Source organism: Culex pipiens, chromosome 3 (genome assembly GCF_016801865.2).
Source record: "Culex pipiens pallens isolate TS chromosome 3, TS_CPP_V2, whole genome shotgun sequence".
NCBI lineage: Eukaryota > Metazoa > Arthropoda > Insecta > Diptera > Culicidae > Culex > Culex pipiens.
In genome coordinates, this window is record NC_068939.1 from 69486709 (window position 1) to 69701357 (window position 214649).

At 36.3% G+C, this 214649-nt stretch overlaps 2 protein-coding genes across 3 annotated transcripts; both read right to left on the bottom strand.

Moving 5' to 3' along the window:
• Positions 1-19260: 19260 nt before the first annotated feature.
• Positions 19261-176331, bottom strand: LOC120414138 (uncharacterized protein DDB_G0283357). 2 transcript variants are annotated; one of them, XM_052710037.1, is made up of 10 exons: positions 176202-176331; positions 100157-100351; positions 67801-67930; positions 61607-62891; positions 33688-33899; positions 32303-32573; positions 24173-24341; positions 23875-24111; positions 22339-23810; positions 19261-19864 (listed from the first exon to the last, which is right to left on the bottom strand). In XM_052710037.1, the coding sequence occupies exons 2-10, from the start codon at positions 100243-100245 to the stop codon at positions 19554-19556; spliced, it is 4176 nt and encodes a 1391-aa protein (XP_052565997.1). In that variant the 5' UTR covers positions 100246-100351; positions 176202-176331; the 3' UTR covers positions 19261-19553. The 2 variants fall into 2 exon arrangements, with proteins under 2 accessions (XP_052565997.1, XP_039431106.1); XM_039575172.2 differs by lacking the exon at positions 176202-176331 and having other exon boundaries at positions 100157-100704.
• On the bottom strand, positions 56440-58141 carry LOC120414137 (outer dynein arm-docking complex subunit 1-like). The gene has a single exon (XM_039575171.1). It carries the CDS (start codon positions 58106-58108, stop codon positions 56441-56443), a length of 1668 nt encoding a protein of 555 aa, XP_039431105.1. The 5' UTR covers positions 58109-58141; the 3' UTR covers position 56440.
• Positions 176332-214649: the final 38318 nt, after the last annotated feature.

The following is a 214649-nucleotide window of genomic DNA, read 5'->3' on the forward strand; positions in this document are numbered from 1 at the left end:
TTTGACAACCCTATCAAAAGTTTATGCACTTCAGAGTTATTTATGCACTTTTTGGAGGCCGGATCTCAGATATTTTGATGGAAACGTTGTCCAGATCTGTAAATTCAAAAGACCTTTCTAACGCGTCCAAAACATTGAAGATCTGACAACCATATCAAAAGTTATATGTACTTAAGGCTACCAACTGTACGGATTTTTTCCTTACAGTACGGATTTTCGACCTTCTCCGCGGATTTTTAACAGACCGGAGTTTTTGTACGGAATTTTTCGCATAATACGGATTTGTACGGAATTTTAACAACTTTTTAAAAGTTTCATTGCTTTTTTGATTGGCCAAAGCTTTCTCTAATTAGATATTTTTATTTAACTGTCAGTTTGATTTTAAAGGTATAACTTGCATAATTTTCCGGGTTTTCCTCAGTTCAAACTTGATTGTCAATGATTGTTCTTTTTACATTCCTTACAAAATATATTTATTAAATGATCAAATGTTGGCTTGTGAAAACCTTGTGTTGTGCTTGTATTTATAGGACCTTTCCAATAAAAACTCTAGAAATGTTTTCGTAAAACCACTAAAAACGATATTATTCGTAAAAGCAAACTTGACATTACTTAAACTTTTAAACGTTTAACAAAATATGTTTAATTCCCAAATTCCAAACTTATCTAAATAATTCCTTGACAGTTTTTGATATACCATGGTGTCATATCGGTAAAGTATACGGATTTTGGCTAGGCAAGAGTTTGTAGCCTTATATGTACTTAAGTGTTATTTACGCACTTTTTGCATTTTGGATAGCACCCTTGAAATGTGAGGAAGGCGCCAACCATCTAAGGGTGGTATAAATAACTTTTTTGAATAGGTCCTATAAAAACAAAAAAAAAAATACTCTGGAAGCGTTCTTTTTTGTGATCATTTGCTTTTATCCCGTACAATTTTTCAAGTCAATTAGCAGTTGTAATCTGGAGAATGCTGTGTCCTATCCCTCGCCTAGACCAGACCAAAATCCATGATAAAGCTGTCAGACCAAATCTGTCAGCCCAAGACTGTCAGAAGTAAACAATCTTGGTCTTTGAAGTAGGTGCACACACATCAAGAAAAGAAAATTTGGAAAAGATTTTTTTTTAATTCAATAACTGGTTTTGGGCTCCAAAATTAAATAGCCTTATTCGTCCCCGTTCATTTCTTTTATCGCGTTTTCGGTTTACATCTGAACAATCTGGAAATTATTTATGCGGATTTGTGATTCCTCTCGTTCAATCATTCCTTTGTATTTGACGAATTTTGATTTTCAGACCGCCATCTTTGAAATATTTTTTTAATTAAAGCTAAGATATATGGAAAATGCATAACACTCAATACATTTGTTTTATCTTATTTTTGCAGGGTTTCCCCAGAACGTTATCAGTTGTGCAGTTTTATCTATAGGTCATTTGCACGTATGCTATCACATGGCCTTAAGGTAGGGGTGCCAAAAGTTTCGATTGACGAATTTAGGTGAAATCAAATTATTTGATAAATTATTGATTGTTTATAAAATTGTCATTAGTTGGTTATAATAATAAATCGGAAAAAAGCAAAAATTAAATTGTTGTATTATTTGGCTTTGATGCTGATCAAAAGAATTATGCTGGCCAGCTAAAGGTTCAAATCACTTATAGAATCCTTATAAAATCGTTTAAATTTGGCTCACTGGTCCTGCCATGTTTTAGCAACCCCTCTCTTAGGTTATCTTTGGATACATTATCATCTAGCGCTTGACTAATCAGGAAATTTCCAGCAACGGTAGCCCAAGCAACAAAAGCTGGATTTTGTTTTATTTCGCAATGGAATTTGTCATGATAAAGATAGACAAAAATCCCTAATCCTTAATTCCAAACGTGACCATGACTTAGTGAACGTCGTAACTTAGCTTATACAAAGAGTGCCCATGTAGGGTAGTCATCAATGAGACACGGGGAACAATGATAAAATGGCTCGAACAAGTCGTAGTTTCAACCAATCAGGCTCATATTTGGGGGAAAGGTGTGTCTACTGGATACACGTCTGCCATAATAGTGGCTTTGGTTATGGACGCTCCCTTGAAAAGTAATTCATAAATGTTTGATTATGGGGTGTAAAAGTAAATTATGGACAAAAAATACTTTTTCGCTCGTAGGCTGCCATTTACACCAAAACTAATATTTCTTCAAATTTCTTTCGACGTTCCATAGGAATTGAGTTGGTCCTTTCATTAGATTTGGCCAAAATTTACAATATACCCAGAATCCAGGGCTGTCTCATTGTTCCCCACTCATTTCAGCCCATGGGTAACAATGAGACACTTTGATTTTTCTTCAATAAACTTTTCAAAATTGATGGAAATCTTTCAAAACATGCATATTTATATAGTTTAAACTTCATTTAACCAAAAATACTAAGTTATTTGGTATTAATATATGGATTTTACAAAATTTCAATACTTTTTAGTGTAACTTTTGTTATTAAAAGTTTCATGTTGGCAAAATTGCTCTAAAATGTTCAAGGCAAGTCACCTGCAATGGAACAATACAAAAAAATGATGTTTTGCTAGAAAAATGTTGATTTTCGTAAAGTGTCTCATTGTTCCCCAGCTGTCTCATTGTTCCTTCCAAGTGCGTCTACAATGAGACAGTTGAATAACTGTGGCTGTAGATGTCGGATTGATCTCATATTTTGGTCAATGTTAGAACACATTAAAAGAAAGATAATGCAACAAAAAGCTCATTCAAATATGCTGATAAAAAAAATAGAAAAATCGTTGAAAGTTGAAAACCAAAAGTGTCTCATTGATGACTACCCTACCCTACTGTATATTTTTTACTAGTTTATTTACACGTTTGAAATTTAAATTTAGAGAGAATAATTCGATTTTGTTTCAATATTTAATAATAAGGAAAAAAAGCAATGCTTTGTTTAGCATTTCCTCAAGTATTGCACTTTTGCAGCAATTTTGCGATGACCTCGTATTTATTCATACAAACCATTGAACTTGACTGTTGAGACAAACAATTGCATTGACAAATTGACTGACCGTTGACTCTTTAAACACAAGTTCCAACATGCACAAGTACACACATCAGGCATCATTTTGTTTTGCTATCGCAATGAAATATCAGGTTCATCATTCATCAGTCCTATAGCTGCTTCCAGCAAAGTATTTACACGCATTTCACACCTCTTTCTTGATTGATCCGAGTCGTAAACAGAGGTTGGTTGATTTTGTTGACTATTTTTAAAATTTTCATTTTATGTTTCATTTTGAAGGAAATTTTAAAATGGAAAAAATATACCAATTTTTCTATTAATCATTATTTTTAAGCAGTTTCGAAAAGTAAACCACCCATGTATGTGTAGCATTGTTGGATGTGTATTTATTTTATTTTCTGCAAGTTTCATGCACTTTGCTTGTCGAAGCGATTAAACTGAGTCAAGGTAGCTGGTGTGTGTGTCTGTGTGCCATAGCTGTTCCATGAGCTGGCACCCACCGCGGCCTTTACGCACCTTTTAACACCAAACAAGTCGGAGTCGTCACAAGAGACTCTTCTTTGCTTTTTGGTTGGCCTTTTATATTTTGCGAAGTTGTTTGTTTAATTTTTCAGTTTATTTATGATTTTGTTGATTGAATTTTCCGCACTAAATAAAAACTATTTCTTAGGATCACAATAAGAAGCGAAATTGAATAAAATCAAATCAATAACAGTTTTGCAAAGCTACGAAATATTTACTTACATATCTTCTTTGTCTCAACAATTAGATTGTGCGTGCGGTGACCTTCCCACGTCGAGAGCTGATATGTGAAAATCCAGTTCCTTTTAAGTTGAGTCATTTTGGAGGTTACAACGGAACCGTTGCGTGTGGTGTGATTTGGCACTTTTTGAACCGATCAATGACCGATCTGGTCAACCATGGTTGGGGATTATGTTCTATAAAAAAAAATGCTTTCCGTTATAGTTGAATGACTCGTTCAATAGATGCTGTATTTCAGATTAGATACCAGATTACTCTAAAATGGTTATTCAGTCGAAAAAACGGTAAGGGTAACTTAGTAAAAATAATTTTCATGTTTTCAGTCTTTTTGATAATCATATTTCAAACTAGAGATGGGCTTTTTTGAGCGAACCGTTCTTATGAACCGGCTCAAGCTAAAGAACGAATGAGCGACCGCTCAAAAAAAATGAGCGGCGGTTCATTTTGTGAACCGGTTCTTTTCAAAGAACCGTCCAATCAAAGAGCGAGCCAAAGAACGAACCGAACGAGAGCGAATGAGCGAGAGCGAATGAGCGAGAGCGAATGAACGGAAAGAACGAACGGAGCGCTTGATAAGCGTCGCTCGCGCCGTCGTCGACGTCGTCGAACGGCGTCGTTTTCGCTCACTCTTTCGTTATTTCGCTCTCGCTCATTCGCTCTCGCTCATTCGCTCTCGTTCGGTTCGTTCTTCCACGCGCTGGTGGTGACGGTGCTGTTGAGAAAAGAGGGGGAAACTAGGTTCTCACCGGTCGCCTCATGTTCCAACATTATGGCGCACTTTATGCTTGTTGCTAGCCTGTGTCGGGGCGCCTGTGATTTTGAATCAGCTGACTGCCGCCAGATGTTGCATGATCTCATTATGTTAATATCGATAGATTTCTCAAATGTTATGTACATGAAGTTGTTACACGCATTCGAACATAATTAGTATGCTAGTTTAAGGTTTTGATCCATGTATTGGACCGTTTATTATTTAAAATGTAATTTACCACAGCACATCACACAAACTTGGTACTCTTTTGTGGTAATTGTTCAATAGATTTATTAAGGCATTTTTTCAGATCTTTTTTGACGCTTGTTTTGATCATTCATTTGCTGTCATGAATAAAGGTTGTTCTTATTAAACAAAAAACTGCATTTCAAGACTAATTTATTAAGTGCAGCAAAACTCTTCCTCAAATATGCATGTTACTGAACACCAAATTAAATCTTTTGTTTCACAAAATAATGGGAAGATAATTATCAAAACGATAATTCAGCTAACTTTTCATAACATTTTACTTTTTACGATTGAAAGCAATAATTTGGTTGAAAATATTCACTTCTGAAAAAAAAATTCAGGTTTGTTTATTTCTCTATGAAAAAAGTTTTCGATATGTGTGGATTTCAGAGATCAATGTTTTTCGCCTTTTTCATATAAAACGTTTATATTTGAAATGCTTTCCAAAAAAGGATAAAGCAAATCGACGGTTTTCTATGTTTTATGGACGATCTCCAATCTGTTCAGAATAAGTGCGTTGAAAACATATATTTTTGAATTATCAATCAACAAAAATCATACGAAGTGTGACACTCATGGACACTCCATTGGTCGTTTGAAAAAAAAAAAATCTAAATATCATGGGCAGATGTTTCAGTTCATTCCAGTCTATTTTCTGACTTTGAGCGAAATGAGCGGATGAGCCGTTCAAAAGAGCCGCTCATTTAAATGAGCGAACGAAAATGAGCGGCTCACAGAAATGAGCGGTTTTGCCCACCACTATTTCAAACTAAAAATTGTGGTTCAGTGAAAATCTTTACCAAAGTTTTCGTCATTTTATACCCATATCGCAACAATTTATTGAAATTTGAGTATTTAAAAAATCGCTGTTTTGTAGAGGTGGGCAAAAATAAACAATCCGCTCAAACAGCCGGATCACTTAAAATGAGCGAACGAACCATGGTTCACAAAAAAAAATGCGGTTCTTTTATAACTCCGATCTTTCGAGAGAAACGTTCCTAGACGGAATTATTTTTAAACTATTGTCTTTTTTATGTCTTTTTTAATGTTGTTTTTTTTAAAGTATAATTCTTTAATATCCAACAAGTTAGGCCGATGCAAATATTTAAAAAAGTTTTTGTCCCTCGGCCCTGGCCGAGGTCAAGGGGGGGGGGGCAAAAAAATAAAAAAATATAAAAATTTAAATAGCAAGCCATAATCTTCACATTTAAATGAAAAAAGAGTTTTAAAATGCATTTTACACTAGTTCAGTTGTTTTGCAATCATTAGTTTTCAAAAAATCTAAGATCTGACAAAAACAAAAATTGTATCGAAAAAAAAGATTTTGCATCGAAAATTTTCAAAAAATCTTAAGATTTTTTAATAAACCCAAACATGCTAAAAATAATTTTAAACGCAGAAGAATGTATTTTAATTTGATTTCAGCTGGTTGCACTTGAATTTTCATTGAAATTTTGAAGTTTATTGTAACAATATTTTTTTTTGCCCCCTGATTTTTCGGACCAATTTTGAAGGGGGGGTGACAAAAACTTTTAAAAATATTTGTACCAGCCTTATAGTATTCAATTGGTTTTTGAGAGCTGAAAATGTAATTTCAAATATTTCAATGCTTATAAATTATTTTGTGAAAATTTCCTCAAAGACAGGTAAGAGTGGGACTATTTTCTAACATTTTGAAAATTGAATCGGCATATTTCGTTGCGGTTCTGCTGCAACTTTCGCATAATTATTTATTGAAATACTTTTAAAAACATTTATGCCAATGCACAGTGGCCCAGATCGCAAAATTAAATGGAAAATGGATTTTCCGTAAATGAAGTTTTGGAGCTTTGGTGTCTTCAGAAGAGTTGTTGCATATAGAAAGGGGCAATTTTTGGTTTGGTTGGAAACTAGGGTGGATTACTATTAGGGTGATTTTGGAAATCTAACTTTTCAGGAGTATTTTTGGGATTTTTTTTGTTTTCTAGAAAGTTGCTGGGCTTGCCAATCCAAGCAACTTTGTCAAAGACACCTAAATTTTATCTCGTAATCTATGCCTTCTACGACCAAATTTATAGAAAGCATCTGAGCAAACCTTCAAAAATCAGTTTTTTGAACGTGGCAATTCAGGGTTAAGTTTTTGAGAAAAGTGGTAACGAATTTCGAAAATTGTCCAAATTTATGTTTTTCCATGTAATTTTACCCGCTGAATCTGAATCTGCCCTCAGAATTGACCCAAAGTGTCGAAAAATCGATTTTTGGTCATATTTTATATGGAAACCCAAAATATGACCAAAAATCGATTTTCGACACTTTCTGATGGCAGATTCAGATTCCGCGGGCAAAATTACATGGAAAAACATATATTTGGACAATTTTCGAAATTCGTTAGGGTGTTCCCATAAGGTTTTCCCTTGAAAATTAGACTTTTTCAAATGAAGATATCTCGAGTTTAAAGAAAAACACCCCTGAGATTTTTTCAGCATTTGTAGTGCTGGATCTCTTCTTTCAAATGCAACCTGGCGCTTAAAATTCGGCTTTGGTATTTGGTTTTAAATTTGCATCTTTTTTAACCTTAAAATCGCTTTAACTTTATACCCTTAAGTCCAAATTGACTTGACAGATAATAAAAATGTTTGTTTTTCATAGCTCTAAAAGTGCCCCGAATACCACTTTACTCTAAAACTTAACCCTGAATTGCCACGTTCAAAAATCTGATTTTTGAAGGTTTGCTCAGATGCTTTCTATAAATTTTGTCGTAGAAGGCGTAGATTACGAGATAAAATTTTGGTGTCTTCGACAAAGTTGCTTGGATTGGCAAAGTCAACATTTTTCTAGAAGACAAAAAAATCCCAAAAATACTCCTGTAAAGGTAGATTTCCAAAATCACCCTAATAGTGAACCACCCTAATTTCCAACCAAACCAAAAATTGTCCCTTTCCATATGCAACAATTCTTCTGAAGACACCAAAGCTCCAAAACATCATCATTTTACAGAAAATCCATTTTCCACTTAATTTTGCGATCTGGACCACTGTGCAATGTTTGAATTCCACTGAAAAAGTTTTCAAACCCATGTTTCCAAGTCTTTATTGAAATTAATCTAAAAGTAAAGCAAAAACTAACTAAAATAAGCTTTTCATTGCACAACTGACCGTAAAGGAGGCATTAGACTTGGCAAACAAACAAACTCACACTTTTTTTGTGTTTGATCGTTTGCCAAACTTGCAAACTTGTTTGCGGCAAACTCGCAAACAAATGCAGGAAAAAAACAAAGCAGACAAACTGCCAAACTGTCGAAAAGTTTGATTGTTTGTTTGTCATATTCTAATACCTGCTTGAAGATACATTAAACTATTACCCGAATTACAAATTTGAGATTTTTAACTGAGCAACTTCACCAAAAAACTATTAAATGGTCCATGAGATTTTGCAAAAAAAAAACTCTTACTCGATTCAATAGACTTTATCGATTAAAGCAGAATGCAGAAAAGAGTTCGCAGAATACTTTCTTGAAATCTTGACTTAGAGACTTAAAAATTCAATGAAATCATAAAAACAACACTCATTTTTTTTTTAAATAGACATTTCATCAAAATTTTGAAAATGATCGAAAGAGTTTTGTTAAAAATTGTGTATTTTACAATAAAAATATAAATGCGACTGTCTTTCAAATTGATTCCTTAGACAAAAACCAACTTTGGAACTTACCCAAATCTGGAGTTTTTTTTGTATATAAAAGGTCCAATAACCTAAATTTTAATTATTTGCTTATTGAATGTTTTACCTACCGCCCTTCAGGGGTATTCAAAAACACCCAAAATGCAAAGAAATAAACATTTTGTTTGTTGAACTTTAAAAAAAATCTCTGGAAATGTTTGTTTGAATTGATGAAAATGCTTTTGAAGTTTTATTTGAAAAAAATTGGAAGAAATTCAAACGAAGCTTAAAATTGTACATTATTTTTTTAATTTCCAATTAGCACAAATTCTGTTAGCTGACTTCAGTCACGTTAAACCGATTGTTAGGTGTCCCTGACCATGCACTGCCCACGCGCCCCCTTTAGCCAAAACAACAGTCTTTCTTCCTCCGATAAACTGCAATCAGCTCAGCTGTTCGACCTGGACAATCCTTTATTTGCCTTTGGAATCAGCCAGCTTAGCGACTGGATCCACTCTCCAAGTTGACTTGGCACATTTTACCCCTTTTTCTCTCTGTTAGCAACGAACCAATCCCGAATGACACTTGGCAGCAAGCTTGAAGAAATTCTGATTTTTTTTTGCATAAAGACTTTGTGATAACATTCTGAAATGGTGTATCTTCTCAAAAATGGGAATATTTAAAAATTGCAAAAATATATACCAAATATCTCGAATATTTAAAATTACACATTAAAGTTCCGTTCTTCGAAAATGTGTTCTCAGAAAGTGTTTATCGATTTCAATCGGACGAAATTTACAACTGATTAACCTTAAAGCAATCAAAATAAAGTCAAACCTCACAGCCAGGTTGGCAACAGAATTTCCGTGTTGCCTCGAATACTTTTCCTTTTTTGTTTTGCAATCGTAAATAAAACCTTGCTAATTAAGTAATCAACCCGGGCTCGGGCTTTGTTTGGCCGGGCAGCTCAGACTGACCGGGGATTTGTGGGCGTTGATAAGACTTGTGGCTTGGGGCTCATCGAAGTCTCATGGACGAGGCGTGTGCTCCGATATCAGCGTTGAGGGGAGATTCCCGGTGAAGTGCATTTCCATTGTTTGTTTACCTGTGCCGGTGCTAATGCTTATCAATGCACTTTTTGAACAAGAGTTAATCAGTATTCGATTTGGATATCGATTTTCGGCTTAAGTGATGCAATTTGGACATGGTTTTCGTAAATTTGTTATTACATACAACGATTAAGCAACTCTCCCTCTGAAATCGTCTCTCGGTTCTGGTTGTGGTGAACATGGGAGGGGGCAGCCTACAAGTCATAAATATAAAACATTAAGTTATAGTGGATTGCAAATAGTTTACAAACAAAAGTACCTGTATTTTGACAGAAAATATTTTTTTTTTCGAATTATTTTCTTACCCCTGATTTTAAAAATTAAATAATGTAAAATTTGAATTGGCCTTTCTGAAACTTAAATTCCGATAATCGTACTTTAAAAATGTGAGTTTTAAAATATGTTCAGTCAATTTCCTGGGAATCGAGAGTTGAATTTTGCCATTTCCCGGAAGTTCCCGGAACGAGGGAATTTTAGTTTTTAGAAAGAACATTGATTTGATGAAAAAAAGTTTAAAGAATTCAAACAAACTTTTAACATTTCCATAAATTTATAATCAATATGTCACAGTTGCTTAACACAGTAAAAGATTTTTTTTCAAAATATCAATTACGTTGGAAAATACTTTCAACTTTTTTAAAATAGCTTTCCAAATCTGCTAGTACAAGTTTAATTCAAGGGTTTGTTGATTTGTACTGAATTTTAGTTTCAATTCTGAATTCTCACTGAATGATTGTTCCAAAGTTTATTGAATATGTCTTTGGCTTAGTTAGTCGAAGCAGACATCAACTTGTTTTCTTGTTTTCCAACATTCCAATGATATTGCTTTATGACAAATAAGGATCCTAAGCAAGCTGCAGTTTTTTAACTTACATTTTTCATTGAGATTTTCTTTAAATGTCCAATCACAATCCAAACATCAAATTTTTTGACTAATTTGATTCGAATTTGAATATTTCCTTTCTTTTGTATTTTGATTTGGATGAAACTTGGTCCATTCCTCACGAAAACAGCATGAAAAAAAAACAAATGTGCTCGGATCGGGCTAAATTTTTTTTGGGAGTTCCCTGACCGAAATAATTAGACCCGTATTTTTTTGTTTGGCTAATAGAGTGAACTACACCTTGTTAGGGTGGTCTAAAAAATGGTAATTTTCGTCGATATTTGCAAAAACCATTTTTTTTTAAACTCCTCGCCATTTTAACCGATTTCAATTGTCTTGTACGCAAAAGAAAGGTGATAAGTTGGCCATTCAATGAAAAATAGCAAGAAGTTTCAAAAATCTAGCCTAACATATGAAGCGATGGAATAATCATCATCAAAAGAAAATCATTGAATGCTCATCAAGAAAAAAAAATCCCAAGGGAACATGGCTCTCCTCACTCGCGCATGAAAGATCGGTAAAAGAATCTAAAAAAAATCATCATCTTGATTATTCGACGGAACCACTTTTTCACTACTACTTTTGACAGTATAACGTCACACGTCGATGGACAATGTGTGTAAACAAACTGAAATAAATATTTTTGAGTGGTGCTGACAAGGAAATTCACAAAAAATCATCAGCAGATTGATTTTTTTGGAGAATTTCGGGAGCGATTTTCTTTTGCGTGATTTGCCTCCTCTCTCTTTCGCGGGTGAAGAAGGTAATAATGAAGTAAGGATATGAAACTTTAAAATGTTGTTTTGACGGTGTCTGGACCAAAGAGCCTATGTCTGGAAATATTTTTAATCGGATTCCCCGGATGTTGTTACGTAACATACAAAAAATGGGAGGAGTTCATTAACAGGATTCCAAGATATGATTTTTTGAAAATAAAATCCGTGTTTTTCGTCGCGCCGCGCGCCAAAACCGGAAAATGATGAAATCGGCAAAAAATCAACTTTTTCCACAATGACATTTAAAAAAATCAATTATTTATTTTTCCGCAGGCTGCCTAAAATTTAAAATTTTCTACCGATAAACAAAATGCTCATGATCACATCACTGCTACTCGTGAATCCTGACCTCATACCCATCTACTAACCCCCTCAAAACTCATGTGATACTTTGTCGGAGATGCAGTCGATTTGGCGGTCTTTCAAGGGCGGTCACTCAAGTATCGGACTAACATTCCCATCCACTTCCCCGTGACTCTACCACTGGTCGTGGCCGGCGCCGGTATTGATCAGCATGATAGGGGCCTTTGAGAAGTTGTGAAGCGAGGAAAGATAGCATCCACTCATCTTCCACGGCTCGTGGATGTAACTTCTGGAGGTCCTGGTCAATAACGGAGTAGCAAGTACGGGTGGGCTCCTATGCTATGCTGAACTATTTATAATATTACTTTTTGTCACTAAAACTTGATTTGCACAAAAAACTCTAATTTTATTTATTTTTTTATCTTATGATATGTTGTAGGGGACATTAAATGCCAACTTTTGAGAAATTTCCAGCACTGGCAAAAAATCTTTGACCGAATAATGAATTTTTGAATTAATACTGATCTTTACAAAACATTGAAATATCGGCCGCACAAATTTTTCAACTAAATTTTTCGATGTAAAATCAAATCTGCAATCAAAAAGTACTTTAGTGAAATTTTGATAAAGTGCACCATTTTCATGTTATACTCATTTTCAGCTTACTTTTTTAAAAAAAAGTCGCAATCATACATTTTTTAAAATTAGTTCCCTTGTTTGTCCACCTTTGAAAAAATGTTTTTTAAGACCTGAGAAAATTCTCTATATATTGCTTTTTTGAACTTTGTTGAAACGAACCTTAGTTGCTGGGATATTGCCATGCAGAGATTTTAAAACAAGATAATTGATGTTTTCTAAGTCTCAAATCGGACCATTAGTTGCTGAGATATCGACATTAGAAATTTGTGGATTGTTTGGATGAGACTTAGAAAACATCAATTTTATCTATCTATATATATAAAAAATTTCGACGGTTTTGTTCGAACGCGAATCAGTTCAATACGGAGCGTCGGATCGAGGTGCTCTTTGTTGCGTTGGGTTCGTATAAGCCCAAGGAAGGTTCTTACGCCAAAAAGTGGCAAGTTTGGCCACTTTGGAACCGATTCCGGAAAATCTGCAGATTGTATGGAAAAAGTTGCGTAAAATCAAATTTTGATCATAGGAGGCTGAACAAGGAAAAAGCTAAAAACGTCAACAAACGAAAAAAGGAAAAGACGAAGTTTTTCGGGTAAGGCTTGTTATTTATATATATTTGCATGGCAATATCTCAGCCACTCAGGGTCGAAGACACCATATTTAAGGATTTTTTTTGCAAAAAAAAAATTATCTGTAGGACCAAAAGACCAAATTTCCAGTTTTTGCTTTTTGAGTGTTTTTGAAACCGCTTTGAGTCGAGGGTATTAAAAAACAACCAAAAAGCAAAAATTGAAAATTTGGTTTATTGGACCAATTTAAAAAAAAATCTTAGCTTTCGAAAATGACCAGTTTAGTGCTGCCGGGAAAGAACATCGAGGAAGGGATACTTCGAGCCACCGAGGATATCGAGAAAGGAAAAAAAACGTCGGAGTGTACCGATTGAAGGGACTGAAGAAACAATCGGCAGTTGGAGAAACATATAAATATTCTTGGGAATCAATCTTTTGTTAAAAAAAAGTGGATAAAATACAAATAAAATCTTATTTCTTAATAGTGAAGAATATTACTCTTTAGGTAATCGATGACCATTACACAGTTTTTGTTATCTTTCGTAATGTTGGACGTTTTGATCGTTCAATCCACATGAATGATTCAATTAAGTTTGTCCAATCAATAATGGCGGATGACTCCACTCGACTGATAAAATATCGTATTTGCAAACCATTTCGCACTCACTGTTTGCCGGTAGCTCAAGTGGAATCGTCTGCTCGTGCCGCCATCGGCAAAGATAAATAAGAGATCATATGTTCCCCAATGACTCAGAATTTCTTTCAGAATTGAAACAAAAACCTCATCGCTTTTTATAATAATAATGCCTCAGTACGGTTTTTTTATTAGCTGATCAATATCAATAGCGATATAGATTTAGTACAAATGTTGCTCCTCTCCTCTGCTCGTCGGCCTGTTTTCAGATTGAGTTTCTTTTTTGCTTAATTTCTGTTTTTGCAAGGTTTCCTGTCTCCGTTCACAACTTTTAATCTGCTTCCAGCAAGTCATCAAGTTATTTTCTACACTTTTAAACGTTCCTGAATGGGTGCCAAATTGCCCCCTCCTCCCGCTTCAATGACTTGATTTAATTCTGTTTTTTTGTAGTTGCTGTAGCTGTTGTTGACTTCTTTTCACCACGTTTTTTGAATAGACCTCAAATGGGTTGACTGGTTTTTTTTTGCTGCCCGGATGCTAATTAATTTGCAATTGTAACGCGCGTTCACACCCTGCCCTCGCTGGTATTCATAAGGATTCGTCAAGGATAGTGTGGTCAGTTTGCGTACGTCAATCCCCCATCCCGGTGTAACTTTTCTATTGACGCAAGTTGGAGGGCCAGCCAGGGTTGAGATTGTTTGCCCCCATTTTTTTCCTGTCTTTAAGTTTTTTTGTCTTCTGTTGTTGCTTATTTGTCTGTTTCTAGATTGCGTAGTTTGTGAGAAAATTGAGTTTTTTTTTTCTGTGTTTGCATATCACTTACCATTGTTTTGAGGAGATTCTTCACTTTACTAATGCTATCGTAGTGTAATTTGCGTATTTATTTAGTGTTGGTTTTTTTTTAACTTCATGTTGAGTGATTTTTTATTTCTGGTAGAGGAATTTGCTTTCTGATTAATAGTAAGGCGGTACGAGAAGACACTTCTTAGTGCATGCGGGTGTAACTGTTTTAAGCTCGCTGATTTTGGTCGCTGGTTTTGTGTGGTGGGAGAAAGCTTTGGTTTGGGGAATTGTTGGATTGAAACAGAACTATGCATTGTTATTTTCGTAACATATAAATTTAAAAAAAAAAAACTGTTCAACACTATTCAAATAGAAATATGATTAAATACAAGAATTAAAAACAAATGAGTATTGGTATGAAAATTTAAGTGATTTGAAGCATTGATTCTGATGTAATTTTTCAAAAGGACGTAACTCTGCTTGGAAACACCAAAGGTTACGTCCTATTGTGAATATACGTTATAATTATTCTTCTTATTTTTTAATGTCTAAAGATCTCGAAAATGAAATCGAGGAATATGCCAAAAAAATAATATCAATAAATCACCCTTTTGTCAATAAAAGCTGGAAATATGAAGACCTGTGCAAAAACTTTAAATAAACAACAACTCACAAGAAATTGGAAAACAAAACTGCTCCATTGATATTTGATTTTTCAATCCATTGTTGTTCCTAATTTGATGCTGTACTTAAAACATCATTGTTTTATAGTTCAACAAAAAAAAAAAAGATTATTATTTTTAATTGTTTACACTTTGTTATTGGTTCAATTACATTGTTTTGCTTTAATTACTTGGAAAATAACATACAATTTCCAATATGACTTCTGATTGCTGAGCCTGCAATACAATAAATTAAGTGAGAAAAATAGTTTTTTCGGAGTAAAGTTTAGGCAATTTTGTTTGTATACAGAATATTAAAAAAATAGGTTATTTGACATGATTGAGATATTTATCTTTTCAAATTTAGAAAAAAGCATGATATTTTTTTAAAGAAATAAAATATGATGTGACAAGGCAGCTTTATTCTACAGTCATGCCTCGGTTTTGCACGCCTCGGTTTTGCACTGCCCCGGTTTTGCACCGTTCAGCTGCCTCGGTTAAACACGGCCCAGTGCTTAACTGAAGCACAGAGCTTATGGGTTTTTGGCTATATGGGAGACATTGGCTTTAATCGTACGAAAAATCATGCAAACATCAAAAAATTGTAGCGTTTTGAAATCGGGATGGTGTCAGTTATCCATTAAAATTATTATTTCATGAAAATTTTCACAAAAATACGTATTTTTCCTGTATTTTGAAAATCCTGTATTTTGAAAATCACAAAACTACGTATTTTCGAGTAAAAAAATACTCAAAATTTCCGTTTTTACAATGTGGGTACAAACGATCGGGATTTTTTTTATACATTTCGAATGTAATAACAACATTTTTAGAAAATATTCAAAATTTTCACAAAACTACGTATTTTTGTAATTTTTTTCAAAATTTCAGTTTTTTTCAGTTATGGGTATCAAATAATCAAATCATTTTTTTTTTCAAAAATATGTAGTTTTGTGAAAATTTTGAGTATTTTCATTTTTTTAAATAACTTTTGAAATGTATGAAAAAATCCCGATCGTTTGATACCCACATTGTAAAAACGGAAATTTTGAGTATTTTTTTTATTCGAAAATACGTAGTTTTGTGAAAATTTGAGTTTTTTCAAAAAATATTGTTATTAAATTCGAAATATATGAAAAAATCCCAATCGTTCGACACCCACATCGTAAAAACGGAAACTTTGAGTATTTTTTTTAGGAAATACGTAGTTTTGTGAAAATTTGGAGTATTTTCAAAAAAATTGTAATAACATTCGAAATGTATGAAAAATCCCGATCGTTTGATACCAAGATTGTAAAAACGGAAATTTTGAATATTTTTTTCGGAAATGCGTTGTTTTGTAAAAAATTGGAGTATTTAAAAAAAATATTGTTATTACATTCGAAATGTATGAAAAAATCCCGATCGTTCGATACCCACATTGTAAAAACGGAAATTTTGAGTATTTTATTCGAAAATACGTAGTTTTGTGAAACTTTTCAGTATTTTCTAAAAATGTTGTTATTTCATTCGAAATGTATGAAAAAATCCCGATCGTTTGATACCCATATTGTAAAAATTAAAATTTGGAGTTTTTTTTTCAAAAAGACGTAGTTTTGTGAAAATTTTGAGTATTTTCTAAAAATGTTGTTATTACATCCAAAATGTATGAAAAAAAACCTGATCATTTGATACCCATATTGCAATAACAATATATTTTTGGTTTCTTTAGAAAAAAAAATGCATTTTCGAAATACAGGAAAAATACGTATTTTTGTGAAAATTTTCATGAAATAATAATTTTGATGGATAGCTGACATCATCCCGATTTCAAAACACTATATTGTTGATATTTGCATGATTTTTCGTACGATTAAAGCCAATGTCTCCCATATTGCCAAAATCCCATAAGCTCTGTGCCTCGGTTATGCACGCCTCGGTTTTGCATCCCCATATGCGGTGCTAAACCGAGGCATGACTGTATTGATAATCGTGATAAATACTATACAGATAATAAATAAATTAAAGAAATGTTTGTGGAATATATCTGTTTTTTTTCAGAAGCATTTGACATTAGTAAGATTTTGTTTTTTTGCTGTCTGTATGCAGTATTTATTTAAATTAATATATTCTAAAGCATTTTAATAAATGTTACATTTAACTGATATATTCCTAAGAGTTCCTTTCTCTTAACCCTGCCTCTAAGCCAATGATGCCAGATGCACATGTTTTGTAAAAAAATCCACCAGAACGGAAAAAGTAAAGAGTTGTAATGCATCCACAGTAGAAAGCCGAGAGAATAGAGGAGAAAAGCAACTCGCGACAAATTTTGAGGCTAGGAATTTTGACAGGCATGATTTTCATAAAGTATTCGCCTCCCTTTCTCTCCCACATAATACTGGGGACAAAATAGCTGTCAAACAAGGCCAAACTGTAAAAGTCACTAACAAAATGAACTTTGAGTGATTTGAATTTATTTCTGAGAAAATCGTGACGTCAGAAATCAACTCAAATCACTCAAAGTTCATTTTGTGAGTGACTTTAACAATTTGGCCTAGTTTGACATCTACATTGTCCGCAGAAGGTGAATACTTTATGAAAATCATACCTGTCAAAATTTCTAGCTTCAAAATGTTGTCGCGAGTTGCTTTTCTCCTCTTATAGCTCTACCAAAATTAAATGGAAGAATAAACCTCTCGCGGGTGAACCAACACTAAGTTGTGTTCATTTGTTCATTGAAACAGTTCATCCTATTGAGTGGTTTATATTGCCAAATGACCATCTCATAGTCATCTAATGGTGGCCGCTACGGCAAAGGCGCGGTTCGATATGTCAAAGGTCTTGGGTTCGAGTCTCGATATTAGCACATTTTTTTTTGGTTGATGAACTGTTTTGAAAATGAACCCATGAGAATAACGCTCTCGCCAATCTCGGGATTTATCCTCTGTGTCCGTTCACAGTACCTTTATACTACCAGATCGTGTTCTTTATTCTCTCGAACAGCGCTGTCCAATTGTGGGTGGGGCAAAGATATTTTACAACTACAAAAAGTTCATTACAGATTAATTTTTCTGTTTCGAATTTGTGCTCAAAGAGATTATCATCACCATTGAATTAATGTTAAGATTAATATACTTTTTTTCAATAGATATTTAGTTTGGAAAGAAAACCGTTAAACCAAAATGAATGTTGAAAAGATAAATTACTGTAAAATGTTAAGAATTTTGGGAAAAACACACATAATTGTATGACTTTTGCTGGAAAAAATATCAGTAAAACAGTGTTGATGAAAAGTATTACTTTTCGACACAAACGCTGAAATATTAAACTTTTCAGCCGCAAATCAGCACTTTTATTTTGACGTAGGACTACGTCTTACTAGAAGATACTGTTTGGTGATGATTAAAAGGGCAATTTGTCATTATCAAATGAAACAAATCCGTTCAATAGTTTTTGAGATATCTTCGAAAAAGTGAGCGCAGGTCGAAATCTCTTTTTTAATGAAAATGAAAAAAAACAGCGAAATGGTAGCTTTCAATTATTTTTTTTCGAAAACCCTTCAAAGGTTATGCTGTTATGCTGAAAATTTCATAAGATTGCAATTTAAGAGTTTAAAAAATCTAAAACATCGTTGTGTGATTCAAACATCAATGAGATGATTTCTAATTCGTAATAAAAACATTTTGTTAAGGATTATTCTATTATGTTTTCTATGAAATGTAAAAAAATCAAAAAGAAAATTGCATGCATCTACAAAAAATCAAAACCAAAAAAAAAACTTACTTAGTTAATATTTTCTACGCACTACTAAATCGTCTACATTACTATCAATCAAAAACCACCTTCACTCTCCAATTTCAAATTAAACTGCACAAATTTACCACTCCAAGGAATGTGTTACTGCGATTAAACGTAGTCATTACCAACTAATCTATTCACTACTAAATCGCGCGTATTCTCGTGTATACGTACTATTTTGAATCGAGGGAATACCAAATACACTTCGAGTAACATAAACTGTGACACTACAAACTATATCTGCTTGTCGCTAATCGAGTAGAATATGTTTGCAATTTGAGTTGAGAACTTTATACTTTATGGTTACGTGTTTGTTTTGGTTGGAAGAAGAGACATTTCTTTTTTTTTTAGGTTGATTTCACTACAGTCTAATGGATGGATGGACAACACTACATAAACTTAGTTTTCTTTTTTGGGTTTTCTACAATTTTGAATTGAAAACGCTCCAATTCACAAAACTAGTTCTTGTTCACATTTTCTACGAGTTGACTTTTGTTTTCTCACTAAAATAAGGTACGATCTAATACTTTTGTTACTACGTATGCTAGGAGTTTACGGGGTTTGACTAGTTGAAGGAAAGAGATTCGGTATCAAAAGTAAGGTCGAAGTCGCTTCCAATTTTACAGATTGATGATGACGGAGGGAACAATGTTTTACTTAACCAGTTAAGGTGCGTATGTTTTGTGAGTGTATATTTTAAGTTTAATGAGAGACCTTGGAGAGTTTGTCGCACTCTCTGCTTTGTTTGTTAAGTAAGTTTTGAATAAATTTTATTCTCGTTTGCTTTCGCGACAGTAAATTCATTGTATTTTTTGCTAGAAAAAGTTTAAATAATTGTTCTACAATTGTTCGTGCGTTCGATTTGATCAAACACCGCAAAAAATGAAACAAAAGAAAAAGATTTTAAAAATAGTTAAAGAGCTATTCGAAAACACAAAAAAACAATCCAACTTAACGATCACATTTCGGTTAATTACCACCCTCCCTTTGTCCGCGCAATCGGGATCACTTCCTCAATTATCGGAATCGTTGAGCTCGTTCAGCTCGACGCTCTGATCCTCGAGACTTCGCTTGATGTCTGCGAGCGTGCTCATGATCAGCTGCTGCTTAAAGTCCGACTCGCCTACTCCGTTGAGCAGCGAAAGCTCGCCGTTTTTGGCTCCGTTACGTTCCGCGTCGCCGTTAGACGGAGTTACGCTTTGCGCTGATGAAGCTGACGATGGTTCGAGTCCCGGGTGGTGGCACGCGTTTTCAGCTTTGGATTTTGCCAGGCGCTCGCGGCGCAGAAGCGTTATCTTGTGTAGCAGAGCTTTCTTGGAGAGTTCTGTTGGGAGGAAAAACGATAAGATTTGGAGAGAAGAGCAAGAGAGAGAGAGAGTTTTGATTAGAGAGTTCGGATAGAGTGACGATTGAATAAGACTGTTGAAACGTTGACATTATTACACTAATTAAAAATTAAAATTCTACTTCTGTAGTGAAGTGTTTCCTTTGTTTTGAAACCAAAACCAAAACCAAAACCAAAACCAAAACCAAAACCAAAACCAAAACCAAAACCAAAACCAAAACCAAAACCAAAACCAAAACCAAAACCAAAACCAAAACCAAAACCAAAACCAAAACCAAAACCAAAACCAAAACCAAAACCAAAACCAAAACCAAAACCAAAACCAAAACCAAAACCAAAACCAAAACCAAAACCAAAACCAAAACCAAAACCAAAACCAAAACCAAAACCAAAACCAAAAACAAAACCAAAACCAAAACCAAAACCAAAACCAAAACCAAAACCAAAACCAAAACCAAAACCAAAACCAAAACCAAAACCAAAACCAAAACCAAAACCAAAACCAAAACCAAAACCAAAACCAAAACCAAAACCAAAACCAAAACCAAAACCAAAACCAAAACCAAAACCAAAACCAAAACCAAAACCAAAACCAAAACCAAAACCAAAACCAAAACCAAAACCAAAACCAAAACCAAAACCAAAACCAAAACCAAAACCAAAACCAAAACCAAAACCAAAACCAAAACCAAAACCAAAACCAAAACCAAAACCAAAACCAAAACCAAAACCAAAACCAAAACCAAAACCAAAACCAAAACCAAAACCAAAACCAAAACCAAAACCAAAACCAAAACCAAAACCAAAACCAAAACCAAAACCAAAACCAAAACCAAAACCAAAACCAAAACCAAAACCAAAACCAAAACCAAAACCAAAACCAAAACCAAAACCAAAACCAAAACCAAAACCAAAACCAAAACCAAAACCAAAACCAAAACCAAAACCAAAACCAAAACCAAAACCAAAACCAAAACCAAAACCAAAACCAAAACCAAAACCAAAACCAAAACCAAAACCAAAACCAAAACCAAAACCAAAACCAAAACCAAAACCAAAACCAAAACCAAAACCAAAACCAAAACCAAAACCAAAACCAAAACCAAAACCAAAACCAAAACCAAAACCAAAACCAAAACCAAAACCAAAACCAAAACCAAAACCAAAACCAAAACCAAAACCAAAACCAAAACCAAAACCAAAACCAAAACCAAAACCAAAACCAAAACCAAAACCAAAACCAAAACCAAAACCAAAACCACAACCAAAACCAAAACCAAAACCAAAACCAAAACCAAAACCAAAACCAAAACCAAAACCAAAACCAAAACCAAAACCAAAACCAAAACCAAAACCAAAACCAAAACCAAAACCAAAACCAAAACCAAAACCAAAACCAAAACCAAAACCAAAACCAAAACCAAAACCAAAACCAAAACCAAAACCAAAACCAAAACCAAAACCAAAACCAAAACCAAAACCAAAACCAAAACCAAAACCAAAACCAAAACCAAAACCAAAACCAAAACCAAAACCAAAACCAAAACCAAAACCAAAACCAAAACCAAAACCAAAACCAAAACCAAAACCAAAACCAAAACCAAAACCAAAACCAAAACCAAAACCAAAACCAAAACCAAAACCAAAACCAAAACCAAAACCAAAACCAAAACCAAAACCAAAACCAAAACCAAAACCAAAACCAAAACCAAAACCAAAACCAAAACCAAAACCAAAACCAAAACCAAAACCAAAACCAAAACCAAAACCAAAACCAAAACCAAAACCAAAACCAAAACCAAAACCAAAACCAAAACCAAAACCAAAACCAAAACCAAAACCAAAACCAAAACCAAAACCAAAACCAAAACCAAAACCAAAACCAAAACCAAAACCAAAACCAACACTTTTTCGATTTTTTTTTCGAAAATAGTCCAACTTTTTAAATTTGCAATATGATCGTTTTCGAGCCTCGATAATTTTATCGTTAACAACCATGATGTTTATGAGCAGGATAAACTCTTTTTTTACGCTTCGGCACATACACAAAGACAAGATTGTTATGAAGTCGTCTTGGTTCTTCGACCTTTGATTTTAGGCAAATTTTGGGATAATTTTAAAAAGGCTAGAAATCTGGTAAATTTAGATCAGAAACTTTTAATTGGAGTTCAAATGTTGGTTAAGGAGGTAATTCATGGTCTTTCAAGGCTTATTCATAAGAAATTTGATCAATATGTGCATCAATCCGTGACTTTTCAGAGGCTTTTCTGAAGAACAATCCTTTGAAATAAAAATAAATCATCAAAAAAAGCAGCAAAATGTCGAGAAATAGCGCTTTTTTTCATGGTGCCAAATATCAGACTTGCCGATTTTTTTTTATATAAAGTTTGTTCTTAAAAAACACACCATGCTAGAACCAGATAGGAAAAACTAAACTTCAGTTCCAAACTCACCCGGATCCACGTCCAAGCTGCGCTGAATCTTCTCGAACGTCGCACTGCACGTGTAGATCTTCCGCTTCAGCGGCTCACTCTGCGGACAGTAGCTATCGTCCGTCAGCGTGTTGCCCATATCGACTGACCGGAACGACATCAGCGGAGACTTGTGCATCAACCGCTGCTGCTGCTTAATGTCTCCCTCGTTGAACGAGCTGGAGTAGACTACGGCGGGTGTTGACGGTTTGTCCTCAACGGGTGTGGAACTGCCGCCAACGTGGATCGTGTGCCGGAAGTTGTTGAGCGGTTTCCCTGTAATGCTTTTTCTCGAAGAAGTGGTCGAGGTTGAGAGGTTCTCCTTGTGGGATTTGTTCTTGGAGTGGGAGTTGCGGTCCAGGTTGCGACTGAGCTCGTCAGAGTCCGAGTCGGACTCGATGTTCAGCTTGGGGCTTTGGCTGCGGAACCGACGGCGGTTGAGGGTTGGGGATTTTGGTAGGGCGATGTTCCGCTCGTAGATCGGTTGGGGTTGGGGGGATAGCTTGGCACTTTTGAGGTCGTTTTCGGTGTTACGGTGGATTACTTCCGTGCAGTGGTTTTGGTTGATGAAGTTGGTTATGTGGGTCTTGCGCGGGATCATTCGGGTGTTCTTGGGGCTGTTTGGTGCGGATATTGAGGTTTCGTAGCGCAGAACTTCGAGCCTCTTGTTGATGATCACTCCTTCAACAGGGTTGAGTTCGCTTTCCGCACACTTCTGCGAGCAGGTTTTGGCCAGTTCTCGCTTAAGATCTGCCTCACAGTTGCGCAACATTTCAACCCGTTTGTTCGCCGGCGGGTTACAAATCCTCCTCGGACTGCAGATCGTCGTTGGTGGTTCCTTGATCTCCTTCAACTCTTTCATGCTATTGGTCTTCATCGAGAACAGAATCGATTCGGCCTCGTGGATCAACTGCTTGTACTTGACGTCCGCCTCCAAATCAGCCTTCAACAGCGCCTTCTCACTCTCGGAAATGGCCAGGATCCTGCTATGAAGCGAGTGCACCTCGGTGAACGTCAACGAGTTGCACCGATTCGTCAACGGAGCATTCCTCTCCCGGCTCCGTTCCTCCGACTGGTTCCTTCGGTGTGACACCGGCGTTCCTCCCAAACTCCTACAACCTCGACCCCCTGCCAACCCTCCAGGACTTCCCGATTCTCCACCCTCCGCCAACTTCTTCCGCGTCCTGACGAGCTTTTTTCGCCGCTTGGAGCCACCACTTTCGCTGTTCCGTTTGCACCGCCCGGATCGATGCCTCGAAGAAGACCGGCGCTCCGGGAAGTTGTGGTACGAGCAGCTACCGGTATGCCTGTACGGCTCCTTGTCCGTCACCTCCACCACCGAACCGGTGTCGATAAAGTCCAGATCTAGCAGGTCATCGGTGTCGCACTCGTCCCCGGCGTCCTGACCGGTGTCGATGTCCGACGGGCAGTCCGTCGGGTCGGAGTCGCTGCAGCTAAAAACCGAATATGAATTTTAAGAGACTCTGCCTCCAACAACCCAAAAAGATTAATCCTCACCTCAAAATATCAGTCTCTTTCTCATAGTGGTAACTCTCGTCAAACTTGCCCATCATCTCGTTCAGCGTCGCGTCCTCGTCGCTGTCCAGCGGGTTCGAGCAGTACGTGGTGGCCTTGCTGTCCAGCCGGGAAATGTCCCCGCAGGCCTTCTTGACGCTCCGCGGCGTCAGCATCTTCTTGCTGATGACCTTCTCCGTCGAGGAGCTCGAATCCGAATCGGACAGGGCGTTCGCGGACCTGGAAATAGGGAATCGCTAGTAGTTTGAAAATTTCAAATCTTAACTATTAAGAATCCTACTTGGAGTCCTTCTTATTGTCATCGGTGCCGCTGCTGGATTTGATGCCGGAGGAGGTCGTCGAGCCGGAGTCCAGTTCCGTTTTCTTGATATTCGTACCGGCCAGCGATCCGTCCAGCGTTGAAAGCCACGGGTTCGTTCGGATGCGACAGCGTTGGCGTGGGGAAGGGGCTAAAAACGGAAGAGTGAAAGTAGTTTCATGATACATTTTTTTTCTTTGGGTGTACCAAAAAGTAACATGTTTTTTTTTTGAAAATATCGTAAATCTGGACAAAAAAAACTTAAAATATATTCTTAAAGCAAAATCGAACACGGGTAATTCTCTACCAACTCACACGAAATCGGGAAAAGTTGCCCCGACCCCTCTTCGATTTGCGTGAAACTTTGTCCTAAGGGGTAACTTTTGTCCCTGATCACGAATCCGAGGTCCGTTTTTTGTTATCTCGTGACGGAGGGACGGTACGACCCCTTCCATTTTTGAACATGCGAAAACAGAGGTGTTTTTCAATAATTTGCAGCCTGAAACGGTGATGAGATAGAAATTTGTTGTCAAAGGGACTTTTATGTAAAATTAGACGCCCGATTTGATGGCGTACTCAGAATTCCGAAAAAACGTATTTTTCATCGAAAAAAACACTTAAAAAGTTTTAAAAATTCCCCCATTTTCCGTTACTCAACTGTAAAAAATTTTGAAACATGTCATGTGTCTGTCGCGGGTGACCATGAACGACCATGATCGATGACGACCAACTTTTTCAAAACTTTTTTTCGTAAAATCGCGATAACTCGTGATGTTTATAAGCAAACCCCTTATGTCTATATATCATTTTTTTTGTAATTGTCTGCTCTACAACTTTGTAGAACATTGATACACTCTAAAAAATAACCCTGCAAAGTTAGAAAAAACACGAAATTTTAAAATGAAAAATTTTGTTCTAAATGAAGAAATGACCCTTCTGGGTCAATGTAGATTCGAAAAGTACATTAAATTTCCCATAAAATGACATGTTTCAAAAATTTTTACAGTCGAGTAACGGAAAATGGGAGAATTATTAAAACTTTTTTAGTGTATTTTTCGATGAAAAATACGTTTTTTCGGAATTCTGAGTACGCCATCAAATCGGGCGTCTAATTTTACATAAAAGTCCCTTTGACACCAAATTTCTATCTCATCACCGTTTCAGGCTGCAAATTATTGAAAAACACCTCTTTTTTCGCATGTTCAAAAATGGAAGGGGTCGTACCGCCCCTCCGTCACGAGATATCAAAAAACGGACCTCGGATTCGTGATCAGGGACAAAAGTTGCCCCTTAGGACAAAGTTTCACGCAAATCGAAGAGGGGTCGGGGCAACTGCTGTGTGAATTGGCGGAGAATTACCCACACGGAGAAAAAAGAGTTTCCAAAATCGTCTGTAACTTTTTAATGAATTTTCTGATCTATTTGATGTCTTCAGCAAAGTTGCAGATATTGTTGAGGACTATCCAGAAAAAAAGTAGGTACACGGAAAAAATGCTGAATTTTTAATTAACTTTTATTTCACATAAACTCAACTTCCCAAAATACTTATTTTTTTTATTCGAGATTTTTTCTATGTTTTAGGGGACAAAAATCCGCAACTTTTGAGCTATAGAGAAGTGGTAAAAAAATCACCCGCCGAGTTATTTTTTTTTAAATAAAAGTAGTGATTTTTGGAAAAAAAAATAAATTTCAAACATAAAAAAATGATTGACCTTATTTTGCCTTCCTCACTGAGGTAAGGCTATAATCCTGCTCTAAAAATGAACTTTTTATCAAAAGCTCGAAGACCCACATTCATATATACATATCGACTCAGAATCGAAAACTGAACAAATGTCTGTGTGTGTGTATGTGTGTGTGTGTGTGTGTGTATGTGTGTGTGTGTGTGTGTATGTGTGTGTGTGTGTATGTATGTATGTGTTCAAAAATCTTGCCAAGTTTTCTCAGCACTGGCTGAACCGATTTTGATCGAACCAGTTGCATTCGACTTGGTTTAGGGTCCCATACATCGCTATTGAATTGTTTGAAGTTTCGATAAGTAGTTCAAAAGTTATGTATAAAAATGTGTTTTCACATATATCCGGATCTCAATCATATGCATGTAAACCAGGGGTGACCAAAGTATGGCCCGCGGGCCAAACGTGGCCCGCGAAGTGATTTTTCATGGCCCGCGGACCCATTTTGAGTGGTCATGTTAAATGGCCCTTTGACCATTTGTAAAGTGATTTTAAACTTTTTTAAATTGAAGGTTTATTTTGAATATGTTAATGCCAATATTTTTTAATTTTCTCTTAATATAAAACTAATGATTTATCAATTTTTGATCCTAATTGAAATAATTTTACACTTTTCAATGTTAGTGAAACTATCTTAAAATTTTAATGAAGCAATTTTTGAAATGTCTATTAAACGTTAACATTTTTACTAAGGAAGATACTGTAATAAGGCCGTTGCAAATATTTATTGAAGTTTATGTCCCTTGACTCTGACCAAAGTTGAGGGGTTTTGAGTTGATAAGACTTCTATTTCCATTAAAATTTTCCTGTTTTATGAAAAAAAATTGCCCCTGATTTGAAAAATATTTGCAACAACCTAATAGCAAAAATGTAAGTATTTCATATTAAAAAATCATGTTGAACCTTAAAAAAATTAAATAAAAATTACAACAAGATTTTCTGCTTATTTTTTTTTCGTCGAGCCTTACATTTTTTGAAAATTTTGATTTCAAATCAACTGTACGAGTGTATGAAACATATTTATTTTACTTTTTTTTGCCTCCCTTAGACCATGACCATATTCGAGGGACAAAAACTTTTAAAATATTTGTAGGGCTAGTGATTTTTCGCGATTTCACGGAAGCCGCGTAAAACTTGAAATTTGCCCTTGGCCGTGAAATGCGGTCAACATCGTGAAATGCCACGAAATTCGAAAAATCACTTGAAAAATTGTGTTTAATAGTTTGATTTTTGAATTGAAACAATCCACAAGTAGAGCATTTTGGAAGCAGTTGTTGAAATAAATTGAAAACCATGCAATCATGGTTGATTTAGTTCAAACAGTTTGAGCTATTTTATTTTAAAAAAGTTAAACTTTGTAAAAAAAACGATGAATAAATTGCTTTGTATAATGTGAGTAAGAATTTGATTATTTTTTTTATGTTTTAGGTAGAAATTAAGGTTTTTATTCAATTTCAATTTATAATACATGTTGATAAAAATTTCAACTAGAGCTTTTGTACCAAGATTTTTGTAAAAGATATTTTAGTATTTTCAAAACTACAGGAACTATCGATATAATTTTTCATTCATCTCCTAATGTACTTTCTACAAAGCAATTTACAATGAAATTTCCCTATTTTTACAATCAGATTGTTGCCGGATTTGGTCCGTATGTTTATCATTTTTGGAATAAGATGACATTAACTTCCTTGGTTGTTTTATTTATTTTTTGTTTATTATCTATACCAAATGCTCCAAAAACTGTTATAAATGGAGTCTTGCTTAAACTTAATCGAAATAATGAGCTAATAATGGTTTTCGTTTAGAAAGACTTTAGGAAATTATTTTGATATTAAAATTTTAAAGTCTGTCAGATGTAAAACTGGACTACATTGAACTTACACAACAAATTTAAATTTTTGAGCCGTTAAAAATCACTAGCTCTAAATATTTGCATCGACCTAATTCCTGGAAAATCATAACAACGATTTTTTTTAAAATAACAGAAATTAACTAAATAAACTTCAAGTGATAGATGTATTTTTAATTCTTTTAAATTAAAATGACGTTAATTCATTTTTTAAACTATCAATTTTATATATTTGGCCCGCAAGCTCATTTAAGCTTCAAATTTGGCCCGGCATCCAAAAACTTTGAGCACCCCTGATGTAAACGATGTCCGGATCCATCATCCAACCCATCGTTGGTTAGGTAATCAAAAGACCTTTCCAACAAGTCCACAACATCGAAGATATGGTAACCCTGTCTCGAGTTATGACCACTTAAGTGATATTTATGTACTTTTTTGAAGCCGGATCTCACTTAAATGTATGTAAACGATATCCAGATCCATCATCCGACCCATCGTTGGTTAGGTTATCAAGAGACCTTTCCGACGAGTCCACAACATCGAAGATCTGGCAACCCTGTCTCGAGTTATGACCACTTAAGTGATATTTATGTACTTTTTTGAAGCCGGATCTCACTTAAATGCATGTAAACGATGTCCGGTTCCATCATCCGACCCATCATTGGTTAGGTAATCAAAAGACCTTTCCAACGAGTCCATATAATTGAATATCTGGCAACCCTGTCTCGAGTTATGACCACTTAAGTGATATTTATGTACTTTTTTGAAGCCGGATCTCACTTAAATGCATGTAAACGATGTCCGGTTCCATCATCCGACCCATCATTGGTTAGGTAATCAAAAGACCTTTCCAACGAGTCCATATAATTGAATATCTGGCAACCCTATCTCGAGTTATGACCACTTAAGTGATATTTATGTACTTTTTTGAAGCCGGATCTCACTTAAATGCATGTAAACGATGTCCGGTTCCATCATCCGACCCATCATTGGTTAGGTAATCAAAAGACCTTTCCAACGAGTCCATATAATTGAATATCTGGCAACCCTGTCTCGAGTTATGACCACTTAAGTGATATTTATGTACTTTTTTGAAGCCGGATCTCACTTAAATGCATGTAAACGATGTCCGGTTCCATCATCCGACCCATCATTGGTTAGGTAATCAAAAGACCTTTCCAACGAGTCCATATAATTGAATATCTGGCAACCCTGTCTCGAGTTATGACCACTTAAGTGATATTTATGTACTTTTTTGAAGCCGGATCTCACTTAAATGCATGTAAACGATGTCCGGTTCCATCATCCGACCCATCATTGGTTAGGTAATCAAAAGACCTTTCCAACGAGTCCATATAATTGAATATCTGGCAACCCTGTCTCGAGTTATGACCACTTAAGTGATATTTATGTACTTTTTTGAAGCCGGATCTCACTTAAATGCATGTAAACGATGTCCGGTTCCATCATCCGACCCATCGTTGGTAAGGTAATCAAGAGACCTTTCCAACGAGTCCACATAATTGAAAATCTGGCAACCCTGTCTCGAGTTATGACAACTTAAGTTATATCTGTGTACTTATTTTTCTGGACCTAAAAAAATAGCTGAAATATGTGTCCAAACCACTCATATTACCCATTGTTGGTAAAAAGTGAGGAAGGCATCAACCACATAGGTGGATGAAGTTAGTTTTTTTATGTACAATTGAATTTGAAATCGAAATGCACTTAACAGATTTTTTGACAAAAGGCTTCATTTTTAAGATATAGTCACCGAAAGTTAGATTTTAGCGATATATTTGCAGTTTTTTTTCTATTTTTAAAAATAGTGACTCTAAAACTCTAAACTCTAAAAATATTTATTTCGAAAAGTTCTGAAAATTTTCTTTAAAATTGTAGAAAAAAAACATTGAAGATTAAACCTCTGGTTGCCGAGATACGGCGGCTTAAAGTAAAAGAAACAGGAAAATTTAAGTTTTCCGAACCTCCCAAACAAAAAATTGAGATGGTCACTTATGGTCACTATTTTAAAAAATCAAAAAACTGCGAATTTTTCGTTGAAAACTTTCGGTGGCTATATCTTGAAAACGGAGCCTTTTATCAAAAAATCTGGTCAAAAGATTTTTAATTGAAAATTCAATTTTACATTAAAAAATAAAAAAATAACTATTTTTCAAAAAAATCATAACTCTGCGGTAGATTTTTCGACCATGTTTCTTTATGGCTTAAAAGTTTCAGGCTTTGTCCTCTAAAACATATAAAAAAATCTCGAAAATAAAAAAAACGGGGAATTGAGTTTTTGTGAAAAAAAATGTTGATTTAAAAATCGGCAATTTTTTTTCCGTATGCCTATTTTTTTCTCAATAGCCCTCAACAATACCTACAGCTTTGCTGAAGATATTAAATTGATCAAAAAATTCATTCAAAAGTTACAGTAATTCGAATATTTACGTACCATTTTTGTATGGACAGCTGCCAAAATTGTATGGAGACTTGTATGGGTGAACCAATGACACAAAATAGCTTCTTTGGTCATAGAGAAGACCCCCGAGAAGTTTGAGCCAAATAAAAAATTACAAAAAATAAAAATTGCTCAATAATTTCAAATATTTAAAATCAGACTAAGCTAATATAACCTTCCTTTTTTCAAATTTAAAAAAAAAAAATTTTTGAAAAGATAACAAAATTTCGCTTGAGGGTACACAGCAACCAAGGAAGTTGTTGTCTTCTTGTCTTCTCCATTTCTCTCTTAACATGATAAATGCAAGTAAATATACTTAAAATGATACAAAAGAAAAATGAGGCAATGTTATTTTTTGTACAACAAAAGTTGCTCAAAACAACTATCCAAAATCGGGACAAAATTAAATGGTCGTAAAAAATTGTACATTAGAGGGTTAAGCACCATGCGTCTCCAGCTAAATGTACTGGAAACTTATTTCTATGGAGAAGCATACTGCCCATGTTCGCATAAATGTCCCATATGCAAAAACAGCAAGCTGAGAAAAACGCATTTGAAGTTTGTCCCATACATAAGGCTACGTGTTAATTTTTCGCGAAAAAACTGGATTTCCTCCTGATTTCTAGACGAAGTACCGTAAAACGGGGTGACTTTGATAGCCGGGGTGACTTTGATAGGTTTGCGATTTTTCCGCAAAATGAAGAGTACAATTAAAATACGTAAGGAATGGTTCAGAAACATACTGACCATGGTAGAGAAGTGTTCAAAGTACCTCATGAAGAACTTTTCATAAATTTTTGAAAAGTTTAGAAAGTTAGTTAACTATAGTTAAGAAAATGTGGATGAAAGTCATTATTTTAAACTTCTCAATGTGTCATGATTTTCTCAATGAACATGATTTTTAATCGGAAAACGGAATGCATTTTCGGATTCTTTGGACAATTTTCTACTAGGAGAAGGTTAAATAAGTTTGTAAATAATAAATAATATGTGTTTTTGAAACACAATTAAAAATAATCTCCAAATTTATAGGCAAATTCAGTTGAACAAATTTCATGTAAAATGTGAAAACTTGTGATTCGTGCTTCGAATTCAGTTTAAAATGCAATATAAATCGATAATTTTATAAACAAAACTATTTTTAACAAATTTCAGGAAAAATTCCGACTTTTTAACAATTTTACCTAAAATTTATATGTATTTTGTTAAAAAGCTAATAAACTTAGTTAACTTCATATAAACATTGATTTTTTTCTAACAAACTATATCAGCTACTTTAGTGATGGTACATTTAACGTACAAATAAAGTTTGAACATCTTAAATATGATTTTAACAAGAAAAACTATGACTATCAAAGTCACCCCGGAATTAAAACCAAGAATTTTTAACGTAACTATTTTTCTAAACACTATTGAAAAAACTTTTTTTCCAAAATAGTGCATGGACTTTGTGTGGTCTACCCCAGTACATGTTTTAAAAATAATAATCTTGAGAAAAACCTTACCTGTTGGAAAATATTCTAAAAATAAATTGAAATCCTATCAAAGTCACCCCGGTTTACGGTACTGGATGTTATAGGCTCTTTCGAAAGAGCATACAATTTTGAACCAAACTGCATCAAAAACTCGAAATCGATGAAAATGCATATGGGACATTTATGCGATCAGGGGCAGCATAGTACTCTAAGTTCGATTAATATACTGAAATCCGGTATTTTTCAGAATCCTGTTAGTGAATTTTCACCCTTTTTGGATATGTTGAGTAAAACATCCTGAAAAATAACACAAAAATAATATGATTTCATAAAAGATTTCTGATAAGACCATTCCCAATTTGATTCAATGTTTATTTTTATTTTTCCCCCATTGAGTTTGATAAAATTTTGAAGAACTACACATTTCCTTTAAAATATGATGCACAATTTATTGATATTATAAATAAAAAAAAAACTAAAAAGTTATAGTTGAATTTAATAAATCTTAGAAAGATTTGAAGCTGCTTCAAAATTAATATTCTCAGGACTGAAAAAGAATAAAACTCATTACTATCTTCCGTTGCTTACATTCAATGCTCCGATAGTGCTGCATTCCGAGGTTCTTCTGCATGACGGGACTCATCGCGACTGCATTTGGCAACGTCTGCTGCTGAATCTGCGTCTGCTGCTGCTGCTGCTGTTGTGATAAGCAACCATTATTATTGTGATTGTTGTTGCTGCTGGGTCCATTCTTTAGAATAGTTGTCGTTGTGCCACCGGAAGACTGGCCCTTCCCGGAGATGGCTTTTGTCGTCGTGGTCAGGTCGCTGCTCGAGCTTTTCCTCGGCGAGGGACATTGCTGGGATGGAAATAAGTAGGAAGAAGTTAAAGGAAAAGAAGTTGGTATTATTTTCATTTCATCGCTGAAAAGGATATCCTGGATCTGATAAGCAGGTGGTTTCTTCATTTCAGTCTAGGGACTAAGGGAAGATGATATCCGTCTCGTTAAGAAGAAACTATTTTATACATTAAAGAAGTGCTTTGTGCAATCTAACGAGGAGCTAATTTTAGCGTATTTTTGAAATTGTTGATTCAATTTTCAGCATTATGCTTTGAAATAAGAGTGCATATTTAAAGTTTTAAAAATAAAGCTGGTTTGCTAGTGTCGTCCATAATATTATTTATATTTTTCAATTTTTTTACTCTGTTGTTGTGACAACTTTAAACTGAATTGCTTTTTGGGCAAGTTTAACTAGAAATACTGTATTTTTCGAAAAATCATCTGCATGATCGAATTTCATAGAAAAATATTGATGCCCAAAGGTAAGTTAAATTGATTCAATTCCAACCAAACAAAACAAGCCGGAATGCACCATTCCACTTCCATCAATTTCAACATTATCAAGTAGAACAACATCTTGAGTGCACTCTATTCAAATCGATTCAAGCAGGTGAGGTGTGCTCTGCTCTTACTCTCACACCTTTTCAAAAGGAAATTGCAAAACTTTTCCCTCCTGTAGAATGCAGCAGTTGGATTGCAGGTTGCAGTTGTTCAAGTTGCAACAGAACTGACAGAACTGGCACAGCCAACCTACTCTTCATCTCCTCTTGTCAGAACTCTCAGGACAAGAAAAAAAAGTGTTCAGGAAGCTGCAGTGAAATGCTTCCTCAGTCGATGGCGCATTATCGATTGTATTTGCCGGAACGAATTTCCATATACTGGGGAAGGCTAATGGAAACGAGTTTCTTTTTGTGAGGAAATAAATCATGTTTCAATTTTGCGTGCATTTGAACAAGTCCCATTTAATAATTGAACACGAACATGGGTCATTCGTTTCATTGAATAAATTTCAATTTTTTTTAAATTTTGATCAAAACTTTAATGATCAAAAACGCAAGTTATTAAATTTAAGCCAAATTCTATAGAATTCATGGAAACATAAGGGATAACCGAGACTTAAATTGCAACTTACCTCCTCGACCGCAAACTCGACGTGCCGTTCCTCGATACGGTTCAGGCCACATTTGAATTTGTTGCCGTTCTCGAGTCCACCGATGCCACCGCCTGCCCCAGCAGCACCAGCACCACTTCCTGCCGGGCCGCTGCATCCCGTCAGTCCCTTGGGGAAGTAGTGGGTCCCCGTCCGGATGTTGATGTAGTACTCGGGCGTGTACGAGCAGCCACCTGGAAAGAGAGGACACAAAACGAAACGCGTTAATCCTTTTGTACTTTGTGTTTAACTGTTTTTTGTTCGTTTTTTTAACGGGAAATGGAAAAAAATGAAAAATTGGAAGGAACAGAACGCTTCAAAAATGTTGCACTTTTTTCTGAATTTTTCTCGGTTCCCGAACAGACGGTAATAACTAAATTCATGCCATTTCAATAACAAATACTGTTAAAATAACAGAAAGTGTTATGGAATAATCTTGAAAAATCCATTTTTGCATAAGAGTTCAATAACAGTTTATGTTATCATAACAAAAATTGTTATTGGTCTGATATTGATTGACAGCAAAAACAACTTGAGAATAACATTTTTTGTTATGGAAGAATAACTCCAAACGTTATTGGGATGATCGGATTAGTTGTTGAAATAACAAAAAATAATAACAAAGATTTGTTCGAAAAATAACGTAAAATGTTATTAGTCTGTTATTACAATAACAATCCAATAACAAAAAAATCATAACGGCGAATAACAAATCTTGTTATAAATAACATAAAATGTTATTGGCCTAGTATTTTCTAATAACAAAGAATGTTATTCCCAAGTTATTTCCGTCTGCTCGGGTTTGTTCTACACAAAAAAATAAGGATAATATTCATCAGGGAATAGGGACAGATTATGTGTAAAACAGTGTAATATAACATCAGCAGCAGTCTTTTTTTGGAACATCCCCTTTCATTTGCGGGGTGATTTAAAATCTTTGCGCGGAAATAATCAAAAATCAAAATTCTCTGATATTCCAAAGTCCAAGAACAACAAAAATATAGCAAAAATGACAAGTTTATTGACCGCATTACCATTGGAGGCGGGACTCCGGATATCCGTATAATTTGAAAAATTAATAATTCTATTAGAAAATGAATTAACTTATAAAAGCCAGTTTTGTCTCACGACTGTGGGGTGACATAAAGATGAAAAAAAAAAAATAATTTTACAGGTTTTCAAAAGACCTCCAATTTTGCATCACATGATTAGGATTAGTGATATTTCAGGAATTCGCGGACAGCGTGAAATCCGTGAAATTTTGCTTTTTCCGCGAAATCCCGTGAACTTGTATGTTTATGTCTCAAAATAATTTATCAAACTCAAATAGGGATGAAAATAATCTGAAGCAGTTTATTTACTAATAATAAATATTTGATTCATAAAGACTTTTTAAGTATATTTTATTATTTTTTAATTGAAAAGCTTGATATGAACCATTTGAAGAATTGCATTTTTTTAGTTTTAGAGAAACTAACAAAATTTAGTAATACATATTTTCATTCGTTGTAATACACATTTTGCTGCTATTTTATTTGAAAGATGTTGTTTCAATAGAAATTTAAATAATCCAGCTTTGTTTTATGTGTAATAAAATGCAGAGAATTTTTATTTTTTAAATTACCTTTGAAAAACATTTCAGCTTTTTTACAGTCCTAATTAATTTTAACAATATTTGATTATTTGGGTGGATGATTCCCGTGAAAGATAAAAAAATCTCTTTTTTTGTTTTGTGTTCTCATTTTGAATTAGAAATTTCGATTTCGTTACAAATCATTTTATTTTTGCCTACTGATTTTAAATTTGTTTTTTTTTTGTCACGTTCAAATTAAGTGAAGTTTTTTTAGTTTATTTAAGAATAATATATAATGAAGCTTAACAAGTAGTTTCTGTGATTTAAACATAAGATTTTCAGAGTTATTTTAACATTTTCCACGTTCTGCGAAGTTTGCGTGAAATTTGGTGTTTTGAAATTGAGGTCCCCGTGAAATTTGCAATTTTCAAGCGTGAAAAATCACTAAGCCTACTGATCAGCTAATGATAAAAACATTTTTAATATTTTAAGATGCATTAGCATGTATTTTAAATTTACTATTATCTTTGAAAAATGAAATTTTTGTGAGGTTTTGCATAATACTGAGGCGAGAACGATGATTTTGAAAATTAGCCAAAATGGATTGAAAAGGTTGAAAATAACTGATTTATTTCAAAAATCGATTTTTTTTTATAAATATAGGTTTTTTTTTTTTTTTTTTTTTAATTTATATTTATTCAAATTTCTTTTCCATGTACATTCATTCAGTTAAAATATTATTGAGTGTCCAATCATAAACGATGACTTTTCACCTCAATTTTAAATACTAGCAACATTCATTTATTCATGAAATATTGTAGCTTTCGCTATTCAGTGATTTCAAATGTAGGAGGTCCTACATGTACAAAAGGGAAAAGGGATACCTTAAAACTAACTTATAAACTATATAAAGAGCGGATCAATGCAGCTGAAGACTGCAATGATTTTTGTCGAAATGCATCAATTATCTTATTGGACATAACATCCAAAGTATCAACTTCAGCTAATTGATGAAGTTCACTGGTGCTGAACCAGGGAGGAAGTTTCAGAATCATTTTCAGAATTTTGTTCTGAATCCTCTGAAGTTTTTTCTTCCTGGTTAAGCAACAGCTTGTCCAGATCGGCACAGCATAAAGCATGGCAGGTCTGAAAATTTGTTTATAAATTAACAGTTTATTCTTGAGACAAAGTCTAGAATTCCTGTTTATAAGTGGATACAAACATTTAATATATTTGTTACATTTAACCTGGATACTTTCAATGTGATCCTTGTAAGTAAGGTTTTTGTCAAAAGCAAGTCCAAGATATTTCACTTGATCCTCCCACTTTAAATTTACCTCATTCATCTTTATAATGTGATGACTTTTTGGTTTAAGAAAATCAGCCCTTGGTTTGTGAGGGAAAATAATAAGTTGAGTTTTTGCAGCATTTGGAGTAATTTTCCATTCTTTCAAATAAGAATTGAAAATATCCAAGCTTTTTTGTAATCTTCTTGTGATGACACGAAGGCTTCTACCTTTGGCGGAGATGCTTGTGTCATCAGCAAAAAGTGATTTCTGACATCCTGGGGGCAAATCAGGCAAGTCAGAAGTAAAAATATTGTATAAAATTGGACCCAAAATGCTTCCTTGAGGGACGCCAGCACGTACAGGTAGTTGATCAGATTTGCTATTCTGATAACATACCTGCAGAGTACGATCCGTCAAATAATTTTGAATAATTTTCACGATATAAATCGGAAAATTAAACCTTTTCAATTTCGCAATCAATCCTTTATGCCAAACACTGTCAAATGCTTTTTCTATATCAAGAAGAGCAGCGCCAGTAGAAAAGCCCTCAGATTTGTTGCTTCGAATTAAATTTGAAACTCTCAACAACTGATGAGTAGTTGAATGCCCAAGGCGAAATCCAAACTGCTCATCAGCGAAAATTGAATTTTCATTAATGTGCGTCATCATTCTATTAAGAATTATTCTTTCGAATAATTTACTAATAGATGAAAGCAAACTAATGGGCCGATAGCTTGAGGCTTCAGCAGGATTTTTATCCGGTTTCAAAATAGGAATTACTTTGGCATTTTTCCAACTACTGGGAAAATATGCCAAATCAAAACATTTGTTGAAAATTTTGATCAAGCAACTTAAAGTTGCTTCTGGTAATTTTTTAATTAAAATGTAAAAAATGCCATCCTCACCAGGGGCTTTCATATTTTTAAATTTTTTGATAATAGATTTTATTTCATTCAGATCCGTATTAAAAACTTCATCTGATGAAAATTCTTGTTCAACAATATTCTGAAATTCTATTGAAATTTGATTTTCAATAGGACTCAAAACATTCAAGTTGAAATTATGAGCACTCTCAAACTGCTGAGCAAGTTTTTGAGCTTTTTCCCCATTAGTTAATAGAATATTATCACCATCTTTTAAAGAAGGGATGGGTTTTTGAGGTTTCTTAAGAACCTTTGAAAGTTTCCAAAAAGGTTTGGAATAAGGTTTAATTTGTTCGACATCTCTTGCGAACTTTTCATTTCGCAGGAGAGTGAATCTGTGGTCAATAACCTTTTGCAAATCTTTTTGAATTCGCTTCAGTGCAGGATCACGAGAACGTTGATACTGTCTTCGGCGAACATTTTTCAGACGAATCAGAAGCTGAAGATCGTCATCAATAATGGGAGAATCAAATTTGACTTGGACTTTAGGAATAGCAATATTCCTAGCATCCAAAATTGCATTAGTTAAAGATTCCAAGGCTGAATCAATATCAGCTTTGGTTTCTAAAACAAAATCATGATTTAAATTATTCTCAATATGATGCTGATACCTGTCCCAATTAGCTTTGTGGTAATTAAACACAGAACTGTTGGGTCTGGTAACTGCTTCATGAGAAAGTGAAAAAGTTACTGGAAGATGATCAGAATCAAAATCAGCATGAGTCACTAAAGGACCACAATACTGACTTTGATTTGTCAACACCAAATCAATTGTTGATGGATTTCTAACAGAAGAAAAGCAAGTTGGCCCATTCGGGTATAAAACCGAATAAAGACCAGAAGTGCAATCTCTGAACAGAATTTTACCATTGGAATTTACTTTTGAATTATTCCAAGATTGGTGTTTGGCATTAAAATCACCGATGATCAAAAATCGAGATCTATGCCGAGTAAGTTTATTCAAATCCCCTTTGAAATAATTTTTATTTTCCCTAGTGCATTGGAATGGCAAATATGCAGCTGCAATCATAATTTTCCCAAAAGAAGTTTCAAGTTCAATGCCCAAACTTTCAATAACTTTTAACTTAAAGTCACGTAACGTGCTATAAGTCATACTACGGTGGATAACTATTGCAACTCCACCGCCATTTCGATTCATTCGGTTATTAGTTATAACTTTATAATCTGGATCACTTTTCAAATAAGTGCCAGTTTTTAAAAATGTTTCGGTTATAACAGCAACATGCACGTTATGAACTCGTAAAAAGTTGAAAAATTCATTTTCTTTCGCTTTTAAAGAGCGAGCATTAAAATTCATAATATTGATGGAATTACTTAGATCCATGATTAAACTTCAGGGTAAGAACAACATCATTCGCAAATTTTAATCCAATCTGGATAGCTTCCATCATGGATGTAGCATTACTCATTGTTTGAATCAAACCAAACAGTGAGTTTTGCAAAAAAGTCATTTTTTCAAACGTAACATCGCCGAGATCAGAAGATCCCAAAGCGTTGCCAGCAGAAACATTTTCAAATGAAATTTGAGGTACCTGGCCAATTTCAGGAAGAATTGCAGAGGATTTGAAATTTTTGGATGTACCTGAAACAGCGGCAGCATAGGAAATACCGTTGCCTGTTTCAATGGTAGAAGTATTTTTTCTAGCTCTCTCATTAGAGGGAGATAGCAAAAACGTTTGATTTAAATTTTCAGGTACAACCTGACTTTGAGAAAATTTCGGTTTGGATTTCGGCTGATGCTTAGCGCGAGAATCCAAAACCTTTTTTCTGATGGGGCAATCCCAGAAATTTGATTTGTGATTTCCACCACAATTTGCACATTTAAATTGGGTGACTTCTTTCACGGGACAATTGTCCTTGTCGTGAGAAGAATCCCCGCAAACCATGCATTTTGGAACCATAGCGCAATGATCAGTACCGTGACCGAATGCCTGGCAACGCCGGCACTGGGTCAGATTCTGGCCATTACCGCCATGTTTCTTAAAATGCTCCCACTTTACCCGTACATGGAACAAAAACTGTACTTTGTCCAAAAGTTTCAAATTGTTGATTTCATTTCTGTTAAAATGAATCAGATAAAATTGTGAAGTCAAACCAAAGCGAGAAATATTCCCGTTTGATTTTTTCTTCATTGGTATTACTTGGGATGGGGCAAAGCCCAGCAACACCTTAAGTTCATTTTTGATCTCATCCACCGACAAGTCGTTGGAGAGACCTTTCAGGACCGCCTTGAATGGACGAGCATTCTTGGTCTCATACGTGTAGAAATTGTGTTTGTGGTTTTTCAAATAACCAACAAAAGTTTGGTGATCTTGTAAAGATTCTGTCAACAAGCGACATTCTCCTCTTCGACCAAGCTGGAACGAAACCTTCAAATTGCAAGTTTCCTTGCAATTCTTCAGTTGCGTTCGAAAGCTGGCCAAATCGGAGACGGAAGTCACTACAATTGGCGGAGCCTTTACTCGTTTCTCGACGGCAGAAGGCTCAGTACGAGGAGAAGGTTCCTTGCCATCAGTTTCGGATAAAACACCGAAACTGTTTGTCAATGGAATTGGAGGATTGACCTCACATTCAGAATCAGAATCAGACCTCAGAAGAGGCTGTTTTCTTTTTCTGTTTCCGTTAGCTGGTTTAGCGTTCAAACGCTTCACCGACGTAACGACCAAATCTTCAGAAGATTTGCGTTTACCTTTGTTTTGACGCATTTTGCAAGCAAAGTTCTCTTAAAAAGATGGCTTCGTTTGTAAAATACAACAAAATTTCAGGTGGTGTTAGTCTTGAAAAGACTGTTTAGAATTTTGGAAAATAACTCAGGTAGTCTTTAAAAAGACTGTGAATTTTGTTTTGAAATAACTCTGAGCTTAGGTAGTAAAAAATACCGCAGCTCTAGTGTCCGTTCACCACGAAGGTTCGCAAGACACTGTGTTTATAAATATAGGTTGTTTTGCTTCAACGACTTTCATGCTAAGCATTTCAACCCCGTGATATGAAAAATAAAACAGCTCAAATAACTCATGAACAGCGCGTTAAAGTTAACAGCAAATAAAAGTTGAATTTTGGAATGTGGAAAATTTGTTTTTTTTTGAGTAATATTACTAAAAAATGTGTAAAAATATGAACCTGATGAATATTCATCAGAAACTGATGAAAATTCATCATTTTCTAAGGTTTTATCATATTTTTTTTTGCCACAAAATCTGTCACCATTTCCTGATGAATATTACCATCATTTTTTTCTGTGTATTGGAAACATTGGAAAAAGAAACAAAACAAAATTATGCAATCCACCCCTTCTTTCCCAGTCGCAGTTTGAAAATGTGGCGTCGAGGTTGTGGTTTTCCAACACCGCCCTTTTCTCTGGCGGCGACAACGACTGTGACGAAAAACGTGTTTATTGAATATTTTTCGTTTCGTTTTTATTGTCCAATAAAATTCCATTACATCGCGATGTCTGGGTGCCGTTGCAGTTTAGGGTAAGTGGATCGATTTGGGACATACAATGATTTTGATTAATTGGTTTATTATTTTTTATGAGAATTTCAAAACTTTAAAAAAAATGCAGTCTGATTCGAATTAAATTGCAACAAAAAATTGTGTCAAAATATTTAACGATACCCTTAAAATGTTCACGACACCCTAAAAAATGTGATCGGATCGGGGGAAATTGGCGGGAAATGAGGTGTGGCAAAGAATTGTTGAACCCTGTCGGCCGGCGGCAGCGGTGACGATGTCGATGGGTTATTGGAGTACATGCAACCTGGATGTAACGACATGGTTCGCTCAAAAGTGCTGAGATACGCACATTTTTTTGGACGAAGCAGACACCTTTTTATTGGCATGGGGTAGTTTGGTGGTGTTGTTAAATTTAAAAGTGGACATTTTGGTAACAAGATGTTGCATCAATGTACATTTTAATATTTTTGTTTGAAAGTACTTTAACTAAAAATCTGGCGCTTTAAATTGCTTGAACACTTGTTCTAACGTTGCAAAGCACTCTCAACATTAGCGTGGATCACGTTTCTATGAAAAAGACAAAAGTTGTTATTTTGTCTTGCATCAACCGGAATTTCGTTCTTTTATGTCCCCAGAAGCACTCCTGAAAATTTGAGGCCATTTGGTAAGGTCTAGGAGCTCCAGTTTTAATTTAAAATTCATATGGGATTTTGATTTATTTTCCATGGGATAGCTGGCCCCTTCAAAAGCCACCATCTAAAAGTATCTGTATCTTTAAAGGGTCACTTCCTAGCATGTTGGTATGTTCTACAAAGTTGTTCCCCAGTTCAAAACCTATCTCCTACTATAAGAATCAAGTCATTTCATCGATTTATAAAAAAAAATCCTAATACAATGTAAAAAAAGATAGTTTCCCATGGAAAATAAATCAAAATCCCATATAAATTTCAAATTAAAACTGGAGCTCCTAGACCTTACCAAATGGGCTCAAATTTTCAGGAGTGCTTCTGGGGACATAAAAGAACGAAATTCCGGTTGATGCAAGACAAAATAACAACTTTTGTCTTTTTCATAGAAACGTGAACCACGCTACTCAACATTCTATAGTTGTATCGATTGTAATTGAATGTCGCAAAATCCCAACAAAAGAACTCCTCGTACAGCTGTTGCTCCACATTTCAGCATCCGCACAAAATGGCGCAAAGTTTTGCTGATTGGCACCTGAAGGGAATGCCGTGTCCTCACTCGAGAGAGAAAGACCCACCTCATATCATGAGCCTTTCAATTGGGTTAGGCAAACATTCTGTATTTGCATACAAATGCTCCTTTTACTGCTGGTTTTTGCTGCTTTAGTTGCGGTTTCCGGTCGTGATTGCTGAAAGGGAAGTGCTTCTGGATGGCCTAGTGAACCATTTACAAGCTCGAAACTTTCCCCCCGGGGGGAAAGAAAGTTGGAGGGAAACTGCTCATTCGTTATGCTTTTGAGGTGCGGGGGTAGGTTATATTACATATTATTAAAATCGTTCTATATGAATGGCAAAGACTGTGAGCGGGTGGTAGAATCGGCTAGAACTTATGTTAGAATGCCAGGTTGGTTGATGGGTTAAAGGGTGGAACGTTTTATGACTGAATGGGTTGTAAATAATGAAACCATTTCAGGAAAGAAAATGTCAATTACTGCACAGAGAGATTTGCCAAGGCAAATCATAAGGCTATTTTTGTCATGACTAAAACTTAGTTGATTTAGTTAAAAAGTTGTTTGGTTTACAAATCTTCGGCAGAGTTTTTAAGTATGATGAGGCCAAGATGAGGCATTGAAAAAATAAATTTGGTAAATTTTAAGAAAATCCGCCATTAAAAGTATACTAAAATGGGGTCGCAGAACTCAAATTGTGAGTTGAAAGTATGAAAATAAAAAAACAAAAAATATTTTTTTAATTTATGATTCGGTTATTTAAAGTCCCATGCAAACCTTCGGGTAATCGATTTTCGGATAATCAAAACTTCGGATAATCGAGTATGTACTTGTCACCAGGGTTGTTAACCCTCTCCCGCCCATGGTTACTCCAGAGCACCAAAACTTTGAACTCAATTATCTCGGAACTGACACAACTTTTCATGATGCTTCAAATTGCTGGTGTTCATGTAGAATGTATACTAACATCTCCCCAAATTTCATCAAATTTGGTTAAGCACAAGCAAAGTTACAGTGTGAAATGTAAACAAAAAAGGGCGAATTTTAGGGAAATAAATAAGACCTGTTTTCGAAAGCCCGTAAAAATAACCAAACACAAAATTTTATGAAACAAAAAATGTTTTGCTATCATTTGAACCTTGGACAAGAACCCCTGTGAATAACATTGTGAGTTTGGACCGGTTTAAAGTGTTTTTCAACCTTTTTCATTTGGTGCACCAGAGCACCACCTAGGCATATGAGCAACTAAATATTCAGGAGCACTTTTTTCTAAATTACAGAAAAAGCTTATTTTTATCAAAACCAAAGGTTTATAAACGTTTTGACTATTCATAAACAAGGCAAAACATTGTTATTAGATCGATAGTTTTATTATTTTTCTAATTTTTCATGAAAATGGTTGTTTGTGGGTTTTGAATGAGCCAACCAAAGAAACCTGAAAATGCAGAGATTTTAGAATTTGTAGTTAATACTTCAGAAATATGGTCTTACAGTAAAGAATAAGTAATTTTTAACACATTTCGAAGCGTTTTCAAACAAATGAACCAATAGATTTGAAGAAAACGAGATTTTGTGGTTTAAAAAAAAGTTGCTCATCTTCCTGATGGTGCTCTGGTGCACCACTTCAAATTCTACTTTTTTGCCCCAATTCGATGTTTGTGGGTCAAAGTAAAGTATTTCCTGCATTATTATACCAAAATTAAACCATTTACTATTTTTACGATAAGCAAACAGCTCTGGGCGTTAGAGGGTTAAAATATCAAAATATCAGCTCCCAGCAACTGCAATTATCCCGCCTGAATATTCATGCCTCAAATACAACTGCTCTTCTCTCCTTATTGAAACTCTCAGCGCCGAACATAGCCAAACACGTATTCGTGTTTACACACTCGCGATTGACATTTTCCACGATCATCCTACCACAAAAGCCGCCACAAAAACCATTTTGCAAACGCAGTTTAACGGGACGTCATGCGTGGTCGACTCCTAATCGCCGTCTCGCGTTCTCTCATTGCAGTTTTCGGAGAGAGTGGGAGACTCAGCGGTGAGAGCGCATAGTCGAGGAAAAGGGGACGAGTGATAGAGAGAGAATGACATTGCTGGGAATCACGAGACACAAGAAGAATTCTCACAAGCTATAGTGACGGCCGCATACTCTCGGATGTTTTTGGTGCAGCGATAATCAATTGATAGCTTTTCGATCACTCATTTGCAACACTGTTTGTCACGGTGCATTTTTCGAGACCTTAAAGATAAAAAAAATCGGTAGTTGGCACCGTGAAAGAAGGGCTCTTTCTCGACATTTTGCGGGGTATACCGAAATATTTTGTCAAGGAGTCTAGAGTAACTTTTTTTTGAAGATTATTTTTCGATTTCATAAGATATTTGTTCGAAAAAAAAACACACAGAAAATCGGTGCATTCATGTTGATATCACTCAAATTTCTTATGAATACGCCTTGGAGACTCTAACCAACTATATTTGACCTTCACCAAAAAAAAAAAAAAATCAAACCAAATTTATCAGATTTCTAGCTCTCTTTGAAGTTACCCCAAAATCCAAGCTGGAAACCCCGATACGACCGAAAGTAAATCTTTTCTTTGTTCAATTTGTCATGTAACTACAGCAACACATTGCCCGGATATAAATTTGATTATTAAACAATGCAAAACATAGATTATTTATTTAATAAGCTGTTTATTACACAATAGGTTCCGAAATAGTAGTTTAAGAAACAAGTTGCAAAAAGAGGATTTTTTCAGCACAAGTCGTACATTTATCCAACGAGGTTCACTGAGTTGGATAAATACGAAGAGTGCTGAAAAAATCAAGTTTTGCAACGAGTTCCATACAACATTTTTTGCAATTCCAAAAAACACAAATTGAGTGAAATTTTTAGTCAAATTTTCATGTATTTTGTCAATAAATCGTTTAAATCAAAAAAATGTTGAAAAGTGACTTTTCGAAACAAGTGCTGAAAAGTTCAACTTTTCAGCACCCATTTGAGTGCTGAAAAGTAGAACTTTTCAGCATTTATTTTGAAAAGTGTTGCTATTCGATTCTGTTATTTTTGGTACAGAAAAGTAGGCTATTTCGTCGTTCAAGAATGACAGGAAAAGTAAGTAGTTTCACGACGGAATTGCAAAAAATATTTTTTCAATCGTCTGCCCAATACACCATTACACTTTAACACATTTTATAATCAATCGCATTGTAGAAAACAGTTTTCTGAACAAGTTCCATCAAAAAGTATCAGTTTTGGTTCAATATAAGCAGAGATATGTCAAATTTCCTGAAATAAATAGTGCCTTTCTCCAAAATTTCTTAATTTTTAAATTACCTTTCACATGATGGGCACTGCCTACTGAGTTTTGTAATGAATCCTCAAGGCATATTCATAAGAAGTTTGAGTGATATCAACATGAATGCACCAATTTTCTGTGACTTTTTTGAACATAAAATAAAAAAAAATCTTCAAAACAAAAAAGTTGCTCTAGCCCCCCGACGAAATATTTCGGTATACCCCGCAAAATGTCGGGAAAGAGCCCTTCTTTCACGGTGTCAAATATCATACAAACCGAATTTTTGATCATTAGTTTATTCTAAAAAACACACCGTGTTGTGTGATTGTATTTTACGATCCTTTTCATTACAACAAAGATTCGCTACAATCTTGTAAACCGTATGACCTCAAAAGAAATATTTTCACCAACGCAGTGATTACAGCCGCACAAGACCGCAGATAATCCTACATAAATTTACCTTCCAAGCCCCAAACTCACCCCAAGTTCCGTAAAAGCAAACTTACGGGACATGCTGACGTCCCGGATAAACAAGAACTGCCAGAGCTGGATTCCCTCGTCCCTGGTCGCTGGTCCGTCACAGACCCAGACTTCTTTGTGGGGTATTTCTTTTCCAAGAGGTGAAAGGGAAGCAAAGTTTTCCGCAATCTGTGCCGACTGCCAACCCACGGACCGGTTGTAAATGATGGCCGACCCACATCACGTAGACGGATTCCGACCTTTCCTCACGTGTCCGGTCGATAGGAAGCATGGTTGGTGGTTGTTAGTTTTGGTTTTCCAGGATCACGGGACTATTCAGCTCTGTCTGTCGTTGGTTCGCTGGTTGATTGGAGGAAAATCGGAAAGTTATGCAAATTTTGCACAACCGCAGTATTGAGGGGAGGGAAAGGAATCTTGCTTGGAAGTTTTACGGACAACAGCTTACGGCCATGTTCATTAGAGGTAAGCCTCACTCCAAGTATCAGACAACTATAGTTGTATCGAATGGAAGTTTGCTTTAACAGCCTTGCAACGAACTGTCAACTAAAGGGGTCGCGACCAAAATTGGAAACAAATTGAATTACATCGTTAATGACGTTTTCGCCAAAAGCGGTATTGAAGGAAAATTATGGTGGTATTGCGGTTTCCACTGAAACCGCAAAGGGTTTAATGGGGTGAAATGGACATAACAACTTTCTTCTTCTCAAAAACTTATTGATTTAAAATTCCAATTTCAATTGGAATAAATCTAAAGTTTGCTAAATAAAAAATTCACTCTCAAATTAATCAAAGATCCATCGAACCCCATACCACCCCCAACAACTCATCAACGTTACATTAAATTGTCCCAATTTTCCCGATAGTGTGGGATGAGGGTCTACCGTTTTTCGCTGCGGGTGTGGTGTTGTGCGGGTAAACACAGAGCTAATTGAATTTTGTGGTTGACCTCGGCCCAAGTAGACAGATCCGTTACGGCGATGATGAAGGCCTGGCTGGCAGGTGATCAATACCCCCGCGGTGGCAGCCCAAATTGTTATTTTAATTGTGGGTTTAAACCCTCTTTGCAAATTATGAGCTCGGTAGGATTGTGAGCCTTTTGGAATGGAACTGTTTTTAAAAGAGATTGCGTTGCCTTTTAGTTCATCAAAGAAGATAATATCTCTGAAATAGTAGGAAATAGAGAAAAATGTTGGTTGTTTGTTGACTTAAGCCTTACAATTTCAGTCAAAATATTGAATAAGGCACTGGAAACACCAACCCTCCCCCCCCCCCCCCCTTCACATTTTTTTCCTAAAATGATTTATGAATGACCCCTATATCTTAGCTCAACTATTTGTCCGATTTCCAAATTCGTCAGGAGTTTGGAAGAGTACTTGAAGAGAGTCCAACCACGGTTCAAACCGCTGTGCTGTAGCTCAGCGGTTCTCAATCATGTCTTGGCTTAGTACTCTTTTTCTTTTTGATTTAGCTACTGGTATCTACACCAACTAAATGAAAATGAAATGTTTTTTTCAATAGTTTTTTTTTACTTTCCAAATCTAAACGTATTTTTTATATCAAACATGAGATTTGAATTAAACAGTCCTTTAATGGACTTACTGCAAACTTGATATCAATAGTATCTGACGGACGAACTATTTTTAACATCGCTATGAATAAAAAAGTGTTTTTTTAAACTTGAAATATAAACTTAAAAAGAATAAAAAAATGTTTTTTTTTATTTGAAGATTTAAAATAACTATTAAAAAGTTCTTGTGATTTTTTGGGAAAATGGATCGTTTTTAAGGTAGCCGTTTTTATTTTCCAGTTTTACTTTTTATTTTCATACTTTTTAAGATTTTTCAAATTTTAATCACGTAACCCTAGATACAGGCCACTACTATTTTTTTTAAAAGAGCATGAATGGACTTCAACAGTTTTTTTTAATCAAAAATCAAATTATTCGCTCTACAGCATTGCCTTGGCGTTCTCGATTACGAGATTCCTGTTCGAAGACTTGATTGTCGAGGCAATTGCAACCCTCTTTTTACACCTTAGCTTCCATCCATCACGGGATTCGAACTGACGACCTTTGGATTGTGAGTCCAACAGCCTACCAGCGACTTCACCGAGACAGGACCCAGGGAGACGACTCCTACACCTGGATTGAGCTAACGCCCTAACCTTTTTTTTAGGTTAGCCCGGGGTCAACATTTACTTCCCGTCCGACGGAAGGCGTGATCAGACAAATCTCGTCTCAAAATTTGCCACCGGGACCTTCTGGGATCGAACTCAGGCCGACTGGGTGAGAGGCAATATAATTTTATAGAAAAATGATATTAAAATTTTCAAACTATTTCATATAAAAACATGAGAAAATAGTAGTAAACATCGGTAACTGGGCTGAGAATGTAACCCAGCTACCGAATGCTGCTCACTAACTGGGCTGATCGAAAAATGACGAGGGGAACATCGATGCATTATGTTTTGAATCAACAGTGTCTTGCGAACCTTCGTGGTGAACGGACACTAGAGCTGCGGTATTTTTTATTACCTAAGCTCAGAGTTATTTCAAAACAAAATTCACAGTCTTTTTAAAGACTACCTGAGTTATTTTCCAAAATTCTGAACAGTCTTTTCAAGACTAACCCCACCTGAAATTTTGTTGTATTTTACAAACGAAGCCATCTTTTTAAGAGAACTTTGCTTGCAAAATGCGTCAAAACAAAGGTAAACGCAAATCTTCTGAAGATTTGGTCGCTACGTCGGTGAAGCGTTTGAACGCTAAACCGGCTAACGGAAACAGAAAAAGAAAACAGCCTCTTCTGAGGTCTGATTCTGATTCTGAATGTGAGGTCAATCCTCCAATTCCATTGACAAACAGTTTCGGTGTTTTATCCGAAACTGATGACAAGGAACCTTCTCCTCGTACTGAGCCTTCTGCCGTCGAGAAACGAGTAAAGGCTCCGCCAATTGTTGTGACTTCCGTCTCCGATTTGGCCAGCTTTCGAACGCAACTGAAGAATTGCAAGGAAACTTGCAATTTGAAGGTTTCGTTCCAGCTTGGTCGAAGAGGAGAATGTCGCTTGTTGACAGAATCTTTACAAGATCACCAAACTTTTGTTGGTTATTTGAAAAACCACAAACACAATTTCTACACGTATGAGACCAAGAATGCTCGTCCATTCAAGGCGGTCTTGAAAGGTCTCTCCAACGACTTGTCGGTGGATGAGATCAAAAACGAACTTAAGGTGTTGCTTGGCTTTGCCCCATCCCAAGTAATACCGATGAAGAAAAAATCAAACGGGAATATTTCTCGCTTTGGTTTGACTTCACAATTTTATCTGATTCATTTCAACAGAAATGAAATCAACAATTTGAAACTTTTGGACAAAGTACAGTTTTTGTTCCATGTACGGGTAAAGTGGGAGCATTTTAAGAAACATGGCGGTAATGGCCAGAATCTGACCCAGTGCCGGCGTTGCCAGGCATTCGGTCACGGTACTGATCATTGCGCCATGGTTCCAAAATGCAGGGTTTGCGGGGATTCTTCTCACGACAAGGACAATTGTCCCGTGAAAGAAGTCACCCAATTTAAATGTACAAATTGTGGTGGAAATCACAAATCAAATTTCTGGGATTGCCCCATCAGAAAAAAGGTTTTGGATTCTCGTGCTAAGCATCAGCCGAAATCCAAACCGAAATTTTCTCAAAGTCAGGTTGTACCTGCATCTTTAAATCAAACGTTCGTGCTGTCTCACTCGAACAACTCTAGAAATACCCCTACCGTGGAAAAGTTAGGTAACAACAATGGCATTTCTTATGCTAACGTCGTTTCGGGTTCATCCACGAATTTTAAATCCTCTACCAATCTTTCTGAAATTGGGCAGGTACCTCAAATCTCATTTGAAAATTTTTCTGCTGGCAACGCTTTGGGATCTTCTGATCTCGGCGATGTTACGTTTGAAAAAATGACTTTTTTGCAAAACTCACTGTTTGGTTTGATTCAAACAATGAGTAATGCTACATCCATGATGGAAGCAATCCAGATTGGATTAAAATTTGCGAATGATGTTGTTCTTACCCTGAATTTTAATCATGGATCTAAGTAATTCCATCAATATTATGAATTTTAATGCTCGCTCTTTAAAAGCGAAAGAAAATGAATTTTTCAACTTTTTACGAGTTCATAACGTGCACGTTGCTGTTATAACCGAAACATTTTTAAAAACTGGCACTTATTTGAAAAGTGATCCAGATTATAAAGTTATAACTAATAACCGAATGAATCGAAATGGCGGTGGAGTTGCAATAGTTATCCACCGTAGTTTGACTTATAGCACGTTACGTGACTTTAAGTTAAAAGTTATTGAAAGTTTGGGCATTGAACTTGAAACTTCTTTTGGGAAAATTATGATTGCAGCTGCATATTTGCCATTCCAATGCACTGGGGAAAATAAAAATTATTTCAAAGGGGATTTGAATAAACTTACTCGGCATAGATCTCGATTTTTGATCATCGGTGATTTTAATGCCAAACACCAATCTTGGAATAATTCAAAAGTAAATTCCAATGGTAAAATTCTGTTCAGAGATTGCACTTCTGGTCTTTATTCGGTTTTATACCCGAATGGGCCAACTTGCTTTTCTTCTGTTAGAAATCCATCAACAATTGATTTGGTTTTGACAAATCAAAGTCAGTATTGTGGTCCTTTAGTGACTCATGCTGATTTTGATTCTGATCATCTTCCAGTAACTTTTTCACTTTCTCATGAAGCAGTTACCAGACCCAACAGTTCTGTGTTTAATTACCACAAAGCTAATTGGGACAGGTATCAGCATCATATTGAGAATAATTTAAATCATGATTTTGTTTTAGAAACCAAAGCTGATATTGATTCAGCCTTGGAATCTTTAACTAATGCAATTTTGGATGCTAGGAATATTGCTATTCCTAAAGTCCAAGTCAAATTTGATTCTCCCATTATTGATGACGATCTTCAGCTTCTGATTCGTCTGAAAAATGTTCGCCGAAGACAGTATCAACGTTCTCGTGATCCTGCACTGAAGCGAATTCAAAAAGATTTGCAAAAGGTTATTGACCACAGATTCACTCTCCTGCGAAATGAAAAGTTCGCAAGAGATGTCGAACAAATTAAACCTTATTCCAAACCTTTTTGGAAACTTTCAAAGGTTCTTAAGAAACCTCAAAAACCCATCCCTTCTTTAAAAGATGGTGATAATATTCTATTAACTAATGGGGAAAAAGCTCAAAAACTTGCTCAGCAGTTTGAGAGTGCTCATAATTTCAACTTGAATGTTTTGAGTCCTATTGAAAATCAAATTTCAATAGAATTTCAGAATATTGTTGAACAAGAATTTTCATCAGATGAAGTTTTTAATACGGATCTGAATGAAATAAAATCTATTATCAAAAAATTTAAAAATATGAAAGCCCCTGGTGAGGATGGCATTTTTTACATTTTAATTAAAAAATTACCAGAAGCAACTTTAAGTTGCTTGGTCAAAATTTTCAACAAATGTTTTGATTTGGCATATTTTCCCAGTAGTTGGAAAAATGCCAAAGTAATTCCGATTTTGAAACCGGATAAAAATCCTGCTGAAGCCTCAAGCTATCGGCCCATTAGTTTGCTTTCATCTATTAGTAAATTATTCGAAAGAATAATTCTTAATAGAATGATGACGCACATTAATGAAAATTCAATTTTCGCTGATGAGCAGTTTGGATTTCGCCTTGGGCATTCAACTACTCATCAGTTGTTGAGAGTTTCAAATTTAATTCGAAGCAACAAATCTGAGGGCTATTCTACTGGCGCTGCTCTTCTAGACATAGAAAAAGCATTTGACAGTGTTTGGCATAAAGGTTTGATTGCGAAATTGAAAAGGTTTAATTTTCCGATTTATATCGTGAAAATTATTCAAAATTATTTGACGGATCGTACTCTGCAGGTATGTTATCAGAATAGCAAATCTGATCAACTACCTGTACGTGCTGGCGTCCCTCAAGGAAGCATTTTGGGTCCAATTTTATACAATATTTTTACTTCTGACTTGCCTGATTTGCCCCCAGGATGTCAGAAATCACTTTTTGCTGATGACACAAGCATCTCCGCCAAAGGCAGAAGCCTTCGTGTCATCACAAGAAGATTACAAAAAAGCTTGGATATTTTCAATTCTTATTTGAAAGAATGGAAAATTACTCCAAATGCTGCAAAAACTCATCTTATTATTTTCCCTCACAAACCAAGGGCTGATTTTCTTAAACCAAAAAGTCATCACATTATAAAGATGAATGAGGTAAATTTAAAGTGGGAGGATCAAGTGAAATATCTTGGACTTGGTTTTGACAAAAACCTTACTTACAAGGATCACATTGAAAGTATCCAGGTTAAATGTAACAAATATATTAAATGTTTGTATCCACTTATAAACAGGAATTCTAGACTTTGTCTCAAGAATAAACTGTTAATTTATAAACAAATTTTCAGACCTGTCATGCTTTATGCTGTGCCGATCTGGACAAGCTGTTGCTTAACCAGGAAGAAAAAACTTCAGAGGATTCAGAACAAAATTCTGAAAATGATTCTGAAACTTCCTCCCTGGTTCAGCACCAGTGAACTTCATCAATTAGCCGAAGTTGACACTTTGGATGTTATGTCCAATAAGATAATTGATACATTTCGACAAAAATCATTGCAGTCTTCAGCTGCATTGATCCGCTCTTTATATAGTTTATAAGTTAGTTTTAAGGTATCCCTTTTCTCTTTTGTACATGTAGGACCTCCTACATTTGAAATCACTGAATAGCGAAAGCTACAATATTTCATGAATAAATGAAAGTTGCTAGTATTTAAAATTGAGGTGAAAAGTCATCGTTTGTGATTGGACACTCAATAATATTTTAACTGAATGAATGTACATGGAAAAGAAATTTGAATAAATATAAATAAAAAAAAAAAAATGTTTTGAATCAAAAATAAAAATAAAAATTAACTCATAAAAATGTCATGAAAGTTTGAAACTCTTTTTATATTTGTTGATACTAGTTTTTGCATCCACTGACTCTTTGAACATTTTGCTTTGTTATTGTTTTTTGACGTTTGTTTGCTTTTTAACTGCGCCCGATTACAAAGCAGCCCAGTTAAATAGCACCCAGCTACCGAACAAGTACTATCAACAATCAAAACAATAAAAAATTGATCTTAATTTATTTATTTTTTTGCAAAATCTTTAATTAAGCAACAACAGGTCGGAATATAAAACAAAACAAGAACAAAAAAGGATTTTTTTGGAGTGAAACTATTTATTTTTTTAGAAAAATCTTAACAATTTTGATGAAGGTATGGGGAAAATCGCAAAACATATTGGGAAAACATCGCTTTAAGATTTTGGCAGCAGGTGGCGCTTCTTGTAGGAAATTGAATTTTCTACAACTTTGTCGAAGGGTGCATGATAGAGCGTCAAATTTCCCATTCCGGGGAAAAAAATCCTGGGAATTCCCGAAAATATATATTTCCCGTTTCCCCGGAAATATGTTAATTTCCCGGGAATTCCCGAAATCCATCTAAAAGTATACATTTTCCTAACATTTTGGCCCCAATGTTCTTGAAATCTACTAGAAAAATAATGAGAGAACCTAACTTGATTTTATTATTTATAATCTACTGTTAATATTAAACTCTCAGCTAGTCTATAAATTTCATGCAAAGGTTTATTTCAGATAATATTTATTTCTGAAGCATTTTAATAAGGAATAATTCTTGCTTATTTGTTGGGCAACAAAAAATACGCTATTATGGAATGAAATTAAATTTATCTTTTGGAAACCTTTTTAACGAAAATTGTTGTTATATCATATGAAAAAAAAAAGTTCACTCCATCCGGCAAAGATCAAAATTAAGATTTTTGAACGTTTTTGTTTACTGTTCAAAATTTGATGTTAATTGAATTGATATAATTAATTTTATTAAAAGAAATAACAGTTTGTAGTTAAAAATTTATAAGGCAAAGTAGATACCAAGGGCGTAAGAAGGTTAATATGAAAATCAAGTATCATTTAATTTAAATCATTTATTAGTCTGAGTACCAAGTAACAAAAACCATACTATATATAAAATTATGAAAAATCTTTAAAATCAACTTCAAACTATCAGAGGTGCCTAAAGAATGCACATATTTCAAAAACTCGCTTCATATATTTGAAAACTCTTAAATTGATTTCATGAAATAGTGATTGAAGGAAAAAAGCAAGAGAAGTAAGATTTTCAAGGTTAATTCAATGATTATCTAATTTTTAACTAGCTACATAATTTCTGCATGATTTTGTATGATTTTTGCAAGCAATCAAGCCATTAATTGATCCTCACACTCATTTTGACTATTAAAGAAGCTGTTTTATACAGTTTCGTTGCAAAGTATTATTCAGAAGCAGGATCACAATAATTTTTGTTTTTTTTTTTTAAATTTCCCGGAAATTCCCGGGATTTCCCGGGAAATTTGTTGAAAATTTCACGTTTCCCGGGAAATTTGTAACCCCGGGAAATTGGACGCTCTAGTACGCTCTATTTCAAAAGGTCTAAACATTCAATATTAGTCATTTTGAAATGTTAGTCTTGATTTAAAAAAAAATGAGATATTGGTTTCGAAGCGTGAGTAAACATGTGCACTTCTTTAAAAAAAAAAAAATGAATAACTGCGACTATCTTCAAAAATGTGACCTGAAAATGGCTATATCTTGAAAACGGTGCACTTAATCAAAATTTCCCAGAAGTAATTTTTGATTGCAAATTCGATTTTACATAGAAAATCGAAGTTTTGCGACCAAAATTTCGATTTTTTGAAAAACAAAAACAGTAATGATTGAAAAATTCATTACTCAGTCAAAGATTTTTTGCAGCTTGGAAGTTTACATTTGATGTCTCTTTAAACATATATGTTTTTTTGCAAATCAAGATTTAGTGACAAAAAGTGAAACTAAAAATAAGCAAATCAGCAAATCTACAACTTTGCTGAAGACACCAAATCGATCAAAAAATTCTTTTAAAAGATACAGATTTTTGACACACTTGGACAATTTTGGCCTTACTGGGTCTCGTGGCGCAGGGGTAGCGGCTTCGGCTGCCGATCCCGATGATGCTATGAGACGCGGGTTCGATTCCCGCCTTATCCACTGAGCTTCTATCGGATGGTGAAGTAAAATGTCGGTCCCGGTTTCTCCTGTCTCGTCAGAGGCGCTGGAGCAGAAATCCCACGTTAGAGGAAGGCCATGCCCCGGGGGGCGTAGTGCCAATAGTTTCGTTTCGGGGTGAGAGGTTACCTTGCTAACCACTACACCACTGGACCCGGCTACTAATGATATGCAAACTTGATTTTTTCAACACTCTTTGTATTTATCCAGCTGGTTAAACTGACATCGGGCTGTCCTTTTCGAATAGAAAAAAAAAATCCAGGATGTTCAAACAGATAAAAATTTTCTCAAAACCAAAAAAAAAAACACATTCAAACCCACCCACATGCATAACTAACAGAGTGCCATAAAATTTAAAAATTCAAACCCAATCTTAAACACATCTTCTTCGGATATGTTTCCGGCTTGTAAACATCAACAAAAATCCTGCTTCACACGTTCCACACACGATCATCAAAAAAGAATCCAACTGCTACTCCAGGGGGGCACTCCTCATTCGGCAACAAAATTATGCAAAATTCATTGGAGTTGCTCCCTTCCACCCATAAAGCCGACTGACATTTGAACGATGATATTTGCATATGGTAATTTGTTTGTAATTTGTAGGATTATTATATCCCCTTTTATCTCCTGCTCTCTCTGCTTTCCTCCCCAAAAAAGCTGAGCAAAAGCTCACAGCTTTAAGCCATACTGCATAGAATTATCCAAAACGGCGCCGTTCTTGAATGCTGGGGGAAAATTTTCTCGACCAGGAACTCTCCGTCATCAGTCATGTTGGTTTGTTATCGTGCTGAGACGGTCGAACGTCGGAAGCTGGAACCGGATTTGCAATCATGCTTCTCATGATACAATTTTCCTCTTCCTTTCGTGGCATAAGACAATGCTCCCCTCTCAGTTTTTTTTCTTATGCTAATGTGATTTACTTGAGTTCTCCTTCCCTCTTAAGCTTTGCGGATGCGTCTGTCGAGCAGTGGAAAAAAACTTTGGGGAAATTTTCGTGCAGCTCAATTTCCGAGGGTAACGATCAAACGAAACAATAATGGCTTCATCACTTATTCTTCCACATGTACCTAGTTTGGGGGAGGCTGTCTGCAAAATGTTTAACGAGCTAAACTTTTTCGCGGAACACTTGTTCAGTTACTCGTTATTACTAGGCATAAATCTTCTTTTTTTACGAAATTTGAAATTTATTGAAACTGATAAATATAAGTCTTCCACCGCCATCAGCACTGATTTTGAACTCTGAAAAGTAAATTTGTTATGAAGATGACGGCCATGCTTTCTTCTCGAATGAACAACACACACCACTAATCTACTGGTACCGCTTGTTGACCAACATCCGCGACCGCGGCAGTTTGCACTTGCTCAGGTTGTGCAAGCGGTACTGCATCTCCGGAGCGCGAACCTTCACCACGACGCCCTCCTTGATCAGGCCCGGATCGTTCGGCAGTACGATCGCTTCGTCGTACCGGTTGACGTCCTGCCCCTCGGCGCATTCGGCACACTGCTGCGTCGTGACGATCTCCTCGATGCGAATCTCCTCCTCCGGGGCCCGGGCGATCGGTTTCTTCAGGGTGGAGTTGTCCAGTGTGGCCGGGCTGGTGTAGACAATCGCGAGGACTTCGTTCAAGCGGACCTCAAGGGCAGCCAGGAAGCGCATCACGTTCTGTTTGGTGATTTTGCGGTGTTCACCCAGCAGTCGCATCAACTCGGTACGATCGTAACCCACGATGTTAAGTATCTCGTCGATTTGTTCCAGCTGAGAGACCACGAGGAGTTCACCGTCTTTGAGGGAATTTTCCAACTGCTTCGATTTAGTCGACTCCTCTAGCAAGGTTTCGTGCAACTCTTTAAATGACTTCTCGTCTTGAGCTTCTTTTCTAAGTTTGCGCTCCTTCAAGTCATCCACGTTCTTGTACAGCTCCACCAGCGTACAGTTCAGCTGTTCATACTGGAAGTTCAGCTCGTTCAAGTAGTTGAAATGGGCAAAGAACGTGTCCTCCTGCTTTTGGTACTTCTCAATCAGCTGCGACACCTCTTCAACCTTGCAAAACGACTTTGTCTTCTCGATGATCCTCTGGTACAGTTCGAGCTTCCTCGTGTATTCCGCCTTCATCAGGTTCCTCCGCCGAACCTCTCTCACATCCAGATCGTACATCTCCCGGTGGAACCCTTTCACACGCAAAAACTCGTGATTCTTCCGATCCGTATTGATCCTCCGCTGCAGCTCCAGCATCTCCTGCCGCTGAGCCTTCTCCTCCCTCGCACGATGACTCTTCAACGCGTCAATTTTGTGACACAGTTCCTCGCCCTGGTTGAACGCCAAGATCGTCCGCTCGATCATATCGATCAAGAACTTCTTATCGTACCCCAACTGATCGATCATCCGTCGCCAGTGCTGATGAAACTGCTTCCTATCCACCAGCATGTCCTTAATGACCTTCCTCAGCTTCCGATTCCGCGCAACATTCACCGCTTCCCGCTTCTTCGCGTGATACAGCCGATTCTCCAACGTCGCCAACCGCTTCTTCGCCTTCGCCACCCGATTGTAGTAAAAGTAATCCGACTGCGACACCTTCTGCAGCTCCTTCCGCTCCCTCTCCAACCTTTTCATCTGCGACTCCAAATGTCGAATCTCCGTCCGTATCCCCCCGATCCGCAGCTCCAACTCCTCCTGCATCCTAACATTCCGCTCCACCTCCCCAATCTGGCCCTCGTACCGCCTCACGTGACACGGAGCGTACGCGACCTGCACCCGCACCCCAAGCTCCCTCTTCTCGCGCTCCAGATACTTGAGCTTCTTTTCCAGACAGCGCATAATCTGCACATCCTTGGAGGCGGGAGCGGTGCTGGCGAGGTTCAGGTACTGCCGCTGGAGCCGCGTGATGTCCCGCTCGAACACGCGGTCCACCTTGAGGCGTTCCTCCGGCGAGAGGTTCTCGTCGACCTCGGGCGCGATCAGCAGGGCTTCCTCGGACATGGTGGTGAGAGTGGATGGTGGTCTTACGGGATGTCGTTGATTTGGTGAATGAATGACAGTTTAGGTTATTTAAGATCCAAGTAATCTTCCGAAAACTTTTGTTCATCAGTTCGTCCTTTTGTCGACATGATCGTGTCATCTCAGTCACGACGTTCTGGAAGGATTCTAGCAGAGTTCTTACAGAGCTGGATATTCTTAGAGCAATCTAGCAGAAATGTTTCATCGGTCTAGCAGGATTCTGACAGAACCAGCTATGCTAGAATATTTCGTTATTGGGAGCTTTTCGCACCACCATTTTGACATTTCGAGGAAAAACACTTTTTAATCGTTGTAATGTTCGACCTTGAATAAATTAAAACCAGAGCACGCAATTTAAGCAATACACAGCAAAAAATAAGTTGAATTTTGGAATGAAATGAAAATTTGGTAATTTGAATATTACATATTTCTTGAGTAATATTACTAAAAAAATGTGTAAAAAAGTGAACCTGATGAATATTCACCAAAATCTGATGAAAATTCATCATTTTCTGATGTAATATTACACATTTTTTTGACACAAAATCTGTCACCATTTCCTGATGAATATTATCATCATTTTTTTCTGTGTAACAAACACATTTTGTTTGGCTGACCATTCTGGCTTTGTCCCGAAGATTGGTTGAATTTGGTTGCCGAAGTCCCGAGTTACAGTTAAAAATGTTTACAGAAGTCGGGGTATGCACGTGTGTCAAACGCGTTCTGAATAAACTCTCTTTGGCCAGTTGTCGCACATGCAACAACTATAAAGATGTGTCAAGAAAGCACGATCAGATCGAAGCTTCATTCATATAAAAAGTGACAATAATGCACGGAGTTTTCTCGGTCCCGGTTTTTAACTCAAATTGGCCCAAAATGCACGTGTGAAAGATTAATATGAGTAAATTTTGTGTGCATTTCAAGTAAAAATTATCCAAAAACCCTTTTTCTTATTTTTAAAACAACGCGAGCGGATTTACAAGGTAGTTAATCGATAGAATTATCGTCGATAATATTTTCGTCTAGCGATAACGATAATGGTTATCGTTATCGTCGAGATAATCCATCGTTATCGTTATTTCGATAATTCTATCGCGATAATCTTATCGCCGATAACTCATTTTTTTAATCTTTCTTTAATTGACTTAATCCATCAATATCATGTTAAAATTTCAATGCATTCACGTAAACTATATTTTTTGATAATGTAGTAAGATTCAAAGCATAATTTCTAAAATTTTGACAAAATATCGTGTTTTTAAAAAGTACTAAAATGTTTAATAATATGCAATATGGGTATCAAACCATTTGAAATTTTGCATGCATTTTCACTGTTTTAGAGTTTTTTAAATGAAATACTCGAATTGTCACACCGTATTTTCTCAAAAATACTCAAATTTTATAATTCCATATAAGGGTACCAAACGATTTAAAATTTTGCATGTATTTTAACTGTTTCAGAGTTTTCTGAATAAAATACTCATATTTTCACAAAATACCGTGTTTTTTTAAGCACTCAAATTTTCATGATTTGCTATATGTATCAAACGAAGCGAAATTTTAGCTGCTTTTTTATTGAAAAAACTTTAAAACAGATAAAATACATGCAAAATTTCGAATCGTTTGATAATCATATTGCGAATTATAAAAAATGAGTATTTTTGAGAAAATACGGTAGTTTTTTTAAAAATATTGAAGTAAATATTTCATTAAAAAAACTCTTACACAGTTAAAATAAATGCAAAAATTCGACTCGTTCGATACCCATATTGCCAATTATAAAAAATTTAGTATTTTCGAAAAATACGGTATTTTGTTTAAAATTTGAGCATTTCATTCAAAAACTCCTATCGTTATCGTTATCGAACCTCGATAAATTTATCATTAACAACCTTGCGGATCTCGCAACTTGGACTCCATACCAAAATTGATACTGCCTATTTCATGCTACATTGCAACAATTCTCATCAATTCTCGGAGGATCGGAAATTTGCTTCTCGCGTGACAGCCAGATTAATCAGCAATAATTAATCTTTATCGAAATTCGATTACTAAGGGTTAAGCATTTCGCATTTTTCAAATCGTCCCCCCTGCCCATCAACCTGTCTTACAATCATTATTTTCACGAATTACATCGTTTCTAATTGGAAAACTGTAAAAACTCGAGTCATGTAACGAGATAAACCCCTCACCCCCAAACCCTAAACCCAATTTTGTCGGTCATCATCCCCCTCATCATCGAGTTGGTGGCGCGTTTTTCTGGCGTTTGCCCTACATTGGAATCCGGTAGCTTCATCATTTCCCCGTGTTGGAACTCTCCATATTATCTCCCCAAACCCTCAATTTCAGCATCTCACGATGAACTCGGCAAAACCGGGCTTCCGCAAGGCAGTTCTCCAGAATGATGGATCAACCCACTCCATTTCCTCCGCCGTAAGAAAACACGATTATGGTGTTATTTAGAAAGATTTTTTTATTGATTTTCCCCCTACCGATGAAAAAACAGCTTGAAGGAAAAACGAGCAGTTTATTTTGTGTCGTGAGCTTTCCCAGATTGAAAGCTGGCCCTCGCCAGGTTGTTTACCTTCGAGATTTATCTCATCACTCGCTGATGAAGAAGCTGGGGTTGATTTTATTCCCCAGAATTGTAGCTGGCTCAGTTTATTTAGCCAACACAGATGAGCTTGTTGACGCGGAGATTCCGGGAAACCATCAGATAAATTTTTGATTGGATAATTTCGATGGTTCTTTTCGCATGAGGATGAATGTTTAATGAAAAGGCTTTAACCAACTGTTGTCAAACGAACGGGGTCACTTTTTAATTTGACACCCCTTTTACACGGAGTTCACACACACTACTGAACGTTTGTTTTGATACTGTGCGTAAGCGCCGTGTAAAAAGTGACAGTTCGTCACTTTTTAGTTTGACTATGACCAACCAACGGGGTACAAACTAAAAAAGTGTCAAACAAAAAAGTTACCAACCACCGGGGATTAAGTGTACACTCAACCCCCGGTGATTGGTCACTTTTGCGTTTGACACTTTTTAGTTTATACCCCGTTGGTTTGACAAAGTAAACCTATAAAGTGACGGACTGTCACTTTTTAAACGGCGCTCACTGTCAAAACAAAGATGTCAGTTTCGCAGCATTTTGTCCCAGCGTCCTCTTTTCGCTAGATGGCAGTGCCTTATTTTGATGGGCACAAAATAGGATACTGTTAGTTTGCCAGCACCATTTTCCACCTTAGCTGATGCAATTTCAGATGGCAGCACCGTGTATCGCCATCATCCTATAAAATCGCTGCCGTAAATAATTTACTTTTACAACTTCCAGCACAACCCTTCCTCCCGCCCATTCCAAATCAGAAAGATCATTGCTGAATTGCCAACCATAAACGACGACAACAACCACACTTCCTCCCATAAGAAGCTCCGGCGCCGCCCGGTTCACTTCATCAAGAAATAATATCGGCACTTACCGGGTGACGTCCCATCGGTGGACGAGTATCCGGTCGAGTAAGCACTCTCCGGCGAGGACAGTGTCGTGTTGTGATGACCTCCTCCCGGTTGGCCCGGCTGTCCCACCACCACCGTTGTTTGAGCGTGGTGATGATGATGCTGGTGATGGTGACCGTTGGGTTGAGGTTGATGATGGTGCACGTTGTTGTTGTTGTTCACGTGGTTCTGTTTGCCGTCGAAAGAGTTGTTGTTGTTGTTGCTGTTGCGATTCGCAGTCAATTTGTGGAACTTGTTGGCGAAGGTTGACAGCGTGGAGCCGGTGCTGGTTGGGCCACTCTTGCCACCACCTCCACTGGTGACGGTGCAGATTTCGAAGCCATTGTTGTTATTGTTATTGTTGTTGTTGGGGCGATTACCGTTCTTTGACAGCTGTGTCACGGCGTGGCTCTTGGCCGGAATCGGCGGTGGGGGAACCGGGGGATGTTTGCCGTACACTAAATTGTTATTGATACTGTTGTGCTGCTCGTAATACGCTCCACAGCTTCCGCTTCCGTAATGCTGCTGCTGAACCACCACCTGCTGTTGATGTTTGACAATTGGCGCCATTTTGCAAACAACACGTGACGGCTGCTGCTGCTGCTCGAATCCGTTGTTGTTCATGTACAAGCTGCCATTGTTACTGTTCCCATTACCAACAATACTGTTGTTGTTCACCAAGTTGTTGTTGTTCGAGTTGATGGAACTCGACGAGCTGGAACTAATCTTCGTATGCTGGCCTCGTTTCAACCGATTCGCCTCAATGTGCTGCAAATCCTCCAACAACTCATTGCTCGAACTAGTCGCCGTCGAGTAGTTCAACGTGTTGACCATCACATTCCCCGAGGAAATCACCCCGGAACCACCACCGCCTGACGACTTCCGGTATCCTTCCTCCTTAATCCCGTACATGGCGGTCGAAAAATTTCCACTGTCAACACTCTTCGAGTAGTTTCCTCCCGCTTCAAGCGTCCTGAAGCCGTCCCTGGCGATGCTTCTCGGTGAGGAGGTCATACCCTGCTGGTGGTTCTGATTAGGAATGTACCCGTTGTTGCTTAGCTTGTAGCCGCCGCCACTTCCCGACGGAAGTGTTCCGTTGCCGTAAATTGGAGCAGGACTTTGGAGCTGTTGCTGCTGCAGTTGGTAGTGTTGGTGGTGCTGTTGGTTTTGCTGTTGCTGATATTGGTACTGGCGATAGTCGTCGGATCGTGGCGAAAGCGACGGCAACTGGTCCTGGTTCGGCGATTGCCAGCCACGGCGGCTTGTTGTCTGAAAAATGTTATAACGGGAGAGGAAGATGTTGTATTAGATGGAGTAGGAAAATGTTGAATGCCTTTTGAGTACATAGTAAAACTGATGTTGATTATTGTTTAATAATCATAAAAAAGGTCTTAAAGCCCTAGGGTACGTTATCCATTAGTGGACCCCTTTCCTATAGTGGACCCTCTGAAGGGTTTTTGATGAAAAATTCAATAAAATCACAATTTCAAGCGTGTTGTTGCCCACAGTGTTTTGAGTTTGACATCAGAAATCAGCCAACTAGCATTTTCACAACAAAACTGCATTTATATTTTATGATTGCATTAACTATTCACTCATTTTTTGACTGATTATTTAACTTCAGCAAGACGAAAATGAAAAAAAAAACTGTGAAAACTTTGTATTGAAGCAAAAGTTTCTCTTAAACATACAATAAATGCTTGTTGTTATCAACCCAAACGCATATTTTTTTTAATTATGAGTATAAATATAGCTGTTTCATATTTATTAAAAGTACCAAAAATGCTGAAGCCGTAAAAACATATAATTAATCAAAACTATAGTCAATTGTACTTAACTGAAGCATCATAATTGCAGTTTAAAATGATATTTTATAATAATAAATCAAGAACAAAACTTTTTTTTTAATAAACATGCGTGGTTTTATCAGCAACTATAAACAAATCTAATGTTTAGTTTCAGTCAACCATTTATGTTATTAATATGAAAAAATGTGCATCAAAATTACTTTCTTTATTATTTTTATGTTTACAGTGACTTTTGAAACGTTTTCTCTGATCTTTTTCGGAAATAAATGTTTTTAAATGTCTGTTAGGTTTTTTTGTTGTTCAAAGCCAAATTTGTTAACAAAACATATATGTTTATGATGAAAAGTGAGCAAAATACATCTTTTATTCATTATATCTATCATTAGACCTACACCATGCATTAAAACATAAAATATCGGTTAAATTTGGTATAAAAATAACAGTTTGCCTATAGTGGACCCGGGTCCACAATCGGATTATGGACCCGGGTCCACTATAGGAAAAGGGGGTCCATAACAGGCAAAAAAAAAACTTTTTTTTCAAATGGCTATTTTTCTGCTCAAAAGCAAATGAACTGATGAAACAAATAGTCAATTCAATTCAATTCGGTTTTATTTGTGAATAATCAATTTACAATGAGTTCATTTAGGTACACAACAGAGTTTTGGTGTTCCTTTCAGCTGTGATTTACATCGTAATTCAATCGAAAAATTATTACTTATAACTATGGAATATACAAGAGTAAGAAAAAGTTTTCAAAAAACTTACAGAAAGTGCAATGGGAAAAGGATAGATAGAGAGAAAGCTTAAAACTAGATCACAGACAAAATAATATCAATTATAGATGTGCTTGATCATCAGCTCTCCGAGGGCCAGAAATTGCTCCGCCTTGTTACGGCAGCTCCGAAACCGCGTCATCATCTCCCCCGCGAGAGCAAAGAACTCCGGCAGGGTAAAGAGATCTTCCGCAGTGACTCCTTGCTGGGCCGCATCGCCGCTACCGGCAGCGACCACGCTGGCAAACGAACGCCCCCATCCAGGAGGGATCGCTGGGTTGTCCGCTGGAACCGTACGCTGCCCAGCTGCAGGAACGGCTGCGCTCGTACTTCGCTGAGGAGAGTGGGACGCTGCTGCTTTCTTCTTCCTCTTTTCCTGCTCCTCGAGGTAAGCCTTGCGCGCGACGCATCCGCGGTAGTTACCGGTATGGTTGCCGTCACAGTTCGCGCACTTTACGCGGGGCTTAGTCTGTTCTGCATTTTTCCCCAAGTCCGCCTTTCGTGGCAGTGCGCACGCCTCCGAGAGGTGTGACTCACCGCACTTCACGCAGCGGGGCCGGAGGTTGCAGTTCCGCGAGCCGTGGCCGAATTTCTGGCAACGGTGGCATTGCGCTACGTCTGTCGGGTTCTTGGTGTAAAACCGCCAGTTTACCCAAAAACCGTCCAGTGTCTTAGTCCGCCGCAGATCTTGGATCTTGACGGTGCCGCGGTCGAAGTACAACAGGTACAGGGTGTGTGTACCTGTGACTGTTGTCTTTCGCGAGAGCACTTTTATCTCCCGTGGCTTTATTCCGGCGTTCGAGAGGTGTCGCTTCAGGTCGGCGATCGGACGGTCTTGGTAACCCTGCAAGACGACCTTAACAGGGGGCTTCTCTGGGTCGTATGTGTAGAAGTTGAAGTTGCTACGCTTCAGTTCTTCAAGCACCAGGTCGAAATCTTTTCTGTTCAGTGTGATCACTTGCACTGCCGACTTACCGATTTTCAGACAATATCCGAGGCCTTCCAGCAACTCGTCAACATCGTCCGCCAACGTGTCCAAAACAAAAATTGGAGGTGGTCTTCGTTCCGTTGGAGAATTGTTCTTTTTTGACGTCGGCACTTTTTTCCGTGCACGACCATCATCGTCGTCGTCGTCGTCGGTAGTGCTGCTACCGTCGGTGTTGTTGTTGTTGTTTTCTTCGTCGTCGCTCAGCATCTGGAATTCGTTCCTGATGGGGATGTTGGCGGATGTTGATGTGCCCCTGGTCGTGGCACCGGAGGTACCCGAACGGGTTCGCACTGGTGATCTCGGAACATACCCAGGATGTAGTAACTTTTTATCGATTCCATCTGCGCTCACGCTCCCCTGCGCGATGGCGGCCGACACGGCGTTGGTTTGTTTACCTTTTTGCACACGGCCGGTAGACGAACTTCGCGGGTTTTTCGAGGCCGCACTCGAACTGCCACGGCCACGGCCGGCCTTTGGCATGCTGCAGGAGCAAACTCGCGGCTAATCACGGTAAACTACGGCGAAAAAAATCGAAAAAACGATGGAGCACTGAGCACTTGACTGCTGCTTGCTCTCGTGCGTACACGGAGGAGAAACAAATAGTCAAAATTGTTCAAAAGACTACATTTTTCATTGTTTTGTACAAAGGGTTATAAAAAAGGGCTTAAAATAATGAAAATTTGTGAAAAATGCGCATCGGCTCTACTAGGGGTCCACTAATGGTTAAAATACCCTATGTTAATGTTTATGCAAAAAAAAAAAAACCATTTCTGTTCACATTTTTGCATTTTAATGCTAACAAAATTTACAAGACAACATTTTACGATGGATCAACTGTGGTCCCCTGTGGAACTGTAAAGTAGGACTTTTTCTGCCAAGAAGGTTCGCGAAGTAAATGTTTGAAAATTGATTTAAAAAATAATTTAAAAACAATGTTCGTACAAAGGGTCATTGTACTTAGAAACATGAACTTTATCGTTGTGAACAATAATATGAGGGACTTTTTTAAGGATTCAATTAATTGAAAAAATATATATTTAAATCCATTAGAATTTCAGTGTTTGCGTTAACCATTACATACCATTATTTAAAAAAAATATTCATTTTAAAAAATCGAAGATTTTCTAGATTTAATTAATTTTTTATTGTTCTGTAGCATTAAAATAAGCGTTTACTATCTTAATTAACAGGACTCTTACTATCAAAAACATCTGTATCGTTAAAAACCCACAACAATAACATAGTTTGTTATAATCAACCTCAATCTGTATTTTTTTATCTGAATAGAATAAAAATGTATAAGGAGTCAAATAATTATTTCGCAGAGATTTGCTGGAAGTATACATTATTAAAGGATGGCATATTTTTTCCAAATTGGTTTAATATAAACAATGTTAGTAATTTATTAAACTATTAAATTACTTAATCGTATCCATACACATCGTATATCCATCGTAAAATTTCGCAACAAGTTTTTTTTCAAACAAGAAAAGAATTTTATCAGAACCTAGATTTTTTAAAACTATTGATTTTAGTAACTGATCTGGAAAATCATTGAAATGTTGAAACCATGACTTGTCATTTAAGTTTGTATATTAAAATCAAAATTGCCTTCCCCCCTTGATTTTGGTCAACGTCAAGATACACAATCAATAATAAAATGTTTGCATTTGCCGGAACAAAACTAAATTTTTTTTTTATAAAATTGGTTCACTTGACCTCATTATTTTTCCATAAAAAATTACAAAACTTCGAGTAGTACTTTCAAACAAAGAGCATGCTTTTGCTTTTTGCAATTTGCCACACTTTTTTTTGCTATTTTTGCTGATCGTCAAATTAATTTTTTGACTTTTTTTTATATTTAATTTTTTTTCAGTCACTTGTTCAATGTACATAAGTAAAGGTCATTCCACTTATTCGTACACATACAAGTGTAAAACTGAAATCAGTTAGCTATAATTTTAAGTAGAAAGTTAATCGCTGCTCTTTTGAACTGCAACATTTGCTCAAATCAACAATGAAAACAGTTTGTTTCCATCAATACTATACAATTTCATCTCGACTAGCACTTCAAATTCCTGCTCACACTTTACAGTGATCGCCAGCACAAATTTGATAAAATATTAAAACAATATTTCAACAACTTTTCAACTGTGAAAACTCGCCAACTAGCGACGATCAAAGAGACCTGCCTAGAGATTCAGCAGAAGGATGCAGCCGGCTTGAAATTGCGCAGCCAGCGGGAAAAAAACAAACTTTTCCCTTCAAAACTAAAGGTGCGAGGGTATTTCTACTGGAAAGTGGAAGTTTCTCAAACTTTAGCGTTGCTTCCGAGTTTGGCTAGTGGGGAGGGAAGCTCATGGGTGAAAATATTATTCTTTCATCCGGTTAAAAGTTTCTCCCAGCAAAGCAAAAACTGCTTCTTCTGAGCAAGAAATTTTTTGCAAGAGCACTTTAAAATGAAACGGTATTTTTTGTTGATGCCAAGTTTAAAGTTTTGGAATATGAAGGTAGCATAAGTTGAAAAGAGAAAGTTTAACTAATTTTGTTGCAATTCTTTCAAGCATGATTTTAAATTATAAGTAATAGCAATTAATATTACTTACATGATTCTGAATCGGCGAAACTTCGCTACGCCTCGCGGGACTTCCGATGGTTGTTGTGGTGCCGCCCTCTGCCGTTGACGCTCCCTTGGCGTGGCCATTTTGTGCGGTCAAAATGCCAAAGTTGCTGTTGCTGAAAAAAGAAAATAAGAACAGAAAACGAGATAATCGTGAGAAATGGTTTTCGCCAATACTAATCCAGATGCTGAAATTTATTTCACTGGGTCAACTGTACTGTTTTAACTCTTTCTTTTTGCGTTTGAAACAGAAGCTTCGATATAAACCAGTGAAATCGATTTTTCTTCAGCATATAACCCCACCAAGTGGTTGTGCTTTCTGGTAGTTAATTCTAATGGCCGTGCCATAAATCTCAATAATAGGACCATTTTTCAGCAAATTGGCTGAAATTAATTATCTACCGATTGGCTTCTGGGTCGTTTACAACCTGGTTGGGAATCTGAAAATGACTTTCGTGAACTGGTTGTAACAAAATCCTGCAAACATGAACAGGAACTGGAACAGGTGAAAATCAATTTGGGGATCAACCCTTCGTGAACTTTCTTTGCTCGAGCTTTTACCGGTGTCTTTTAATTCAATTTATTGCAATTTTGTCGTAAATCAAGACACTGTCTCACGGAAAAGGTGAAAAGGATCAATTTAAAGTTCGGTTATGTCATTTTGGAAAGTTTCTTTCACTGTCTGAGAGCGAATATCTAAAATTCCTTATATTTTGTACCATGAACCATGAAACTACCTACCATGAAAATATCAAGTTTAGCAACAATTTTTATTTCAATTTCGAAAAAAAAACAAAGAATTTGAATTTTTTCAATTCAATTCAATTCGTTTTTATTGGTGAATAATCACCAGTTATTGCTTGTAAATAAAAGTGTCACCAAGAGTAAGAAAAAAAAAATAAAAAAAACGTACTAAAATTGAAAGGGAAAGGGGATAGAAATAGAGAAAGCTTAAAACTAGATCACAGTTTTTTATCCTTTATAGATGTGCTTGATCATCAGCTCCCCAAGGGCCAGGAATTGCTCCGCCTTGTAACGGCAGGTCCGAAACCGCGTCATCATCTCCCCTGCGAGAGCAAAGAACTCTGGCAGGGTAAAGAGATCTTCCCCGGTAACTTCTTGCTGGGCCGTATTGCCACTGCTGGCAGCGACCACGCTGGCGAACGATCGCCTCCATCCAGGAGGGAACGCTGAGTTGTCCGCTGGAACCGTACGATGACCAGCTGCAGGAACGGTTTCGCTCGTACTTCGCTGAGGAGGGTGGGACGCTGCTGCTTTCTTCTTCCTCTTTTCCTGCTCCTCGAGGTAGTTTTTCCGAGCGCTGCATCCACGGTAGTTGCTGGTATGGTTACCTCCACAGTTGGCGCACTTAATGCGCGCCTTGGTTTGCTCTGCCTTGTCCCCCAAGTCCGCCTTACACGGCAGTGTACACGCCTCAGAGAGGTGTGATTCACCGCACTTCACACAGCGGGGCGGGAGGTTGCAGTTCCGCGAGCCGTGGCCGAATGTCTGGCAACGGTGGCATTGTGCTGCGTCCGACGGGTTCTTTGAGTAGAACCGCCAGTTTACCCAAAACCCGTCCAACGCCTTAGTTCGCTGCAGGTCTTGAATCTTGACGGTGCCGCGATCGAAGTACAACAAGTACAGGGTGTGTGTACCTGTGACTGTTGTCTTCCACGAGAGGACTTTTATGTCACGCGGTGTAATGCCAGCACTCGAGAGGTCCTTCTTGAGGTCAGAGATCGGGCGGTCTTGGTACCCCTGCAAGACAGCCGAGCTCCTGTGGTCTAATGGTTACAGGTTTCGCTTTATGAGCGGAAGGTCGTGGTTTCAAACCCACATGGCTCGGCACATCCTTTCCCCTGTACTCTTCACATGTATAAGGACCAACTGTTCTCTGTATAATTGCCCTGCAGAGCTCCACGGCCCGATCGCAAAAAGTGCTTTGAAGGGACGAGTTTTTCAGAAACCAGAATTTAAGGGCTGTGTAAAATGTGCACTTCGGTTCTAGCGATACATTTGGACAGTACAGAGTGGAAAAGGCAGAGCCAAAGAGGATTGAAAAAACATTCAAACCTCTTCGGCGGCGAAGTTACGGCAGTGGATCGCTCGACACACTCGCTCAACAATAGCGTGTGTGCGTGTCCCATCTGCCTAATAACAGAAGAAGCCTTTGTGATTCTATAAATAGAATTGCAAGTCCGCAATAGATCTAATTCCTGGTCGCAGTGGATAGTGGCATCGAACAAAAAAAAAAAACCCCCTGCAAGACGACCTTAACGGCAGTCTTCTGCACGGGGTCGAATGTGTAAAACTTGAAGTTTTGACGCTTCAATTTCTCCACAACCAGGTCGAAGTTCTTTTCGTCAAATGTGTAAACTTGCACTGACGACTTACCTATTTTCAGATAATATCCGAGGCCTTCCAGCAACTCGTCAACATCGTCCGCCAACGTGTCCAAAACAAAAAATTGGAGGTGGTCTACGTTCCTTTGGAGAATTGTTCTTTTTCGACGTCGACACTTTCTTCCGTGCACGACCATCGTCGTCGTCGTCGTCGGTAGTGCTGCTACCGTCGGTGTTGTTGTTGTTGTTTTCTTCGTCGTCACTCAGCATCTGGAACTCGTTCCTGATGGGGATGTTGGCGGATGTTGATGTGCCACTGGTAGTGGCACCGGAAGTACCGGAACGGGTTCGCACTGGTGATCTCGGAACGTATCCGGGATGTAGATACTTTTTGTCGATTCCATCTGCGCTCACGCTTCTCTGCGCGATGGCGGCCGACACGGCGTTGGTTTGTTTACCTTTTTGCACACGGCCGGTAGACGAACTTCGCGGGTTTTTCGAGGCCGCACTCGAACTGCCACGGCCACGGCCGGCTTTTGGCATGCTGGAGAAGCAAACTCGCGGGTAATCACAATCAACTACGGCGAAAAATTTCGAAAAAACGGTAGAGCACAGAGCACTTTACTGCTTTACGTAACCAATCAAATTTCGAATAATTTCAACTCATACACTGCCGCTCGAAGCTAGATGAGCGGGACAACTTTGACACGCGTTTTTCTCGGCTTGCTGTTTTTACATATGGGACGGACACGATTAGAGCGGCAGTACAATTTCCATTCTACCCTAAATTGGCGTCCTTCTCAAAATCTTTCCTCTCCTTCTTCCACAAATAATGTCTTCACACATAAAAATATCTGGCGCCATTTATGTAGGTTATCAAATTTTTTCGCTCGACCAAATTTCTCCTCCTTTCAGTCTCTCCGCTGAGTCTGGCTTATCTTTATTTCGGGATCACGAAAAGATAGCAGGATAAAAAAATCTATTTTGACCAACCAGACGGCCTTTTCCGGATCCTAGTTTTTCATGTAACTCCGCAGAGAATTTGCCGGGGGTGGTGGCGGTGGAAGAAATGTTCCTCGCGTCAGTTGGGCTCCGTTAGCTTCGATAAATTTTTATAAGGATAATTCCCACAAGAGGAATAAACCGGAACGATGCTACTACAGGGTTCAAGAAAAGAAGGGAGCTTTCTTTTTTCTATTTTCAGGCTATCGGAAAGGATTCTACTTTTTTTGCTTGCGAATACCCAAGACCCGCTCGCACATATGACTGCAGTTTTGTTTCTTTTTATAGCCGCCAACCTCAAGTCTAGAGAGTACGTAGAGTACGAGTACGAGACTTCGTGTTGAGGTTGTTAAGCTTGAGTAATGTTTCCCTCCATCCACATGGACTCCGGGGGGAAAGTTCTGCTTCTGGGACGGTAATCCGGGCGGGCTTTTACGACAAAAGCGTGAGAATTTCTCCCCATCCGCCATCGTTTTGTGACACATTTGGATGACAAATCGGCTTGTGTCAGACGTGGGCAGACCAGAGTGGAGTGTTCATTCTGGGAAAAGCGTCAATGGTGTTGCACATCAATCAGAGGATGAAGGCATGGTGCATTTAAAGTGAGGACATTTTTACAGACATGTTTTGGACAATGTTAAAGATTCAGTTTTTAAAATAAATGCAATTCAATTCTGAGAATATTGAAAGATTTTCTAAAAAGCCTTTGGGTGAGTTGAAACAGTTTTTAAGTTTTATCAAATTTTGAGTTCATTGGTTAAGTTTATTTCAAGGTTAATTGCTCGATCGAGAAAAAAAATGGGCTCAGGAAAATAGAAGTCCTAGAACCAAAACTACGTAGCATTAAATATACAGTAGCAATGTAGTTCATCATGCTCAAATCTTTTCTAAAACACTTTAATACTGAGGTCGATTCAAAATACATGATTCTACATTGATTTTCATATTTAGTAGAATTGGCTAAGTTTTTTAATGCATGAGTCATTCCAGGTCAAATGAGGACACTTTTGGACTCGACCTTCGCCAATTTAACCAAACTTGGATGGAACGTTCATCTATCGATAGTTATCATAAATCCCAAGTTTGGAGCTGTTTGGACCATCCCTCCATTTTTGGCACCCCCTTTTTATTAACGATTTTCTAAAAAAACTTTGCAACTATTTGAGCAAAATACTTTCTACAGATTGCATTTTATAGAAAATTGTCCAAGGAATTCGATAAAAATAAAATTTTAATCCTTAAATGCCACCTAGTATTATATTTTAACGTTATTAGTTTAAAAATTCACTTTTGACCAAAAGCAAAGTAATCCACTTTAACGACTCCCGGGTCTTTTGTGGTCTCTGTTGCAAGTTTCTGCTCATTTCTAGGCCTCCGAAGGTTGTGTGTGGTGAGTCACCCAAAACCTATTTTACGCAAATGGACCAACGTTTTACTTCCCCATCCGATAGAGGAACTTTTGATCAATTCCATATATTTTTATTTATTTTGAAAAGTACACCATGTACTTCTGAGTGCTGCACAAATTCAACCTTTTTTCAGTAAAATCGCTGTTTCTCGCCAATAGTTCATTTTAGTTTGAGTTTGACATTAATTATGATGTAAAATTGTCTGGGGAACACGATGGTGATAAAATTAAAAAAAATAACGAATTGACAAAAAGTGAATTTTTAAACTTAAAACGTTAAAATATAATATTAGGGAGCATTTGAGGGTTAAAATTTTATTTTTATCGATTTTCTTGGACAATTTTCTATAAAATGCAACCTGTAGAAAGTCTTTTGCTCAAATGGTTGCAAAGTTATGGTTAAAAGAAAAAAATCGCCAAAAAAAAAGAGGGCGATGCCAAAAATAAAAAAAAATGGTCCAAACAGCTCCAAACTTGGGATTTATGATAACTATCGATATATGAACGTCCCCTCCAAGTGTGGTCCATATTGGTGAAGGGCGAGTCCAAAAGTGTACTCAGTTGACCTGGAATGACCCGTATTGAATTTTTATGAATTTACAGTACAGTACAGTACTGCTCCTTTTTTCTTTGGGCGAGCAAATTTTAAACTTAGATATTTTGAAAACAAATCATTGCAGCACAGGTATAATCATGTACTACGTAATTTTAACCTTTTTGCATTCCTCACTGAGGAGAGGCTATAAAATCACACAAAAAATGAAATTCCAAATTTGACTTCCTAGATCCACTTATACTTATCGACTCAAAATCAAATTATAAGCAAATGTCTGTGCGTGTTTTGGGATGCTGATAAAAAATATGCACTCGATTTTCTCGGTTTGGCTGAACGAAATTAGTCCGAATGTGGTCCGGTCCAGTTTCGGGTCTTACAACTACGTCTTGAAAATTATTAAGTTTCATTAAGTTGTTTAGATTTTTAGAAGTTATGACAAAAAAAAAACAAACTAGACTTTGTAGTCGTTTAGAAATCTTAGATACTTTTTAAATCTTGAGATGGTAGAATGACTGTTTTCGTCTTTAAAAGATTTTTAATACATTTTGTGTTGATTTTGGCAACAAGACAATAAGTTTTTTTTTGCTCATAATTCGATTATCCGCTGTCCAATATAAAACTTCGGATAACTGAACTTCAGATAATTGAAACTTCCGATGATTGAAACTTTGGAGTATTTCATATCGATGAATCGATGAAAATGAGTTAAACAAAGTTCCACCTAATAAGTCTGTAATTTTCAACTAAAGTCATCTCAAAAACTATTGGTTCGATTTTCAATACTAAAAAATTAAACTTTTTTGAAATTAAAAAAAAATATAATTTCAAAATTTGGTTCAAAATATGAAGTTGGAAACTTTTTCAAAGGCTAAGCTTGATTTTAAAATTTTGAAATAATTTTTATTGAAAATATCAGCAAATTTCACAGTTTTATAATTTCTGAGAAGTCTTCGGTTGAAACTAACAGGGTAATTACGGGAAACGATTCGTGTGATTTCTCAACCATTAGATCATTACTGTGGAAGAATTTTGTTCGATGTTCTAAAATAACTATTATTCTTCGCTATCCATGTTAAAAAAAGTCTATAAAAACCTCAAAATATCAAATTTCTTATAACATTGTTGGTTATATTATAATTATAAACATTATAAAAGTGACTATAACATAAAACGGTGAACTTTATCTAAATTACGGTAAAGTACTGCAAATTTATATTTCTGGAATCAGATTTTGCACCATCACACACTATAGCTCAAAAGATGTATTTTTAAGTCCAATGAAATACATCAAAATTAAAAAAATCAAATATGTATACATATTTTGGGAATCCAACTTTTCCTAAACAAAAGTTAAATAAAAGTGAAACGGGAAATCAGCGCCATTTTGACACCACGACCCGAGTTTTTGGTAGCACCTTTAGGGAAAACTTCGTAACGACTCATTTTTGTTAGCTATTGCATGGAAAGTACAAATTCGAAAATCTCAATTCCACCCCACCCAGAATTCCCATCACGTCTTCATCCTACTGAGAAAGCCTCATGGAGATGACATCCCAGCGCCAATCAAATTCAAATCTGTCCAAATTGAGCTCACTTCCATAAAACAAACACCCACCCACGGCGGTGGCAATCGATGTCACCTTTCGGGCTCCCCAATAAACCATGATCGGCATGTGGGTGACAGTTATTCTCGGGAATGCCTCGATGTCATTCGAGGTTGCTTTCTTTTATGCTTATTTATTTTATGGTCCTAGGGATGATTCCTTCTTTCGCACCCTCCCTTAACTAAGCCATCGTCGTTTTTTTATGAAACCAAGAAAAGAACGAAGAAAAAAACATCGATAACGTTTTATGTGGGATTGTTTTTTATTTGTGGTACGAAACCAAGTTTACAGCAGCGGAGGAAACACACAAAAAGAAGAAATCAGGAAAAGCATTTTCCAAAGTGCTGTACTATCATGTTTCTGTGATGGGTGTGTGTGTGTGTTCTGGCAGAGTGATTGCTCCCGAAGCTCGTCCGAAAGTGTCTTGTTGTCGGAAAACTTACACAAAAGTGCGCTGCGGTATGTGGCCTCCCACACCCGCGGGGTGGTCGAATTGAACGAACAAGTTTAGAGGATTTTTATTTGGCAGTGCTTTTCGCCTTTAAGAGCTTTGCGCTCTTGTTTTACGGATTTAAGTTCTGTTTTCAAACAGTTTTACCAGAGCGTAACATTAATGCTTTTATATAAAATTTTAAGGAATTTCTACTAAGGGAATTCTGTTTTATTGAGCTTAAGAGATCAAAAATTCACCAAATTATGCCCAACACCATTCATCTTGGTTTGATTGTGGCGTACCACATCGAACCGCACCCATGAATCCAAAATTGGGAAAGTTATTTGAGCCATTTCCGGCAATTTTCAGCCTTCCTCCCAACTGATGAACTCTCCTCTCCTGCAACAACTTCGACACGAATTTTGTTCACGTTCACCTCGCACATTTGGGAGGAAGTGCCAATTCGCGCCGAAATCATTAATTTGATTCTATTTATTATCACCTCCCCCATCCAAAATTGGTCCCTGGATCCAATAAAGTCTTCCCATCTTGCAAGCTTGCGTCGTCGATTCCATCCCCGGTGAAGCTTAGGGGGAAAATCTTTGCGACGATGAGGAAAGGCGACCAATGAATGGCTTTAAGGCTCATTCAAATTCTTTTACGCCCATTTGCAGGCCCATTTTAGGGCCTTGTTCACACACCGTTCGTGTGGGAGCATCACCGGATGTGGTAGCACCAAATATAGGATTATGGTTTAGCTGTTCAAGGTGGGTTTGAATCTAGGCAATTTATTTGTATATTGGTCATTCCATGTCACTTGAGAACACTATAGTTCTACTACATACTAGCAAAATTTTATGATTGAAAGATATTTTTTTTCTTTGGAAATTTAAAAAAAGAGGTTGGTGTCAAGAATAGGAGGATTACCCAATTTGGATTTAGGACTTTTGAAAGTATACGATTCCCATAAGTTGGATCCAAATCGGTGAGTTCAAAAGGGTACTCAGTTGACATGGAATGAGCTATACCTCTATTTGGTTCCAAATTGCAATAAAATTATTTAAAGAATCTGAGCCAACCTGGTAAAAGTGTACTACAAAGGTGAAGAGCTGACCGTTTGGTTGGGCGTTTTATTTTTATTTTTAATTCTTAATCAAGATTTGCATAGCCCTGATGACGCTTTCAGCGAAATCGGTGCATATTTTTGATTTTGTAGAACCAAACAATCGTTTTTTGAGAAAAATCCACAGAAAATCATTTTGTTTTTATGTTTTACTAAATTGCCAAACCAGCATTGATTAGTCTAAAATTTTCACTTAGTCTATAATAACCACGATTTTGATTAATATTATTATTTTTTAAGAAATTTATCCAATTTATGAGTATTTTTTTTAACAAAACGTAAAATTTGTATAAAACCGTATTTTTATTTTTTCAGAATAAAAGAAGGCAACTTTTGAGCAGTTCACAAAAAAATCAAACCATCCACATTAACGACCCCCGGGTCTTTTGTGGTCTCTATTGCAAGTTTCTGCTCGAACCTAAGAGTCCGAAGGCTTGAATGGGGAGAGCACCCAAACCTATTTTTACTCCAAGGAACCTTCCACCCCAGTGTTTGAACTGACAACCTTTGAATTGCGAGTCCAACCGCCGCCAGCGATTCCACCGGAGTAGGCTTGGTTTGGTGTGTTGTTTGTACTTATGGCATGGAGAGAACTCCTACACCTGGAATGACTTAACGGCCTAACAACCAAGGCCGGGACCGACATTTTACTTCCTCATCCGATGGAAGGTTGCAGCAGATGGGAATCGAACCCAGAATCATCCGCTTACAAAGCGGACAGCGTAACCATTCGGCCACGCACTGCCACGAGCAGTTCACAAGATTAAACTAAATTTAAAATCGGATTGATCTTTGACCAGCTATTGTTAGTTAACAAAAGAAGGTTAATTTCAATTGAAAGACACTTAAAAAAATACTTTTTCCGAAAGGTTTCTGAAGTTGTGTGTTAATTTTATCATGTAGCGAATAATATCTGATCAATGTCAATTACATAAAAAGCTACTTTTGTGAAAAATATTTTTTTGTGAAAGAAAAATTTGGCTTTTACAAATTTAATTTGAAAATTTATTAATTTAGTTCTTTGGTAGATATTGTGGATAACCAAATTTATTAAATTTTATTCTATTTTGGTGAAACACCAAAATCGCCTCCTTTGATTGAAAATCGAAAATATAATATTCAAGCGGCCACCTTTTACAGATTTGGCTCTAATTTCGGCTATCGGTCTATTGTGCCTTTTTAAATTTTTGTACTTTCCGTTCAAGGTTATCCCAATCAAAACATAGTTCCATTATAAATACAAAAAAATAAATAAACAAAAAATAATGAATTTTCAATGCAAAAAACTTTTAATGAAATTTGTTTTTTCCGCAATTTTTTTTCAGAGGTAGCATTAACAATAGGGTCCTCAATATTGTTAAAAGAGATTTATTAAAATTGTCTAGTAATTAACCCTCTACTGCCCAAATTTTTTTTTCGAAAATATTTATTTTTCCCGTGTTTAGGAGGTCATTTTGAGCAACTTTTGTTCTACGAAAAACTTTACTTCTCTTGTTTTATATTTTTCTTGTTTCATTTTTAGTATTTTAATTTGCATTTATCTTGTTTAGTTTATGTTTGTTTTTGGTGTTACAGTCGATCTTCTCGATATCAATAATGCTCCATGTACCGATGAATTCTTCAGTCCCTTCAAACTGCATACTTCGATTGTCTTTATTCCTCGATATTTTCTCTTTCTTGAAGGATCTCTTCCTCGACGGTCCCTTGGATTCTATTTGCTTTAAATATCTATTCCGGTTGTCAATAATTTTGCTTTCTCATGGCTTGCATAGACATTTTTCTTTGAGAAACGAAGCTTTGAAGGGTGTTTGACATTTATTTGTTTTTGTTTGCTGGACGTTGCCATGATTCTCTCCTATAGCTGGTCAGCAAGAAAAAACAAATTTCTATCGAGTCTTCATTTTGCATCGTTCTGTAAACTGATGCTTCTCTTCCTCGACGGTCCCTTGGATATTGACAACCAGAGAATCAACTGTATTTGGCCTACTCTACCACCTAATATAATTACATTTCGCCTATCTAATTTTTTCATGTTTTTACAGTCACTTATCCAATTTTTTGCATGTTTTTCACATTTTCTGCTATAGAATCGCACCATCATCATTTAAATTGCAAAAAAATGCGTAGAGGCATAGTCTGGGACACTACAAAAATTACTGCATACTTCTTTTTACTGAAAATATTGGAAATGTTAGTGAAAAACACAGCCTAAGTTGACCCCTAAAAAATGACATTTTTAAAAACATTGGCAAAGTCACATAAAACAAGTTAAACTTCCAACCCTGAAATTTTCTAAAATTTTAAGAGTTCTTCTTTCTAGTGCTTTTTAAAGATCAAAAATTGGTTGAAAAATGGATTTTTGGCGATTTTTTCAAATCGAAGCCCGTCTAGAGCCGGGGTTAGGCTGTAGAGGGTTAACCTTCATTTTTCAACTAACGATAGCGGGTCAAGGGTCGGTCCGATTTTCAATTTTGTCCAATCTTTCGAACAGCTCAAAAGTTGCCTTCACACCAATTTCTCATTAGGCCGTTGCAAATATTTTTCAAAATTGGTCTAAAAAATCAGGGGGCAAATTTTTTTCCAAAAAAAAATCAAAAATTCCACGAAAATAGAAGTCTAATCTACTAAAATCAACCTAAAATGCATTTTTCTGCATTGATAATCATATTTAGCATGTTTGGGCTTGTTTAAAAATGTTTTGAATTTTTATGAAATTCCAATATACAGCACCGCAAAAATTTTATTTTTCGCAAAAAAAAAAATCGTCAATACTTAGATATTTTGGAAACTAATGATGGCAAAACAACTGGATAGGTGTATAATGCATTTTAAAACACTTTTTTCATTAAAATGTTGAAACCATGGCTCGTAATTTCAATTTTTATACTTTTTTTTTTATTTTTTTTGCCCCTCCCCACGACTTTGGTCAGAGTCGAGGGACATAAACTTTAAAAAATATTTGCAATGGCCTTACTGAGTTAAATTTACTGAAATCTGCACTTGCTGAAATTTTCAGTAAATACAAACTTGCTGAAATTTCAGCAAACTTTGACAGCTCCATACAAATTTTAACTGAAATTCAGCGGATAACTAACTGAAAATTTAAGAAGTGCAGTTTTCAGTAAATATTTACTGAAAACGAACATCAGAATGTGCTGTGTTTTTTTTATTCTTAAAAAAATAAAATTAAAATGCGCTTTTATACGAATCATTTTTTTTTGTAAAAAATACTCGAAAATTGATTGATTTTGGAATTTCGAAATATTTTTCAGTATTATAATTTGGGAATGTTGAACTTAAATTTGATTTAATGTAATCGATTGGAGATTTTTTAATCAAATATAATTTCCACAATTGAAAATAATAATATTTTTATAGCTTTTCATCAACATAAAAGATGCCCATTTCGGTTACTGTGAAAATAGGGTTTATTAATTTTAAAAATATGTTTAAAACTTGGGCAGAATTCTTTTAAAATAATCATACTATCAAAATCAATCAAAACTAGGCATGACATTTTTAAAGGTTCAAAATGTGAGTTTAAAATACTTTAAAAAGTTATGGTAAATATTATTATTTTTCAATATTGCAAATTCAATTTTAAATTTAAATTTCATTTAGAGAAATTGATTGAGATAATCAAATAAAAATATTTTTAAAAATTGAATGCTTCAAAATTTCTATTTTTCTATTAGCTTAAAACTTGCCTTTTTTACTTAAAAATAGGGATTAGAAATTTTATTTATTGTAGAAAAATTTGATTCAAACATTCTGTAAAAATCTTCTATTTTGTAGAAATGTCCTATCATCACACACAATTTTGACTTTTAAAACACGAATTAGACCAGAAAATCTTTTCCAAAGATACAGATTTTCGAATATTTGCAGACCATAAACGGGGGTGACATTGATAGCCGGCTGACATTTAATGGCTAATGATTTTTTTTTGCGAAATATTTAATACGAATTAAATACAAACGGGATGGTAAGGATCCGTACTAAGCTTGGTAGGGAAGTGATCAAGTACTCTCAAGAAGTAATTTTCTAGCAATTTTGACATGTTTTAAATGTTAGTTAAAGCCATAGCAATTATTTTTAAAGTTTATGTCACCCCCCCTCAAATCGGTCCGAAATACCAGGGGGGTCATTCCATCTCAACTGTGCACAAAAAAGTGCAAATTTGAAAATTACCCTCTCCGATCCTGCTCAAATTTGGCAGAGCTGTTGATACTATCAAAACATGTAAGAATCCCGAATTTCATCCAAATCGGACCACCCCCTCCATTTTTGTACCTCCCCAAAAAATCGACTTTTTGGCGATTTTTGACCAAACCTCCTAGTTTCAAACGGCGATATCTCAGGAACCACAAATCTTAGAGGGTCGGTCTTAGACTCAATTTTGAAGGAAATTGGACGTAGAATCCATTTCCGTGATCAAAATTTTGATTAATTTATTTTTTCTACCTGTATTGCGCAATTGAAAACTTTAAACGGCCGTATCTCAAAACACCCCAACTTATTTTTTTTATTTGACCTCACCATCGTGTTCCCCGTCCAATTTTACATAAGAATCACTTATCGACAGAAATGAATATGTTTTGTTCCAGAGATATCGAATTTTAAAGTTTTGTGTTTTCGAGATTACCTACATTAGCTTCATTCGCCGCATCTGCTAGAAGCACACAGGCGGGCTGATCAATAACTGCTACCTGGTGTTCTGGGAGATAGTTAATTTAATTTATCTTTTTTATAATTTTACGCAAATATTGATTCAAATGGCTAATAAGGGAAATTCTCGTATGTTTGGCAGGTTAAGTCAAAAAGCCGTAATTGCCAATGGTAAACAAAGCCTATTTTGCATCGGTATCCGACCTACTTACGAAAAAACAAATTTCAAAAATGCTTAAGATTGTTCATCAACTCGTCTCTCAAGTGTCCCAAACCGAAAAAAAAATTAAATCTTGTTACAATTGGGAGAAAAACAAATATTAGTGTCGGAGGTCACGGTGGCTCTTACGGCTTTTTGAAAACTCACCCGAGATTTTCACTATTTAAACAACAAATTTTGCAAAACTTTTGACAGAAACTTGCTTGTTCACTTCTTTCTTATTGAGCTATTTATCACTCGATTTCAGTTGAAAACGCTTTTAATCAGCTGTAATTGAATGCCAAAGCGCTGATATGGCAACATTAGAAGAACGCTGGAATTAGATGCTGTTCCCCTACCTTGATCAATCTATTTTTGTGAAAAAAATATTTATTGGGTTATTTTGAATGCACCGTTTATTTACGTGTTGCTAATCGTTTTAGAGAACCTCCGAGGCCATGACTAGGGCCTTTATCATGGGCGGTAGCAAAATAGTACCATTCAGCAAAAACCCCAAAACCTGCTTTATTATTATTATAGTTTATTATTGACACTTTACCATAATTTGGCAAATCTCATTTATGGGTTAAAAGATTGATCATATTAAATCAATTTTTATATTGTGAGCCAGCTCCATTTGATTAAAAGATGATTTTGGTCAAGGTACATTTTATTTAAAAAAAATCCTTTATTCGTGAGGACAGCAGCCGTATTGTGTTCCAAGAATCCAAGAATGACAGAAGAAAAAAAACACTGTTGTTCGGACGATGTCGAAATCATCGCAACAAAATTTGGGGAATTAGCCGCTTTGCAGCAGATCAAACTTTGTGATTTTCTTACATTTTTCAGTTTTATACTTTACAGAAATCCTTTTCCTACTCCTTGTGATCGTCCTTCACTAGAGTACAACAAATCAACAAATTTTATTCATTTTAATTCATATTTTTAACTCAATAATGTATCGTGCACTTATTGTTCAGTGTTACTAACAAGATTAATTGAATTTTGCATCGGAATCCAATTCTGCCCTTTACTGTGTGTCGTTATTGCTCTGTCCTGTGGGTTAGCACAGAAATTCACTTCATTCATTGTTTTTAACAGATAAACATTCGCGATTAAACTCCAGTTTCCTACAGTGTAATACAGTTAATTTTTGCCCAATTTGATAAAGATTATTTATGATGAAATATTATTTCAATAAATGACCAGGTAGCAGTTATTGATCAGCCCGCCTGTGTGCTTCTAGCAGATGCGGCGAATGAAGCTAATGTAGGTAATCTCGAAAACACAAAACTTTAAAATTCGATATCTCTGGAACAAAACATATTCATTTCTGTCGATAAGTGATTCTTATGTAAAATTGGCCGGGGAACACGATGGTGAGGTCAAATAAAAAAAATTAGTTGGGGTGTTTTGAGATACGGCCGTTTAAAGTTTTCAATTGCGCAATACAGGTAGAAAAAATAAATTAATCAAAATTTTGATCACGGAAATGGATTCTACGTCCAATTTCCTTCAAAATTGAGTCTAAGACCGACCCTCTAAGATTTGTGGTTCCTGAGTTATCGTCGTTTCAAACTAGGAGGTTTGGTCAAAAATCGTCAAAAAGTCGATTTTTTGGGGAGGTACAAAAATGGAGGGGGTGGTCCGATTTGGATGAAATTCGGGATTCTTGCATGTTTTGATAGTATCAACAGCCCTGCCAAATTTGAGCAGGATCGGAGAGGGTAATTTTCAAATGCTGTTCCGCTTCAGATGGAATGACCCAGGGGACAAAAAAATTAAAAAACTTCAAAATGTTACCAAAAAAAAAATATTAAAAATATTTTTAAAAACCTGACTTATTCCCACCTAGGGTGAGATAGAGCCTTTCTTACAAAAGGAAGATTACTGCAGTTGATTTTTTTTTTTTCAAAGAATTAGCAAAATAAAGAATGGTTCATTCATTAATCAATTCAAAACTCAACCTGATTTTTTTTATATAACTGAAAAGCCCCATTTTTTTGCCCCATTTGCCACGGCCGGGTGTAAGTTGTGCTCACACACAAGCATTTTCGATTTTTTAAAATCAGAAAAAATAATTATTGATGAGGCAGAGAATTAGCTCACAATTTGCGTTGTTCGTGATGTTTTCAGCCTATCGCTTTCGTAATTTTTCGTATTCACTGAGTGTTATTTTCACTTTTCAAAATATCAAGAATTAACGAGAAAACAAAATAATTCCGTCTTGCTCCAGAGCGTTAAAGTTGTCACAAAATGACTGGCAGAAAGTGTTTCCACACCCGAGAATTTGCCGTGTTGTAAACGATGTAACGGTAAAGCCGCTTAAAAGTTCTTGAAAGCTTTGAAACGCCTACTGGAATTCACTAAACTGACATTTAGGCGTTAGGCAAAATTGTGAGCTTTTAAAGCAAGCCAGAAAATAATGTAATAATAATGCATTTAGGCGTTTTTGGGTTTGGGAAGCATACTGCGACTGAGCGCTCGGTGAGACTTCACTACGACAAACGCAAACGTACCGAGTGAACCACCTTGGCTCATACGTGTCTTGGTGCGCTGGTACGATGAACCAAAATACTAACACACAAAAAGACTCGTACCGAAGCTAGAAAACAAAACCCGCGATGTGCGTTGTCACTGGCGCATGGGAAGCTTGCACGCTCACCAGAAATTCGTTCGCTCAGAGTTCGATCAGAGAATGAGCAAGAAAAAAAGAAAGGCAACAGAATGAGCATGGGGCTTCAGAACGAATAGCTGCTTGCGTCGTGTTTGCGTTAACTGATGTGTGATGAACGAGCAATCGATAGGGCAACTTGTACAAAAAGGGGGTTATCTAGTATCAAAACTCTATACGCGCCAGCATCTCGCGCCAGCATTACTCGCGTCTGCATGTGAAGCTCAACTTGACAACTTGTCGACGAGGCGACGAAGCGACGAGGCGACGAGGCGACGAGGCGACGAGGCGACGAGGCGACGAGGCGACGAGGCGACGAGGCGACGAGGCGACGAAAATCGATCGTCCATGATTTTTTGCAGATTTATCGAATTTATATTTCTCGAGCAATGATTTGAGAACGAAGCTTGATTTGGAGTCGGAGCCAAAAGCAAACCCTATACCTTTCTTTAGTAAGAAAGGCAAAAATGGAAATTTTCTAAAATCTGAACGGTAAATCCGAACGAAGTCGAATTTGGTTCAGAACCTCGATTATGGTCTAAATTATAATATGGAGAGAAAAAAAATCGATAAAATGCCAAAGGAATAGTTTTGGCATTTGGTGAAACATTGGCTTTTACCTTTTTTAGGGGTTTTTTGTCCCACAGTAAATTAGTCCACAAGGTGTAAATCAAGAACCACATTACCGACATGGATGAAAATTTGGGAGGATGTAGGGCTCGAAAAATGCAATATTTTGGATAAATAAACGATTTCAATATTTCAATTTTCGACCGAATTTTCATTTGAAAACCGCCTGATCAGGTGAAAACATACTCCGAGACCCCATAAAAAATGGATAAATTTAAATTTGGTATGGAACTGGTTCAGGTTTAGCACATCCCCTTTCAAATGCGCCCAAGAGAGCTTAAATCCATAATGTGGGCTCTGAGAAACCCCCTACCACAAAATTGAGCACTTTTTTACCACACACGGACGTCACGCGTGCTCTACGGTAAATTGAGCGCCAAAATTCGGAAATTGGAGATGGACTAATTCTGTCATTGTCAAACGATCGGGCGTCGGAAATCGATCGTCCACCATTTTTTTCAGATTTTTCGAATTTATATTTCTCGAGAAATGATTTGAGAATGAACCTTGATTTGGAGTCGGAGCCAAAAGCAAACCCTATACCTTTCTTTAGTAAGAAAGGCAAAAATAAGAAATTCCGCTGTACGTTCAGTGAAAAAAAACCTCAATCCTCAATATTTTGAAAACTATTGATGGCAAAATAACAAAGCAGGTGTAAAATTCATTTAAAAAAAAATCAAAATCGATAAATATGTGCACTACTTTAATTATTTATTGCGTATTGTGATTTAAATTTTTATACTTTTTAATTTTTTGTCCCCTCTCGACTTGGCTAGAGTCGAGGGACATAAACTTGGTAATGAAAACAATAATAAATATGAATGTTCAAATACTCTCAAATTGCCATGTTTTTCTCTTCAAAAATGAGTTCGAAATCGAAAAATTGGCTGCGTAATCGGATTTTTGGCTAATTGTACAATAAGAGCAGTTGAATTGAGTTTCTAAGTTACAAGTTTTAAGTGTTACTGAAACATAATTCACAAATATTTTCAGATTTAGAGGCATTTTCAGTAAAACTTTCATAGCTAATTATTAAAAAAAGATTCCTACGACTTCGAGTCGTTAGGGATCGTGAATAAACTACGTGGCCTTTAAAATTTAAATTCTCTGTACAAAAAATCAACTTTTTGTATGGATTGTGGTTTTCCACCACAACCCTCCTCCCTCTTAAAAAGGCCACGTTGTTTATGCATGAGCCTTTACGGTGGCAAAAAAAATGTTTCAATTAAAAAAGATATTTGCATTAGTTTTTTATCAAATTTCATATTCATTTTATAAGAAGTTAATTTGTTTTGTTAAACAAACAACAATGTTTTAACAGAAACGAATAAAATTTTTCCAATTCCCAGATATAATATTACCAACCTTGAATGATTTTTTTTACACAAAAATGTTTTTAAAGCCCACCTTGTCCAACTCGATTCGACACCTCATCAACGCCCTGGCAAAAGGAAGTTCCAACCCACTTGCACAGCCGATACCGAAAGTTGGCCCAACCCAGCTCCGACATTACGGGATGAACAAAATCAGAACTCAAGCGAATCTTTATGGGCCAGGTGCTTTTTTTCCGTGAGGAGGCGGAAAAATGACGACGATTTTCGTCTCAGCTTCCAGCCAGGCTCCGGTGACGCTCGACAAATGCTCGATAGAGTGGAAAAAGAGGCATCTGGCTCGTTGATGGTTGAGCAGGTTGAGGACGGGCTTCCAAAAATAACGACGCACATCAGGCATGAAAAATTCATGGCTTCTGGTGGATGAAGTCGTGCAAGAATTGTCGGTAATCCGACACGTGAAAAGTGAAAACAGTCTGGAGTGCGTGGAGTGGGGAAATTGGACTTGCTGGGAACACTTTTTCACGAATCCGGTGGCAAAAGTTGCAGCAAGCAGCAGGTACAAATTCCCTATAATCAGCCAAACAAACAGAGGCCGGGAAAGTGAAATTTCGAACGTGATTCGCTCGATTTGCGGTCTTTGTACGCTGTAGAGCAATTCCAATAGATGTCGAGCGATGAGTTGGCAACAAATGGCAGACATCATTGGGATTCTCCCCCACACTCACTCCAAGAAACTCGTCCTTTGCAGCAAACTATAAAAAGCTCCACATAAAAAAGACAACCGCAAGGAATTGTTTGCCCAAAGTATAAAAAAGCAAGCAGGCAAACAATATAAAAATGGCGTAGACAACATTGTTCTGGCTGGTGCAGAGACTTGATGTTGCGTCTGTTTTTGCCGCCCCAATGATGTCTAGCAAATATCCCTTATTTTCCACAGTCAGCACAAAATGAAGTGCAGCATCATTGGACTTGCTATGTGTGGTGAGAACGAAGCTGTCACGGAAAAGTTTATCGATTTCAATGCAAAATTGAAGGTACATTTTTGTGCTTTTGGAATTTGAGGATTGTTATCTGAACTGGATGAAAACGATAACAACTTAAACATGTAAACAACTCACCACTGCATAATTTTAAACACTCTTTCCATTTCTTCAATGATGTTTACGGGTTGCAACTTTCTCGGGATAAAATTCACTGCTGCACTTGAAATTACTCGATCACAACATTATCAATCCCATTAATTAAACTAAAAGTCACTCACTATTCAAATTGAGTTATAGTAGACTGATTTGATTTCGCAGAAGTGCACTCCTGCATTTTAAATGCTCATCGAGATCGAAAGGATGGGTTCCCTACCGGAGTGGGATGTGGCAGTTTGGACTGCAATCGGATTTACTGCGATAGCATAATTGACAGTGGACATTGGCCGGAATACGGTCTCGGCAGCCGGTCGGCGGTTGACAGCGTTACGGATTGCTAAAGCTTACATTCGTACAATTTCAGTTACTATTGAAATTCACAGCCAAATTCCTGCTGTATGAAACTTCAAACTAGAACATGGTATCTTTTTAATCTGGAACGTAACAGATCGTCATGTAAAGCTTTGTTATCGCAGACACAAAAAAAAATATAAACTTGTTTATTAAACTTTAAACTGATGTTTAAACAAATCATGGTTATATTTCATCTGGAAATGGGGACCGATTTTGTTTAAAAAAGTAACACCGTATAGCTTTGATTATTATAAGTCGAGGGAAAAAATTCACTTTGGATAATCGAATCTCTAGACAAAGGGAACACTATTAATTCATTTTCTTAAGGGGTTACATACATGTAAATCGGCAAAAAATTCAGAGGTTGGTTTGAGCACACACTTAAATTTTTTTTAAATCTGTTTTAAGGACATTAAAATAAATATTTTCAACTATTATCAAAAAAAATTTGAAGACATTTGGTTATATAATTGCCGAGATATAGATATTTGAAGTTAGCAGTTTCAAAAAACGGGTGCCACGATATCTCAACACTGCTTTGACCAAATCGGCTCAAAATTTTGGTGAAGTCTCGTTAAACCAGTCCTGTGTGCATGACGAAGCCCGATTTTCAAAAAAAAAAATTTGAAAAAAAGATAAAAATATTTCTGTGTTTTTCATATAAAAAATCGTCAGTTTTTGATTTTTGTATTTTTTAAAAATGCAAAATTTCAAAATCGGGCTTCGTCATGCACACGAAATATGTCTTGCAAGTCTTCACCTCAAATTTCAGCCAGTTTGGTCCATCCCATCTCGAGATATCATGGCACCCGTAAATCAACTCGGCGTTTAGAGAAAAACGCTCACAAAGTTTGACTGTTCGCTTTGCGCATGGCAAAATTTTGAGCGTAAATCATCTCTTACTCAGTTTAATCATGGAATATCTTCATGAAACTTTCAGGAGTGATTGAAAATCATATTTTAAGTGGATTGAATAAATTTTCTGAAACATGAAATTTTGTGATTTTCTACATGCATGTAACCCCTTAATGTGAATTGTTGAGCTCAAATATGATTCTAAATGAGCTCTAAAGGAATTTAAAGTCAAAGAAAGTGGGCAATATGACGATGATGAAATATCGAGAAAACTTATATGGTAAAGTAACAGATAACCAATCACACAACATATGGGGTCGATGAACTAGAATTTAATTTTAAGAATAATTGATATTAACGATTCTACGAATCCTGGCAAAATTCTCAGTAATTTTTCGAATAACAAAATGTAAATCAGCAGTTGAAAATGGATCATTTTCAAATTATTTCTAAGAAATTGTTACTTCCAAAAACCAAATTAACAATTACTTTTTTAAACTTGATAAAAATATATTAAAAAAAAGAATCATTATTCATCCATTGCACGGTGGTCCAAAGGGGAAAATTAAATAAAAAAACTAACTTAATCCACCTATGTGGTTGGAGCCTTCCTCACAACAATGGCTGTACACAAGTTTCATCTATTTTTTAGATCCGGCTTCCAAAAAGTACATCGATATCACTTAAGTGGCCATATCTCGAGACAGGGTTGTCAGATCTTCAATGTTTTGGGCTCGTTGGAAAGGTTTTTTGATAACCTAACCAACGATGGGTCGGATGATGGATCCGGACAAAGTTTACATACATTTAAGTGAGATCCGGCTTCAAAAAAGTAACATCAATGTTTTGCACTCGTTAGAAAGGTATTTTGATAACCTAACCAACGATGGGTCGGATGATGGATCCAGGCAAAGTTTACATACATTTAAGTGAGATCCGGCTTCAGAAAAGTACATAATTGTCACTTAAGTGGCCAAATCTCGAGACAGGGTTGCCAGATCTTCAATGTTTTGGACTCGTTGGAAAGTTCTTTTGATAACCTAACCAACGTTGCGTCGGATGATGGACCCGGACATAGTTTACATACATTTAAGTGAGATCCGGCTGCAAAAAAGTACATCAATATCACTTAAGTGGCCATATCTCGAGACAGGGTTGCCAGATCTTCAATGTTTTAGACTCGTTGGAAAGGTATTTTGATGACTTAATCAACAATGGGTCGGATGGTGGAACCGGACGTAGTTTACATACATTTAAGTGAGATCCGGCTTCAAAAAAGTACATCAATATCACGTAAGTAGCCATATCTCGAGACAGGGTTGCCAGATCTTCAATGTTTTGGACTCATTGGAAAGGTTTTTTGATAACCTAACCAACAATGGGTCGGATGGTGGATCCGGACATAGTTTACATACATTTAAGTTTGATCCGGCTTCAAAAAAGTACATCAATATCACTTAAGTGGCCATATCTCGAGACAGGGTTGCCAGATCTTCAATGTTTTAGACTCGTTGGAAAGGTATTTTGATAACTTAACCAACAATGGGTCGGATGGTGGATCCGGACATAGTTTACATACATTTAAGTGAGATCCGGCTTCAAAAAAGTACATCAATATCACTTAAGGGGCCATATCTCGAGACAGGGTTGCCAGATAACAATGTTTTAGACTCGTTGGAAAGGTCTTTTGATAACCTAACCAACAATGGGTCGCATGGTGGATCCGGACATAATTTACATACATTTAAGTGAGATCCGGCTTCAAAAAAGTACATCAATATCACTTAAGTGGCCATATCTCGAGACAGGGTTGCCAGATCTTCAATGTTTTAGACTCGTTGGAAAGGTATTTTGATAACTTAACCAACAATGGGTCGGATGGTGGATCCGGACATAGTTTACATACATTTAAGTGAGATCCGGCTTCAAAAAAGTATATCAATATCACTTAAGTGGCCATATCTCGAGACAGGGTTGCCAGATCTTGAATGTTTTGGACTCGTTGGAAAGGTCTTTTGATAACCTAACCAACGATGGGTCGGATGATGGACCCGGACATAGTTTACATACAGTTAAGTGAGATCCAAATATATGTGAAAACACATTTTTATACATAACTTTTGAACTACTTATCGAAACTTCAATCTGTATAAAACTCGATCTATGGGACTCTAAACCAAGTCGAATGCAACAAGTTCGGGTCAAATCGGTTCAGCCAGTGCCGAGAAACATGAGCTAGTTTGTTGGTCACATACATACATACACACACACATACACACACACATACACACACACATACACACACACATACACACACACATACACACAGACATTTGTTCAGTTTTCGATTCTGAGTCGATATGTATACATGAAGGTGGGTCTACGACGTTTTTATACGAAGTTCATTTTTAGAGCAGGATTATAGCCTTACCTCAGTGAGGAAGGCAAAAACGTTACTTAATCCACCTTAAGGTGGTTGGTGCCTTCCTCGCATTTATGTTGTTTTTTAGGTTATTTTTACAAATTAATTTAAGAGTTTTTTTTTAATTTTTTTTAATTTTTTTTCATTTGTTTTTTTTTGTAATTATTGATTTTACTTGAACAGCAATTTTCAATTGTTTTTTTACCAACTCTTCAAAATAAAGGTGAAAAGTCTCATGAGTTATATATTTCAGTAAAAAGTTCGTGTAAATCTTTGTCGAGACAAAATGATGCAGCAACATAATTAATACAGATTTTTCCAGAAGAGACGCAGACACTGCTTAAGTGATGTGGATACCGGGCGATACGCATGCAGGGGGGTGTGGCTGCCAATCCCCCGCGTGGTCAAAAAGTAAAAAAAGCAAAAAGACCCGGCCTTTGAGGTTATGCAAAAATCACCCTTTTTGTAGCTACAAAAAAACTTTTTCTTTGCATAACTTTAAAAGTACTTCACTAAACAGAATAAAATTAAATAGGGTCTTAGGGGACCCCAAAACGAACAGAATAAGGCGGATCCGGCCAAAATCGGTACAGTCAGTTCTGAGATAATCGTGTGGAAAAAAATCATGTCTACACACATCCCCACAGACATTTGTTCAGAATTCTGAGTCGATAGGTATACGTGAAGGTATATGTAGGAGTCGTATTTAAGAAGTTCATTTTTCGAGTGATTTTATAGCCTCGCCTCAGTGAGGTGAGGAAGGCAATAACAGTTTTGAAAGTTCAATGAGTTGCTGCAAATTTAAAGGGACAACTTTTGGCCTGCTTGAAAATTCACGATTGAAGCATACCAGAAAATTTAACTTCAAAGGATTTTTTTTACATTAGAAAATGTTAATGGAAATGCCAAACAAAGCAGCCAAAATTTAATCTCACAATATACATTTTCTACCAATAATTGCAACAAAAGCATCGAAGCAAACCAACAAAATAGTCGTTTATGCAATAAATCATACATTTATCCAACGACGGCTCTGTCGAGTTGGAAAAACGTGACGAGTGCTGAAAAAGAAATACAATTTTGCACCGAAAACAACATTTTTTGCAATTTCGAAAACAACATTTGAATAGGTTTGCAAGTGTAAGAAACCTATTTGTTTTCCATGCGTTTAGTCTATTCAACAACTGTTCCAACCGAGTAGGCATTGATTATTGCAATAATGTTTTTGCAATTCCGTCGTGAAACTACTTACTTTTCCTGTCATTCGCGAGCGACGAAACAGCCTACTTTTGTCTATCAAAAATAACAGAATGAAAAATTAATACCTTTTAAAACCAGTTTTGAAAAGTTCATTTTTTCAGCACTTGTATTGAAAAGTAAAATTTTTCAATATTTTTTTGTTTTGAACGGTGATTTTACTAAGCACATGGATATTTGACATACAATTCCATTCAAAAATCGTTTCACGGAATTGCAAAAAATGTTGTATGGAACGCGTTGCAACACTTTTTCATCACTCGTCGTATTTATCCAACTCGGTGAGGTTGTTCGATAAATGTACGACTCGTGCTGAAAAAATCCTCTTTTTGCAACTTGTTGCATAAACTACTATTACATGTCACAAGATTTTGAGGCGTCTTTATTTCACGTTTGAAAAATAATTCGTCGATTTTACGCACTAAAAACAAAACCGAAAAACCGATTGGTGTCCTTTTCGGCATTTTTGCCTTTCTCACGGAGGTAAGGCTATAGTCCTGCTCGAAAAATGAACTTTTGAAAAACAGCTCGTAAACCTATATTCATGTATACCTATCAACCCAGAATCGAAAACTTGAAGTTCTGGCAACTCTGTCTCGAGATATGACCACTAAAGTGATATTTATGTACTTATTCGATGCCGGATCTCACTTAAATGCATGTTAATTATGTCCGGATCCATCATCCGACCCATCGTTGGTTAGATAATCGAGAGACCTTCCCAACGAGCTTACAACATTCAAGATCTAGCATCCCTGTCTCAAGTTATGACCACTTAAGTGATATATATGTGTTTTTTTTAAGCCGGATCTCATAAGCGACGATTTAGAAGTTAGAGCCTTAAAATTCTCTTACATTAAATTTATAATAATAATACACATTTCACAAAATTTATGAACCTTGGACGCCCCTAGGGGAGCGTCCATAAAAAAGTTACCTTTTTGGTATTGGGGTCCTTTTTGACCCCAAACTTTTTGAAGGTTTTTGACCAAATCTGGTTCTCTTGGTCTCAAATGAAAGCTTAGGATTTCCCCTTTCCAAAACCGTCCTGGAAAGCCAAATTTGGTCCCTGTGGTCACATGGAATCTGCTTCAACCTAAAAAAGACCTTTTTGAGCCCCAACTTTGAAGACCTGTATCTCCGGCAAATTTCAACCAATTAGGATGCTCCGGGTTGCATTCGACATTTATTTTTCTTTACATTGACCACAAATATCAATGTCAAGGCTAGATGCCCTAATAGTTCCGGAAATGTAGAACATCCGAAAGGTAATTTTTGACTTTTTTTTACGTTTATGCGATACAATTATACTTAGGGGAACAGCATCTAATTCCAGCATGCCTCTAATGTTGGCAGGTCAGAACTTTGACATTCAATTAAATTTAATTAAAAGCGTTTTCAACTGAACTCGAGTGATAAATAGCTCAATAAGAAGTGAGCAAGCAAGTTTCTATCAAAAGTTTGGCAAAATTAGTTGTTTAAATAGTGAAAATCAGCCAATTGGATGGAGTTAGGTGCTTAACCTGCCAAACATACGAGAATTTCCCCTACGATATTTGAAATTTATCTTTAAAAATTATATAAAAAACAATACACGATTACCAGAACCACTTTGGAGTGTTTCTGGCCAGTTCCAGGTTACTTGGAAACGGTTTTCAGATACCCGATGAACGGCCAACTTGACTTTTTTATGAAACCCCATCATGTTACACGTCAAACTTCCTGAAATTTTAGGTCTTGTCAATCCATGTTCATGCCGTTGTTCGCTGACCCATCCTGCGAGTTGTATATAGGCTCAAAACTTACAAATAGCTTTCATAAGATTACAAACATGTTGCATCGTTCCAGAGTAATCAACAAATACAAAACGTAACGCCTCCATGTAAAAAGGAGGTTTCTCTGTACAATACAAATAAATTTTTTATACTAAATGAATTGAATTAATGAATTGCCCCAAATGAAATCGCGTCAAGAGAGCATGAACCCGGCCATCCGAATTACCTCATTCATCACACATGACCGAATCCGCCTTTTTCATTTTGCGTCAGTCGTTATCAACCAGCAGCCACTCATTCGCTCTGACGGTGCGGTGAAACAGTGGAAAATGCAAATTTTCACTTCGGCCCCTTCACCAGTCGATGAATGCTTCTTCTTAGTTGAGGTGGACATTCCCAAGGGATTAGAAGCTCCTGCGCTCTATCTGTCACAAAACGGAACCATTTCTGTCAACGTAAATGTCCGTTTTTCGGAACGTGGGGGGGTTGGAAATTTTCAGCCTTGTTTCACAGAACGGTGATAATTTTATTGGGTTTTCTCTGGCGCATAAATTTCATTAGCAAATTTCCATGAATATGAAATTTGGCTGTCACGACCGGTTTGGATGTGGTGTGCGTCACAGCGGCAGCAGCATTCGTTGTGTTGGCGTCGAGGTTGTGGGGCTCCATAAATAATGCAAGGGACCTGCCCGGTCCTAGGATGTGTAGGCCTTGGAACACCGGGGACAAAGATCCGGAACACGTAGACAATGTGAAGTTTGTTTCTTTTTTTTTTTGTTGGTTGCATTTGGTGGAAACACGGTCCTTCTTGGTAGGACAGATATGCATGAGTTGAAAGAAATGTTTCCATCAAGAAATGCAAATATTTCTATTGGCTTGCAACGTATATTTTTGTATTCTTTAAATTTAAAACAAAATCTTCAACACCAAAATGTCACTAGAGTGAATATACCAATCGATCAAACTAAACAAAAACCATTCTTAATCGCGTTACATCAACCAGAACGAGAAAAGTTTTGAACTTCCACGAAGGCCTCCCCGCCGAAAATTTGGAAAGGTTAATGCAACATGATATCTCAAGACGCTCTGACGCAAAACGACTAGGGTCAATCGGCGGGGGAGGCCACACTTGATGGACACCATGCTCCAGTATCGTACTCCCAGACGGCTTCAACTTCAAGTGGGCTGGCACAATTTCCGTCGTGCCGGATGGGAAAAAAGGACGACTTGCTTTAAAAGCTTTTCAATGTGGGGGCTTTTTCTCTGGTCCAGCGTTGATCTGACCGGGGGAGAGTGACCAAAGAAGGACAAAGCAATACAATTTAGAAGTTTTTCGTAGATCTCTGCTTTGAGTGGACTCATCAGATTGATTTATTTGATTTTGGGGGTGATGGAGATGGGGAAAGGTTGGCAGATTTTCCTTGATGGGAACTTTTGAGATATATATTTCTATTTTTGACAGGAATGGGATATGGCCTTTAAACAAACTTTTATTGGATGGTGGGAGGCATCTGAAATCCATTAAAAGAAGATTTTTTTTAATAAGATTTGCTGACTCAATGGTTGACTGACTGATTTTAATGTTATTTCCAATAACGAGATGATGTTTCAAGATCGATGCCATTATTTTCAAGATCTTGAAAGTGTCTCATAGTAGAAAAGTTAAGATAGATTTTTTGTATTTATCTGGACAGACACATTTGAATGTATTTTGTGTCATTTAACATCAACAAATAGTTTTAGTTAATCTAAGTTTCACTACAAATGTTTAGCAGATTGTGTTTAACTTCCTACAAGTGTTTGTTTTTGACTTCACGTCAAAAAATAAAATACGGCTAGTTGAACATTTTAAGGCATAAATTTACCTCTTTACTAAAGTAATTTTACCTACACAAGGCAGGTGCAAAAATTTCTCAAAGTTTATGTTCGATATAGGTCTGAAAAATCGGGGGGCAAAAAAATATTTTTTCAAAAAACTTCAAAATTTTTATGGAAATAGATGTTAAATCAACTGAAAACAGTTTGAAATGCATTTTCCTGCTTTTAAAATCATATTTAACTTGCTTGAGATAAATTTTAAAAAATGTGAAATTTCGCTGTACTATACTGCAAAAAGTTTTATAAAGTGAAAACTAAAATTTCGTCAAAAACTAGATATATTGAAAACTGATGATTGCAAAACAATTGACTAAAATGCATTTTAAAAAACTTTTTTTATTCAAATGTTAATACCATGGCTTATAATTTTAATTTTTTTTATGTCACACCTAAAATTGTAATATCAAACATTTTCTGCGGTAAATATTACATCAGGGTACGGTGACAGATTCAAATGAAGTGAAATTTTTATCAGTTTCTGACGAATTTCACATTCTAACACAATCCAAAAATCAATTTTTCGAAACAAAATTTTCGACACAATATTTTAGTTAAAATATATTAACTCAAACAGGTCTTTTGAATATTAACTATTCAAAATTCAGCTTTTTTATTATGTACGACTGGATTTTTTTTCCTGAATATGTGTAGAAGAAAAAGTGTACTCATTCCCAGATGTGATTTAGAAAATGTGTTAAATTATACTTTAATGAGTTTTTTTTACCTCTGACAATGCAATGTATTATTTAACGTATTCGTCAACAATTTCGGTAACATTACCTCATAAAAGACATCCCCCAAATTTACTTTTTTCTTGTTTACCCGAGCATGGGTAAATAACAAGGGAAATGCGTAATAATACCTTTCTCTGGTATCAATACCAAATTTTGGTATTCCTGGACCCTTAAAAATTTGTCTTAAGGATTATGCAAGAGCAAAATGTGGTATCATACCAATTTAAGGTATTGTTTTGATATTGCAAAATTGCAGAATTTGTCAATGGTCGAACACCGCATTTTGGTATTATTTTGGTATTAAAGTGTTTTACCAAATTCCTCTGAAACTATGGGAAAATTTTGACCAATTTTGACAAAATAATTAATTTTGCGCTAAAACGAGGTCTCAAAGCGAATGCTTTCATTGAAAACCGGAAATTTCAAACTTGATTTTAAACATTTTTGATATACCCCCTACAGAAATGACTTGAAATTGTGGAAAATTTTCTAAGTCAGGATGGCACATTTTGGTATTAAGGTGTTTTATAAATTTCCTCTGAAACTATGGGAAAATTTTGACCAATTTTGACAAAATAATTAATTTTGCGCTAAAATGATGTCTCAAAGCGAATGCTTCCATTGAAAACCGAAAATTTCAAACTTGATTTTAAACATTTTTGGTATACCCCCTACAAAAATTGTGGAAAATTTTCTAAGTCAGGATGGCACATTTTGATATTATTTTGGTATTAAAGTGTTTTATCAAATTCCTCTGAAACTATGGATTTTTTTTTAAATTTTTGACGAGATAATTAATTTTGCGCTAAAATGACTTGAAACCCAAAAATGTTAAAGCTGATTTAAATTTTTTTTGTGATATACCCACTAATATTTTTTTCAAAAAAGTTGAAATTTTTCTAAGTTGGGATAACCAAATACTTTGAAAAACGAGTCAATCAACAGATTTTTGAATTTTGGTGAATTTCAATCCAGTTTCATTTTAATAATACTTATTTTTCAATCTTGTTATTTTTCAGAAGCTTCAAGAACTTCAAGTACAGCCGTTCATCAATGACAAATGCATTCGGTGTGGTGAAGAATATCACTAAATACAACATGGAATCATCAGGTGAGTAGATTTGGTTGTTGCATAAGGATCATTTACGTTTTTTCACTAACTGCAACTGCTGCACTAAAAATGGTATGAAAATAGCAAATTTTGGTATTACTTGTGCAAATACCAGCGACCAAAATGTGCTCTTGGTTGCCCAGTAATAGATGGTAAAATACCATGAAATCAAACCAATATCATGTTTGTGGAAGACCACAGGAATACCAAAATATGATTTTCCAAGGGCGCGGGAATACCTTAAAATAAAACCATGGCAATACCAAGTTTTGGTATTTAAGCAATGTTCAAAAATCCAGAAGACCTCAACTTGGTATTGAAATGGTTTTATTTTGTGGTATTATTTTACCTTTGGGTAATTCTCTACCAACTCACACGAAATCGGGAAAAGTGAACGGCCATGATCAACGACGAACAGCATTTTCAAAACTTTTTTTCGTAAAATCGCAATAACTCGTGATATTTATAAGCAAATCCCTTATGTCTATATATCAAAATTTTTGTAATTGTCTGCTCTACAACTTTGTAGAACATTGTTACACTCTAAAAAATAACCCTGCAAAGTTAGAAAAAACACGAAATTTTAAAATGAAAAATTTTGTTCTAAATGAAAAAATGACCCTTCTGGGTCAATGTAGATTCGAAAAGTACATTAAATTTCCCATAAAATGACATGTTCCAAAATTTTTTACAGTCGAGTAACGGAAAATGGGAGAATTTTTAAAACTTTTTTAGTGTTTTTTTCGATGAAAAATACGGTTTTTCGGAATTCTGAGTACGCCATCAAATCGGGCGTCTAATTTTACATAAAAGTCCCTTCGACACCAAATTTCTATCTCATCACCGTTTCAGGCTGCAAATTATTGAAAAACACCTCTTTTTTCGCATGTTCAAAAATGGAAGGGGTCGTACCGACCCTCCGTCACGAGATATCAAAAAACGGACCTCGGATTCGTGATCAGGGACAAAAGTTACCCCTTAGGACAAAGTTTCACGCAAATCGAAGAGGGGTCGGGGCAACTGCTGTGTGAGTTGGCGGAGAATTACCCCTTTGGAATAACATGTTTTGGTATTGTTGTGCCCTTTCACATACAAGACTTTGGTATGATTTCATGGTATTTTACCATCTATTACTGGGCAACCAAGGGCACATTTTGGTCGCTGTTATTTGCCCAAGTAATACCAAATTTTGGTATTCCCGTGTTATTTACCCCTGCTCGGGTTGCTGTGCACCCTAAAAAGAATATACATTTTTAACTGTAATTGCCCTAAGAAGTATGCAGGAATATTTGATCAATATTTTTTTTATTGAATTTGAATTACTTTGAACTTATAAAATTGTATGTTTGAATAATATAATTTCTCATTAGTTTTTTTGAAAATGTTAGCACTCGAATAATTAGCATTTAGAAACCTCCTTTTTGCAGACAATTAAAAAAAAACCGAAGATTTTTTTGTTTTGAATATTAGATTCGTATCAAATGTTTGATTCATATTTAACATTTATTTGAGCAAGATTACCGAAATACTCTTTTGTAACTTGGCAATGTTAAATTTATTTCACGATATTGCACAGAAAAAAAATCATGGTAATATCACATCTGGAATGGGGTACATCTTTTATGTCAGAAAAATGTGTAATTTTACCACTTTGCTGGTGTAATGTCACTTTTTCAGTCTAAATTTAGGTAAAATTACATCATAAAATATGTAATATTCAACCATCTAAAGTAACACCTTCCAAATTTACATGATTTTTGCTGTGTGTTCCTCCATACCTCGAAAATTAGCGGACTGTTTTTTCTTCGTGTCAAATTCAGCGAAAGAGACAAAAACACACGTCTTTCCGCTCCATTTTCTGGACAACAATTTGACGTTTAATGCAAAACAATACAATCATATAGGTACACACAAAACAGGAAACCAAGGCTTGTTACACAAAAGGTGCACAGAAAAGAAAATGTGAAACGGAAAAAAATGAATTACATGTAAACTCAGTTGATGTAAACTTGAGATTCGACGTAAACGGTTGAGTTACACGTAAAATCATATTTTTACGTGAAATTTGTTGCAAATTTACATCATATTGCATTTGATTTTACATGTTTTATGACGTGCAATAGTGTTACATCATAAATGATGTAACATTCGGAAATATTTTTTTTGTGTGTATTTTTAAGACTTCAATGAAAGAACAATTTAGTAAATTTGTGAACGGGGGGGAAAAAATGGTAAAGATTCAAAAATGCATTTCTCTTAGAATAATATATTATTTAAAAAACGCATTTTTTTGAATTGTTAAACATCATTCTGATATATAATTTTGCAATTAAATATTTATTTATTAAGGGTTCACATACATGTAAATCGTCAAAAATGTCAGAGGTTGGTATGAGCACACATTTTAACTTTTTTCTAAATCTGTTTTGAGGGCATTGAAATATAAATTTTCATCTGTTAAAAAAATAAACATGAAGTTATTTGGTTGAATCATTGCTGAGATATAGCTATTTGAAGTTAGTAGTTTCAAAAAACGGATGCCACGATATCTCAACACTGCGTTGACCAAATCGGCTCAAAATGTTGGTGCTGACTCGGTGTTTCGAGAAAAACGCTCAGAAAATTTGACAGTCCGCCTTGCACATGGCAAAATTTTGAATTTAAATCGCCTCTAACTCAGTTTATTCAAGAAATATCTTCATAAAAATTTTCAGGAGTGATTGAAAATCATCTTTTTAGTGAATTCAATATTCTTTTGGTTTTATGAAATTTTGTGATTTCTTACATGTATGTAACCCCTTAAACTGATCTTTAACGTCAATTTTATTGTTTAATTCTTACCTGCTGTTGCCACTTTTGTTCTTATTCCCTTTTTTCCTTGGGCGTACAATATGATTTTCCATCCATGATCGCAGTTTGGAACCAAACATTTTTCGGCTCAACCCAATAATTCAAAATTCTTCACCTTTTCAACTTTTCTAACTTAACGTTTTCTCAAGATCGGTGAAGCTTTTCACAACAAAAAACACACACAAGCTGCAAGCAAACAGTGCCGGTTCAATGAACTTGTATCGCTTTGTCACTTTGTTACTCAATTGTTCAAACATGCAGTTCAGAATTTCCCCTTAAATCTTCTTCTTCTTCTTAAATTGTTTCTTCTTTTCCACTCAACCCACCATAAATATCCTTGCTCGCACTTTTTTCCCGATTAATTGCCCTCCAGCAAGTGTACTAAATATAATACCCGTCGACGATCTTCCCCAAATGTTTTCCCTCCTTCAAGGCACACCAGCACAAAAAAAGAACGTCCCGGGGATCAAAGGTTGCTGTCCCAAAATGATTTACTGGAAGTGGTTCCCCACCTCTTGGGGCAAAGTAGGCTACGCCTCGGATGACTAGCTGGCTGGGAAAACAATTTCCCGAAAAGGAATGCCTGGGAACCTGTGAATGAAAAAAAGAGACAGAGAAAAAATGTGATGAGTTTAAGGAAAAGTTTGCGAGCCTCGCGGCCGAGTTGGGGAGAGGAATTTTTCATTAACAGTAAATAAAAAAAAAACAGAAAAGATTGGTTGAATATGTTTGAGAGGTGTCATCAATGTTTTCATTGAAGAGTGAAATATTTTTGAAAAGTGGAGTCAAAATTATGTTTTTAGTATTACAAAACAAACCATCATTATTGAATCGTTAAAGCTGAAATTTTCCAAAGTAATTCCGCCAATGCCAACGCCAACTCCCAGGCGACCAAGTTTGCTTTGACGACCTGAAGTAACGGGCGGAAAAACGGCTAAATAATACGCTTCCAACGCATTAAAAGTAGGCCTCCTCCATTAAAATGTCATGATCTAAGTAAGCAGTAGGGAATTTGGGCACATTAAAGCTGCTGGCAGGTTATGATCCTTTGTTCAACGCTATATGTTTTGGGTTAGAAATTTAGGAATAACAAAGCCTCAAATTATGACAGTGTAAACTCACAAGTTTGCTTCACGATGGTTGGGATGGACTTGGGAAGGCATTGAGGAAGGTTGGGAAATTAAATATGAGTCCGAGTTATGAACCCGTTTGAAGGATTTGTTTCAGTGGGAGACTCATAATTTAAGATTGCAATGGCAAAAATCAATACTTTGATGAAACTGAACTGAAACTGAACTGAAACTGAACTGAAACTGAACTGAAACTGAACTGAAACTGAACTGAAACTGAACTGAAACTGAACTGAAACTGAACTGAAACTGAACTGAAACTGAACTGAAACTGAACTGAAACTGAACTGAAACTGAACTGAAACTGAACTGAAACTGAACTGAAACTGAACTGAAACTGAACTGAAACTGAACTGAAACTGAACTGAAACTGAACTGAAACTGAACTGAAACTGAACTGAAACTGAACTGAAACTGAACTGAAACTGAACTGAAACTGAACTGAAACTGAACTAAAACTGAACTGAAACTGAACTGAAACTGAACTGAAACTGAACTTAAACTGAACTGAAACTGAACTTAAACTGAACTGAAACTGAACTTAAACTGAACTGAAACTGAAATAAATTTTAACTCAACTCAGCTCAACTCAACTCAACTCAACTCAACTCAACTCAACTCAACTCAACTCAACTCAACTCAACTCAACTCAACTCAACTCAACTCAACTCAACTCAACTCAACTCAACTCAACTCAACTCAACTCAACTCAACTCAACTCAACTCAACTCAACTCAACTCAACTCAACTCAACTCAACTCAACTCACTCAACTCAACTCAACTCAACTCAACTCAACTCAACTCAACTCAACTCAACTCAACTCAACTCAACTCAACTCAACTCAACTCAACTCAACTCAACTCAACTCAACTCAACTCAACTCAACTCAACTCAACTCAACTCAACTCAACTCAACTCAACTCAACTCAACTCAACTCAACTCAACTCAACTCAACTCAACTCAACTCAACTCAACTCAACTCAACTCATTCACTCAACTCAACTCAACTCAACTCAACTCAACTCAACTCAACTCAACTCAACTCAACTCAACTCAACTCACTCAACTCAACTCAACTCAACTCAACTCAACTCAACTCAACTCAACTCAACTCAACTCACTCAACTCAACTCAACTCAACTCAACTCAACTCAACTCAACTCAACTCAACTCAACTCAACTCAACTCAACTCAACTCAACTCAACTCAACTCAACTCAACTCAACTCAACTCAACTCAACTCAACTCAACTCAACTCAACTCAACTCAACTCAACTCAACTCAACTCAACTCAACTCAACTCAACTCAACCTTCGCTCATTAAATTTTGTCGTCGCGTGTTTTCCAACGCATTTCCGCGCCAACATCGTTTTCATCTCGTAGTGACGTTTGTGAAGCCCACTTCAAGTGTCGAGCGCTAGCACACCAGCAATAGGGGCAAACAAACCCGGGGCGAGGCTTTCCAACAAGTTTCCCTGTGCGTTGTTGGTGGGTGGTGCGTCACAGGTTACGCCTCTGTTGACGATGCTTCCTGTTGCACAAGTGCCAGGGCGGAAAATTTGTTTTGCCCAGGCGTTCTTGAATTTTTCTAAGTAACTTTGAATAAATTTAAAATTTCTTGAAAAATTAAATATCTCTAAATTTATTTATTTGGGATAATTGTATCTTAATTGTTATTAAAAACTTTTTTGGAACCACTGTCAACCGGACACGTAGTACCAACAAATAGGACCTCTCTTTGCACAGCTAACCGAACCATTTTAATGATGTTTGCCGGGGTCGTCATCGTCGTCGCCGGAATCCCAAACAGCTGCCCTGACAATAAACACCCAGCATCAGTTCCGAAAGGATGCAGCCCCGATCCAACCAGGCGCATCCTCTCCAACTAGATGGCGCTCTGATGGTGGAGATTCTACGGATAATACAAGCTACTAAAGAGCATCTCGTCTAAATTGAAACTGAAATTGGGGAGAAAATGTGCGTTAATAACTCTTATCGGAGGTACTTTCATCTTCATTACCTGGCCGGGGGAACCAGGAATGCTAAACAGGGACTCTTTGCCCGAGAGCACGGCTGGAGGAAAGGTTCCAGCGAAACGCGCTGAAGTACCTGGAAAAATAATTTAATTTTCCGTTTTTCTCCTTTGGCTGTTCCTTTGCACCCTGAAGTGGGTTAATAATTTAGATGAATAAAGTGAAAAATGTAAGAGCGTCCTTTTTCTGTCTGTGAAGCAATTTTAGCGGGAAATATTGCTGAGCTTTGGTTCATTGCTAAACAATATGATTATTTATTATATTCGAATGCGAGGTAGTTGACAATTTAAATAAAGGGTACTCATCTCCACTTTTGGCCAACAAGTCACAAGCCTCGTTAGACCCTATTTTAACTGCATATTAAATATTTAAACAAGGCTACCGAATCCCTACGCCAACTTCATCTCAAATTTGCATACAATATCATTTCCACCTCTCCCCTTTGGAACAACTGTCGAGGTTCATCCCGTCATCATCAGTTTGACTCCCTGAGACGTCAACCCCATCTACCACACCACCATGCATCGATAGCATTTGTTCTCGCGGTCTTCCGGAACCCGGACGGTCCCGCCCAGAATCTCACATCTACAATGTCTTGTTCAGACACACTAACGTTGCAATCCGGCGCGCGATATCCGCACACAGAAGAGCAAGTTTCGGCGAAGCTAGTGTTATATTACTAATTCAAATATTCATGAGCGTTGGGTTTCGAACTTTTCGCCAGACACGTCGTCACTGCGATCTCTGCCGTTTGGTGGGAGAGGACGGTGAGATAGATGATGTTCTAGCTCGCCCTTCAACGGTCTCCAAGTCAGTGAGCTGGAAAAACGGCACAGATTAGAAAGATTCTCCATCTTGCTGGGCTGAAGCAGCTGGCTGCGAAGAGGGGAAGTAGAACCACAGGAAAGCTTTCGGAGTATTTAAAATTTGCTTCCGGTTTTGCTTCCCAACCATTTTTGTGGCTTCATCCGGTCGTTGATTCGAACCACCCCCCACCCAAGTCAGTCCTAATCTGCTCAAGTGGAGTGTTTTGTGCATATTGATGAAAAATCTCATAAATCAATATCGTTTGGGGGTCGGGAATGAACGAAGGATGATTGTGAATAAAATACCGCTTTTCCCAGGGATTCCTGGTCTTTGGACGATTCCGGCAGTTGAATGGCTTCTGGAATTTTCGCAGCCAGGAATGTCGGCACTCACGGATGAGAGCATATCCAGGATGGGAAAGTGATTAAGGAGGAATGTTTGCCTCGAGAGCATTCATTTGTCGATGATTGATTGAGCGAGTGGATCTTTGAGGAAGATGTGGAAGGCGGATGGATGAGTGGGATTGAAAAAAATACTACATCATTAAACATCGACGAATAAGCAAGTTCCACTTTTTGGTCTGTTTTTTTGTTGTTATTTTAACTTTTCACAATTTTATTAAATCAAAACAATTACATTAAAATTTCAAAAAAAAAAAAAATCCTCGAAAACATTCCTGAAAACAGTTAAATTCTATCATGTCCCAGTCGCCTTCAAAACTGGTATAAATGTTAGAAAATCTCCGATCAAGTTTTAGCATGGTTCCCCTTGTAGGGCATGTTCGTAGGGACTTTCATGCCAAATACCAGCTCATTTGATTGTAAACTGGCTGCGCGCATCAGGGTTAAAGTTTACATGGGAATTCTTTATGTAAACTAATGTCATAAACATAAACAATGACTTTCATATCCCGCCGTTTGGCATGAGGGTTGGTATCATCCCGCCAAACAAATCAAAGTATACTTTGAGTTGCGAAGGAAAAAAACCTTGTCAAAAGTTTGCATTTTTGTTTTCAGCCGCACGGTTTTCGCACCAGCGAATGAATTTTGGGGTTTGTCCTCGTTTTATCTATGGCCTTACCCGTTATTCGTGATTTCCGGCTCTTCCTGGCATAGGACAGATCCAACGAATTTTGGCATGAGTGATGGAAAAGGATGCCGCACGGTCGTTAGCCCTAAGTGACACTAGCCTGACCGTGGAGAACTTGAAACCAGTTGATCCCGATTCCAACAACTATGATGTCTGCTTTGTCCGTAGTTGGTTCCCGGTGCAGATTTTTGAGGATCCACGGTTCTTATCGGTCTAGGAAAATCCGCGCAAGTTCAATTCAAGGAAACGGGTCATGTTCATGTTCGGAATACGCTGTCAAGCTTCAAAACCTTTAATTTTTATCAAAAATATTCGGATACTAAAATAAAATCATTTTTTTTTTTTTTTTTTTTCATAAAATTATTTTTATTAGGTCCTTTTCGGTACTGGGACCTGGTTAGGACCGAGTCGGCTTTTGTAATTACAAAAAACTTAATAATTACAGAGGATCTTGTGTGTAAATGTTAGTGGGAGGGGAGCCGATTACCCGCGGCCTACTCGGGGTTAGTAGGGAAGGGATTGATGTTAAAGACAAGGCGTGGGAAGGGAAGGGGGAGTGTGTAGGGGTCTTGGTTGGCTCTTCTGGCCTTTGCGTTTTGTCCTCAGCCGCAACTCGGTGTCCAGCTGCTGGGGCGATCTTGCTTTGCTTCCGGTGCAACCAGAAACGACGGCTTTGTGTGAAGGCGAGTTATACTAAATAGAGGAAAAATAACTGAAGAGAAACTAACTGGAAGAAAACTAAATAGATATTTTGGAATCTGAGAGGAACTGATAGATAGGATAGAGAACATCAAGGTCTAGCTGAGATAGCGCGTCTCGCATCGGGATTTCTGGTGGTCTTCCTCGGGCCCTGAGGGTATCTTTCAACTTAATTCTGTGAGCCTGGTGATCTGGACACGCCCATACGAGATGGTCGATGTCCTGATAACCCTGCCCACAGTCGCATATGTTCGTATCACTCATGTTGATACGGTAAAGATGAGCCTTGGACGAGTAATGGTTCGACATAAGGCGGGACATCGTTCTGATGAATCCACGCGTCAAGTCCATTCCCTTGAACCAGGCTTTTCTTTGCACCTTAGGTCGTATGGAATACATCCAACGTCCTTTGGTGTCGTCGTCCCATTGATTTTGCCAATCCAGAAGCGCACGCTGCCTCGGAAAACCGTAGCATTCTTGTAGGCTAATTGGCCTTTCAAAAATGTTTCCACTCTCAGCACCCTTCTTGGCGAGCAAGTCCGCTTTCTCATTACCCGGAATCGAGCAATGAGCGCGGACCCTAAAATAAAATCATTCTTGAAGAAGAAAATTCTGCATTTTTCTGTTTTATCGAGAAATTAAAAGTGAGAGTGTGTGCAACATGGAGTTAAACTTTCTGTGAAGTTACTGTGAAGATTACCACGGCACTTTGAGAAGTTTAACTCCATGTTGCACGCACACACTCTCACTTTAAATTTCTCGATAAGTTATCAATCTCTAACTCCTGCGTTCGAAGGTCCAGTCCAAGTCGCACATCTTTTTGAGTATCATTCACGATTGCTTTATAAACCATGAACAGTTAAATATTAAATGTTTAAAAAAAACCAAATGTATATAATTGAAAAAGCAAATTTAAACTAGCAAGTGATACAAAATTAAAAACGATATTTTGATTGCTTCAGAATCTGCCTCGGTCAGATAACCCGCGTCAATGGCAATTTGGACAATTTGCGACGACCATTAAAACAGCGTACTGGCCAAACCGCGGGCGGTTGACGCACAGTTCGATGGGCATCTCGTGGTCCCATCCTACGGGGGCCAACTCCTGTTTTGAAGGTGGCGGACAGCTCGCGTAAATGGCACCGCTCGATTCAACCAAGTGAATTACAAAGACAAGTTCAAATTCTGCGCAAATCCGTGAACTGATCCGGATAGTCGATGATCTGCCGATGTGCTGGACATGACGGCCAACGGTCCTGCCGATAGACAAATGCTGGAACAATTCGAACTAGTTTATTCGCTGGTGCGAGAACCATGCGACTGAAAACAAAAATGCAAACATTTGACAAGATTTTTTTTTCCATCGCAACCACCAGTTTGCTGCGATTTGTTTGGCGGGTTTTAAAAATCTTCCATGTCAAACGGCGGGATATAAAAGTCATTGTTTATGTTTTTGACATTAGTTTACATAAAGAATACTATGGGAAATTCTTCATGTAAACTAGTGTCAATAACATAAACAATGACTTTTAAACCCCGCCGTTTGACATGCATGATTTTTAAAACTCGCCAAACAAATCGCAGCAAACTGGTGGTTTCTCAGGGGAAATTTCCTTGTCAAAAGTTTTCTGTTTTCTTTTACAACTGTTTTGAATTTACTAGGTCCTGATTTTGAACTAGATCGGATTTAACCGGAATCAGGATGAGTGGAATATTCATTATTGGAATCCGGATCTCTTTCTTTCATCTGGATGTTGGACGGATGATGAAAGTCGTCCCCCTGTCCCCTGATCCGGCGGATCTTGGTGTAAAATTGAAGAAATAGTTCCTCAAAGTCAGAGTGAATACGAAATTGAAGATTAATTAATTATTAGTAGTAGATTATGTGTTAATTATGTTATGCTATTATCAAAGTGAAATACAATCGTTTTTAGAAAAAAAGGGGAGGGGTGTTTGTTGTGCACCTTTTCAATCTGTAACTCTTGAAAAATTATTCTAGATATCTAGATGTTATAATTAATCAATTACGACTAGGCTAGAAAAAATAACTTGAAATCAAATAAAATGAAAGCATTGTTGTTTTTATCATCCTTTTATTGTTTGAGGCACTACTTTTTTTAGTTTTTTTCATTCATTTTTCGCCTCAGACAAGACAGTGAACAAGATAGCAATCAGATTCTTCCCGTTTCCTTTGCATTGCTACTGCTTAAAAAAGGAATTAGCTAATAAGATCTAAGCCTAAGGTAAAAGATTTGGATTTGATGTGCATTCTAGCTTTTCAGCCAACCACAAACCCAAAAGCAACATTCATGTATATATGATTATATATATGATTATATAATTATAACACTACTCGACAAAACAAAACTTGTGTCAACGGATTCACGATATCTCATCCGTTCCTGAGAGAAAAGGCATCCCCGAATCCGATGCAATCGACAGAATTTGATTTTATGTCCACGCGGACTGATGAAAAATTGGTACATTTTTTAACATAAAAAATCGAACAATTTAAAAAAAACCATGCGTCTCCTCCCAATTATATGAGCCATCTACAAGAATATGGAAGCGCCTGGTGCATAGCCATTTCCTTTAAGCACAACGGAAACAACCAATACAAATGTATAAAAAAGTTGTCAAGTTCTCGGGGGGTCCACAGCTAGCATTTTTTGTACGATTATAAAAAATAAATATTAAAAGTTTAAAATTAATTTATTTAAAAAACATATTTTTTGATTTATTTGTTTACTAAAATTTTATGTATCTCAAAGATCTATGGGTACTTCGGGATGTCCATGGTCATCCAAGGACTGCCTGGAGTTAAGATCTACGAGTCTACCGCCGTAACAAGCAAGAGGTCGTCGGATTTTGACCCCGGATCATGTGCGTATAGCATCAGTGCATATGGTAGACTACTGTATGAGTGTGTTGGGATGTTCATGGTCATCCAAGGACTCCCTGGAGTTAAGATCTACGAGTCTACCGCCGTAACAAGCAAGAGGTCGTCGGATTTTGACCTCGGATCATGTGCGTATAGCATCAGTGCATATGGTAGACTACTATATGAATGTGTTGGGATGTTCATGGTCATCCAAGGACTCCCTGGAGTTAAGATCTACGAGTCTACCGCCGTAACAAGCAAGAGGTCGTCGGATTTTGACCCCGGATCATGTGCGTATAGCATCAGTGCATATGGTAGACTACTGTATGAGTGTGTTGGGATGTTCATGGTCATCCAAGGACTCCCTGGAGTTAAGATCTACGAGTCTACCGCCGTAACAAGCAAGAGGTCGTCGGATTTTGACCTCGGATCATGTGCGTATAGCATCAGTGCATATGGTAGACTACTATATGAATGTGTTGGGATGTTCATGGTCATCCAAGGACTCCCTGGAGTTAAGATCTACGAGTCTACCGCCGTAACAAGCAAGAGGTCGTTGGATTTTGACCCCGGATCATGTGCGTATAGCATCAGTGCATATGGTAGACTACTATATGAATGTGTTGGGATGTTCATGGTCATCCAAGGACTCCCTGGAGTTAAGATCTACGAGTCTACCGCCGTAACAAGCAAGAGGTCGTCGGATTTTGACCCCGGATCATGTGCGTATAGCATCAGTGCATATGGTAGACTACTGTATGAGTGTGTTGGGATGTTCATGGTCATCCAAGGACTCCCTGGAGTTAAGATCTACGAGTCTACCGCCGTAACAAGCAAGAGGTCGTCGGATTTTGACCTCGGATCATGTGCGTATAGCATCAGTGCATATGGTAGACTACTATATGAATGTGTTGGGATGTTCATGGTCATCCAAGGACTCCCTGGAGTTAAGATCTACGAGTCTACCGCCGTAACAAGCAAGAGGTCGTCGGATTTTGACCCCGGATCATGTGCGTATAGCATCAGTGCATATGGTAGACTACTGTATGAGTGTGTTGGGATGTTCATGGTCATCCAAGGACTCCCTGGAGTTAAGATCTACGAGTCTACCGCCGTAACAAGCAAGAGGTCGTCGGATTTTGACCTCGGATCATGTGCGTATAGCATCAGTGCATATGGTAGACTACTATATGAATGTGTTGGGATGTTCATGGTCATCCAAGGACTCCCTGGAGTTAAGATCTACGAGTCTACCGCCGTAACAAGCAAGAGGTCGTCGGATTTTGACCCCGGATCATGTGCGTATAGCATCAGTGCATATGGTAGACTACTGTATGAATGTGTTGGGATGTTCATGGTCATCCAAGGACTCCCTGGAGTTAAGATCTACGAGTCTACCGCCGTAACAAGCAAGAGGTCGTCGGATTTTGACCCCGGATCATGTGCGTATAGCATCAGTGCATATGGTAGACTACTGTATGAGTGTGTTGGGATGTTCATGGTCATCCAAGGACTCCCTGGAGTTAAGATCTACGAGTCTACCGCCGTAACAAGCAAGAGGTCGTCGGATTTTGACCTCGGATCATGTGCGTATAGCATCAGTGCATATGGTAGACTACTATATGAATGTGTTGGGATGTTCATGGTCATCCAAGGACTCCCTGGAGTTAAGATCTACGAGTCTACCGCCGTAACAAGCAAGAGGTCGTTGGATTTTGACCCCGGATCATGTGCGTATAGCATCAGTGCATATGGTAGACTACTATATGAATGTGTTGGGATGTTCATGGTCATCCAAGGACTCCCTGGAGTTAAGATCTACGAGTCTACCGCCGTAACAAGCAAGAGGTCGTCGGATTTTGACCCCGGATCATGTGCGTATAGCATCAGTGCATATGGTAGACTACTGTATGAGTGTGTTGGGATGTTCATGGTCATCCAAGGACTCCCTGGAGTTAAGATCTACGAGTCTACCGCCGTAACAAGCAAGAGGTCGTCGGATTTTGACCTCGGATCATGTGCGTATAGCATCAGTGCATATGGTAGACTACTATATGAATGTGTTGGGATGTTCATGGTCATCCAAGGACTCCCTGGAGTTAAGATCTACGAGTCTACCGCCGTAACAAGCAAGAGGTCGTCGGATTTTGACCCCGGATCATGTGCGTATAGCATCAGTGCATATGGTAGACTACTGTATGAGTGTGTTGGGATGTTCATGGCCATCCAAGGACTCCCTGGAGTTAAGATCTACGAGTCTACCGCCGTAACAAGCAAGAGGTCGTCGGATTTTGACCTCGGATCATGTGCGTATAGCATCAGTGCATATGGTAGACTACTATATGAATGTGTTGGGATGTTCATGGTCATCCAAGGACTCCCTGGAGTTAAGATCTACGAGTCTACCGCCGTAACAAGCAAGAGGTCGTCGGATTTTGACCCCGGATCATGTGCGTATAGCATCAGTGCATATGGTAGACTACTGTATGAATGTGTTGGGATGTTCATGGTCATCCAAGGACTCCCTGGAGTTAAGATCTACGAGTCTACCGCCGTAACAAGCAAGAGGTCGTCGGATTTTGACCTCGGATCATGTGCGTATAGCATCAGTGCATATGGTAGACTACTATATGAATGTGTTGGGATGTTCATGGTCATCCAAGGACTCCCTGGAGTTAAGATCTACGAGTCTACCGCCGTAACAAGCAAGAGGTCGTTGGATTTTGACCCCGGATCATGTGCGTATAGCATCAGTGCATATGGTAGACTACTATATGAATGTGTTGGGATGTTCATGGTCATCCAAGGACTCCCTGGAGTTAAGATCTACGAGTCTACCGCCGTAACAAGCAAGAGGTCGTCGGATTTTGACCCCGGATCATGTGCGTATAGCATCAGTGCATATGGTAGACTACTGTATGAGTGTGTTGGGATGTTCATGGTCATCCAAGGACTCCCTGGAGTTAAGATCTACGAGTCTACCGCCGTAACAAGCAAGAGGTCGTCGGATTTTGACCTCGGATCATGTGCGTATAGCATCAGTGCATATGGTAGACTACTATATGAATGTGTTGGGATGTTCATGGTCATCCAAGGACTCCCTGGAGTTAAGATCTACGAGTCTACCGCCGTAACAAGCAAGAGGTCGTTGGATTTTGACCCCGGATCATGTGCGTATAGCATCAGTGCATATGGTAGACTACTATATGAATGTGTTGGGATGTCCATGGTCATCCAAGGACTCCCTGGAGTTAAGATCTACGAGTCTACCGCCGTAACAAGCAAGAGGTCGTCGGATTTTGACCCCGGATCATGTGCGTATAGCATCAGTGCATATGGTAGACTACTGTATGAATGTGTTGGGATGTTCATGGTCATCCAAGGACTCCCTGGAGTTAAGATCTACGAGTCTACCGCCGTAACAAGCAAGAGGTCGTCGGATTTTGACCCCGAATCTTGTGTGTATAGCATCAGTGCATATGGTAGACTACTGTATGAATGTGTTGGGATGTTCATGGGCATCCAAGGACTCCCTGGAGTTAAGATCTACGAGTCTACCGCCGTAACAAGCAAGAGGTCGTCGGATTTTGACCTCGGATCATGTGCGTATAGCATCAGTGCATATGGTAGACTACTATATGAATGTGTTGGGATGTTCATGGTCATCCAAGGACTCCCTGGAGTTAAGATCTACGAGTCTACCGCCGTAACAAGCAAGAGGTCGTCGGATTTTGACCCCGGATCATGTGCGTATAGCATCAGTGCATATGGTAGACTACTGTATGAGTGTGTTGGGATGTTCATGGTCATCCGAGGACTCCCTGGAGTTAAGATCTACGAGTCTACCGCCGTAACAAGCAAGAGGTCGTCGGATTTTGACCTCGGATCATGTGCGTATAGCATCAGTGCATATGGTAGACTACTATATGAATGTGTTGGGATGTTCATGGTCATCCAAGGACTCCCTGGAGTTAAGATCTACGAGTCTACCGCCGTAACAAGCAAGAGGTCGTCGGATTTTGACCCCGGATCATGTGCGTATAGCATCAGTGCATATGGTAGACTACTGTATGAGTGTGTTGGGATGTTCATGGTCATCCAAGGAGTCCCTGGAGTTAAGATCTACGAGTCTACCGCCGTAACAAGCAAGAGGTCGTCGGATTTTGACCTCGGATCATGTGCGTATAGCATCAGTGCATATGGTAGACTACTATATGAATGTGTTGGGATGTTCATGGTCATCCAAGGACTCCCTGGAGTTAAGATCTACGAGTCTACCGCCGTAACAAGCAAGAGGTCGTCGGATTTTGACCCCGGATCATGTGCGTATAGCATCAGTGCATATGGTAGACTACTATATGAATGTGTTGGGATGTCCATGGTCATCCAAGGAGTCCCTGGAGTTAAGATCTACGAGTCTACCGCCGTAACAAGCAAGAGGTCGTCGGATTTTGACCTCGGATCATGTGCGTATAGCATCAGTGCATATGGTAGACTACTATATGAATGTGTTGGGATGTTCATGGTCATCCAAGGAGTCCCTGGAGTTAAGATCTACGAGTCTACCGCCGTAACAAGCAAGAGGTCGTCGGATTTTGACCCCGGATCATGTGCGTATAGCATCAGTGCATATGGTAGACTACTATATGAATGTGTTGGGATGTATTTTACGTTGGATAATTTTAATAATCGAATTCTGAGGTTTGATTACGACTCCAATGATATTAGAAATTTGAGTAATACTAACATTTCACTAAAACAGTTACAAAGTAATCGTTTCAATATGTCAGCAAGTCAAATGATGACATTCATCTATAACATACCAATGGCAATTGGTGATCTGGTACCGAAAAACGATGAAATATGGTTATTTGTAATAAATTTTGAAAAACTATGCAATTTTCTATTTTCTTTTGATTTTGATGATGATTCTTTGCAAAAACTAGAAGATCTAATTGATACAGTTCTATCAAGTTATAAATCATTGTTTGACCAGCATTTAAAACCAAAAGCTCATTTTCTATGTCACTATCCTTCGACTATCAGACAGTTTGGACCGCCAAGAGGGATTTATAGATGAATGTCATCATTTGACTTGCTGACATATTGAAACGATTACTTTGTAACTGTTTTAGTGAAATGTTAGTATTACTTAAATTTCTAATATCATTGGAGTCGTAATCAAACCTCAGAATTCGATTATTAAAATTATCCAACGTAAAATACATCCCAACACATTCATATAGTAGTCTACCATATGCACTGATGCTATACGCACATGATCCGGGGTCAAAATCCAACGACCTCTTGCTTGTTACGGCGGTAGACTCGTAGATCTTAACTCCAGGGACTCCTTGGATGACCATGGACATCCCAACACATTCATATAGTAGTCTACCATATGCACTGATGCTATACACACAAGATTCGGGGTCAAAATTCGACGACCTCTTGCTTGTTACGGCGGTAGACTCGTAGATCTTAACTCCAGGGAGTCCTTGGATGACCATGAACATCCCAACACATTCATACAGTAGTCTACCATATGCACTGATGCTATACGCACATGATCCGGGGTCAAAATCCGACGACCTCTTGCTTGTTACGGCGGTAGACTCGTAGATCTTAACTCCAGGGACTCCTTGGATGACCATGGACATCCCAACACATTCATATAGTAGTCTACCATATGCACTGATGCTATACGCACATGATCCGGGGTCAAAATCCAACGACCTCTTGCTTGTTACGGCGGTAGACTCGTAGATCTTAACTCCAGGGAGTCCTTGGATGACCATGAACATCCCAACACATTCATATAGTAGTCTACCATATGCACTGATGCTATACGCACATGATTCGGGGTCAAAATCCGACGACCTCTTGCTTGTTACGGCGGTAGACTCGTAGATCTTAACTCCAGGGAGTCCTTGGATGACCATGAACATCCCAACACATTCATATAGTAGTCTACCATATGCACTGATGCTATACGCACATGATCCGGGGTCAAAATCCAACGACCTCTTGCTTGTTACGGCGGTAGACTCGTAGATCTTAACTCCAGGGAGTCCTTGGATGACCATGAACATCCCAACACATTCATATAGTAGTCTACCATATGCACTGATGCTATACGCACATGATTCGGGGTCAAAATCCGACGACCTCTTGCTTGTTACGGCGGTAGACTCGTAGATCTTAACTCCAGGGAGTCCTTGGATGACCATGAACATCCCAACACATTCATATAGTAGTCTACCATATGCACTGATGCTATACGCACATGATCCGGGGTCAAAATCCAACGACCTCTTGCTTGTTACGGCGGTAGACTCGTAGATCTTAACTCCAGGGAGTCCTTGGATGACCATGAACATCCCAACACATTCATATAGTAGTCTACCATATGCACTGATGCTATACGCACATGATCCGAGGTCAAAATCCGACGACCTCTTGCTTGTTACGGCGGTAGACTCGTAGATCTTAACTCCAGGGAGTCCTTGGATGACCATGAACATCCCAACACACTCATACAGTAGTCTACCATATGCACTGATGCTATACGCACATGATCCGGGGTCAAAATCCGACGACCTCTTGCTTGTTACGGCGGTAGACTCGTAGATCTTAACTCCAGGGAGTCCTTGGATGACCATGAACATCCCAACACATTCATATAGTAGTCTACCATATGCACTGATGCTATACGCACATGATCCGAGGTCAAAATCCGACGACCTCTTGCTTGTTACGGCGGTAGACTCGTAGATCTTAACTCCAGGGAGTCCTTGGATGACCATGAACATCCCAACACACTCATACAGTAGTCTACCATATGCACTGATGCTATACGCACATGATCCGGGGTCAAAATCCGACGACCTCTTGCTTGTTACGGCGGTAGACTCGTAGATCTTAACTCCAGGGAGTCCTTGGATGACCATGAACATCCCAACACATTCATATAGTAGTCTACCATATGCACTGATGCTATACGCACATGATCCGAGGTCAAAATCCGACGACCTCTTGCTTGTTACGGCGGTAGACTCGTAGATCTTAACTCCAGGGAGTCCTTGGATGACCATGGACATCCCGAAGTACCCATAGATCTTTGAGATACATAAAATTTTAGTAAACAAATAAATCAAAAAATATGTTTTTTAAATAAATTAATTTTAAACTTTTAATATTTATTTTTTATAATCGTACAAAAAATGCTAGCTGTGGACCCCCCGAGAACTTGACAACTTTTTTATACATTTGTATTGGTTGTTTCCGTTGTGCTTAAAGGAAATGGCTATGCACCAGGCGCTTCCATATTCTTGTAGATGGCTCATATAATTGGGAGGAGACGCATGGTTTTTTTTAAATTGTTCGATTTTTTATGTTAAAAAATGTACCAATTTTTCATCAGTCCGCGTGGACATAAAATCAAATTCTGTCGATTGCATCGGATTCGGGGATGCCTTTTCTCTCAGGAACGGATGAGATATCGTGAATCCGTTGACACAAGTTTTGTTTTGTCGAGTAGTGAATCAATTGAACTCTGACCATCACTGCTGTTGTTTTCTTATGAAACGGGGTGGCGTAAAACGATGAGCGAGGATATAGATTCAATAAAAAATACATATTTGGAAACCTCTTCCGTTTATGCGTTATAAATCAGCAAAACACCGGAGAAACTAATCCTATTTCAATAAAAAATTAACTGATGCAATGTAGAGAATCAGCAAACTTAGAAAAAATTGTGCAACCCAAAAACCACCACCGTTTCAAAAGAAAACAGAAAACTTTTGACAAGGAAATTTCCCCTGAGAAACCATCAGTTTGCTGCGATTTGTTTGGCGGGTTTTAAAAATCATGCATGTCAAACGGCGGGTTTTAAAAGTCATTGTTTATGTTTTTGACATTAATTTACATAAAGAATTGGAACTTGTTGTTCAAACGCTCAAACAGGTCTGGGAAAATCATGCGCCAACTTGTAGTATGGTCAGGCCTAAGCGAAATGGTCTGGAGAACACTTTTCCCGAAGAGAGCATACGGATACGTTCTACCTAGAGCTGGCGCATCGGCAAACAATCCGATGTCTCCGGAATTAACGGTTTTCCCTCAAAAAGCATCAAATTTTCCTTAGCATGCTATGAAAGCTTGATGCACACCGCGATGCCATATGTCAGGTAGCTGCCTTTCTCAAATTTAATTCAACAGTTTTGGTTTGAATAATTGAGCTGATTTTTTTTTTCAACAATCATTTTTTGTGAAAAAATATACTTTAACAGATTAGATCAACGCCAAATTTTTAATGAAAGCCAGTGAAGAAATCGGATTTGTCGCGTTAATTTGGACCAGTTCATTCAAGGGTCGTCACAGCCCGGATAAAATAACAGTTTTTGTCGGATGCAAATGCAGCTTCCAATACCCGCACCCAGTGAAGCTGCCACACTTGAGTTTCGGGTTCGTGGACGTCGTTTCGAGCAAACATTCAAGAATTCAGGCGCTGACGTTCGCTTGTGGAACAAACGCTGGGAGTTCTTGATGATTGCGACGGTATTACAATTTGTATTACAAATATTCTTTCATTTACTCTGACATACCCACATTTCAATTAAGTCAAACCACGCCAATATAACTAAATACGCGGTAGGGTACTACGGTAGTACCCTAACCCCGGTCGTTTGCTGTGAGTATTCGATTGCCGGCACTCTGTTGAAGGTTTGGCTGTGGGTAGTATGCGTATTAATTTTGCGACATCTCATACCCTTCTTGTCGTAACGGTAAAACAACAACAACGTACCAAAAAAAACTTATGTGTACAAATTACTGAACATAAAATGACGAACTGTTTGATCAAGCGAACACCTGTGAACTGGACCAAGCTGCCAGCGGGTATGAGAATTATTCATTCATTCATTCAGAGTTGAGAAACTTTAGAAAAGGTCTTATTTTTTAACATTGAAAATCTGATTGATGGTATCCAAGACATCTTCTATTAAATTTTTTTGGTCAATTTGGCAACTATTTTTTGATAATTTTCATTTTTTGCTCAGCCATATCTCAGCAGCCACAGGAAATTGTGGAAAATTTTGGCCATGACTCAAAAAATAAAACATCACCTTCCCGGTACGAGAATTGAACTCCCAACCTTTGGATTGGAAATCCAGTGCGCCGCAAATTAAAGATTATGTCGTCGTCCCCTCTTTTTAAAATTGGTTCAAAATCAGTGGATAAAAAAAATTCTTTCAAAATATATTTAAAATTATATTTAGCATGTTTGGCAGGATTAAAAATGTATTGAATTTTTATGAAGTTTCAATGCACAGCAACGCAAAAACTTTTTTTTTCACAAAAAATAAAATTACCGTCAATACTTAAATATTTTAAAAACTAATAATTTCAAAACAACTGGAGGGGTGTATAATGCATTTTAAATCACTTTTTTCATTAAAATGTTGAAACCCTGGCTCGAATATTCATTTCTTTATTTTTTGGGTCGAAGTACTCCAACGGAATCCAGAACATCACGGTAATAGCTTGTCTGAGTAGTCAATCAATAAACATATGCCTAATTTAGCTCACCAAACTTTCTCCCTGTCAGACAGTAAGATAACATCAATTATGTAGAAAACAGAGAGTTAAATCCGTGCTCATGCATTGGAAAAATGTATCTATTTCACCACGTTTCTCTCTAGAAATCCTTTTGATTTCCGCCAAAACTGGCAGTTGTTGGAGGAAAACAAACGCGAAAGAGACTGCCGAAAATTACTCTTTTCTGGGAATGAGGAAAAAGTTTTCCATCATCACCAGGAAACTTGACGGACGGAAGGAGATTTCCTTGATAGAGTGGTTCAATTTGATCAACGTTCTCAATTTTAATAAATGATGCTTAAATTAGTGATATTATTGTTCACAACGATAAAACTTATTTTTCTGAGTACAACGACCCTTTGCACGATCGCAAAGGATTTAAAATTTATTTTTAAATCAATTTTTATAAATTAACTTCCCGGCCCTTCTTGACAAAAATGTTTCTACTTGACAGTTCCAAGGGGACCATAGTTGCTCCATTAAAGAAATACTGTCTTGTCAGTTTATTTTTTTACTTTAAAATGGAAAACGTGATCAGAAATTGTTCTAATGGCCTATCTACAATCACTTAACTTAGAAAATTTCACTTAGCTTAGGAGTTTGAATCAATGGAAATGAATCTGATCTTCTACAATGAAAAGGAATAAAATTAGAAACTTGACGTATGGTTTTGAAAATTTCAAAATCTACGGTAAGTTGACGTTTCCATATCAAGTTCAAGTTTTACTTTACTTAACTATTCTAAGCTAAGTGATTGTAGATAGGCCATAAATCGTGTTTTTTTACCCAAGTACATAAAAATTAACAACGGGCTTTACTGCCCATGATCGCATAAATGTCCCATATGCAAAAACAGCAAGCTGAGAAAAACGCTAAAAAAAATGTCCCACACATAAAGCTACGTGGTAAGTTTTCATGAAAACCTGGATTTCCTCCTGATTTCTAGAACAAGGTACTGGATGTTGTAGGTTTTTCTGAAAGAGCACACGATTTTGAACCAAACTGCATCAATAACTCAAAAGTGATGAAAATAAAATGCATATGCGACATTTATGCGATCATGTGCAGTTTAAGACCCTATTGCAAATAAAACCACAGGCATGATTAATAGATAAAAAATACTTTTCAGCATTTCAAATATTAAACCACCCTATCGAGTCAACGATCGTGTTGCGGAAATCCCAAGATGCTCGAAAAACTTTTCCTCGCCGTAAAAAAAACACAATGTTTGCATATAAAACCTCTTTTCAAGCAGAAGGAGCGCTGTTACTTTTTCCCGGGAAAAAGGCTTTCCCTAGTGGGTTGTGGCTGCTGCTACTGCTGCTTGTAAAATCAGGATCAACAAAAGTTTTTCCCGCGAATAAGCTCCCTCCTCATTACGCCACGGTAAAGATGATTAAAGAATGCTCTTTCTTACTTACGAGACACAGACACTGAGAAAAAGTTGAACACGTCAAGTTTAATTTTTCTTCTGCTACTTATGAGAAGATTTGCGAATTAATTACAGGCACATTTCAACTTTTCCACCGAGCTGGAGTAATGAAAAAAGTTCGATAGTCTTCGTTGTCGCGAAAAAACGAGTTCATAAAATGTAGAGCGATTTATGAATGAGTAAGTGATATTAATGTGATGAGACAGCAGCTATCGGATGACGTGGTGTAATTTGACAGTGAATAATTGAATTAATTACTGTGGCTCTCGGGAGAGTTTTAAATTTTGACGCGAGAAAAAACTTCTCGGTACAGTACTAATTAGGTATGATCATTGATAGAGAACAACTTCGTTAGATTCGAAAAGAACCATCATTAGTACAGTTGAGCAATTTTTTTTGGAGATTGCTGCTACTTTCACCTTCCACCATTTACTTGCAAATCCTCACTATTGATGAAAAGCTGTAATTTTTATTTTGCATTAGAGCTTTTTTAAGATTTTATTAAAAAGAAGGACGAACTTTTCTTTCTTATACATTTGAGTATAACACAAAGTAACAAAAAACAATGATCTTACCAGTTAAAATCAAGGTTGACATAAAATCAACATGCAACCTGACTCTATTCAGCATAACCAGAAGCTTGTGCTACCTGTTTGAAATATTAAGTTCAGCAAGCGCACTGGTCTTTTTTGCGGTTATTACGTTCAGATTGCATGGCATTTTTTTCGCCCAGCAAATTTCTTGCAAACTCCCCTCCTCCCCCTGCAGAAACATTCCCACATTGCTGCTCCCTTTTCGGAAAATCCTCTTAGCTTTTTGAAGTCGTTGCGGAATTGAGAGGAGCGTACGGTTTGAGTGAGCATTTTTGACGCTCGTTAGCACTTTTTCACTTTTTTTTTCTGCTGGAAAATTGAATAAAAAGCGTTTAGCCCTCGAGGATGTAAGTCGAGCTGATGCGAATGCCAACGTGTGGGCTGGGGTTTACGTGGCCCACCTCTCCGTTACAGGCAGGGTGGAAATTGGAGACCGTGAACGTGGGTGTGTCTTTTCGTGCTCTGGTGAAGTTCTGTTGGTTTCAATTTGAAAATGTACCCGTGACTTCAGGGGAAGATGCTCACGTTATTGATATGGTTACTGTTTATTTACCTTATCGTTTCAGTGAATTTGAATTTAAGGTTGAGTTTGTTCAAAATTAATAAGACGCGCAATAAAATATCAATTTTTGTTAACACCAAAACAAACTTTGTAAGCAGCACGAATAAAAAAATCAAATTTACTGTTTTGAAAATGCTTAAGATATTTTTGAATGCTGTTTCAATAACGAAGACAAACGAAGTTGACTTTATAGCTGTCGGCCACTATTGCTAGTACCAACCACTAGTGTCTTCCTTTTTATCTACAAGGACTTCGCCACCCTCTGCTCCTAAGTGTTTGAGTACGGCACGGAGAGACGGCACCGGATACCCATACAGTATGTCAAAAAAGTATTTACACCCCTTGGGCACTATGCACATTTTGTGATGAAACATGTAAAAAATTTAAAGTTTGACAAGAACCTAGTACTACGTTTTGTTCAGAAACTCATGCCAAACATTTTGCTACAAAAAGCTCATGAAAAGATGATTTCTATAAAAAGTTATATAACAAATACTATTACGAAAATAAAAAAGGTGCAAAAAAAGTTTGTACACCTTTCAAAAAATTAACATAAATAATGTTATTTGTTGACAAATCACCATAAATCCAGTCTCCCAACTCCAAATAGGCATCCTTGACTGATTAAAAAAATAATTTGGATTGAATATAAAGTTTACTTACTACTTAGTATAAAAGTTTATATAACTCTGGAGATTCTATATAAAACTTATCTAAACATGATTTTGCAAACTTTCAATTCAACTAAATGTCAATATATTACCACGGCGTGTTTTCTGGGCAACCTTAAGGAGAAAAAATAGTCATCACTACTTTCAAAAGTGTCTTATAGGAAATTTTCTCAGCTTTCCAATGCTTCTAAGAGCGAAATGTTTCATCGGGAAATTTCTGAGATATCTCTATTTTAAGTTTTTTCTTTTAAGATCCTTGATCATTTTTGGAAACTTTTAAATAACAGTCCAGGAAACTTGTCAAATGATGTGTTTCATTTGTATTTTACTGGCCAAAATGTGCAAAATAAGACAAGAAACAACTTTGTAGAAGGTTGCAAACCGCTAAACATTTTGAAAATTAAGTTTTAACCGAATTTCGGAATATGTGGGATTTATTCAAATAATAAAATAATAAAACCGTATTGAAATATTATTTTTACAAGAACAAATAGATTATTAAATAATTGTTGTATACAAATAACACCGGTCTGCTCTGATTCAGCTTGGAATTAGCCGATACAACCGAAATTTCTACAGGTTTGAGATTGATAGGGTATTGCAAGATTTTTATGAATAAATATCATATTTCCTTAATCAAACACTAACTAGTTGCATGGATACAAAACATGTTTTATACTCGAAATTATACTGCAAATTACTGTTGCTAGCTTTAGGAGAAATACTTTTCATTAGTATGAAATGATTGTTTCATTTTTTTTTGGAATTAGCAATATTTTAGAAGTTTATAAGAATCTCATCTTCAATCTCATCTTAAAAAATATATATGTCTTGATTTTTGTTCAAATAGTTTGGAAAGAAAGTTTCTGTTAGATTTTTTTTTGTTAAAATACTATTTAATTTTTGTTCAAACAAAAATAAATGTTTGTGACGGTGTTTTCTGAATTCTGAATTGGAAGACTTCAGTTTTATTGCTACTTTTAAGTGCATTTTCTACAGAAAACATTTTATAAAATTTTATCTTTATTTTATACTCATAAAAATATGACTTTTGAAGCTTGCTACAGTAATATGTAGTACATTTTCGATTTCAAATCATATTTGTATTTATGTTCCTGGTTAATGTTTGCTTAAGAAAATATCAAATTTATTCATTAAAATTCAATAATACCATTAACAATCACAAACCTGCCAAAGTTTCGGTTGAACAAGCTAAATCAGAGAAGACACGTGATATTTGTACACAAAAAATATGTAATTATCAAATAATTCTTGTAAAAAATACATTTTCACACTGTTTTATGATTTTAATTTCTGAATAAATCCCATATATTCAAAAACTTAGACAAAACATAATTTTCAAAATGTTTAGCAGTTTGCATCATTCTACAAAGTTGTTTCTTGTCTTACTCATCAAAATGTGCAAACATTTTGATGAGTAAATGACTCATGAAACACATCTTTTGATAAGTTTTCTGAACTGTTAGTATAAAGTTTCCAATAAATAATAAAGGAATTTAAAACCAAAAAACTTAAAATAAAGATATCTCAGAAATTTCCTGATGAAACATTTCGCTTTTGGAAGCATTGGAAAGCTGAGAAAATTTCCTATAAGACACATTTGAAAGTGGCGATGACAATTTTTTCCTGATAAGGTTGTTCTAGAAAACACGCCGTGATTACCATAGAATTGCTAAATAAACATTTTGGAGAGGGTATAACACCGTTTTGGGGGTATTTGTATCGATAGAATAGATTTTTCGTTGGAATTTCGTACCAACCCGGAATTACGTCGTAGGAAAATCCGCCGGCATCCGAACCGGTCCACGATTCACAAGTCAACCTATGTGGAATCGGAAAGGGCATAACATTTCCGATCTTTTGATACCCAAACATCCAGGTTTTCTATAAAACCCACGTTTTTAAATACCTGGGCAAAAAGTAAGTTTGATCCACGAGAACAAAAATTACGAAATTCCATACATTTTTGGAAGGTTGCTCAAACGAAACCATAACAACGTTTTTGCTTAGGTATTTAAAAACGTGGGTTTTATAGAAAACCTGGATGTATGGGTATCAAAAGATCGGAAATTTTATGCCCTTTCTGATGCCACATAGGTTGACTTGTGAATTGTGGACCGGTTCAGATGCCGGCGGATTTTCCGACGACGTAATTCCGGGTTTGTACGAAATTCCAACGAAAAATCTATACCCCCAAAACGATGTTATACCCACTCCAAAATGTTTATTTAGCAAGTCTATGGTAATATATTGACATTTATTTGAATTAAAAGTTTGCAAAATTAAGTTTAGATAAGTTTTATATAGAATTTCCAGAGGTATATAAACTTTTATACTAAGTAGTTAGTAAACTTTATATTCAATCCAAATTATTTTTTTAATCAGTCAAGGATGCCTATTTGGAGTTGGGAGACAGGATTTATGGTGATTTGTCAACAAATAACATTATTTATGTTAATTTTTCGAAAGGTGTACAAACTTTTTTTGCACCTTTTTTATTTTCGTAATAGTATTTGTTATATAACTTTTTATAGAAATCATCTTTTCATGACCTTTTGTAGCAAAACGTTTGGCATGAGTTTCTGAACAAAACGTAGTACTAGGTTCCTGTCAAACTTTAAATTTTTTACATGTTTCATCACAAAATGTGCATAGTGCCCAAGGGGTGTAAATACTTTTTTGACATACTGTATTTACACAAACAATTTTTGAGCGCCCGCCGCGGGATTCGAACCAGCAACCTCTGGATTGTGAGTCCAGTGCGCGATCCGATTGATCCACACGGGCGGGAAAAAATAACACAGTCTGTTTATCTTTATCGCCACAGTCCGTTTTCCGACTTGAACTCATTTTCAGAAAAAAGGAGGAGATAATTATCTACAACACACTTTGATTTTTAATTTTGATGAAAATGACCAAACAAATATTAAAAAAAGTTTTAAACTTTAAGGAGCTGGTCGCTTGCAATGTATCTTAACTTCCCAAGAACAATCATCGATTTTTTTTGTATTTTTAATAAGATGAAACTTTATGTATTTTAAGACCAAGGAATACATTTTCATCCACGCAAGTCTCCATAAAATATTGGTAGTTATCCGTACAAAAAGGCTATTACAATATTCAAAAATCTGGCGATTGCCCGCGTTCCATACCAAAAAAAAAATGATTTTGTTGTATGCATACAATTGTCCACCAAATTTCTTGTTCCATACGAAAAAAAAGTGGATGGTCCCTTCAGCAATATCTAAAATTTTGCTGAGGACACTAAATTGATCAGAATCCATTTTCAAGGAACACATTTTTAAATATTTTAATAGTTTTTTATAAACTGTTTAGCATTTTCAAGACCTTTCTGAAATAAAGTAACAGTTCCATGTCAAATTAAATTATATTTTTTAAGAATGTCTAATCAAGATTTAAAGTGTAATGGCTGCAATTATCAAATTTAATTCACAAAATGAAATGTTTATAAACCATTCAATTTGTCCCACAATATTTTCCCTCAAACAAGTGTATTTACGATTAGACCTCAAGAAGTGCGAACACAAAACCATCAACCATCGCGTGGTCTGTCCCTGAAAACCACTACATTTTGTGGTCCATCGTTCGCCACTTCATCTTGACGATGTCGACACCACCCACCAACAAATTCAACATAGTGGAAATAAATTTCCCCCGGGACTTCCAAAGATAGACATACGCACCAAGCGAGCGACCATTGCCATTTTGCCAAGTGAGTGTCCCTTTTGTATGATTTGACACAGAAAATAATTTGCGTTTTCTTTAAATGTTAAAATTTTTCTCAAAATCTGTGAAAGTACGTTACAAAAATGCTTTGAAAAAATAAAAAAAAATCAATTTTGATTTTTTACTGTGATAAATTGTCTCAAGTGGGATGGGAAGATAACTGTTTGCATTTCGGTATCAAGTGCCAAAAATGGAGACGGTTGTACACATGTTCTTCTTGCTATCATTGCTTCCAGAGAACTCCCCAATTTCTTGGGATTTCTCGAACTTTAGTACATGAGGGTGAAATTGTGTGTTTGTGTGAGGGTACAAGTGTGAAAATATCAACTTCTAACATCACGTGACCAGCTAGGGCGAGTGTCCTAAAATTTGACTTTGTCACATTGAAAAAAAAAAGAAATAGAAATAGGGCCAAAATAGGTCCTTATCCCACTTTCAAGCACCTAGTCAGGACACGTTCTTTGGGGTGGACTAACAAACGGAAAATAGCCAACGTTTTTGGAATTAAAACTTGCTCCAACGCTCCCCGGATGGTAAGAAGAACACAGTGTCGAGAGAGCTCAAAGCTCAAGGCATCAGAATTGGAAATGAGACTGTCACAAGTATTCGGCACGAGTGACAGCCATCGTGATGGATCCTGACGTTGGTTTCATTTTATTTTATTTTTTTTTTTTTTGCTGGTAGGGGCATCGTTTTAATCAGATTAGATTTAGAAATTTAGATTCAATGATTTTATTAATGATAACCACAATTTAAGATAATTTTATAAATAGCATTTAACTAATTTGATTATTTTCTAAATTTATATCTATTTTAGAAGTACAAAATAATACCACTATTATTTTTAAAAAGCCATCCAGAGTTATGCTTAAATCTCAAATAATAACTTTGTATCACTACAAGGCAAACCCAAAACGTTTTTCCTTTTATTCAACATCTCTTCAGGCTTCACGAAAAAGAAAAACTTTTAGCTAAAAAGGGTTTTGTTTCCATTCCAAAAATACCCCCAAAAAATGCCTTGACTAGACAAAAAGGGGAAAAAAAGTCGCGAATTTGTTTCCTCATTTACCGTAGAAGGGAAAGATTTTCTCAAACTAACCGTGAAGCGTAGCTTTCGAAAAAAAAGGAAAAAGAAAAACTTTTTCCTGTTTCCCGTTCCAAATCACTTTTTCGTTATTCCACAGACGGAATTGAAAGCTATTTGAATCGAAAAAAAAGAAGGCTTAAGGTGAAACGAGGGACTCAACTTGACGAAAAACGTGCAACAATCATTTTTCATTTATTTCTCGTGGCAGACGACCTTTTGCTAATGATTGCGACCTGAACGATCAATCGAGGTTCACGGAGGGGGGCTTTCGTGGGAAAACGTGATGAAGAATAAAACGGGAAAACACTATTTGTTGAGGCGAAAAGCGTCGCCGTTGAAGAATAATTGCTGCGGCAGGGGAGATGAAAGAAAGATCTTTTGAGGGCTTTTTTAAAAGAATTATTTTCTTGAAAATTTAACAGAAAATTGATTTATGATTTTTGATTTATGATTTATGATTTATGATTTATGATTTATGATTTATGATTTATGATTTATGATTTATGATTTATGATTTATGATTTATGATTTATGATTTATGATTTATGATTTATGATTTATGATTTATGATTTATGATTTATGATTTATGATTTATGATTTATGATTTATGATTTATGATTTATGATTTATGATTTATGATTTATGATTAATGATGAATGATTTATGATTTCTGATTTATGATTTATGATTTATGATTTATGATTTATGATTCATGATTTATGATTTATGATTTATGATTTATGATTTATGATTTATGATTTATGATTTGTGATTAAAGAATGATTCCTTCACATTTTCCGTGCTCGAGAACTGATTAAGACAGACATTTTCAGTTCTTCTTTACCCTCCCAAATTCTTGCAGTAAACATTTTCCAACCCAAATACACCAACAATTTTTAATGACCAACAGTGATTGAAAGCAGGAAAAAAGCTTTTCAGCCAGACAGACAATGTTGGGGGAGCGAAAACAACCCAAAGGAAAAAATACGAAAAATGAAACCCCAAAAAAAGCAAGAAAAGTGTTGTCGGAGAGATCTAGTAGGCTGAGCAGGGAACGCTTTTTTCCCACCCAACCCCCTTGTTATCGAAGGCAGTGGCGTGCTTTGAATACAAATTGGAAGCTTTTACTTTGCTCAACTTGAACTGACTGCGGAAGGGGAAGCATGGGTTCTGTTCTTCTGCGCCTCGTTTTTCACGAAATTGTTCAACATCACCGTCGGTGATTGAGGTTAGGGTCCTTTAATTGCATGCCAAGCGAAGTGTTCTGATTGGAAGGGCGAAGAACTGTAGTTAAGTTGATTTTTCGTTAGCTGAAGATTAAGGGAATGCAAGAATGTCATCAACTTAATTATTTTGAATCATCGATATAACAATTTGATAAGATTTTTATCAGCCGATGAGTAATTTAAAACATGGTATTTTTAGATTTAAACTATAATTTTAACAGCATTTAGAAATACACTTGCTAAACAATTTTGGTAAACTCAAAATTTCGTCTAAGAAACATTGAATATTGGACTACTGGTTGCCGAGATACGGATAAAAGAAAAAGAAACAGGAAAATTGTTTACCCAAACAACCCTCCATTCCATATGTCAATATCTCAGTAACTAATGGTCCGATTTTCAATGTAAAAATATGAAGCATTTTTTAAAGTTACATGAAACTCCAAAGTTTTGTAATTGGCATGCCACGAAACCTATTTTTTTGTTTACAAAAGTCAACAAAGATATCGGCTCCTCTCCCATTAACATTTATTTACAAGATCCTCTGTAATTATTTTTAGTTTTAAGAATAATGTTAAAAGCCGAGTACCAGTACCGAGAAGGACCCAATAAAAGTAATTTTATGAAAAAAAAGTCACTAAAGATATAATTGTGTGTGCTTAATTTGTTAACTTATTGTTTTTTGAAATATTTTTATACCAAAAAAGCTATTAGTTAAGAATAATAGAATATTCTTCAGCTAGTCTCGTCGACGATTAACACCTGAAATTTTAACGCTGTTTTTGTTAGATGAAAATTATGACAATAAAAGTAATTCCATCAAGCTGCTTCTGACCAAACAAACGGTCAAAGTGGTGTGAAAATTCAAGCACGTGTCAAGTACTCATCTGCCATTGACAAGTAGCAGGAAAGTAAATCGTAAAAAAAATGTCATCAAGTCAACAGCAGAAAACGATGCATATAAAGCAAATTAAATTATTCGCGATGGGCACGAAACAGAAGCCATTCAAAGAAGAAAAAGAAAACACTTCACTTGACATGCCCTTTTGTTAAAAGTCCTTTTCAAAAGAGGAGCTCTTCTTGACTCAATGAACGTGAGTGTGTTCATTTTCTCAATGCAGCATTTTCACTTGCACACGCCGGAAGTGGTGAATAAATTTTCCGTGGGAAACCCGGATGTGGTGGTGACCCCCCTCCAAGGAGAAAACTACCCCACTTTCTTCCCTTTGTTCCTTAAAATGTATTTCCTAGAAAGAGTCAAGTCAAAATGTTTAGAGCGAGTATTTACATTGGTGGTGAGGCGTTTCCTCTGGGCTTTTCATTCAGCGAGCTCCTCCAAGGTAGATTTCCGCCCCATCAACTCGTTAATATGTTAATGGATTTAGCCGTTTTACGAACGTGCCGACTGGTGCATAAATTAAGGGGAGCGAACACCGCACCATTACCCACTTTCTGGGCTAGGAGATCTAGGCAGGTGTGAAGTAAAGTAAATTACTCACGTATTTATCGTGGAAACTGTTTTCAAAATCGTCGTCGTCGGGTGTGTTCAGTAGCACGTTGCTTATATTTGCAATTTGAATAGTTCCTTTGTGGTGGGGAAGAAAATGCCAGGCAGTAAAGAATGATAAGAGAAATGAATAGGAATTTTGAACTGGAGTTATATTTTGTTTGTTTATCTTAATCGTCTTGTTATCGTTTGATTTAATGCATGAAACTAAAAAGTAATTTCGAATTGTCACGAAATGTTTAGTTTTATTCCAAATTTCAAGCAAATAATTAAAATAAACAGGTACTGAATTCAAGCTACCAAGTTTAATTATAATTTTTGTATGTAAAATATTTCAAAAGTAAATATTTAAAAATTAAGAATATTGAGCACAATCTTCATGACATCATTCGATAAAACATCCCAAAATTGCATCGCAAAAATTTGCATTTTCATCCCCAACACTTCAGCCCAACGACAAAACCTGCATGCAGCGCAGCATCTGCACTTGATTGACACCGCCGGCCATGGCGTAAACGAACAGCATATTGCACTCAGGATAAATCAATATGATGTCAACATCGTTCATCACAAGTCTTCTCTACGGACTGTTGCACTGTTGATAATAATTTTGAAATTTTCTTCGTAAAATTACTTTCATTACTTTATGTGTAATGAGTTCAAGTACTACTCATACCCTAATTTACGAAAAAAAAAAGTTTTAAACATTTATTCCTGTGCAAATCCCCAAAACTCATCCACCCAAGTCTGTACGATATTAGGCCGATACACTCTTCGGTGCACTCCTCCGTACATGACTCCGAACGAGAATAAGACCACTTTGGATCTGCAGCACGAAAGGCCGATCCTTCTAGGTCTAACGCCAAGTTGATGCAATCCATCCCACTGCAGGAACGTGGAGCGATAGCACACGTTTGTGGTTTTGAGACGAACCAAAATCCGATAGGGTCCTAAGCATGAAGAGGCAAACATCAATATCTCAATATGTTTGCACTATTAGTTGTCAAATTTTCGCAAAGTTACGTATGCGCCTTGCTTATATCTACCTGATTGACGTTCGTTAATTACAATCCTTCAACAAAGTGAGATGGATTAGCTAATCCTTGTCAATCCAATCAAGAGAGATACTTCCGTATCATTTTGAACAAAAATGATCCGAAGCAACCCGAGAAAATAGGTCACTCACAAAGGTTCACTTTGATTTCATATTCTATTTAATCTAAAAATAGCATTCTTCCTGCTTCGCACACCGGGACTCACATGACAGCCAGACGGAAACTTTTGCTTCCTTGGTGCAGGAGGAAGGCATCCGATAAAATGACAGATTACACGATAGGATATGAAATTCAATTTTCAATTCCTTTTCAGCCTCAACGTCATAGAGACGATGCGAAGGGTAGGTGACGCTATTTTAGACTGTCAACTTTTAAGACACACATAGTTATGACTAATTATATTATTATTGAGTGTATTTTGTTATATTTTCATAAAGGTTTTATTTGATAATTCAAAAGTTCACAAACTTGTAAAAATACAGAAAATAACACATAACGTTATCTAAGTCTACTTTGATAACACAGGCTCAACTCGAGGGGAAGCATGAACCTTGAGGCCCCACACAGCAAAAAATCCGATGGTAAATTCGCATGCAAAAGCATGCACATCACCTTCGTCAAAATAAACACTTAATATTACACACTGCATGTACAATTTTTGCAAACACAAAAAAAAGTTGCAACCGACGGGATTCAAACCCAGCACCAACAGTAAGGACTGGCGCCTTAGCCCACTCGGCCATCAGACCGATGAAAAGCTGTAAGGATAAACGCATATATGAGCTTGACATTTCGGTTAAGTAGGTTTCCCATACTGATGGGCTACATATTTCAGGGTGTAATATTACACAGAATTTCATAAAATAATGCAAAGTTTATTTTACACCCAGGCCTTTTACACGCAGCTGGATTACTACTTTTTTAGCTGTGCAAGAAACACGTGCAAATTTAATGTTTCAAAAATATGTAGGCAGGGTCAAATGGCTTTTCTCCAAAGTTTGTATGGAGAATAAGTGCAGTTCACTACGTTCACACAGTGCATGCAATTTTCGCTTGTATGCAACAACGACGAACCACTGTTGCAGATTTTGATATATATTTTTCCTTTGGGTGTAGGTTTCAAACGGCAAACAAGTTTTATTTTCAAAAGAAATAATAAAAAAAAAGAAAAAAAACATATAGTTTATTTTTAATTTCAATAAGTTTTCATTTTTGTGAGTGAGTGTGTTTGTGGTCTGGCTCATCTTAAAAAATAGTGAAAGCAAATATCATTAGGCAGGTGGATACAAATTTTACTTAAAGTTTTTGTCCCTCGGCCCCTTATGGATCATCCCCATACAAACAGGCGGTCAAATTATTTTTTTTTGCTTTTTAAATGTTTTTTTGAAAAAAATTTGGTAATTGTATGGTATTGAAATGGTATACGTCGATTTTTATGACTTTTCATGTTTTCAATAGTTGATTGTTTATAATAAATAGCCTTTTTGCAATTCCGTCGTGAAACGACTTACTTTTCCTGTCATTCTTGAACGACGAAATAGCCTACTTTTCTGTACCAAAAATAACAGAATCGAATAGCAACACTTTTCAAAATAAATTCTGAAAAGTTCTACTTTTCAGCACTCAAATGGGTGCTGAAAAGTTGAACTTTTCAACACTTGTTTCGAAAAGTAACACTTTTCAACATTTTTTTGATTTAATTGACAAAATATATGAAAATAAGACTGAAAATTTCACTCAAAGGGTGTTTATCAGAATTGCAAAAAATGTTGTATGGAACTCGTTGCAAAACTTGATTTTTTCAGCACTCTTCGTATTTATCCATTTCGGTGAACCTCGTTGGATAAATGTACGACTCGTGCTGAAAAAATCCTCTTTTAGCAACTTGTTGCATAAACTACTATTTCATACATTTGCAAGAACAACAGAATTGCGTATGTATTGTATTGCAAGTTTATATTCAGCAATTCCATTTGAAAAGAGCCTAAACCGAAAAAAAAGTTCTCCGATCGGGCTCAAAATTTTTCTGGGGTTCCTTGGCCAAAATAATTAGACCCGTATTTTTTTTTGTTTGGCCATTAGGGTGACCTACATCGTGCTAGGGTGGTTCGCAAAATGGCAATTTTCGTAATTTTTCGCAAAAACCACTTTTTTTGAAAAATCATATCTCCGTGCCATTTCATCCGATTTTAGCTGTCTTAGACGCAAAAGAAAGGTGATGAGTTTGGCTATTTGAGAAAAATAGTAAGAAGTTCCAAAAATGTAGCTTAACTATTGAAAAAGTCGTATGAAAACTTAAAATGGCGTTTTGACCGTGTCTGGACCAAAGAGCCTATGTCTGAAAATATTTTTATCGGATTCCTCGAAAAAATTCACATAACTTATCAAAAAATTGGCGATGTCGAACCGTACGTTCCCAAAATATGATTTTTTGAAAATAAAAACTGAGTTTTTCGACGCGCCACGCGCAAAAATAGGAAAATGACGAAATCGGCAAAAAATCCACTTTTTTTTACTAAAACTGCGATAACTTAAAAATTTCAGCGATGACCTATACATGTCTGGGTATCAAAATTTTCGTAATTGAAAGACGCGTTTTTCGGTGTCAAACTGAGTTTCTCCATTCTCCAGCTTCGCTTGAGAAACTTCGTTACGAATATCTTATTTTAACTAAGGTTCTCAATTTTAAATGTAGGCAACAGAAAATTTTAATTAAGTCATCTTGAACTACTTGAAATCAGGTACTGATTTTTGAAGCGACGATGCCCACGAAGTAGGTAGCAAAGCAAGTGAAATAAACGGGCGCATATGTAGATTGCAGCAAATTTTGATAAAACGTAAATGTTCAAAATGGCATATCTCCGAAAACGCAGAAAATCGCAGGCTGGAGATTTCAGCAATGTTAGATTATGATCCAATCTTTCAAGTGATCTTAGTTTGATGTTTAGCATCGGTTAGCAGAAATAAGTTTTGTCAAAAAAATGCTCCAGTTATACGATGAAAACTTCCGTTTTTGGTTTAGAAACAACATTTAATCTATTAATAGTTTCAAAGCTTATCTCATTACCCAATAAAATATTTAAAATGGCTGAGCAATGTTAAAATTAAACAATCAGCATTTTTTTTACGAAAAACGCTAGTTTTTTACTCGATTTTTGGACTTTCAGCTTGCGTATCTCCGTAATGAACAAACTTAGAGCTTTGAAAATTTGGATTTTTCTTAGTTAGAATGTTTACTTTCGAGAAAAAAAAAATACCAAAAAATATTTGGAGAAGGTCACTTTTTTGAAACTTGGCCACCCAATGTACCATAGTGGGCCCTGATCAAACTCTAGAAAAGGGGGGCAAAAAATTTAGGAAATCATAATTTCAAATTTCAAGCCCAAATTTCAAAATTTTGACGCAAAAATTATCATGTATCAAAATACGTTACACATTATTACAGTTTTGCTATTACCGAAAATTTTCAAAATTTCAGAAAAAAAAATGCTAAAAGAGCCCTATTGGATTAAAAATACAAAAATAAAAAATCAAACTGTTTTTTTTTTGCCCTCTGATTTTATGGGACTTTTTTGAAAAGGGAGGAAACATAAACTTGATATTAAACTTGCAATCGCCTATGGCTTGTATGGAGAATTAGTGCGGTTGGGTTTTCCTACACATTGCATGCAATTTTTGGGTTGTATGCAAGAGCGACGAACCGCCCTAATTCTCCATACAAACTTTGGAAAAACCCATTCGGCCCAGACAAACTATTTTTGAAAAATTCAAAATGCACGTGATTCTGGGGACCTCAAACTTTATGCTTCCCCTCGAGTTGAGCCTGCGCTAGGTGCTGAATAGTGGTTCGCAAAATGGTCTCAATTTTGAACTGTCAAAGTGGAACCAATTTACTGTTCGCCAAAAGTAGAGAGTATTGTTATCGATCAAAATCATTTTTTTTTTTGCAGGAATGAAAATTGTGGGTCAGGTCTTCAAACCTGGGGTTGAAGTCAAGAAATATTAAGAAAGTTGAAGGCGAAATTTTCATTTTTCATTGTTATAAATGGAAGTTGTTATTGGAGTTGATGCGGTAGTATCCATCCAGAGGCAGCCTTTATTTTTTGATTCCGTTTGAAAACCTACTGGTTTAGTGAAAATCTTCTCTGTTTGCTGAACCAGCTTTCAAAATTATATTTTCAGTTGGTTCTCATTCAAGTTTTTTCAACTTGCATGCAAGTCAAATTCTAATTTTAAAATGGCTATAAATATGCGTCGAAACAATCAAATTTAAAAAAACCAGGGGTGTTTCAGAAAGGGGAAAACGTGAACTTTAAGATACATGTATTGGTAGCTGACAAAGTAGCTAATTTTGGCCTAAACTAACATTTCAAACGGGTGTATCTCATAATTGGGACCATTTGGAGCAATTCCTGGACATGGATTCGGATTCAACAGGCAAAAATCTACTAGAAACACATATTCTCGTCTCAGAGACAAGAAACATTTAATTTTTTGTTGAACTGTGTTATAGAACAACTCATTTACCAGTAAGGAAAAAGTCATGCTTGCGCTTGAACAGCCTCCTACTTTGTAATTGTAAACAAAGTGGGATCATTCGAAAATCACGTTACGCATTCCCTCTATTCATCACCCATAGTCTGCGCAGTCATTTTTGTCATTTTTTGTAGATCAGTGTAATCGTTTTTCAATTAAAAACAAAGAAATTTATTGAGGATATCCAAACTAGGCCCTTCCTCCCTAACCCAGGTTCAACTTCCAGCAAATTTTGCAGCAACTGTTGGTAAAGTTTAATATCGGAGCGCGACGTGTTGCAGAGGATCCTTATGCCTTATTCCTTGCCATCAAGAGAGGTACATTTTTTGACACCGATCCTTGCGACTAAAGCCAGTGTGTGTGTGGAAGTTATGCCGCATCCGGTGTGCCACAAAAGCCAGGATATTGAAAGGAAGCCGCCCCTCGTGACAGAGCCATCGATGTCGATTATATTAGGTGTTATCGTAGTGCTATCAGTGAACTATTTCACTTGGTGCCAAACTGGCTGGAGAGGGTGTGGGGGAGTGAATGGGCGGATTTGCATAACAAGGACCTGCCTAACCAAGGGAGCGAGGGCCTCGGGTGGCCTCTTTCGTTTCTATTCCCAGACGAGTTTTGGCTCTGCTGCATCAGTTCTTTCCTTCTTTTGCTTCCTGGAGTTAGATGGATCTCGGTGAATTTGGGACGGCAAAAGTAATGATACGGATCTGGCCGCTTTGCAAATGGGAGGCAGTGGCGCGGTAACGATTTTAAAGTGTAATGATAAATTTTCATTTTTATTTATAAAAGATTACTTATCATAGTGGGAAATTGATGATTTTTTGGACACACAGATTTCCATTTTTTCAGTTAGCACTTATTGATGAGTACGCCACTGTTCCCTTGCAAACGAGCCCGAGTTCATATCTCTCTGGTACGGTTATGTGAAAGTAAGACGTATAACCTATCCTGGTGGCTATACCAGAGGTGTAGCATATCTCTACACATTCATAAGTTTGCCGACTGATACGTGTGTGTGGAGGGGGAGAAATATGCAAATGAAAACGTGTCGAACGGATATGATGCCAATGTTTTCTGCCTCGATTACAATCTGGATCACCCAGCCCGGCAGTCAACGTGTCCCACAAAGGAATGCCCAGACTCCCGAGCTAGAGCTCCTTCCTCAATACGGTGTGAATGAACTTGCATGTCCTAGGACGGTTCCGGTAGTTCTATGATGACGACTATGATATAGTGAGTAATCCAATTGAGTGTATTGAAAGGGTTCGGAATTGGCGACAAACTTTTTTTTTTGTTCAGGGTAGGAGACACGCCCCAATTGGGCAGTGAACATCCCTAGCACGGCCTAGTTCAAAGTTCAACCGGGTTGAAGTCCCCTAGATCAGGAGCCTTTGAACTTCGCCATACGGGACTGGGAAAGAGTGTCTAAAGCTAACATGTATGAGCTTTTATTGGACATTTCGGTCTCCATGTCGAGCATGGCACGCATTTCGTTGAAGTTGTGCTTTCTCTACCCAACTTGCTCTGAAAAAGATGCTACTATTTTTTAATTAGAAAATAGCAATTATAAAAAGCTAACTTTTTTGCTAGTAAAAAAAACACAAAGTTAATAGTTCAAATGTATTGCAATTCTATTTTGTTGGATAATGGATACAAAATTTAATAGATTTAATTAATTTAATACATATTTAACTGTTTTGACTGTATGAAATATTTTTTCGAAAAACTTCTAAATTTTAATGAAAATTTAAGTTTAATCAACCAAAAACCAGTTTATATGCATTTTCTTGCTTTTATAATCATATTAAGCATGTTTGAACTCATTTGAAGACATTTTAAATTTTCATGAAATACCAATGTACAGTCCCACGAAAAGTTTTTTTTTCGTGATAAAAAATTTCCATCAATCCATCGATATTTTGAAAACCAATGATTGGAAAGCAACTGGACGCGTGTTAAATGCATTTTTAAACACTTTTTTTTTATCCAAATGTTGAATCTCAGGCTTGTAATTTCATTTTTTATATTTTTTTGCCTCCCCTCGACTTTGGTCTGAGCCGTGGAACATAATCTTCAAAAAATATTTGCAACGGCCTTTTTCAGTAATAATTTTCTAAGCTGAAAATTATTTTTCATTTCATAAAATTTATCAGTGTCTTTTAATTTCAAGAACTTGAAATACTACATCAGAACTTAAAAATATATACAGTCCAGACTTGATTATCCTCGGGAGACTTTCACTTTGGATAAACGAATCACGAACAATTTTTTGTTGTCTAATTTTTTTATTGTTGACTTGAGTATAACCCCTAAACTATGCTAAAGTGATTTAACATTTTTAAAATCCAGGATGGCGGCCAATATGGCGGTAACAAAATATTGCATTTTATCATTTAAAAGGCAATCAACCATTCAAATTTAACTAAAATGAGGTCGCAGAACTCGAATTTGATGTTCAAAACAAGAAAAACAAAAGATTTTTTTTGTTCGTGATTCGATTATCTGAATTCAAACCTTCGGGTAGTCGAGTCTGAACTGTATTATTTTTTTAAAATAATTTCGTATGAGTGGCTTGTATGACAATCAAATGCAAAAAAAATAAAAAGTAAAAAGTCATGCTACTTGAATCCATTTCTAAATATTTCCGTGATTTAATAACATGATCGCTCACATCTTTTGAAAAAAATAATTGAATTTAAATAATTGACACAAGACAATTGTTTTTAAAATTTAAAAGATGATAAAGTCAAAATACATTATCCGAAATTTCTATTATTCGAAGGTCTCTCACGAACATCGGATATTTGAATCACGGGCATAGCATATTTTTTGGAATTTCTAGTTATTATTTTTTGAAAACAAATTTCGGCTTTTACGACCTTATTTTAGTCAAAATTGTTTTCTCAATATTTTATCCCGTATCTCGTGCAAAGAAAAATAACACGGGAATGCCAAAGTTGGCATTTACGTAAAAAAAACTTGACAATGAGATAGGCTGAATTTTAAGTTCATAGATAGCATAATAAAACTTGGTACTAAAGTCCAAAAAATACCTTAGTATGGTGCTGCTGATTTTTTTAAAATCATTTCATGATATTTTATCACCACTTCAGTGATTTTTTCAATGATTTGAAAAATTTGAGAAAAAATGTTAGTAAACATCATAATTTAGTATCTCAGCATAGCCAAATTGTCCCTAGCAAAAAAATATTAGCTTCGATATTTACGATCTATAATAGCATTCGATATGCGTTGTCGCTCTGATGCAAAATTGATGCAAAAGTTAGCTTGTCATAAATATTAAAAAATATCTTTACAATTGTATTAACCTTAAAACATAAAAATGGTATCCCAACTTTAACAATTCTCAACAATTTTCACAAATTTTATCAACAATTAAAATAGTAGTTTATGTGGCGAGTGCTAAAAAAATCATGTTTTGCAACGAGTTGCTTACAACATTTTTTGCAATTCCGAAAAACGCTTTTTTGATGGAATTTTATGTCCATCATCCATGTGTTAAGTAAATTCACTGTTCAAGACAAAAAAAACATTGGAAAATGTTACTTTTCGATACTAGTGTTGAAAAGTTCAACTTTTCAGCACCCATTTCAGTGCTGAAAAGTAGAACTTTTCAGCATTGGTATTGAAAGGTTATAATTTTCTATTCTGTTATTTTTGGTAGGGAAAAGTAGGCCGTTTCGTTTCTCCAGAAGGACAGGAAAAGTTGACAGTTTCACAGCGGGATTGCAAAAAAATAACTTTTACACTTTCTTCAAAAGCATGCATTATGGTTTAAAAGAAATGGCATGGCATTCTTATAGTTTTAAAGATAATTAGTAAAAACCAGAAATACAAAAACCACCAATATTTGATACCCAAGCTTCAATTCATCAGTTTCCGATGAATTTCCATCAGGTTTTTATTTTTACACATTTTTTTGGTAAAATTATTCGAAAAAGAGGACATATTCAAACAATAACAGTTTCATCCTTTCAAAATTCTATTTTTTATATAATTCATTTCTAACAAAAAAACTAAGCATTTGAAAACAAATAAAAAAAATAATTTAAAATTTCAAGCCATATTTTCAAAACTTGTAACAAGTTGTAAGCTAAAAGTATCACAAAATTCTATAATTTATTACAGTTATGCAACTGTTTCTGATTTACAAAATATTAACGAATGAATGATTTTTTTTGCCTTTTTTCCGATTTGTGGAAAATTGAGTTTGAAATTTTTTATAAAGGAAACTTTTAAATTTTTAAAAGAACCAGAAATTTTGCATTTTAAAAATTATTTTTGCAATTCAAAAAATCACATAAACGAAACATGCTCTAATGTCAAATGTTCAAAAAGTTAATCTTCATTTTGTACCAAAAAAGACCAATCTTTCAATAGAACATCACATCGGCAATGTCAAGCCTTTCCCTGAAAAGGGTAAAAGCACGCTACTTTAGGATCTTCCTGGCCATGGCGCTGACTCTGAGTACTTCATCAGTCGACTCATATGCTCATTCAATTTCGAGCTCGATTGAAACAAATGAACAGGAAAATGAGAAATTTATGACGGGCACTCTGCTCACCGTCTGGCTGGAATGCTGAAGAGAGCTATTCGTTGGAATACCAGGTTGGGAAAGATATTGATCACAATTTCGTAGGTAATGGAAATGTAAGAAGTATAAGAATATAGTCGAGTTTGGAATTTTTTGGCTCAACATGCAAATCTTCAAAATTACTCTTATTTGATTTAAATAATATCAAAGAGATTTAAATTTGAAGTCAATGTGAAAAGTGAAAACTCATCTTCTTTCAATAATCTTCGACAGCGAAAATAATACGAAAAACAAGGACAAACTTCCTCTCCCTTGAAATTTTGCCACAGCAGGACGCAAAGGACCTCTCCCTTTCCTGGAGCCAGGCGTTGACTAATCAAAATCGGATAAGCGCAAATTGCGCCAGCGCGAACACGAATTCATCACAATTAGACGAAATTAAAACGGAAGCTGCCGAGACGTCGTCACCACCAAGTCGCAAAGGGAGGAGGTTGCGAAAAAATACTGGCCCACAGAAGGAAGTCTCTCTTGGGTTTGCCCTAGGGCGGAACTTGGTGAGGAAATGAAGGAGGATAAATCAGCAGAAGCAAGGGAAGAGGTCGAAGAAATTTGAATTAATGGTAATGCCAGAGTAAGAGAATAATGGCAATATACTACACTACATTTGTTTTTCATGTTCATGTTTATGGGTTGATTAAGGGCATCCTTCAAACCAGTGTCAGAACATGATGTGGATTTGAAAAGTACCTAGAACTTAATAATACCAAAAACTACATACTGCGATAAAATGATGAAAAGTTCTTTTTGGAGCAACTCACCTGAAAAAGAAAAAAATAGAAGATTAGAAAAAGTCATATGAACATCTTGGTTTTTTTTTCTATAAAACTACGGTAACTGCATTAAATTGACTCTCTTGATGTTTTATTATTCATGGTTTATATCAATTTTAAGCATTATATGGTTTCTTTTTAAACAAAATGTTTATAATAATAATAAAACTATTGAACGAGCATAACCTTAATAACTGTCTCAATTTATGACAAGAAAATATACACAAAACTTGAAGCAAATAACAGTAAAAAAAATATCCTTAGCTAACATAGTACAAGCCAATTTTGATTTGAGATCAAAAACATTTTTAAACACAAGCTCTCATGAAAGCAACCATATTCTCATTGAAGGCTTTGAATAAATTCTCTTTTCAATGACAAAACACTTCCTAAACATAGCTCTCACCGCATAACTTATTCACATTCTATTTTAAATATGCACAAGCACACAATCTACTTTCACTCCTCTCCGAGCACCACCAGCAAGGATTAAAATGTCAAGGCTGCTGCAGCATCACAAGGAGAACTTTCCACAAAAGACGCAGAAAAGAGGGGTTGGGAAAAACCTCGAGTAAAAACACTCTAATCTACTTCCTTCCTCGCTGGGATTTTTCACCTTCCGGTTTAGGATCTCGTTCTCAGTTGCTTCAGAAAAAGGACACAAGCTTACTCGTGTCAACCAGAGATCAACGCCATGCTCCAACGGGATGAGCATTTCACGGAGTTTGTCGTCTGTTTTTGTCCAATTATGAAATTTTTTTATTTCTTCAGTTTGAAATTACATTTTTTGGGGTAAACCAAATTGGTCACGAAAAACCAAAAACAATGTCCAAAACATCCAGGAAAAAAATCCAATTTAAAGTTAAATTTTATTTCAGGTCCTTTTTCCACCATTCATCGTCCAGACACAGTTTTTTTTGTGTCCCTTTATATGTAACTACCTTTGAGTCAACCCTAATGTTGCAATTTGCGAGACGAATCACAGTGGGAGTAGTTTGTTTTCAAGTAAAAAAAAACTCACCTTTAAGACTCATTTCTGTTGAATTGATTTTTCGTGATGAAAAATGTGTTTTAATTTAAAATTTCTTTTTATTAATTTGCTATTATTTTTTTTGAAACGACAATCCCACTGTTCTACCACAACCGGTTCTCGTACGTGAATCGAAAAAGGAGAGAGAAAAAAATCTAATTTTCCCAAGTAATTGGCTGTATAAAACTAAATAAAACATCATTAGCCAATATATTGACCGTGGAGCTCAGGGTAAAAGCAGAGAGAGCCCAATCAGTGCCGTTTTGCTTTTTGCAACCCCGAAATGGACCTGGGGTACCTGGACCATCACACTGGTAAGGGTTGCCGTTCCTGCATAAAGGATGCTACTGCGACCTAATAGGTAGTTTTCGGGTTCCATCATGATTGTTGGTAGCAGGGTGGGCTGGACCGTTTCAGCATGGCGCCAAGAGGATGAGAATTTATTAATTGAATAATAAAAGCTTTTACGAAGCTCTGCATCGAAAGTGGGTTACAGGAGGTGGACTTCCTGGAATAGATGATATTGATGATCTAGGCTGGGCTCTTGTTTGGGTATTTGTTTTTAGACTTTTTAGTGGTTTGTACTACAGAAAGTATTTACCAGGTCTTATTCGTTTTGTAAACAGATTTCAAAAAATTGTAAGAATAGCATACCTATTAGATAGCAATTAATATTTTTTAAAGAATTAGAATTATAAAAATGCATTGAATACATATTAATCAACTGTAGATTCTAAAATGACTCAAACTATTGGAATTCACTTCATCTTAAAGCGAAGCCGTTGATCATTCTCCAAGAAAATCGATCATCACTCTAAAATTTTCTGTATTGAATTCAATTTTACGAATTTTTGCACCAAAAAGAATCAGCATGTGCCGGTTGTTGCCTTCTTGAAGCCACTGAAAGAATTTTTGGTCTTAATCAAATGTGTTTAAAAATTTATATAATTTTGTGGTACAATCATTGACGTCCTAGTTGCAATCATTGATTAATGACGATTTCCATAACTTTGCAAGGAATGGGATAATCGTTACCAAAAGGAATCAGCATGTGTAGGGCGCTATTCTAAACAACTTGTCGAAGGAATTTTGTCACGCAAAATTATATCTTTGAACGAAAAATCATGGCAATGCTGGAAGTCTTCACGTTAAACGATCCCTCTTCGTTTTGCGTGAAACTTTGTCCTAAGGGTAAGTTTTATCCCTGATCACGAATCTGGGGTCCGTTTTTTTATATCTCGTGACGGAGGGGCGGTACGACCCCTTTCATTTTTGAACATGCGAACAAAGTCATGTTTTTCAATAATTTGCAGTCTGAAAAGGTGATGAGATGGAAATTTGGTGTCATAGGGACTTTTATGTAAAATTGGACGCCCAATTTGATGGCGTACTATTTTTCATCGAAAAAAACACAAAAAAGCTTCAAAAACTCTGCAATTTTTCGTTACATAATTTTATTTTTTTTTTCTTCGAACATGTCATTTCAACCCTTTCAAGCCTGATATGACCCAAATATCAACATTTCCTGAACTAGCCTATAATTTTCGAACGGTCAAAAGAATCATTTTTCCATCATTAACTAAAAAAATATTTTTCTGAAAGTTTGGTCCAGAAAGGGTTGAGGGAGATTTAATGTACTTTTCGAATCTGCAATAACCCAGAGGGCATCATTTTTAACATTTTTTTTCATTTTAAAATATCGTGTTTTTTCTAGCTTTGCAGTATAACAATGTTCTACTAAGTTGTAGAGCAGACAAATACATATAAGGGGTTTGATTATAATCATCACGAGTTATCATGATTGCACGAAAAAAAAAGTATTTGAAACTCCCTGGTAATTCCAGTCAGTGATGGTAATTCCATGATTCTTTTTTTGTGAAATCATAATACAAAAATTAAAAAAAAAATCATCAAAAATAACTGCAAAAAAACACGATAAACCATTCATAAATATATTAATGCATATTCACTTTCATGTCAAGAGTTTCTGGCACCGAACTAAAGTGGTGGTTTAATTCAGTAATTCCAGAATTACTTAGCAATTCTGCAGTAATTCTTGTATTTCCCTAATTATTCGGGTAGTTCTATACTTACTCAGTAATTCGCATAATTCCCATTAATTCTAAAAACTACTTAAAATTCTTTAACCTTCCAGAAGTCACGTGTTATGGCGTTTTTTACAAGTGTTCTTACAAAAAGGGCCATACGGAAATCGGCAGAATGCATTTTGCTATTGCCTAATGGCCGTAAGAAGTACAGAGCGGATGCGGTACTTCAAATTGAACGTATTCGACCAAAAAAGCACTCAAACGTCAAAATCAGTTGTCAAACTGATGTTGATATTTAACCCCATTGTTCGATGATTTCCCAGAACGTGGTATTGTATTTTTGACAGCTGTCAGTCGATCCAATAAGGCTTTCTAATAGAAAATTTATCAATATAGTCACACCTCTGAGTGCCACAGAAGTTGGTTTGTTTGCATCTGATCTGCTTTATCGTTCCAGCATTTTGTTTTTGTCATGAGACTTATCGCTCTGGAAAGGCCTACCGCCCGATGACATTTCGCAGGGACAGTGACAGCTCGAGCTCGATCTTTGTTTGCATCAGAACACCGTGACGAGAAGTCCGTCATTTTTGGGTTAAATTGTATTTTAAAAACTTAGATTTTTTACCGAAATCGGGAAAAAAAATCGAAAAAAAACAACCAATCTCATCAGTAAACTTCAATTTTACCAAAAATATTGGTATACCTGTTGTCTTTTACCGATAATCCGGTTTAAAAATAGAGTTTTATCAATATATTTTATATATTTCCGGTTGTTGAAAATATTTACCGAAATCATATAAAAAATGACAGGAAATCTACCCGGTTTACCGAAGTTCAGTTTAATTTTGTTCAGCCATCTTTGTTCGTGTTAAAAGAAGTGAAAAAGTGAGCTTCAGGTGTTTTCTTTAAAGTAGTATAAAATTTACCTGAATTACGGATTGAGGGCAGGTAAACAGCGATTTTGCTCTCGGCTAGCAGAACACGAACGAAAGGTTCTAAAAATTGTTAGTAGTGATTAATTATCACGACTGCTGTCGATTTGTCAGAAATGTTACATATTGTTTTTTTTTTTCTAAAATAAGGTTTCATGCCCACTACTGCGATATTCCAAACTCCTAGCAAAGGAGCCAAAATGAAGTAAGCAGTATGCTGACTTGAAGAAAACAAATCCATTGAGGAATTATGTTTGAGTGTTCTTTTTGAATTTGAGTTTTTGGGGCACGCTGGTATTTCATAACCTCAAATCTTACCTTCACAGGCTATTGAAATTCAGAGTTGCATTGTTAATTTGAATTGGTTAACCAAAATCAAATTAACAATACAACTCAGTACTAGACTAGAAGAAAAACTTTCTTATTTTACCAAAAATCAGTTAAAATTTACCGATCATTCGGCTATACAGCAATTTCCCACGAAAACAGCATGGAAAAAAACAAAAGTGCTCGGATCGGGCTCAAAATTTTTCTGAGGGTTCCCTGGCCGAAATAATTAGACCCGTATTTTTTTGTTTGGCCATTAGGGTGACCTACGCCGTGTTAGGGTGGTCTAAAAAATGGCCATTTTCGTCGATTTTCGCAAAAACCACTTTTTTCGAAAAATCATTACTCCTCGTCATTTCAACCGATTTCAATTGTCTCATACGCAAATGAAAGGTGATAAGTTGGCCTTTCAAAGAAAAATATCAAGAAGTTTCAAAAATCTTGCCTAACATATGAAAAAGGCGTATGAAACATTAAAATGCCGTTTTGACGGTGTCTGGACCAAAGAGCCTATGTATGGAAATATTTTTATCGGATTCCCCGGACATTTTTACATAACATACTAAAAAATAGGTGGAGTTCATTAACAGGATTCCGAGATATGATTTTTTGAAAATAAAATCCGTGTTTTTCGACGCGCCGCGCGCAAAAACCGGAAAATGACGAAATCGGCAAAAAATCAACTTTTTTCACTAAAACGGCGATAACTTTAAAATTTCAGCGATGACCTATACATGTCTGGGTACCAAAAGTTGCGTCTTTTAAATACAAAAAATTTGGTATCATAACATCTATAGGTCATCGCTGAAATTTTAAAGTTATCGCCGTTTTAGTGAAAAAAGTTGATTTTTTGCCAATTTCGTCATTCTCCGGTTTTTGCGCTCATAGGTTACTCATAGGTAGCTGCCTGACGTATGGCGTCGCGGTGTTCATCAAGCTTTCATAGCATGCTAAGGAAAATTTGATGCTTTTTCAGTGCAACCCGTTGATTCCGGAGACATCGGATTGTTTGCCGATGCGCCAGGTCTAGGGACAACGAATCCATATGCTCTCTTCGGGAAAAGTGTTCTCCAGACCATTCCCCATAGGCCTGACCATACCAGAAGTTGGCGCGTGATTTTCCCAGACCTGTAGAAGCGTTTGAACAAAAAGTTCCAATTTCCCATAGTAATTCCCATGTAAACTTTAACCCTGATGCGCGCAGCCAGTTTACAACCAAATGGGCTGATATTTGGCATGAAAGTCCCTATGGGCATGCCCTACAAGGGGAACCATACTAAAACTTGATCTGAGAACTTTTTGAAAAACGTACCCACCCTAATGTGTAGTGTCTTTACTTGATGAATATGAGGAAGGCACCAACCACCTAAAGATGGATTAAGTAACGTTTTATTAGAATTTCGCAGTTTTGTTCCAGGATGTAACATTTGCAATTCAGAGATTTGGAGAACCTATCTACACTGAGATCAATCCATAAGCCTTTGCAGGGAAGGTGCATATTTCTACGTTTTGATTTTGCTAGCTGAGTGCTCTTTTAGGGAAAATAAATTTTGAAAAAAAGCCCTAGTAAAAAATCAGTAAAAATTTGCCGAAATCGGAAAAAGAGTCTAAGTGTGTAGAAAGCTTATTAGAGAATTCGGATTTGCAGTTTCATTCGGAATTCCGTATACGCTCTGTATAATTCACCGATCAGCCATACTTTGAGAGAAAAAAATAAAATAAATTATCAATTCAAAAATAATTGATCAAACCATTAAAAGACTATTTTTAAATATGCTAGAGCTAGGCAATAATTCCAAGTAATTCTTTTTAGTTTTGAGAAATTTTGGGCCACTTCGAGTAATTTCTGGTAATTCCAAGTAATTCTGTACATTTCAATGCCCTGAAAACATATTTAAACATTAGTAAGAAAGGCAAAAAAGATGAAGCATGTGCTCATACCAACCTCTGATTTTTGCGTTTGCATATTTGCGTTTTTTTAAACTATATGAAAAAAAGATTTTTTATAACTTATTCATTTTATTTATAGAATAACAATAAACGTTTCAATACCGAATCGAAACGTTACAGAAACAATGAAGTCAATTAGTGACAAAGCTCTTCTCAAACTCTATTGGTCATATCATTATTTGTCCCTGATCTACACCATCCCTCATTAATTTGAAGCATCCATTCATCAATCTTGATGTAGATCCTTTCCCGGTCAAGTTTCCTTCCACGTGATTGATGAATGAAAGCAAACGTATGCGAGCGGTGGACAAACTTTCCTCCAAGATAAAAAGAAAGGTCCAAAAATAGATCTAATTGGCTCGAGTCCCGTTTCCTCTTCCGGCCAAAGATGTCCTTTCGTTCAACCTTCCTCTTCCCTACATTCATTATTGTTTCATCAAATTGACTCAAATTACCATCCCCATCCAGTGGCCACACCCGCGCGGTGTCCCAGTTCCGGCCGATCCCTAATCTATCGAGCCGTCTTCTTCACGAGCTTAAGGTTTACGGGGGGTAAAAACTTTGTGACAAGTTCGCGAACTCCCGAAGCTTGCCCCTAATCCTTCGATTTATCTGACCCCCTCTTCTCCTTCATAGGATATGTGTGTGTCCACAGAGCAAACACTTTCACGCCCATCAGTTTGTCGATTCGAATTCGGGAAACTTCCGGTGAGGGGTTCCTGACTGGGTGCGGCCAAACTTTATCTGCGTTTTATGCCGCACGCTGTAACACCGTATTGATCTGCGGCCACTTCTTTGGGTGCGGTTCCCAGCCCAACCTCAACCCCCCCTGGAACAAACAAGAGTGGGGATTCAAGAAAGATTATGCTCATAATAATAAATCCTCTCGCCGGTCGTAAATTTTCTCGTTGGTGTGTCGTGTCCGTTTCACCCCTCTCGCGGGAATTGGGGTGGCAGATTTTGACCGCTTTGATATGGTGCTTGTGTCCGCTGGAACAGTATAAAAATAGTCCTCGGGTTTTTTTTCCTCTAACTCTCTGGCGATCCGATCGAACCTTACATATGTGGTGGGGTTGTGTATGTGTTTTTAGTGTGATTGCGCGAAACAAGATGAGTGGCACCTCACATGTGACACATGATGATTGATTGGAAGGAGTATGTGTGTGTGTGTGCTTTGTTTGTTTATATCAAATCGAAAAGGGGAGTCCCCTTTGTGGAAGTCACACATGCTTCGGGGGGTAACGTCATTTGAGGCTGCGGTTTTTCGTATATAGACGTCGTCGTGCTAACTTGTCACTTTTTGACATTCCGAGAAAAAAACGCGTTTTGATGTTTGACCTTGAATAAACAAAAACTAGAGCACGCAATGTTAACAATAACAAAAATGTTTTGTGTGGTTGATCATTTTGTGCATCGTCCTGAAGTTTGGTTGAATTTGGTTGCTGGAGTTATGATTACAAATGTTTACGGTAGTCTAACTTGTACGTGCGTCAAACGCGTTTTGACTTGAAATCCCTTTGGCCAATTGTCGCACTTACATCAATTTTCAGGGTGTATCGAGATAGCACGACAAGATTGAAACTTCTTTCATATGAAAAGTGACAAAAATGCACGAAGTTTTTTCGGTTTTTATTGAATATCTTAGGATTGAAATAGAATTTTGGGGATCTGTGAAGGTTGAAAGGTGAGGTATTGTGAGCTGCACAAAATGGCGTTCTTAACCCGATTTGGCCCAAAATTCACGTACGACAAGTTAGCACGACAGCGACGATATGGAAAGGAACCAAAAACAAAAAAAGGTGCTTTCTTTTGTTCAATACCGTAGGTCGAACATTTTTCCACAAAAAAACTCATGAAAAGATGATTTTTTAAAAACAAAGAAACATAGCAAACGTGTTTGAACTGCAATAATTGACCAAAAAAAATAATAATACTTACAAAAAATTAAGAAACTAGTAGAATTGATGTTTTGTTTAAATGTTGCACCAATCCGGAATTACGTCGTCGGAAGTTCCTCCACTATCGGAACTGGTCCATTCTTCACTAGTCCCCTGATTATTTAGAAATTTACATAAAATTTTTAATCTTATAATAATTATAAAAACATCTTGATTTTCGAACATACATCTTGATTCCAAATTGACTAAGTATTCAAAATATCAAATTAATTTTTTACCTTTTCCCGAGCAGACGGAAATAACTTGGGAAGGTCAGTTTTTGATATTGTGAGAAGATCGAAATATGTTATTGGGATGATCGGATTAGTTGTTAAAATAACAAAAATCAATAACAAAGATTTGTTCGAAGAAAAACTTAAACTGTTATTATGTTGTTATTGCAATAACAAACCAATAACACAGAAGGAATCATGAAGGAATAACAAGATTTGTTATTTTGTGCGGAGAGGTGGAGCAGCATAATAACAAAAAATGTTATTGAACTGGTATGTCTCCATAACAAAAAAAGGTATTGTTTTGGTTAATTTGCAATATGCAAAAAAACCTGCAGTTGCCATAACTCCTCTGTACTAGTCAGGGCTGCAGAGTCGAGTTTTCCTTCAAGCGACTTTGAAACCATACTTTGAAGACAACTCCAACTCTGGATGCAGGATATGACGTCGACGCCGACTTCAGCTCTCCAAAAATACCCGACTTCACAGATTCCGACTCCAAGTAAAAGTTGCTGAATCCGATGCAGTGTCTGAGGTCCCACTCCAGCTCGAACTTCAACGTCAGCTCCGACTTCCTGGCTCTGTGAAAATAATAACAGTTTTTGTTATTCACAATTCAAAAATTCTCAATAAATAAATCAATTCCCTTACGAATATAACAAAATTAAAAAAAAAATAAAATCTCAAAAGTTAATTTTATCGGATTAATTTTAGCTTGAAACCCCATTTCATGGTGGAATAAATGACCCCGATGAAATTGGTCAAAATTATTTCATAGTTCTAGCCAATTTTAGTAAAATCCCTTAGGGGGTATATCAAATAATTAAAAAAAATCAACTTTCAAAATTTCCACTTTTTAGAATAATTTTGGCTTAAGGACCTCATTTCATGGCCAAAATAATGACCTCGACGAAATTGGTTTAAATTATACCATAGTTCTAACCATTGTAAACAAAGTCCTTTATGGGGTATATCAAATAATTAAAAAAAATCAACTTTCAAAATTTCAACTTTTCAGAATAATTTTAGCTTAAGGACCCCATTTCATGGTCAAAATAATGATCCCGACGAAATTGGTCAAAATTATCCCATAGTTCTATCCAATTTTAGCAAAGTCCCTTAGGGGGTATATCAAATAATTAAAAAAATCAACTTCCAAAATTTCAATTTTTTAGAATAATTTTAGCTAAAGGACCTCATTTCATCGCCAAAATAATGACCCTGACGAAATTGGTCAAAATTATCCCATTGTTCTAGCCAATTTTAGCAAAGTCCTTTAGGGGGTATGGGTATTTCAAATAATTATAAAAATCAACTTCCAAAATTTCAACTTTTAAGAATAATTTAAGCTTAAGGACCCCATTTCATGGCCAAAATAATGACCCCGACGAAATTGGTTAAAATTATCCCATTGTTCTAGCCAATTTAAGCAATGTCCCTAAGGGGGTATATCAAATAATTAAAAAAATCAACTTCCAAAATTTCAACTTTTTCGAATAATTTTAGCTTAAGGACCTCATTTCATCGCCAAAATAATGACCCCGACAAAATCGGTCAAAATTATCCCATAGTTCTAGCCAATTTTAGCAAAGTCCTTTAGGGGGTATGGGTATATCAAATAATTATAAAAATCAACTTCCAAAATTTCAATTTTTTAGAATAATTTTAGCTAAAGGACCTCATTTCATCGCCAAAATAATGACCCTGACGAAATTGGTCAAAATTATCCAATTGTTCTAGCCAATTTTAGCAAAGTCCCTTATGGGGTATATCAAATAATTAAAAAAATCAACTTCCAAAATTTCAACTTTTTAGAATAATTTTAGCTAAAGGACCTCATTTCATCGCCAAAATAATGACCCTGACGAAATTGGTCAAAATTATCCCATTGTTCTAGCCAATTTTAGCAATGTTCCTTAGGGGGTATATCAAATAATTAAAAAAAATCAACTTCCAAAATTTTAACTTTTTAGAATATTTTTTGCTTAAGGACCTCATTTCATCGCCAAAATAATGACCCTGACGAAATTAGACAAAATTATCCCAAAGATCTAAACATATTTAACAAAAGAAAAAATAATAACATATTGTGTTATGGACACTTAGAAACATTTCCATTTGTGCGATTTATGGTAATTTTATTTCTAAGTCAGTATACCGAACGAATAACAAATTTTGTTAATAGGAGAGTTTTTGAAATGTATAACATTTCCTCTTATTAGCGTGTTACTAAACCTTTTCAATATAATATCACTTCAATACCAAATTTTGTTATTTTATCAGAAACTGTTATTATTTTTTCTTTTTGAAGTTGAACTTCAGGATAAAATAATAATACTATTTGTTATTTTAACAGGATTTGTTATTGAAATATTATTAATTTTGTTATTACCGTCTGCCCGGGAATTATCACTAAACAAAGAATTCTAATGATGCAAATTTTAAAATTTTCTTGGTTTATATATTTTTAAGGGGACTAGGCTTCTTATGCGCTAGAGTTTAACATTCCAACGCCCAAATTCACACATTTTTACAAATAAGGTCTTTGCACATATTTTTTACAAAAACTTCAAAATTTTAATTAAAATACAATATACAACAAAACCACAAAACCTTATCTTTCGCAAAAAAAAAATAGATCCACTTTTTCATTGAAATGTTGAAGCCATGGCTTGTGACTTAAATTTTTATTCCTCTTTTTTGCCGCAAGAAATATTTGCTTCGGCCTAAGTGCACCGTAATGCAATTAATAAATATTTTATAAAGGAAAAGCACACCTTGAAAAATGTTAAGAAAATTTCCATTATTTTTTTTTGTTGATCTAGTTGCTGCGATATTAGTTATTAGTCTTCAAAATCTCAAAATAATTGTAAGAAGATTTTTTTTCGGGTCACCAAATTAAGCTCATTTTCAACTCGCGTTATCTGGGAGTGAATTGGTTCGACTATCAATGCTAAAAAATTAACTTTTGTGCAATTTTTTGCTATTTTCATTAAAACTGTTATTGAAAAAAAATCAAAATGAGTGATTTTAGCCCGTTCAAAATGTTACTCTTGATTCTAAAAATTTTTGATTGCTACCCTGACACTGAGATAAACTCATTTTTAACCAAATTTAAGCTTAAAAAGCTGTATTTCAGCAAACAAAATTGCAGGAAATTCTTTTTTAAACATGTTGCAAAACAAAAACGCATGCCAACTCTTCCAATGAAGAAACTCTTGGTTTGCTAAATCCGTGATTTTATATCGTGCAAATATTAATCAAAATTTTCTTCCAGAATAGCTTTATTTCTAAATATATTTAGATATAGGATAAAATGCACTTTTCACAGATGATCGTTATTATCGTTCTCACACCACACGGTTCCTACTCAAGTAACCACAAGCACTAACTTGGAACTGTAAATCAACACTAAATAAACCTTTCCATGTTTTGAGCCTCTATATTACCATTTGAAATGCTTCTTTAATGTTCTAACTCTAAATAAGCTGCCGCAAAAGTTTTGAAGCTTTGACATTTCACGTTACTCTAAAGTAACTTTAAATCTACTTTTATTAGTGCTTCGCAAAAAGCGTAAACAAAAAGGAGTGGAAATACTTTGAGTGATTTTTTTGTTGGAAATCATGAATAAACCTGGTAAGATCAAAACATGTTGCTTTGAAATATTTGTTGCTATAAATTTATTTCCATTTGCAGAATACTCCCGTACCTTCAGCAATAAATGGAATTTGCTCAACGAAGATTCTTTTCTGCAATATTCGCTTCGAATCTTTTCTTGTGATGGAGAAGGAGAAAAGCTGATGATCATCATAAATACATAAAATGTTTAGTGTAGTGTAGTGAAGTGATTAAAAAATGGAAAATAAAAAATTGTCGCAGAAAATGTTTATTTTGAAATTCAATATCTGTGAAAAGACAAAAATCACAAAGACAACATCGACAATAATCCTCTCCGAAAAGCATCTTCATCCACAGAGTAGTCAGCACGTGCAGGGCATCACAATCGAAAATTTCATATAAACATCATCCGTCGCAGGCAGCAGTACCAGGAGCTTCGAGCAAAAAACCAAAAAATTACATTTCAACAAGCTTAATTCAGTGCCTTTAAGAAACTTTAAGAAACATTTGTTTATTTTTGTCATTTTTTAGGTACTTTCCAATGCACATAACTCTATATCCACCGTTGCAGTCGCCACTTTTGGCTTTAATTTCACTTTACAAGGGGATATAGAGTAATGTGACTGTAAATAGCTTACTTTATATTTTGATATAGAGTGGATTTAATGTTAGGTTTTAGTGTCCCGCGGTTACTTGGGTAACTTTCCAGTTTTTATGCTCTATTTTTTATTAAATTACTGTTAAAAAAATAAATACAGAAAATAACAATAAGGAATTATTTTTTTTTAAAGCACACTACCTGGCCAACGGATTTCAATCAACGCCCGCTCGAATAGTCCCTTTCCACGCTCGAACGCACTCAATTAACTTGTTCAATGACGATGGTGCCACACTGCACCAATTAAAATGCAGTTCTGCCATCTGCCATTTTCAATTATCTCTTTTCGCGTTCATATTGCGCACGCATTTGGGCGGAAAGGGTGCATGGTTTTCATTTTAAAATAATAAAAAAAACGAGTTTGCAATTTGAACTTTTCATACCTGTTGGTGTATTTTTCAGAAGGATCGGAGGTGAGGGAATGATGCCTGATTGCATATTGGCACAATATTCAATTTGGGGAAAGTCAATATCCCAGGTAATCAAGTTTTAATGAAAAGCCCCTTCTGGTCAGCTGGAGATTTGAATCGTCTGTTGGGATTTTATCAGAGTTGATACATTCTTTTATTTTTATTATATTTTATTAAAAACGGTCTTAAAAATTATTTTATACACACATAAATTTTTTAAATCGGAAATTCTATAATCTATTTGCCCAAAAATAAACAAAATAAATGTTTTAAAGCTCTTTAAAGCTCGTTTCCACTTGACTGACCCACGATGAAAAACACTTTCCCTCAGCTCCAAGGGCTATGATGAGCCAGCAAAATGTACATAATCCGACGAAATTGAAGTTTCCCTTCCACATATGGCTTGCAAGCTCCCACCGAAAAAAAAAGTTTGAACCGCTCTCCGCCCCAAAAAAAGCACCCCCTTTTTGCTCATCACAATAACGATTATGATGATGAAACAATTTCAACCCTTTCCCCCGAGAGTTTGCTTGTACGTGTGCATGTATGTGTGTGGCAGCGAGTGTTCACTTTTCCCCTCGAGGAAAACGACTGAATTATTTAAAAACATAAATTTGCCTGTGGTTTCCACCAGCACTTTCAGTCTCGTTCCGGCACGAAGAGCCGCAGCTTTCGATGGTGGACCAAAAAGACGACCAGACGACCAAGCCGGTTCCAGTCTGCTTGGTACGGATATGGAAATGGCCACCCCAATGAAACCCGGAATGGGGGGACGACCCGGACCCGGATTGAGGGTCATCGTCAGGCTTGATATCATGCGAAGTTTTATAAATTTTATTTTTCCACGAGCTGTTAAGTTTTCAAGTTCAAAAAATGTAAAAAAAATCTGATGAAATATGGGGTGATAAAAAAACAAATTATCAAATTTACAAAAAAAACAGAACTATTACTAACTGTACAAAGTCCATCAAAAGTTAACTTAAAACAAACATCTTCAAACTATCATCTAGCGAATTATGTGGTCTCGGGCACTAAAGAGTCGTAAACTTTTATGTTTCTCCTCAGAAAATCTTGGCAACAAAACTAGACAAGATGAAACTGCATTGGAAATCACATCCAAATCCAAACTGCATCACTTTGTGTGAGTGTGTCTCGTGAGAATGGATCCGGAAAAGCGCTGGCTACAAAACGGATTTCCCAGCAAACTAGCCACCACTTGGATGATAATAAAGAGGGGTTTATGCTGTGTGCTGTGGGCAGAATGTCACCATTTTGCCCTGAGTGGAACGAGTGTGTATTTGTTTATTTGTATTTTCTGCACGATTCCTGATCACGTTAAATTTCATTTAAAAAAAAACTGGTTTTGAAAATGCACTCACTTATTTTTTACGATTTGAACACATTTAAAATTTAAATTCACAATTTAAACTTTCGACTCAAGTATTGAAAACCGATATCGTGACCACTCTTTTGCACAGAAAATACGAATTGAGTCACTCTTCGAGAGAAGGTTCGTTCCATCAAGTATGAAACTTATCGGGTGGACATAATCAGTGCAATATGTTGCTATTGTGGCTGCTCCAGTATAGTGGTTAATCGCCGCAAGTTTCAATTGTTATGGTGTGCAATTATGTTTGATATTAGGAATAAATTTTATAATAGCTGCAGGAATAAAACTTAAGTAGAATGGTTTTTACACATGGCTGTTCATATTGAATCTGTGAAAACACTGTATTTTTTTAAATGTTTAAATTAAAATCAATAAACTAAATACTTAAATATATTTTCAATCAGAAATAAATAAATATTAACACCTGCAAACAAAATTAAAAGTTATACCCTCATAACCGTAATATTGGAACATAAAATATCCAGTCCTGTTCAATGCCAATTTTTTTTCGCTTAAATTTCAGAAATTTTGAATGCATGGAAAAGCACAATACAGCAGTACGGTCGGTAAACAATCACAAGTTAAAAAAAAATCTAATTTTGAACGAACTTTTTTTGCGAAAAAAAAAAAACTTTATGTGGTATTGTACATCGAAAATTCACTGGAACTCATAATGTTTTAAAATTGACTCAAACATGTTAAAAAAATCAAAAATCAAATTATTCGCTCTACAGCATTGCCTTGGCGTTCTCGATTGCGAGATTCCTACTCGAAACTAGGTGTTCGAAGGCTTGATTGTTGAGGCAATTGCAAACCTCTTTTTACACCTTAGCTTCCATCCACCCCGAACTGACGACCTTTGGGTTGTGAGTCCAACTGCCTACAAGCGACTCCACCGAGGCAGGACCCAGGGAGACGACTCCTACACCTGGACTGAGCTAACGACCTAACCTTTTTTAGGTTAGTCCGGGACCAACATTTACTTCCCTTCCGACGGAAGGCGTGAACAGACAAATCTCGTCTCGAAAAATGCCACCGGGACCGTCTGGGATCGAACCCAGGCCGACTGGGTGAGAGGCAATCACGATTACCCCTACACCACGGTCCCGGCTTCATGTTAAAACAAATTATAAAACAAATTAAAAACTCAAATATGTTAAAACAAATTATAATCGCAGGGAACGCAGGAACTTTTTGGAAGAAAAAAGCCCCCTGATTTTTCGGGCTATTTCAGAACTGGGGAGACAAAAACATTTTAAACGTATTTGCAACAGCCTTATGGACCTACAAAAATAAACAAAACAATTGTAACAAACAAGTGCAATCGAAAAGTATTTTTGTTACTTGTTTAAGTAGAATTTATCAAAAGTACTTTTAGAAAAAAAACACATTGTTTTCTAAACAAGCATAATCTGGCCTAGTAATATATTTGTATTTTTTTTTGTTTTGACAAATTTTGCCAATAAAAATATGTATATTTGCTGAAATATTATGACCCAATCTCACCCCCCGACCCAATGTCACCTCTGATGACGGTACGAAATTTTACCTATCGAATTAGTATTGATCATCGCTTAAGGGGCTACATACATTTAAATCGTCAAAAATGTCAGAGGTTGGTATGGGCACACAATTAATTTTTTTAAATCTTTTTACAGGGCATTAAAATATACATTTTTATCTGTTAACAAAATAAATATGAAGATATTTGGATGTACCATTGCCGAGATATAGCTATTTTATGTTAGCAGTTTCAAAAAAACAGGTGCCACGATATCTCAACACTGCTTTGACCAAATCGGCTCAAAATTTTGGTGAAGACTCGTTGAACCGGTCCTGTGTGCATGACGAAGCCCGATTTTCAAAAACTTAATTTCAAAAAAAGATAAAAATATTTTTATATTTTTCAAATAAAAAATCGACAATTTTTGATTTTTGTATTTTTTTAAAAAGCAAAATTTTAAAATTGGGCTTCAACATGCACACGGGATATGTCTTGCGAGTCTTCACTCCAAATTTCAGCCAATTTGGTCTATACCATCTCGAGACATCGTGGTTGATGACTTCCTCACTCAGAAAAATGGGTATATGAGTGGTTTTATCATTTTTTTAGATCCAGAAAAAAAGAACACAATGTATAACTTATGTGGTAATAACTCGATACAGGGTTGTCAGTTCTTCAATGCTTTGGACTCATTGGAAAGTCCTTTCAATTACCTAACCAACGATGGGTTGTGTGATGGATCCGGACATAGTTTACATTCATTTAAGTGAGATCCGGCTTCAAAAAAGTACATAAATATCACTTGAGTGGTCATAACTTGAGACAGGGTTGCCATATCTCCAATGTCTTGGTTTCATTGGAAAGGCCTTTCAATTACCTAACCAACGATGGGTCGGATGATGGATCCGGACATCGTTTACATGCATATAATTGAGATTCGGGTATTTGTGAAAACACATTTTTATACATAACTTTTGAACTGCTTATCGAAACTTCAAACAATTCAATAGCGATGTATGGGACCCTAAACCAAGTCGAATGCAACTGGTCAACATCGGTTCAGCCAGTGCTGAGAAAACTCAGTGAGAATTTTGGTCACATACATACATACACACACACATACACACACACACAGACATTTGTTCAGTTTTCGATTCTGAGTCGATATGTATACATGAAGGTGGGTCTAGGAGCTTTTAATAGAAAGTTCAATTTTAGAGCAGGATTATAGCCTTACCTCAGTGAGGAAGACAAAAACGTTCACAAAGTTTGACACTTCGCTTTGAGCATGGCAAAATTGTGAACTTAAATCGTCTCTTACTCAGTTCAGTCACGAAACATCTTCATGAGAAAAAAACTACTTTTTTGTAGTTGTATGGAAAATTTCCAGTGAAATCATACAAAAATATGTTTAGACATATGCTCTACATATGGTCCAGATAACGTTTAAACTTTATTTTAATTTTCATAAGTCCTTTTCTTTTGTATGGTTGGATTTTTCGGTTCTCAAAATATTTCCCCTGAAAGTCCTTGGATTTGCGTCTAAGGGAATCAAAATCGATTGAAATGGCTCGAAAAAAAAAATAATAAAAAATATATGACTCCTCACCGCTCTAATTGATTTTAACACTTCAGTTTGTAAAAGAAAGGATAAAATAAAATAAAAATCGATATTGATATCTCGAGATAACGTTAACCAAATTGACTGAAATACTGAAAACTCTCTAAATATATACCGTGTGCATTGGGGTTGCCCATAGGGCGTCCAAATTTCCCGGGTTTTGAATTTCCCGGGAAACGGGAAAAATATTTTTGGAATCCCGGGAATTCCCGGGATCCCGGGAAATTTATGAAACAGTCATAAAATCTATGTTTTTATTATATTTGTTATGTTTTTTAAGCTTAAATATATTTCTTTTTTATATGACATGATCAGAACAGCTTAAAAAATTTATTTGAAAATATCTTTAAAAAAAGACAAGAGGCGACAACAAATAAAATGACAACAGTCAATGTAAAATTTTAGATAAGTATTGATAAGTTTTGAATTTGAATTAGCGACTTTTGAATTGATTTTTTTTCCATAAGTAAATAAATACACCGTTAAAATTACAAAAAATATAAAATTTGCTTATTGATGCTTGTATTGAAAAGTTCAACTTTTACAACAAAAAAAACTTTTGCAGAAAAACATATTTTAAAAATTATCTTTAAGTTACTAGGAAAAAACAGGAATACAGTCTGGATAGATAAGTAGATTTTAAAGCAAAAAATTTAAAAATCGGTGTTCTGTGAAACTGTTTTGTTCTGTTCCTGTTTTAACCAAAGTTATTCAAAACATCATGCAAAAAATGACTAAATAAGTGTCTTAATTCGTTTCATTTGTTCTGATTTGCCCCTCCTGGCACTGTTTGATGAAAAATAATTTGATTTGATTTTTATTTTAAATCATAAATATACCTGGGTATTTCAATCTTTTTTTAAAGCGCTAGGCATTTTGCAGATCGGTAAACTAAAATTTCAACAGTTTTCCCTAATTACCAAATCATGCTGATATATGCCGAATACAAGTTAAAATGCATTAAAATTATTATCTTTTATGAGGTATTCAACTGTTCATCTATTTCCACAACTAAATCTAAATTTCCAGACTAAAAATTGTTTTTTTTTTAATTTCGGGAATTCCCGGGACAAATTATGAAAAATCCCGGGATTCGGGATATCCCGGTTTGGGAAAAATCCCGGGAATTTTGTCCCGGGAATTCCCGGGATGGACGCATTAGTTGCCCAAATCTGGGCTTGCTAGGGGCTATCACTACATTGAATTTAAAATAAAGTAAACAAATCCTATATTCTAGGATTTTTGCCTCCTTTTCTTATTTAGTAATTTAAAAATCTAAAGCTAATAAAATTTTAGCAAAAAATCTTAAAAATATTGTATCGATGGGGAAGTTTTTCCAAATTTAGTGAAAATCATAGCTTCGAGAATTGGTAAGAATTGGATAGTTATTGCGCATTCCACTGATAAAAAACCCAAAACAGATGCTTTTCTCCATATATTTCGGTGATTTTTCCCATACAAACTTCAAGGGTTGAGAGGGAGGGTTTCCCGTGGTCAGAATAATTTCAGGTGGTAGCCCCGAGGAAGCCCAGATTTGGACCACCCTAGTGTGCATGACGAAGCCTGATTTTGAATTTTGAAAAAAAAACTATGAAAAATCAAAACTTACGAATTGTTACAAGAAATATAAAAAATATTTTTTTCATCTTAATTTTAAATAAACTTTTTGAAAATCAACCTTCGTCATACACACAGGACCAAAATGTTGAGCCAATTTGGTCAAAGTAGTGTTGAAATTTATAAACAAAGTATAAGTGTGTGCTTAGCACTGCTTATACCAACCCTTCACATTTTTGCCGATTTACATGTATGTAACCCCTTAAATGATAAATGTGAAAAAAATATTTAAATTCGGAAAAAATATAAATTTAACGCTCCTCAAACTGTAATATCTCCTAATGACTTTAATTAATTCCACCATGTTAAACTTATTCCGCAAATCAGCAACGTTCCCTCCCGAGTCCAACATTCTTCAAATTCCCGCGAAATTAGCGCACGCTTGCTAACCTTCCCTTTCATTCCAAGAAATCGCAAAAATGCAAAATCATTAGCACATTCCCAAGTGAAAGCAATCAATTTCCTTCGTTTTTCCACCCGGATAATTCGCTAACGACCGTCGCCCGCCCCTTCGTTGTAAGTGCTTTGGCGGCCTCACAGGTAGTTTGAGTTTCAATTAGCGAGGCTTTGACGAAGATCTTCAGACTCGAACCCCCCTTCTTCGCGCTTCAGTTAGGATCGCAGTGCTCCTGCAGGTCACCTCGCAGAGTACAGTAAACGCTTTGAGTAGTACGGTAGAATGTAAATTTATGAAAATGTTTAATCACTTTCTTGTGAAAATTGAAAAAAAAGCGTTTTTTATCCTTCCGTACTAGTCGAGTTCCCAATGCAGGTGCTTACGGAATCTCTCCAAGGACCACTTTGGCACTGCTGGAGGTGGCACGAGGCACTTGACTTGCAAGTGATACCGCGTGATATCCGACCTCCTGCAAGTCAGTGCTAGTGCCATCATAACCCGGAGCTGGTGCGTTACGTTCTTGAGCTCAAGCTCAGAATGCTTCTTCGGAGGAGAAAAATAAAAATGCTGTGGAAGATGCAAAGGCATTCCCGCCGAGCCCGCCTGCCAGCCTTATTTGAATAGTTAATGGAAGAATACCCTCCGGTGAAAGGTCTCACACGTAGTCGGGCTGCAATGACGCAGAGAGTAAAGTGATTTTTCTGGGGCTTTTCCACTTTTCAAGATGGCGTTTGTTTTTAGGTTAGGGTGAATTTTGATAAAGTGTGTCAAAAATAAATCTTTTGTTTTTTTTTTAATAAAACCTATTCAGAAAATTTTGAATTTTCAGTTTGAGATTGTGCCATACAATTTTAATTACATTTCAGCAAATTGGCCTCCCTTGTTGACGGTATTTCAAGATTTTTGTATGCGATAACGATAAGACATTTTGTATGCGATAACAGAAATCATTGCATAATTGTATTAAAATTTAACAAGTCTTTCCACGTTAGTTAATATAATAGGGAAATAGGGTGATTACCTTTTGCTGTAATTAATTAAGAACAGATCCAAAATCAAAACTTGCAAAATCAAGCTAAGAGTTAAAAGAAGTTTATGCGATTGAAGCAGCCATTATACTATTATTTTTTTTAATTTTTGATTAGTTTCAATAAAGGAATTGAATACATGAAATTCATAAACATTTGACCGCCAAGCATAATTGTTTTTTTTTTTGAAAAATGCTGTTTCTTTTTTTTTTAAATAGAAACTTTACCTCTGCTTGCTGGAAAACTTATGTTTTCAAAGTCTCATCCAAGAGTTTATAGAAAAAACTTGTTCCACCTACCTCCTTCATTCCTAACTAAAATTAGGGTTCAAGGTTGATTTTTCAGAACATGTTTTTTTGGAATTCACAAGACGTTTTTAACGATTTCAAAAGATTAAAGATCTGACAACCCTATCTGATGGTATGAATAATGAGTCAAATTGATAAAACACTGAAAAGTCCACCCATTTTGTATCTATTTTGGATAGCATCACCCTCTTAGTGTGAGGAAGGCACCAACCACCTAAGGGTGGATTAAGTAACGTTTTTTAAGGTTGCTTTTAGGACCCTAAACAACTCCCTGCAATTTGGGAGCGATTGGTTGCGTCCACACTTTGCGCATTGCATTTCAGTTTTGTATGGGAATTAGTATGGAAAACCCTTTTTTCTAACATTTTGATTTTTTATCATTTTTATTTTCCAAAAAAATTTCAAACCAACACAATTACGTTAAATCTGAGAAAATTCTCTAAAACTTTCTGGAAGAAAGTATTGCGCTATCTTGCTCCTGTCAAAAGATACAGCGTTTTCAAAACTTGTCTAAAACGTGATTTTTGCTCGGAACAACTCGGAACGGAACCAACTAAAACCAATGGATTCGGCTTAAAAAGGTATACATTAGGGTGCCCAGAAAAAATTACCCCCTGCTCCATAAGCAAAAATTGGGTTTTTGGGTTATTTTAAGCATCTGTGCAAATTTTGAGCGAAATTGGTTGAGATTAACCCATTGATACCCGAGCCTAAAGTTGATGAAACAAATGTTTTTCATACATAAATGACTTTTCTAAATCGTTAAAAAACATTTCAGGATCAAGTTTAACAGCTTTGGTGTGTTCATTAAATTTTCAATAAGAATCTCACGTTTGGGAATATTTGGATAAAAGTAGCGCACCGTGCAGACCAAATTGTAAGAAAATTGTGTTTTCCATACATTTTTTCGATTTTTCCCATATGGGTAAATGTTGACCGATTTTGCAAAATCTGGGCAAAATCCAGAGTCCTAAAATAGCATTCAGCTAAACAATATTCAGCTTGTGTAGCGAGGCTTTGAGGAAAAGTCCCATATTCTGGGCACCCTAGTATACAGCCATTCCACGTCAAACAGGAATTCTCTAACTGCTCCAAATCAAAAGTGCTCCGATTTGGCTCAAATTTGGAGTGGGGGCTCTTTGATCCAAATAATGAGACACGTATGTTTTTTTGTTTAGTGATTAGGGCAGCCATGCCAGATATACAGATGAATCTATATTATACAGATTTTTCGATCCCAAAAATCACAAAAATGTGAACATACAGATTTTTTTTAAATGATTTTATTTAAAAATTTCAACAATTTAGTAATTGAATTATGCTTTAATATACAGTCGACTCCCTGGCTGTCGATCTTCTCGATATCAATATTGCTCCAGCTATCGATGAATTCTTCAGTCCCTTCAAACTGCATACTTCGATTGGCTTTAATCCTCGATATTTTCTCTTGCTTGAAGGATCTCTTCCTCGACGGTCCCTTGGATTCTGTTTGCTTTAAAAATCTCTTCCGGTTGTCAATAATTTCACTTTCTCATGGCTTGCATAGACATTTTTCTTGGCGAAACGAAGCTTTGAAGGGTGTTTGACATTAGTTTATTTTTGTTTGGTGGACGTTGCCAAGATTCTCTCCCATAGCTGGGTATCAAGAAAAAATATTTTCAATCGAGTTTTCATTTTGCATCGTTCTGTAAACTGATGATTCTCTTCCTCGACGGTCCCTTGGATATTGACAACCAGAGAGTCGACTGTAATTAAAAAGCTTAAATCTTTTGTTTAAAGTTAAAACAAATCTTCCATGGCTTCGAATTTGACATGATACAGATAAAATTCAGTTTTTAAAAAAGAAAATACCGATCTCTTATAAAATAATCTGGCATCGTTGGATTAGGGTGCTCCTATCCAAAATAGGGTGGTCAAAAAATAGTATTTTTCGTCGATTTTCGCAAAAAGCACATTTTTCAAAAAACCATAACTCCGGAACGGCTGATCTTCACAGAAAAAAAAATCATGGTAATATTACATCTGGGAAGGGGTACATCTTTTATGTCAGAAAAAAGGTGTAATTTTACCTCTAGAAATGTGTAATTTTACCACTTTTCTGGTGTAATGTCACTTTTTCAATCTAAATTGAGGTAAAATTACATCATGAAACGAAACTATTGGCACTACGCCCCCCGGGGCATGGCCTTCCTCTAACGTGGGATTTCTGCTCCAGCGCCTCTGACGAGACAGGAGAAACCGGGACCGACGTTTTACTTCACCATCCGATAGAAGCTCAGTGGATAAGGCGGGAATCGAACCCGCGTCTCATAGCATCATCGGGATCGGCAGCCGAAGCCGCTACCCCTGCGCCACGAGACCCACCCAAAATTACATCATAAAAGAGGTAATATTCAACCTTCCAAAATTACAGCTTCCAAATTTACATTATTTTTTTCTGTGTAATTTTAGAGCGCCACATTTCAAAATAAGATTATTAGTTGGACTTTTAAGAAAAAATGTGTAGAGGTTCAAAAGAGCTAGCTGAATATTTGGAAAGGTCCTATGAAAATTTCATTTGCTAATTTGAAGGTCTCGGGACCAAAGAGCTCATATCTGAATATATTTTTCCCTAATTCTTTGTTATATTTTATAAAACATTGAAACATAAACTGTGTTTTGCCGCGCGCAAAAATGATAAAATGTCGAAAACGAGTAAAAATAAACTTGTTTAACTAAAACTGCGATAACTTGAAAATATCAGTGATGACCTATACATGTTTGGGTACCAAAAGTTGTGTATTTCAATTACGAAAATTATGGTACACAGAAAAAAATAATGTTAATTTGGAAGGTGTAATTTTTGAAGGTTGAATATTACCTCTTTTATGATGTAATTTTACCTCAATTTAGACTGAAAAAGTGACATTACACCAGAAATGTGGTAAAATTACACATTTCCAAAGGTAAAATTACACATTTTTTCTGACATAAAAGATGTACCCCTTCCCAGATGTAATATTACTATGATTTTTTTCTGTGTAGGTCATCGCTGAAATTTTCAAGTTATCGCAGTTTTAATGAAAAAAGTAGATTTTTACCCGTTTTCGATATTTTTTTCATTTTGCGCGCGGCAAAACACAGTTTTTGAGTTCAAAAAATCATATCCCCGAGTCGTGTTAATGGATATTCGCAATTTTTGGATATGTTATGTAAAATATAACAAGGTATCAGGGCAACAATGAAAAAATTGATTCAGCCGTTCCAGAGACATGGTTTTTTTTGAAAAAAATGTGCATTTTGCAAAAATCGACAAAAAATGCCATTTTTTGGACCACCCTTTTTTGGATAGGAGCATCCTAATCACAAAAAAAAAATACAATATTTGGGTCACAGAATCTCCACTCCGAATCGAGGTACTTTTGATTTGGAGACTTCCTGTTTGACGTGGACTGGCTGTATATGAATATCACATATGTTGATGAACATGGAACGGGTTGCCAAATCTTCAACATTTTAAAATCTTTTGGAAGGTCTATTGATAACTTTTTAACCAATAGGTAGGGTTATTGATCCGAACATAGTTTTTATACAAATAAGTGAGATTCGGTTATAAATAAGTACATTGTTATCACTCATGTGATCATTACTTGGGACAGTGATGCCAGATCTTCAAACTTTAGGACTCGTTTAGAAGGTATTTCGAATAATTACCTAACGAGAGGTCAGAAGGGCCAGGGTGATTCGGAAAAGTTCTTTTTTGAAAAAAAAAATTCATTTTGAGATATCAAAAGTATAAAAAATATTGAACTGCAAAAAGTACAAATTTCACAGCGCCATCATATCAATATCTTCTTGGGTCATCAGAACTTCAATTACTTGAATTACCCTAATCAGTGAAAATTGCCGATGAGAACGCTGTCCGCTCAAGCATGAAAACTTGCACGGTTGAACGCGCACGTGGAAAACAACCACAATTTCTTCCAAAATTTATCGTCCATTCATTTAATGAGTTCAATTTCGTTGGCAAATCTGTCTTTCTTCAAGGGGGAGCAGAAGAGGATCAAGATAAACAACAGCAAAAGATAAATTGAGGCCGTGGTGGAATGATGGTTGCTTTCACCGCCAGCAGGTCAAATTTGATTGAGTAGAGCTCCAAAGTTGTTGTTTGCGCAAACTGAAAAGTTGGTCAAACAGTGACGACGTGATCGCAGCAGAACTGGACGTGCCCACGTGGAAGAAAGATGACGTTGGGTACGTGACGGTTTGTTTTGAATGAGTTTTGATGAAACGTAGAAAGTTCACACATCAAAAAGTGAATTCAATTTTATGATTTAGAGAAGGTGTTCTTGGCTAGACCAATGGATTAAAAAATCGTTGAAAAATAAAAGTAAAGGCACAGCTCAGTAGAAATTCAAATCATCCGTAGTCACCAACTCCCCTTTACACATCGCAATGAATTGCACCATCATTTGTCTGGTTGAAAACAAAGCCTAGAATTATGGTGATTGTGAAGTGATATCCTACAATGAAGTCGCCCCTAGAAAAACCTCCACACAATGCTACAATCCTTTCCCATTTTCCCCTCACATTTTGCATTTCCAAATGTCTGTAACTTTTTATCCCCCCTTTTTTGAAAAGGTAAAATAAACACAAACCACAACCGGTGGCATTTCGTGCACATCGTCCACGTCACGACACGGTTCGGTTTCCCGAATCTGCTTCCAGGGCAGGTGTGGTGGTGAGGTCGTCAACCGCCACAACTTTCACTTCCAATTTAGGGAGGGTGGATTCCGTTCGGTGGGAGGGGAAAACTGTGCATTTCAGAGCTCGCCTTGCTCGCAATCACATGTCAGTGTCACTTTGCGACTCACGAAGCTCACTTCTTTGCATTTTTGTTTTGTTTTCTTTTTTCCTTTTTTGACTTGGCTTTGACGAGGAATTAACGCGCGTCTCCATTTGGAACTTGAATGTGGGTGGGTATTGTGGGTGGTGTGGAGTCAAATGGTATATTTGTTGTAAATAGAATTATGAAAAAGCACCATAAAATGTTGAAGAATTCGTTACAGTTCTGCTTCTGCTAGAAATCATGAATATATTTTCAAACAGATATTTGTTGTATTTTATAATATTTTTCCTTAAAAATGTTTAATTTTGAATAAACCCCATTTTCCAAAGCGACCCATTTTACCCCCCATCAATCAACCTGAAAAACAAAACGGCTATCAACGTCGCCCAGCCCCGCGAAGGTGCCCCTTCATCGCTAATGGTAGATTTATGCTACAAACCTCCCTCCTTAGGAACCTATCAACCAAACCCTCGCGATTTGCACCACAGGACGAATCGCACACACGTGGAATTGTTTTTGAATAATCCCTCGCGCAAAGCCTGCTATTTGTTTAACCATTCACTAGGGAGGGGGGCGAAAAAGGGACGACGTTCGTGTCGTTTGATTAAATTTTCATCGCGCGGGAAAAATTCTGGTTCTAGCTCTGCTTTGGGAGAGATTTCTGGACTAGTGGGTACAGAAAAAAGCTATACAAGTGAAATGGACTGCGACCGGGGAATGGAAATAAATCTCTAGCCAGTATGAAGTCTGTGACTTCCTTAATTTAGATGAATCCCAGGCTTGGTTTTTTTTTTGCTAGCGCAAAAAAGTCCGAACATTGCACGAATTCCAATGTCAAGGGTCAAGTGCTCTGGATAAAATTAATTGGGAACGGTGATTGTCATGTTGGCTTTGTGTCGAGTTATACAGCACAGATTTATGGGTTTGCAGGTGAAAGGGTTTTTTGAGCCATTATTGTATTTTTATTTTTTTAAGAGTTTGCGAATTTTTACATGTTTGGCTTTGATATAAGTTTGTAAGTTGATTGTGTGAGTAAGTGTGCCATAAGTCTTGGCCAGTCAGGGTTAACAGGTCAAAATTTAAAAAATCTGGCAAAATATCGATGCAAAATCTGGAAAAATCTGGCAGACGAAAATTTTACAATTGTGAATGGCGAAGGGGAGGCAGGATATGAATTGATTCAAAATTTTGTAGAATTCAATTCAGAATTCAGGTCTAACTGATTGTATATCCTTAAAATAGTTGAATTTACATCTTCTTTTTGTAAAACATATTCTACTTTTATTTAATTTTCAATTAAATACGTTCATTTTAATCAAAAATGTTGTATAAGATGGGCATAAAGTGAAAAATCTGGCAAAATCTGTCAATATCTGGCACAGAGAAGGGTGAATCTTTATTCTGGCTGACACTTGAAAAATCTGGCACTCCCAGATTTATCTGGCAACCTGGCAACTCTGGGTGTAGTGGTAAGCGTGGTTGCCTCTCACCCAGTCGGCCTGAATTCGATCCCAGAAGATCCCGGTAGCATTTTTCGAGACGAGATTTGTCTGATCACGCTTTCTGTCGGACGGAGAACTAATGTTGGCCCCGGTCTAACCTAGAGGTTAGGTCGTTAGCTCAGTCCAGGTGTAGTGGATTCGCTGGTAGGTAGTTGGACTCACAATCCAAAGGTCGTCAGTTCAAATCCTGAGATCGATGGAAGCTTAGCCCGAGCATGGGTAAATAACAAGGGAAATGTGTAATAATACCTTTCTCTGGTATCAATACAAAAGTTTGGTATCTTTGCCTTAAGGATTATGCAAGAGCAAAATGTGCTATCATACCAATTTAAGGTATTGTTTTGATATTGCAAAATTGCCGAATTTGTCAATGGTCGGACACCACTTTTTTGTATTATTTTGGTATTAGAGTGTTTTATCGAATTCCTCTGAAACTATGGGAAAAATTTGATCAATTTAGACAAAATAATTAATTTGCGCTAAAGTGATGCCTCAAAGCGAATGCTTTTATTGAAAACCGAAAATTTCAAAGTTGATTTTAAAAATTTTCGATATACCCCCTAAAGAAATGACTTGAAATTGTGGAAAATTTTCTAAGTCAGGATACCAAATTTTGATATTAAAGTTATTTTTTAAATTGCTCTGAAACTATGAGAATTTTTCTGCCAATTTTGACCAGATTATAAGTTTTGCGCTAAAATGACTTGAAACCCAAAAATGTTAAAGCTGATTTTAATTTTTTTTATATACCCTCTAGGATTTTTTTTAAATCGTTGAAATTTCTCTAAGTCGGGATAACCATTTACTTTGAAAAACGAGTCAACCGACAGAGTATTGAATTTAGGTGAATTTCAATCCAATTTCATTTTAATAACACTAATTTTTCAATCTTGTTATTTTTCAGAAGCTTCAAGCACAAGCTGTTTATCAATGACAAATGTATTAGATGTGGTGAAGAATATCACTAAAAACAACATGGAATCATCAGGTGAGTAGATTTGGCTGTTGCATATGGACCATTTCCGTTTTTTTACTAACTGCAACTGCTGCACTAATAATTGGCATGAAAATACTAAATTTCAGTATTACTTGTGCAAGTACCAGTGACCAAAATGTGGCCTTGGTTGCCCAGTAACAGATGGAAAAATACCATGAAACCATACCAAAATCATGTATGTAGAAGGGCATAGGAATACCAAAATCTGATTTTCCAAGGGCGCGGGATTACCTAAAAATAAAACCATGGCAATACCAAGTTTTGGGATTCAAGCAATGTTCAAAAACCCAGAAGACCTCAACTTGGTATTGAAATGGTTTTATTTTGAGGTATTATTTTACCCTTGGAATAACATAGTATGGTATTGTTGTGCCCTTCCACATACAAGTCTTTGGTATGATTTCATGGTATTTTACCATCTATTACTGGGCAACCAAGGGCACATTTTGGTCCCTGTTATTTGCCCAAGTAATACAAAAATTTGGTATTCCCGTGTTATTTACTCCTGCTCGGAAGGTGTACAAAGAGGTTTGCAATTGCCACAAAAATCAAGCCTTCCGACACATAGTTTCGAGTAGGAATCTCACAATCGAGAACGCCAAGCAAAACTGCAGAGCGAACAATTTATTATTTAAGTTGATTGAAGTTGTTGAATGAAAATGTATAAAAGCCAAAAACACTTCTTACTTTATTTTAGAATTTTAAGTAAGAAGTGTTTGAGAAGTGTTGAGATAGTCGCTTCGCTTGGAGAGGGTGATTTCCGCAAATTGCAGACTGGATTTCACCATGAAAAATAGTCTTTGGGTCAAGGAATGTATCGAACATTTTCTCTACAAAATATAAAATAAAACACCCACTTGAGCTTTAGACCAGGGGTGCCCAACCTTTTGGCCCTGCGGGCCAGATCTGATTTTTCTGAAGCAGTGGTGGGCCGGATTAAATATTTGATAAAAGATGAAAAAGTAAACACATTTTTTCAATTTTCATATGATTGGGCTCTTTTAAAGCAAATACATAAAAGAACTAGTGTTGCAAATATGATTCATATACCTTGATTTTCAAAATGAAAAACAAAGATAACATTCAAAAATGTGTTTATTTGACTTATTTTAATTTTTGCTTGTTTAAAATTGTATAGATATTGTTTTTGACGATTGCAATTAAATACCTTGATATATATTATTTTTATATAAAAAAAAACATTCAAATGTCAATGATCGTTGCAACTTTTGATGTTTTTGTTACATTTTTCAATATTCATCGATCTATTTTCAGTTTGAAAAATTTGATTTTTAAGCTTTTTTTCAAAAAAAAAACTTTATCACTAAATAGTTGTTCTGGAAAAATACATTAGTTTTGCTTACTTATTTATTTAAAAAGAAAATAGAAAAAACTTGAAATTGAAGTAAACACATTAAACACTGAAAAAAGTAACATTTAGTATCTTTTTGTTAATTTTAAGACAACAATCCAAGTTTTTTCACAAATTTTCACAATTTTACGAAATCGATAATTTTGTTCTCCTGCACAATTTTTTCAGTTTTGAAAATATCAATATAAAAATTATAAGATTCAATTCAAACATGAAGAATGTTCTTATAATATGTTAAAATTAGATCTCATGCTAATTTTTTTAATTCAGACAATAATTTAATTTATTTAATACTTCATGAACAGCCTTAAAGGCCGGTCATAGAAATATTTTAAAAAACCGTCGCGGGCCGGATAAAATGGATTTACAGGCCGGATCAGGCCCGCGGGCCGGACGTTGGGCAGGCCTGCTTTAGACTTTTGATTTTAATAAACACTAAAACCCCCGAGCACGCTCAGGCGTTACGCTTTGTGTTTTGTTGGTTTCTCTGCAACGACAACACATTTTCGACATCTTTTTAAAGCAATTTATACGTCTTGTGCAGATCTACAAATTTATTTCTGGAGAATGCAGAAATATTAAACTGTTTTCAAGAAAACCACCTGAAAAAAAATGTCAAACGAACGAGGTCACATTTTAGTTTGACACCCCTTTTACACGGAGTTCACACACACTGCCAAACGTTTGTTTTGATTGTGTGCGTGAGTGCGTGGAAAAAATTACAGTTCGTCACTTTTTAGTTTGACTTTGACCAACCAACGGGATACAAACTAAAAAAGTGACAAACGAAAAAGTGAGCCACCGATTTTTGAATGCATTGCAAACACAATAAAACATGATTTTAAATCCAAACATGATTCATTTCTAAATAAATGTATATAGATAAAGACAAAAAAATAAACGGACTTTAGTAAAGCCGAGATTTACAAGGATATCAAGTGGATATCAACCTACAGAGAAGGGAAGGTGCGAAAAAAAATCTCATCTCCACCCTCGCCAAACCAAAACGCACAGACTCAGACAAACAGTGAACCAACACACGGCATCCCACCCAAAACAGAGAGAGAGAAATATACGGAAAAGGTCCTTGTTTCTGTTGGCAGCAAGAGCGCAATGAAATAGGCGTCCAAATTGCCGACACTGACTGTGATGAATGCCGGAGGATTACTCACTCATTCACTGACAGTCCTTGCTGCCTAGCACTCTCAGCCCACTCACCCCAAGGACCATTCGTGAATTGCATCACATAGACTAGCAAAAGGGCACTGGGAAATTTTCTATAACAATTTCTTTTATAAAGTCGTGTCTGAAAATGTTACAATTTTTTTACAGTGCATCTTTGTGTGTATCGACTCGAAACAGCACAAAGTGAGGGCTTTTACGAGGGTGTTTGTGAGTAAGTATTATGGCGCCCACACTGATGGAATGCAGCTGCTGCTGCTGTTGAAACACTAGCAAATGTGCGAAAAAGTAGCGAATTTTACGACCAGGACAACTCTGCGTTATGTGCTTCGCGTCCGATAAAAGTTGTCCTTTGTTTTCTTCTCCATTGAACGGATTTTGATTGGTTCGCAGCCACTGGTTAATTGGAAAGTGAAATTGTTTTCGATTAATCCTTTCTTTTTTTTTGCAAACAATAGTCTAAGGGTTTGATTTTTTCTATATTTTTAAAACAGGCTTATAATCAATACTCCAGATCCATATGAAAAAAGCGCAGAACATATATAAATAAATATAATATATACGCCATGTTAAAATGGTCCAAAAAATTGTAATTATAGTCGATTCAAGATAAAAAAACACATTTTCGAAAATCTCGCAGTCCATACTATGCCCGACCGGAGCACATTGTTTTGGTTTCCAAAAAATACCTCTAAAAATGTCTTTGACCACATTTACTGGTCGAAAATTGTGAATCGAAAAATAAAAAGTTCGTCTCCGACCCCACGGCTACAAATCTGAAACATAAAAATTGTGAGTTTTTCGAGTGGTTTTTCAATGATGGAAGACACAAATTTTTAAGAGCGGATACAGACATCGCACAAGTATTTCAGAAAAAGAGCTCTCAAAAATCAGGCTTTGAGTTCCGGGTTTTGGGCCAAAATTCAATCGAAAGAGCGCATCAAAACCTTCAAATTAGTAATAGGATTTTTTCTAGGACGATTCCCCTTCGTGCACGTTTTTTTTTAAGATTTCTGAGAAAAGCGTTTTTCCAAAAGCAAACCTTAAACCATTATTTTGTAAGAATGGCAAAACATCTGAATTTTGGTTATAATTATAACACAAATAAATTGAAATTTAAAAATGTCTCACAATTCTACCAATATATCTCAAATGAGAAATTAAAATCGTAAAATCAAATATTAATTGCTAAGTGTGTAAACATAAGACTACGCAAATCTCATTATTGAGATTCATTCTTATTTTTAAAAATATCTATTACAAAATTAAACTAATAGGTACGACAGTCAATTATTAAAGTCAAGAATAAGATTGAACACATTGCATTTTCAGGATAATCATTCAAATTATGTTGAAAATAAACATTTAAAAACAAACTCCCTAAAGAGGTTTTTTTTCGTTATCATACCTATGTCCGTCTGGGTATGTTTTCACTCTAGAAGTTTATTTTACAGAAACAAAAACCTTCCTTTTCAATAGAAACTTTTGCATAATTTTCATAAATAAACAAATAGAATATTTTAACAAACCCAGTGTTCGTTCAATTACTACCACTTTTAATTTATTTTTCTTAGATTATTTTTGTTTCTTCTAAATATTCAATATAATGCACTTTTAAAATGTTAGTCCTGGCTTAAAAATTTTGAAAATATTTTTTTTCGAAAAGATCGGAAAATTTCACGAATGTTTCAAATTTTGACATTGTAAATCGGACCATTAGTTGCTGAGATATCGACTTTAGAACATGGTGGGTAGTTTAGGTGAGACTTGGAAATCATCAATTTTCATGTTTTTAAACATTTGCATGGCAATATCACAGCAACTAAGGGTCGTATCAACAAAGTTCAAAAAAGCAAAATATAGAGAATTTTCTCAGCTATTCAAAATTATTTTTTTTCAAAACTGGGCAAACATGTGCACTAATTAAAAAAATGAAAAAGTGCAACTATTTTCAAAAAAGTCCTCTAAAACATATTAAAAAATTTAAAAAAATTAAAATAGTGTTTTTTTGCAAATCAAGTTTTAGTGACAAAAAGTTATATCAAAAACAGCCAATTTTTTACCAAAAATATTTTTTTTCAGTGTAATCCATATCCATACCTACAACTTTGCCAAAGACACCAAATCGATCAAAAAAATCCTTCAAAAGATACAGATTTTTGAATTTTCATACATCATTTTTGTATGGACAGCTGCCAAATTTGTATGGAAAATTATATGGACAAACTAATGATGCAAAATGGCTTCTTTGGGCATACCGAAGGCACCAAAAAAGTTTCAGTCGGATTGAAAAATACAAAAAAAAACGAATGACCGAAATCTTAGAGAACTGCTCATTACTGAAAATATTTTTAAACAACCATGCGAGGCAATATGCACCACAACAGTGGGGCAAAAGGCACCGGGTTCAAGCAGTTTCACTAGTCACCACTAGATGACACCGCTGTTTTTACAAAGGAATTTCACAGCGGTGCATTTTTCTCGACCACGCTTTTTGCTGAAAATTTATTTAAAAATGCATTTTTGCAATTTTTGGACTTATCTATCTATAGAGGATTTGCAGCAAAGCTAAAAGACACATGTTGCCACCTATGAACAAATAGTGTAAACCTATGATTTTTTGAAAAAATGTGTTTTTCCATCATAATCAATATTTTCATATAACTTATGCTAATGCTACCAACTGTACGGATTTTTTCCTTACCATACGGATTTTCGAACCTCTTCGCGGATTTTTAACAGGTCGGAATTTTTGTAGGGAATTTCACGCACAATACCGATTTGTACGGATTTTTAACAACTTTTTAATCATTGAATTGCTTTTTTGGTTTGGTCGAAGCTTTTGTTAACTAGACATTTTTATTTTTCTGTGAGTTTGATTTAAAAAGGAAGAGTTTTCCGGGATTTCCCCAATTCAAACTTGGTTATCAATAATGCTAGAGTTTTTGAACTATTGTCTTTCATATGTTGATAGGACCTTTTCAAAAAACTTTGGAATTGTTCTTTTAGAAATTCCTCACTAAATATATTTATCCATTTCCAAATGCTTTCTGAAATTTGTGAAAACATTCGAACATTTAAATTAACAAATCTAGTTTTTTTTAAAGGTCCTATAAACTGTTGTGTTTCACATAGGACCTTTTCAATAAAAAAAACTCTGGAAAAGTGTTTGTGTTTCATTTCATTAACTTTTAAACGTTTAACAAAAAAAAATTAAAGAACATAATGATTTTATTCAAATCACAGTAAATTTTATGAATACTTTTGAATGTGCAAGTCATAAGCACTCTGATAGCATTTTGTGAAATTTTTTAGCTGTAAAAACGACACAGTTTTATATTTTTAATTCTCAAATTTATTAAATTTAATTTATCTAAATAATTCATTGACAGTTTTTGTTACACCATGGTGTCATATCGGCAAAGTGTACGGAATTTTGCTCAGCAAGAGTTGGTAGCTTTACTTATGCCGGAACTCTCCAAAATTTGTTTGATTTTTCTATATATATACGGGGAAAGTATTTTTTCGTGTTCCAAAACATGTTTTTAAAAGAAAAAGTTAACAAATGTTTGCGCGCCCAGAAATTGATCTACATTATTTTAAAGCAAAAATTGTACTCGCCTTTTGCAGGATGATGATGGTCATGAGAAATAAGCGATTTTGTACTTCAATCCAGCAGAAAGGAATGCGATTTTTGGAAAGTAACCTCAATTTGACGCCTCCTACATTTGATACACAATCGCGCTGCAAAACCTCAATAGAATAGAGATCAATAGATAATGGCAAAAATTAGTAACTTCAACGCTTTCAATATCAATAAATGCTTTTTAAATTATCCAAAAGTCATAATGAAAGTTCAATGAAAATTAGATGAAAACATAATATTTAAAAGTTTTGCAATTAACTTTTTACTATTACGGTGCTCAAATTTTTCCTGCATGGTTTTGCACTGATAAGCTTCCAATTTCTTTTTGGAAAATTCTTTCCAATACCGAGAAAAACTGGGGGTGCATTTTGCCCCCATTTTTGTCAAAGTTTTAAATTTTCCTGTAATCAAGATTGCAGCGTTATGTGGGATAAACAAATAACATTTTTATAATTTCTCAGATAGATTAAAAAAACAAAATAAAACATCATGGATGGAATATAGATAAATGATAGATTCACCTAGCTTTCACTGAGAGATAAATTTGATAGAGACAGAGTCTCGCTTCTATCAATCCCAAATATCATAAACTACATGCTAAGTGAAACATTTTTAAGATTTTATACTGCCACTTTCCGTAAGAGGAGGTTATGAATTTAAAAAAAAAATAAACCATTTTGTTTATTTTCTTACTAACAAGACTCCAGAACATGTCTTCATACTCACCAAGCATCCCGACTGTCTCAAACTAATTCGCAACGACAGTCACATTGCAGCCCAATGCAGACAAAAATAATTAAATAAATCACACTTACGTTATTTGATTTTAATCTCCAGCTCAAGCTCCGTTACTGTTACTATTGCTACAACAGCTTCTGTCACAGTCCTCGCTCTTTCTCTCTTTCTCTCTCTCGCTGTCTGGAAAAGCGTTCCGATACGTTGGTTAATGGACCCAAACAACCCCCCAGGCTCCCTCACTGAGTCCTCCCCCGCACTGCCGAAGCCCCTCTACCTTTAATACAATTTACTACGCGTTTTATACCTGAAGCTTTAATTGCTGTGGGGCCTTCTCTTTAATGAAAATCCTCTCACAACAAGGTTTGTTTAGGACCAAGGTTGGCACCAAAAATTAAAATTATTTTTTTGGTTGTGTATTATTTTAAGGATGCTTTTATTTCTTGATGTGTGGAGAAATTTTCACTTGAAATTAAAGAGTCACCAGAAGCTCGGAAAACAGAGCCCAAAATGGCTCAAAATAATTACACCCTGATTCCGCTCTGGGCTGACAACCAAACCCCCTCACCCTCAATGCCCCCATTTCCTGGGGTGCCTCACTGCGAGCGGCAGAACGAAGAAGAAGAAGATTCCACTTTTCCGGGCTGGGGAAATTCGTCCTGCGTTTGCACTGTTATCTGAGAAAAACCACCCACAAAACACTAACCGTAAAGCGCGACGACACTTTTACGCGACACTATTCGAAGGTAAATTTACACCGCCGTAAATAACTACAAATTACACCTGGAGAAACGCCACATTCAACGAGGAATAACTTGTAAAAAGAAGAAACACACACGAGAAATTCCGAGATACGGGAGTTTTCCGGCAAAATTACGTCCACTTTACGCAAGCGATGAGATGCAAACTAGCAGGGATTGCTTGGGAGATTGTGTTAGACAGAACACAGAAGGGGCGTTGGTGGTATTTGTGAGAGAGACGAAGATGTCCTGGCTCACGACGACAACCGCGGGGACGCGACGCGGATGTTTGTTGTCAGTCAAAGATTTGTGCGAGAGAGGAAAATTAGAGAGAGAGAAAAGGAGTGAGAGCGCACAGCATCCCTGCTTGAGTGGTGTAGAAAGCTTGAATTTTCATGTTGTTACACTGATTGGAAAGATTATAATTTAAAAATATATAAAAAAAGTCGTGAAAGCTCAAATTATTTTTTCATAGAAAGAGAACTGTAGAATAATTCGTTCAAACAACTAAAAAATATCATATAAAACGATTCAAATTATCTGCCAAAAAACGTCAGTTTAATTTATCTAATAAATAACAATCCATTAAAAAAAGAAAAACCTTTCAAAACAATTACTGAGTCAGTTCATTAAAATTCTAATAAAATGTAAACCATACTCACAGAATTTCCAATAACTTTGCCAACCAGTATCATCCTGTGTGACGGATTTTCCACACACACACTTTCTCTCTCTTCAAAAGCAAGTGTCCTCTCCGTAATCCTCTCTCAATCTCTCGTATCTTGTATCGCTGATAGATGGAACATGCGCTCTGTTTTCAACCTCCTGGCGAGAATGTTTCGTTATGCTGGGAAAAAGTGCGTGCGGGAAAGGTTTTGTGGAGAAATTCTTGCAGTAGGGTTGGCAGAGATTGCTGGTGGTTTTCATCGGTTACGAAAGGGATATTGCTGGTAACCCTGTTGTGTTGATGGGGAGCATCAAGGATAACGAATACAAATTGAATGTTTGGTGTTTGGTTTCAGAATTAAGTGGAAGAAGTTTGACGATGGTTGCAATTAAATAATCAATAATGTTTTGAATGCAGAGATCATATCTCACTGGATAAACAAGTAATTTTCACTTTATAAAAACAAGTAATTTGCACTTCAAAATTGAATATTTTATATAGTTTCCACAATTTGTCTTTGTTCTCTAAATTTTAAATAAAATAAAAGGATAAATAAATTTCTTATTAACAATTGAGATGACTATTAATGAATCTGACGCAAAGAAATCCAATGTGTGAACAATAATTCCTTTTTTGAGAACTCTTGATGCAAAGGAATGTATCCTATTAAATGACAAAAGTGCATGAAACTACAACAAATGATAAACATTTTTTACAAGTGCTCATCAACTTAATATGACACAAATTAAGAGCGAGTCCACGAGCAAAGCATACCCATCTCGCATCGACCTCATCAATCTGCCTGAAATTTTCAGGGGTTGTTTGTACATATAAAACTAGCATCTGTCCATAATATGAGCACTCTAGGTCAACGGGAAGTGGAGCAAATCGGGACACAAAGTTTGAAGGTTCAAAAACGACAAAAATCTTAAAAAGGCTATAACTTAGGCAAAATTCAATTTATTTTCAAAATTCAAAATGCAGAGCTTAAAAAATGCAATAAAATGCAGGGAGAAGCATCCCAATTGGTTAAATCTAAAGGGAGTTATTGGCATTTAAGTGAAAAAATAGCATAATTTTCAAACTCAAATAAAAAAGTGTTCCATCCAGATATCAACTCAGTTCGACCTGCAGCTTGTAAGGGACATCTGGGACTACCATCTGAGACTAAGAACGCTTTGGGTAAGGCAGTTTATCATATTAAATAGACACTTTTACTTTTAGTGATTTTTTTGGTTGTATATTTTTGCTCTGGGGACTCCTTAAATCTCATTTTCTGGTGATAATTTCATCATATTCGTGTTCCTGAGACAATTTCACAATAGAAACATGCATAAAAATGTTTATTTTCATCCATTTTAACCCTTTAAAAAATATTTTTTGTAAATAATTAGGAAACAGAAATTATCACTAAAATTTCTCATTCAAAATTTGCTTGAAATTATGATTTTTATATATAATTAGTAAGCAACTTTGATCATCGATTCCTTTAGTCCAAATAAATCAAATTGCATCAAAAGTTTCTCCACACAACTCTCCATAAAAATGTTGGGCTGTCCATTAGGGTTCCTAGAAATTAATGACTTCCTGCTCTATAAGCGGAAAACTTTTTTTTAGGTAATTTTAAGAATTTGTGGCATTTGGAGCAAAATTAAATTTCCATTATTTTTGCAATAACAATGTTACTTTTGAGAATTAATTATTAAAAGTAGCGCACCCTGCAGACGAACCCGTAAAAATTGGGGTTTCCATACATTCCAAAGTTCAATATTCTTGGCTCTCTACTGCTCATAGAAAAGTGCCTTTTGATTTTTTAAATCATTCAATCTCACCCTCCAGACCCAATGTCACCCCTGATGACGGTATTCAGCAAAGTTATGATAAAGTTTTTTCAGAAACAAATTGGTGCACGAAAAAAAAATCAAAATTATCAGTTTACTTTTTATCACAAAAATGTGATTTTGTCAAACTTAACTACGATGGATTTTTCTTCATTTTTAACTCAATTATGTGCCATCTATTGAGCTTTAAAGTGTAACGGATGTTTAATTTTCACAATGTAATGATTTTTTGAAAAAAAAGTGATTTTTGGAAAGTATCGTAAATTTTTTCCAAAGAAGATTACAAAAACAATTGTTGAAAGTTATTTTTTTATGCCGGTGTAGCCAATTACATATCAAATAAATATTTTCAGAGTTTTTTAATCACGACTTACCCTGCCGCTCAAATCAAGTCCGTCCCATATGTAATTTTGTCAATTTTGAGGTAATGATGCAGTTTGGTTCGAAATCATGTGAACTATCAGAATGACCAATAAAATTAAGATTTTTGTTCCAGAAAGCCGTAGAAAATACACTTTTTCGTGAAATTCTAACACGTAACCTTATGGGTGGGACAAAATTGACTTGCGTTTTTCTTGGCTTGCTGTTTTTACATATGGGACGGACTCGATTAGAGCGGCAGTACCAAGGTTGTCAGATAAATCTGGGGAAGCCAATATTAGGATGGCTCGAGATAGTCGATTGTTCAGAACATTTTTTTTCGGTTGCTTTTAGACCCTTAAACAACTTCCCGAATTTTGGGAGCGATTGGTTGCGTCCACACTTTGTGCATTGCATTTAAATTTTGTTTGGGAATTTGTATGGAAAACCCTCTTTTTTACAATTTGATTTTTATCATTAAAAAAATCACTAAATTTTTAAATCAACACAATAGCGTTAAAATTGAGAAAATTCTATACAACTTTCCCGAAGAGATTATGGTGCTTACTTGCTCCTGAAAGAAGATACAACGTCCTCAAAACTCGTGATTTCCGAGCAAAAAACACGTTTTAGACCGATTTTGAGGACGCTTTATCTTTTGTCAGGAGCTAGATAGCAACATACTTTCTTCTGAAAAGTTGTAGAGAATTTTCTCATTTTCTCGCTATTGTGTTGGTATGAAATATGTTGTGGAAAATAAAAATAATAAAAATCAAAATGTAAATAAGAGGAGTTTTCCTTACTAATTCCCATACAAAATTGAAACGCAATGCACAAAGTGTGAACTCAACCAATCGCTCCCAAATTTTAGGGGGTTGTTTTAAGGTCCAAAAGGCATCAATTAAACTTTGTTCTGGTCTGATTTGACCATTTTTCAAAATTTCCATGGAACGGCGAGTTAGTCTAATAAATATTTACTATTGTCTGTGCCAGATTTGACTGATTTCGACAGATCTTTCAGTTTCGACCAATTTCGAACATCTTTTTGATTCAAATGTGCAAAGTGAATGATAATCGAAAAATTAAGAAAATCATTTTTTTTGTGAAAATGTAAATTTAGGGTGCTTAACGCTCCGAGTTTTTCTTGTCACCCTAATGTAACTCATAAACACATATTTCGATGATCTATTCGCTCTTCTTTTGGGCCTTTCGATGTCGTCACATTTAGAGCAGACTGTAGAGCGATTAACATGCAAGTGTGAACAATGAAAAGTTGTTACTTGCGTTTTCAAACCAATGCATTCACTTCTATTTAAATTATCGATGGCATGATAATGAGTTTTACCTTGGTATAATAAATGAAGTACAGTTGAAAGCAAAAGTTACATGGAACAGCTTACCCAATTTCAATTAAGATTGGATTAGGTGAATTCCTGAAATAAAAAATGAGGAAACATTATTATAATGAATAAAAATTGATATATTTGGAGTGCAACCCTGTCTCAACTCTACTTTTGCACCAAACAAAAATACCTCAACAGAGCAACATAGTTCCATCAGAAGCATTTCTGTACACAAAACTCAACACGCCAGCAGTGTGCAGACAGTTGAACTTCGATCAGATGGGAGAGAAATCCTTCATAATGTATGCGTTTTCACGCCTGCGTATTGCCTAACGGCAATCAAGTTCTCCAGACAAAGTTGAGGAATCCTTCATGTTCTCCTGGAATTGGAATCCCCATCGGAATTACGGGGTAGAACGTGCCAGGGTTGTTTGTTTACTTGCCCATTTGGGGATACCTTTTTTTGTCTTTCTTGAAAGTTTTTTTTTCTGTCGGTGTGAACCTTTTTTTAATCTCAAGAAATCATTTCTTTGTTTTTTTTAATTCGAAGCAACTTTTAGTTGAAATAGCTGCACATTGCAACATAATATTGTATGGATATTATCAAATTTAAAAGATTACGTCGACACCAATAGCTTAAACTAAATTGCACAATCCTCTTTCATTTTAGTTTTTTAAAATTTAATATTTAAGAAGATTTTCAATTGAAAACTAACAAAAATATCTGGAGTTTTTTTTTGAAAAGGTCTAATAAACCAAATTTTCAGTTTTTGCTTTTTGAGTGTTTTTTAATATCCCTGACTCAAGGCGGTTTCAAAAACACCCAAAAAGCAAAAACTGAAAAATTTGGTTTATTGGACCTTTTCAAAAAAAACTCCAGATATAGACTTTCCCTCCTTACAATGCAGAAGGGAAAATCACACTGCTGGGGGAACATTCTCAATCACTGATGCGTGGCAGTTACTCCCCTCCCCAAACACATAAGCACAGGACAGTAGAAAAGATCAGAGTTGATAAAACATCAAAGAATAAACTTGCCGTTTCACAGAAGAGTGTCTCTTCACCAAGAGAAATAGGGTTGAGTTATGTGGGCAAAATGGGTGGGTTCAATGCAGTTCAGTTTACTTTATTTTTCATCTTCAAAGCTAAGGCAGAGTTTTTTTGTTTTTGTTTGGACAAGTTGGTTTCGAGAATGTTTATTGTTTCGATGCAATCAACTGGAAAAAGGATTGTTGAAACGATGCTCGATTGTTTTGAACACTTTGAGATATCAGCAGAATGGCAGAAAAATTAATAAAAAGTTCTTCCAAAGTTTACATATTTTGGATGTTTTTATTTGAATGCAAAAAAAATCGATTAAACGATCAATTTTTGCTTTGACATCAAAATATTGTGGCGTAAGTATAACGGAAAGTTCGTCTAGCATAAGCATAGGTGCCCACCCGCAGTTGCTACTCCGTTATTGACCAGGACCTCCAGAAGTTACATCCACGAGCCGTGGAAGATAAGTGGGTGCTATCTTTCCTCGCTTCGCAACTTCTCAAAGGCCCCTATCATGCTGATCAATACCGGCGCCGGCCACGACCAGTCGTAGGGTCACGGGGAAGTGGATGGGAATGTTAGTCCGATACTTGAGTGATAGAGACCGCCCAATCGACTGCTTCTCCGACAAAGTATCACATGAGTTTTGAGGGGGTTAGTAGATGGGTATGAGGTCAGGATTCACGAGTGGCAGTGATGTGACCATGAGCATTTTGTTTATCGGTTGAAATTTTAAATCTTAGGCAGCCGGCTGCGGAAAGATAAATAATTGATTATTTAAAAAATTTGTTTTAATCGAACGCGTGCCAACCGAGCGGTAGTGCTATGGGCTGGACTTATCAGTATATTTTTACTGTTGGTACAATTAAGATAACGCGAGCAAATGTCAAAAATAGTAGATGAGTTAATACTAAAGCTGCCAGTTGGAATAAATTATTACGATCAACGAATATAAACGAAAAGAAAACAGGACACCACGTAACCGATTGTAATGAAATAAAAACAATAACTTAAACGAACTTAACCGGCGGCGTGCCTTCCTATCAACGATGGTAAAAGAAGGACTTATAAATTTAAAATATAAAAAGACTCCAAAAAATACGTTGCATAGTAACCGCGAAGTCCCGCTACTCACAATCGAATCCGAAAGATAGCTATCTAGAATTTTAAATATAGTATTAATTCGACCGCGATCCTCCAGAAATTCTTCGTCGGCGTGCCTTCCGATCAACGGTGATGTAAGAAGGGCTTTATTCATTAAAATGATTTTATATCATAAGCCTTAAAACATATTCGTCGGCGTGCCTTCCGATCATCGATGATATAGAAAGGACTTAATCCAGCAATACGACTTGCTTGTCTCGAAAAAAAGAATTCGGATCGTTTCTATCGAAAACTATGTAAAGAGAACAAAAATAAACTCATTGGCCAACGAACGCGCGAACTAAAAATAAAGAAAAAAGAAGAAGAAGAAGACCAATCACCCCATGCACACAAACAGCGACACAAAAGAGATGAAAACAACACGAATCAGAAGAAATCCAATCACCCCATGTACACAAATAGCGACACAAAAGAGATGGAAAATAACACGAAAAAAAAAACAGGACTGCGCGTCCACACAGGCACCGCACTACTGATGCCATTATTTAATTATAATGACCAATCACCCCATGCACTCGAACAGCGACACAAAAGAGACGGAAAATAACACGAAAAAACAGGACTGCGCGTCCACACAGGCACCGCACTACTCTAAGTATAACGGAAAGTTCGTCTGCTGAAAAATTTCATGTTTAAATCCTAAGAATAATATCAAGATAAGACCAAACATTTTAAAAGAAACAAATATAACAACTTTTTCAATTATGAATCATTCCTTTGGCGTTTCAAGGATTAATTCTGAATATATACAATGTTGTTACTAAACATAATCCTGAGGATGCAATTTAAAATTTAATTTAATCTTTTGGACCACCAACTGTTTAATTTCTAAACCAACAGATTATATGCCTACATTGAAAAATTGCACCGCTTTCTCCAACTGACATTTTAATTAACTTTCCTTTTGTAGGGTCATTTTCCCCCTAACTGCCTTTGGATTAATCCACGCAATTACAAGCCCAAAATCAGAAATTTAATTAGGTGCGAAAAACATATAAATTCTCATTATTGCGGATTAGCCTCGGAAAAAGGCAGAAAAATCCTCTTCCTCTTCCCCCTCCTCACCAACGTTGTAAGCTCGTTACATATCGCCCACTTTCCCCTCCTCGCCGTGAGGGTGGAAAATAACCGCATTGTGTGTGCTGTTTAGCCAACATGCCGCGCAATTTTCCCTCGCAAGGCACAAGAAATCACCATTCATCGCTTTACAGCCCCATAAAAGTACTCTCTCGAGACAGTTTGGCATTAAATAATAAACGGTGGAACGGGGAGGAGAAATTCAGCCCCATCAATTTTGATAGTTTATGGTTTTTCCTCTCTGGAGGAGAAGCTTTCCTTCTTTGAGATGTTCGAAATAGGTTTGATATGAGCGAGTGACGCTTGTCTGATCGAGATTTTGGCAAGTGCTGCAGTTTGAGTGCTGCAATAAAAGCTGGACGACATGACAGCGGAATGTCATCGTTACTGAGTTATATGAAGCTTTTTATTAATAGAAATGGTGCATATTTGATACGATTGCCGAAATGGTTTGAAATGTGTATGATGAAAAACAGAAGATTTTTTTAAGTTGAGTTCTAGTTTATGTACCAACATAATTTGTCCTTATAGAAGAGAGTTAGAGATTTTCAAAGTATTTAGCGATATTGCTCATCCATGATTTCGTGGATATATTCTGAAAATTTACTGAATTTTGATGTTATATTGTTTGAAAATTTAATATTTTTACCTGCTAACCATACTCGGAAAATCATATTCTGAATGGGTCACGTATGGGTCATTCCATGCAAACTTGGAGGGAACGTTCATCAATCGATCCCTTTTCTTTGGCATCGCCGCCCTCTTTTTTGACGATTTTGACTATTTTGCAAAAACCACATTTTTCATAAACTCATAACTAAGCGCCATTTCAACCAATTTCAGCTGTCATGGACGTAAATTAAGGGCGATTGATTGGATTGGATTGGATTGAAAACTTAAAATGCGGTTTTTGAGGTCTTAGGACCAAAGAGCCTATGTCTGAAAATATTTTCATCGGATTCCTCGGACAATTTTACAATTTTAGAAATGGTGAAATTTCATCAACAGGATTTTTCGTAAATAAAAACTGGAAAATGACGAAAACGAGAAAAAACTTTTTTTTTTACTAAAACTGCGATAACTTCAGCGATGACCTACACTTTTTTGAGTACCAAAATTGTTGTGATTTACAGACGCAGCTTTCAACTTCATTTTTGAGCTATTGTAAAAATATAGCAGACAAAATCAAAAATTCAAACATGTTTATCTAAGAAATGGGAAATTTCATGAAATTGTGCTGCAAAATTTAATAAAACTATTTTTTTGCAATTCCGTCGTGAAACTACTTACTTTTCCTGTCATTCTTGAACGACGAAATAGCCTACTTTTCTGTACCAAAAATAACAGAATCGAACAGCAACACTTTTCAACATAAACACTTTTTTTTTCAAAGTAACACTTTTCAACTTTTTTTTGATTTAAACGATTTATTGACAAAATACATTAAACTTGACTTACAATTTCACTCAGTGTGTGTTTTTTGGAATTGCAAAAAATGTTGTATGGAACTTGTTGCAAAACTTGATTTTTTCAGCACTCGTCGTATTTATCCAACTCGGTGAACCTCGTTGGTTAAATGTACGACTCATGCTGAAAAAATCCTCTTTTTGCAACTTGTTGCATAAACTACTATTTTGCAATTCCACTGTGAAACTGTCAACTTTTCCTGTCCTTCTGGAAAACCGAAACGGCCTACTTTTCCCTACCAAAAATAACAGAATGGAAAATTAATACCTTTCAATAACAGTGCTGAAAAGTTCTACTTTTCAGCACTGAAATGGGTGCTGAAAAGTTGAACTTTTCAACACTAGTATCGAAAAGTAACATTTTTCAATATTTTTTTGTTTTGAACGATGAATTTACTAAACACATGAATGTTTGACATATAATTCCGCGTTTTGCGAAATTGCAAAAAATGTTGTAAGCAACTCGTTGCAAAAAGAAGATTTTTTCAGCACGAGTTGTACATTTATCCAACGAGGTTTACCGAGTTGAATAAATACGACGAGTGCTGAAAAAATCAAGTATAAACTACTATTTTGGATTGTTATTATAATAACAGACTTATAACATTTTTAGTTATTCTTCGAACAAATCTTTGTTATTATTTTTTGTTATTTTAACAACTAATCCGATCATCCCAATAACAGTTGGCGGTATTCTTCAATAACAAAAAATGTTATTCCAAAGTTGTTTTGGCTATCAACCAATATCAAACCAATAACAAATTTTGTTATTGAAATATAAACTGTTATTAAACCCTTATGCAAAAATGGATTTTTCAAGAGGATTCCATAACATTTTTTGTTATTTTAACAGTATTTGTTATTGAAATGGCATGAATTTTGTTATTACCGTCTGCCCGGGTTAATAAAAAAATGTTGCAACGGCATAAAGAAAATTATGAAAAATATATAACTTTCAAGTGTTTTTTTATCCTGTTTTAATTTTTGTGAGATTTTGTTGTTTTGCTTGGTGTTGGGATGAGTACAAACTCCTTGAAGCAGCGGTTGATCTGGCGCAGCTCAAAGCTGTAAAATTCATTTTATTAGATCCGTTTTAAATTTAGTATAAGTTTAGAACTCACATCTAGTTTTTCCTCGTACCCTTTATCTGGATTTCGTGCAGGTCGATGGCATAAACCGAAGTGTGCCCTATTAACGATCGTGGAAATAGCGAATAATTCAAAATATTTGTTGGATTCAACAGAGCGCTAGATTACCTAGAGTCGATTCCAAGATGTGGGTGTATGGAGCGTAAGCGGACCAGTTGGGAGGGAATTTGTGGCAATCTAAATTTACAATTCTAGTGTTAGTATGCATTAGGTATACTCTAATCGGGTACTTCTAGTAAGAAAGTTTACCCTATCATGCGAGCGGTTCTTCTATCCGCGCCTCGAATTGCCCAGTAAACACGCCGGCCTTAACTGTAACTTGAGCTGGTCTGGGTTATTCCTAATTGCTGCAAAGGTAACTAAATTAAACAAAAAATCCCCCAAGGAGAAAGCCACATGTACCAGGTGCCGATATGGGTTCTACTTTAAGTGATCTTGCTTCTGACATCTGACGTTCGCTAGCCGATTCGATCGTCGATGGCTCGGCTTGTCAGCTCCAGGCTGAAGATGTAGCTGCTTTGTGACGAGGGGTTATCGGCTTGCGCTTTACCGTCGGTGCTGCTTATACCGCTAACACTTGGTTTAGGTTATTTTTTTTAAATATTTAAATTTGAATTCTATTAAAACTAGGCAGCTCTTGAAATAGTTGTTTATGCAACAAGTTGCAAAAAAGGGTTTTTTTTTCAGCACGAGTCGTACATTTAACCAACGAGGTTCACCGAGTTGGATAAATACGGCGAGTGCTGAAAAAATCAAGTTTTGCAACGAGTTCCATACAATATTTTTTGCATTTCAGAAAAACACCCATTGAGTGAAATTATAAGTCAAATGTTCATGTATTTTGTCAATAAATCGTTTGAATCAAAAAAATGTTGAAAAGTATTACTTTTCAAAACAAGTACGGAATAGTTCAACTTTCCAGCACCCATTTCAGTGCTGAAAAGTAGAACTTTTCAGCATTTATTTTGAAAAGTGTTGCTGTTCGATTCTGTTATATTTGGTACAGAAAAGTAGGCTATTTCGTCGTTCAAGAATGACAGGAAAAGTAAGCAGTTCCACGACGGAATCGCAAAAAAAATATTGATTATTGCCTTAATTCGCTTTTTTTAGTTACTAATGACATAAATTTCTTGGAGTTTGTGCATCTTTTTGAGCAAAGTACTGCAGGTTGTATTATTCGCTACATACATAAACATTTATAAAAATATTATTTAACAAATATTTTTCGTGCGGTTTTACATTCCATTAAATATGAGCAAGTCATAAGAAATCGTTCAAAAAATGCTTAAAGCTTTTGTAAGTTGTTGCGAGTGAAGAAAAAAATTTAATGTTATAAAAAATGTAATCTTTCTGCAAATATTAATGACCAAACAATCACATTTGATACTAATTACACTCAAACTTCGATGGTTTGACACCAACTGTTGTCAAGCGAACGGGGTCACGTTTTAGTTTAACACCCCTTTTACACGGAGTTCACACACACTACCAAACGTTTGTTTTGATAGTGTGCGTGAACGCCGTGTACAAAGTGACAGCTCGTCACTTTTTAGTTTGACTTTAACCAACCAACGGGGTACAAACTAAAAAAGTGTCAAACGAAAAAGTGACCAACTACCGGGGGTTGAGTGTAGTTGAATATAAAAGGGGAATGAAAATCCTGAACCAGCCCGCAAAATTAAACTGGTTTTTGCCTTCCTCACTGAGGTTATAGTCCTGCTCTAAACATGAACTGTTCTCAGAAAGCTCGTAGACCTAACATGTATATCTATCGACTCTGAATCGAAAACTGAACAAATGTCTGTGTGTGTATGTGATCAAAATTCTCTCTGAGTTTTCTCAGCTCTGGCTGAACCGATTTTGGTCAAACCAGTTGCATTCTGGCAACCCTGTGTCAAGTTTTGGTCACTTAAGTGATATTTATGCACTTTTTTTTGCTGATTTTAAGAAAAACTAGATAAAAATTTTGTCCAATCCTATCGAATCGCCAAATTTGAGTAAAGAGTGAGGAAGGCATCAACCCCATAGGTGGATTTAGTTTGTTTTTCTCTACAATGTGCATGCAAGTAACTGGAAGGTTCAATTTCTTCTCAATTTGTTTCTCAACAAATCCACCAGAACGATAAACAAATCTGGTGCTCATTTTTTATTCATTTAACAATCAGTGCTCTAAAATATTCATCCCAGTAGTGTACCATCAGTACCCTTTGAAAAGAGTTTTATAGGTATCTCGCTCTAGAAACCATAGGGAGACTCCTTACTTTGCCTCAATGCTGTCTTGTTGGAAAAAAACACCACTTGGACTAGATACAATTGCCGTACCGTGGTCATAGAAATTCGCTCAAATGCACTATCGGAAATGCTCAGCAATGAAGCGTTTCATGAGAGTAGAGTATTTGCTGTCATGGCTGATAAAATAAAAAAAACACAAATTTTTGCTAACTTTAAGTAAATATTTGGTAACTTCATATTGTTAATAAAAGTTTTCTAAAATATCTATTCAAAATTGCTCTTCTCGAAGCTTCCCTTCAAGTCTATGCCCACCGCACTCTTCACTCACTGCAACATTGCTCTGATTTTCGGGAAGGATTTTCGCCTTCCAAAACATCACAACAACAACGGAGTAAAGAGTTGAAACCCCTAACAAAAGTTGCTTCAGGGTGTACTTTTGCTGCAACCTGTGGTGCAGCAAAGTGTACGTTGCTGCTTTTGGGTGGTCCTTGAAAGAATGATTCATATTACCGATTCCGCCCACCCACCCACATGCACCTCCACGATCCTGTTAAAACACATTATGCAACTCTTGGGCTTGGTTGCGATGCTCCACTTTTTAAGGTGCAGGAGAAGAACAAAACAAGGCTTCGCTGGTGGCTCTTGGTGGTTTTGTGTTTGGGACGCAGTGGTGTAGGTATTGAGGGGGTGTTCATGTGCATTTATATTCCTTAGTTTTACATTGTTTTTTTTTTTAACAAAATTATTTATCAAAAATACATATTTCACAATTTGATTGTGATGTTTTTGAAAAAAAATCCTCCACCCATGACTCCGTTCAAGGTTGCAACCCCATCTTCTTCATGACATAACGACGGGCTTTGAAATGACAGACGGACAGCAAAGTGCACTGCTGCTTCAGCGCTGCTTTGTCACATCACAACCCTCTGGTGGGAAATCATCCTCACACGTCATTCTCACGGCCCCTTGTTTCCGATTTTCCCGCCCTTTTTCAGGACGACGACGAAAAGCGCCCACGAGGGGTGAATCGCGTCGTGAAATTCGTCCTGAGAGGGGGTGAATCTTCCTTCACATTTATATATTTATTCAAAGCATCTTTTCGACTGACTTTTGCTGACTGTCATGTGGTGGAAAATGAGGGCTTTGGAAATTGGAGGAATATAAACGGGGGACAACGTGGGAGGTCCACCTTCTCTCGAGGGAATCGGAAAGGAAAATGTAATAAAAGAAGAATTGGCACCTTTACAGAGTACCACACGTAGGTTTTTCATGTGTCTTTCTGTAGAGGGGATGAAAAGTGTCGAAAAAAGGGACTATTATTAAATTTTGTTTTCATCCCCTGATGCGCGGTTTAACGACTATTAAGGTGCAATAGAAAAAAGAAGAGTATCTAATTGGGGACAACTCTGCATGATGCAATGCAGTTCACAAAAGGACGAACACGTACACACGTGGGTTGAATGACTTTTCAAGTGGATGAAAGTGGTTTGTGCTTGAAGAACTACGTTGACATGCTTAATTTCCACACTTTAAGGTAATTTGTTCTCCCGGGCAGACGGTAATAACAAAACTCATGCCATTTCAATAACAAATACTGTTAAAATAACAGAAAGTGTTATGGAATCTTCTTGAAAAATCAATTTTTGCATAAGGGTTGAATAAGAGTTTATGTTATCATAACAAAATTTGTTATTGGTCTGATATTGGTTGAAAGCCAAAACAACTTGGGAATAACATTTTGTGTTATGGAAGAATAACTATAAGGGTAATTCTCCGCCAACTCACACAGCAGTTGCCCCGACCCCTCTTCGATTTGCGTGAAACTTTGTCCTAAGGGGTAACTTTTGTCCCTGATCACGAATCCGAGGTCCGTTTTTTGATATCTCGTGACGGAGGGGCGGTACGACCCCTTCCATTTTTGAACATGTGAAAAAAGAGGTGTATTTCAATAATTTGCAGCCTGAAACGGTGATGAAATAGAAATTTGGTGTCAAAGGGACTTTTGTGTAAAATTAGACGCCCGATTTGATGGCGTACTCAGAATTCCGAATAAACGTATTTTTCATCGGAAAAAACACTAAAAAAGTTTTAAAAATTCTCCCATTTTCCGTTACTCGACTGTAAATTTTTTTGGACCATGTCATTTTATGGGAAATTTAATGTACTTTTCGAATCTACATTGACCCAGAAGGGTCATTTTTTCATTTAGAACAAAATTTTTCATTTTAAAATTTCGTGTTTTTTCTAACTTTGCAGGGTTATTTTTTAGAGTGTAACAATGTTCTACAAAGTTGTAGAGCAGACAATTACAAAAATTTTGATATATAGACATAAGGGGTTTGCTTATAAACATCACGAGTTATCGCGATTTTACGAAAAAAAGTTTTGAAAAAGTTGGTCGTCATCGATCATGGCCATTCATGGTCACCCGCGACAGACACGGACGACGAAACAAAGAGAAACGCAAAAAGTAACTTTTTCAAAAAAAAATTTCGTAAAATCGCGATAACTCGTGATGTTTATAAGCAAACCCCTTATGTCTATATATCAAAATTTTTGTAATTGTCTGTTCTACAACTTTGTAGAACATTGTTACACTCTAAAAAATAACCCTGCAAAGTTAGAAAAAACACGAAATTTTAAAATGAAAAATTTTGTTCTAAATGAAAAAATGACCCTTCTGGGACAATGTAGATTCGAAAAGTACATTAAATTTCCCATAAAATGACATGTTCCAAAATTTTTTACAGTCGAGTAACGGAAAATGGGAGAATTTTTAAAACTTTTTTAGTGTTTTTTTCGATGAAAAATACGTTTATTCGGAATTCTGAGTACGCCATCAAATCGGGCGTCTAATTTTACACAAAAGTCCCTTTGACACCAAATTTCTATCTCATCACCGTTTCAGGCTGCAAATTATTGAAAAACACCTCTTTTTTCACATGTTCAAAAATGGAAGGGGTCGTACCGCCCCTCCGTCACGAGATATCAAAAAACGGACCTCGGTTTCGTGATCAGGGACAAAAGTTACCCCTTAGGACAAAGTTTCACGCAAATCGAAGAGGGGTCGGGGCAACTTTTCCCGATTTCGTGTGAGTTGGTAGAGAATTACCCATAACTGTTATTGGGATGATCGGATTAGTTGTTAAAATAACAAAAAATAATAACAAAGATTTGTTCGAAGAATAACTAAAAATGTTATTAACCTGTTATTACGATAACAATCCAATAACAAAAAAAATCATAACAACGAATAACAAATCCTGTTATAAATAACATAAAATGTTATTGGCCTAGTATTTTCAAATAACAGAAAATGTTATTCCCAAGTTATTTCCGTCTGCTCGGGCTATGCACTATTAATGCTTTAAAAGCTGTTTTATTTTTTCACTTGAAAAAAAAAAGATTTTTTTAAAGGATTTTAAATCGAAAAAGGTTGAATCAAATTTATTATAAACTGATTTATTCAATGAAATACCATTAATTTGAAACTGAAAAAATAATGCTTTCGATTTCATTCAAAAACCTTAAAGCCACGCAAAAAATCCACCTTATCGGGACATCCTTCAATATCGATTTAAATGCAAATGATCTAATCCAAACCGATTTGACAACCACCAGCACCACCATTCTACTACAGAATGGACGTTGAGTGACGAAGTGTGAATCAATGAATAAAAAAAATCGACAGGGAAAAAAGTCCCTTCAGCAAACGCCCTCGATAAGAATCGGGCTGATAATCTGGAAACGTATGCCTACCGGCAACGACAGCAGACCGCAATCTCAACAAGATCGCATAAAAACCGAATAATAATGGCTTAATCAAACCATTCCCCCAAAAAGTTCTAGATGGGTGGCAATTTGAATTGAGAGGGTGATGTGATTGATATAAATAAACATAAAGCGCGACCAAAAATGTATAACTTTTTTTTCGAAATCGAAGCGGAAAAAAGTAATATTTGAAAAGTGTGACAAAAGAATAAGTTTAACCTTGCGAAACCAACTCAATCGAATAGGAACATCTGTCCCCCGTTCTGGTGACGTCATCAAATCAATCCCATTACGGGAGGAAAAATCTGCTGGTACTGAGTTTCCCATCATCAAATCGATGGATCGTACCCAGTTTGGATGGAATGAATTGAACTGGATTAAATTTCCATGCGAACCAGGATTGTATTGACACGGTTCATTGGAAGCGAGCAGAACCATAGCGATAATTGAATATTCTTCGCATTGAACGAATCAATCAAAGCAATTGCGGGGCTGAGCTCATGGTTGAGTAATCACGCTGTGTGAGTCTATAAACCCACTCGGGAAATCGCCCGCCGGGAGAATCGGTGCGGACTCACATCCGATCCGTCCGAGCGTCACACGAGTAAAGAGGCCGGGAGCTGGACCTGCTTGGTCAGCTGTCACCGCACCGTTCGTGTGGCTGCGTCCATGCGCTGTCAGTGCATGGCTGCGTCAAGCCCGTCGTACGAGGGGCCTATTCGACTCGATTCAATGGAGTGCGCTCACATACATCGCAATAGGGTGTATCGCTCCACACATCTCTCCTCTTCTCCAAAAAAAAAATATTGTTGAAACAATTGAACTATGAAATAAATGCCACGACTACATAACGGCATTCCTATGCAATCTGCAAAAGTTTTCATTAAAACCAAATCCCCAGTAACCGTCGGATCCATTGCCAACATTGATGAAAGAAAAAAAGGATACGTTAGAATGTCTAACAAGCACATCACTTAATTAATTAATTAATGCATCGAACTAAACTGCAGCCCACTGTTAAAAAATAATGTTAGTCCATCTCAGCTTTTACTAAATCACCATTTGAAATTAGCTAATTTTCATTTTCTAAGTAATGATTGTTATTTTCGTGATTTTCTGTTTATCTCTCTCTCTATCTCTCTCTCTCTCTCTCTCTCTCTCTCTCTCTCTCTCTCTCTCTCTCTCTCTCTCTCTCTCTCTCTCTCTCTCTCTCTCTCTCTCTCTCTCTCTCTATCTATCTATCTATCTATTTATATCGATATATCTGTCTTTCTATCTATCTCTATTTCTATCCATCTCTCTTTCTATCTATCTCTCTTTCTATCTATCTCTCTTTCTATCTATCTCTCTTTCTATCTATCTCTCTTGCTATCTTTTTCTATCTCTCTTTTTCTATCTTGGTTTCTGTTAACCATTCTGGCATATAACCTACTTTATCGTTATTAAGTTTTGGAGTTGCTTACATTACACTACCAAATGATTCAAGTCTTATTTTCCACTCTCTTTAATGACCTACATTCTGGCAAACACAGCACTACATACAGAAATTCCTAAAATCCTTAAAACTTTTCAATATTTCTTGCATCTTTTTTATTAACTTAAATTTACCTCAAACAAATCATTATGCATCATCACCTGTTCACAGCTTTGTCACAAAATTCACTACGAGAGCATTCGTGACTATATTTTAATTATTTCCCAAAGCAATCTCACTAACCTACACCTACACCTCTGGCCTTTTGCCCGTTTCAAACTTTTCAACCACAGAGAGTCAGTCTGAACCACCATTTTCTAAACTACGGCTAGACAGACTGACCTACCATACATCTAGCGATTTCAGTAACGCAAATCGCAGCATTTGAAGCCATGTTTTCATTGGACCAAACGCGGCCTTCCAGGCTATTTACCACGGCGGGCCAATCTGACCCACCGTGCCCAACGCGACAAAACGTTCCACCAATCGCGGCCTTCCAGGCTATTTTCCACGGCAGGCCCATCTGACCTCCGTGCCCATCGCGATTCATTTTTTCTTGGAGCAATCGCGGCCTTCCAGGCTATTTACCACGGCGGGCCAATCTGACCCACCGTGCCCAACGCGACAAAACGTTCCACCAATCGCGGCCTTCCAGGCTATTTTCCACGGCTGGCCCATCTGACCTCCGTGCCCATCGCGATTCATTTTTTCTTGAAACAATCGCGGCCTTCCAGGCTATTTACCACGGCGGGCCAATCTGACCCACCGTGCCCAACGCGACAAAATGTTCTTCCAATCGCGGCCTTCCAGGCTATTTTCCACGGCAGGCCCGTCTGACCTCCGTGCCCATCGCGATTCATCTTTTCTTGGAACAATCGCGGCCTTCCAGGCTATTTACCACGGCGGGCCAATCTGACCCACCGTGCCCAACGCGACAAAATGTTCCTCCAATCGCGGCCTTCCAGGCTATTTTCCACGGCAGGCCCATCTGACCTCCGTGCCCATCGCGATTCATCTTTTCTTGGAACAATCGCGGCCTTCCAGGCTATTTACCACGGCGGGCCAATCTGACCCACCGTGCCCAACGCGACAAAACGTTCCACCAATCGCGGCCTTCCAGGCTATTTTCCACGGCAGGCCCATCTGACCTCCGTGCCCATCGCGATTCATTTTTTCTTGAAACAATCGCGGCCTTCCAGGCTATTTACCACGGCGGGCCAATCTGACCCACCGTGCCCAACGCGACAAAATGTTCTTCCAATCGCGGCCTTCCAGGCTATTTTCCACGGCAGGCCCATCTGACCTCCGTGCCCATCGCGATTCATCTTTTCTTGGAACAATCGCGGCCTTCCAGGCTATTTACCACGGCGGGCCAATCTGACCCACCGTGCCCAACGCGGCAAAATGTTCCTCCAATCGCGGCCTTCCAGGCTATTTTCCACGGCAGGCCCATCTGACCTCCGTGCCCATCGCGATTTATTTTTTCTTGGAGCAATCGCGGCCTTCCAGGCTATTTACCACGGCGGGCCAATCTGACCCACCGTGCCCAACGCGACAAAACGTTCCACCAATCGCGGCCTTCCAGGCTATTTTCCACGGCAGGCCCATCTGACCTCCGTGCCCATCGCGATTCATTTTTCCTTGGAACAATCGCGGCCTTCCAGGCTATTTACCACGGCGGGCCAATCTGACCCACCGTGCCCAACGCGACAAAATGTTCCTCCAATCGCGGCCTTCCAGGCTATTTTCCACGGCAGGCCCATCCGACCTCCGTGCCCATCGCGATTCATCTTTTCTTGGAACAATCGCGGCCTTCCAGGCTATTTACCACGGCGGGCCAATCTGACCCACCGTGCCCAACGCGACAAAACGTTCCACCAATCGCGGCCTTCCAGGCTATTTTCCACGGCAGGCCCATCCGACCTCCGTGCCCATCGCGATTCATCTTTTCTTGGAACAATCGCGGCCTTCCAGGCTATTTACCACGGCGGGCCAATCTGACCCACCGTGCCCAACGCGACAAAACGTTCCACCAATCGCGGCCTTCCAGGCTATTTCCCACGGCAGGCCCATCTGACCTTCGTGCCCATCGCGATTCATTTTTTCTTGGAACAATCGCGGCCTTCCAGGCTATTTACCACGGCGGGCCAATCTGACCCACCGTGCCCAACGCGACAAAATGTTCCTCCAATCGCGGCCTTCCAGGCTATTTCCCACGGCAGGCCCATTTGACCTCCGTGCCCAACGCGATTCAATCATATTCCTTTCTGTCAAACTCGGTTTCACTTTACTCACCCACCGAGCACTAACACGCTCGCGCCTTTGCTGAGTTCCTTTCCTCACTTCAATACTTCCTCCAAAAGAAAAGTCTCTTTTTTTTTCACCAATCACCAGCACCAAAACAAACAAACAAATCTGCACCAAAAAAACACGTCGGCAGGCGATTTCCCGACGGTTCTTAGAAGTTGAAAATAAAATTCCAACTCCGTCACGGTCGCCAATGTGTGAGTCTATAAACCCACTCGGGAAATCGCCCGCCGGGAGAATCGGTGCGGACTCACATCCGATCCGTCCGAGCGTCACACGAGTAAAGAGGCCGGGAGCTGGACCTGCTTGGTCAGCTGTCACCGCACCGTTCGTGTGGCTGCGTTCATGCGCTGTCAGTGCATGGCTGCGTCAAGCCCGTCGTACGAGGGGCCTATTCGACTCGATTCAATGGAGTGCGCTCACATACATCGCAATAGGGTGTATCGCTCCACACACACGCGATTGATGGAAATGGCTACAACTGACCTACACTTTTCAATTTGTTGGTTAAAATCGAAATCTAAGTCGAAAGACATTTGTGTATTTTTATGTGATTTGAAAAATAAAAACCTCTTTTTACACCTTATAGTTTCCATCCACCCCGGGATTCGAAATGTCGACCTTTGGATTGTGAGTCCAACTGCCTACCAGCAACTCCAACGAGGCAGAACCCAGGGAGATGACTTCTGCACCTGGACTGAGCTAACGACCTAACACCTCTAGGTTAGACCGGGACCAACATTTACTTCCCCATCCGACGGAAGGCGTGGTCAGACAAATCTCGTCTCGAAAAATGCCACCGGGACTTTCTAGGATCGAACCCAGGCCGACTGGGTGAGAGGCAACCACGCTTACCTCTACACCACGAGTCCCGGTGAAAATGCAAACAAAATTTCGCTTCGTTTGATACCCATAACGCAAATTATGAAAATTTGAGTATTTTTGATAAATTCTGGTCAATTTTGAAAATGTCAGTATTTTCAAAAAAACTCTCATAAATTGAAAAAAAAGCAATCCACTTTAACGACCCCCGGGTCTTTTGTGGGCTCTGTTGCAAGTTTCTGCTCATTTCTAGGCGTCCGAAGGTTATGTGTGGTGAGTCACCCAAAACCACTTTTGCGCAAATGGACCGACGTTTTACTTCCCCTTCCGATAGAAGGCCAGGAGGATAAGGCGGGAATCGAACCCGCGCCCCATAGCAACTCAGGGATCGGCAGCCGAAGCCGCTAACCACCGCGCCACGAGGCCCTGAAAAAAAGAATACGAAATTTTAATTTGTTTGCTATTATTACTTATTGCGAGATAAAATCACGTTTCTCCTTCGCTGTGACTGATTGGAGATTATAGCCGCCTTGCTTCCGCAGTGTAAAAATCAGCAAATTGAACTGAAATTCTACGTAAATTTGGCTGTCAACTTGATTTGTTTTGAATATTTTCCAAAAAGTCAGCTGAAAACTCAAGGCAACCTTTGACAACAGCCAAAAATTTGTTCTGCGGTTGTCATGCGGCTATCATGCGATCATTATCTTGCGGTCGTATCACCGCGCGTGAACTCTAATTATTGACGCCCGCGATAATACAAATTTTGTAATTTTGAGTGCTTCGAAAAAATACGGAACTTTGTGAAATTTTTTGAATTGTGTAAAAAAACTTTAATAAATTTTAAAATCAAACCAAATTAAATTTAAGAATTTTTAAAAAATACGTGATTTTTTTTATATTTTCCAAAATAAGCTTAAATAATGTGAAAAAAAAAACAAAATTTTGCTATGTTTGATACTAGGGCGTCCAATTTTCCCGGTATTTGATTTTCCCGGGAAACGGGAAAAATATTTTTCAATCCCGGGAATTCCCGGGATCCTGGGAAATTTTTGCAGCAGTCATATAATCTATGTTTTCATTATATTTGTTACGTATTTCCAGCTTAAATCATAGAATTAGCTCAAAACTGTTAATGGTAATAAGCTACACTTTAATCTAAACAAGGACAGCAGTCTTTAGATAGTTTTAAACACATTAATAAAATGTGTTCTTTGATGTAATTTGGAATTTCATTAAACCGGAATATAGAATATATTTATTTTATTTTTTTATTTATATAACATAACATTTATATAATACAAAAGCTTATACATTTTCATTGAAAGTGTCTAAAACAACAAGAAATAAAATTATACCAGACAATGTAACACTTTGGATAAGTTAAAAAAAATTGTTTTATATTTATATTTTTAAAAATTATCTTTAAGTCACTACCAACCAACTACAAACTGGGGATAAACGGGACTGCAGTCTGAATAGGTACAGTAGATTTTAGGGCAATAAATTTGGAGATCGATGCACTAATTGTTTTGATCTGTTCCTGTTGTAATCCAATTCAATCCAAACAATCAGAACATTATTCAAAAACAAATTAGCTTAAACAGCTGTCTTAATTCGTTACTTTTGTCCTGATTTGCTCCAAATGCCGGTTTATGATGAAAAGTTAAATAATTTTCAAATATATTATCCTTTTTTCTTACACTTGAAATAAATATACGTGAAAATAATAATAAGTCTTTTTTTAAAATAAATTAAATTTAGCAGAAAATATCTAAACCGCAAAGCATTTTGCGGATCTGTAAACAAAAATTTGAACAATTTTCCCTGCCAAATTAATGCTGTTATATGTCGATTACAAATTTTAATGCTTTGAAATGCTTATCGATTACTAACTTCCACAACCAAATCTGAATTTCTAGACCAAAATTTGATGTGTTTTCAATTTCGGGAATTCCCGGGACAAAATATAAAAAATCCCGGGATTCGGGAATTCCCGGTTTTGGAAAAATCCCGGGATTTTTGTCCCGGGAATTCCCGGGATGGACGCACTATTTGATGCAAATATTGCATATTTTGAAATTTGAGTATGTTCGAAAAAAAGCATATTTTGTGAAAATTTTGGAATCTTCAAAAAAACTCAAATAAAGTGAAAAAGCATACAAAATTGGGTATCGAACCCAACACGCAAATTCTGAAAATTTGATTATATTCGAAAAAATACGTTAATTTGTAAAAAAAAATAATATTTTCAAAAAAATGCTCAAATAAATTGAAAAAGAATACATGAATTCGTTTGATACCCGTATTGCAAATAATGGAAATTTAAGTGCATTCGAAATAATACGGTATTTTATGAAAAATTGAGTACATATTTTTACTTTGAAACTTACTTAATTTTCAAAAAAAAAATTTCAGTAAAAGCATTCACTAAGATATTAGATTCGATTTTAGATATGGGTTTTTTTAGATTAAGATACGGATACGGTACGATTATCGGCATCGTCTCAACGATCAAGAGAACCATTATTGTTATCGTCAGACGATTATATTATCGCCGATAATTTTATTGATTAACAACCCTGCCAATTTGGTAGCAAAATGAAAAAAAAAAGATTTTGAAAAACTGATTTCTGTGAAAAAAAAAGTTAATTTAGAAATTGGCAAAAAAGCAGTGTACCGTCATCAGAGGTGACATCAGGTCTAGGGGGTGAGATTGGGTCATACATATTTCAGCATTTTTGTATGACCCTATCTCACCCCTCAAACCCAATGTCACCACTGATGGCGGACCTACTTTTTCTGCATCAGCATTATGACTTGCAACTTTTCCGATGTCGATCAGAAAATTTCTTGAAAAGATACATACAGATTATAGAATATTTACGATCCATTTTTTGACAGCTACCTAAATTGTAGATGAATCAATGACACAAAATAGATTCTTAGTCATAGCAAAGGCCTCTAAAAAGTTTGAGCCAAATACATCAATATTGAAGCAACTGGATGTAATATCAGTCAAATTCATTTCGAAAATGAAACAAATAATTCACTTTCGTAAGATTAATACATCACCTTAACAGCCAATTCACACTTAATGAGCACTCTGCAATGATAAGTACTTCATCCCTCCTCAAACCAAAACACACCTAGCTCCATTATCGATAATGGAATTGAGCATCACGAACAGCATTCCAAGTGATCGTTAAGTAAATAAAACCTCCCCAACACTCGCTGAACAAGAAAATTTAAATTCAAGAACAACGCAGAGTACATCCCGGGAAAAGACAAAAAAAAAACTTAAACGAAACCCCATCCAAAAGGTAATAGCAATCAATTCGATTGGAATTACCATTCTAAATTTTGTTTTGCCCACCCTTCAGTCTACAGAGGGAGCCAATTTCAAGACTGGAAAAAAATGTCCTTTTCAAACTCCTATCGATATGCGGTGACGTCTTTGTCCCAATTTTCCACAACCGCCTCATTTCTACTCGCACGTACGCAGCTGGTTCGGGGTGTGAAATTCTATACATTGAATTATTAAAACAATAAAATTATCACCAGCCAGGGCTCAAAATCGACAGTCTTCGCCTGTCCTTTTTTCTTTGCTGGGTTCAAGAGGGGGAAGAAAACAAATGCGTCTGTCTGTGCTTGCAAGAAGGGGAAAAGTCTTGGGCCACGGAAAATTGGCCGAAATCCTCCCGAGATATTCGGCAAATGAAGATGGGCCCGGGCATGCCTTGAATTTGAATAGGGTATCAAAATGATACAAGCTGCTTTGCTGCTGCTGCTCGTTTGCCGTTCATTGCTGGACGTCTTTTGGAAAATGTGTGGCATGGGGTTGAAAGGGTGACGGAGGAAATTTCTGTCATGTGAAATTTCCTCAAAAATCAGATTTTCAAATGAATATCGAAAATTTAAACAATTTTCGGGCTACAGTATTTTATAGTCGAATAAAGCCAAATTTAGTATGATATTCTGTAATTTCAATATATTTTTTTAGAAAAATATACTTTTAAGAAATTGCGTATTGAAAAGTTTCTAACAAAGATAAAGATAAATAGGAAGACTTTCATGTAAAAGACCATAGAATGTCTTTGAGTGTAGTAGTTATGTATGGAGAATTCACGATAAAAACCGAATTTTAGTATAGCAAAGAAAATCAAAATAACTATCAGAACAATGCTAGATCATGCTATTCCATACCTTATATTGTTTATTTTTCCAATTTAAAAAAAAATATAGATTCCAAAATATTTAAATATTTTCATCAAAGTCAAAGTCCAAAATAATGTACCATACCATAACACCGACCAACAGAATTTTAGCGCACGCTCAACTCGAGAGAAAGTATGAAGTTTATGGTCCCCAAAAATGCATGTAATTTGAATTTTTCAAAAATATTTAGACTGGGCCTAATGGTTTTTCTCCAAAGTTCGTATGGAGAATTAGTGCTGTTTGCTACTCCCTCATATTGCATGCAATTTTTTATTGTATGCAACAGCGACGAACCACTCCAAACTACATGCTTCCCCTCGAGTTGAGCCTGCGCAGTCATTTTTTTTTGTAGGTCAGTGTAATCTGCCTTCAGATTCAATAGATTTCTGATTGTGTAAGATATTCAAAATATTCTTAGACTGCTCCAAAGTTAAAACATCTACAGCAGGGGTGCCGAACATTTTGGCCCTGCGGGCCAGATCTGATGTTTCTGAAGCAGTGGCGGGCCGGAACTAATATTTGATAAAAGTTGAAGAAGTTAACACATTTTTGTTCAATTTTTATTATTGGGTTCTTTTAAAGAAAATAAATACAAGAACTAGTTTTGCAAATAAGATTCCTAAATCTTCATTTTAAGAATGAAAAACAAGGATAACATTCAAAAATGAGTTTATTTGAGTTATTTTATTTTTTGTTTGTTTAAAATTGTAGAGTTATTGTTTTTAACGATTCCAATTTTTATTTAAAAAAAAATTCAAATTTCAATGGTCGTTGCAATTTTTGAAGATTAATTTCCTCAACACTACGATATAAAAAATCAATGAGACATGATATAATTTATTCAAACGAAATTTGGATTGTTTAAAAAACAAACTTTTTGCGTTTTTGTGCACCTTTATTCAAATATTAAAAAAAAAGTATTTTAAAATGATTTTAAACACATGCTAAATTTAAAAAGTGTAAAAAATATGTATTAAATCATTTTTAATTCGTTATTTACCAAATTCAAGGTTTATGAAAAAATATATTTTTGCTCTCTTATTTCATGCCCCATTGAGACATTATTTTTATATTCTTAAAATATTGGCCGTAATCTATTGTCAGTATGAATAATTTGCCTTTTTAAGCTTCATTGAAAAAACTTTATCACTGAAAACTTGTTCTGGAAAAAATTCATTAGCTTTTGGTTACTTATTTATTTAAAAATATAGAAAATAGAAAAAAAATCGTTTTGAAGTAAACCAGTAAAAACCGAAAGAAATTCAAATAAAGTGTCTTTTTGTACATTTTTGGACAACCAAGACAATCCAAGTTTTTTCATAAATTTCACAATTTTACGAAATGGATCATTTTGTTTTGTTGCAAAATTTTTAGGTTTGGAAATATCTTTGTAGAAATTACAAGAATTAAATTCAAACATGAAGAATGTTGTTGTAATATTATAAAATTTGATCTTAAGTTTTTTTTAAATTCAGACAATCAATTTATTCATTTAATATTTTATGAACAGCCTTAAGGGCCGGTCATAGATTTATTTTGAAAAGCCGTCGCGGGCCGGATGAAATGGCTTCAAGGGCCGGATCCGGCCCGCGGGCCGGACGTTGGGCAGGCCTGATCTACAGAATTCGTAATATTTTAATTTTCATATTTTTTAAATTTAGTTAAAACATTTTTAAGGGCCTTCCCTGTAAACAAATAAGGCATTTTACATCATTAATTTGTTCATACAAGTCTCCATACAATTTTGTTCATACAACTGCCCATACAAGGACAAACGGTGTCACCCTAAAAACATTTTTTCTCAATTTTTTGTTTAACTTTTTTTTTCGAAAAGTGTAACCCTCAAAAACATATTTTCATTTCTTTATGTTTCCGGAGACTAAATCATTATTAATTTTCCACAGAGACAATATTTTTGAAAACATAGATTTTTCGAAAAAGAATGTTTTTGAAAAATGATCACAAATAATTTAAAAAAGAATAATCAAATTTTAAATCAAAAGAACTTTAATTTTCAATATAATTGACTCTATTTTGGTAATTTTACCTTTTAAATGTGTAAATAAGTGAACCTAATAAAAATTCACCACAATCTGATGAAAGTTCACCAGTTTCTTGTGTAATATTTGCCACAAAATCTGTCACCACCCTGATGAGTACAATCTTTGTTTTTTTTTTCTGTGTAGCCATTTGAAGGTAAATATCATGTAAACAATAATTTATGCTTGATATTTTCAAATAGTGCCCTGTCTCCGAATGTCTATTTTTGAGAATACTTTAATCACTGTTAAAACTGAACAAATAGTTGCAAAGATAGAGGATCACAAAGAATTAAAATATATAGATAATTTTATTTTCTAAGTGTTCTGTAATTAGCCCTAATTGTAGTTTTGATTTTGATTGCTATAAAATGATTTTTTATCTAAATTTTCTAATCTCTCGAATAAAAATATTTCCAAATTTTTTTATTTAGTTAAAACATTTTTAAGGGCCTTCCCTATAAACAATTTTGGCATCTGTCCATAGTTCAAGTTTTTTTTTGCGAAAAGTGTATTCCTCTAAAAACATGTTTTGGTTTTTTTTATGTTTCAGGAAACTAAACAAACATTAACTTTCCACAGAGACAATATTTTTTCGAAAAAAAATCGAATGTTATTAAACAATGATCAAAAATAATTTGATAAAGAATAATCAAATTTTAAATCTACAAAAGCTTTAATTTTCAAAAAATTGATATTTGAACCTTTTGAAATGTTAGGTTTGATTCCAACATTTTTAAAATATTTTTCTTGCAGGTGTAAAAAATTCCACAAATGTTATTAAATGTTATCAACTAAAATTGGACTATTCGTTGCTGATGAAATCTTAATTTTCCTCTTTTTTCTTATATCCACTATAGCTTGGCATTGCAACTGTTTTTTTTTTCATTTTCCTCATCAACACCTTGAATTTTACCGAAGAATTAAAATGGATCAGAAAATACTCAGTGAAACTGACAGTTTAAAATTATTGCTTTTATTGGAAATGAAATAATTCTAGGTTGTTATTTTAATTTACTAATATAAGGAAATGTAGAAAAATCAATGAAAAGTCAAGGTTCCAAGTCTTGGTGTTTTTTTGGTATTTCAGTTTTGTGGAAATGCCTTTACTCCTTTTAAATGAGTTATTGAGTTACATCCCAAGTAACATTTTTTCCCAGGAGTTCTACAAGAGCTCTTCAAGATAGCTACAGCATAGCAGTTTGGACCGCGGTAGGATAAAATTCTCTTCAAGTACTCTTGCAAACTCCTGAAAAAGTTTTGAAGAGAATTTTATCCTACCGCGGTCCAAACTGCTATGCTGTAGCTATCTTGAAGAGCTCTTGTAGAACTCCTGGAAAAAAATGTTACTTGATGTATCTAGTGTGAATCTACTTTGTTGAACATTATTCTTGAGATCCTTCCGGATCAATGCAACAAGAAACATCTAAATCGGTTAAAAAATGAATTTATATTTTTTAAATGAGTTTTATTTTTCATGACCAAGAACTGCTCCAAGACGATACTTTAGCTAAAATTTTAAAAAATATCTCAAATTAGGAAAACTCAAGAAAAAATCTATATCACCCTACCAGAGCAAACGAGTCAACAATACCCTCAGTAGGGAATTTCCCGAGAAGTAAAATTTTCTCCACTAAAGTCCACGACTATTTTCCGTGGCTATCAAGCTTCTAGGGAAATAGAAAATAAGCGGAAGCTCGCACACAGCGTTCCAACCAGAAGGACAAGAATGATCATTATCCTCGAGAGAGAGAGAGAGAGGAGTGAAAAAGAATTGCGTCCTAGCGGACGAAAGTGAAAGGATGCTGCTGCTGCTGCGGCAGATGATGCTGATAATGAGATTGTCCGTTTCCTTTCCCTCGATGGTTGGCAAGTTGACAGAATAGACGTCTACTGAATATGCTCTGAGTTGTCTGTTCTTTTTTTTGCATGAAGTTTCCACGAGCAGTGCATATGGAGAAGGATCTGTACGCAGTGCTGAGACCATTAGGGCAGCATGACAGGGAGTTGTTCGTCTTCTGGGAGCACTTTGCGAGAAGATTATCGAGCTGGTAATTGGTTGCGTTGGATCTGGCAATGAATAGAGAGCTTGATGGTTGCCGGCAATAAAAGTGGAAGAGAACTGGGACATACGCATTAGAATAAGGATGATTCACAAACTACGTGGGTAATGCCACAAATAGATGGTATGATTTTGGTTGCTTGATATAATCTATTTGAGCTTGAAAATTTTAGGTCCTATCGAAAGGTTTGATAAAACGAGAAAAAATAAAGTGTTTTACCCAAACATCTACCAAACAAGTTTATTCACAAAAGTGTTGCCAAAGAACACTCTGTCTCCAAGAAAACTCTCATCAATCCAAATTTGCCAGCTCATCATTATTCCGCCCCGATGCAGACAAATCCTTATTTTAATTGGACACTTATAGTTCCAAAATCAGAGCTGTACGTACAAGAACAAAATCACTGTTCTACAAGACCATCCCTATAGTCCAAAACATAATCCTTAATTGTACCCACTAGCTACTGAAGGTGTCTCAGAAGAAGAAAGTGTTCCTCTCGGTGTGTCTCAAGTTGACAAACAGCAAGCACTCGACTTGAAACTGGCAACTATTTGCAGTGGAATGCTCGCCCTTAGAACACGGATGAAAGTTGTTCTTGCTCGGAACGAGCGTTTTCTCCTCTGCGAGGGAATGCGGCAAAACACTAGGTGCAGAATACGGGGAAACACATTTTATTCTATAAATTATTCATTCTGGCTTCGTTTGGGAGCCACACACACACAGACCACCGTTCTTGAGGTGTTTCGGAAAAGACGCTTTCGTACGGAAACTCTACACACATGAGTTCATTCTTCAGCGTTTTGTCGGTTTGTTTATAGTTCATGTTTGAGTGAGGAAAATGGATTTATGGTGCAGTTGCTGTTTGCACGGACGGCACGTCATCATGTTGGACTTGGATGGGGTTTTTACCTAATGCCAAATAAATCCCATGAGCTTCACCTTGGGCACGTATTATACAGGAGCAAATGATTGTACAATACTTGAGTTGTTGTGTGCCGTTGTTTGAAATGATGTTTTCAGTTCGAAACATCATTTAATTTGAACTTAGTAAATTAGTTTAGATTATTCATGTAAATTTTATTCGGATTTAAAGAATTGTTTTGATAAAAAAACCATATTGGTGTTGTATCATCGTTTTAAGTCCATTTTTTATTTCTAGATGAAAGAAAACCCAAACCAGTAAAATGAAGTAACCTTAACATTATCAAAGAGCAACTCTCTACGAAATCGGCCGATTTCGACCATTATTATTTTTTGTATTTTTTTATTTGACTTAAACTTAGTGGGGGCCTTCCCTATGACCAAATAAGCTATTTTGCGTCATTGGTTCACCCATACAAGTCTACATACAATTTTGGCTGCTGTCCATACAAAAATGGTATGTAAATATTCAAACAGCTGTAACTTTCGAGTGAATTTTCTGATCAATTTGGTGTCTTCGGCAAAGTTGTAGGTATTGTTGAGGACTTTTGAGAAAAAATAGGTACACGCAAAAAAAATTGCAGATTTTTTTATGAACTTTTTTTTCACTAAAACTCAATTTCCCAAAATATGTATTTTTTGATTTTCGAGATTTTTTTATATGTTTTAGGGGACAAAAATCCGCAACTTTTGAGCCATAGAGAAACATGGTCAAAAAATCTGCCGCTGGGTTAAAATAGCTATTTTTGGAAAAATCGAAGTTTCATGCAAAAACAAGTTTGACATTATTTTTTAATGCAAAATTGAATTTGCAATCGATAAGTACTTGACAGATTTTTGATATAGCGCTCCGTTTTCAAGATATAGCCACCGAAAGTTTGATAATAGCGAAATATTTGCAGTTTTTAAATTTTTAAAAATAGTGACCATAAGTGACTATTTCTAAAAATATTTTTATTTTTTTAGAAATCCAGAAAATTTGCTATAAAATTGTCTAAGAGACATTGCAGATTGGACCTCGGGTTGCTGAGATAGAGCCGCTTTAAGAAAAAGAAACACGAAAATTGAAGTTTTCTTAATCTCACCAAAATAACCCACCATTTTCTAATGACGATATCTCAGCAACTAATGGTCCGATTATCAATGTTAATACATGAAACATTCGTGAAATTTTATGATCTTTTCGAAAAAAATATTTTGTAGATTTTTAAATCAAGACTAACATTTTAAAAGGGTCAAACATTGAATATAACGCCCATTCTATATTTCTATACACAGCAAAAAAGCCGATGGTAAAATCGCATGCAAAAGCATGCACATCACCTTCGTCAAAATAAACACTTAATATTAAACACTGCATGTACAATTTTTGCAAACACAAAAAAAAAGTTGTAACTGACGGGATTCAAACCCAGCACCAACAGTAATGACTGGCGCCTTAGCCCACTCTGCCATCAGACCGATGAAAAGCTGTAAGGATAAACGCATATATGAGCTTGACATTTCGGTTAAGTAGGTTTCCCATACTGATGGGCTACATATTTCAGGGTGTAATATTACACAGAATGTCATAAAATAATGCAAAGTTTATTTTACACCCAGGCCTTTTACACGCAGCTGGATTACTACTTTTTTAGCTGTGTATGAAAGAAAACCCAAACCAGAAAAAAGGTTACCTTAATCTCATCCTAGGGTATTTCTCTACCAACTCACACAAAATTGGTAAAATTTGCCCCGACCCCTCTTCGATCTGATCAGTGATCAGGGACAAAAGTTATCCCTTAGGACAAAGTTTCACGCAAATCGAAAAGGGGTCTGGGGAAATGCTGTGTTGGCGGAGAATGATTCAATTTTTTAAACTAATTTCAAAATATTTTGTAAATTATTGAAACTGTGGTACATGGACTACGAAAAGAACACAGGAATAAAAAGATTAATTTCGGAAGGTTGAAAATTGGATGTTTGAATATTATCTCTTTTTCGAGTAATTTTATCTTAAAAAATGTTTAAAAATGTGAACCTGATGAAACTTCATAAATGACTGATGAAAATTCATCAGTTCCTGATGTAATATTAAACTTTTATTTTGACGCAAAATTAGAGCGTCCAATTTCCCGTCCCGGTAAATAATTTCCCGGGAATTCACGGGATTTCCCGTAAAAAAATATTTCCCGTTTCCCGGGAAATTTATAAATTTCCCGGGAATTCCTGGAATTCAAGCGGAAGCATTCATTTTCTTAATTTTTTGGACCCAATTTTTTGAAAGTGCTCTAAAAAATTAAGAAATTCAATTTAATATCAAGATTTATTTCTGATAATATTAATTTTCGAAGCAACTGGAAATAGACCTTGCTGAAGGAAAATAAACTATTACAATTCAGGTTTTTCTTAAAGAATAATTGAATATGGAATATTTAAACCTGTTACCCTATTTTACCAAAGGAAAATTGAGATTGTTTACGTTTTTGTTTACCATTATCAAATTAGATGGATATTGAAATTGGAAAATATTTCAAATTGGTTTTGAAAGAAGAATTACAGTCATCCAACATATTCGGAACGGTTTCCAGATCGGTCAATGTTCAAAAAATCATAACTAATCGATAATTGAACCTAATGATTCGCTTTTACCTTCATTTTAAAGCTTTTCTTGCGATCTTTCGAATGCTGCATCGAACATCTGCAAATTCTAACTTTTATATGAAGTTTTTGAAGAATTACTTTGACCCTTGAAATCCACAAATTCGGAACACTTTTTTCTTACGAATGTAAACAAACTTTGGATCTCTCCAGGAGTACATATTTATTACCAAATAATGACTTCACGCACTGAAACTAACGAAATTCAAGCTTAGTGATGTTTTATACATGGTTTGATAACTTTTTTTGTGAAAAATATCAGTCAAATTGAAACAGGCCATTTGGAGGCAGTGTTTTGCTGCTCTGGACAAAATAGTCTTGGAATGAAGTTTTTTGTTCAAAAAGTATTACTTTTACTAGTGAAATAGCAAAATTATGTCCAAATGAAGGTTCTAAAAATAGTAAGGTCGACAGAAAAGCTGCTTTTGGCATGCTATAGACAAATTATCACAAAAGCGTTCCGAATTTGTGGGTGTTCCGAATATGTGGGATGACTGTACTTCAATTCAAAAATTTCATTTAAAGTAAAATAATTATGGAGCACTGGTGCAACAATGGGTGTTTGATAGTTTAACATGAAAAAAATGGAAGAGTGGTAAAGGGATGATGATACACAGAAAAAAAGTTGAATTTTGGAATATTGAAAATTTGGTAGGTTGAATATTACCTCTTTATTTGTGTGATATTACATAAAAAATGTGTAAAAATGTGAACCTGATGAATATTCATCAAAAACTGATGAAAATTAATCATTTTCTGGGATAAAATTTATCATTTATTTTGGCACAAAATCTGTCACCATTTCCTGATGAATATTACCATCATTTTTTTTCTGTTTAATTTATCGTATAATTTAATCATGTTTTCGTTCTATGACAAAACGTTTAACAGAAGTCTATTAAAAACCTGAAACCATGTGGAAAATATCATATAACTTGGTTTAGTAAAGTTATTTTTTATGAAAAAAAAATTCTGAATGATTTCATTCGTCAAACCATACTCTCTCAAACTGGGCACAGAGGAAAGTTTTAAAGAAATTTTAAGATGGTGGAGTATGGATTCATTTTGCTTACTGTCCAAACAGTTTGATGCAAAAATACTTCTTAACTAAAAAATACCAGAGATCATTTTTTACTTTATTGTGCGATTTGGGCTAATAAAATTAGAAAAAAATATAAAATTAGAAATAAAATATACAAATATACATATCGCTGTCCTTTTCATTTTTGATGCAACATATGATTTAGAATTAAGAAGATTAGAACAATTTTCAATTTATTTAAAATTTCCCGGGAATTTCAGGGATTTCCCGAGAAATCGGTTGAAAATTTCCCGTTTCCCGGGAAATTTGTAACCCCGTGAAATTGGACGTTCTACGCAAAATATGACAGCATTTCTTAATGAATATAAGCATCATTTTTTCTGTGTTTAGTTTTTAATCTAAACTCAGCTATTTTTTTAAATATGATTGCAGTATAACAGCACATTGATACTCTGTTTCTTTACAAAAAGTTTCAAATGGATTTTATAATAATTTCAAAAATACAGGTCGCAACCTTTCTTGACAGAAACTATCTTGCTTGATAACTCGTTTTATGGGACCAGAATGGATTCATCGAATCAAAACTGATGATTTTATTTCAGATTTTAAGCAGTGAAAATACAAAAAAAATCAGAATTCGTTCTTTGACATACCATTATCGATGACTGCTAAAATTAACAAGTGCCTATAGGACCTCATTGACAGTATATTTTTTTGCAATCAATTTAGTTTTGCTTATTTTCGCCGCAAACTAATCGATAAACAACACCAAAATCAACTCGCGGTGATCAAACTCTGAAAAACAATATTCTTGATTTCATGAAGATTTTTATGGAGTCATGACTAAACAACATGAATTCATGAAACATATTCATATGTTCTCGTGCTTATTATTCTCTGATATAACACTGATGGACTTTTTCTTCTGTTTCTTTTGACGAAAGACCATCGTTTAGTTCATATTTTGAACTGTTGGGTTTTTTGTGAACTTGTGTTTTTAAGGCTGTGAACAATAATTTTTCTTTGAATAAAAAAAATGAGTTTGAGTCTTATCAATCTTCATCTCCTTTAACCGAAAAAAGGTCCTCAAAAGTAACGCAACATTTTCACCAGATACAGATCGTTAGCAAACACACTATTAAACGCCTCAAGTTGTTCAAACCAGTGTTGCACAGCCTCGCGAGGAGGCGGCCTACCGCCTTTCAAAGCAGATGTTCGCTCGTTAAGAGCGAGCCAACTTTGTTGTCCTGGAGATAAAAGCTCCCACTCACTTCCGGGAAGGAGCTGTTATCACTCGAAAGCCAGATGCTACTTGTGCAGATCTCTGTACGACATATACGAATCTTTGAAAAAGTTTCAGACAATGGCGGTTGAAAAGTTGGATATTCGCGCCTGGGAGCAAATTAAATTCTGTATACAGTAAGCCAAATTACCACCTCTGAATTCTATGTCCGTGTGGCTGGGTAAAACCAGGTCCCAAAAGGGGGGAAAACCGAAAGCGATTCAAGGAAGTTTAAGGAGCGGACGAAAAGTTGATAAAGTGACGAGGACCCCGAAAAGTGGCGACCACCACCGCTGCCCTTAATCCACCCCTCTAATCATTTGTTTCAGTGCATTTGTTTAACTTTACAAATTGGATTAACACAACCCCTCCTTACGTGGGGTTGTTGCGTTTCATGAATGGAGGGAACGCTGGGGTAAGGTTTGTTGGAGGGGTGTTTATGGGATGGTGGATTTTATCTTTGTCCAGAAGAAAGGCAAACCTTTTTTTCTCTTTTCCTTAAGTTTGATCATTTTTCTGGAAAGAAGTTTTCAATGAACCTGATACGACCCATATTTTTTTTTCTAAATTGAAGTTCACATTCACACACAACACTCAGAATCTCAAAATAGGACATCATTTCCACAAACGATAAACTCTCACCGTAATAACATCCTATTAATTACACTTCAGCCCACGGCATAAGTTGAGCTCATAAATTTTAGCTTCCTGCAACATGTTGAAGGTAATTTCTCCCCCTAACCTCTATAGACTCAGCTTGATTGCATATCACGTGCCAGTGCAATTATGAGATCTTCCTTCATTTCTCGATTCTACCTCGCCCAAATCAAGCCGACTGTGTAATACACACGTGTTCAATCCTTGTACCTTTTGCAAGGAGTGTTCGTTCTAAGGAGCCTCTATTGTTTCAGGGAAGTGAATCATAGTTGTTAACTTAAATCAATTTTAGTTATATTAAAAAAGTTATATTTCATTTTAAAAATAATCTATAAGAAAGAAAATTTAAATAATCTTCTCAAGGGCTCCTGCTTCGCACATGAATCCTGGAAACAACGCAAGTCTTGGATCTCCCTCCCCATTCCCTACTTCATGATGGCTCCTTCCCGCCGACTCCGTTGAAAGGATAACAAATCTTCGTGATTAATTCCCCTCGGCGAAATCGCTGCCGTTGGATTGGAAAACGAGGGACGGTGAACTCCACGCCGAGAAAGGATCGTCCAACGTGGCCCCACAACCGGCAACGCACACACCGGTCTGATGGTGGTGGGTCTATTAATGAGGAGAATTTTCATTATTGATAATTTTCCTTCGTTGCGTGGGCTCTTTGTACAGACTAAGTGTGAGGTAGCCCCCCGATGAACACACTGCATGGTATGTACCTACACAGGAAACGGAAGCTACCCGGCAAATAAGGAAGTGGTGAAGCAAATGGAAAACTCGCTACGCTCCACTAATTGAGACGGAGGTAGTCCTTAGGGAGGTGGATCATACTGGGGAGTTGATGGTTATTTTATGGAAGGATGTTTCAGTTTGGCTGTTGTTTTTATATTCTAATTCTATCTTTTCTCGCTTAGCATATCTCTACTAAAACTACTGCTATTTTTTGTATGGCTCAAACTTTGTGAGGGCCTTTCCTATGACCAAAGATGTCAGTGTGTGTCATTGGTTCACCTATACAAGGCTCCATTAGGGTGATAAGAAAAATTGAAACTTTTGGATAATTAGCTCCAAGCTCCTGGCTCGATTCATTAGGCAATAATAAGTAACTGTGCCAATTTTAGCCAAATCGATTAAGGTTAAGTGGTCGCTTGTTTAGTTAAAGTTTATATGGGGAAATCGCAAAACTGTTAGGGGAAAAACATCGCTTCAAGATTTTGGCAGCAGGTGTCGCTGATTCCACCCAAAATTGTCCAAGTCAAGCAGATTCTTCCAGAAAATTTTATTTCCTAAAACTTTGTCAAAAGGCGCAAGAAGATCCGAGTTGATTCTGATGAGTTAACAGCATGCGATGAAATGAAATCGGCTTATATATTTATATATGTATAAGGGGAATATTAAAAATATATAAGAAAATAGTTTTTACTAAAAAAAATCACCAAAAATCAGGATCAACTCGGATCGTTTTGCACCATTGGACAAAGTTGTGGGGAATGGAATTTTCTAAAAGAATCTCTCATTTGGACAATTTTACGCGAGATCCGCTCCATCTGGCAAAAAAAAAAATGATTTTCTGCACATATTTTTGCGATTTTTCCCATATAAACTTCAACCATAAAGAGCGACCCCTTAACCTTAACCGATTTGGTTCAAAATTGGCACAGATTCTTATTTTTGCCTGAGGAATCGAATCAAAGGGTATCCATAAAATTTTGGCAGCTGTCTATACAAAAATGCTACGTAAATATTCGAATATCTGTATCTTTTGAACGTATTTGCTGATCAATCTGACGTTTTTGGCAAAGTTGTCGGTATGAATGTGCGTCCAAACCGGGAATTCCCGAGACAAAAATCCCGGGATTTTTCCAAAACCGGGAATTCTCGAATCCCGCGAATTTTCATAATCTGATTTTTAAAGCATTGTAATTTGTATTCGGCATTAATCAGCTATAATTTGGCTTATGAGAGAAAATGGTTTAAATTTTAGTTCACAGATCCGCAAAATGCCTGGCGCATTGAATATTTTCTTTTAACTAAATGTTTTTTTTAATAGACTGAGTATTTTATTTATATTTAGGATTTAAAATTAGAAAAAAAATATAATCTTAAATTATTTTTCATCAAACACCGGAATCAAAATAATAAGTAGGGGAGATGGGGGTAAGACGGCCACCCTCAGGGAGAAGTCTAATAAAATTTACACAACAGATTATTTTGATCTCAAATTACGTACATATTGTTCTACTACTAGTCCATTATAGAAATTACATAAATTAGTTGGTCTAAAAACCAATTTTCAATACTTTTCAGCAATTTTAAAAAAATAATTGAAATCGTATTTATATATGAAATACGCGGGGTAAGACGGCCACCCATGTAGGGTAAGATGGCCAATGCTATAAATTAACTTAAAAACTTTGCTAAATCCACCCAAACACCTACATGGTTGGTTCAACAGACTTCTCTGAACTATTTTGGTTGAAAAAAATCAGGTTTCAAATGTGAAGAAAAATGCTGTTTTAAAATTTTCATATTTTGGCTCAGTGAATTTCATATTATTGCGACCACATTTTATGAAAACTATGATTTTTTACTACAAAACAAACACAATTTGATACAAAAAAATAGTTTGTGTATTTCGATTAGAATAAGTAAATCAAAATTATGTAAACAATATTAAATTAGCGATTTTCATGAAAAGTTTGATAGGATTTCATACTATTCATTGAGTTTTGTTATATCACAGTAAAGAATGTTGTCGAAACGGTAGTTAACAGCATTTTGATTAAAAATGGATAGTTTTATTGAAAATGCTTTTCCTTCACTACAAATATGTCTTAAT

What these genes read in the sequence shown, in the direction of transcription:
- LOC120414137 (XM_039575171.1), bottom strand. Translation starts at nt 58,108, where the DNA reads ATGTCCGAGGAAGCCCTGCTGATCGCGCCCGAGGTCGACGAGAACCTC.
- LOC120414138 (XM_052710037.1), bottom strand. Translation starts at nt 100,245, where the DNA reads ATGTTTGGTTCCAAACTGCGATCATGGATGGAAAATCATATTGTACGC. An exon ending in TCGAGTTTGCGGTCGAGGAG is followed by an intron (nt 32,574 to 33,687) that starts GTAAGTTGCAAT and finishes TTTCCATCCCAG; the next exon opens with CAATGTCCCTCGCCGAGGAA. An exon ending in AAAGAGACTGATATTTTGAG is followed by an intron (nt 23,811 to 23,874) that starts GTGAGGATTAAT and finishes TTCGGTTTTTAG; the next exon opens with CTGCAGCGACTCCGACCCGA.